This window comes from Manis javanica, chromosome X (genome assembly GCF_040802235.1).
Source record: "Manis javanica isolate MJ-LG chromosome X, MJ_LKY, whole genome shotgun sequence".
Taxonomy (NCBI): domain Eukaryota; kingdom Metazoa; phylum Chordata; class Mammalia; order Pholidota; family Manidae; genus Manis; species Manis javanica.
The window spans coordinates 15,514,810-15,803,167 of NC_133174.1; the positions used below are offsets into that span (position 1 = coordinate 15,514,810).

Here is a 288,358-nt window from a genome sequence, read left to right on the forward strand (position 1 = left end):
GCACGAGGCAGCAGAAGTTCTTGTGGCTAAGTTACATTTTAGAGGATTTCTGACTGTGCTACACAAAGAAGAAATTGTATCTTTGAGGGGTCCTGCCAGGCATCACGGAGGCCAGGGGAGTGGGGCTTTACCTGTCATGTCCGCTGCACTAGAAAGAAAGGGACATGCGAGCAAATGTAAGGATGGCACTGCGCTTGGCTGGCTGGCTGGCTGCACTTCGGCTCTTGCGGGTCCTGCTGGCTTAGAGACAAGAAGCCTGGGGCAAAGATCTTGCTTCAAAGACCCCACTGTTTCTTTGCTGTTAGGTGTTTGTTCCTGAGCTTCTGCTAAGATGCTGCGCAGCATGAAGGGTTTTTTTCTTTGTTTTCTTTCCCTGATGTATGTGGCAGAAGAGAGGAATGGAGAGTGGGAGTGGGTCTGAAGCTTTTGTTTTACTTAAGACAATGAGACCCCTATTGTAATATTTTGAATTTGAAAATAGGACCACATTAAAAAGCTATTCAATTTGTTTTACAAGAAAACTGGCAAGGTGCAGCCGGAATAAAAGTTGTCCTGATGTTGAGAAATAGGAACATGAAGACGAGGGCTGTACTTCTCAAACTTAAGTGTGCGCAAGGAGTACCTGAGGATCTCCTTAAAGTAAGTCTGATTCAGTTTGTCTGGAGCAGGGCCCAGTAGTCTGCGTTGCTGCTTAGTCAGCTGACATGGACACTGCCAGTCTGGACCACAATTTGAGTAGTACTGAGCTGGAGTGCTGTTAAGCGGAAAATCAGATGGCTGTTAGCATTGCAGAAAAATGCTAAAAGCTGTTGCATCAACCACTGTTGAATCAGAATGTTTCCAATATCAACTCATTGTTACCAGCAGCCTCAAAAGCAATAAATGTTGTCATAGTAATTGCTGAAATGAGTTCTCATGGATTAGAAGTGTTAGAAATGTTATCATGGATTTTCTTAAAAAGGCACTTAGATAAACCGTTAATCTTGGCCTTGATTTTAAGCTCCTAATACTCCCTAGAAGACATTTACACCCCCAGCTTTTGAAAAATTACAAAACTGGCAGTGAGTGGAGGCCAGTTAGTGGAGACTTCGAAGCAATGAACACGGCAGAAATGTTTGAGTCCTCCCTCCAATTCTGAAAGGATAAGGAGACCCCTTCCAGTGTGCAGACATTGTCCTGACAACTAGAAGGTTCTAAACACAAGGTTAAGGGATTATCCTTCTTATTCAACTGAACAGGCAACTTGCTGAAGCCTGAATTGTGCTTTCATTTCACAGGTTTAAGTAAGTTTGTTTATTTCTTTGGAGAATAAAACTGGAACAAATCGTGCTTGGGTCTTTTTCAGGCTTATTCAAAATGCAAAGAATAATAAGGGGAAAGATTAGAGGTGACATGATTCAGTTCTCACATTGTACTAAAGCAGATTTCAGTACCACTTGTTGGCTGCTTTTGCCACAGTCTCTGTGTATGGGGCATAGACAACAATATTTGAGATGTTTTCAGGGCAGTGTGTAGCAGGAAGAACCTGTGGGCAGCCTCTTAAGCAGCAAAGGAAAATAAGCGTGAAACAGCAGCCCAAAGCAACAGGGCTGCACCGAGGGCTGCAGGAAATAGAAGCACAGAGAAGTAAGTATCGACTTAGTAAGGTCAGGCCTATAAAGAAAGCACATTGGTTTAGTTACGGGATGGGTAGGGATGGAGGTGATTTACTACAAGTGCTTTAGGAAATACCAAACATTTAGAAGAAAACAGCAAAATCTAATACTGCTCATCGCTGCTGCAGCTCTCTAAAGATAATCTAGATTTTCATTAACCAAAGGGCCATCAGGCCCTTCCAGTTTTATTTCTCCCCAATCAGACAGGATGGTGTTCTGGGTGATGTGTGTCTCCCCACAAGACATTGAAGTCCTAACTCCCAGTACCTGTGCATGTGACCTTTTTTGGAAATAGGGTCTTTACAGCTGATTAGGTTAAGATGAGGTTGTTAGGGTGGGCCCTTATGCAGTATGACTGGTGTGTTTATACAAAGGGGAAATTTGGGTCCAGAAACATGTACAATGTGAAGACAGAGAGGCATGGAACCTCGTCTCCCTCAGAGCCCTCAGAGGAACCAACCCTGCTGACACCTAGCTTCCAGAACTGGGAGACCATAAGTTTGTGTTTAAGCAGCCCAGTTTGTGGTACTTGTTACATCACCCCAGGAAACCAACATGGATGGTCTTCAAAATAATTAGATGGCAGATAGAGGAGGGCATCCGAATTAGCTATTACTGCAGTAATTCTGCATGGCAAGCAAACCTGAAATTTCCACAGCTTCTAGCAAGAGGTGTTGATGTTCTCTCACTCATCGGTGGGTTTGGCTGGAGTTCCCCTGATACAGCTGAGCACTGCTGGGCTTTGCTCTAAGAAGATATTTTAGTTGTAGGTCTGCTCTACATGTCTCTCATCCTCCTTGGACATTGCAGTGGTTACCTGAGACACGTTGTCCTGGGGAAAGTCAGGAGTGTAGGAGGGCAAGCACAATGATGTAGGTACACTTCCAGCCTCTGTGCCCTATCTCTCACTGCCCCATTGACCAAAGCACATTGCACGGCCACTCTGTCAACCATGAAGCCACGGGTCAGGATATGGATGACAGGGGAGTAAAGAATTCAGAACAATTCAATCTACCATGTTTGACTTAAGAATTTAATGTACAATCTAAGGAGTACTTAATACCCCCTGTTCAGAATTCCCTAAAATTTAAGGAAATAGGAAAATGTCATATTCAGAGATAGCAGCATAGATTGTCCACCTTGACCTTGGCAATGTGTGAAGACTGAATCTTAAAGCCTTGCGTTACACACTGAGTGAAGCAATTGACAGATGATCTCATATTAACAAAGAGATGGTAAAATCTTTGAAGGAAATAACCAAAACAACTAACAGGTACCTCTTAAGTAAAATGGTACTGGGATCTGCACAGTCTACATTTGTATGAGATGCTGAAGTCTGTGCTTCCTGGAAGGAACACTGTTGTGCAATTAGGAAAGGTACCATTTGGTGAATATATTCTCTTGGTTATTAGGGAGACTGAACAGAAGACAGTTGGATGTGGAAGTCAAGAGTTACAAGGTAGCAGTGTTCCTTCTCTCCACCTCTTGCTTTTAATAGTAGGATCAAGACTGGCTTGAGAAACCATGCAAAATTTCCAGGCATGAAAGTCAGTAGAGCTTCGCACATACTTAGCGATGTTCCAATTTACTAATCACATTGGGGAGGAGCAGTGCTGACCCCTGCAAATGCTGTATAGTCCCGGGATTCAGAATGTAATAGTGCTTTTGAGCTTAGCCTCTGGGACCTTGACCCTCTGGGCATCTGAAAATAGGGGTAATAATGGCACCTGTCTCAGTCTTGGGTTGCTCTAACAAAATACCGTAGACTGAATGGCATATAAACAAAAATTTATTTCTCACAGTTCTGGGGCCTGGGAAGTGCAAGATCAAGGTGCTGGCAGATTGTGTGCCTGGGAGCCCTGACTTCGTGGCCATCATCTCTCTGCGTGTACATGGTGGAAGAGTGGAGGCAGCTCTCTGAGGTCTCTTATTTATAGGAGCACTAATCCTGTTCGTGAATGCTGTACCATCATGACCTAGTCATCACCCAAGCGCCCACCTCCTAATGCCATCGCACCGGGGGTTAGGATTTTAACATACGAAGTTGCAGGAACACATTCAATGTATAATAATCTCCCTCTGGATCTTGTGAGAAGCAAATGAATCTATGCTTAGATTGGTGCCTGGCACAGAGTATGTACTTAAATGTTAGCTTTTATTACTTACCAGCAAGTATCACTTTTTAAAAATGAGTTATGTAAAAAATCAGAATTTATACCAGTGCAGACGGTATGCACTGATGCCTTTAAAAGAAATCAGGTGGTGGAATCTTAAAGAACACTAAGTGCCGGGCCCTCTTCAGTCTTTATATTCACCAGGAACAATTATAAAGAATTGATTTTACTTAATTTTAAAAACTTTCTACTTTAATTCTCCCAAGTGCTTAATTTTTTCCCCTTCAATTTATCTACACATCTTCAAGGGAACTGGCTATATTATTGAGCGAAAATTAAATGAGGGCAGTGAAGAGGTTAGATATTTTTGATGTGTCGTGGGAAGGATTCTTTAAGACAGGATTGGGCTATCTTGCGTTTGTGTGTTCAGATTGGTTCAGGTTAGATATTTATGTTATGTGAGCTCTTGGAGAGGAGGGAACATGTTCTGCTGAGCTTTGTATCCCAATGGTCAAAGAGATACTATTAAATGTAAGTCATCATAAAGGTAATGTACCTGGTAGTTTGGATATGGAAGACCCAGTAACATACCAAGGACTTAGCAGGTGATTCAACATAACAGTAAGAATAGTGACTAATTTGTGTTTCAACTGGGCATTGACATGTGGAGAAAGAAATTAACAACAAAAAAATGAAAGAGGACCAGTTTTTCTTTCTTATAACAAGTTTATTTAATCAGGCCAATAACCACAGGCCTTCATAATTTGGAAGACAACGTCAGCATCCTCACGGAAGAATCAGAATGCTGCCATAACGTTACTAGGACAAAAGCAATGGAGAAGTTGAAAATATGCGCATCACTGTGGGTTTTTGTTATGCGCCCAAGGCACCTTGAAAAACATCACTCTTTGAAAACATCACTTCTTGTGAAGGGCTAATAAACAAAAGCCATTGGAAGTTAGAAAGGTACTTGGCAAAATTTATCAGAGGTGACCTACAGCTGTATCCTTTTCCTATCTGCTACCCCTCACTGCTTGACTCCTGGCCTTTGAATTTGCAATTCCTTTAGAAATGGCACCTCATTAAAGAGAAACCAACCAACAGCTCTTCCCCTACCTTCCTACATGTTTGCTTCTCCAGGCTTCAACTTTATTAGATGTTGCCACATTGCTTTCCAAAGTGGGGTACCAATTTACACACTGAGAATCAGAGCGTGAGAGTTGAAGTTGCTCCACTGCCAGCACTGGGCATTGTTGGAATTCAGAATTTTTGCCAGCATGAAGTGTGAAATGGTAATTTCTTGTGCTTTAAATTTCCATTCACCTGATTACTAATGAGGTCGGACACATTTTTTAATAAATCAGTCGACCAGTTAGTGTTCTTCTTTGGAAAATTGTCTCTTTCCTGTCCATTCGGCTCTTGGGCTTTTATTTTCTTATCAATCTATTGTTTTTACATCTTCAAGATAATAGTCCTGTGTTGCTTATATGGCTGCAAGTATGTACTCCTAGTCTGCCCTTGTGAAATCTTTCTAAGATGCACTTTGTTTTAATTGCGTTTTATGATTGTCGGGAGGCTAGCTTTGGCTATGCTTGTCTTTCGTTTATTAAGGGTATTTTTTGGTGCACATAAGTTTTTTATTTTAATGTAGTCAATTTATCCATCTGTTTCCTTTATGGTTTGTGTTTATTGTGTCTTGTTTTAGAAACTTTTCACTAGCCTGATTTTCATATTTTCATATATATATATATATATATATATATATATATGTATGTATGTATGTATTTTTTTTCCCCTTCAGTGTTTTAAACTTTTGCTTTTCATAATTAGGTCCTCCATTTATCTGGCATACCTGCCCACCCCACCTTTTTTTTCCGTAGGCTGTAAGGAAGGATGTTATTTTGTGTTTGGTGTGCTGTGAGATGTGAGGGTACTTTTTTGTGGTATGATCACCACCTGTCCCAATACCCTTGATTAATTTGTCCATTCATTACCCAATGATTTGAAATACATCTGTTGTCCTACATTCAGTTACTCATTTATTCATGGGCCTGTTTTTGAGTCTAACAGCTTTTTTGGACTTTGAGAATGTGATAATTGATGGGGCTGTGCCAAAAATGTACTTTAAAAAAGATATACAGATGGCTACAGAATGCTGATGGATTATATTTTATTCTAGACTATTACAAAAAGGAAAAAGATGTTGATCACACTCCAGATGAAATTTTTTCTGATGGCCCACTATATATTTTTAAATATTAAATTTAAACGTTTAAATTAACAGCTAAGTTATGTGGGATCAGTTATCATGGTTAAACAACTGCATTATAACAAACTATTAAAGATGCTGTGAATAAAATATTCTATCAAATGTGGTAGTTAAGTTTGTGGCTGGAACACTTCAGTATGTGAAATCCACCAATACAGCTATATCTTGGAAACAATTCAAATGCTAGTAAATGTGTTAAGCCAGACCCCTTGCACCACTTATAAAAGAAACATTACTTGGCTTTTTAAAAAATTGAAATATCATTGCTATACAATCTTATGTTGGTTTCAAATGTACAACACAGTGGTTCAGCACTTACTCATATTATTAAATTCTCACCCCCCTCTAGTGCAGTTACTATTACTGTAGAAAGATGTTACAGAATCGTTGACTATATTCTCCATGCTGTACTGCCATCCCTGTGACCAACTTATTTTGTGGTTGTGAATTATTATCCTCCCCCTCCCCGCCAACCTACCCCAACCACTCCCCTTTGGTAACCATTAGTCACTTCTCAGTGTCTATGAGTCTACTGCTGTTTTGTTCTTCTGTTTTGCTTTGTTTTTATATTCCACAAATAAGTGAAATGATATGGTATTTGTCTTTCTCCTCCAGGCTTATTTCACTGAGCATAATACCCTCTAGATCCATCCATGTTGTAGCAAATGGCAGGATTTCTTTTCTTTTTATGAATATTCCATTTTGTACATATACCACCTCTACTTTATCCATTCATCTATTGATGGATACTTAGATTGCTTTCATATCTTGAATATTGCAAATACTGCTGTGAAAAACATAGGGGTGCATCTGTCTTTTCAAATCAGGGATCTTGTTTTCTTCAGGTGAATTTCTAGGAGTGGAATTACTGGGTCAAATGGTATCTCTATTTTTAGATTTTTGAGGAACCTCCATACTGCTTTCCACAGCAGTTGCACCAATTTACATTCCCACCAACAGTGTAGGAGGGCTCCCATTTCTCCACATCCTCGCCAACATTTGTTACTTCTTGTCATTTGGGTAGTGGTCATTCTAACTGGTGTGAGGTGATGTCTCTGTTGTTTTAATTTGCGTTTCCCTGGTGATTGGCAACATGGAGCATCTTTTCATGTGCCTGTTGGCCACTTCTTTTTCATCTTTGGAGAAGTGTCTGTTCAGGTCCTCTGTCCATTTTTTAATCAGGTTATTTGATTTTTTGAAGTTGAGGTATGTGAGCTCTTTATATATTTTGGATGTCAACCCCTCATCAGATGAGTCTTTTATGAATATATTCTCCCATACTGTAGGCTGTCCTTTTGTTCTGCTGATGGTGTCCTTTTCTGTACAGAAGCTTTTTACTTTGATACAGTCCCACTTGTTCATTTTTGCTTTTGTTTCCCTTGCCTGAGGAGATGTGTCCAGGAAAAAATTGCTCATGCTTGTATTCAAGAGATTTTTGCCTGTTTTCTTCTAAGAGTTTTATGGTTTAATGACTTACATTTAGGTCTTTGATCCATTTCTAGTTTACTTTGTGTATGGAGTTAGACAATAATCCAGTTTCATTTTCTTACATGTAACTGTCCAGTTTTGACAGCACCAGTTGTTGAAGAGGCTGTCTTTTCCCCACTGTATATTCATGGCTCCTTTTTTGCATAATAATTTACCATATATACATGGGCTTATATCTGGCATCTCTGTTCTGTTCCACTGATCTATGGGTCTGTTCTTGTGCCAGTACCAAACTGTTTTTTGATTACTGTAGCTTTGTAGTAAAGCTTGAAGTCAGGGAGTGTAATCCCCCCAGCTTTCACTATTTGGGGTTTTTTGTGGTTCCATATGAATTTTGAAATACTTGGCTTTTTAATGACCACAAACTTGTGCTTAGCTAAGTAGCGACATCCACATGGTTATCTGTCTTTATTCATACTTTATAACCCATCTATTCCCAAAAGTGAGCAGAGGCAGCTCATAGTGTTAGAGCATATTTAAAAGTGGGTAGCTGAAAGTCAAAGAGAAGAAAGGCATGAACTGCCATATTGTGTAGATCACTTAACTCCAACCCCATTCAGAAGGATTCCCTTTTAAGTGTTTCCAGGATATGATATCTTTTCAATATCACCTCTAAAAAATAACCTTGGATTACGTGCCATGTTGTATATAGTTTCCCAAAGCATTGCCAAAGCTAGTCTCCTGATGATTATAAAATGTAATTAAAATGAAGTGCATCTTAGAAAAGATTTCGCAAGGCCATGCCTTATCAGTCTTGTCTTTGTCACTTAAGTTCTGGGAGTTCTCTGTATGTCATTCCCTACCCAGTAGGATTTGAATATTATCATGCAGGATCTTGTATCTAGATGTGCTAATTCTTAGATTCTAAACTCTGCAATGGGAATGTACTAGGTTAATTCACTTCCATGGAGAACTGATTCTGATACCTTTTCATGCCAGAATAATACTCAATACTACATAATTCAGGAGGGCAGAAAGGTGCACGTTCGTTTATTGAGTAACATTATGGGTACAGCCATGTGTCAGGCCCTGGTGTGGGGATACCAAGCAAACCAAGGTGACTGAAGGCTCTCAGAAGCGTCCCCCAGGCTCTTTGGGAGGACTAACTCACAGACATAAAATGGTGGGCTGGTATCTCATGATCCTGCATCGTGTGCCCCGTGGACCTTTGCAACAATGCAAATAACAATGTGAAGTGGCCAAAAATGGACAGAGGAAGGAGGGAGGGAGTGTTTTTCAGCACTTAAATGGAAACTCTGGTGGTTAGGTGGAAGGTACAGTGAAGGAATAGCTGTATGTTTTCCAGGCTCCTTTTTTCTTTTTTTATTCATCATCATTTCCGATAGAAATGTTTAAGGGAAACCAGGGAAGGACTGCCAGGAACATAGCAATTTGGTTTACCAAGATCATTATATTTAGTACTTTAATGTCTAGCTTTTGAGGTGGGGGTGAGGGGTGTTGAATTTAAGAAAAAGTAAACAGTTGTTCTTAATTACACCACACCATGGGACTTGGTGTGCTAGCTTCAAACAAAAATAATCCAGGCTTTTCACCATTACAGAAACATTCGTGATTAAAGAGAATTGATCATCTGAGTGGTTATGATTGGGAGTTATTACAGTTAAATAATGCTAAGCCTTTGAGATGAGCAGTAAACTCCAAATGGAATTCATGGCTAATAATATCAGTGAGGCAGTCTGTTGTGTAATGTAGTATTTATCACCTTCTTAGGAAGACAAATGATCTTTCCTGTTTATATAATGTATTACGTTTTTCAAGTTCATATATCACCTGATGAATTTGATATAACACTAACACAATAAAACATTCCTGGGATTCGACACATTGAAACACATTGTCTCCTTAAACAAATGAACTTGCATAGCTTACTTTACTTGAGACCATCTAACTGAGGTCTTTCCCTTTTTGCTTTAGCTGTCAAGGCCCTCAGTAACAGTAGGAACCTCATCCCTAACATCTGAGATCTGTATTTCTCTTTTTTTTTTTTAAAAAAATTATTGTTTATATCTGTTTGGGTAGGTTGGATTGGAAAGGATTTATATTGTGACCTGTGTGATAGGGGCTACAGGCTTGCCCTCAGAACCGCACAGGAAAGGCCCTGCCCTGGGTCTTGGTTTCAGGAGGGCATCACTCTGACGCTCCAGCTGCACCCCTCACCGCCAGGTGACTGGTCTGCAGTTCCAATGGGACGTGCCTGCGTCCTCTTCTAGAACACAGTTTGCATCCCCGAGAGCTGAAGTTTCCTTTCCCAGCTATTCTGAGCCCACTTCCAGGGCCCGTGGGGCTCTCTTTCTCAGTGTTTCTCCCACTATCCTGATGGAAGACTCTGCCCAGGCTCAGCGGGGTGGTCAGGCTGCTGCTGCTGCGGGGTGAGCAGAGGAAAGGGGGCCGGCCGAGGGCCCTGTGCCAAGATGTGTTTGCAGGGGGCTTCGCAGAGTGAGAATTCCGAACTGGAGCCTGGCCTTCCAGGTGGCTGAGAGGGATATTTACAAATTAGGAGGATAGAATGTGTTTGATTTAACAGTTTGCAGCCTCACTGGCAGCTTTAAATAGTATGTGGATGGGCCCGCCTTTGCACTTGTCTCTCCAATCCTACAACATACGGAGGAGCTTGAGGAACTGTACTGTAATTTTTAAAAAATACAGATGGTGGGTACTCATTAAGCTGTATTTGGAAGAATAATGGCAAATATTATCTTCCGTCAAACAATCACTTCTAGGGTCAAATATTTTCAAATACATTATGAAACTGAAAATAATCAGTTGAAATTTGAAAATCTTAGTTCCCTTCTTCCATGTGTAGATAACCTATTTAATGTATCTATCTCTTTTTCTAATTAAGGCATCATTGATATACAATCTTATGAAGGTTTCACATGAACAACATTGTAGTTTCAACCTTCACCCATATTATCAAGCCCCCCCCACATACCCCATTGCAGTCACTGTCCATCAGCGTAGTGAGATGCTATAGAGTCACTACTTGTCTCTTCTGTGCTGTACTGCTTTCCCTGTGACCTACCTATGTTGTGATTGGGAATTATTGTGCCCCTTAATCCCTTTCTCCCTCACTCCCCACCCATCCACACCAACCCTTCCCCTTTGGTAACCACTAGTCCCTTCTCAGAGTCTGTGAGTCTGCTGCTGTTTTGCTCCTTCAGTTTTGTTTTGTTTTTATACTTCACAAATAAGTGAAGTCATTGGTTCTTGTCTGTCTCTGCCTGGCTTATTTCACTGAGCATAATACCCTCTTGCTCCATCCATGTTGTCACAAATGGCAGGATTTCTTTTATTCTTATGGCTGTATAATATTCCACTGTGTGTATATACCACATCTTTTATTTATTTATTTTTAAAGGTATTATTCATGTACACTATTATGAAGGTTTCACATGAAAAACAATGGTACTACATTCACCCATATTAGAGAGTCCCTCCCACCCACACCCCATTGCAGTCACTGTCCATCAGTGTAGTAAGATGCCACAGAATCACTATTTGCCTTCTCTGTGCTACACTGTCTACCCCTGATCCCCCCCATACCATGTGTGCCAATCATAATACCCCTCAAATCCCCTTCTCCCTTCCTCCCCACCCACCCTTCCCCACCCCTTTCCCTTTGGTAACCACTAGTCCCTTCTTGGAGTCTGTGATTCTGCTGCTGTTTTGTTCCTTCAGTTTTGCTTTGTTGTTATACTCCACAAATGGGGGAAATCATGTGGTACTTGATTTTCCCCATCTGGCTTATTTCACTGAGCATAATGTCCTCCAGCTCCATCCATGTGGTTGCAAATGATAGGATTTGTTTCCTTCTTATGGCTGAATAGTATTCCATTGTGTATATGTACCACCTCTTCTTTATCCATTCATCTACTGATGGACACTTAGGTCGCTTCCATATCTTGGTTATTATAAATAGTGCTGCAATAAACATAGGGGTGCATATGTCTTTTTGAACGTGGGATCTGGTTTTCTTTGGGTAAATTCCTAGGAGTGGAATTCCTGGGTCAAATGGTATTTCTATTTTTGAGGAACCTCCATACTGCTTTTTACAATGGCTGAACTAGCTTACATTCCCACCAGCAGTGTAGGAGGGTTCCCCTTTCTCTGCAACCTCGCCAGCATTTGTTGTTGTTTGTCTTTTGGATGTTGGCCATCTTAACTTGTGTGAGATGATATCTCATTGTGGTTTTAATTTGCACTTCCTTGATAATTAGCATATCTATCTTTTTTAATTTTCCACTGAGTATTCTATTAACTGAATGTTCTAGAGAATAGGAATATCTCTTCATTTGATAAAAACCGGGCTTGGTACACTCAGAGAGCACTTGACATTAAGGCATCTGATGGTGAGTTTTTGTGGTAGAGGACGTCTTCCCAAGACTCATTGGCCAGTATCTTGAAAGCAATGATTTCCCTCTTGTCTTTGTTCATGATTGATAACTTCAGAGAAAAGGCCCAGTTATTGCTCTTCTCTATTCCTTGTTCTTTATCCTGGCTTCACAGTCACATTCCAAACCTAATCTTTTCAGGCCAACTTCTAATTGTCATGTCATTGGGATTCCAGTTGTATTCATCTTGTGGTGTTCAGTGTTTTCTGTGTCAGGCCCAAGATACCGCAGACGTCCAGATCATGTTCCAAGCATTCACACAGCTGAAAGACAGTAGGAAGCAGACACGTGTATGTTCACACCTGTCTATTCTTACTACCAAGGCAGACCCAACCAACTAGGCTTGGAGGAGTCTGTGGTAAAGAGGAAGAGCAGGGACTAGAGGAGAAGGGACATTGTTGTCATTTTAATTTGCATTTCCTTCATGACTAATGAAGTTCCGTCCATTTTCATTTTTATTGGTCACTTGGGTAAAGCTCTTTTTAAAGTGTCTCCAAGTCTTTGGCCCAGTTTTTCTATTGAGTGATCTGTCTTTTCTTATTGCTTTGTACACAATCTGTGTATTCCGGGTATAAAGGAGGAGCATCATTTCGACATAAGGTCGGGGCAGAGAGAAAACTATTGCCGTGCCTTTGGCACAGTTAATTTGTGCATCTTGTGCTGGGAAAGAGCAGGGGCTGGTGTGACTCTTGGGTCGTGTGTAAGGGAGGGAGGTAGGCTGAAGTTCTGCTAGTAAGCAACTGCCTGGCTCTGCTGATTCTCAAAATACTGAAATAATTCTATGCATCTTGGGAAGTAGTTGCTTCCCTGAGTCTTCAGTGCCTCTCACTGTGTTGGCCTTCTCCCGTTTCTTCTTCTCTCTCCACTTTCTTTTCCCTTCCCTTCTTTCTTCTTCCTCCTTCCCTCCTTGTTCCGTCATCCAGCACCTGTGCACTGAGTACTTCCCATAGGCATACACAGCCCTGAATAAGAATGAAAACAACAACAGTAAGAGGCATCTACAGGTGTATCTATCTGTGGGTGACAAACATATAAAATATTAAGAAACACAGCAATAAAGATGCCTAACTATTCTTCAGGCACTGTTTTAGGCATTTTATAACTCTGTAAGATAGTGACAGTTGTTGTTGCTATTTGTCAGATGACAAAACTGAGACCCTTAGAGATTAGGCAATTTTCTCAAGGCCACATAGAAGTAACTAGCAGAGAATGCCAGGAATCCAACCCCGGGAGTTCAGGGGTGGATACTATGCATTTAGCCACTGCCGCCACTGCACTGTACTGCCTGGCAGCTTGGAAATGAGCATCAGCTTGACCGGCACCTCTGTGACTTACAGGAGAAGGAAAGAGAAGGGCACTGTAGTTGTCAGTGTTCAGCCAGGAACACATAAACCACTCTAGGTATTTTAAAAAGAGTATATTTAATGCAGAGAATTGTTTCTAAAGGTATTGGAACCAACTGGTGGATGGAGCAAAGAGGGGATGACATTGCCCAGAAAATAAGAGGGAGCCAGAAAAATACAATTTGTGCCCTTGACATTGAACATACTTTAACGCCACAGAGGACCCAAGAGTCAAAGCATATCCTACGGGCTCAGTATTGCACAAGGACCTGTGCATACAGGGAAGAAAAAAACTTACTTCATTGATTCTAAAATACAATTGATTGCTAACATGTACCACAATACTGCATACCGTTAAGAAAAACGCTATCCAATTATGCCACAATGCCAGTTATGAGCCCTACCCTATTTCTGGAGATGTTAAAGCTTGAAAAACAAGTCCATCTTAAAACTGATGCAATACGGCAAATGCCTGCCCTCGACTTCCTTGTAGTCTAAGGAGGCGACTTTCTATAGAGATTATCGTAATAGAATCTAAGTCATATGGTAGGTTTCCCATGACCTTAATAAGAAGAGGGATTTAGGAGGACTTTCCCAAGGAGGCAAAAAATAACTGAGTCTTAAAAGAAGAATCTGACTTGCCTGATGAAATGGATTTGCGACCAAAAGGAGAAATTTTTTCTAAGGATGCAAAGATTGGGAGAAGTTTGCTGTGTTTGGGAAGGAACTTCAAGAGGTTTAGAATGACTGGTGTGTACAGTGTAAATTGAGCCACTGACCAGAATGAGCTGGAGGACTACGTGAATTTGGTCATGCAGGACCAACCTGTGAAGCATTTTGACATTTTCCTCAAAGCTGACAGCAGCCACAGAGGGTCTTAAGCACTTTCAACAGTCCGTTTGAAATTTGATTCAGGACTGTAATTGAGTTGGTTCATACGGGTGTGGGGTGCAGCTGTTGTTAAATATGGAATTAGCTCCTTACTAACCCTGGATAGCTGCAGCCTCATCCACCCCAGCCTCTCTCCTGGGACCCCCCAGATCCAGCAACTAAGAGGTAGTGCCTGCATGGAGCATTTAGCTAAGCTGCTTTGTGGCATTGCTGCCCCAGCATCCATTTTGTTCGGCCAAGCAGCCTTTGGGCACCTCACACTGACAGAAGCCCTCCTGCAAGCACATGGCATGGCCTGGAGAGCAGCCGGCAGGCACACAAGCACATGGAAGTTCCTGCTATGACTCCCCAACAGCCTTTGTGGTCAACAGTCTCCCCTGCTCCCCAGGGCCTTCCGCTTGGTCACCCCTTAGATAAGACCCCCGTGGAGCTTACAGAACTCCACTTGTTTGGGTTTCTTGACCAATGTGGCCCCTGGAGGCTTGCTGTGTCCTTCCTTCCTCCAGGACCTGTGAGTAAGAAACGTCTCTATTTCAGTTTCTTCTGTGGTCTGTTGTTGAACCACTGCTCACCATCTGGCATCCTGTGCTCCACTTAACAAATGTTAATTTAACAAAGTTCTAACAGCCTGGCACAGGAGGGGCTACGGAAACTGGCCCCAGTCCCCTGGTCAGTGTCATGCCATACTGGTTGTTAAATTTTGTATGTTATCCCTGGGTGCACTTCATAAGTTTAATGTTTGGTTTTCTTAGCTCTTCAGTTCGCCTCACTACATCGTAAAGAGATTCAAGGGTTTCTCTAAGCCAGTGGTTCTCAAAATGTCCTCAGACCAGCAGCGTTAGCATCAACCGGACACTTGTTACAAATGGAAATTTCAGGCCATACTGAGGCAGACACCCAAGAGATATGCCCAGCTATCTGTGTATGTTTAAACCAGGAGTTTCTGGTGCCTGACCACTCAAATTTGAGAATCACTTCTCCAAGTCTCTTGCCTACATAAACATCTGAGTATGCCATCCTTGAACAGTAGCCTGTAATTCTTCAAAGGCATACACACTTCTATATGTTGGTACTCTGATGGAGGGGTCAGGGTGGGTCTGATCAATCTGAGGATGGGGCATGTAAGCATTAGCTGGGTGAATAGTTTTTACATGTTAATAAGGGTGTTCTGCACTGGAAAGCTTTGGAAAAGGTCTTACAGGTTTTGGACTGGTGTTAATCATATTTTTCTCTTCTCTGTGTTTTATGATTCTTGGACATCTTGGGGCCTTGCTGACCCAGCGAGGGACGGCCCCTCCTAGGGTTAGCTAATGCCTGGAGGAGCAACTGACTTGCACGCTGAGAGGCAAACCAGCTGATCCTGAATCCACATCCCTACCTGTGTCCTATCAGGCAGTCCAGGGCACTGTGAACCTGCCCTAAGTCACTCCACGGCGAGGTACTGGACAACTGGAGTCCACTCCTGGACACCAGAGCCTGTTGAAATTATTCAAACTCTCCAGTCCTAAGCCTGCTCAGGGGCTTACCCTGCTTCACCCATTTCTTCCCTTAAAAGTCACAATAGAGACCTTCTGCCCATGTTTCCCCCGCTCTCCTCCTGCTGCCTAACCAACGCTGCTGCTTCCCCAGGTGACCCTGCGTGATAGGCATGCTCTTTCCTCTTGAAAACTGTGAGTAATAAACTCTTTTCCAAAGCCTTTTCTCCGTGTCTGTCATCTTGCTATGTCTGCTTAAGACAAATCCCAGGTACAGTTCAAAACAGGAACCGCATAGATTTGAGTTTCAACTGGGCTCTGTCATTTACCCCATCATGTGGCTTTGGGAATATTACTTATCTTCTGCCAGCTTCAGTGTCCTTATCTGTCAAACATGAAATACATACCCATGTCACAGGACTGCTGTAAGGACTGATGATAATCACGTAAAGTGAGTGTGTACTGACGAAATAGTAGCTCTCTGGCCAAGGAGGTGAGAAAAATCAAGGGATAAAATCCTGTTTTGGGTTGGGCTCAGAAGTGAACAAGTACAATACGTGTGTTACAGGTTGGGTTTGTTCTCCTGGGTTCTTGTCCCCGCAGCAACAAAGAATTGAAAGGCAGAGACACAGTAATGAAGCAGAGCGAGTTTTACTTGAATACACTCCTAGGGAGGAGCGGGCCAGGGTCAAGGTACACAAGGGTCCTGAACTTTTAGAGGAAGGGTCTATTTATCAAGGCCCAGCTGGGAGGCACTTACTTTGACTGACAGGGTGAGGTCATTTGATTGACAGCTCCAGTTGTACACCCCTTCCTCTTGGTACATGGGTCTTTTCCCAGAATGCTCACAGAAAAGCCCATGAGGGTTGGGGGGGTGGGTTGGAGAACAAAACTGCAGTTTTATTTTAATGAGATGATGAGGTGTGGTTTGGGTGGTTCTTAGTTTCGTTCGTTTGTGCCTGTGCTGGGACATGGTTGGGACCGGTTTGGCCTGGTCCCCATAGGCAGGAAGTTTTCTCTCTCAAAACTCATTGTGGTCTTCATGTGGGACCCCCCTTCCCCACCCCCCCACCTGGATGGAGTTGGGCAGTTTTTTTTTACTTGAATCTTATCTTCCCCTTCTGCGGCTGCTCATGTTTGTCTTTGTTCCTAACACATGAATAGATAGCCTTTCAAATTTGTATGTCTTTCCTAATATTCAATTACTAGCAGCAGCAAATCAGGAGATATTTTGTGTATTGCTGTTCTATTCCCCAAGTGAAAAACTCCCCCCCATATTAAATGATGGCTGCTGCTCCTGTTAAGGACATAGAACCAGATACTTAGTCTTTTCAGCAAGAGAATTAGAGGAGGCCAGTTTATCCCTTCTCCTTCTCCAGTGTCATTTTGACTTGCTATACTACCTTCACTAATTCCCTGAGGCAGATAAGCAAATTTATCAAGGAACAGTCAGAGAGACCAGAGGCTGGAATTCGGAAACCCCTCGGGCTTTGAGACAAATACCTGCTGTGTGACCTTGGGCAAATCACTTAAAAAGCTCCAGACTTCAGTTTCCTCATCTGTAAAAGGAAATTGAATGCCTAGCTAAGAAAGATGTTAGAAACGATCAGATATAACATAAGTAATGAGTCTCATTAGCGAGAAGGCGCGGGGAAGGCCTAGGGCTTGAACCCTCTCTAGTTTAAAGGACCTGTCAACAAATAACAGAAGCTCATGGCGGTCCCAGCTCTGAGTTTTCAGCATGTAGCTCTTCTCTCCTCACCTCGCCTCGTTCCCGCCTCCTTCCAGGGAATGGATGAATACATTTTTCAGGATTTGAATCATTTCCTTCTTTCTCACTGAAACTGTGGCCCACGTGGGATTTTACTGCCTGAACCAGAAGAGCCTGCACAGCCGAGTTCTGACCAGATGCTGTCTTGTCTAGCATGTGGATGGCCTCAGTTGCCATCCCAGCCACTGACGTTGGGCTAAGGTTGCAGGATTCAGTGATCTCACCTGTGAGTCCTACAGAAGCAGATGTAATTGCCCAGGCAAGTCCCATCTCGGGGTGGGGTTTGGCCCATTCGGAGGCCTTCCTTTTTCCCTCAAGGTCTCTATTCCTGCAGGTCTTCCTTCTGGAAGTCTTGCCAACAAATCTACCACTCAAGGATTTCTGTTTCTCTGGACACGTACTGGCCTTCAGTGTTCTGTGACTAAGTTGCCAAGGGTTTTGCATATTTTCATGACTAAGCCCAGTTTCTCCGTTGGGAATCTCAGGCATGGCTTCTCTGTCTTCCCTCACAGGGCCTTGCACAGGGCCAGGCACCTGAGAAATGTTCCAGAAACTTCTGTTGATTCATTGATTACATTTAAGGCTCAAGACAGTCCTGAAGTTGTTTTTGTGGGGGGAGGGGGAAGTGCCTAATTGAAACAATTGGCATGGATGCAGACCAGATTATTAACAGACTTAGCTGCATAGCAACTTTTCAGTTAACTTATGTTCACTCCTGAGAAATTGTAAATTTTGGACAGCTCCCCCCCTTTTATCCCAGAATAATGACTTTTTACCCCCAAACACACCAATGGGTTGTAACTTCAATATTACAGTTTCAGGCAAAGACAGCAGTGATCAATTTCCCTGACACAAGAGCTTGTATTTGGAGAACATTGAATGGAATGATTTAGAGAAGCAGGTCAAGTGTGAATGACCATTTTGTTTTGTGTATGCGTACCGTGGAGGTGGGATGAAGGCAGCGTCTACTATTCCAGTCCAGGCCTTGGTAAACATTTTCTGTAAAAGGCCAGACAGTAAATATTCTCAGCTTTGCGGGCCATAACATCTGTGTCGCAAAACTACTCAACTGTGACCTTGTAGCTTGAAAGCAATCCTAGACAATCTGTAAATGAATGGGCATGACTTTGTTCTAATGTAAATTCATATACAGAAGCAGGCAGTGGGCTAGATTTGGTCCCTGTGCCCGAGTTTGCGGACCCTTCCTTGCTTTCGTCCCTTGTGATAATCATACTTTCCCTGTGCTTTGAACTGCTTAATTTTGCTGTACAGGGTTTTTTCTGTGCTACTTTATTTTTAAGTGCAGTATGAGTGCAAGATAATCATCATCTCCCGAAAGGTTGAAAAACTAATGCAGAAAATTACACAGAATGAAGAATGTGCCACCTTATAATGAATGATTCACCCACATCCTTTCTTCTGCCAATCCCCACCCACGCTCAAGCCTTCTTTTATTCCTTTGGTGAGGAAAATAAACCTTCATGACATTACATTATTTGAACAAATTCCATTTATTTCCAACATTTTGAACTTGTTTATTACTTTTATAGTCTTGTTTTCATTATTCAATTAATGCATTTTTCTACCTGCATATGCATATCTTAGTTTGGGATGGAAGGCTTCATAATTTTCCTATTACAATTCATGGAAGTAATTTTTGGTTTAGTGGTTTTTCACTTAGAGCTGAGTGTTCAGGAATGAATCCATGTGGTTAAGTGATAGATAGGGGTTGTTCCAGGTAAGTCCCAATTGCCCTCACCTCTGAGGAGATCACCAGTCCAAGGTGGGTGAAGGCTATCCCAGCTGGCAGCCCACATTGCATATCAGTCTGCACCCAGAAAGGTGTGAGGAGATTTGCAGAGGGAGGGAAAGAGGGAAGAAGTGCGTCCTGGTGTCGTGCTTGCGTGGCTGTCTTCTCCCCCATGAAAAGGGAGCTTTGTCAAGGTCAGACAAGCAGTGTACAGCAGTGACTACCCTCGCCGCCTTTCCATTTCCTGGTTTGCCCAGGCCACATCAGACTGGTACTTGGGTCTCAGTGTTCTCATTTGCAAAACAGAGATAGAAATACCTTTGCTCTCAAGTATGTAGATTTGTCATGAGGTCAAAAGGGGATAGGAAGGCACTATATCCATGTGAAGTATCATTATCATGTGAGCATATAGAAGGAGTTGGGAGGTTGAAAGACCCCTAGATACTAGCATCTGAGGTTCCTAGAGCTGCTTTTTAAGAGTAAGAGGCTGGGGCCAACTTGAATGATTTTCATTGCTCTTATTTCTCCTTTTTACTGTGTAACTTCAGGTGGGGGGTAGGAGGGGGAATCTCTCTCCCAGCCGGAGTCAAATTACCTTTGAAACCAAAATCAGTCAAAGGGAGAAATAAAGTTGGAGAAACCCATTTATTCCTTACAAGCAGTTGTCTGCTTCTGCTCACCCATGTCTTTTGCAACCTGACTGCAAAAAGGGACCGACCACACCCAACCTCTCTGGTCCAGATATGCCCTTGCTTGTAATCACCTATTGATATGGATATGAACTAAGGCCAGGTGAGAGATTCTGGAAATACTGCAATTTTACCCACACAGTATTTTTTTTATTAAGGTATCATTCATATATACTCTTATGAAGGTTTCACATGAAAAACATTGTGGTTACTACATTGACTCATATTATCAAGTCCCCCCCATACCCCATTGAAGTCACTGTCCATCAGTGTAGTAAGATGCCACAGAGTTACTACTTGTCTTCTCTGTGCTACACTGTCTTCCCCCTGACCACCCCCATACCATGTGTACTAATCATAATACCCCTCAATCCCCTTCTCTCTCTCTCCCCACCCACCCTCCCACACCCCTCCCCTTCAGTAACCGCTAGTTCCTTTTTGGAGTCTGTGAGCGTACTGCTGTTTTGTTCCTTCAGTTTCGCTTCATTGTTATACTCCACAAATGAGGAAAATCATTTGGTGCTTTTCTTTCTCCTCCTGGCTCATTTCACTAAGCATAATATCCTCCAGCTCTACACATGTGTTTGCAAATGGTAGGATTTGTTTCTTTCTCATGGCTAAATAGTATTCCATTGTGTATATGTACCACCTCTTCTTTATCCATTCATCTACTGATGGACACTTAGGTCACTTCCATACCTTGGCTATTGTAAATACTGCTGCAATAAACATAAGGGTGCATATGTCTTTTTGAACCTGTGATCTGGTTTTCTTTGGGTAAATTCCTAGGAGTGGAATTCCCAGGTCAAATGGTATTTCTATTTTCAGTTTTTTGAGAAACCTCCGTATTGCTTTCCGCAATGGTTGAACTAGCTTACATTCCCACCAGCACTGTAGGAGGGTTCCCCTTACTCCACATCCTCACCAGCATTTGTTGTTCTTAGTCTTTTTGATGCTGGCCATCTTTACTGGTGTGAGGTGATATCCCATTGTGGTTTTAATTTGCATTTCCCTGATGATTAGTGATGTGGGGCATCTTTTCATGTGCCTCTTGGCCATCTGAATTTCTTCTTCGGAGAATTGTCTGTTCATATCCTCTGCCCATTTTTTAATTGGGTTATTTGCTTTTTGGATGTTGAGGTATGTGAGTTCTTTATATATTTTGGATGTCAACCCCTTATTGAATATATCATTTATGAATATATTCTCCCATACTGTAGGATGCCTTTTTGTTCTACTGATGGTGTTCTTTGCTGTACGGAAGCTTTTTAGTTTGATGTAGTCCTATTTGTTGATTTTTGCTTTTGTTTCCCTTGCCAGAGGAGATGCGTTCAGGAAAAAATTGGTCATGTTTAAAGTCAAGAGATTTTTGCCTATGTTTTCTTCTAAGAGTTTTATGGTTTTATTACTTACATTCAGGTCTTCGATCCATTTTGAGTTTACTTTTGTGTATGGAGTTAGACAATAATCCAGTTTCATTCTCTTGCATGTAGCTGTCCAGTTTTACCAACACCAGTTGTTGAAGAGGCTGTCATTTCCCCATTGTATGTCCATGGCTCCTTTATCATATATTAATTGACCATATATGGTTGGGTTTGTATCTGGGCTCTCTAGTCTGTTCCATTGGTGTATGGTTCGGTTCTTGTGCCAGTACCAAATTGTATCTTGATTACTGTGGCTTTCTAGTAGAGCTTGAAGTCAGGGAGCATATTCACCCCAGCTTTATTCTTCCTTCTTAGGATTGCCTTGGCTATTTGGGGTCTTTTGTGGTTCCATATGAATTTTAGAACTATTTGCTCTAGTTCGTTGAAGAATGCTGTTGGTATTTTGATAGGGATTGCATTGAATCTGTAGATTGCTTTAGGCAGAATGGCCATTTTGACAATATTAATTCTTCCTATCCATGAGCACTAGTCACACACAATTATGGGCCATGAATTGTAGATACTGGGGCTATTGCACTGAACTTGATGGAGTTTATAGGTCAGAACATTCCTGACCTCACAGAGCTTACAGTGTAAGAAGCATTAAGGATTGAGGTCTAAAAACTCTTGGGAATATCCCATCCTAGGAGCTAAGGGCCTGCTAGGATGTGTTATGGAATAACAACAACATAATAACATCAATAGCTAAGAGCACCTAATATCTATAGCATAGCATGATGTCATAATTTGGACAAAGGCTTATGCTCTTCTGGCTTTTGAGCAACATGAAACGAACAGAGAGTAACGTAGGATGTGTTAGAGAATTAAATCTAAAACATTGGGAGAATTCCATGCTAAGGGGGGGTGTAAGGCCTGACCAAGACATGCCACATAGGACCTTGAATGTGTAGCTGTGTTATAGTGAGCTTTAGCTAAGGTCTGGTGTGACTCCCAAGGCCCTGGGCATAAGTTTTGCATGAGAAAAGTGCTGTACTGATTTCTAGTCCTCTACCCAGACTCCCAGTGTCTTGTAACCTCCAGCAAACCAAAAATAGGTAGATAGTAATTCTGTTGTGAATTAATGATATCTATATTGTTGGGTAATAAATCGGTATCATTTCCATAGCACTGGAATATTGGTTGGCCTTCCCCATGAACAGCAGATTTTCATAATTTATATTGCAAGGATAACCAAAGAAATCAAGGACCCAGTCATTAATCAGTCTTTCTGGTGAAACCAACTGCCTTTGAATTCATCCTGGGGAATCTGCTGACGTGGGTGCTTTACATGAACATGAAAACGTCCTAAGCAATGGCTGCCTTGGTGGAACTGGGGGACAAAATACATGGGTGCTTTTCATCAAAATATGGAAGGAAAAACATCTTTCACCATATCTTTTTTGGTAGCTAATAAGCTTAATTTGAACACTTCCCATCTTTTGTACAATTCTTAGCCCCACAGAGAGGAAGTGCTTTTTCATCTTCCTTAAACAAAAGTTCTAGTCCAAACCATCAGCCTCTGTAGGTTGTCTTAATTGCTACTTTGCACTGCACTGGACTATGACTCTGATTTTTGGCACATGCTGTCATACACAGAGTTCCTAAAATAAAATGCTCCAGGACATCCCAGGAACTCTTAGAAGGCTTTAAAAAGGGACTCACACACTGAAAGAATATCTTTGATGAAGACAACTCAGGCGAGCAGAATCATTATTGCACAAGAATTACGTGATGCATTGAGATCTTAAAGTGGGTCTGGAGAATCCTTGCCACCTAACTTATCATGATTTGGAAGAGTTTGACTAGAATCCAGTTTTGATAAAGACAATTGTTTTTTCCTCCCCAAGTGGCTATACGTTTAAATAGCGAAAACATCTGTTCAGCAACATAGTAAAACATGTACACTCGGAACGCCTGAGAGAAGAGCCTGCCAAAGGATCGGTTGAGAGGGACTTTGCTGGGGGGAGAGCACCAAGATAAAGCAAACCACTGTTTGTTTTGTCTGGTCGGGGGAAAGCCCAGGCAACCAATATTTTGGGTTTCTTTTATTTCACTTGTGAAGAACTATTTGAGAAAGGGTGGTGAGGGGAGATTTCCTGATGGAAAGTTTTTGAGCTGTCCATTAGCAGAAGAGCAAGAGAACCTTGGATGTCAACACCTAACAGACTCTTGAGACTAGCCACCAAACCACAAAAGCGACTTTCTCTTCGTGTGGCCTCTGCGTCCCTCCGGATGGAGGCAGAAATGGGGAGCAGCATGGAGACTGCAAGGACAGTCAGCAGAGGAACTCGAATCGCCCTGGTCGTGTTCGTTGGTGGCACCCTGGTGCTGGGCACAATCCTCTTTCTAGGTAAGTGGGGCGCTGGAGGCTCGGGAACTGGCAGGTGCAGTGAAGTTTCCTGGTGCTTTATTCTGGCAAACCTTGTCAGGATGCACATGGAGGGCTGTTTGTTTGTGTTAGTAAATGGTACATCCTTTGTTTCTATTAAGTAGGCATATTGAAAAGAATCCATTTCTTTAGGAAGCTAAGTAAATAAATACGCCCAAGCATCAAATATATAGTCCAGAATGTGAAGTGGGTATAAAGTGGCTTCCAGTGGCTGGAAGGTTCAGTTGCCCTTGGACATTTCTGTAATGCATTACATTTAGCAAAATGAGTGCTTATGCATTCACAGTCAGATACTTTCATTTATTTTGTGGGGAAAGCCTTTTACATTGTGATCAAAACCAAGCTGGAACTTTCTCCATTTGACTTTTCTTAATGTTTGCCTGAATGAATCATGAAATTTAACTCACAAGATATAAGTCAGCCTTTAAAAAAATGCACCTTTAATGGCATTCTTCAGTTCCTTTCTAATCCAGTGACTGGTGGGATGAAATTTAACTGTGGATTTCTATTAAATTTAAAAAATTAATAGGGAGGAAAACTCCCAAGATTTGAAAGGTATTGTGATTCAATTATTGTAATGACTCTTGGGGAGAATGTTGTGCCCAGACAGTATACATGATGATAAAAGTATATTCTTATGAAAAAGAACTAAATATCTTGGAAAGTAGAGAGGGATGTTCTAAAATTGTAGGCATTTTGAACCCTTGATTATTACTGTTTGTGTTTTTCTCATACAATCCATACGATTTCATTCATATAGGAACAAGCCCCCTACTGGGGAGATTCTCTGTGCTGTTTGAAACGTGAGCCTGGGACGAGTTTGTTAGCATATACAGGATGCAGGAGGCCATGTTTATTTTGGCAAGAGAAAACCAGTAATTAAACTTAAGAAGAGTTAGGGTTGAGTGGTTGAAAACTCTGCTAAAACCAGCAAACCATGTTTCCATGTTTTCTGTGGCTGAAGATGAAGGAAATTTGTTGGGTTTATTGCTTTCGGGCACAGCTAAACCTCCTTCTCGTGCAGCTGAATTTGTGGCTCTTGACTGTTGTGAGATTTCTCAGCACTTGGGGTTTAGACAAGTGTCCTATCCTGAAGCTAAAAACAGGAGGAAAAATTATATGGGCATGCCGAGGAGCTACACACGGGGTGGGATGTGACTACAAAGTTAGACTATTTGAGTTGTGCAAATGCCTCCAAACTTAAACATCCAAATGATTATCGTTTATGTAAAAATACGTAGTCTTTTCGATGATGTTACTGCTGCTTGAAGCTTTTTTGAAATTCCACCTTTGTGATTACATTCTGAGGGCCTAGAATATTAGTTGGAATGTTCTCAGTGGCAGCAAATCTTTGTTCTTTGAGAGGAGATGCTTTCTTGGAAATAGGTGTAAAATTTTAGAGCACTGTAAAAAATTCATGGGGCCAGGCAATGCCATTATGGGTAAGGAGGCCTTCATAAAATGGAAAAAAATAGGGTTCTCAGTAATCTGGCTGTCATGTGAATTTCTCAAAGGAGCTCTGTATGATGGTAGAGAATAAGGGTATGACCTCTCTACACCTTCTATATTCAAAGTGTGGTCTGTGGACCAGCAGCATCTGCATCACTTGGGGGCCTGAGCCCCACCCCAGACCTACTGATTCAGAATCTGTATTTTCACAAGATTCCCAGGTGATTCATTTGCAAATGACAGTTTGAGAAGCATTGCTTCAGCCAACCCCATCCATTGGATATATACATTTAGGGATATTTGCTTTAAGATAAATGCACACTCTTTAGTAGGTTTCTGTCAAATGCCTCTGCACCGTTTCAGACTCCCTCCTCTCCCCCAACCGTTCTTCACTGCCTAGTCCCCCAGGCCCTTCCACCCACCTCTGCCTGCACCTAGAGCAGTCCTTGTCTGAAAATCTCCAGGAACCTGCCAGGCAATGCTCTTCATGCAGCATTCTACTTAAGGTCCTCTTCTCTTCGAGGCACTGCCTGGTTATTTTTCTGCCTCTCCAAGTTCAGTCACATGTCTGCAGTTTCCAGCACCCCTCTTTACCTCTTCTTCATATTGTAGGCTCTGGGGTAATGTATTTTCTAAACCTTAGTCCTGCGGTAGGAGTGACTGCCACTGGCCTTTGGGTGGTCTCAAAGAACCTAGACATTACAATTCCAAACTATAACTATATGGCTATAACCAGTTAAAGTGTCCTTTCTTCTCTTCTGCCTTCCCCACCCCTTCCTCCCCAGTCTGTTTCTCAAATGCAATGGTGGGCAAACTTTTTCTGCAAAGGACCAGATAGTAAGTATTTTCACTTTTCTGAGCCATACTGTCTCTGTTGCCGCTCTGTTACAGCATGAACACAACCACAGACAATATGTACACAAATGGGGATGGCTGTGTTCCCATACAACTCGATTTCTGGACATGGACTTTTGAATTTCAGATCATTTTCGCATGTCACGAAATATTATCCTTATAATTTTTTCTGACCATTAATGAATGTAAAAAGCACTCTTAGCTCACAGGCTGTACAGAAGGAAAAACCCACGGGCCGTAGGTTCCTGACCCCCACTTTATGGCCATTTCCACGCTCTCCATCTGTGGATGACCCCACTGCATTCTGAGGTCATTTCTGCTGTTTAGAGAGAAATAGAAAATGAGAAACCAAACTTCTCTTTACGGTTTTTAAAGGCTCCTAACCAGTAAAAAATATTTTCACGTTTTTATTAAGAATCTTTTCTTTGTTCTCTCTATCATGCACTTACACCTTCACATTATCTGGATTCGTTGACTCTTATTTATTTGCAGGGTCTTAAAATAACCCCCCATTGATACAGTGCTCTTCCTCTAGGGGTTGAATCTGTCTGCATCCCAATTAGTTTAATTTAAACCTTCCTTTCATTCATCATCAGACAGGATATCTGATTTTAGTTCTGCCTCCTTAGAGGTTTTGGGTCAAGAATCATTTTCCACGAAAGGAATGTCTTTAAATTAACTCTTTCATTAGCTTTTGGTTTTTTAATTATAAGGCTACTATCAAGAATCATATTGTCCAGAATCATAAGAGCATTATTATTATTTACAATAAAATTTATTTGCCCATTATAAAAAATAACACATGCTCATTAAAGAAAACTTGAAAAACAGTAGATTGAAAGGAAAATATCCCCCATGGTACCACTACCCACACATATTGACATATTCCATACTCATCTTTAAGCTGCACATACATTTTTACTTAACTGTTTTGCTTGCTTTCTATAAATCAAAACACATTTCTATGTTAAGATACTTCCTTTCTTAAAAATAGCCCTGAGATATTCCATAGGCAGTTTTCCTGAATCTGTAATGTCATGCAGGATTCAAGGATGGCAGCAGAGAAAAGAACAAAGAAAAAGCAGGCTTCTCTTAGAATGGGGGTTAATAAGACAGATCACCACACTGGCAAGTGATGTACTGTATTTCCATCTGTAGCAGAGCTATAGGTACCACCACGTTTTCTGATCCTGCTTCTCGGTGGAGGCTGCCGTGAAAGGCCTTGGCTCCCCCTTAACCCCTCACCATCCATCTCCCATGGCCACATCTCCAGGTGATTCCTTATTTCTGTTCCCAGAGTATAGCAATAATGAATTGCCCACAACTCCTTCAGCACCCAAACATATTTTTGAAATGGAAACTCCCATCTGCTAATGCCTGGTTTTTACCTGGAATTTACAAATAGGGCACCTTGTGTACTTCAGCAGAAATGTATTTGGATAATGTTGCTAGCCAGAGGGGGCAACTTAAGCCATTGGTGAAAAGCTCCTTCCATCTGGCAGGGTTTTTGTTTTGTTTTGGTTGAAGTAGTTGACAGCTTGGTGCACAAAGCTGCTTCTGTGTGATAGCTAGGCGAGTCCTGCGGGAGGAGGCTGTGGGGGGGGATGGGGCAGCCATATGATGACGCTCTTGCTAGATGGCTGAGTTATATACAGTATATTTTTATGCCTTACTTTCCCTATTTTTGCACCATATTTGTATGGATGGTTTAGATAAGATCCAGAACCTTAAATGCCACACAGCTAGCTTTCCCTTTCACTCTAGATTTGCTCCAAATCACATAATTTGTAAGTTTCAATTCTCCCATCTTTAAAATGAGAATGCAGTTGTAAACAAAAAGAATGAAATTATGAGACTTAAACCACAGATAATAAGAGATGGAAGAGACTTTAGAGATCATCTTCCCTAGCAGGTCTCAAGCTTGTGCGTGCATCAGAATCATCTAGAGGGCTCGTGAGAACACAGATGGCTGGGCCCCATGCCCCAGAGTTTTCCATTCAGAGGGTCTGCGGTAGGGCCCGGTGATTTGTATTTCTAACAGGCTCCCACATGATAACGCTGCCACTGCCCTGGGTACCCCGCTCTGAGAGGCACCGGTCTAATTGTGCCCACTTGTCTTATGGTTCTGGGTCAAGGGCACTGACTTTCAAAGCAACCAAGAGTCTCACCAAGGATACTTAGCTACTGACCAGTTTGGTTCTGTGATACTGGGTGAACTGGATTTTTGAAATCCTTCTGTCAGTCCTCAGAAGGATGCACTGACATCAGATGTCTTGCATATGTGTCTGACTGTGGGTGACCAGGTGGTGGTCTGCTACAAGCCAGTCATTTCTTTATTTGGGTCTGTTTTTTCAGTGAGTCAAGGTTTCATAAGTCTCCAAGCTAAACAGGAGTACTGCCTGAAGCCAGAATGCATCGAAGCTGGTAAGTCAGTTTTCCATCCTGTGTCAAGTTATAATTACGGTACCTTGGGGAGTGGAAGAGAAAACAGGTGGTATTTTTAGTATTCTGTTTGCTTGAGGTTTACCAAGTATGAAATGCAATTGTGATGAAATTTTAAGTTTACTTTCAAGTCTCAGTGTGAAGTTGTGGAGCGTATGTTTCTTGTTTTCTTTTCCCTTGCAAAAAAACAGCTGTGTGGTATTCCAAGTCATTATAAGGAAATCAGCAAGGGGCTTGGAAGACTGAATGGAAGAAGACCCAAAGGCAGAGACCATGGGCCTTCCTATGGCCTCAGCTGGGAATAGATTCCTATTTATCTTACGCAGTCTTTCTGTATCTTCTGGTCAGTGGGTCTGACCTCTCTGTGACTAAGCGGGGATCCGCTGTAAATCCATGCTTTGACTGTCACCTGGAATCCCTTTGAATCCTTCTGTTACATATTGTAAGTCAAACTTTTCTTGATGTGACTGGGCTACATCTTAGTGGGTACCCCAAAGTGAAGATGGTGCTTAAAGTTGCCTCAGTTTTGCCACAAGCTATTACATTCCCTCCATACACCAGGGTTTGGGCCTAGGTATACAGGTCCTGGATTCCAGCCCCCACCCCTGTTCTCTAAGTGTGCTTTCAGAAGGAAGTTATAGGGTAAATTGAGCACATGGCCCTAGCACTTTCCTCTTGGCCTTAAGAGATTAATGAATTAATTCACCAAATATTTATCACGCACCAGGCACCAAGTTAGGTCTGGGGACTGCAGCAGTGACACTGAGTGACCAGGTAGGGAAGAAGCAAGACAGTCATCAAACACAAGGCGATCACTGCACAAGAGAAATAGCGGGTGGTACATGTTATGCAGAAAATTAAAATATTAATTTAAATATAAAATTTTAATTTAAACACTAAAAACATTTAAATATAGAATAGGATAATGAGATAGCAAGGGACAGGATGGCTGGATTGAAACATCCGAGGACCTGATGTCTGAAATGACCCTGAATGATGAGAGGGGATGGGCTATATGAAGGTCAAAAGAAAGGACTTTCCAGGTGTGAAGAACAGCTGGGGCAAAGGTCCAGGATAGGAAAGCCGGGTGGCTTGAGTATTGGGCAGAGTGCAGGGGATGAGGGTCAGCGGGGACCCTGGGTGCCAGTGAGTATGGTTTTTTTCCTAAGTGTACTCAAAAACATCTGGAGGGTGTTAAGAAAGAGACATCATTTATTAGCATGTGAAAAGATCTTTCTGAGGAGAGCTAGACTCAGGGGAGTCTTTCCGGGCGGGGGAGAGAGCGTGGAGGAGCAAGAGGAAGCCAGGTCCCACTGGCAGAGCTTATTTCAGTAAGCATGGTGTTAGGTGATGCGGTCTTCAGTTCCCGAGACGGAAAGGGAGGCTGCAGAGGGCTGTGAGAAAAACTGGACAGTCAAGGTGATGGAGAGATTTTTGCCACGTGGACAAACCTTCAGGACATGCAGGCGCTTTCGGGAGATAGAGGGCTTACGGAAGCATTGGGGAAAAAGCAGAGAATTAAGGTGAAGCTGAGAACACGCAGATGTTAGAGTTTGTCTTCTGGACCTTTTCTGAGCAGGTGCCACCCCTTTCCCAGGTGCTGCTTCTCCAGAACTCTCTCTTCTTCTCTTACCCATTTCTTCCTATCCTAATCTCTCTTTCAAAGTAAGACATGAAGAAAGACTGCAAAGAAACAAGGACAGGCACACTAATGCTAGTGGAGTAGGGCAGACAGGCTGACTTGGGTTTAAGGCATCATCTGGCCACCTAAAAGCCACCGATCCTAGGCTAAATACATAACGAAATTAGGCCTCATGTTCACCATCAGCAAAATGGGAACACCAGTGTTTACTCAGCCTGCTAGGTGTGAGAATAGAAGAAAATAATGATGGCGGTCGGATGGGTAGGAATGCAGGCCCACAATGTCCGATCTTTAACTCCAAACCCAGAGAGCCCTGGAACTCTCATTTGGCAGGACTGGACCAGACTTCAATTCCTGACGAAACTTAATCTTAACGCATGTGAGGCTGTTTTTGACTTTGCTTATCCCACTTAGGAGAATATGCCTATATCGCCTATAGAATTAGGAATGCGCTTGCCTCAGGAGTGCCACTGCAGACATTGATGAGGGTAAACTGCAATCTGTGGCATATGCACTGTCCTGCTTTTCTAAAATCAGAAAATCTACGAGCTCTAAAACACGTGGCCTCAAGAGTTTCCAGTGAGTGTGGAATTGTGGCAGCAAAAATTTATGTCTGTGGTTGCCGATTTAGCCACATGCATACATTCAGGATGCTCAAATTTGAATTGCAGATATACAAGGACCACTCTTTTTTTGTGTAAGTATAGCCTGTGCAATACTTGGTACATAAGCATAAAAGTAGTCATTTATCTGAAATTCGGATTTCACTAGGCATCCTGTATTTTATCTGGTCACTGTGCTGATGCTGTTCTAAGCACTTAACTGGTATTTAATCATTTAGTTCTTACGAAGATTCTTTGGGTGCTATTATCCCCATTTTACAGATGGAGAAGCTAAGACACAGAGAGGTTAAGTCACCTGCCTAGGTTATATAGCTATTGCATGGTGCTCTGGTGTTCAAACCCAGGTGGCCTGGCTCCAGTGTCTGTAATGACGCTGTGCTGTTTTGCCTGAAAGGGGCTTAGCATAGCTTCCAGTACAGAGGAAACACTCAGTATTAATGGTGATGATTATTACCACCATCACCACCCACTCCCGTGAGTTCTGATTAAACTTAAAATCCTTCTGGTGCATGGGGTGGTGCCTCCACCTCGACTACACAGCCACTAGCTGGAGACTGCATAACAATTCACCTTACATGCAGTGATTTGAAAGTGCACATAACCTGGCCTTGCACAGGGTTCCTTCATCATGTTTCTTATATTAAAACAAGGCTCTCTGAGTTTTCCCCATGGAGCTGAGTAGAGGGAAAGGAGTTTTGGTGTCTTGATGACTACGGTTCCTTGACATTTGAAGTCAAAAGTTTGCCTGCAGAAAGTGCAGCCCTGTGCCCAGCTGTGGATTGTGAATAATGAACTGTGAGGCTGGAGCTCGGGTTTTCCCACTCAGCAGGCTCAGTTCCAAATTCAGCGTGAGTGATGTATTCCACCGCTTTCTAGCAGTGCTGAGGTCAGAGCTGACCTTGCAGTTTCCTGAGGTACCAACAAGAATACCGAGGAGATGGAGAGGAGACATTTGAGGGTTGATGCAGGGGAGGGGTTTGGAAAGGCAGCCAGGAAACTGTGTGCTTATGTGAATAAAAATGTGCATGAAGGTTTCTTTGTGTGACTGGAAGTAGTGTGTGGGACTGAAACTTGTATGATCACTGTCCCTGAGGTGTCACCGAGCAGATTGATTCTGTGGTTGAACAGCCCCAGTCACTGTAAATACAGACTGAAATGAAGATTTTGTGTCTTACACATTTGCTTATTAAATGTTAATGATAAAATAGTAACAGGAATTAAATGTGTGATTGGAGACAATCCCGAATTAGTTCTGGAAGATGAAAATATTAAGTCGATTTTAAATTTACCAAACTTCTAAACCACTTTTTTTTCTTTTTGCAGGGGGGCTTTGAGAATGGTGGGGACTTTGAAGCCCTATAGACATTAGGATTTGTATATAGTTCACTTTATTGAGGACAAAAAGCCATTTGAAACTTTCAAAGAAAGTCTAGGCTAGAGAAATACCTAACTTTACTTTTAAACTTGGAGGAACCACACGTGTAACCAAACTGTAAAATGCATATGTAGATTTATGCAGATTATACTTTTTTTGGCAATTCATTCATATGTAGCCAAAAACTCATTGGGTTTCATTACTTCAAACAGCAATGTATTCTGGCATTAACTAAAGTATGAAAATTACCCAGAATGGCATCTTCCTAATGTCATTAAAACATTGGCTGCCTTAAAAAAAAGTCAGTTGGTGCATGTCTTTGTGCTAGAGTGGTAGCCAGCTAGTGTGTGACAGTTGGAAGAGTGTTGGAGTTCAGTACTAGGAATCCTGGAACCTTCTCATTTTGTAATGAAAGATTTGTAACGAAAGCTTCTGGATACATATTAAAGTATACACAAAGTTTCCACCTATTGATTATCTTCCATAAGTAACTGTGTGTGGGATTATGACAGAGGGAAAAATGGTAGATCAGTCTATTATGTCTTTCTGTTAACTTACACAAATAGTTCTGTCCCTAGACCTGGGCAAGAGGGACCCCTATCCTGGGCCCCTCATTTAAAATGCCCTTCATTGCCGTCCTCTGGCCATGCCTCTCCCCTAGTCAAGGAGGTTTTGGGGCAAGTCAGTAGCCCTCCCCTACAACCCCAAATTCCCTGCTAGATGACCCCGACCTTTCAGGACCTGCGTGGATCTCTCTAGGGGTTCATTCCTCTGAGAGCTGTACTGAATGTAAAGGGGCTCAAAAATTTGTACTTGGCCTTCCAGGTCTTTATGAAGATATATTGTAACTATAACTTTTAACACGTGGGCCTCTGTTTTGGCTAGCCTTTGTTGTGGAACAAACCACCCAAACCTTAGATGCCTGAACAAGAGTGATTAATATTTCTCTGCTGATATTGCCTGGACTTATTCGTACAGCTGCATTCAGCTGGAGAGTTGCCTGGCTTGGAAGTTCCGTGATAGCTCCAGTCATATGTCTGGCAGTTGATGCTGGCTTGGTTCTTCTTCATGTGGCCTCACCTCTGACAGCAGGCTTCTTCACTCACAAGGCAGTCTCAGGGCTCTGTTAAGATGGAGTTAATGTAGAAGGTGAGGAAGCTTTGGCCTCTTAAGGCCTAGCTTTGAGATACAAGAAAAGTCACTCTGCCACATCCTGTTGGTCAAAGCAAGTCACAGGCCAGCCCAGATTCTAGGCCAGGGAAATAGGTCCTACTGCTTGATGGGAAGAGTGGCAAAGTCACCTTGCAGAAGGACAAGAGGGATGGGGGGGAATGTCACATGTGTCTTTGCAAACAGTTTGCTGTATATTCCATATGTATTCCTGTCCTCTGCCCCACACATGTTAGGGGCAGTCTTGCAAAAACCAATGACAATACCACCAAGTGTTTACCCACTCACTTTGAAGGCAGTAACTTAATATAGTGAAGTTGATTCAGGGAGTCATTTAGGGGAAATGTAAAAGCCAAGGCTTGGGAACTGGTTGATATGAAATCGTTGAGTTTAGAAGAGAAAGGTACACAGTATTCAATTCAGTGTTTGCCATTAATGCTATGATTTTCTTTTTAAATAGCTGCTGCCATCTTGAGTAAAATAAATCTATCTGTGGACCCTTGTGATAATTTCTTCCGGTTCGCTTGTGATGGCTGGATAAATAATAATCCGATTCCTGAGGATATGCCGAGCTATGGGGTTTATCCTTGGCTGAGACATAATGTCGACCTCAAGTTGAAGGGTAAGTTTCTACTGGAGTTTGGTGATACGCTTTACAGAGAGCAATATTTGACCAAAAAAACGTAGTTTTGGATTTGAAGCATGACTTGTCACTTTTAAACTATACTAAATTCATTTCCTTTATTTTTTGAAATGAAGATTGAAAGAAAAGTTGTGAGATTCCAATTTCCCAGATCTCAGTACAAGCCTACGGGAGGTTGATGTTCACACTTGATGACGAATATTCTATTGCTAAAGGATAAATAACATTTGGTTGAGACTGGGAGTAAAGGAATAGTTAGTGAAAGCTGTGTTATGTCAATATACTTATTTGTCTGTTGTGTTCAGAGCCAACTTGATCTCTTGCTCATTGCATCCTGGATTTTCATGGCTTACAGAATGTACTTAACACCTCATTGTCTTTTGACATCACTGTTGAGAACTCTGGATGACCTTGTGTTGGTCATATTGTTTCTGTTAACTTCTAAGTTGGCTCTGGGGAGACTGTCTTTTTTTCCCATGGCCTCTCTAGCAACGACAAGCTCACACATGCACACACATACACAAACACACACACACTTCAAAAGTTGAAAGTGTCTTTTACTAGAGGATCTTCTGTTTGCACTGGATCTAACTTTTCTCCTGAGCATTTGGAGAAAGCCACTTCAGGAGGGAATTAGGGAGATTTCAAGACCATATAAGGTAATTGTTTTGAGAAGGCAAAAATGGTATGGTGTTTTTTTTTTTTTGATTAGCTGTGATTACTAAGTTGCACTTAGTAAAATCAACAAAGAATTTCTGAGAAGTTATCAAATCATCATTTTTTTCCATTTTCCCAAGATTTTAAGTACATGAGAATTAAATATACATCAATTTATACATATGTCATAATAACTAAAACTATTGGCAAAATAATTAGATACCTATCAGCAATTGTAAGGAAAAATGTGCTTAGGTTTCACAACTAGGTATAAATCTTATGGATTTATATTTTCTACTAGGCTGTCCAAACTTATTCTTCGTAAGTTATAAAGGAGAATTTGCAATAATGTCAGAATTTTCCCCTAACCTAACAGGTGAGATTCCCATACCATACAACCGTAAATAAGACCTTGAGGAATGAATTTACTAATACTTATTTCCTTGAAGGATATTAACTCATGTTCTTATGTTGGCCTTCACCTACCATTCTTGCCTATTTCCTGTTTCCCTTCGCTGGCTTCTTCCTAGACAGATGTGTACACATGTGCATGTGTATGCTCACCTAATCATGCACACAGAAATATTACTGAAGAATAAGAGACAAAGATTTCCAGGTCGATGCTCCTTTTACATTCCTTATAGCCAAGAGATTTCTGTCTTTGGAGCATGAAACAGTTAAAATAACTAATAAAAAAACTTGCTGGAGATGTCTTAATGCAAAAGTTGAAATGATTACTGATGTGCTTTGTTTGAGGAGGATAATGAATATGGACGCCTTCAAAATTCATAGAAATAATAGTAAATTGTTCAGAGCAGCACAGGGTTTTTTTGTTTGTTTGCTGCTTTTAAAAATTTTATTTCCAAGCTCACTTGAGAAAATAAAAACAAGCAAAAAGTAAGAAGAAAGTCACCCAGTCATCTACCCCTAGAAATAACGGCTAATGAAGCAATTGGGTGTAGATCTTTCCAGGCTTTTTTCCATGAGTGGGTAGGTACATATGCATTACCTCATACACATACTCATATATTTAAAAAAATATCTGATATCATGTATATTACTTGTCACCTGATTTTTAAAAATGATGTATTCCCATAGACATGGAAAATGTTAGCAGATATCTTTTCTGATTATAAATAACACTATAATAAATATCCATGTACACACATCTTTATGTCCTTACCTCAGTGCCTCTAAATGCCTCCAAATTCCCAGGAATGGAATTGTTGCATTGAAGGGTATTCACAGTTTAATTTTTCATGCATATAGCTGAATTGCTCTTTAGGAAGTTATTTCTAGGTTTTTATATATTTTCTTGCTGTTTTAAATGGTAACTTTTCTCCATCAACTGCTTTTTGTGATATAAAGTAGGGGTCAACAAGCTATCTAGCCCATGGCAACCTCAGTCCACTGCCTGTTGTTGTAAATAAAGTTTTGTTAGAAGACAGCCACATCCCTTCATTTATGCATTATCAATAGGGCTTTTGTACTGCAGTGGCAGAGTTGCATAGTTGCTACAGAGACCATATGGCTGGCAAAGCCTGAAATACTTACTCTCTGACCTTTACGGAAAAAGTTTGCCAACTCTTGAGGCCTGGTGTAAAGCTTTGATGAAGCTTTTTGGTGGCTTCCTTGGGATTTTTTTTACATAGGTAACCATAAAATTAAGAAATAATTACAATTTTTGTCTCTTTTCTTTCACTACGTTGGCTAGAGCCTCCAGAACAGTGTTGAGTAATACCAGTGCTAATGGGTGTAATTTTCTTATTCCTAACTTAGGTAGTAATACCTCCAGTATTCTACCCCCTAAATAAATTTTTTCTGTGTCTAATGGGTATTCTTTGTTGTGTTCTGTTATTTCTAGTTTTTAAAAAGGCATTGCTCAAAAAGAATGTCTCTTCACTATTTATCAAGAGACTCAAAAGATGGAGTATGTTTTCTAACCTTAGGTTTTCTCATGTAGAACTAACCTTACAATCTTGAAATAAATCCTACCGAATAATGATTTATTATTTTCTTTTAAGACATTGTTAGAATTCAGTAAGCCAGTATTTTGTTTCATATTTGTGTCCATATTTGTGATTCATATGGTTTGTCAAATTCAGTTATCCAGATTGTGCTGGCCTTGTGAATTAAAATGGGAGGCTGCCCATAAATTTCTCTGCTCTGGGAAGGACACAGCCAAATAAAACCGAAGTCATTCTGTGCCAAGCACTGTAAAGAACGAACTCAAAAATTGATCATGGGATGCTCGCTTCAAGTGCCAAGAAGGAGAGCAAATGGGTGGAGTAGGGTATCTTTTTAAATTAGTATCATCTTATACCAGATATATATGTTTGGAGAACAAAATATGTATTACCTCTTTAGCCTTTTAAATTTTGAGGTAATTCAAACTTACAGAAAAAGTCAAAGAATGGCACAAGGAACTCCCATATGCCCTTTACCCAAATTCTCTGATTGTTCCCATTTTGCTCTATTTGCTTTGTTGTACTGTTCTTTCATTCTATCTATAAATGTATAGATTTTGTCTCATTCTGTGTATATCTGTACATTTATACAAATGAATAGTGAGAAAATATCTATAAGTGTATAGATGCTGATATGCAGATGGACTTATAGATATGTTTTCCTGAACTCTGCAAGTATGTTGTTGATGATTAGGTATTCTTAAACTACATAAATAGAGCTTTTCAAATATCAGATGTGCCAACAATATTACTTTTTAAAAATGCTAGATCTTTAAATTCTCTCTTTATCTCCTTATTCTATATTTATCTGTGGGTCTATGTATTTCTCAGTCTACCTACCTGTCCATCCAATCATCCAGTTAATACAAGTTCATTGTAGAACAACTAGAAATAAATAACAAGAAACATACTTCAAATTCCACATTTCAGTGATAAGTTTTTTAAAGCAAAAATACTTATAGAATTATATGTGTATCTCAAAAAGGATCATATGAATTATTTCATTTTTATAATCTCTTTTTACTTGACATGCTAATATTTTTTCATGCAAAAATAGATCTATACCATCATTTGCCATGACTGCTTTGAATGGATATACTACAATTTATTTAATCAATTCCTGTGTTGCCATTTAGGTTGTTTGCTAGATTTTTTTCCTCATTATAAGCCACTCGGAGCATGAGTTTCCAAGCCATGGAGCTGGATTTGAATCCTGGTTCCCTTTAATTTCTCTTCTGTGTTACTTTTGGCCAGTTACTTATCTCACCTAACTCAGTTTTTTTTATCTTTCCTGTGGGGATAACAATACCCATTTCATAGGGTTTGTGAGGATTAAAGGAGATGACCTGTATAAATTACCCAGTCCAGTTCCTGGCATGTAGCAGGCCCTCAATAAATACTTGTCCTTTGCTCCTCTATTTTGTCTCAGAACTAGTTCTAGGGCTCATGACGTAATGTCTATCAAATGCTTTAAGTTTTATTCTGGTCTTATCCTTTGTAAATATCATGTGCTTTTAAAAATATTGAATACAGTGTAGATAGTTTTCCTCACCCTTGATAAAAATAGAACAGCCAAAAATAAAACCCAATAGTACCAATCAAAAGAAGACTATTTTCTTACAGTTGATAGGGAACACAGAGATATGGCTGTCCAATTTGTGGAATAAAATGGATTTGACAGACCTGGCTGATGAAAAATTGCTCTATGTTGAAGTCAGCAATCTGACTTTGTGAATTTTTTCTTTAAATGGCAAATAAGACTCAGATTTCTACTTGGAAGATAAAATCATTTCTTGTTCTTTCCAAGCAGGACTAATTCTTTTTTAAGGTGGAATGTAGTCATGTGTTTGAATGTCTTAAAATTTCCTTCCTACAAAACCTCCCAAATTTGTCTCCATGTGACCATGAAGATGACACAGCATGTGTTGCTTATGAACGAGCAGATGAAAATTTTGCAAATGAGCGCTTATGAAGCATGCAGCAATGAGTGAGATAGAACACTTGTGTCAAATAGAAGACAGATGACTCAAGGTAGGGCCAGCTCATCTCTATTACAGAATAGCAATCTTTGCCAATATTTGTAAAGAAACGCAGTATATTATGTTGAAGCACAGACAGCACCAGCGGAACAATAAGATGAAGTAGGGTCTGTGCATTAATGAGCAGAGAAAGATGCTCATGATTCATAGATCAGTTATTTATTTGTAAAGACTTGCTGGCTGAGATTCAAATAGTTCTCATAATTAAATCCTTTCAATAATCTTGTTTTTCCTATAAATGATCCCAGCCAAATCATCTTTTGTAGACAGTAGAAAGCTGGAAACTTCAGATCAGCTCCTGTCAAGTCATTTGTTAATTAGGAAGTTCAGATTATTGACGACATAGTGAATTGTGTCATTTCTCTCATGCTACAAATATAGTATAATGATGTACCAAACTGGGCCTTGGTATCATTAAGTTCTTTGAAACTAATCATGTCACAGTGGAAAAGACAAAACAGGGATGTGGTGGAGATGTGCGTAGGAGCAACCAGCCGTTGTGGTGGGCTTTTTATTCCTGGTGAACACTCAGCCCCCGTAAGTCTCAGTGAATCTGCTGTATACACTGGCAGCAGCCACTCAGCAGATTCCTATTTTTCCGACCATGCTGACTCTATTCATGTGGCCACACAGGAAGCAACAAATGGCCAACTTATGCATACGTCCTCCTCCGTCTTGCATGCCTTAAGGGGCGCTACATGGAGAGTTGGCTCTGTAGCAAAGGCTTTTTGAAATGTGACATGAAATGATTTTACTTGAAAAGTTTCATTTTTGTTCATATTTTTCCTAATCTCAATACACCATTGGAGCATCGGTGGGAGTGGGGTGGAGACGTGTGGGGTGTGAGGAAGGGGAAAGAACTTGTCAAATTTAAAAGGTTTGGCGATTTCCTGTTGGGAGACATTCACTTTTAATACAGAAATGAATTTCTTCCTGAAGGTTCTGTAAGAAGTGTGTATGTGGCTCTAGGATATGTTCTTCTAAATAGCTGAAGGAAGTAAAGAGGCCATGAGAATGATTGCCTTGTGTAAAAGCCTGTGTTCCAGTTGTCCTGACAGCCAGCACTTGAGGTTTTCTTCTTGTGTATCCTTTTCTTCCCAGTGCATGTCCTTGTCCTGCTTTTTGACTCTTACCTTCAAGCATTAAATTTTAAGATCTGATCTTTACCCCTGTCATTTCAATACAGATATTCTATCATAATGGTAAATACTACAAATAAGTTGGGTATGCTGGATAAGAACCAGATGTACTCATTACATTCATTCTGAGTTTTATGCCTCTTAGTTGGGGTGAAATGCACTTGCTTCACATTGAAATGCACAGCATTTTGACTTTATTAATCTGTGAACTCATGACTGTTTAATTGGGTACTTACTTTTCTCCTAGCACCAATTGCTTTCGATTGTAAATAACAAAACCCAGCTCAAATTGGCTTAAACAATAAAGAAAATTTGCTGGCTCAGGTAACCAAAATGTCTAGTAGTTATGCAGACTTTAGGTAAGGGTTGATCCAGCAACTGAATCATGTCATTAAGCATCACATTTCTCTCTTTGCCCCTACTCTGACATCCACTATCTCATGCTTCTTTCTAAGTCTGTTTGGTCATAAGATTATTGCCAGTAGTAACCAGAATTTGTACCCCCATTCATATCCAGCAAGAGGCATTGTGTTAGACACAGGAAGATACAGAAGTGCTGAGATCAATAACCCCTGAGGCTACCCAGGTGGAAATTAAAAATCTGCACATCACAAATGTTTCAATAAGAACTGTAATCAGGATTCTAGAGGTGTACTACTCAATGTGGTAGCCACTAGCCACATGCAGATTTTGAGCACTTGAAATATGGCTAGCTGGAATTGATATGTGCTGTAGGTATAACATACACACCAACTATCAAAGACTTCATTAAAAAATATGTAAAGTATCTAGTAAATTGATGATTTATTTCATCAATTACCTATTGAAATGGTAATAGTTTAAGATCTATTGGGTTTAATAAAATATATTATTAAACATAATCTCACCTGTTTAATTTTACTTATTTAAATGTAGCTACAAGAAATTTAATAATTACAAAGGTGACTCAGATACTATTTCAATCAGACAGTGGTGCTATAGAGTCCTGAAGAGGCCATTAGAAAGGTGAGCTATCTGGGAATCAATTCAGATTTATTTCAGTGATAGAGAAGGGTTTGAGAACACTTCTATTAAAAATAGCTCTCCGATCTCCACTCCCTGTCTATCCTGTCACCCTATCAGTGTCCTTTGCAGCAGTTAACCATCCGAAATTATCTTCTTTGTTTGTGTGCTTGCTTACTTGTTTTTCTCACCTATTTGTCATCCCTTCCCCACCCACCCCCAGTCCTGCTGCGGATAGCAGGTTCCTTGAGAGCTGGAATCTTGTGCATTTTGGGCTTCACTATGACCCAGCACCCAGCATGGTGCCTGGCACATAGTTGGTGCTCAGTAAATACTTGCTGAAGAAAGGAGGGAAAGGTGGTGTCTTCTTTGAGTGGCTGGGGTGCAGACATGGAGGTAGCTGGCTGTCGCTGTGGGGAGGAGTGGCGTTCTCATCTCCTCTTTCCCTGCCTCCTCCTGTGCCTGGGGCCTGGCATGCTGTTCCAGAAGAGTCCTGAAATGCAACCAGAGCTTGCCCCTGACAGAAAGGGAAGGGAAGGGTCATTGTTAGCTGTTCTTCATTTGTGTTCCCTGCCTCAGGAAGACAGGACAGGGGAGGCTAGAGCCCTTTCAGGGGCTCCAGCACTCTCTGGCAGTGTGATCATTTTTTAAAAAATAACATTTTTATTGAAATATAATTCATATACTGTAGTATCACCCATGTGAGGTGTACATACACTTCAAGTGGTTTTTTATATCTTCACAGACTTGTGCAACCCTCAGTTTAGTCAATTTTAGAACATTTTGTCACCCCAGAAAGAAACCCCATACGTGCTGTGTTATTCCTCATTTCCTCCCAATTGCCAGCTCTAAGCAACCACTAATCTCCTTTCTGTCTATACCTATCCTGGACAGTTCATATAAATGGGATCATACAATATATGGTCTTTTGTGACTGATTTCTGTTACTTAGTATAATATTTTCAAAGTTCGCACTATAGCATGTATCAGTATTTCATTCCTTTCTGTTGCCAAAGAGCTCACTAAATGGATGTATCTCTTTTTTTAATCCCTATATCAGCTAATAGACATTTGGGTGTTTCCACTTTGGGGCTGCTCTGAATAATGCTGCTTGCTGTAAACATTTGTGCACCTGTTTTTGTGTGCACACATGTTTTCATTTGGGAATATATCTAGCAGTGGAGTTGCTAGGTTCTTTGATAACTCTCTGTTTAACTTTTGGAGGAACCCATCAGATTAATTTTTGCACAAAGTAGCTAGGCTAATAAGGAAAAGCTTTTGTGTGTTGAATATCCAGAAAATTATTTTAGTAACCCACTGCATTTTCCATATTACAAATATTATTGTCTTAAAGATGCTTTGAAAAGATAAATGTGTCTGGGTTCTCTGACTGAAATAAATGAAGAATATTCGATACTTTAGATTCTTTTTTTAAATAAAAATTTTATTAATATTAATCATACTATATTTTTATCAATGTATTACCTAGCTTTTCCCATATGGTTCCTACTTTAATTCTATAAATTAGGAATATCTTTATACTTTAAAATTATAAAGTATTAAAATAATAATGACTCTGTTTTCCTTCCATTTCTCTTCTAAAAATGTATTATTAAAAGAACAAAAATAATTGCTTAATGTAGATAAGAAGAATTAGATAATTTACTGAAGGTGGCATTAGGTAAAATGTCCTGAATGTGAGTTAAAAGTAAATTGGAGAAACGAGGGTAATAAATTGGCCTCAAGCATGGATCATATTATACACAAAATTATTATTAACTGTTACCTGTACTTTTCTTTGAAGTAACAGGTTTATCTCTCTTTAAAAACTGAATGCCATTGGCTAATAAAATATTAAAAACTTATGATTTCCAGGTAGTAAAAAGGTACTCATTAAAAATATTTAAAAATTAAAATGTCCCTTTTCCATTCCAACACAATGTTATCAAAATAGGGTTTTCAGCTTGGCTCTTGGCTTAAATTTGAGGACATGTCTCCTTCCATGTTCCCTCAATCAAGAATTATTGAAACAAACTCTTGTTGAGGAACAGAATTCATTTTACAAGGGCTTGACATCATGGCCTTCACTGTATCAGTAAAGAGATTACAGTATGGACACAAATAGTAAAGTTGTTAAATTCTGTATATAGAGGGAATGTCAAAATGAATATTTTAGTCTGTGTATGTCTTTGGGTTTGAAGTGAGTCTCTTGTAGGCAGCATATAGTTGGGTCTTGTTTTTTTATCCATTGAATGACTCTGTCTTTTGATTGGTGCATTCAGTCCATTTACATTTAGGGTGATTAGCAATAGGTATGTACTTATTGCTATTGCAGGATTTAGATTCGTGGTTACTTCCTTACTACTTAAGAGTCTAACTTAACTCACTTAGTGTGCTATTACTAACACAATCTAAAGGTTCTTTTATTTTCCCCTCCTTTCTTCCTCCTCCAGTTGTTATATATTAGGTATCATATGCTGTACTCTTTGCCTATCCCTTTTTATGACCTCTGGTGACAGCTATTTAACCTTAGGAACACTTCCATCTGTAGCAGTCCCTCCAAAATACACTGTAGAGATGGTTTATGGGAGGTAAATTCTCTCAGCTTTTGCTTATCTGGAAATTGTTTAATCCCTCCTTCAAATTTAAATAGTAATCTTGACAGATAGAGTATTCTTGGTTCGATCCCCTTCTGCATCATTACATTTCATATATCACGCCACCTCCTTCTGCCTGTAGTGTTTCTGCGGAGAAGTCTGATGATAGCATGATGGGTTTTCCTTTGTAGGTGATCTTTTTTTCTCTCTCTGGCTGCTTTTAATAGTCTGTCCTTATCCCTGATCTTTGCCATTTTAATTATTATATGTCTTGGTGTTGTCCTCTTTAGGTCCCTTGTGTTGGGAGATCTGGGCACCTCCATGGCCTGAGAGACTATCTTCTTCCCCAGATTGGGGAATTTTTTAGCAATTACTTCCTCAAAGATACTTTCTCTCCATTTTTCTCTCTATTTTTCTGCTGGTACCCCTATAATGTGAATATTGTTTTGTTTGGATTGGCCACACAGTTCTCTCAGTATTCTTTCATTTGTAGAGATCCTTTTTTCTCTCTGTGCCACAGCTTCTTTGTATTCCTCTTCTCTAATTTCTATTTCATTTATCATCTCCTCCATCATATCTAATCTGCTTTTAATACCATCCATTGTGTTCCTCAATGATTGGATCTCCATCCTAAATTCATTCCTGAGTTCTTGAATATTTTTCTGTACCTCCAGGAGCATGTTTATGATTTTTATTTTGAAACCTCTTTCTGGAAGATTTATTAGTTCAGTCTCATTCTACTCTTTTTCTGTTTTGAACCAGATTCCTTTGACGTTTCATATGTGTATGTGGCGCCCTCTAGTGCCCAGAAACTCTACTCCCTGGACCTGTTCAGCCCCTGGAGCAATGTCAGGGGTCGCAGGGGAGCGGTGCTGGTACCTGGGGGAGGAAAGAGCTGTTTCCTGCTTCCCGGCTGCTTTGCCTGTCTCCAGTGCCAGAACCAGTGGGCCGGACACACAGATATAAGCCTCTATGCCTTGCATTTTAAGCTGCCATAGGCTGGGCTTCCCTCTGGCTGGCTTGACACCAGGACAGGGTTTGCAGGTTTGCGAGCCAGGTACCGGCTGGCCGGGAGGAAGGCGCAGCAAGCTGTGTATCATGGTGGGGGGCCTTGGAGTTGCGTAGCCTCCCAGGGGGATGGAGTGCATGAAGATCGTGAAAGTTCCCAACCTGCTGGGTAGAGAGCACCCAGACAATTTTGTTTACCTGTTGTTTCTCCTGAGCAGTAAGCTCTGTGCAATCCTTGCCTCTTTAGAAGCCCTCTTGCTTTTAGGAAGTCTCTCAGACTGCCTGCCCAGATCAGCCAGATATGGATCCCTGTTTTCCACAAGCAGCTGGAATCTCAGTCTCTCCAAATATTCTGCCGGTCTTAGCTTTCCAACCCCACTAATTACCAGAGCACCATGCAACATAGGTTCATGTTCCCAGAGCAGATCTCCAGCAGTCCCAGGCCTCCACCCACTCCCCCCTCTGTTTCACAGCTTTGGTATGTTATCCTGTTCAGTGAGGTCTGTTCTTTCCTCCAGGTGTATGCAATCTGGTGCAGCCTTCTCTCCTGTTGCTCTTTCAGGATTAGTTGTATTAATTATATTTTTGTATTATATGCGGTTTTAGGAGGAGGTCTCTGTCTCACCTCTCATGCCGCCATCTTTAATCCTGGCAGTGTGATCTTGAGTAAGTTACAACATGGAAAATAAGAACTCACAGGATGGAATTCAAGTTTCAGCTCTGAAAAGAAATTGGGACTCTATACCACTTATTGACTACGTGACCCTGGGTAAACTGCTTACCTCTGAGCCTCAGTTTCTTATCTGTCATTACTGTTGTATGATTCCACTGACATGCGTCCAAAGTCTTCTGAACAGGGTTCAATAAATGGCATCTGCTATTACTGTTAATTTCAGGAGGATTACATTAACTTTTTTAATGCACTTGGCACATAATAGATGTCTAATAAATGTTAGTTTCCTAGCCAAATAAAGTTTTCTTATCAATTAAACCTGCAATTTTTAACAGCATTTTTGAAGTAAAATATTGTGACCTAGATTTTCCCAGAAGTCTTAACATGCCTGTAAATAAGGCTGCTGATCCTGAAAGAGGCAAGCCTGAGTCGGGGGTGGGAGCAATAGGTTAGGATAGTTGTGTGTATCCCCAACTTTTATTGCTGGACTTGAGTCATGACCTCAAACCCTGGAAGGTCATGGTTTGGTCAGATGACACTGGGGAACAGGAGTTTTAAATCACTTAAGAAAAGAGGGAAGAGGAAAGGGGGATTGGTGAAAATAAGAAAAAGGGTCATCCTTGGCTGCTCTCTAGGGGCCACTTTTTTGTTTACACTAATTTCCCTTTCTTCTCTCTTTTCTTTTCCTCATCCCTAGAGGATCCTTAACTTGGGCCTGTAGCCCCACAAGAGGGCTGTCAGTAAAATTCAGGGATTTCAATGGGGGAAAAAATGCACCTTGATTTTCACTACCCTCTGATGGACCTTTAGCATTTTCTTTAATTATGAGTGTGAGCATAATTTAATTCTCGTGTTATTAGCTGTGACTTTGTTACCGATGGAAATGCAGATATTGCAAGTGTCTTGAAATATTATCTACATATATCAGCACTTCAAAGTCACAGTAGTGGCTAGACCCATTGCTAGGTCCTATTATTTAAAGAGTTAATGAAGTACCACATGGGTTATGATGTCAAACAGTAAAGCAACTGTTTTGTTAACTGGTGTGTCAGAATAACTGGTTTCCATGGTAAACATGTTTCTTATCTTACACACTTAGAAACATTATTTTGAGAATGATCCATAGGTTTTAAGAGCTTGCCCAGGACAGGTATGGCACAAAAACGATTAAGAAATCCTGCTGTGTAAAGATTGCTGGGGCAGTCCTCAAGAAGGTATAATTTAACTCCAGCCTTTTGATGCATCCTAATTCAGGTGTTTTAAGTGGAGTTGGCTATTACATGGCCGCAGGGGTCCACTCACCCCCAAATTTTGAACAGTCCACTGTCTAGAATCCCTGGGTAATGAGCACATTACCAACAGTTAATATGTGTTTATAAGGATATTAGATGAAACCAGAGATATGTATTTGGAGATATGTACCAGTGCTAAGCCTTGAGCTGATTAAATGCAGGCTTTATGGGACTACCTATGCCAAGGCATATATATATATATATATATATATATATATTTTTTTTTTTGAGAGGGCATCTCTCATATTTATTGATCAAATGGTTGTTAACAACAATAAAATTCTGTATAGGGGGGTCAATGCTCAATGCACAATCATTAATCCATCTCAAGCCTAGTTCTCGTCAGTCTCCAATCTTCTGAAGCATAATGAACAAGTTCTTACATAGTGAACGAATTCTTACATAGTGAATAAGTTCTTACATGGTGAACAGTACAAGGGCATTCACCACAGAAACTTTCGGTTCTGATCACGCATTACGAACTATAAACAATCAGGTCAAATATGAATATTCATTTGATTTTTATACTTGATTTATATGTGGATCCCACATTTCTCCCTTTATTATTATTATATTTTTATTTGTAATAAACTGCTGAAGTGGTAAGTAGATGCAAGATAAAGGTAGAAAACATAGTTTAGTACTGTAAGAGAGCAATTGTAGATGATCAGGTGTGTGCCTGTAGACTATGTGCTAATCCGAGCTAGACAAGGGCATTAAAACATCCACGGATGCAGAAGCTTTCTCTCAACACAGGGGGGGTGAGGTTCTAAGCTTCACCACTGTTGTTCCCCAATTTCTCACCTGATGGACCCCCTGCGACTGTGCCTGTCTTAGGTTGTTCCGCCCTTGAGGAATCTTACCCGTCTCTGGCTAACCAGTCATCTTCTGGGGCCATACAGGGAAATGTAAAGTTGGTAAGTGAGAGAGAAGCCATATTGTTTGAAAAGGTTAGCTTTTTACTTCTTTGCAGATTTATGCCCTGTGGCTTCTATGTCCAGCACTTGTCTCGAGGTATCTTTACCACCTGGAGGAATTATGATACTCGGTAAATTCGATATGAGGCACGAATTCTATTTAAGGGTTGTAATTAGGAAGGAAGAAGAAAAGCTATAGAGGTAGCAGATGGAAGAAAACATGGGAGGATTGATTATTTCTTTGACATATCTTCTTGTAGAGTACCTTAAGTATGTATAGGTTTTAAACTACTAACTAACTTGCGCACACATATTAACATAATAGGAATACGGTGACATAAACAAAGCAAATCTATAATTACCAGCCATCTCCAGGGAAGCCAAGAAAACCATTTAGGCACCCTAGGCATTTGTGAAAATTAGTCTATGATATGATGGATATTGTCCAACTGTACTTGAACAGTCTGAGAGAAGTCAGACAAATTAAAGCAACCCATTTCTGGGATCTGTTCACATCCCATATGTCCTTTTAACCGTAGATAGTCTATAGTCGTGAGATTTTGGGGCGCTACAACTTGCACCCCTCCCAACTCCTGATTGAGTTCCAACAGTACAGATCCAGTCAAATTCGTTGTCTCACTGTATGCACATGCCAGCCTAGACATCTCCCTCCTCATTCCAATGGCAAGTCCAGGAAATGGTGGGGTGGACGCAGCCACAACCGCAGCATCGCCCGGATCCCTGTGGAGGCTTTTTGATGATCATCCCCCGGCACGAGTTCTCCAGAGAGTGCTGATGCCGGAAGCTCATCCTCATATCATATCTTAGTTCATTTTCTGGGTAGCCAAGCTAGGCCTTGATCTTCTGCATAGAAACAAACAGACCCTTTTGCCCACACTTTGACATGCCCTCTATACCACAGTGTAGAACTCATTGGAGGTCAGCACACCGGAACTGCTTTTTTTAAAAAATTTTTTTAATTTTTAATTTTTTTATTTTTATTAAGACAAAGGAGTATTATCAGAAAAGAGTACCTCCACAGCTGATCATCTGACACCCTGTAAGTGATCAATATTAAGGATATTTAAAGCATGCGTTAATCTTTGATTTACCAATTGTTTTATCCTATCAAGGAGTAATCCCCCATTTCTTTCTTTCTTTCATTTTTTTTTTAAATCTTTAATCTACACTTACATGAAGAATACTATGTTTACTATGCTCTCCCCTATATCAGGTCCCCCCTAAAAATCACCTTATGGTCACTGTCCATCAGCATAGCAAAATGTAGAATCACTACTTGTCCTCTCTGTGTTGTAGAGCCCACCCTCCCCTTTCTCCCTCCCCCCCATGCATGCTAATCTTAATACCCCCCTTCTTCTCCCCCCGCTTATCCTCCCCTGCCCATCCATCCTTCTCAGTTCCTTTCCCTTTGGTACCTGTCAGTCCATTTTTGGGTTCTGTAATTCCGCTGCTGTTTTGTTCCTTCAGTTTTTCCTTTGTTCTTATACTCCTCAGATGAGTGAAATCATTTGGTATTTCTCTTTCTCCGCTTGGCTTATTTCACTGAGCATAATACTCTCCAGCTCCATCCACGTTGCTGCAAATGGTAGGATTCTTCCTCTTCTTATGGCTGAGTAGTATTCCATTGTGTATATGTACCACATCTTCTTTATCCATTCATCTACCGATGGACATTTAGGTTGCTTCCAATTCTTGGCTATTGTAAATAGTGCTGCGATAAACATAGGGGTGCATCTGTCTTTCTCAAACTTGATTGCTGCGTTCTTAGGGTAAATTTCTAGGAGTGGAATTCCTGGGTCAAATGGTAGGTCTGTTTTGAGCATTTTGATGAACCTCCATACTGCTTTCCACCATGGTTGAACTAATTTACATTCCCACCAGCAGTGTAGGAGGGTTCCCCTTTCTCCACAGCCTCACCAACATTTGCTGTTGTTTGTCTTCTAGATGGCAGCTATCCTTACTGGTGTGAGGTGATACCTCATTGTAGTTTTAATTTACATTTCTCTGATAATTAGCGATGTGGAGCATCTTTTCATGTGTCTGTTGGCCATCTGTATTTCTTTTTTAGAGAATGTCTCTTCAGTTCCTCTGCCCATTTTTTAATTGGGTTATTTGTTTTTTGTTTGTTGAGGCATGTGAGCTCTTTATATATTCTGGACGTCAAGCCTTTATCGGATCTGTCATTTTCAAATATATTCTCCCATACTGTAGGGTTCCTTTTTGTTCTATTGATGGTGTCTTTCGCTGTACAGAAGCTTTTCAGCTTACTGTAGTCCCACTTGCTCATTTTTGCTGTTGTTTTCCTTGCCCAGGGAGATATGTTCAAGAAGAGGTCACTCATGTTTATGTCTAAGAGGTTTTGCCTATGTTTTTTTCCAAGAGTTTAATGGTTTCATGACTTACATTCAGGTCTTTGATCCATTTTGAGTTTACCTTTGTATATGGGGTTAGACAAAGGTCCAGTTTCATTCTCCTACATGTAGCTGTCCAGTTTTGCCAGCACCATCTGTTGAAGAGACTGTCATTTTGCCATTGTATGTCCATGGCTCCTTTATTAAATATTAATTGACCATATATGTTTGTGTTAATTTTTGGAGTCTCTAATCTGTTCCACTGGTCTGTGGCTCTGTTCTTGTGCCAGTACCAAATTGTCTTGATTACTATGGCTTTGTAGTAGAGCGTGAAGTTGGGGAGTGAGATCCCCCCTACTTTATTCTTCTTTCTCAGGATTGCTTTGGCTATTCGGGGTCTTTGGTGTTTCCATATGAATTTTTGAATTATTTGTTCCAATTCATTGAAGAATGTTGCTGGTAATTTGATAGGGATTGCATCAAATCTGTATATTGATTTAGGCAGGATGGCCATTTTGACGATATTAATTCTTCCTAGCCATGAGCAGGGGATGAGTTTCCATTCATTAGTGTCCCCTTTAATTTCTCTTAAGAGTGACTTGTAGTTTTCAGAGTATAAGTCTTTCACTTCTTTGGTTAGGTTTACTCCTAGGTATTTTATTCTTTTTGATACAATTGTGAATGGAATTGTTTTCCTGATTTCTCTTTCTATTGGTTCATTTTTAGTGTATAGGAAAGCTACAGATTTTTGTGTGTTAATTTTGTATCCTGCAACTTTGCTGTATTCTGATATCAGTTCTAGTAGTTTTGGAGTGGAGTCTTTAGGGTTTTTTATGTACAGTATCATATCATCTGCAAATAGTGACAGTTTAACTTCTTTACCAATCTGGATTCCTTGTATTTCTTTGTTTTGTCTGATTGCCATGGCTAGGACCTCCAGTACTATGTTAAATAACAGTGGGGAGAGTGGGCATCCCTGTCTTGTTCCCAATCTCAGAGGAAATGCTTTCAGCTTCTCGCTGTTCAGTATAATTCTGGCTGTGGGTTTATCATATATGGCCTTTATTATGTTGAGGTACTTGCCCTCTATTCCCATTTTGCTGAGAGTTTTTATCATGAATGGATGTTGAATTTTGTCAAATGCTTTTTCAGCATCTATGGAGATGATCATGTGGTTTTTATCTTTCTTTTTGTTGATGTGGTGGATGATGTTGATGGATTTTGGAATGTTGTACCATCCTTGCATCCCTGGGATGAATCCCACTTGGTCATGGTGTATGATCCTTTTGATATACTGTTGAATTCTGTTCGCTAATATTTTATTGAGTATTTTTGCATCTACATTCATCAGGGATATTGGTCTGTAATTTTCTTTTTTGGTGGGGTCTTTGCCTGGTTTTGGTATTAGGGTGATGTTGGCTTCATAGAATGAGTTTGGGAGTATTCCCTCCTCTTCTATTTTTTGGAACACTTTAAGGAGAATGGGTATTGTGTCTTCTCTGTGTGTCTGATAAAATTCCGAGGTAAATCTGTCCGGCCCCGGGGTTTTGTTCTTGGGTAGTTTTTTGATTACCGTTTCAATTTCTTTGCTCGTAATTGGTTTGTTTAACTTTTGTGTTTCTTCCTTGGTCAGTCTTGGGAGGTTGTATTTTTCTAGGAAGTTGTCCATTTCTTCTAGGTTTTCCAGCTTGTTAGCATATAGGTTTTCATAATAGTCTTTAATAAATATTTGTATTTCTGTGGGGTCTGTCGTGATTTTTCCATTCTCATTTCTGATTATGTTGATTTGTGTTGATTCTCTTTTTCTCTTAATAAGTTTGGCTAGAGGCTTATCTATTTTGTTTATTTTCTCAAAGAACCAGCTCTTGGTTTCGTTGATTTTTGCTATTGTTTGATTCTTCTCAATTTTGTTTATTTCTTCTGTGATCTTTATTATGTCCCTCCTTCTGCTGACTTTAGGCCTCATTTGTTCTTCTTTTTCCAGTTTCGATAGTTGTGATGTTAGACTATTCATTTGGGATTGTTCTTCCTTCTTCAAGTGTGCCTGGATTGCTATATACTTTCCTCTTAAGACTGCTTTCGCTGCATCCCACAGAAGTTGGGGCTTTGTGTTGTTGTTGTCATTTGTTTCTATATATTCCTTGATCTCTATTTTGATTTGTTCATTGGTCCACTGATTATTTAGAAGCATGTTGTTAAGCCTCCATGTGTTTGTGAGCCTTTTTGTTTTCTTTGTAGAATTTATTTCTAGTTTTATACCTTTGTGGTCTGAAAAATTGGTTGGTAGAATTTCAATATTTTGAAATTTACTGAGGCTCTTTTTGTGAGCTAGTATGTGGTCTATTCTGGAGAATGTTCCATGTGCACTTGAGAAGAATGTATATCCTGTTGCTTTTGGATGTAGAGTTCTATAGATGTCTGTTAGGTCCATCTGTTCTAGTGTGTTGTTCAATGCCTGTGTGTCCTTACTTATTTTCTGCCCGGTGGATCTATCCTTTGGAGTGATTGGTGTGTTGAAGTCTCCTAAGATGAATGCATTGCAGTCTATTTCCCTCTTTAGTTCTGTTAGTATTTGTTTCACAAATGCTGGTGCTGCTGTGTTGGGTGCATATGTATTTAGAATGGTTATATCCTCTTGTTGCACTGAGCCCTTTATCATTATGTAGTGTCCTTCTTTATCTCTTGTTACTTTCTTTGTTTTGAAGTCTATTTTGTCTGATATTAGTACTGCAACCCCTGCTTTCTTCTCACTGTTGTTTGCCTGAAATATGTTTTTCCATCCTTTGACTTTTAGTCTGTGTTTGTCTTTGGGTTTGAGGTGAGTTTCTTGTAAGCAGCATATAGATGGGTCTTGCTTTTTTATCCATTCTATTACTCTGTGTCTTTTGATTGGTGCATTAAGTCCATTTGCATTTAGCGTGACTATTGAGAGATATGTACTTATTGCCATTGCAGGCTTTAGATTCGTGGTTACCAAAGGTTCAAGGTTAGCTTCTTCAGTATCTTACTGCCTAACTTAGCTCGCTTATTGAGCTGTTATATACACTGTCTGGAGATTCTTTTCTCCTCTCCCTTCCTATTCCTCCTCCTCCATTCTTCATATGTTGTGTGTTTTGTTCTGTGCTCTTTTTAGGAGTGCTCCCATCTAGAGCAGTCCCTGTAGGATGCCCTGTAGAGGTTTTTTGTGTGAAGCAAATTCCCTCAGCTTTTGCTTGTCTGGGAATTGTTTAATCCCACCATCATATTTAAATGATAGTCGTGCTGGATACAGTATCCTTGGATCAAGGCCCTTCTGTTTCATTGCATTAAGTATATCATGCCACTCTCTTCTGGCCTGTAGGGTTTCTGTCGAGAAGTCTGATGTTTGCCTGATGGGTTTTCCTTTATAGGTGACCTTTTTCTCTCTAGCTGCCTTTAAAACTCTTTCCTTGTCCTTGATCCTTGCCATTTTAATTATTATGTGTCTTGGTGTTGTCCTCTTTGGATCCTTTCTGTTGGGGGTTGTGTGTATTTCTGCGGTCTGTTCGATTATTTCCTCCCCCAGTTTGGGGAAGTTTTCAGCAATTATTTCTTCAAAGAGACTTTCTATCCCTTTTCCTCTTTCTTCTTCTTCTGGTACCCCTATAGTACAAATATTATTCCTTTTGGTTTGGTCACATAGTTCTCTTAGTGTTGTGTCATTCCTGGAGATCCTTTTATCTCTCTGTATGTCAGCTTCTATATGTTCCTGTTCTTTGGTTTCTATTCCTTCAATGGCCTCTTGCATCTTATCCATTCTGCTTATAAATCCTTCCAGGGATTGTTTCACTTCTGTGATCTCCTTCCTGACATCTGTGATCTCCCTCTGGACTTCATCCCATTGCTCTTGCATTTTTCTCTGCATCTCATCCCATTGCTCTTGCATTTTTCTCTGCATCTCTGTCAGCATGTTCATGGTTTTTATTTTGAATTCTTTTTCAGGAGGGCTGGTTAGGTCTGTCTCCTTCTCAGGTGTTGTCTCTGTGATATTTGTCTGCCTGTAGTTTTGTCTTTTCATGGTGATAGAGATAGTTTGCAGAGCTGGTACGAGTGGCAGCTAGAAGAGCTTTCCTTCTTGTTGGTTTGTGGCCTTCCTCTCCTGGGAGAATAGTGACCTCTGGTGGCTTATGCTTGGCAGCTGTGGGCAGACAGGGCTTCTGCTACCTGCCCGGTTGCTATGGAGTTTATCTCTGCTGTTGCTGTGGGCGTGGCCTGGCTGGGGCTGCTCCTCCAAAATGGTGGAGCCCCGTTGGAGGGGGAGCGGCCGGGACGCTATTTATCTCCGTAATGGGCCTCTGTGCTCCCTGTTGCCCGGGGGGTTAGAGTGCCCAGAGATCCCCAGATTCCCTGCCTCTGGGCTAAGTGCCTTGTCCTGCCCCTTTAAGACTTCCAAAAAGCACTCTCCAAACCAAAAGAACAACAGCAACAATGAAATAGGAAAAAAAAAAAAAAAGGAAAAAACGCGCGATTTTCTTTGTCCTCAAGTGCCAGTCTCAGGCACCCGCTCACCAGTCTTGCTGCCTTGTTTCCCTAGTATTGGGGTCCCTGTCCCTTTAAGGCTTCCAAAAAGCACTTGCCAAAAAAAAGAAATGGGAAAAACATAAATATATTTATAGATGAAATAACTGAGTGTTGCCACATGCCTATTATTCAAGCAGAGAATGAAAGATCAATGCCCAGCTAGAGATGGCAGACCTTTGGCCGTGGTATAGTTAAAAATATTTATAAGCAGTACAAATGATTGAAATGGTTATACACAAAGTAGAGTCTTCATTCGTAAGTACATATTATGTGGTGTATGAAGGAGCCTGCCTGCTGTCTGATCTTGAAGACAGGGACTCTTGGTTGAACTTGGAAGGGTAGGGGGAAGTGGGGGACTGTAAATCTGGCAGGTGTTGTGAATGAAGTTCCAAGAGAGGATGGAATCCATATAGCTTGGCTTTGTTGGAAGGAGGGAATGAGCAGGGCCCTTGGTGAGAGACGATAGGAGCAAGATGGTCTATGAAGGATGTTGAAATCTATTTGTGAGATTTCTGCCTTGAGGCAGGGCATGCTGAGGTTTCTGAGAAATGGACCATGAGCCTGGAAATGCTATGCATGGGAATATTGACTGAAACACAGATGAGGAGGCATTTTTGTAGCGTAAATATTGTAACACATTATGAGAAGTTTCCTGTTAGCTTGAATGTTGTAGGAGGAAGGAAACATTTTACTTCAGAAGACTGTCAACTAAATTTAAGCTCTTTTGACTAAATATAAGTTTGTTGGCATGACTAATGACACAGGATATGTGCATTCTGAGAAAGACATATACACCCACAATGACATTTCTCAGCCTGCCCACACCCAGGCCCCATTTTGCATGGTTGGTGTGTATAAGTGGATTTTACTTTCCAGTTCTTCAGAAGGGTTGCATATTTTTGACAAGCCACTTCCTGAAAGAGGATGACTGGAAAGGGAGGAAAAATCCTTGCTGACTTTGGTGGTAATAATTTGGAGGCCTACCCATGTGAGCTTTGGTGGTAACGATTCCTGAAATTTCTCCAAGTTCTCACATGTTCCTGCTGTTCCTTGCCAGAAGCCAGAATAATAGTAGAGATGAGAATATGGGATTTTGCAGGAACTTCCAAGGGTCATCTGGATTTTACAACAGAAGCAGATGACTCAGATTTCCTGGGCTTTGAAACCTCCGTCTTAGAGAAGTGGGTCAATCCCTTACTATACTCCTAATTGGTTAATGGCAAAACTCAGGCACCAGAAAGCCAGCTGCACAACAAAATGTATAGCCTGGCTGAACTGAGCAGAACATTTTCCCCTTTCATTTCCAAACTCCCAGATGAGATGGCTTTGGCTGTGTTCTCACCTTCCATTCTGAGACGTTTTCAACTGCAAAGGTGTGGATGAGTTGAGCATCTTTACCATGTAGAAAAATCCCCATTTCTCCCCCAATGTACTACTAATGGGGAGGGGGGGTATTTCTACTCATTACTGTGAAGTGAGGTTTTAACAGATTCTAAAAAAGTCAGTAAGGACATAGCACACACACAGAAGGGCCTAACAGGCTGGGCAATTTATAGAGGAAATGTTGCTTAATACTACCCCTAGTTACCACTTATTGAACTCTATAAACAGAACTGCCAACAAGCCTATAGGATGAAAGATGAAGCTGCATTTTGCAAATGAGGAAACGACGATGCCAAGCAGTACAGTAACCAGCCCATGATCCCACAGCTAATAGGCAACAGAGCTAGGATTGGAATTTACGTGGTTTGATCCTTAGTGCTTGGGACTGAGAATTAGGAAGGTGTTCTTATCCCATTTTATAGTTGTGAAAGCTGAGGCTTGGAGTGGTTAAGTAATTCACTTGGCTTCACACAGCTAGTGACCTATAAAGGTACCTTCCAGAGCAGTTGTCTGAAAGAAATGTAATATGAGTTGCAAATGCAAGTCATGTGTAATTTTACACTTTCTAAGAGCCACATTAGAAAAGTAAGAAGGAACTAGGTGAAATTAGATATTTTATCTAACCTAACATACCCCATATATTGTCATTTCACATAATTAATATAGAAAGCTTATTCATGAGACGTCTTACACTTTTCTTTCCTACTAAATCTTTGACATCTGGCATGCATCTTACACTTGCAGTGCATCTCCATGAGGATCAGGCACATTTCAAGTGTTTAATGGCCCCATGTGGGTACCACCTTCTGTACTGGACCAGGCAGTTCTAGAGCAGTGCTTCTCAGCCCCTGCTGCACACTGGAATTACTCGGGAGCTTAAAAAACACAGATGCCCCCGTGCTATCCTCAGAGATTATTAGTAATTGGGCTGGGGTGTGTCTGGGCTTCCGGATTTTTAACCACCCATGCCCCCTGCAGGCAATTCTAATATGTAGCCAGGTTTGAGAAACTACTCAGGGGCGATGTCCCAACTGAGTAGAGAACTGTCGCCGCTGTCCATTGGAGAAGGTTCCACGACGTTTCTGAAATGAGAACCATTCAAAATAACCACTCAGGCAGTATGCTTTGCCAGTTGACATAAAAGCATGGCAGGCAATGCTCTAACTAATGTATTCATTTCTCTCCATTTATATTTCCCAGCCTTTTGGCCAAGTCCTGGAGTAATGTCAGAGAAGACATTGCTTTTTCCCCCTTCATCTACGCACTGGCCTAGTTACACACTAGTGCAAGTAAAATAAGACATAAAATTCTGTTATATTGATGGAAGTCCCAGTTGGTGGTGTCCGCCCAGAGCCCCTGAGCTGTGGAGGAGAGGAAGTTGGGGTTTGCAAACTGCAGGTCATTGCCAGAATGAAACATGTCTAGTGGGGAGCACGTGGGAAGTGCTGGGTGCGGAAAGGCGGCAATTGTGGCTCCGGCTGAGGTCTGCAGGCTGCATAGTCCACGGTGCGGCAGGACGCCCACAGAGCTGCTCTCACCAGAGGCCTCACGCCTGCTTTCCCACGCAGCCAGGCTCGTATTTTTTTCCCCTGAGACCTGCATATGAAACCCAATATTCAAGAATTAAAATGTCTCCTTTCACCTGGAGGTTCAGTTGTCCTTAAAATACTTAGAGTCATTTGGAATCCTTTATATATTGCCTTCCTTTATTGAAACCCAAACATAACTTTAATATTCTGGACACATTATTTCCCAGAACAAACAATGTTGGGTCTTCTGTAGTGGTAACATTATAGTTATATGCAATTTTGTTGGTTATATTTACTTGCTTAAAATTAAGAGAATACACAGACACTGCTGAGTCTCCTATAGCCGTGACTAAATTAATACCATATTTCACTGAATCAAAAATACTGCAATGGTAAGATGTGCCATTATTTCGTGTATGCTAAGAAAGGCTAAGCTATTACATGGTGCTTCCTTAGCACTTGGGATTTTTTGTTTATGTTCATTGAAAGAGTTCTTTCCGATGTAGACACTCATTTTTATCATATGGTACTCTTTTGCATTAATTAAAAAGGGAAGTGTAAGAAAAAGAGATGGGTTAAGGTCTTCCTAAAGCTTCCTCATAGTCTTTTTGATTTCAAATTACTAGTGCTTTTGTTTTCTCACAAAATATTATCCTCTGTCCATCAACAGCAGCAGTGATTCAGTATTTCTTGAGAAGCGTTCCCCCATTATCTCAGGGATTTTCCTCCAAGATTATCTTCCTGGATGTGCAGTACGTTTTCATTTTATTGCCAAATGGTAGTGAAATCTTTCTGAAGACATTTTAAGCGACTCTGTTACTAGCTGTGCAGACTGCAAGCAGCGCCAGGTCAAGTGCTCACATTGGCAGGCAGGGGCCACTACCTTGTGACCGCCTGGCTGGCAGTTCATAAGATGGATTCCAAGTTCAGAGATGTGAAGATGGTGGAAAAACGCGCTTCTTAGAATTGTTGAAACATGGTATGTAAATTGAATTACCGATAACCCAGCCACCCCAACTGCTTGTTACATCCACCTCGTTTATGTGCTTTCAACAATTTCGGTGAGATTTGCGTGATGTTCACCCCTCAGAATACCTATGCTGTAATGTACGGTGGTGTGTAAGCAACACTCCCCCACTTCCTTCTTCTACTCCAATTTGCAGCGACCAAGCTGTCCTTTTATACGGTTCTTCCCAGCCTTTAACGTGTATATGAAACCCCTGGAGTACAGATTCTGATGCAGTAGGTCTGGGAAGGGACCCAGAGATGGCATTTCTGGCAAGCTCTAAGGTGGTGGCCATCCTGCTGGTCTGGGGACCACATGTTGAGAAGCCAGGCTTTACTATGTCTAAGGATGTGGTATGTCACTGAAGAAATTCAGCACCTCTCTGGGGTGCATGGGTGGTGTCATTTTTTTCCTACATTCATATTATCATTTGATGAAAATCTCTATTGCAAATGTTACTGTATTGGGTGAAATGCAAAGATTTCATAGTATAAAAAGGAAAGAATTTCGTATGTCCTGTCTTATGGCACAGGGAGAGAGATTTCTTCCCCTTAATTTGCTTTCTGAAAGATTTGTTGATCTTGTTTTTCCCTTGCCTTCCTCCTCAAAAAACCTGGGCAACTTGAATTTATTAGGAAATCTGCATGTAATTGCAGATTAATAACCTACCCATTAATACTACATTAGTTCATTGTGATTAATAGCATCTCTGTGAATGCTTAATGAATTAGTAATGACGGACTATTTGCTCTCAAGTGTCAGGAGAACATTCCATGTAAAAAGGCACTACCCATAACAGGAAAATTAATTATATGCCAGTTGGATAATAGCTTGTCACAAACAAGATATGATTGTTTGGAAAGCCTCATTGGTGTTGATGTTTGCACGGTGGGAGATACTTTTAAAACATGCATGGACCTTTTAATTTCTGAAACAAAAAGGGAATTTTATTTGCATTAGCAGTTGAGACAGGTGTGGGAACCGATGTTTATGAGAGAGAGACATGCACACAAGTATGTGCTAGAATATTCATGAGTTTGCTTGTGTCACCAACCAGGGAGACTCCCTACAGTGGCCAACTTAGACTTAGTTCCGCACTGAACTGCCTCTCCTCTCTGCTGTCTACTCTGAATTGATACATTCATTTCCCCCAGGCCCAAGATTTCTTATTACTGATTTTATTCCTTTAGCAAATCATTTGTTTTCTCTGTGGTCTCTCTAAGTCTGTGATGTCGGCCTTCATTGTTTATTTCTGTCGTTGCCCTACATCGGAGGAAGCGAAGGTCAAGGAAATTATGTGACTTACCCAAAACAATCCAGCCATATAATTTGTCCCCCACAGATTATGGGTCTAGCATTTCAAATGTCTCCCATTTTAACTCAGGCGGAAAGAGGTGCATGAGCAGAGGCTCTGTCCAGCTGGTGCCTTTGAGGAAACCCAAGAAGCCTAGTGTGATTGGGGCTCAGAGTTGGAAGGGAAAAGGGACAAAAGACCCAACTGAAGGGAGAGGAGGGACCGGAGCACGCAGGCCTTATGGGCTGTGGAAAGATTTAGCCTCTGCCCTCTGCCACTGGGCAGCCATTTGGGAAGGCCTTGTGGAGGGGAGAGAAGCCGTGCAGGAGGCCTTTGGCCAGAGCACCCCGGCTGTGTGTGGAGAAGGGCTCGGAGGAGGGACTTACAGCGTGGAGGCCAATTCAGAAGGCCCCATCATGCCGATCTGTTTTCTAGCTTGGTTGGGATTCAGATGAAGGTAGAGTTTGTCTTCCTTGTTATGGAAGACCCCAACATTACCGGGGATCCTTTTCTCTATTTACTCTTCAGGTCAGCACGAAGGGTCACTGCCTGTTCTCTGTAGCCCCTGGTTTCTTTGAACTTAGGAAGGGAGTTTGCCACACACCCTGGTTTCCCAGCAGAATCTGCTAGGGAAGCAGCAGTGGAGGCGGGGTGGGAGGGGGTGCAGAAGTTAGCTCTGCTCCCGGCAGCCCTTCGGCCCCTTGGCATCCTCTGCATGTGTGATTGCTTCCCCTCCTTGGAAGGAGAGGATTCTGGATGGAGAAGGACAGTGGGTCCAGCTCCTAAGCCCTCAGTGTTGGAAATCCAGTTTTGGAGGGACAGTTGCCCTCCACCACACACTGTGGTGTGAATAGCCAGGAATAGAAACTCTGCTGCTCTCACCTTATGGGAGGTGGGAGTGAAAACAGGGGTTGGTTGGGAAGTGGCTTTTTAAACCTATGTTTACAGTGTTGTGATGCCGTTTTCACAGGTGAGGGGGAAATTGTGAAGCCTGGAGCTCAGATTTGTTACCGTTCCAGGGATGCGATGTTTATCCTACTCTTTCTCCCTGTAGGGCATGGTATAAACTGGAGTGAAAAATAGCTGCCCTGTGTTCTTTTTTACACTTTGGAAGTCTTCCTGGCATAGTGCTGATTGTTTATTTTCCCTTCTTGAAGTAATCAATCAACCCTCAAACCCCTCTTGCAGTTCACCTTTGAGAAAGGAACTTTCTAATGCTGGACTTCCCAGGACTGAAGAACTTACACCTAAATGGGCCAATATAAGGAGAGTGTCTCCAGAACCAAATGAAGTAATGCTCTCCTTGAAGAATCTTGATGCTGAATTAAAATGAAACTATTGGGAATGAGAAAGTCAGAAAAGAAAGGACACAAGCCCTTTGTTTGACTCTGGTGGGGGGATGGGAATGGGCGAGGAGGGAATCCGGGCTGGTGATGTTTCCTGGGATCACAGGCAGCAAGAAGGACTGGCAATAATTGTCAGCTATTCCTCAGTAAACCTGGGGGGAGAAAAAGACTAATGAGGGCTGTTGGTTTAAAGTAATGGTCCTCAAAGTGTGTTCCCTTGACCGGCAGCATTGGCATTCTCTGGGAATTTTTTCGAAATGCAGATTTTTGGGGCCCCACCCAGACCTACTAAATCAGACACTGGGGGAGGGACCCAATAGTCAGTGCTTTAACAAGGCTTCTGATGATTCTGATGCATGCTCAAGTTTAGACTTAGGTTTAGACTTGATTTCACTGGTGTAGACAAGGGCATAGTGTGAAGTCAAACCTTGGGACCAGCCAACTTTATTCTGCCCTAACCTCACCGGACCTCCCATCTCTGGCTCCGTGCCTCAGGACTGTGTGTCTCTCATCACAAATAGGGTGACAGGGCGAAGGTGGGTAGGTGGCTCAGCACAGTCACTCCACCACTGCAAAAACACGTCTCAATGTAACCAAGGAAAGTCTTTCTTCTGGTTAAGAACAAGAGATTTGCCAAACTCCATGAGCGTGTTGCTGACTGTGGTTTAGCCACTAGGGGGCCTTGTTCTCACACAACTTGTGGAATTTTGCTGGGTACCTGATGGTTGAATGAGCAGGAGTCAGAGACCTGGGGTCAAATCCAAGCTCTAATGTTTACTAGCTGAGTTTCCTTGAAGAGGGTCTTAGTTTTTTCACCTACATGGATGGGGTGAATGATACATATACATGCCTCTTAGGGTTCGTAGGAAATTAATTGAAGTCATGTACAATACACCTGGCACAGAGCAGGGGCTTGATACATGAATGCTGTCACCACTGGGTTCTCAGATGTCTCAGGACTGCTCAGAAAGGACCACTCTTGGGGGTGTCTGACCATGCACGGCCTTTCCCTTGTCATGTTAAGATGGTACAAATAGGAGGCAGGAAGAAACATATGGTGATGGATTTTACTATAGGAACAAACCTGAAGGTAGATTTTAATGACTTTAAGCTCAGCACAGGCCTTACAATGAATCATCTGCTAAGATACAAATTATCTAAATAGGAAAGCTCTTCTTATGCGTTAAAATATATTGGCTGATTCATTGTAATGCTATGCTGTCAAAGAGTAATGTTAGAATTTAGTTTAAATTGTTTTGAAATTTAACCCTGATATGTGTAATCTGCATAAATTCACTTAGAAGTGAACATAATAAAAGAGTTACCTTCTATTAGACTTTTGTAGTGTCTGGAAGTTTTATAAGATTGATTTCATTATGGACAAAAAGGTCTTTTGTGTTAAAAAGGGGGATTTTTTTTTCTCATTCCTTTTTTTTCTTCTTTTTATTGAGGTGTGATTGATATACAATCTTATGAAGGTTTTACATTAGCAGCATTGTGGTTACTACATTCACCCATATTATCAAGTAAAAGAGGGGATATTTTTATGTTATTTGATAACCCATGACTTTGATGAGTTTTGCCCCATGACTTCGATGAGTTAGAGATTTGTAATGCCCCCCAAATAATCTCAGACCCTTTTTTTCATGCTGATGCCAACCAAAAATGATAATTTATAAGATGATCATAAAAATGAACAGAGAAAATAATTTTGACAGTTTCTCTCCCTGTATTTAGGTGGGAGTTTCCCAGAAGAATGAGAAAGATCAGCTCTGACTGTCTTTTCAGTGTGTCAGACAGACTCAGTGAATCGCACGCTTGACCAGCTGTGGGCTGAGGAACTGCAGAGTTGAGTGTCACACAATTCGTGTGAAAACATGAGGGCTACAGGATCCACAGACCATGGCTTAGTTACCTTGCATTTCATTTTTCAGTGAGAGTAACAATAGGCTTTGCAAGCTGCTTTAGAGTCTCTGGGTCTAACTGTGTAAGAGTTTAATACGCATACAGTGTGAGTTAGAAAAATGAAATTTCTCTGTACAGTAAATAAACTGAGGAGCCTGGAAACCAAACTGAAGTCTGTGGCCTGGAAAATCAACAAGGACTAAAAATAGTAAGATTAGAGGTGGCATTTGACCATGGACCATCTGAAGGTGGTTTTTAAGTACCACCAAAGGAGAAACTGTACCATGATATGAAGGGCTTAGGACATGTGTATTTCCAGAGAGAGAACATTCTGCTCATTATGTAGGTGTGGAAGGGCATACCTTCCCTTAAAATGTAGATGTGTCTTTCCAAAGTTTTTATTTTTCCTGTTCTTTTTTTCCCTAGAGTTAAGAGGACCTTCCCCCTGATTTCTAAGGGAGAAATACTGGCATAATCTACATGAAATTGGGAATTCACCTTGGTGATATTCACATGCAGGTTTTAGAATGCACTTGCTGTTTCTGTCTGGTGAACCTGGCAAACAGCTCCGGCATTTGATGTTCTGTTCACAGGGAATCAGGGGATTCCCTTTAGAACAGGCTCATGCAAGGACTGCAGGGTCCACAGAAAGAAGACAAAGGAGTGTTCTGAAAGGGTTCTTGTGCTCTCTAGCGCCTCACTCCAGTGCCAGCAGCTCAGCGCTGCTGTTCTTGGGAGATATTTGCTCACAGACCTCAAACTTCATGTCTGTGAATTTTTGAAAGCTGTATTAGTAGGGAAGGTCCTAAATATTGCAGGAACTTCACATGACTGGCCTGAGGTCCATGTGACTGTCATGAGCTCTTGAGTTACCAGGGGACCGCCAGGCTCCCAGGAGTCTTGTCTTTCTTCCTTCAGATTTCTGGCTTCCTATTCCAGAGCGCCCAATGAAGGCCCTGCCCCAGCAGGGGAAGTGAATCATGTGCGTAGGACTGGGAGTCCTAGCTCAGCTTCTGAGCTTATAGGAAGTCATATGCCAACTAAGTATTTCTTCCCCTAGTATAGAAAAGCAGGGAAGTAGAAATGGTTGATAAGCCGAGACCACTGATAAAATGAAACTTAGGTGTCTTAAAAGCCAGTGTTCATGAAAACACAATGTTGATGACAGAAGTCTTGGATTTCGCTGTGCGATACAGGGACTGGAATGTGAGAAAAGGAGATTATGGATGTCAGCCTAATTAGGCCATTGTTGATTATAAAAGGAAATAATAGAAGAAGTCAGTTCAACTTCCCATAGTTCCTTTTCAGTTGGATGAAAAACTCTCCCAGATGTCCCTTGCCAGGAACTCAGCTCAGGAAATATGTGTTGGTCACCAACCACACTGAACACTCGGCCCTGGGTGCTCAAAGGCGGGTGTGATCCAGCCCCCTTCCTCAAACAGTGTTCTGTCTAATGGAGACTAGCCATTAATGCCAATTTTATGCATCAGAATTACTTTTTGGTGTTAATATTTGAAGGCCCAATGAACAAAAATACCTTCTTTATTGAAATTCTCATGACTCAATCCCCTGTGAGGCCACTGTGTTACAAAGGCATGGCTACCATACACAATGTGGCCAGCAACAAATTCTACGTGGACTGGAGATCTAAATGTGAAACAATAAGGATTCTAGAAGAAAACATGGGAGAATATCTTCATGACCACAGGACAGGCAAAAATTTCTTGAATGGGACACAAAATATGCTAGCCATAGAAAAAGTGGGTAAACTGGACCACATTAAAATAAAGAATTTCAGTTCATCACATGATAGCATTAAAATGAAGTCTATGGAATGGGAGATTTTACAATACAAATATTCACAAAGGACTTGTGTGTACCATATGTAAAGAACTAATGCAAATCAATAACAAAGGTAGGTTACCCAACAGAAATATGAGAAATAAACTTGAGTAAGCACTTCACCACAGAGGACATTAGTTGTTTTGGTCAGAAGTAGTGACTGGAAGGGAGCATAAGGGGCTTCTGGGGTTCTGTTCATAATGTTGGTTGCATGGGTGTGTTTATTTTGTGAAAATCTTTCAAATTATGATCAGTATAGTTTTCTGTGTGTATATTATAATTTCACTGAAAGAGTTTATACAGAAAAGAAAATGCCTTGTCCAGGACAAGGAATATTTTCAGAGGTTAACACTGACTACAAACTATCCCTCATCATGAAGCACTGGCCTTTACTATGGAAGCTGAGGAAGTGTAGGATGGGACTAGGTGCAGTTTGTGAAATACTCCTACACAAGGAATGGCACTGTCTTGGGTTAGATAAGGTCTTTGGTTACCAATATCCTGAGAAGGGAGGAAGAACAGTGTATATGGAAGAAGCACTAGAAACAAGATTGATTACTTCGCAATTATGTGTATGGCTAACTCAGCCTATAATCCTGTTTCAGCCTCCATTGATTGAGCACTTGACCGTGTGTCTGGGCACTGTAATTCTGTGTGTTAAAATACTTGATCCTCACCACAGCCCTGGGGAGGTAGGCACTATCATTACCCAGATTTATGGATGAAGAAACTGAGGCTTTGGGAGATTAAACAACTTGTTCACTTCCCGCAAGAAAGTAGCAGCAAGCTGCAACCTGAACCCACGTCTGTGTGATTCAGAAGCCCACCCCCTTGACAGGTCTATTATATTGACTTAAATTTTTTTTTAATTTGAGCATTATGAGAAGAAAAAATACATAATATAAGCACTGTTCAAAGTTGATCAGAAGCACTTTGAAGCCAATTGTAAAGTCTGTGGTTTGTTGCATTACAGGTTTTTGTGAACTGGAGTTTTCCTTTTCTGTTGCAACACGCTCAGGAATACCGGGAATGGGGGGAGGGGTGCAGATCAGGAAATTCTCCAAGAAACAGCACAGATTATGATGGGAATGCCCTTGTATGGGTGACCCATGTGTGCTTCTTTGTGCTTTGGGGACATTTTAATAACCTGAGTAATTGCCTTTGATAGGCAGGCTTTGTTTTCTGCTCATTAATGACTCTCTGGGCTAGATTTTATTCCTGTTACTATGAATTCAAATACAGAGAAACATAACATGGATGCTGCCAGCTGATTGCCACATCCCTGTCTGCATACCAATGCTCTCCTGCTTGCATGGGTATGAAGAGAAGGAGAGGAAGAGAGGAAGGGTATGACAAGGAACCTGTGATGGCTGACTTTTGTTTTAAAAGCCAAATTCTGGTACAGGAACGGGAATTTTTACATGTGCAAACTTGATATTTGTGCATGGTTAGGGTTTGGGAACTGCCCTACTTAGCATATGCATGTGCTTTTTTCCCCTTGTTGGGATATGCAGAGAGCCTTGGGTGCACACCCCAATACATATTTAATACCTTGAGTTCTTTTGCGCCCGTGGCTTGGTTTGGGTCCTCAGGGCATTGATGTTTGCGGGCTATGGAGTGTTTATAGCACCAGAATAACACCATACCCCTAAATGAAATTGGGATTATTTACTTCTAAATGTGTCTCTCCAACTGTGGAAGCAATATGGTGGAGAGGCACATGATCTTATTTGAATAGAAATATATGTGCATGTGGTTTTCAAGCTTTCTGTTTATTAAAAAAAAAAGCAATCTCCTTTCTTTATCCTTGGATCTAGTTATCCCATTTTTATTGCTGTGATAATACCCAAGAAAGAAACCCCAAACAAGTCGAGATAATTGAAAACACCCACATACACCTCAATTTATTTTATTTGACTCTATCTAGTTATATGGACTTGTTTGGCATACAGGTGCTTATAAGAAACTGGATAGGAGCTCTGGGTTGCACTTTTTAAAAATGTAGAATGTCTAATTTAGTTTTCAGGGAATGAGTTATTATTTATTTCATGATTACTGTACATTGTGCCTTGAAGCGATTCAGAGTACAGTAGGAGCATCTGTTGTGTCAGCATTTGGAGGCTGCTAGGTTTCAGAAATAAACCCGAAATGCGTTGACAATGACACTTTGACATAGATCAATGCAGGCAGTGCGAGGCACCGCATGGACATTCTTTACCTTGGCTTCGAGTAGGTAAATGGATATTCTCGAGTACGTTCAAGGTATTGTTTTGGGGCGAGGAAAGTCTTATTGAGTCTTGACTCTCCTCCTCCTTTATTTAATGAAATAGTGACAGCTGTCATTTTCCAACTTCAAACAACAGCATCAGTGGTTTTATAAACAGAAAATCATTTTCCAGGTAGGCATATGTGTATGCTGGCAACCTCTTTATGCATTTCTACACAGGGCCTCATTTAAATGGTCAGGACTTTGCATGAGCAAGTGGGCAAATTTTTAGGCAATTTGGGCAGGCTTTCCAATCTCGCCTCTCCATTTCCTGTCTAAACAACTTCTTCCATGTGCACAGCATGTTTATGCAACATTGAATAAAACTTCTAATGGGAAATTTCTTCCAGGTGACCTCCTTGAGAACCTGGGCTGTGAAGAAATCTTAAGAAAACTGACCCTGATGGAATGGCCTCCTTTCAGAGTATTACTTGGTGCAGAAACAAGGAACAGAATTCAGTTATTTTTGGTTCTTGAATAAATGAATTCTGTTTCTTTTTGTGTAGGTGACAGAAGACATTAACCCCTGCAGAAGGTCCAGTCTCAGTTGGAAATTGAACTTCTAGTTTCTTTGAATTGGAGATCCTTGGAGAAGAGAATGTAAAGTTTTCTTTTTTATTTGAACCTCAAGCAACTTGGAACCGGTTCTGCCATCGGCATATTTTTTATAGATGTGACTTTTCCCGGGCTGTCTGTCTTTACGTTTATTTTCTGGAGGCCAGGCCTATAATTATCAAATGACCTCTAACTTGGCACCACATGTGGGTAGATACTAATGAATCCTTTCTTAACCTTCCTAGCACTTTTGGAGAAATCAGTCAGTAGAAGGCGGGACACCGAAGCCATACAGAAAGCCAAAATCCTTTATTCATCTTGCATGAATGAGAGTGAGTAATAAAGAAAATAAATAAAGTATTTATCCCCCTTATTCTTCAGAGTTCTATTAATGTTTAAAGATACTGTTTAAGGAAAAGAAAACTACTAAGGATTCTATTAATGTTTAGAGGTATTGCTTATGGGGCCAAGAGGAATGCAGATTCCTGAGCCAGCCAAGCACCTTCTGTTTCTCCAGCAGCCTAACAGGCATCTTTTCTTGGGTGCCTTCGGCCTGTCTCAGTATTTTGGGTCTGACTGGAGTTCAAAGAAACACTTACCATTTCATCTGGTCTGCTTTCTCAGGGCCACTGCAGGATGAAGCCAGAGTGTGATAACTTGTTTAGGATTTGGAATATTTTTGGTAAGCTAGAAGAGGGTAGTAAAAGATGATGAAAGAGTGTGCAGCATTAATTCACTTTTATTAGGGAGCAATTGGTTTTATCGAGCAGTTTCCTTTAGTTGGGGTTGTTCTTTATTCCTGCAGACAGTTATCAGCCTAACATCACTCCTTGGGCTGTAGTGAATCCATCATTTATAATTTATAGTAGGGAATATCCAACAGGTTCCCTCATTGGTCCCCCTGGCAAGAATACCAGGTTTAGGCAGTCACACTGAAGTGTGAGTCATAGGTAATTCTGTGTCTGGGGTTATGCTCAAACCAACCTTGTAACACCTGAAATGGTAGGTTGGGGCCTTACAGGAATTGTGTCTCGAGAGGATAAACTTGCATTCTAGTTGGGTGATCCAGTTTGCTATTCCAACTCTCCCTTCATGTTTGCTACCCTTTCAGGAGCGATTGAAAAAGCAGATGCCAAGCCATTGCTACACATCCTGAGGCACTCACCTTTCCGTTGGCCTGTCCTGCAATCTAATATTGGTCCTGAGGGGGTTTGGTCAGAGAGAAAGTTCAGCCTCCTGCACATGCTTGCAACATTTCGTGGCCAATACAGCAATTCTGTGTTCATCCGTTTGTATGTGTCCCCTGATGACAAGGCATCCAGTGAACACATCTTGAAGGTATAGTGAGGACTTGTTTGTTCTATTTGTGCAGCCCCCGGGTAGCCCTTTGGGGTGCCTTCCCAGGGAAAGAGACTCAGACCACCTTAGTGAAATAAGATAATTCTGTTAACCATTAGGAGCTGGAATATTTTCTTCCCTCCCAGATTTGCGCCGTGTCAGTCACAAACAAACCCGTTTTCTCAGCCTTCCAGGAGACCCATGAGTGAGTTTCAAGTGATCTTGGGCCTGGTCCTTGAATATCCACTGTGAGCATTTATGGGGCCCCTAAGTTCCAATGGGGAGAGAACTGCAAAGACTTTCTGAACTCTGCCCTTCCCCTCACCTCTTCGTTACCCTGACAAAGGAGGGAACATGTGCCATATTCCTTGTTCCCCTTTCCCTAACATCTTCTTGCCTATGTACCTAAAATTTCATTGTCAAGTTCAAGTCTGAATCTATTCTCCTTGATTTCAAAAGATAAAGCAAAATTTATTCTGCTCGAAGTACTTGGTAGTGTTTTTCTCGGGAGAATAAACATCTCTTCCGCAGGCCATGCGGACATACCCTGATACGGCAGCTTATTACATTGGTAAATCAAGAGCCTGTCAGAAAACACACGGTGAAAGACTCGTCAATGAAAGAGTTTGACAAGAATTCAAGTAACATTTCTCAAATTGTTTTGTGTTTTGATCCTGTTAACTTTCTTTTGCTTCCATAGTCACTTTGACTAATAATGAAAATTTTATTTAACCACTGATTTTTTTTCTCCCAATTCTGCCCTTTGTCAAACCAGAAAATATTAATGATATATTGATATTCCAATCATAGAAGTATAAAATCTTTAGAGTATGTTATATTATCCTCTCCTGATATAAGTTGACTGTTTTTTTATTATGGTATCATTAATATAGAATCACATGAGCAACATTATGATTACTAGATTCCCCCCATTATCAAGTCCCCCCCACATACCTCATTACAGTCACTGTCCATCAGCATAGTAAGATGCTATAGAATCACTCACTACTTGTCTTTTCTGTGCTATACTGCCTTTCCCGTGCACCCCCCTACATTATGTGTGCTAATCATAATGCCCCTTTTCCCCCTTATCTCTCCCTTCCCACCCATCCTCCCCAGTCCCTTTCTCTTTGGTAACTGTTAGTCCATTCTTGGGTTCTGTGAGTCTGCTGCTGTTTTGTTCCTTCAGTTTTTGCATTGTTCTTATACTCCACAGATGAATGAAATCATTTGATACTTGTCTTTCTCCGCCTGGTTTATTTCACTGAGCATAATACCCTCTAGCTCCATCCATGTTGTTGCAAATGGTAGGATTTGTTTTCTTCTTATGGATGAATAATATTCCATTGTCATAAATCAACTTTTTAAATACCACACCCTGAAGTTTATGTTTTGATTTATACCAAGGGGGTGGCAAATGTTTTCTGTAAAGGACCACATAGTAAATATTTAAAACTGTATGGACCATATGGCCTCTGTCTCAACTCTTCAGCTTTGCCATTGTAGCTGGGAAAGCTGCTGTAGACAATATGTGCATGAATGGGTGTGGCTTTGTGGTGGGCTGGCCAGCAGACTGTAGTTTGCCCATATCTAGTTTAGACAATGGGAGTCTCAATAAAAAAATCTTTAGTCACTGAAAGAATTCCCACCCACTCAGGAAGAAATTCTTAGTTCCAGAGACAGCTTTATTTCCGTGTTGGGTAAAGGAACAGCATGGCACTGAGCATATCCCTACGCTGTCAGGGTAAGACATGCTACTCGAGGCACAATGATGGTGGTTGTCCAAATGATCTCGGTCCCATGCTGATGGATGACTCACTTTAAAAACAAAACAGCTTTTACAACAAGCATCCTTTATTTTTGAAGGTTGTAGCTCCCCTTTTTCTATATTATTTATTTATATTGATATACAATATTATAGTGGTTTCAGGGGTACAACATAGTGATTCAATAGCTATATACATAACTATATGCTCACCACAGAAGTGTAGTTACCCCGTTATCATACCAAGAGATTACAATATTACTGGTTATATTCTCTATTCCATACCAATTTCTGGACCTAGTCTGAGAATTGGATTTCTTTTTCTAAATATTTTATTATGGAAAATAATACACACAAAAGTAAAAAGAATAGTACAACAAACTCCCATGTGCTCATCAACCCAGCTTCAGCAACCAGCAACTTTGGGCTGTTCTTGTTTTATCTAAACCCTTCCCTTTTAGAGGGAGGCTGGAGCATTTTATAACAAATGCAAAATATAATATTGCACTGGTAGTTACTTCAGTATTCAGCTAATGGAAAGGGCTATTATTACAATCAAAAAGGCAATCATTATTCCATAATTAAGATCTAATACCCTGTTAGTTATCGACATTCATGATTGTTTTAAACATGTCCTTTTAAAAAATTAAACAGTTGGTCTTTGATTTGGGTTCCAAATAGGAATCACATGTGTAGTTGGTTGATATGTTTATTGTAATCTACAATATTCTGAATTTGATTGACTTCAGGGTAATCTAATAGCTGATAAGGGAAAATTCTTGTTTATAGGAGAACCAGAGCTTTAAAAATGCAGGATAAATGATAGAATTAAAAAAGTTACCATTTACAGAAATCCCTAATGAAATAAAGGGTCAAGACAACAATCATTGTGAGCTGTTAAGACCATTAGGTGAATGGTTGAGGGGGAAATTAATGAACGACCAAACTTACATCAAATGAACAGAGATATCAGTGGTAGTATTGCTAAAATTGGGGCAGCCAGGTTTTTTTTTTATTAAAGTATCATTGATAGACAGTGGTTCAACATTTACCCATATTATCAAGTCCCCACCCCATCCAGTGCGCTCACTGTCCATCAACACAGTAAGATGTTACAGAATCATTAACTGTATTCTCTGTGCTGTACTACTGTGTCCATGACCAACGTATATTGTAATTGCGAATTATTGTGCTCCTTTGTCCCCTTGCCCCTCCCCATCCCCCTCCCTAACTCCTCCCCATTGGTAACCACTTGTGCCTTTTTGGAGTCTATGAGTCTGTTGCTGTTTTGTTCCCTCTGTTTTGCTTTGTTCTTATCCTCCACAAATAAGTGAAATCATTTGGTATTCATCTTTCTCTGCCTAGTTTATTTCACTGAGTGTAATACCCTGTAGCTCCATCCATGTTGTTGCAAATGGGAGGATTTCTTTTCTTCTTATGGATAGCCAAATTTTGTGTGCTTCTTACTCGGCAGTAGAAAGTATACACCATCACCAGTGATATCTTACCAAAAGAAAAAAAAAAAAACATGGATCTAATCAAGCCTCTAGTTTTAATACCGGCTTACAGGAAACATGGGGAGTACAGGAATATGGTACCAATTTTTAACAGCTTGCCTTGTACACTTTGAATATTCAGTTACATTGATCCCAGAAACACTGAACCATCAATAATAAAGAGCTCTCCTAATGTAAGGTGGCATTCATTCACATACTACTGCTGTCCTCTGCCAAGATGGCAGCTGGTTCCAAACTGGTGTGTTTGAGCATGGCTTAGCATTTGGGTGTGGGGCATGTTTACTTTAGTTATGTCCCTGTTTGTGCCATTTTCTATAAGTGAATATTCACATGCCTGAATTAACAAAGTAGAACTACAATCTGCCTAATTGTGACACAGTTATAAGAAGCTCAAGCATATGTTTGCATAGGGTAGAAGAGGCTTTCTTCTGAGATTTGCATAAAACCCAAAGAACCTGACAACAAAAGTTAGTGTATGGCTGCCAACATTATAGATTTGTGAGTGTTGCTTTAACTAGAAATAGTTAAAACTCTAAAAACATCTAACTGACTATTTGGAGCACCTGAAGCACCTTTTAGGTTTTGTGGAACATAGTTTGAAAATCACTGATGTAGTAGAAAAAAAGTAGATTCTGATGTTAGATTGAGGTTTGCACTTTGGTGTTGTGACTTACTCACTGAATGTCCTTGTGCAAATTGCTTCACCTCTCTGAGTCTAATTTTCCCCATGTGTAATGAAGGGCGAATTAGAATTTACCTTTCACTGTCACTGTGAGGTTTAAATGAGATGAATTTGGTGGTAGTTTACAGGATAGATACTGGTACACAGTAGCACGTGACAAAACATGCCCTTCTCTTAAAGCATGACCAGGCAACTGGGCAGAACCATTTGGAGACTGTTTCTCTTCAATTTTGGTACCAACAATGCCCTCAGATCTCAAATTCAGATGTGTGAGAAATAGCATTTTCTTTAGTCAATTTCATCTCTGACTCTGAGCTCCCACCCCATTTAGTGGGAAACTGAACCAGAGCAGGCATTCCCTACCTCCTGTTGGCCCCATTTCTTCACCTTATCCTAATATATTGGGAGACCTTCAGTCATCAATTAACTGTTTCTGAAAAGAAACCCACTATCCCAGCCCATGTGGCCCCTCCAAGTGTACTGTGCTGCTGTTGGAGCCCTGGGCCTCCCACTCCATCTCAGATCCTGCTACTTTCTAGGGGCATTGGTTGGTTCTGCTGCTTCTGAGAAAAGTTGACTTAACTTTGGCTGTCTGGGAGATCCTCTTTCCGCTCTGGAAGAACCCTCTCTTTACCCTAAAGTCTCCTTCCTCAATGTACTTAGATATCCTTTTCTATTTTGTTCTATTTTTCTCAGTGTTCTTAGCTTTTGTGATCCTACAAGCCCTTGGGGATAAGAAAAAGGACTCTTTCTGGGAAGGCACAGTGCTGTGGGTGTACTGTTGGGTGACCAGGGTGGTGCCTATGGGTGAAGAAAAAAGGCACCTTTCCAATAGACAGATGTATTCCTGTGCCCAGGACATGCAGTTTGGCCAGAAGGGGTTTGCTCAAAGCCACACAGTGGTCCTCTGCAGGGTTCCTCTGTGCTGAAATGGCATAGGATTTGCCCCAGGCTTAAGTGGGAAAAAGGAAATATATAAGTATGCGGGAAACAACAAAAGTTAATGCCCCAAAGCTTATCTTGCTGTCTGTGTTTGTGTTTGATGTAAGAAAATAGCAAGAATGAAGATTTAAGGGACAATAAAAGACTTGAATATATGTGACCCTGACAGAGTGTTTGAGAGGCCACAGTTTTCTCTGTATGTGTTCCTGAAACAGTGATTTAAAGTCATCATCATTCAGTGGCATGCATTTCTCTGACTCTTAGCAAAATCTGGAAGGATGACAAGGAGAGACTCTCTTGGAAATGAAGTTTTTCTGATTTCTTTGTCTTCCATTTTCCTACATCATAATTTCAAATATTTGAGTCAGATGTTTCTTTTTCTATGACTACTTTGTTTCCTGACCTGAGGTTTATTGCAGTTGGAGAAAAAAAATGGATATTTCAGTTCAAGGTATTAGATTTCCTAAACACACATTTTATTTTCTACTTGCAATATTTGGATCACTTGTAAATGCAAGGATTAAAAAACCTCAAATAACACTGTGTTCTAATGTTGGCCTCTTGAGTAAGTCTTTTGCTTCAAGAGTTTGTATGCTTCTAAGAGATTTAGTTGACTGACCTTATTCAATCTGTTTGGTACATTTAAAGTGTTCCCTAGAAACCATAACAATCTGAAAGTTTGAAAACTTCTGGTAACTTCACTTGAATGATCTAAACTTTTACAATAAGTGGGTTTAATTTCAGTGCATCAGAGGGAAGCTTTGGCTTTCTTGATCTTGTCTACATAGTTTCCTTTTCTGTGAGACTGAAGTTCAAAAGATTCTCCAAGTGGTCCAAAACTAATTGAAAGCCAAAACATTTTAATCATAATATTGTGTTTTGTGATCCTGGCTTACTTAATTTTTGGAAGAAATGGTGGCAGATTGGGAATTGCAGTAGGATGAAGCCAGGCTGGCTTGCGACTTGGGTGTTTTGGGCCAATTAGAGAAGAAAATGGAACACAGTAATTTGAGAATTTTAGCAGTATACATAAATAAGATAGATGTTATGAAAACATCTTTTTCCCCTTGAAACAAAAACAATATTTTTCCTTGAATTTTTCATAACATCACTGACTCTTAACTTGGCCTTTGTAGAACTCATTGCATATGAAGGGGATTTTCATAGAATAGTGGGATCCTATGGAGATTTTTATGTATGGATAAAGAAAATATTTGAGATCATAGTAAGGTGAAGAAGAAACTACAGGATATTGATCAAAACAATGTAAAGTCATATATAACGATATGGGCATGTGGGATCCAACTTTTATTAAGATGCTACTAATTTTTGATTTGTTATTTGACTTTTTATGTCTGAATCACATTTAAATTAGAAAATCTGTTGTTGGGATCCATTTTAGTCTTTAGATAGTTGCTGATACTCAAGAAAGAGAAGCCATAGAGTTAGAGAAGATTCTGGCACTTAACAAGTTACTTATTTTTCAATTTGCATGTACTTAAATTCACTTTTTTTGTGATGTATATGTCTATAGGTTGTGACTAATGCAGAGTCATGTAATCACCACCATATTGAAGAAACAGAATAGTTCTATCACCCCCAACAATTATCTCATGTTACCTCTTTGTAGTCAACTACTTTCCTATCTCTGTCCTTGTAGTTTTGCCTTTTCCAGAATGGGATTAAAATTGTTGTTGCATGTATTAGCAGTTTATTCATTTTTGTCTCTGAGTAGTATCCCATTGTGTACCACAATTTGTTTATCAGTTCACCAGTTCAAGAATGTTTGGGTTGTTTCCAGTTTTTGGTGATTGTGAATAAAGTTACATGCAGGTTTTTGTGTGCATAAGTTTTCATTACTCTTGGGTAAATACCTAGGAGTGGGGTTGTGGGATTGCTAGGTCATATGTAAGTGTGTGGTTAACTTTCTAAGAAACTGTCAAACTGGTTTCCAAAGTGGCATTCCCATCAACAATGTTTGAGTGATCCCGTTTTTTCACATCCTTACCAGCACTTGTGTTATCATTTGTTGTTGTTTTATGGTGGGTTTCATTTACATTTTCCAAATAACTAGTGATGTTGAGCATCTTTTCATGCATGTTTTTTCCATTTATGTGTGTTTGCTCTAGCGTTTGTTCAGATCTTTTGCCCACTTTTAGATTGTGTTGTTTTTTTATTTTTGAGTTTTAAGGGTTGTTTATATATTCTGGATACAAGTCCTTTGTCTATGTGATTTTCAGATATTTTCTCCCTGTCTGTGGCTTGACTGTTCATTCTTTTAATAGTGTCTTTCATAGACAAACTTTTTTTGTATTAAGGTATCATTGATATATAATCTTATGAAGGTTTCATATGAGCAACATTTTGGTTACTACATTCACCCATATTACTGAGTCCCCCCTTCATACCCCATTGCAGTCACTGTCTATCAGTGTAGTAAGATGCCACAGAGTCACTACTTGCTTTGTCTGTGCTACACTGTCTTCCCCAAGAACCCCCCACTGCATGTGTACCAATCATAATACCCCTCAATCCCCTTATCCTTCCCTTTCCACCCACCCCTCCCCCTTTGGTAACCGCTAGTCCCTTCTTGGAGTCTGTGAGTCTGCTGCTGTTTTGTTCCTTCAGTTTTGCTTTGTTCTTATACTTCACAAATGAGTGAAATCATTTGGTACTTGTCTTTTGCCGCCTGGCTTATTTCACTGAGCATAATATCCTCCAGCTCCATCCATGTTGCTGCAAATGGTAGGATTTCTTTCTTTCTTATGGCTGAATAATATTCCATTGTGTATATGCACCACACCTTCTTTATCCGTTCATCTACTGATGGGCACTTAGGTTGCTTCCGTATCTTGGCTATTGTAAATAGTGCTGCAATAAACATAGGGGTGCATATGTCTTTCTGAATCAGGGATCTTGTTTCACAGAGCAAAAGTTTTTAATGTGGTCTGTGATATAGTGATTTATAAGAAATATATATTTGGTCATTCAGATGACCAAAATATACTTCTCAGATGTATTTGGTCTTCGTCCACAGTTCCTGAAAATGTTTCAGAGCCATAAAGGTGAAATGGGTGTCTTGGATCCCCACCCTAGCGCAGGGGCTGATTTCCAGGGAGACCAACCACGTGATTAGACCGTGGGAACTTCCATCTCCTGCCCCCCTACCCTTGCTAGGGGAGACCACAGAGGGACTGGAGGTTGCATCAGCCCATGGCCAATGTCTTAGTCAATCATGACTATGCATTGAACCCTCACAAAAAACCATGAGAAGAGCATTTGCTCCTTTCTGCTCCCTCTTTCCCCTGAGAGGATGTCCAAGAGAGACAGCTTCCAGGTGTCATCCTGCCAGGCCCCAAACTCCATGAGGATAGAGGCTCCTTTATTTGAGAACTTGACCTATGTATCTATTCATCTGGCTATTAACTTGCTTCCTTTATTAAACTGGTAAATGTAAGTGTTTAACTGAGTTCTGTGAACCGCTCTAGCAAATTAATCGAACCTAAGGGGAATGTGTTTGGAACCTCCAATCTGTAGCCTGTCAGAGGCACAGGTAACAGCCTAGGGCTTGCAACTGGCATTTGGTGGGCAGGGGTTGGGGAGCAGTCTTGCAGGACTAAGCCCTTAACCTGGGCAATCTGGTATTGTCTCTAGGCAGATAGTGACACAGTTGAGTTAAATTCTCGGACATCAGGGAATTGTATGGTGTTGTGTGTGGGAAAACCCTCTCCCTCACACACTCACATTGGAATTTGGTCTGGCAACCCAAATGGATGATGGAAGCTCAATTTATTTTTTCTTTTATGCATTGTGATTTTGGTGTCATGTCTAAGAACTCTGTCTAACTCAAGATCACAGAGGTTTTCCCCTATGTTTTCTTCTGGAAGTTTTATAGTTTAAGGTTTTACATTTAGGTCAGTGATCCATGTTGAGTTAATTTTTGTAAAATGTGTGAAGTATGGGTCGAAGTTCATTTTTTCTGCAAATGGATGTCCAGTTGTTCTAGCACATTCTTTGAAAAGACTGTCTTCGTCCCTTTGAGTGTATTTAAGGTACTGAAAGTTTTAATTCAAGAAATTGTGCTATACTTTTGCATAATAATAATTCTAATTATTTAGTTGTCTGGTTATTATTTGTATTTTATCACCTATCCTAAACTTTCCAGAGGGGGTTCTAAAATTTGCAAAGATTTCAGAAAACAAAATTATCGTTTGATTCCTTTAAAAAGAAAAGTCAATGCAATACAGTAATTGAGGGGTAGGGAGGTGGAAAACCTGATTAATCAACTCCATGCAATTGGCATTCTGCAAAATCCTGTGGTGAGAAGAATACTGGATCTGATGGCAGGAGACAATGATTCTCCTCTGAGCTCTGCCGAACCGTGTTACCTTGGGAGAGTCCTGTCACTTCTCTGGCTCTTGTTTCTCCACCCATCAAATAAGGGAGAAAATCAGATAATCTCTAAAACCTATTGCAACTCACATAACTTGGATGCTTTTCAGTATTGATAGAACTTCAGAAGGGTTGGAAACCATTAGTCAGAGAAGCAGGGTAGGTCTTTGATACTTTATAATATCTGTTGTTGCCTAAGTGCCTATTGCCTGTAGCTCTGAGTGCAGTGAATTGTTTTTGTAGTAGTGACACAAGCTCAAAATATGGCTGGGATACAGATTTTATGGCTCTTCTTATCATGGTTCATAACAATATGCAGTGCAAGCAGAATGCTCTCTGTCTTTGCTTCAACAGCTGGATCAAGCAACGCTCTCCCTAGCCGTGAGGGAAGACTACCTTGATAACAGCACAGAAGCCAAGTCTGTAAGTGTTACTCATATTCAACTCTATGCCTTGTCAGGCTGCTGCTGGGTTCATAAATTGTTCTAAAATCCCTGACTCTTTACTGAAAATGAGCAGCGTGGCTATTTGATGACCATATTCCCGATGCAGGAAGGCCTTTTATTGAGGCCGATAAATGGTACACTCCCTGTCTTCTGTAAGTCTGGGCATCAAGGCTGTACAAGTCTCTGGGCTCAGTGCTGTCATGATCGAGCTGGGGAGACAGCACACCCGAATGAAGTAACCAAGGAATAAGCCTGCAGCTGTTCCTCAGAAGGGCAGAAAAGCTCACTATACATTGTAGAAGTAAAGTGTGGGGAGTGATACCCAGTTGACCATGGGGTCCCAAATTGTATGGCTTAAGAATCACCTGGGAAGTCTATTGAATGTCTATTCTTGGGCCAGGGCCTTCAAGAGTCAAACTTTGTAGATCTGAAGTGGGCCCGAGGACTCTGTTTTCTTAACAGGTGCTTCAGTTTAATGTAAGGGTAATGAGAACCTGATGGTATCACTCAGGTTAAACTTATTGGGGTCAGCTTGGAAACTTAGTAGTTTCCTGGAGATTGGATTAGAGCTGGGTCAGCCCTGCCATTTTCAATTCATTTTGGAAACTCTGTTGAATTTCCAAAGGAGCCCGACCCAGGGAGCCCTCCACCAGGGAGCTCTGGCCCAGCCTGAGATGCAGGAACTTGGACTGGGAAGTGCTTGCTCACAATGGAAGTCCCTGCTCATTTCCTAATACTGAAGCCTGTATCTAGAAGGTTCTGGAGGACAAGAAGCCAGCCAAGATCCTAGACAATTTTTTGGCAGAGGATCCTCACCAAAGAAGGGTGGCAAGCTTTCCTTCTTGAAAGTGGACAGAATGAACTTTCAGCAATTTGGGGGCACCTCTGTTTCTGCTGGGGTCACCACCCTATCAGCAACCAGGCTCGAAATCTTCTCCTGCCGCCTTTAACCAGCCATCAAGTCCTGTGGAGTCTACCTGCAAAATCTCTCCTACCTATCCTTGCCTTCTGTCCTTACCACTGTAGGTCACATCCTTGTTCATCTCAACTCGACTAAAGCAAGTTGCCTTTTAACTGTTCCCTCCTGCCCTCCAGTTCATTGCCTCCTTAGCCCCACTCAGTAAGTTCTCTTCTCAAAGCACAGCTCCCAGCATGCTTTTGCTCACAAGTGAGGCCCTAAATCCCTTTGAGGGAGTTCAAGGCCTCTTCATGACCTCATCTCAAACCACCTTTGCCATCTCATCGACTTCCTTCTTCCTGCAGCAAAGGCAGCTCACATAGCTTACAGCAGGACCCCTCCCTGCTCCCGAACCCATCTCCTTCCAAAGCTGTGTCCCCAGTTCCTTCAGGCTAGAGCTCTTCTCTAGCTGAATTTCTAAGCATGTAGCAGCTTTGTTAAGGAACTTATTTTGGTCTCTAATACTACAGTTAGTAATTACATGTCTATCTCCCTCACTGGACAACACACCAGGAACCAGACCCAAGCATTATTTAATTTTTTATGTATACCCTCCATAAGCACAGAATGCCTAGCAAGATATCTTGTACATGTATTGATTGAATGCAGTTGACCCTTGAACAATGTGGAGGTTAGGGACACTGACCCCCTGTACAGTTGAAAATCCACATATGACTTTTGACTCCCCCAAAACTTACCTATTAATAGCCTATTGTTGACTAGAAGCTTATTAATAACATAAAGTTGATCAACACATATTTTAGCACATATTTTGTATGTTATATGTATTATATACTACATTACAATAAAGTAAGCTAGAGGAAAGGAAATGTTTTTTCCAAATTGTTGAAAATAAGCAAAAAATTTTCTGATATGTTTATTGAAAAAAATCCATGTGTGAATATGAACCCATGCAGTTCAAACTGTGTTGTTCATGGGCCAACTGGACATAGTCTGTGGACTGAACTGGGAATGGCAAAACATTGTTTCTAATTAAGACTATTTGCAAAGCTTGTTTACTGATACAACAAATATTATTAAGGGCCTGCTATATGCCAAGCACTGTATAGGCCTCAAGGTCATAAAGGTAATGAGAATAGCTTACAGAATCAAGGTGTATGTTAGGAGATCTTATTCCTATAGCATAATTATGAGATAAATTTAATACCTGGTGTATTGTGTTCTCATATCTGAAAGGAGAGGTGACCACTCCCACCACCAGTGAAATTCCTCAGTTGCCATGAAGGAAGTTCCCCGCTCCAATGTCATACAAATAGGTTGGAAATGGGTTTATGATCATGCAGGGAGGAAATTCTGTATTGGCTATTTCCTGGGTTTCTCTTATTCATTCCTCTCTTCTCCCCCTTGTTTTTACACTGGGCTGTAGTTTGTTAAAACTACACAGAACTGAAAAGACACAGGGCTGCAATTGCTGGTCTTTTATTGCTTAGTGTGAAGGTGGGTAAACTGAGCTGGAAGAGAATAAGTCACAGTTCCTACTAGTCTTTATGGATCATGCCTCTTGCTTTTAACAACAGTTGTTTCCTGTTATTTTACTAAAGCCTTACTCTTCTGGAAAGAGGAGTCTGACCTTTAAGTTTCTATTCTGGGCTCATCTGGAGGTGTTTCATCTCTCCATATCTCTGGTTGCCAGAAAACTAGTGATCTTGATCCTCGGTGGCTGGGCATCTCTGTCTCTCATGGAAACGGTACCCGAGTAGCCATCACTCTTCGCTCTCCCAGAGTGGCAGGTGGGTGGTTAGTACTGCACAGTGCCTACACTATGAGTGCAGAATGAAAAGGAAGGGCATTTATTTCCACCTGCTGTTTCTGTTTTTTTTTTTCATGTCCCTAAAACGTACTTCCTAATAGGCTGTTGTCATAGTCACTTGCTTCTTTATCTCTTACAGTATCGGGATGCCCTTTACAAGTTCATGGTGGATACTGCCGTGCTTTTGGGAGCTAACAGGTCCCGAGCAGAGCATGACATGAAGTCGGTGCTTAGATTGGAAATTAAGATAGCTGAGGTAAGGCGTAATCTAAAATCTCTTTCATTTCTTTTCCTTATTTCAAAGGCAGTATACCCTGAGTGCAATATATACAGTATATATAAAATAGTGTTCTGTGGCATTGTCCTCTGGGTTCCAGGTAGAACTAACAGCATCTCCTCTGGAAAGTAACAGGAAGAACCATGGCAGAAAGAAGAGCTCTTCATTCTTTCTGCCTCCCTGCTTGAAGCCCAATCCACGTCCATATGATGTTCAGCTGTGGTCAAAGACTAGCAGCAGGGAGGCCTTCTGACTGTATTTTCTTGGAGCAACTCCTATGTTGCCTTCATAGAAGAGTCGATATTTAATAAATTCGTACTGATTTGATTTGAGTGGAAGGTAATATTTAACCTGTTCTAGTCTTTACACCATTCCCACTCAGGGTCAGTCTGACCTAACATTGGGGTTTGGGGAAGTCTGCCTACCCATACTGGATACATAATTGGATATAGAAAGTATATAGGGCATGCTGGTAAGCATTTCTTAGCAGCTTTTCTGGTGCTGTTTTGTACCTTAACCCTGCTTTTCATTCTTTTCTTGCCTTACTTTAATGAATGTCATCGTGTCTATACGCTATGTTCGAAGTCACCTTAAATTCTTTCAACCTAGCCAAGCACAAAATGCAGTCACGGAAGTGTGCGTTCAACTAATCCCAGCTAGAGAGATGTGCGCACAAGGGGAGGTCTTGTTGGCCTGGCCCTTGTGGTTGGAGACAAGATGTAAGAACTAACTTGAGGGAGGATAATGAGAAATTCTAAATGGTTAGCTTTTATTCTAGGAGAACTAAAGGATAAAATCCTTATAAGTTCCCACGACCAGAGGGAATAAATATAGTGAAGTCTACTTATGGGGATACTGTATGGCAAAAAAGAAAATGACACTTCTGTCAAGAAGCTCTTGCATATGGGTTGGTAATCTTTTATAAAAGAAGCTGGTAAAAATCCTGAAGTGTATGTGAATTCAAGCATTGCTGGGTTTTGTGTTTGGTGAGCTGGTGGTGGGGTGTTGAGGTATGGAGTAGGGGTGATGGATAACGATCAAGAGGAATTAGTCTCTCTCAGCTGTGGTGATGTACGCGCATACCTCTCTCCAAACTCCTACTTGTGCAAAAAGTTCACTCCTGCATGTCACCTTTGAAGCCTGTGGAAGACTGCTGCAGATGGTCTGTAGTCGAAGACTGGGCCTCTGAGCCATGTCTACAGGCCATCTGGATCCCCTTCCCAGGCAAATAGGAGACCCAGAGCTCTAATTTGGACTGAAGCTCTGATACATCAGGGAAGGCCTTGCCCTGAGCCAGGGATTTGAACCAAAAAAGGAACTAAAAACAGCTGGGCTGAGGCAAGACTGGGGATTGTCAAGAGGCTAAATGAAGTGACAAATCTGTGGGGTGGGGGGGAGGTAGCAGGCAGAGAGCTGAAAACAGCTCTGAGGCCAAAGGGCTCCAACCAGGGGCTGCAAGCCTAGTGAAGGGAGGAGGAGTGTGGATGCTGTCTGATGCAATGATTCAAATAGCGCCAGGAAGCTGTTTGTAAAATACATGAAGTCTCTCTTGTGGAGAGCAAAGAGGTGGAAGCTGAGGGCACTGAAGCATTTAGAAAAGAGGGATCTGCCACTTGGCCCTCTGTGATTTTGTCTTGAAAAAAATCCACACCGTGTGGGTTTTTGGCTAGGCAGTAATGCTCACCTACATCTCTCACATGGTCCTAGGGAAACTTATGAAACCGGAGAGATGGGGCAACTTAGTCAAGCACAAAAAAGTCCTTGTAAATGCAGCCACAGAAGTGTGCATTTAACCAATCCCAGCTAGAGAGACGTGTGCACAAGGGGAGTGGCCCTTGTGCTTGGAGCCTCATGGAGTTTATTTGGAAAGGCTTGACAGAGAAAATGAATCTCAGGCAAAGTCTTAAATCAACCATTGGGGTGGTGGTGGTGGATGAGGGTGCAAGGGTAGGAGAATCCTGTGCGAGGTGGGAGGCAGAAGGTGGCAAGTTTAATGCAAGGGAATCGGATGATGGAGGTCCTTAAGACAAAATCATGATGCGGTTCAGGGGCGGGGAACTATTGCCTGTCCAGGGAAGTGATTAAGATGGCCCTCGAGGAGAATGATCACTGCTGCATCTTGTAGATGAGAGTATGCATGGCAGATGTTAGAAGCTTAGATTTGGCCTCAGCAAATGGCCAAGAGGATGAGTGTTGGGAATGGAAAGAGTGTGAAGAGGCAGGGCTGGAGATGCACACCTGGAAGTGTGTGTCTGGGTGAACCCCGTAGTGGGGCCGGGGAATGTCAAGGCCAGAGAAACCACAGGGAAAAGGAGAAGGGAGGGAATGAGCTGTTGACAGAATGCTCACAGGTGGCAGTAGTGTCCGGATAGTCCAGTGCTTTTCAGTGAAAATGTGCCCCTAGGGATGAAGGGATGGTGTGTGGTCCATGAGCTATTACGGTCCAGTGAAGGTGGGAAGTTTGTCTCAATTGCCCACCCTTAGGTTGGCTGTCAAACCTGAGCCAGTAATAGATTTTGTCCATCCACACCGTAGGTGAGGAAGGGATTCGGGTAGTTATTTTGTATCAAGGACAATGTTTCACACTGGACAAGACTGGAAAGTTTCTTTTTATTTTCTTAATCTTGCCTAAAGTGATGCCTTTTTAATTTCTCCCTCCCAAGTTTGGCAGCACACCAAAATTTTGAAAAAGTTTGTAATACTATGCAGATGTTTTGGCACATGTAGAAAGTAGTCATGCAGTAAGAAATGGTTCATTTGAGAAAATAACCAAAGTCTCTTTCCAACAGATAATGATTCCACATGAAAACCGAACGAGTGAGGCTATGTACAACAAAATGAATATTTCCCAGCTGAGTGCTATGATTCCACAGGTTGGTGAAAATAGCCCAGGACATTTTATCTTAACTGATCATTTTGCAATATACATACATTGTATTTCATCTGTATGTATATTTTTGCTTTATAAAACCTACTATCAGTCTTTTTGGTTACCATCATTTTTGTCAATCATCACATGAAATATCCCTTGTCTGGGCAGTGGGATGCTTTCTGCCATAGGTAACAGAAAACCTTGCCAATAGTAGCTTAAAAACTTAAAGCTCATTTTTCTTACATGACAAATGTCTGGACATAGGTGGCTGTTGGTGTTGGCTTAGCTGTTTAAAAATTTTGTCAGAGACCCAAGTTTGTCTTTCCACTCCACTCTTCTTACATGTTTAATAACTTAAAAGTTCCAAGGTTGCTACCACCGCTCCATATGTCCCATCTGCCATCAGGAAGCTGTGGGAAGAAGGGGGGAAGGCCTTTGTCTAATGCTTTTACCCAGAAAAACCAAAGGCTTTCCAGAATATTCCCAGATGTTTTTCCTTTGTTAATTATTTAGTAGGATTGGGTCACGTGGCCATCCCTACCTACAAGGGAGGCTGGACAAGTGAGTAACTGGCTTTCAATTTCAATAGTGGAGGCAGGCAAGGGAGGAAAAGAAAGGTTGGAAATGCCTTTGGGGGCAGCCAATTAAAAAAGGCCAACCTAGTGATGCTCCAAAGAGGGGACACATGTCACCTTTGTTGCTGTTGTCTGTGTAAGGAAGGCTGAGCCAGGGAAAGACCAGTAATGTACTGGGGTGTGTGTGTATGTGTGTAGGTGTGGGCAGGCATGAGTGTGAAGGCATGCAGAGCAAGGGAGGGAGCGGGAAGAATGCAGGGGGCACAAGTGGTGGGGAGGGATGCTATGGCAGCAGAGAGGAGGGGAGGAAGGGGTGGAGAGAGCACAGAATGGAGGAAGGTGGGGAAGGAAGAGAGAATGGAGGAGGAGAGGGTTGGGGAGGAAGGGAAAGTGCTGGAGGGGCAGGGGAGCGAATGTGCCTATGGCCTGGGTATGTTTTCCATGCACACATGGAACAGAGTACACGTTCCATTTCGGACTCAGGCAATGGGTCTGGGCGTTTATTTTCTAGAGTTTAGCAGTTGCATCTTTAATTATTTGGTCTGAAATCACAAATTGCAATGGATTATGTTCAAGCCCTCCTCTTTGCCTTTCTCCTTGCTTGCTCCCCGAAAGACGTTCCTTACTCCTTTTCTCTCTCTCCTCAGTTTGACTGGCTGGGCTACATCAAGAAGGTCATCGATGTCAGACTCTACCCTGACCTGAAAGACATTGGGCCCTCAGAGAACGTGGTGGTTCGCGTCCCACAGTACTTTAAGGATTTATTTAGGATATTAGGCTCTGAGAGGAAAAAGTAAGAGCTTTCTGGTGCATTTGACTGTGACTTTTGTTTGTCCTTTTAAATAATAAGACCTTCCCTCTCACATCCTTTGAAGATTGTTTTTTTAAAAAGTTGCATCAAAAGACTCTTAGGGAAAATTATGGTGCCCCTTTGTGATGAATTGGCCAAAAGCATCCTCGGGTAATTTACTTGCTGTGATAACAACAAACATGCAGTGTTTCCACCCCTTATTTCTGGTTTTTCTCCATATTTTTCTCTCTGAAAGCCTAAATTGTTTACTAGTTTTGGAAACTAGTTATATAATGACGTTATTTTCTGTGATTTTTATACGAACATCTATTTTTTTCCCCAGTTCATTCTTGGTCTTCTGCTGCTCTTTTCCCACCTGATTTCTTTTCAGCCAGTAAGTCACTTTGTGGCAATAAACTGAAGTACACCTATATTGAAAAGATGTAAGACTACTCTGAGAGCCATAGAAAAATTGTGCCAATGAAACAACTTCAGGAACTGTCAGGTTTTTCTTATTTTAAAGAATCTTTAGAATTTGTTGCTTTGCTACGTTAGCACTACAAAACAAGGAAAACTTAACAATGACCCACAAAGAGAATTCTATGTCTTCATGAAGCCATTCTGATTTGACTACAGAAAATGAAGCACAGGAAGTTCAATTAGTTTACAGAAACAATTTACTAGGCTAATTGCCAGGCCACGATTAAAAATAACATTTCTTATTTGGACTTAACACAACAGTATGTTGGTAGGAGTTACGTTAAAAAAAAAAGACACCCGCAAAAGTCTTAGGAATAAAATGTAGCATCCTTCCCCACCTATGGAAACACACACCTTTGAAGAGCTGTGGTTTTTTTTAAGATGGTATTTTGTCATGATCCAAGCAATATGTGTTCATTGAGGAAAATGTGCAGAAGAGTAAACATACAGAAAAGTGAGAGAAGAAACATTAATTTCACTCAAAATTCTACCATTTAGAGATAAGCCGTGATTCTCTGAAAATTTTCTAAGTGAAGATTGACTGTGTGGGATAGAACCTTGCTATTCAAAGTGTGCTACGTGGACCAGTGACGCCAGCAGGGTCCTCTCAGCCCTTCGTAAAACTAGAGATTCCAAGGCACCTCCTCTATGGAGGCTGATACAGTGGAGTGAGGGTGAGGCCCAGGAATCTGTATTTTAACAAGCACCTCAGGAGAGACTTTTTTTATTAAGTTACCATTGATACACAATCTTATGTTGGTTTCAAATATACAACACAGTGGTTCAACAGTTACCCATATTATTAAATCTTCACCCCCTCCAGTGTGGTCATTATCAACATACAGAGATGTTACAGAATTGTTAACTGTATTCTCCGTGCTGTACTACTATCCTCCTGACCAACCTATATTGTGATTGTGAATTATTGTGGCCCTTTATCCCTTTTCCTCCTCTCCCCACACTTCCCAACCCCTCCCCCTTGGTAACCACTAGTTCCTTCTCTGTGTTTCTGAGTCTACCGCTATTTTGTTCCTTCTGTTTTGCTTTGTTTTTATACTCTACAAATAAGTGAAATCATTTGGTATTTGTCTTTCTCTGCCTGGCTTATTTCACTGAGCATAATACCCTCTAGCTCCATCCATGTTGTTGCAAATGGCAGGATTTCTTTTATTTTTATGGCTGAATAATGTTCCATTGTGTATATGTACCACATCTTCATCCATTCATTTATTGATAGACACTTAGGTTGCATCCATATCTTGCCTATTGTAAATAGTGCAGCAATAAACATAGGGGTGCATATGTCTTTTCAAATTGGGGATCTTGTTTTCTTTGGATAAATTCCTAGGAGTGGAATTCCTGTGTCAAATGGTACTTAGATTTTTAGCTTTTTGAGGAACCTCCATATTGCTTTCCACAATGTGGAACTAATTTACATTCCCACCAACAGTGTAGGAGGGTGCCCCTTTCTCCGCATCCTCACCAGCATTTGTTGTTTATTATCTTTTGGATGCTGGCCATCCTAACTGGTGTGAAGTGGTATCTCATTGTGGTTTTAATTGCATTTCTCTCATAATTAGTGATGTGGAGCACCTTTTCATGTGCCTGTTGGCCATCTGAATTTCTTCTTTGGAGAACTGTCTATTCAGATCCTCTGCCCATTTTTTAATCGGGTTATTTGTTTTTTGGGTGTTGAGGCATGTGAATTCTTTATATATTTTGGCTGTTAACCCCTTATCAGATAAGTTATTTATGAAATAATCTCCCATACTGTAGGATGCATTTTTGTTCTGCCGATGGTGTCCTTTGCTGTACAGAAGCTTTTCAGCTTGATATAGTCCCACTTGTTCATTTTTGCTTTTGTTTCCCTTGCCCAGGGAGATATGTTCATGAAGAAGTTGCTCATGTTTATGTCCAAGAGATTTTTGCCTATGTTTTCTCCTAAGAGTTTTATAGTTTCATTACTTACATTCAGGTCTTTGATCCATTTTGAGTTTACTTTTGGGTATGGAGTTAGACAATAATCCAGTTTCATTCTCTTACATGTAGCAGTCCAGTTTTGCCAACACCAGCTGTTGAAGAGGCTGTCATTTCCCCATTGTACATCCATGGCCCCTTTATTGTATATTAATTATCATATATGCTTGGGTTTATATCTGGGCTCTCTAGTCTATTCCTATGACCCATTGACCTATTGGTCTGTCCCTGTGCTGGTACCAAATTGTTTTGATTACTGTGGCTTTGTAGTAGAGCTTGAAGTTAGGGAGCATAATCCCCTCAGCTTTATTCTTCCTTCTCAGAATTTCTTTGGCTATTCAGGGTCTTTTGTGATTCCATATGAATTTTAGAACTATTTGCTTTAGTTCATTGAAGAATGTTATTAGTATTTTGAGAAGGATTGCATTGAATCTGTAAATTGCTTTGGGCAGGATGGCCATTTTGACAATATTAATTCTTCCCACCTAAGAGTACAGGATAGATTTCCATTTGTTGGTGTCTTCTTTAATTTCTCTCATGAGTGTCTTGTAGTTTTCGGAGTAAAGGTCTTTGACCTCCTTGGTTAGGTTTATTCCTAGGTATTTTATTCTTTTTTGATGCAATTGTTAATAGAGTTTTCCTGATCCCACGGGAGTCTTATGATTAAGTTTCTTGGGGGACCCACTGCATTAGAAGACTTACTCATGTTAACCACCACACGGTTAACAATTATCTGTGATCCTTAAAATAACTATATGTTTTTCCCATTTTGCAGATGAAGAAGCTGAGGTTAAGTGACTTGTCCAAATATATACCTCTAAGAGGAGGCAGAGCTGACATTCTAAACTGGGTCATGGTCACCCTCATTTCTATGCCCTGTCTTTTTTCCATACAGGGCCATGTATGGAAAAGAGATATTTTGCTACTAGTTTTGGGGACCGACAACTCTCCTGCCATTTTCAGGGTTACAGAGCCACCCTGGATATCAGCTGCTCATTTCTTGACTGCTGCCTCCCCCCCTGTATCATTCCCCTAGCCAGCCTGGTGGGATTAGAGCCGTCTGTCTGACTAAGTGGCTGCGGGGACAGCAGCACTGACTGGCAGGTGGTGCATGGCACAAAATTAGAGTGACAAGGTCCCCTGGAGGTGGTGCCAGAGACTGCATTTACCCTTGCAGTTCAAGGGAGTAGGTGGCCAGGGCAGGGCCATTTGGAGGCATGAGCTGGAGGCTGCCTATGGGGAAAAGAAGTTGGGGTTCAAGGTGGAGCTGTGGTGAGGATGCAGTGTTTTGCTGAGCCCCTCAAGGTCTGCACATCTCTTCCCAACTCCATGTTGAGTAGTCTCGCATGGATAGTTTGAAATCAACTCTGGTGGGAATGTTCACATCATGAAAATCAGCAAATGCTACAAATAACATTTTTTGTTTCTTGGCAAGCCGGTTGTGAAACATTTACTAGCACATCACTGAATGAAAGGCTCTGCAGACTTCCCTCCCATTCTTCCCCCCGTGCCCCCTGCAGGCGTCCCCTGACTTGAGCCTGTCTCAGATACTCACCATCTGATTTGGTCTGAGGAGCAAGAATGAGAGAGGAGGAGGCGCTGAGGAAGGGGGTTAAAGAGATTTGACTTGGGATCATCTCCTGGCCATGGCTGGCCTCCTGCAGATCATCTGCATTAGAAGTATTTTTTTAGCAGGCTGGCCTGAGCAAACCCTTGCAGATTTTGCCAAGCCTGTGTGGTCTTTCCTGTCTTCAGTTTTATTTTCATATGAAGTGAACACAGTGTACTTTCAAAGGAGCTGATTCTTGTTGGACAGATGCTCCTAGAGGCTTACCTGGAAAGTGCTGCTATGGGACCTCTTACAGGGCTCAGCGCTGCTGCATGTGATCTAGGGCCTTGCTGTTGAAAGTATGGCCACTGAGAGCAGTAGAGGCCTTGCCTGAGAGCTCATGGGAAATGCAGAATCGCAGGCTCCACCCCTGACCTACTGAATCAGAATCTGTGATTTAATAAGATCCCAGGGTCTTCATACACACATTAACATTTAAGAAGCACTGACCTGGCATTTAGAAAGTCCTAGTTTAGTGTGCAGAAAGATGAGAAGATGGAGTTTTCCTAGACCAGTGATTCTCAAACCCAAGGAGCATCAGCAACCCCCTGGCAGGCTTGTTTAAACTGCCTGCTGGGCCCCACCCCAGTTTTTGATTCAGTAGGTCTGGGCCAAGCACAGGGATTTTCTGACAAGTTCTCAGGTGACGCTGAATCTGCTGGTCTGGGGAAATGCTTTGGGAACTACTGCCTCTAGGCAGCCTCTAGGATTGAGGAAGAACTCTTTGGCTTTGAGAACCTTTGAGAAGAACCTGTTTGGCTCACTTCAGGTAGTCTGACTCAGAGAAGCAAATGCAAGCTCTGGAATCTGAAGACCCAAATGTTCTGGATGGGACACATACTTGGAAGTCCCTTGACCTCTGACCTTTGTTTTCTTCATCTGAAAATGAGGATAATAATAATAACCATCCCATGGCATCATCATAAGGATTCAAAGAGGAACTTTACGATCTCCTAAATGCAATACAAATGTAAGCTGTCACTAATTGACAATGGACAGCAAGAGCTTGTTTAAAAAAAAACTCTTTCCAGTCAGAGGCTTTGGGAAATGATTTCATGTTATCTTCATGGTGGGGTCTCTCCTGGGATGCTTTGTTTTCCCTCTACTTTATCGCCGTTTGGGGAAATTATCATACTGCTGATAATAGTTTTTGAAAAAAAAAAGATATGTGTTATTTTCAAGGACTGTTGCTGAGTCTGATTTTGTGTGTGTGGCGATGTATCTGAGCATTAAGTGGCAGTGGTTCGGTCATTATGGTCAGACCTGCGCCTGGTGTGGCCCTATTAGCCCTCCAAAGCTGTGCTCCCGGGCCGTCTGTCGGTATATTTATAACAATCAGTGCCGCTGTCTTGCTGAGTGAGCTTCCCCACGGTCCGGCTTCCAGCTTGCAGAGGTCTTGTGGCGATGCTGTCGTCCTCATGACGCCTTGCCTGTGAAGGCCTCCCACACTATTCTTTCTTCGCATGCATAGATTTCTGTGGAGTGTGTGTTTTGGGGTCTCTGTGGCTGGCCAGGAAGTCTTTTCTGAATTAGTGGTGTTAGTTCGTCACCGTGTAGCCTGGGGAGAAGCACACAGCTTTAGCAGCAGGCATACTTTGGTCTGGTCTAGCCTCCATCACTTATCACACGGGTTCCCAAGTTGGCTGCACGTGGGGAGTTTAAAAACAATACTTATATTGGGTCTCACCCTAGAGATTCTGATTTAATTGGTTTGAATTTTCCTGGGCATCTGGACTTTTAAAACTCCCCAGGTTATTCTACTATATTGGAGACCCATTGAAGGTGTGTGATCACGAATTACTTAATGGTCCTAGGTCTCAAGTTTGTTACTATGTAAAATGGGTACAATACAGCTCTCCTACAGCAGTGCTCTGGGGCTTATAGATAATGTGAGATTCCTTACGTGGTATGATTTCAAGGGAGCAGGAAAGGCCCACACCCCTAAACCCCAGCACGCTTCCACCACAGTGCCTCTTCTACCATCACCCTCAGGCTCCATTGTAACCACTTCCCCAGTTAATCTGGCTCGTCACTGCCCCCTTGATGGAATATCTTTTGAATTCATGTAAGCATGTTTCCTGGCTGTGGACCTCCCTCTGACCTGCACCTGTGGGTCCAGCACAGCTCTCACACCCAGAAAGCAGTATTTTAAGGTTGCAGAATATATAGACCTTGTGGTCAGGCCTGGCTCTGCCCCTTTGACACTGCACCCTGGATGCTGCCTGAGCCTTCTACACTGTAGCTGCCCCTTTCTGCCCATCTCCGTGAGTGAAGACCCTGCTCACCATGCCCCCCAACATATAAATTAGGATTCCTACAGTATTTGGCCTGTCAAGAGTTCATGTTCTTGCTTCCTACACCTAAGCTTTGCGTTCTTCAGGCATAGCCCAAGCGCCGTCCCTCTTGCCAGGCCAATTCTTATCCCTCATTTTGAGGTATGTGCTTCTTCTGGTGAAGTGTCTGGCACACACTTGTGGGTGCTAGGGTTGGCCAAATCATTATTTATGCACTGCCTTGTTTCTCCTGCTCAGCCAAAAGCTCCAGGAGACCGGAGACTGTGTCTTTCTCACCTTTCCATCTCCCTCGCATCTACAGCTTCCAGTACATAGCTGTTGCTCAGGATGTGCTCAGTGAATAAATGATAGAAGGGTCCCTTATGTATTTACCATGTATACGTCAGTTCCAAAGCTGATGATATGAGCAAGCTGGACTGTGAGTCCTGTGTCCCCAAACAAGACTCTCAGGTTCTCTAAATGTAGCTGCTGGGTTCTTATTTCTTTACATACTTCATGGAATCTGGAGTGATATGATACTTGGCCAAAAGTGAGTGCTCAGTGGGCATTTCATGTCCTGCTTAGGTATAGCGATATGAACTCAAAAGATCCAAAGGAATGACCTGGAACTACCTGCTTATCATCGTAGTCTCCAAAGAGCGTGGACAAGCGTAGACTTGGCTTGATGAGAGCGGTAGTCTCTGAGGGGAAGTGTGCATATCTCAGCAAGATCCACTGGGTCTGAAATTTTAGAACTTCTATATATCTTTATTTTTTCCATTGAAAAAATAAGAAGGCTTTATTGAGTTCTATAGATGGCCACGGACTCTTCATTTGATCTCTGTAGCATGCAACAGGGAGGGCAGTGTCACACACACTCACTGGTTTGTTTTCATTCAATATATTGAGAATAACCTCAAGCTGTTTACACATATATGTGTAGATTTATGAACTGTATTATCTGGCTTGATCCTTACAAAATGAACAAGTGGCTTAAAGAATTCTTGCAGAGAAGCAGGAGTTGAAGCTCTTAGTAATAGTGCAAGCCTGCAGTGAATGGCAAGAAAAAGTCAGAAGTGGCCCTTCTCCCACTCTAGTTTGCACTCTTGGTTAGCCAGATGACAAGGTAAAAACAATGGCAGTCCAACCAGAGCTGACAAGGATATGGTCAAAATGTTTTGAAATAGTCACAAAGACTATATGAAATGTGGATTTATATCCACCCTCATTGTGTTAACCTAATCTTACATGGATAAGGTGTTTTGAAGAATTAACCCTAATTGTATTTGAAGGATTAACTAATGACTCTTGAAAAGTATTTCATATTATCTTTTGAAAGTTCTATTTCTATATTTGTTGAAGCATTTCTAATATGTTAGTCCATTAGTGCATTTCTATATAAATAACTATACGTATATTGGGTATATGGGCTGAAACATATTTAACTGCTAAGCATGTACGTCCACTAGGTTAAAGCCATGCAAATGCGAGTGTGGGCTGTTCTTGATGGGCCACTTACCGTCATCATGTCACACTGCTCCCACATGGTGGGCTGACCCCAGGGCCAGCTCAGGAATGTGTGGTATTAGTCACCATGGTAATGGCACAGCTGGGAGGGGATGGGTCATTAAAAATTCATCACCACTATTGATTTAGAAATTAATTCAGATCATACATCCTTCTGAGATGTGGGCCTCTTTGCTTATAGGAAAAGGCAACACTTGACAAAATGTAACTGATTTTTAAAAATACATACAATGGACATTGCATGAGCATATGCGATTGTTCATATGTTTGGAAGTGATTGACAACAAAAACTGTAAATTACTCTTTGTCAAGCATTGTGTTACTTATTTTAACGTCACAATCATCCTGTGAGGTAGGGATCACCCTTACTCAATGACAAAGAGAGAAAATCGGTGAGCTTAAGTGACTTGAGCAAGCTTACATACCTCGTAAGAAGAGAACCAGTGTGCAAACCTAGATAATTGCTAGCAGCCAATATATTATTGCTCATTTGTTTCCAAAGGTTAGACTTCATCTGCATTTTATCCAGTTACCTAGTGATTTGAAGGTGTTGACCATTTCTAGACATGAAAGTCTGGGCAACAGCAGCTCCCATGCCCTGAGAGGGAAAGCAAGATGCTCATGCTGAGGCCTGGGGCTAGAATCTTTGTTTCTTCTATTAGGTGGTGGAAGGCAAGCCAGTTTTGGTTGAGCTTATTGACACTGTGTCATCTTACGTCATTTTGCAAGTGCAAGTTCTGTGGTTTTTCTGAGCAAGGAGTCCCTTTGACTCCCAGTTTTTCCCAAGGTGTTCTACAGAGCATCAGATAGCAACCTAAATACAATAAATATACAACTCTCTCTGTTAACAGGACCATTGCCAACTATTTGGTGTGGAGGATGGTTTATTCCAGAATTCCAAACCTTAGCAGGCGCTTTCAGTATAGATGGCTAGAATTCTCACGGGTAAGTTTAAAGAAGATTGTAATGTTACATCTGTTGGGGCAAAATTTTTCCTCTCCCTTTCAAGGTTCTTCTGGCTGATCTAAAAATCAACCTGACAAGACAGGTTAACAGGAGAAAATCAAACAGAAGTTCAGTAACATGAAAACCTCCAGTTTGCTTGGGAGAGACCCAGGAAAGCTGAGCAACTCCCCAGAATGTCGGAAGCCACCAGCTTAAATACCATCTTCAGCTAGAGACAAAAGAAGATGTTTGAATGGGTGGGGGGCGTGCAGGGAGTCAGTTTTGGGAGGTTTTCAGGCAAAGCAAGTTAACCAAGGGTAAGGTTGTTAGGCGGATTCAAGTCCTTGCCTTCTGCATTAATTAGGGTTTCTAGAGATTTAGAATCTACCTCTTCTTCCAGGTAGAGAGAGACGCCCTTACACATGGGATTTCCCTTATACATGTAAATGTCTGTTACAAAAGAGTAATTTCTATTTCCAGAGCTCCTCTTGTGTCTGCTGTTTCTTAAAAATAACCAGGGTAAAATGATCCTTGTGCCAAAGAGGCATATCTTGCTGGAGGTGGCAAAATTTGCTCCCCTGCGCAATCCTGGATAACTTCACCTGCTGGAACAGTCCATATATTAAATAATCCACTAAAAACCATCTCGAGGGATTGGACCGAGAGAGTTTAGTAGCCTGAGCTCTGTTTTTTTTGGTATCTGTGTGTGTGCTTTATTTCTTTTTATTGAGGTAACCTGATGCCCAGGGAAGTACACTTGAGCTCTACTTCGAGGAGGCGCGTAAAACTATTTCAGGCAACACTTGGGGCCATCTCAGCGTTTTCATGCTCCCACTGTTAGCACTCCCTTTCCCCCACTGTTTTAAACTGCATCACTGTGATTATAGTTTTGCTATTTCTTAGTGATATGTTTGTATCAGTATTCTGAATATTCAAAATATGCATAATATATGTATCAGGTGGTAAAGTTTCACCTTTAATTTGGGAACAGAGTTTTGTCTTTAATTTTACTTTGGCCTTCATTCAATCTTTGAATTTATCTTAATTCTGTTAGGCCAAAGACGCTTAAAATTTCATTTTCTGCGAGCTGGCTCAACTGCCTGAAACACTTTTCTTCTCCCCTCTCACCTGGCTCTTTGATCTTTGCTTCTCTCTCACTTGTTTTCCTCTTAACTTACAGAGGTGTTACTCTTGTGTCTTTTTCAGAGGCTTTTGTCTGAGAACTTCTCCCACTAATAGAGAATGTAAGGATTTTGTGGCTTTTTTTTCATTTTAAGGATTTTTAAGGACTTTTGTGACTTTTAAAAAATATTGTGTTTTTCCTTCACTTGAAATTGAGTGAGTGACAGATTTTGTAAGCTACAATTTCATTTAATAGACATTTTAGTTATTAGAGAAACTGGTAAGAGCAGAAATTCTCAGTGGGCCATTGCTCTTGAGGAGTAACAATTGTTTTGGATACATTTTGGCCCGTAAACTCACTCTGATACTGAGTTTTATAAGAACAGCATAAAACAACTATACATAATGAAGTCACATCAAAGGGTTAAGCCGCAAAGCAAGTAGATTATAGATACGTATGTGTGTGTATATTTTTAACTCCTATGGATCACATAAGAGATGCCACCCAGCTGCTTTTCTCTCACCATGAAGAGAGTAAGAGAGAGGTGGAAGCAGTAGTGTGCGGAAATTTGAAGTTAAATATGGGGATGTTTCTTTAGTGTAAAGTGCTAAATATAATATTGAATTGCCAAAGACAGTTGCACGCTCTCTGCAGAGGTTTTAAAAATAGATTCATTCCTTACCTCTGAGAGGGGTTGTGTTACCAGAAAGCAGAGGATGCATAGATGAATTTAGGTAGAATTCCATTCTCTCTGTACCAACAATCTGGGTCTGATACTGTGCATGGGGTGCCTCCAGCCGCCATTCCCAGGGCCTCCCCCGCTCTCTGCCACCTGCACCTTGCATTTTGAGCACTCCAAAATGCCAACCTCCAAGGGCAGTTTATACAATATTTATTTCTTTGCTTTCATCACTAAGTCTAAACCTTTGACTCTGCCACGACCTGCTTTGGAACCTCCTTGCTTGTTTATAAATGGTTTAATTGGGACAGATGGGGAAAACATTACATCTGTGTTGTCCTTGGTTACCGATGTGTTCTTTTCTGTGACAGTGTAAATATGCTTCCTGAATTGCTCATGGTGGGCTGTGCCCTCCTTGGCCTTGTGAGTGCCCTACCCAGGGCAAGGGAACCATCGCTGGGCAGGACCTTTGATCACCTCGTGATTTTAGACATTTCCTGCTAGAACTTCAGTTCTCTGTAGACTTTAAGGACTGTGTGGACACTTGGAGAGCATTCCCTCAGGTCCCTGCTAACTGCAGAAAAGCTATGCCATTGTTCCAATCCTCCTTTTCATGAGGAAAGTTGGAAGGAAATGATAAATATGTTATTTTCCACTGTCAAAATATTGTCATTTAGTTTTAAATATAACTGGATCAAGTAGAAGTGGTTTCTTCATCTGCTTTCACCTTTGGCTCTGGGATCTGACCCATGTGTGTGAGTTGGGATATGCAGTGTTTTGTAGACTGTTTTCAGGTTTGAATTTTTTTCAGCCATAGTTTTTATTGAAATGAACTTCAATCTGGATCAATGATCTCCCACAGGTAATCCAGGGCACCACAACTTTGTTACCTCAGTGGGACAAATGTGTAAACTTCATCGAAAGCGCCCTCCCATATGTTGTTGGAAAAATGTTTGTGGATGTGCACTTCCAGGAGGATAAGAAGAAGATGGTAAGTACTGCTTCCTGCCTGGTAAGAACAATGGCAGATGTGACACAGATAGGGGCAGCAGGCCAGTGTCAGCCTTCAAGCGACGAATCTAGGTAAGAGCTTTGCTTCAAAGAGATACTCCTACAGTACGATGTTAACTCAAAACTCAAACTCAAACCTAGATGTACTCATGAAAATTAAGCAAATTTAGAGGTGAGAAAACAAAGTGTGACATCATGTCACCTTGAGTCAGAATTCTTCTGGTAGAAGTTAAATGTGTTGAAGTCATGCTTAGTAAAAAGGGGCTTAGATAATTTTATGATTAGATATTTGAACTGCTGTAATTACAAAAAGTGGAGGTTTTCTCGGTAGGCCTCTTTGTTTCAGAGGTGAGGGAAGCTGGAGACCCAGAGGTGAAGTGGTTTGCAATGCATTTAACAACTGTTAGATGGCTTAGAAACAGGAATAAGATGCAGATGTTTTCCTCCTCTCCTTAACAAACACTGGTTTCTAAAAACGTGAGAAGTGTGGCATTTGTTTCCCAGAAAACACCCTATGTCTTTATTTTTTCATAAATTAAAAAAAATCCTTTTGTTTTGGAAATTGCTAACTATATACAAAAGTAGAAAGAGTCATATAATAAAGTTCCATGTCCCTATGATCTATGGCTATTTGTAATGGCTGCAACGGCGTCAGTAGCACAGCCAGGTACACCTAATCAAAGGTGACGTTTGGTTTCATTCGTCTATTCAACAAATATTTTTGAACACCTATTATATGACAGGAACTGTTATAGGCACTTGGGATACAGCAGGGAACAAAACAAAGATCCCTAAGCTCATTGAATTGACATCCTAATGGGTGGGGACGGACAATAAAAAGTCAACACAGTGCGTGAATTAACAAGTGTGTTAGGAGATGATAAAAGCTCTGGACAAAAGAAAAAGGAGATCAGGGTAGTGCTGGAAGGTGTGGGTGTATGGGACAGGTTGCAGGATTAAACAGGATAGTCAAGGAAAGCTTCACTGTGAGGATAACATTTGGCAAAAATTTGAAAGGTGAGAGAATCAGACGTAGCAGCTGTCTGGGGGAAATGCATCGTAGGCGCATGGTACAGGTCGTGAGGAAGTCCTAAGGCAGGGATGTGGTATATTTTGCTCCCTTTTACTAATGACCATCCATTGTAGTTAGTCAGATGCAGATATATGAGCAGCATGGATGCAGGTGGTCAGTAAACACTGACTCTAAAGGCAAAGACATCAAGTCTGTTAAGTCATGATAATGCAGATGTTGGAATTACATGCTGCTACGTGATACCAACTGGTTGATATTGCGTGTTGATATGTAATACATAACCGTGTATTACATGTTGAGTTTGCTTTGGAATACCATAAATCTAAGTATATTTACCTGGATTTTTGGTGTCTTCTGATACTTGGAAAGTTATCTGCCAAGTTTGAAACTTTATATTTGAACCTGGAAGTCCCCTTCTTGTGAATAGTTCCACTGAAGAATTCATGCCCTATTTCAAAATACTCGATATTTCCATTTTGTGTGTTCTTTCACTCCTTGTTTGGAGTTAATGGATTGAGAATTTGTCAGATAATCACAATTGGATGTAAAAACAATTAAGGGATAATGGAGGGTTTTTTTTTAAAAGTATAGCAGGAATTTTTCTTTGGCAGTAGAAGAATTATAAGTAATATGAAAGGTATGTGGATTAATTTGTTTTTCTCAGTTCTGGTTCCTTTTTCATGTGTCAGGGTGTGACTTTCTAAAAGTTGATTCTGGCATTTTCTCCCCTTGTTTTGATATACACGGGATATGGCAGTAGTGTAATAGTTTCACAGATACTCATCTATTTCACATAAAATTATTTGCCTCCCTTATGCCTGAACTTTTTGCCTCAGGGAATGCTTAAGATGGAAACTTATAAGAGAAATATCTGGCTTTTTATAGCCTTGTTACAGGGTTCCCATCCAAGAACCACCTGGAACCACTGATTTACTTGAAAAACATTCTGTATTATTGGCTACAGCCCCCAGCGGCACCCCCCCTGAAAGAAAAACAGAATCCCTAACAGGAAAAATTCCAGAGCCTGTAACTCAGAAGGAAGGCTGCCATTGTTTTTATGGACATTGTTAAGCAAATAAATACAGTGTCAGAAGGTTAAATTTCATGTACTTCTCAGAACTTTAAGGTGCATGGCAATCACCTTAGGATCTTGTTAAAATGCAAACTCTAATTGCATTTTAACAACTATCTTTTTAACTTAGGTCTGGGGTAGGACCTCAGAATTTGCATAACAGACTCTTCAGGGGACACCATACTGCTGGTTCAGGGACCACACTCAGAGTAGCAAGGCCTTTACTTCATTTGTTTGTAAGCAGGTACACCAAAAACCCAGCCCTGGTGATTCAGGTGGGCAGGGAAGGCCTTTGACTCAGACACCAGTACTTGCATTAGTTTGTGTAACCACTTCAATTTTCAGATAATTGAAAATTTTCCTGATTCAGATTGGTTTTAATGGACTGTGCCAAACTGTGTGGGGGCCTCCAGGCCTCTTCGTGATTCCCCATCCCGGCCCCGAACTGTTTTGTTTTCCTTTGAAAATTGGTACCTTGGCTTCTCTAGGGAGCTTCCCGCCTCTCCTCAGTACTGCTGTTCCTATAGCCTCTTACTGGTGGGGTTGACGCCGCTGCCTCTGCTTGGCATTCTTTGTTATGGAGGGTGAGAGAGAACAGTTCATTCTGAGGTATCTTTTGCGGAGGAGAAAGCACAACCCCCATCTCACCCCACAGCCTACCAGTGACCTCTTCCTTTTTACTGGGGAAAACACAGTTCTCTGTTGTGACTTAGGACTTCCTGTGTGCAAGTGTGCATATGCACACAGACACGAAGTTGCACTCATATTCACTCACACTTCCCTATGGGACTTTTACAGATTTAATTAGAAATGGGAAGAGTAGTGTGCAGAAAAAAAGGAGAGTTCTTCAACAGAAAGCCCCCTCAGAGGCGATACGGAACAATCTCTAGGCTTTCAGATGGTGGGATGGGCCTTAACCCATGTGGGGCTGGCTGGAGGACAGGCCAGTGGAGTGAGAGGAGGCAGTCCCAGAACTCTCTGGACACCCATTGTCTTGGTGACCTAAGGTAGTGCTATCTAATAGAACTTAAACATGAGCCACATATGTCCTTTACACTGTCTAGTGGCCTCATTAAAAAGTAAAAGGGAACAGGCGAAGTTAATGTTAGTAACATTGAAAAACAAAATTCAACCAAGTGAATTTGAAAATCTAATTGGCTTCCTTAAGCAAGTCATGAATCCGGCAGCCTCTCCTCTAGCAAGCAGAGAGCTACTCCAGGGAGTTGCACAAAATGGAAGGTTTTTATAAGAAGGAGGGTGAGGCAAGAAGTTACTAGCAGAAGAAAAGAAAGGATTATTTCAAGCAAGGCCACCAACCCTTAGGGAGAAGAGCAGAGGGTCTTATCATGCAGATTTACGCCATCTTCCTTCTGGGGGATGAAGACGGCTCACGTGCAGATGACCTCATTGATGCTGACTAGAAAATTCCTGACCGATGACATTTCTGGGAGAGATTGAAGTTGCAATTAGGTTCGGTATCAAGCCCTGCTTTGGTGACTTGGCCTTGGAGAAGTGACACCATTTGGGGCCTGTGGTTTTTTCTTTTTAACAATCATATATTTTGTTCAACCAAATATAATTTTAACAAGTAACTAATATAAAAATTATTAATGTGATAGTTTATATGCTTTATTTCATACTAAGTCTTTGAAACCTCACATGTCTTTTACACTAATGGCATGTCTCACTGTGGAGTAGCCGCATTTCAAGTGTTCAGTTGCCACATGTGGCTGCTGTACTGGACATGTGGTTACCATATTGGGCAGTGCCCCTCATGAGAACTGAAGATGGAGCCCTCAAGTTCGGTGTGGTAGGACTCAGGTCCTGGGTCAGACGGTGCTAGCAGACAGGTTTCAGAGGAGAGGGCCATTGGTCCCTGCCCATCTGAGTTTCAGGAAGGGCTCTAAGAGCAGAGGGGACGGGCTCCAGTAACACTGGGATTCCTAGCCTGAGGATAGGCGTGGATGTTGGAGTCAGGCTGCTACTTGGTGATGGTGTTTTATGTTTTCTGGGATACCAGTTTCAGAGGAGGAGACAAATTGCAGGCCCCTCTCTGCAGTTAGTACTTTAGTTCCTGGTGGCTCAGGGACTGGGTGTGTAGCATCTGCAAGTGAAGCATCTTTCATGCTTCAAAAGTGCAAAGGATTCAGTCAAGTTGAAAGCCAGGAGTTCTAAGCTCACATACCCTCACAAGGAGTAACATTAAGCAAAATAACAGAGCACAGCTGTCTAGGTGTCAGCAAAAGTCAGGGCAAGTACAATGATGAATGGTAATCACCCCCCACCCTTGGCCTTGGGGTCTGGGGACACAACAGAGGTGAATAGGGATAAATGTGCTGTCTAGAATTTAGCTCAGGCTATGTTCATGCAGCATGCCTACCTTGCTAGGTTTCTAGGTGTTTTGTTGTTTTCTGAGAGATGTGAGAAATACAGATTTTTATGTGAAATCTTCCACATTTTAGATCATGGTCAATATTTTGGAGGCCAAACTATGTCCTGGGGATACCATTTTGTGCCTTTTACACTAACACGTTCTCACTCTCCCTATCCCTTGAATCTTCAGAGCCAAAAATCAGGACCTTGTCTATCAGAGAACTTTAATTTTGTATCATTTTTAGAAGAAGATCATGTCTAATTTAAAAATACAGTTTATTAGCTAAACATTTAACAAGTTGCTTTTGTGGAAAGTCATACACAGAATGTGAAAGTGGGGCTCCTCCGAAAATCCACCTATATTGTTGCTGTAAATAGAGATGATGCTCTTGTCCCATTGTGACAAGCCCCGACATTTATGCTCATAACTAAATGACAGGACAGAGGATTAGCAGTGTGTATGTGGGGAGGCGGGATGTCTAAAGTTACCACTTGCTGTATTTCTCTTCCATTTCCTTCTTATTATTAATGATAATTTTTATCTGTAACATATGAGTATATGTCCCAGATATGATATATATGTCCATGGAGGGTAGGTGAAGATCCCAGTGATGGGAAGGGGAGAGGCATGGGCCTACTGTGACCACAGTGGTTAGGATATAGTGTTTTAAAAATCTGGTAATGATAATAAAGTAGCTGATTTTTACTGAGGTTCTACTGGATGTCTGCACTCTTCTAAGTGCTTTCAGTGTGTGAACTCATTTAATCCTCTTAATGGTCCTGTAACTGCCATTGTTGTTCCCATTTTCCAGAGGAAGTAAGTGAGGCTCAGAGAGTTTTAGTGAATTGCTGTAGGTCATAGAGCTTAGAAATGGTTCAAGCCTTGACAATCTAGCTTTAAGCCCGTGTTTTATTCCCGTATTTCTCTCTGAAAAACACTTGAATCTTCACTAATTTTATAACTAGAATAAGGAAACCCTAATGGAGAGACTTCTTAGTGACCTGTCCTGTAATTAGTTCACTCTTATCAGGAAGTTACTTATTCTAGTATTAAGATCGTCTAAAAATAAAAGGCATACATTTCCTATCTCTTAGCATTTTAGAGATAGGAAACAGTTGGAATAGATTTTGCTTCTAGTATTTCAATATTTTAAGGACAAATACAGTAAAAGCTTAATTTAAATCAAACTGGCTGACATTGCATTTTTGCATTCATATAATTTTCAGAAAAAAGAGGGAAACAATAAGAAACAGACTGATTCCGATATCAGATTTCATCTGAAAGCAACTTTTCCAGGTGTGTCTTTGGCTCAGTCTACATGCTGAGCTCAATTTCCAGTATTTTGTACATATATTTCTCTAAAGGATTGATTCCTGATGTCTGGAATGGTGACCCAAGGCTCTGTAAGATTTCTCATCAAAAAAGGCTTTCTAAAAATGTTTACCATTGTTTAGTTACTAAGACAATGGTGGCCATCCATGTACATCAGAACAATTTTCTATTAGGTGTTAACGCAAAAACCCAAAAACAAACCCAATACATCTTTCTGCATTAACTGTAGTTTCTAGAAAATTAAGTGCAGTGTTCCCATATGAGCATTTTGGCTGATGTAAGTTCTTCTGTATTGAATCATATTTTATTTTATTGTAGACAGTGTGTACCCAAACTATGTTTATTCATGTATGTCATATCTGACAATAGGCATGGTTTTGCTGCTACCTCACATTTTCTGTACATTTGTTATAGGGTGAACCCTGTTAAAGAAAAACATTCTGATACTTGTTAAGATGGTAAGGATGACTTTATTCAGGACTATTGTAAAAAATGTCAAGACTATTATAGTAGGGGATTGAGATCAGGTTCAACTCTGAATAAGAGCAAAGATGGCTGGGATTTATGCCCAGCGAGCAGTATAAGGGGGCTCAGTGGATGCAAAATTACTAAGAGGAGACATTAGGGGTAAGGGAACTTTTGCTCAAGGCAGGCCAGGGTGATTAGATATCAAGGGTGAGGGATGGGAAATCTGATCAGATATGGAAGGTGCTCAGCTATCAAGCGTGAAGGAATTCTCTCTAAACCAACTTATCAGAATTCTTGCTAAAACTGGGCTATGCAGGCCCCATGCTAAGGCTGAGACCTAGTCAAGAAGAGGACTTAGAGGAAACTGACTAAAGTTTGATCAAGAAGAGAGTCTTGGTGTACCCACAAAGCACAGTGAAAGTCACGGTCTCTTAGGCATTAAAACATTCTGTATGCAGTAGGTTAATCTAATTAAAGAGGAGTAAATCTTTTATTATACTTCAGATTTAGACTTTACTAAATGAAGAATTCAAACTTTACTTAGTATTTAAAACATTCACTAATTTCTCCTGCACTCTAGTGACTTACCTTTTTTCCCTTTATGGAAAGACACTGTTCATGTCCCCAAGTAGTATCATTGATGACCTACAGTGTCTTCCAATTTTCTCAGCTGCTCCATGTGAGCAATTCCAGTAGTAATTCTTATCCCCCGAGCAGTTTTCTCCTCCTACCCCATACTGCTGCAGCTGGTGCTGAAGACTTAAGTACCCACATGGGTCCAATTGTGGTGGTAGAGTTTGAACTTGCAACCTCCATACACTAGGAGTTCACGTCATTAGTGAGCCAAGGTAATTGAATTGATGTAGTGCCATTAATATTCAAATTCTCCAACTCCCCCGCTCACTGTTTCTCTCAGTGGTTGAGTAAATGAGATGTAACTCTAACATTGGTGGCAGAAGTCACATGAAAGTCAGTGTCATGCATTATAGCAATGCCCTTATCCCGAGGGGTTCTTCCTTTCTTGCAGATGTGGCTACTCACAAGGGTGGTTCTCAGTACAGCCATTGTACAGATAAAGATAAAGCTCCCTTCGGCACAAGTCGTGCAAAAGAAGGCTATTCTCTCTAGCTATCACATCCCTGTTTTTGTTTGTCTAGTCGATGGTATCAGCTATAATATCAGTGTCAGTTTCTCTGGGTCTTTGCTGAAGACCTGTCTGAATTAAGGCAAACCAAAATGATTCAAGTTTTAAAGGGCTTTTTGACATAGTTATAAAATATTGGTCTTATATAGAAATTAACATCCAATTTTCTTCAGAGTTACTAGTATCTCATAGCCCAGCTCTACCCTTATCAATATGGGCAAGCTAGTTAACCTCTTTGTGCCTCTCTCTTCCTGTTTACAAATGGCGCACACATTGCTGCTGCTACAGTAGTGCCTCGAAACGACCAGTCACGAAACCTTGGTGGCCTTCACCAGGAAAAGCAGTTTTCCTGTGCACCTGGAGTCCATTAGTGGTCCCTCGAGCAGCTCTGGTTCTTTCGAGTGGGCTTCTTGACCATCTAGGGGTTGGCTGGTCTAGTCTGGCTTCGGCAGAGGTGGTTGGAATGACTTGGCTGTGCTCCGGTGTTTGACTGCCTTCCCCCTGGCTAGCCTGTGCGTGTTCTCTAGTGACATTAGAGGCACGAGGGAGCAAGCAGAACCACATGAGGCCTCTTGAGGCCCACGCTCAGAACTGGCATAATGTCATGTTCACATTCTGTTGCTCAAGCAAGCCACAAGGCCAGTCCAGGCTGACAGAGCGGGGAAACTGCAAAGTCACACAGTGACAAGGGCGTGGCTAAAGGAAGGAGGGTAGAATTAATGACATCACTGCCTTGAATCACAAATAACGATAGAAATAGTGCCTACCTCGTTGGTGTGTGCGGAGGACTGAGTGAGATAATACATGGAGAAGGCTTAGCTCAGTGCCTGGCATACTAAGTGCCTGGTGAATGTTACCTACTCTTATCACTGGGTACCATGCCTAAGAACAGTCATACAGAGAGACTTCATACCATCAAAGTCCTGGCATGGACTGGTGGCAACTCTACTACTTTCAGATCTCCTCTAATTTCTCAGAAAGAGGGAAAGTGAGGGAGGTGCCTGGGGTGGGAGAGGGGGCAGATTGCTGTTTCTAGTCCTCCATCTATGCACAGTGTAGTAGCTTTCAGTTGGGATAAAGATCCTTTTAATGCTAGTGTCCTGGCCACATTCCAGAACCTGCCCTATCATTAAATGCTAAATCTGGCTAATAGGAGAGTTTTATGAAATGACTCAAGGAACCAAATATAATTTCTATAACAGATTCAGGTTTCACAACCCTCTATGGGCTTAATCTTGTTACAGCATGTCATCAGACCCCAATCCTGACAGTTCTTTTTTAAGCAATCTTTGATAAAATGACATCCAACAAAACAACTAATTTAGATACGAGAGTTGTTTTGGAGTAAGTGTGGACACTAGTCTTGTCCTGGTCTTTGACTATGCTCATAGCCGGGGGTGACATGTTTGGCGCACCTTTCTTGTTTGTTGTCCTCATCTCTGGCTAACACTGGACACTGTTACCTTTGCCACCTATTATTGGCAACAACCTTGTCAAGCAGATCTGAGCAGAGCAGTGCACTGCGAAGACCCTGCACTGGAAGTTCATTCACTGAAAGAAAGCATTTACGCCCTCCAACTGAGCTGAATTTCAGAAGTACCCAGGCAGAGTTACCAGCTGGGGGGAGTTTACTCACAGCCAAAGGCTAGACCATTATGAGACTGGTTGACTTCTAAATATTATTCTGGTCTCTAATCCATTCCCTCCCAGGGTGGGAAAGTGGAAGACAGGAGAAGACAAGTTACAAAATTGGAACACAGTCTGTTCATATCCAGTACATATGAGTTTACTCCTTATTACCTCCACCCTACTCTTATCCTTTTTTCATAAAAGGATGTGCTAAACTCCTGTGCCACTGACCAACATGCCTTCATCACCTTTCTAGGGCCCAAATCACTTGATGCTCTTTTTTCCTTTTGCCACATGTTTTGCAAGTTTGTTAACCTGATAAACTGGTACAATTTCTTTTATTAGCTCACTTGGCTGCCAGAATTTTCTAACTATCCTTAGTTTTTCTGGCTTAACCACTTCTGCCATCTCAATATGGGTCTCTTCTTCTTATTTTAATACCATTATATTTTTTTTGTCAGGAGTCAATTAAAATTCATTGTAATAGTTACAGTATAAATAGTGAATCAATGATTATTTAACATTTATTAGTGCATTGATTTATATAATGTGTATATTTCTAGTAGTGACAGTGGCCAGAAAGAAAAGTTTTAGGAACTTGCCTCAGATTGCAGCCTATTTCTTTAGAGTTAACCACATAGATTATTGATAATGATTTGCATTTTTCACATTCACTAATTAAGTGGTTAGAACTTTAAGGAATCTTGCCCTGCTCTAGACCAATGGGGAGACCAGAGCCTTTTAATTTTATCTTTTATTAAGATATTACTTATAATTTCTAAATATATTAAAGAGGAAACCCCTACCATTATGCCTTTCATTTAAGAATTTTATTAAAATTACATTAAGATTAAAGCACTCAATCAGCCTTGAAGTTCTTTCCTTTTTCTTCATTTTTTGAACTTCATTAGCCCATAGTTATTTCTACCAGCTATATTATATTTAGAGAATCCTTCTTAGCCATCTGTCCTGAGCAGGTGGGCATCTCCAAACTCAGAATGGCCTGGGCTAAATTACTGAGTCATTGAATTTCCACAAAAGTCTGTCTTTGGAATAACTGCTACACATTAGCATATATAAAAGATAGTTGATTTGGTTTCATGTCTTTGCTAGATACCACCAGGGGTTTTGAAAAGCATAAATCAACTTCTATTTATTGAACATCTGCTATATGTTTAACATGAGATTTGAAATCATATTGTGCAAAATCATATCACATGAAATGTAAAATCATAAAATTAACAATGTTAAGTTTGCAGAACACTTTTTAGTTTGCTTATATATCCATGATCTCATTTGATCCAAATCATGATACCTTTTCTCACAGCTTACAGATGTTGTTGGGGAGACCAAGTAAGTGTAAATGGCAATTGAATACACACCTGTATTGTTCTGATTATAAGCTTAATGGGAACTCAGAGAAGGTACTGTAAGTGTGGCTTTAAGTGTTTGGGATTCATACGTATGAGGCATGTTCTGAGTTGGCCAGTAGGATTTCTTTATTGCCAGACACAAAGCTTAATAGACATTTGTGGGGAAGTTGGGGTTCCTATGGCCAGGATCCTCACTGAACTTAAACTACCTGATGATGTAACTGGCCTGTTGCTAGGCTACCGCTTCCACACCTTTAGGCAATAAGCTATTATGGCAGTATATAGGGAGCTCTGGGCGGAGGCAGAGATGTTAGTGCTCGACCTACCGCCGGGAGGACGAGCGGGGTAATAAACCCTTTCACCCCAAAGAATGTTTTGCTGTCAATTTCTTTGGTCACATTGAATCCATAGCAAACTTGCCCCGGGCTGAAACCCATTGGCAAGACACATTCCAGCTGAAATGGGGGGAACTGACCCTTCTGTCTCAGAGAAGCATTGGCATATATCCTTCAAATGCGTTAACAGAACCATCCTGACCCATTGTCCGTATGATGGCAGAAGGTCAGGAGAGGCCAAAAGAGAAGCAGGTGAGACAATTTATAATTTACTAAGATGGGAGACTCTCACTGAAAAAAATCTTCCAAGGCAGGGTAACAGGGGCAGGTATATGCATGTGTGACTCGCCAGTGTCTGGTTTCTGATGAACGCTGTGGTCAAAATCCTGGGGTACAAAGAATGAAAGGGGAACCCACTTTTAAATAACTCTGACTGAGGAGAAGAACTAACACCTGCCTGTAGCTGACTAAACAGACTTTATTTTGTGTGTGGATCCGTAAAATCTGAAGTAAATAGATACTTAACAAAATGCTGCTTTGCCTAGTGGGCCCTAGTCCTGGATGTGGCAGATTTTATCATAATAATGTATGAGTTAATTTTTATATGTTATATTTTGATTTTTGACTCTAAATAAATATTTTCTATGGATAACTTTGGCTTATGACTTCCACTTGAAGGGATTTCTATTAATGTTATATTCTGGCTGGTGGGGGTATTAGGTCAGGGTTTGGTGAAGAAATGCTGTTTCTCTTTCTTATTTTGAAATTATAGCAGACTTTTGCTGCCTCAGGGAACATGACTGAAGGTGATGTTATTATGTGATGCTGTAGAAAAGTCTGAAGATAAAAATCAGAAGTGTTCAGTGATTTATCTTCCTAGTTGCAGCATGCTAAAATCATTATTTGTCTTATTTGCATTGACATGCCAACCAATGACATTAATCACCTTCAGAGATTTCCCTTGTTCTGGAAGTTTGCTGGGTTCGTTCAGCGCCACTTCACAGAAAATGTTCTACAATAAATCTGTAAAGTCTACAAAAAAGAAAAACCTACACTGAGGCCAGGGTGCTGAGTGGTGGTGCCTGAGAGAACTGGGGCAGACGGCAGCTGAGGCTCATGGGAAAGTAGAGGGGAGTGATTGCTTGGGCTCTGACGTCTGTGAGAGGGCTACAAAGGGAGTGCGTTGTGGAAGTCTGGATTTAGGGAAGACAGAGGTGGCGGGGGTGAGGGGAGAGAAGGGAAGGAAGAGGAAGAAGGAGGTTGCATGAGGCAGCTGTTGGTCGTCATCCATCTGGGCAATAGGCTGAAATCTCTGTGTCTCTTTTTATTTCCATTTGGAATGCCAGTCAGCAGGGTACAGACTGAGAAGTCTGAAAACCTATGCAAAATGCTTAAAACGTTCCTCCATTCGGTAGCCATTATAATGCCCAGGAATGGCCAGGGAGGGTCCTATGAAACCAAAGTGCTTCGAGAGAAGTATCTGGAAGCACTCAGCCCTATTTTAGTAGTAAGTACAATACTTTGTGAAAGTGCCCCAATGAAAATAGGGATAAAATGACCTTTAGATTAATCGTGGAAGTCCAAAAATTTGACAGTACATATTTGCCAAAGATCTCTTTGGCATGGAGAGCTTATTTTGTTTTGTTTGATTAATTTATTTTAAGCCATAATGAAAGCAGGTTAGTTTTTGTATGCCTTAGGGCACATACTTTCCTCAGACATGTTTAGCATTTTTACTTATTCTCTAGGGGCTTTCTGTTATCACTACACATGGGCTAGGGTTTTGAAAGGAAACCTTTGATTGCCCTCTTTGTCGTCATCTGTAAATAGCTCTCTTCATGTTCTTGCTGCCAGGGTGCACAGAGCAGTGCATGAAGAAATTGAATTGTTTAGAGAAATCTCCCTTTTAGCAGGGATCTTTGGAGAAATACACACCATTGTACTGAGACCCTCAGCCTTCCACCATCCAATCTCTAGATCCTTCTGCACTGCTGTCCATCATTTTATCCTTCTCTGTGCTCATAACCCTGTCTCGTGTCTAAGGTGGATCCTCCTGTCTATTTGCTGGACCCCGTCCTCCTTGGCTGCCTCCAGGACCATTTGTGTCCTTCTTCTCTTCCATGCTTTCAACCTCTTCCTCTTCACTGGATCCTGTCTGTCAGGATTTTTTTTTCCAATTTTTGGAAAGACTTAATTTTTTAGAGCAGTTGGAGGTTTACACACCATTGAGAGGAAGGGACAGATGTTTCTCACATGTCCCATGCTCCCACAGGTGCAGAATCTCCCCCATTATATCAATATCATTTACCAGAAAGGAATTTTTTTTTTCATCAAAGATGAACCTGTGCTGACACATCACATCCCCCAAAGTCCATAGGCTACCTTAGGGTTCATTCTTGGTGATGTACTTTCTCAGGGTTTGGGCAAAAGTATGATGACGTGTCCATCATTATGATATCATAGAGTATTTTCACCACCTTAAAAAGCCTCTGAGCTCTGCCTATTCATTACTCCCCCCGACCCCTGGTAACCCGCTGATTTTTTTTACTGTGTCCATAGTTTGGTGTTTTCCAGACTGTCATTGCTGGGGAGGAAAAATTTTCCTCTGCCCTTCAAGGCTGTTCTCACTGTCCTAAGAATTACATTGATGTGGGACAGATTAACAGGAGAAACTCAAATTTAATTTTGTTTGTCAGGGAACCCCACAATCATAAGAGGTACCCAGACAGAAAGGTAAAATGAAGCCTGTATGCCACCTGGAGCCTAAGGAATGGGACAGGGCCCTGGGGCTCTAAGGTAGAGGAGGGCAAATCATAGGGCAGTAAGAAGAGCAGGTGTTTGGTAATTAGATGTTTGCCCTGCCATACAGATGGGTGACGCATTTAAAATGTATCTCTGGTAATAACCCCTATTTTGGGAAAGACCCCAACTTAGATTTTTTTCTAGGTAGGTAAAGGGGAGGGGTAAAGTCTCTCTTGAGCAGTCAGGGTCTCAGGTGCCTTCACTTCACAATAGTGTACATGCCAAAGTGGCACATTTGGGTGACACTTATTTTAACCCCTTCATCATTTAATTGGAATCATATAGTATGTAGCCTTTTCATATTGGTTCTTTCACTTAGTAAAATATAGTTAAGGCTCCTCTCAAACCCAGAACGCTTAGACCTGTTTCTTCCCCCTTCATCCACTTCCACCTCATCTTTGCTTTCTCTCTTTCAACAGGCGAGCTCCTTGACTGGGTTGTCCAGACTTGCTGTCTCCACCTTGCGTGCACTCTTCATCCTGAAGATGGAGGGAACTAACCTGACTTCTTCCCTTCTCTCACCTCCCCACCCAAAGTTAATCACACGGTTCCATTGGTTTGGCCACTGAGGCCCACTTCTTTCCATCCCTACTGGCCTGCCCTGGTTTGAGAAGATGTTATTTCTCTTTCGATGTGAAGGTTGTGGGGCGGCTGATGTGTGCTGCTGCATGATGAGGTCATGAAGACTTTCGGGTGCTGGTGATTGCAGAGGCAGAAGGGCTACTTCCTACAGATTTCCTTGTCATTTGACATCCTTCTTGTGGGAGGGAACTTTCTGTTTGAAATTTTGACTTCCGCATCTCTCGTCTGGATTCCCTTCTATTTCCTTGGCGTTTTTCTCTGATTTATGAAGAACACCTCTTTTGCTCCAGATGTTCTGAGCTCATGACCGTCATTTAGTCGATGATTGGGTCCTGGCTCTGACCTTCCCTAGCTGTAAGAGCGAGAAGTCATCATGGACTCTTTTAACTCTTATTTCCCTTGTTTCCAAATTGGTGGCTTCCCCTAGAACAATGGGTCTCCACGCTGCCTGCACATGAGAATCATCTGGGGGTTTTTATAACTCCCACGTGCTATACCCAGACCAATGATATCAGCATCCCAATGCCCAGGCCCCACGATTGTTCAGAGCTTCCCTCCAGGATCCCCGTGTGCAGACAAGGTTGAGAATCACTGACTTAATGATTTGAAAGAACTTTTGCTCTTCTGTCATTTCACGTTTTTATCATGCCCCAATCCCAACTTGAGATTTCCCTCGATGTTTTTACTAAGTTGGGAAGAAATAGCTGTGAAGTTCCCCCCACCCCCTTCCATCTGCTGTTTGTTCTTATTTACATACGATGGAACCCAGCCCACTGATTTACAGCTCTGGTTCCCTTACAACTGTTATTGAACTGAAAACATAGCCGAAAACTTATTAAACAGAAAAAAATTATTTTGAGCTTTGTGCCGACAATTCATTATAGAGCTAGGGAAACATCTAAATTTCTTTTCTTCTACAACTAATGCTAAAAATGGATTTACAACGCCATAATCTCAAATGAAAAATTTAATTCTGGTGCCAAATGCAGGATTTATTCTTTCTTGAGTGTCCCATTAAGGAAACCAAAGCATCGCTGAGGGAGAATGGAGTTTTGAGGCATTTGCCCCCATGAACAGGCAGGGACCCCCAGACTGCTCCGCGTGGGGCTCTGAAGCTGAGTGTGAGCATATCTCTTCCCCCAGTCCTCTCTGCTGACTGAGAAATGCTGAAGAAGAGCCCGGGCAGGCACAGCATCACTGTGGGTGTGGTCTCTCCCATCAGACACTTTGGAACAAGTCTTTTGAAGGCAGCATCTGTAGCAGCCCCCTTTAGACCTACCATTTTAGTGAAATGCATGTGACTTTTCTGGGCTGCAAGGGAGTCAGAGAGGAGAGTAGGAAGATGACAGAGAACAGCCAAGCATTCGCTTTCACACTGGCACTATGTTTGGAAAGACCTGGTGTCCTGACAGAGGTCTGGTTTGTACTGGGAGAGTGTCCGTTGGGATGCTGGCTCTCTTGGCCTGAGCCTCTATTAACGGTATCTCTGTCAACCGTTCACTCGCTTTCTTCTGTAATGCCAGTCTGACATACACGGCCATGCTTTTGCTTGTCTCTCTCAAACCCTTATGAAATTATTGCAATTAGTTGCTACCTTGAGAAGGAAGGGCTAATTTAGTAGCTACAGAAAGGCAAGTTATTAGTTCTAAACCTCAGCAAATTCCTTTCTCCATACAATCCTTTTACAACTGGACTATCATATTGTTCTCATGCCAAGAAATGATTAGTTATCTTTTAATGCTGTGGAGAAAAGGTGTTCTCCTGGGAAAAGAAATGTTGCCAGAGCATGGAGATAAGCTGAAAGGAACCTCTTTCCCTCCATATTTAACACTGAACTATTTCTGGTGGCCCAGAAAACCTTGTCTGAAGCTTCTTGGTTTTGATGTGCCTCTTTGGGTATTTCCTTGTAGATGGAGGAATTGATTGAGGGTGTTCGCTGGGCCTTTATTGACATGCTGGAGAAAGAAAATGAATGGATGGATGCAGGGACAAAAAGGAAAGCCAAAGAAAAGGTAAGGATTCTTTTTGATAATAATGACATTTGACTTAATGGATTTTATGCTCAACATTGACTGTGTAGTTGATTTTTATATTGCCTGAGCTGTTGACTCTGAATGACCTCAGACTTAGGTATCTGTTTTGGGATGAATACATACGTTTCCTTACCAGAAGGTAAGAGAAATAAGATCTGACTTTTCTTTTTTTGGACCTCATTTTCAGTCACCTTGAAGTTCAGCCTTTCCTTCTTTCCTAATTGCCGTTAAGAGCTGCATGGCTTGCTGCCCAGCAGATTGTGCCATAAACCAGCATTGGCTATGGCAGAATGCAGAGCAGTGGGGAGCCATGGGGAGCAGCTGGCAGAAGAGCCCTCTAGGCACAAAGAAGGAAAACTCGTATTGGCTGTGTGTCCTTCTGCTCTGTACATGATGTGTGCAAAGGTCCTCGGACAGATCCTTTCCTGTAATGGAACGGGCCTATTTCTGAACCCATCATTTTGTACAAATGACTCAAATAGCATGCCTATAAACTGCAGACCTGTAGTAGACCATTGCGTGGGAATTCAAAAATGTTTCCTAACAGAAGTGAACACTTGCTGGGCCTTGTAAACTCTTCTGGTACCATGCAACAAGATAAGGGACAAAGTGAGACAAATATTAACAGCCATGCTGCTTAAAACTAAAGAATAGGACCCATCGTGAATTCTAGATACTGTGATGGAGCTAGAGTTCAGGTGAGTAGGAAACACCTGCTACATTCTTTATGGATGGCTGCTCTCTAGCTGGGAGACTCCGAAATTAGGAGCATTTCTTCTTTAGAGAGATATATTTGAAATTTTTCTGATGATAGCAACTACCTGGAATGCCTGGACACTCTAGCTTTCTGCACCCTTCCCCAGCAAGGTCTGATTTAGTGGCTGGAGGGTGCATCCTGAACATCTGTGATTGTAGCTGATTCCATGGTGATTTTTATTGCTAGGCAAGCCCAAGGAACATTATTTAAGAGTCATACTGATTCATAGACACCCAGAATGGACTGGTGGTTTCCATGATGGAGGAGTTGGGGTGGGTGGGAGGGGAGGGGAAGGGGGATAAAGGGGCACAGAAATTCTCAATCATATGTAGGCTGGTCACGGGGATAGTAGTACAACATGGAGAACATGGTCAATGATTGTGTAACATCTTCCTATGTTGACAGTAGCTATACTAGTGGGGGTGAGGATTTAATAATATGGGGAACTGTTGAACCACTGTGTTGTAGACTTGAAACTAAAATAAGACTGTATATCAGTAAAAAAAACGTCATACTGAGTCATGCTGAGTATAAATATTTTTCTCTTATGGTCAAGAAACAAAGAGGGAGAGGATTTTTAGGGCAGGGAAACGACTCTGTATGATACTATAGTGGAAGATACATGTCATTATACATTTGTCTCAATTTATTCACTGTACAACCCCAAGAGTGGGTCCTAATGTAAACTGTGAACTTGGGGTGATTATGATGTGTCAATGTAGGTTCATTGATTGCAAAAAATGTACTACTCCGGGGAAGGATGTTGTTAGTGGAGGGGGCTGTGCATGCAGAGAGGCAGGGAGTATATGGGAACTCTGTATTTTCCCTTTGATTTTACTGTGAACCTAAGACTGCTCTAAAAAAATGAAGTCTATTAAGAAAAAACCCAAAGAGGTCAACATTCTGGGAATGCTTAGCCTTTTGAAATGAGAATGTGCAGAGGTTTAACAAGGATGTTTTCTAGAGCTCTGATACTCCTGAGATGGATAAACATCACCATGCGTATTTTTGTCAATAGACAGGAAAAGGCTGCTCACAGTTTACAGAGAAGAAAGAACTTGGGTGGCTGGCGGGAGTGGGAGGGGTTGGAGGAAGACCATGGGTAAGTTTGATTTTTCTCCTCTTGAGAATCTGTCAAAGCTGTCTCAAGCCATGGAAGGCGCAAGTTGATGACGGTAGGAGCACGCGGGCTGTGATGAGAAGCTCTCCAGATGGTAGATGAAACTTCTGGCACCAGCGTGTTGTGTTTTTTTTTGAAGGCTTCATTTATTTGCTTGGCTAGTTTGTGATATCTGGAACAGATGTGTCTTACGCTGGGCAGATGGCAAGTCGCACATGGAGACCCTTTATTCTAGCCTGACTCCTCCTGGACTGAGGGCCGCCAGCGCTTGGGGGTGGAGTGGTGAGGGGGAGTACGTGTTGGGAATGGGTGGGTGGCTGGGTGAAGTTGAGTATTACAGTTAGCTCTTTGCGGAGTATGACTGATGATTGCCATAGGGGGTCTCCGGAGTGGGGTCCCTTAAGGGAGTGGGGGCCTTAGAGTTCAGCCTTCTTAGGGAAGTGGTCCATAGGTCCTTCTTGAAGGAGGCTTATTCTCAGTCTTTCTAAAATGAGACATGTTTCTGTTTGCCCCCCAAGTTGCTCTTCAGTCTTATATTTTCTTTCAAGGAGAGGCATCACTTTTTCTTCTAAAAGTCCTCTTTGAACACTCTGCTTTCTCTGAGCTGAGTTCAACCTGTCAGGAACTCAGCTGACTCCTTGACAAGTGCAAATATCAAAGTCAGTTTTCCTACTGGATCTCACCAGGTTCTCTGAATATGTCCTGCATTTCAGAGTTCAGAGAAGTTCCTTTAATAAAACGCAAGAAAGAGGGGATGTTACCCGAGCTTTCAGCAGCTCTCCAAGGCCTGTCGGCTTGGACCCCAGAAGATGCAGATTTTCTTTTTCCAAATTAATGAACATGCAGTTCTGAAAATGACCTCTGGGTGGAGCTCGTAGTACTCACAAAGACAACATTTAGGTCGTTGAAGGCTTTTCTGCAGTTTTCTGCTCTGGGGTTGTTTTTGAAAAATTATTTTTTTCTTGCCCTTTTTCTCTGCTGTCCTCGACTTGATTGCCTTTTAATAGTCAACAAGAAAGGAGAGGTTCTGCCTAATAATTCCTTGAATCTTAGTTGGAAATCTCTGACGATCTTAGGGCTTTGTCTTTCTGATGCTGAGTAGCCCCTGCATTAAAACAGGATTTGCCTGCATTCGAAGTGGAGGTGAATAAATTTGCCTGCTCTTCCTGGTATGACTTGGCACTGTTCTCTGGGCATGTGTTGTATGCAGTATATCACCCAGGCGGAAGATTTCTCATCAATAATAGTGCCCACACTGGGCCAGTGCTGAGTCACTTGGCAACCCATTGGGAAAGCTGGAAAAATATTCTGATTTGCGAAAGGAAGCTTTTCTTTCCCTCACGGTGAAGGTCTGGACTGCAGTGAATTCCAGCACCCCTTTTAGGGTGTTGACCTCAGCTTTGCCTACCGCCTGGCCTCCTGAACAGGAAGGGTCCAGATACCTGCAGTGGGCCAAGGCCTAGCACCTTGGTTTCTTGGAACCCCCAGTTTCAAAATGGAAGTATGGGATTGTGGCTTTGTCATACTCTTCCCTAAGGGTGATTGTGGTAAAAGATCACCTCTGCTCCTGTAAAGGGTAAATTGGTTATCTCTGCCTGCCTGCCTTTCCCCTCCCATCTTTTAAGAGGTCATGGGTGGTTTTGTGTTGTGAAACTGCCAGTGTAAGTTTCAACTGGAAATTCAGTATGATGAAATAAGCACCAGTTTTTGCTCAGGAGTCTATGTTCCCTGTAAGCATATGTTCCTACTGTAGTTGAGCAGCAAAGGAGGCTTGTTATTTTTCCGGCTATCATAGATGTTGAATGAGTGTAAGGTGATACAAATTATTTTGGGGGCTGTTTTCTGTAAGATTGCCTTTTCCAGAAGAGTAGGAGGATCTCAAGGTTACTGTGTAATGATTCTGAGGCCCAGCAGGAAGGGGTGCAGCGCCGCCTTGGCTGCCCTGGTGGCAGGAGCTTCTGCTGGGGAATTCTGTGTCAGATCGGTAGGAGCAGCTTCCTGAACTCCGCTGGTGCCTAGCTGGATTCAGTTCTGTAGCCAAAAGCTCGATCCTTTTTGAAATATTTGTTTGTTTGTGCTCTTTGCCCCTGGGACCTATGCTTGCCAGGCTACCCCCAGAGAAAACAACTGGAGGGAACTCCTCAGGATGCTGTGAGTGGCCTTGACCTTGGCCACAGCAGGTACAGAGGGCTCTCAGGGGTCTATTGCATGGTCTCATCTCCTCAGGTTTTAAGCAAGGTGGGAAGACTTTTCCTATCCAGGGCCAAATAAAAAGTGTGTATTACCTCTTCGGCTTTGTCTCTGTTAGGGAAGGAAAATAATCTTTCCTTCTAACCTTCTAAATTCTTGACTGGGGTCCCTGCAGCAAAAGATAGATTAACACAAACAGACGTTTAACAGCATGCATACCTCAAATATACATGAGAGAAACTTAGAGAAATGAGTAACTCAAAGAGGTGGCTTAGAACTCCAAGGACAGATTGTAGATAATGGTAGATGCAGGCTAGTTAGTGAAGTTTGTTATGTAGATTCCTCTGGTGCTGTCTCAGGGCTGTTAGAGACTAAAGTTGTCTCTGGATTCACTTTTGTCCTTCCTGGCAGAGAGAGGAGGAGGGACAACTTTGAAAATTTATGTCCTGCTTTTAGGCAAATTGCAGGAAGATAGGAAGCTTTCCTTACATTTGCTGCTTCTCAGTTGCTTTCAGCTCAAAATTATTTTTCTGTCAAAGAGGCATATCTGATTTCCTTTATCTTTAAGCTCTGCCCATCCCTAGGTATTAGATTTCCCCCAGGTATCTAGTCCATCCCAACTCCGTTGGTGCTCCTCCTACATCTGAAGCCCAGTGGTTCTCAAGATGTGCTTCCAGACCAGCAGCAGCAGCTCACCTGGGACTTGCTAGAGATGCAAACTCCCAGGCCGCCCCACACCTGCTGAGCTGGGGGTTGCCACCCTTGTCATTACCATGTCACTGTGTACCTGTCTGACTTGCAGCTGCCAGCACCTGCATTTTGACCAAGAGCTTTCTTTCCCCACCGGCGCCCCCTGCACCACTCACACAGGCCCCAAGGGAATGAGCACACCCAGCGACTGATGGGAGTTGTTGTGTATGTGCCCCAGCTGCGTCCTCCCTCCATTGGGATTCCACAGGGTCTCCCAGAGCTTCCCCGTTGGGTCCCCTCCAGTAGCTCACACTCACAGCTGGCTCGGTAAGACACCCTTTGTTGACTGCTTGCCTTTCCCTGCTCACTTTCCCGTCTCCTACCAGTGTTCAGTGTTTCTTTTATGTCTAAAATGAGCTGCCAGTACTCAAATCCTTATCTGCTCCTGGGGGCTCCCCAGCTGGTCACTCATCCCATTCTTCCCTGCCCTCAGGTGACAACATATTTCACTGCATCTGGACGCTAGCACCACTTCAGCAAGTCAATTCCACAAACATTTCCAGAGTCAGTGATGTGCCACGTGCTGGACCAGGAGCTGCAGGTTCAGAGATGATCCACCACAGTCCCTTCTCTGCAGGGGCTTTCATACTCCCAGGAGAGCACAGCGGTGGGGTGGAGAAGATTTAGTTAATGCAATGGAGAAACAAAGTGGTCCTAGCAGTCTACGGGAAGGGGCTTCTAAGGAGCCCGAACACTGAGGTGTGGGGGTCACCTGGCTCTGGGTGTGCCCCCTCTGCTACTACTTCCCCCCATCACTGCCTGTGACCTCACAGCCGGTGGGCAAGGCTTTCTCTGGCTCTCCTCCCTTACCCAGCTCAGCATCTCTTCATCCAGCCATTACTCTCCCTCGGTACTTTCACTCCTGCTGGTTTTCATGTATTCCTTTTAAATTGTTTGGTAGAGAAAAGAAAGGGAAGGAAGGTCTCTTGTCAAACTGTCTCTTGCCCTTCCCTGTTTGGATTCAAGCCTGTTCACATAACAGCGCAAGAATGCAGTGGCCTGTGTTCCTTCATCCATTGCAGTGCTCACGCAGGGACACCAAGGGACTGGCTGAACAGCATGCAAACCATCCTTCCCAGTCCCCTTCCCACCCGCCATGGGATCCTTGGCTCACACGTGCTGCCATCTTGAGCTTGCTGGCACTCTCTGCCTCTGTGTCTCTCTGTGTCTCTCACACACATTCAGGCCAAGGTAGTGGCCTTCATACATGTATCCCCTGTCCCTCATTGGCCTCAAGAGGAAGTACAATATGGAGGTTAAGCATACAAGCTCTGGAGAGAGACTACCTAGGCTCAGAGCCAACATCTTTGTCTCAGTAGCTGTGTGACCCTTTGGGAGTTACTTAACCTCTCTGACCCTCAGTTTTTACATGTGTAAAATGGGGCAATTAGCTTCTACCTCAGCCGCGTTTGGAGAAGTTACCACACTTAAAGTACTTAGAAGAGCACCTGGAGCATGAGACAGACCCTCCAGGTGTGTTCATCTCTTTCTTCCAAACTGCTCTCCCGTGGGAGAGGGGAGGCTTTGGCTGGACTGGCTGGGGAGACAAAGGGGGTGGGAAGTACGGTTCCTTGTGTGTATCTGGGTCATTGTGTTTTCCTCTGGGTCAGGAAGGTCGGGGCATATGACCCTAGGCTCTGGGGCCACCTGTCACCCCTTAGGTGCTCTGATGCTCCACATCAGAATGTTGTTGTTCTCACCACGCCCCCTGCAGGGAAGTTAGGAGTGAGCAGCCCCTGCTGAGAGTGATGGGATGGAGATGCATTGCTTTTCTCTGTAGATTTTAGATTTTCTAGTTTTGAACAAATTCAGCATTGTCTTTGTGATATATATTTTAAATACAAAAGCAAATATTTGCTGTAAGTAGGAGTTTGATGCATGTATTTATCAAAGGTATATTGTACCTAATACTTTTCTGGAGTGAATTTAATCAAGTTTTGCTGTTTGTAAAGCCTCATGGAAATGTTTTGGGAGATGCTGTAGGCGATTGCTTCTCACACTTGAGGGGCATCAGCACCATCTGGAGGGCTTATTAAAACACAGCTTGCCAGCCAGAGTTTCTGAGTCAGTAGCTGTGAGGTGGGGCCTGGGAATTTGCATTTCTGACAAGTTCTGCGTGATACAGCTGGTCTGGGGCCAACATTTTGAAAACTCCAGGTGCTTACAGGGGAAACTCCCTTACACCAAGGCTGTGTTAGTAGAACTAGCAACATTTATTAAGTGACTACTTTGTTTGAACCTTTACAGGAATCTCTTCCCGCCATCTCCCACAGTGGGGTACGCTGAGTGAATACTGGGATACTCAGAACCCACCTGGGCCACCCTCTCTACCCTGGATAGTGACCCAAAGGCTCCTTTTCGGTCACTTCTACCCCTTGACTCTACATTTGCACCCAGGAGCTATGCAGAGCTATGCAGTTTTCCACCTAGAAGCCATTCCAACATTTGAAGATGTTTCAATATTTTTCTACTTCAGATGAAATGTCTCTAGTGTCCTTCATTAAATTAACAAACATTATATGCCAGGCTGGATGTTCTAAATGCTTTACAAATAAGTATTAACTACCTCAGTTGCCACAAACTGGTATGAGGTAGATCAAGTTATTCCATTTTAGAGATGAGGAAACTAAAGCACAGAGAGGGCAAGCTGACTTGCCCAAGGTCACACAGCTGGTAGGCAGAAGCACCGGGGCTCCATCCTTGGCCTTCTGGTCTGTGCTTTTATCTGCAACGGCAGTGGGTTTGAGTGTGGTCTGCAGAGCAGCAGCTTGGGCGTCACCTGGAGACTAGCTAGAAGCGCAGATTCTTGGCCCCTCTCCAGGTCTGGAGGATCAGAAACTCTGGGTGGGGAACCAGGCATCAGCACTGTAATAATCCCCCCCCGCACCCCCTGGTATTGTGATGCAGCCAAAGTGGGGGAACCAGAGCTCTGCTGCGGTCCTGAAGCCTCATCCTGCTGGCTACTCTCCAGGTTTCAACCTCTTTTTTCGAAGCTTAAGTTCAAAGCTAAACGCAATATTCTAGATTTAGGCCAACTCACACAGCACAATGGGAATATTATAACTGCCTTTTTTGCATACAAATTATATTAAGAAATCCGAAGTTTATATTATGGCTATCTTTTCCCCTCAGCCGTGTCACTGCTGGCTCGTAATAAATTTAGAGTCAATTAATTTCTAGGTCTTTTTCTTTAATCCCACAGGAACTGTTGTTAAGCCCTGTTGCTCCATTCTTAAACTTGGCATTTTGTTTTTGAAACCCTCATCCCAGAACTTCACATTTGTGCTTGTTAAAATCCATTTAGCTTTGGTTCATGGCTCTGGCTTTTAAATATATGTGTGTATGTATGTATGTATATATATATATATATTTATATATTTCTGGAGCTTCTGTATGTTTATCATTTTTGTTAGAAAAATCTGCACTTATTGAAGAAAATCTGGAAAGTACAAAAGTAGAAAGAAAAAAAATTATTGCTAATTCCATCATCCAGACATAAAATACTGCTAACATTTTAATGTATTACTCTGTTTTTTACCCTGTACTCTGGTTTGAATAATGCTGTATATGTATGAGTTTGATTCCTTTTTCTTTTTTCCCTTTTATATTATGAACATTTCTCCTATTACTTCCCAGTCTTTGTAATATAATTTTCGCTATTATTTCATGTTCTTCCAGAGGTTGTATAGGAGATGACTTAAACAGTTCTCCATAGGTGGGCATTTAGGTTGTGCTGTTATTGCTGTTACTATGGCAAACATTTTGTGCATACAGCTTCCCCCCCAACCCGCAATCCCTCCCAATTCAGGACTAATTCTTTAGAATGGCATCTCAAAAGATTGTGAAAAATTGTGAAAAATCTTAGTCTATCCGTATCATTCATAATTTGATAGATCTGCGATTTGTTTTCTTGGCTTGTTAATGAGCGGCCTCACAAAATGGAGCTGGAATTGACCTGTTTGCTCCTCCTTTGGAGGCTCCTTCCAGATTCAGCTACTGAGTAGATTCGTGGAGACTCCGTTCTGCAGCAGGCCTTTTGTTAGCTGCTAATTATATCACTAACCAATAGATTTTTAGTCCAATGGTTCTGCTTTGAACAACTCCAAAGATTGTTGTTCAGTGTCTTCATTTTGCCTGCATGGAGATCAGGAGATATTTAGCAGTGCCTTGATATATCCCAGGTACACTGTAGTTGGGGGAGTCCTTGATGTCACTAATCTATCATTTTATTTAAAGAAGTAGAACCCTGATGAACAAACCTCTCCAGGCTCCCATTCTTCCTAAGGTCCTGTGTTGTCTTCAGTGCAGATGATGTCATTGCATGGGGTACAGCCAGCTGTTCAGACTCCCAGACCAGCAATCTTACTTTTCTCTCCCAGCCAACTGGAAGCACTCAAATTCTGTTGAGTCTTTTTCCAAATCACTTCCAAATTTCTACTATTTCTGTTTCACAGTTTTTTCCTCCCCTGGCTTCCCATCCTTTAAAAAAATTTTTTTTATGAAGTGAAATTCACATAATATGAAATTAACCATTTTAAATGGTTAATTCAGTGGTATTCAGTACATGCACAGTGGTGTGCATCCACCACCTCTGTCTTGTCCCCAAACATTCTTTCTTCAGACCTTATTTCATTCTTACTGTAGACGTTACTTCATTCTTATTACAGACCTTACTTCATAGCTTATTTCATACCTTACTTCATTCTTACTTCAGGTCTTACATCCAGAACTTGCTTCATTCTTACTTCAGACCTTACTTCTTCTTACTTCAGATCTTACTTCATACCTTACTTATTCTTACTTCAGACCTTAGTTCATTCTTACTGCAGACCTTACTTCATTCTTACTTCAGATGTTACTTCATTCTTACTTCAGACCTTACTTCATACCTTTCTTCATTCTTACTTCATAAGCATGTACTCCTCCTTTCCTTCCCCACTTAGGCAGTCCCCCATCTGCTTTCAGTCTCAATGGATTTGCCTAGTCTGCATATTTCATAGACATAGAATCATACAATATGTGACCTTTTGTGTCTGCACCTCTTACCTAGCATCACATTTTCAAGGTTCATCCATGTTGTAACATATCCTTTCATCCTTTTAAATCCATTTCCCCCCGCTTCAAGTCTTGGAAAGAGAATAGCAGAATAAACTATTTTAGCATTTCTGGTAGGGTGGTCTTTCCTGTCTTCTCTGAACTTCTGAAATAACTTCGTAGTGTTTACTCATAACTGGAAAACTATCCCCAAAGTATTGGTTACTGAATTGAAGTGACTCCTGTAGGGGGAAGAATGATGGTTGGCAGTTGATTCTTGTATGCTCAGAACTTCCTATGGTTTGGCGCTTCCTTCCTTGGCCAGTAGGAAGACCTTCACCAAACACAGAGGTGAGATGTATATTTTTGGGGGCCTCAGTTTCTTCACCCATGAAATGAGAATAAATATACTATCATTTTTCCAGAGTGTTTGGAGGGATTAAACAAGTAATGCGGGTAAGTGACTAGCAAAGAGCAAATGTTCAGTATTAGTAAGATGACATTTTCATTTTTTTCTGTTTCCTTTTATTTCCTCCTCACCAAATCGTGTGATGCACCATTACAGTCTCCTAACATTGGGAAAGGAAAGCTGATGACAATTACGTTGTTGTCTTGGGTGGAGGTACAAAGCAGACATTTATAAACTTTGACTCTGCTCAATATTTTTAACATTACAGAAATTTTTATATGTGCACAGAAGTGTATATACCAAACCCCCAGGCCCCGATTGCCCAGCCTTCCCACTGAACAATATTTGCCGTTCTGATTTCAACTACTCTCCACCCCACCTGTTTTCATGCTTGAGAATTTGAAAGGTAATTCAGACAACATTTTACTATAAACATTTCATTATGTATCTCCGATAGAGGAGTATTTTAAAAATTAACTGTGATACTGTTAACGTACCCAACAATATTAACAACACCTCATTAATTAGTATCCCATCAGTGTGCAATTTTCTGTAATTATCTCAAAAATGTTTCTTTTTTTTAAATGGTTGGTTCAAATTGGTATCCAAACAAGGTGTACATGTTGCAGTTAATAGGTCCATCTTTTAACACTTTAAAAAATTTAAGAGCTCCCCTCCTCTTTTATCAACAAATTTATTTGTTGAAGAAATCTGTCATTTGTCTATTAGAATTTTAAACAATCTTGATTTGGCCAGTATGTATGTCTCAGTGTTATTTCTCAACACGTACTTCTGTCCCTTATATTTCCTGCAATTTGGTAGTTGAGTCTAGAGACTTGATTAGATTCAGGTTCAAATTTCTTTTAACAAGAAGACTTGATGGGTAATGCTGTGTGCTGCTTTTTGCAGCCCACCAAGGGGCACACTGTGCTGGGTTGTCCCACTTCCAGTGACAAGGATGATCACGGGGTTCAGGTGTCATCAGCCTGATCTTTCCATTTTAACTTACCCATCAACCTTTCACCTCAGGCAGTGGTTCTTTTTCTTGATCGTGCCTTAGTATCACCTGAGAAGCTTTTAAAAAAATTCTGATGCTCAGGACACACCCCAGACAAATGATGCCTGACTCCCTGGGTGGGAGCCAGGCATCAGCATTCTTTAAAGTTCTCCAGAAAATACAGATGTGCCGCCAGGGTTGAAAACCATTGTCTCAGTGGTTTGCATGGTCTTTGATAATAGTGCATGGGTACATGAGGTCACTGGGGGTTGTAACTGGTGATTTTCAAATCCGATCGTTTTTTCTGCATTTATTAGCTGGAATTTTTCTATTAGAAAGATTTTCTCTCATTAACCACTTGACTATGATGACATAGTTTATACTGATATAAACTGCTGAAAGGCAGCCTAAGTCTCTGTCTTTCTCTTTATTAATTTTCACAGTGAGTTGGTCCCCTAGTACCTCCAAAGGTGTGAAAGCAGGTTTTGTTTCTTTTTTAAAGTATCATGATAAACTCAGGGACTTTTATGTGTTTGATTTGTTTAAATACATTAGAATCATTATTCTTTTTTAGCTCAAATTGTCCCATATTGGCCAACATGAGGCTCTTCCTTTAGGGAATTTTGACATTCCTCTAGTTGTTTCTGACAGCATTTTCGCTTCCTGGCACAACAAGATACCCTCTTCAATGCTTGAATTCTATTTAATAACAAACTTTTTGCACAATTTATGAATCAGTGCCTTAATCACTTCTTCCACCAATGAGCGATATATGTATATTTATATATTATTAATTTATATTATATTAAATATATATACATATATATTTGTCATGGGGAGGAGATGCTTTTTACCAACTTGAAATACAGAGTTTCAGTAATAAACAAATTTGCAGAAACATGACCTAGAGGTTAATGTGAATTATCATTTTTGAGGGGCACTAGCTCATGTCAGTGGACATGTATGTAATATGTACTCTATTAGTTTTGAAAATTTCTGCAGCGTTCCATTCTCAGTGTTGATAATCAAGAATATAAAGAAGTGTATAACTGATATATGACCATGCTATACATTTAAAAAAATGCTAGTGTTGAGGAATGGAACTAATTTGAACAATGTGGAACAATGGAATTATTTTAAAAGATGAAATTTGGAATATAAAATATTAAACATTTTAAACAATATCATCAAGCAGTTATAGTTTCAACATAGCACTTTTTACAATTGCTTAGTTTTTAAGTGGTAAGGATGATTTTGGGCTGAGGGATTGGTTGGGTATAGGACTTTGAAAGCAATTGGGAAATGCCCTGATAGCCTCCGAATGAAATTCCAGAGGCCCAAAGCAGAGGCACATTAAAAAAATTATGGGGAATATTTATTACTTTTATTCTTGAGATGGTGGGGGAGATTAATGCCTGCATTTATTCTTTTTTGGTCCAAATCCAAACTGAGTATGTAGGAATTCACTTAAAAATATATGTTTAGTTTGATTTAACAAAAGCAATGACTTTTGATCTGTTGATGATTAATTTCATGGGAAAAGAGTCATTAGGAATGTTCGAGGTCACTGGGTTTTTATGATGCTCCTCCTCTTCAGCGCAAGGTGAAACTAATAGCCATGATGCGTCTGCTTATCTGCTATCTCTGGGCAATGTCCGCTGCTGTCAGCGGCTCCCTTCTTATCTGGCTGCTGGCCCTGTTCAGTCAGTTGTATGGGAATGTCAGTTCCATTAATAACCCCAGGGCCGGACAGGCAGATAGTGGAAAATGGGTGAAGAGAGAGAAATTGTATTTAACCTGGTGTTCTGAGTTGTCATTTTCTAGCTCCTAGCATAGCCGGGTAAAGGCAGGCTCAAGGTGTGGCAGCAAATCCCCTTCTGACGGCATCTCATTTACAAACTGGAGCAACAGACTGACACCAAGAGAAGAAAGAGAGAAAGAAACGAGGAAAAAAGGCAAAGATTTGGGGTTGGAAAAGTGGAAGGAGGCAGTGCTAGGAAGAAATGCCACGACCAGAGTATTCTGATAGAGGACCTGACAACTTTGCAAAATAAATATCATTTTAATTTTAAATATTATCCTTCTTGATGTTTCAGGTGAACAAAATTCCTTTAAAAAAAAGGGAATTTATGGAAGGATTGATTCCTCAGAGAGGATTTTGGAGTTTTATGCTGTTTGCTTTGGTTCTGGATCAGTCAGTTGCTAGAGGAGGAGAGCAGGTTTTAGTTTCCTTCATGCAGGCAGAGTGACTCACCTGCTGCAGGAGTTCGTGTTTGGGTCACCTAATGTTGCGTAACAAACCACCCCCCAAACCGGGGAGCTTGGAGCGGCAGGTATTTTATTATTTGTCCTGATTCTGTGGGTAGGCTGGGTGGCTCTTCTACTGGCCTCACCTGGGGTCTCTCATGCAGTTGCATCCAGATGGCAGCGGTGGCTGGACATCTGAGGCGGCTTCTATACTCATGTCCGGCACCGCAGTGTCCCTCATGTGACCTCTTTCTCCAGCACGGTAGTATAGTACTCTGACAGCGGAGCTAAGTGTTCCAAGTGGGAGGAAGCAAAGTTGCCAGTCTTCCTAATGTCTGGGCTCAGAAGGCCCAGAATGTTCCCTGTGCTACGGGAATGTGTCCTGGTGAAACTCAGGAATAAGGCCCGTCCCTATTCAAGGGTAGGGAAAGACCCCATCTCTTGATGTGAGGAGCAGCAGAAGCACACTGCTTCTGGCAAAGGGGAGTCTTTGCTGGCAGCCATCTTTGGACACTACCTGCCTACCATCTGTGTCCTTTGCCTCCTTCATCTGTGGTCAATTTTTCATTGTTTACTTTAGAGAATTTTGACTCTTTTTTTCCACCTCTCTTTAACACCTGACTACCAAGTGGCATTAAAAATTTCTTTTCTGTTTTTCTGTTTGGCTGGCTAGGTTGTTTCCTATTATTGAGTGACTTTTTGCTCAAGTTCCTATTATTGAGTGACTTTAGTTCGAGACCAGTATACACACTGCCTCACCTAATTCTTTGAGTAACCCTAATTATTGTTGTTGAGCTGTGATAGAGAAAGGACTCAGCCTCAGGCTGTAAGACCTTCCTACATAGGTATAAGGGGTTCCTACTAGGTTTGAGAGCCCAGAACTGGACTAAGCCACGAGGTACCCAACCCCTCTGTAGTGGATAAATCATTTTTTCCAGCTTTACATTTGAGTTCCTTAGTACGCAAACTTGATTTTCTGGGTAGACACCCCCTACACTGCCTTCATGTACTTCATAACCAAAGGCTTAGCATTGGAGTCTTTGTCCTTGCTGACCTACGGTAAAGGGGGCACATCTACTGCCTTTAGTATATGCCGGTGCTCCCAGCACTGCCAGTCACCATGCAGGCTAACGAGAGCTTCCTTGCAGGGGTCTGTAAGGATTTAATTCAGCAGCTAAGTGGACCTGTAGCACAGAGTGACAGAGTCAAGGATGTTGCTGATGTTGTGTCTCCTAGGGCTGCAGAACAAAGCGCTTGCTTCTGTGATGTTAAGTTATAAAATAAATTTAGAAATTTATGGAATAATTTGGCTAGTTCTTCTAGGCTTTTGAAAATGAAAGCGAAGGTTTGACAAAGTGCTTTGCATAGATCTGTAATACGACATGTTGTAATGAGGTCCTATGAGTTGTTCTAAGTAATTTCTGATTTCCATTAAAAATTATTCACAAAAAAGGATCTCCTCAGAGAGAATTCTGTGAGACATTCTTGAAATTAGAAAACTTGGCACGGTCAACGAGGAGAAAGTCTCTTTCCCTTCCTCTTCTCTCCCCCATGCCCATACCCTCCCTAGCCACTGGCTGCTTATTTGGGTGTCCTCTCTCAGTGTCTGTTGAGAACAAGAGCTGTGTGAGGTGCCACAGGATCTTGTGAGGAGCAGTTGGAATCTTGTAAACTTGGTATCCTGGCATTTGTCTCACTCAATGCCATCAATAGTTAAAAAAAACAACTCCTCATGTGATTCCAACAAGAAGCCAAGTTTTCCCCCCATCTTACTGAGCTGTAATTGATATATAGCACTGTATGAGGTTAAGGTGTATAGCACAATGGTATGACATACACATGTTGTAAAATAATTACCACAATAAGTTAACATACTTCATCTCACATAGATACAAAAGAAAAGCAAAAGCAAAAAAAAAAGTCTGCCTTGTGATGAGAACTGTTAGGATTTACTCTCTTAAGAACTTTCCTTTCATCATACAGCAGTGTTAGTGCCAATGAGCACATTGTACATTCCATCCCCAGTACTTATTTTTCTTGTAACTGGAAATTTGTAACTTTTGACCACCTTTCTCCAAATCCCCCTCCTACTATCCTCCACCTCTGGCAATAAGTCTGATCTCTGTTTCTGTGAGTATTTTTTTTTTAACATTCCACATATAAGTGAAAGCATACAGTACTTGCCTTTCTCTGTCTGACTTATTTCACTTAGCACAATGCCCTGTAGGCCCACCTATATTGTTGGAAATGGCAGGATTTTGTTTTTGTTATGGCTGAATAATATTCCATCATACATAGAGGGCACGGCTTCTTTATCCATTTGTCCATCAACAGACCCTTAGGTTGTTTCCATGTCTTGACTGTTGTGAACAATGAGGCAGCCAAGTTTGGGGAGCAGCGCCCCATTAGAGCAGTGCTGCTCAAACTTGAATGTGCATGCCAGTCTCCCAGAGACCACGCTGAAGTACAGATTTTTAGTAAGTTTGGAGTGGAGCCTGATGTTCTGCATTTCTAACAAGCTCCCAGGTGAGGCTGATACCCCTGGACCATGGACCCCACTTCTTGAGTAATGAGAGTGTAGAGCAAGAGTTGGTCTTTCATGGAAAAGACCAGACAGTAGATGTTTTGGGCTTTGCAGCCCATGTGGTCTCTGCCACAGCTACTCAAATCTACCAGTGTAGCAGGAATGCAGCCATATGCAATATATGAACAAATGGGTGTGCCTGTGTGTCAATACAATTTTATTTACAAAAACAGGCAGCAGCCAGAAATTGGCCTGCCAGCCACGACTTGCTGACCTGGTCTAAAGCTTTCTTAGTCCTAAAGCTTTCTTACTCTCTCAAGTTTATGACTAACACCTTGCTGCTTTCCTCTTTTGCTGGACTGGATCTTGAGTAAGAATTAAGTGGTTTTGTCAGAAGTTGCTCAGTGGCTTTGTTGAATGATGAATAATTAACGATGGCATTTAGGCTGCTGTTTACAAACAGACCATGTTGTCCCTGGGCTGTGACTCTTTCTTTTCCTTGAGCAGAGGCAGCCTTTGTGACTCCCTTCCCTAGACTGCCTTTTCAGAGGTAGATCACAACAGAGCTAGGATTTGTTCCAAAATGTAGCCCAGGTGCATCAAAGAATAAATAACCAGGTTTGAACTGTGGAAGCAGAGGGTGGCTTTGAGGTGCATTTTCTTTATCTGTCTTCCGCCGCTCTTCCGCCGCTCACCTGGGGAGGTTAATGTGAAAGGCTGGAGGCTAGTACTTGGCCATCTCAGAGGTAGAGAGCAGCAAGGCACCCCAGCATGTGTGATTCACGTTGATGTATGTCATATGCATATGTATGGCTGTTATGGAAGCAGAAAGTTACATGTCGTCGATAATATATTCTTTCAAGAAGCTAATGCAGGACCAAGTTATCATTTTTGGGGGACCCAAATTTGGAACCAAGCACTCCTAGCTCAGAAGGCTCATGTTCCAGCTCCTGGGCTTCTGAGGTAAGGCTCAAAGATTCCTAGTCTGCTGCTTCGGGTACGTCCCTGCATTTCTAACCCCAAAGCCAGTCAGGCTTGAGCTTCAGGATCATTTTGAGTTTAATTGGTTCAGAATTGGACCTGGCCTTCCTGTCTTTATGACAGTGCTAAGGTCCCTAAGGGAGAGATGGTGTTCCTCTCTGAAGTGGGAGGAGGAGGGCCAGAAATCCTTGGGCCAGGGATGCCCATGCTAGACTCCATTTCTCAGGGTGCTTCTTGCCAGGGGTTCTCCTCCGTGAGATCAACAACCTCTCCTCCCTGGTGCCCCATTTCTCTTGAACTACCCTTCTACTTATTAGCTTGACTAGTCTGACAAATAGATGTTGTGACATTTCCAAACTAGACATGTTTTCTTGCCTTTTCTCTTCTGTTTTGACCTCCCCTCCTGGCCAAGTCTTGGTATTTCAGGAGCCCTGAGTCAAAGTTTAGTCCCACTGGTGTCGAGAGCCAAAAGCTCAGTGGTAGGTATAATTTTTAGGGAGGGATGGAGAACTTCTTAAATGTATACTTAAACTCTGTCTGCATACGACTTTTCATCCTTACAGCCGAAAATGTTATTTGTCTTGGCATGTTGAGTATGGTTATTGATGCAGAGGTGGTCTGTACACAATATATTATTCAGTTCATTTGGATTCATAAAAGTGAATAGTATTTATATAGTAGAATATTTTTCTTCCTTAAAAGTATGGTTTATGATGGAAAACCAGCTTTTTGAAGGGAGATTAAGGCTAAATTAATCTGGGTTACGAAGCTGGTTTTGGCCACTACTACCTTGAGGACTTGGGGAGAGTAATTTCCCCTTTCTGAGTCTCACCTTCCTCAGCTGTGAAATGGGGATCATCTGTACTCACATGCTGGAGTTGAGGTAAAATTTAGACCTGATGAGGAAGGGAAGCACTTAGCTCTGTACCTGGTCCATAGTAGGGGTTCAGGGAAGAGCATTGCTTTTGCTGTTATTAAAAATGTTACTTCTAGTGTTACTAATTCCATTTAGCTCTGAGATCTTTTTAAAATGATGTTTTCGCAAGGTCCTTCTTTTCCGTCCCATGTTGTCCTCTACTTCTTCTAGTAGTTTTTTTTTTTTCTTTTGTTTTTGCATCCCCTTCTCCATAGGTGACTGGCTGTGAACTCTTTGAGGACAGGAATGCAGTTAAATAAACTGTCTCTTTCAACTCCTGCTACACAAAAAACACGGATGGATTTCACAGATGTACTGTTGAGTGCAAGGAGCCAGACACCAAGAGTACACACTTTTCTTGAAGTTCAAGAACAGGCAAAACTAATCTATGGAGAAAGAGGTCAGATTAGTGGTTTTCTTGGGACTGGAGAGCTTATTTACTGTCAGGGCACCCAATGGAGCCTACCGGGTGCTTATAAATGTTTTAAGTCTTGTCTCGGGGCTCTAACACAGGCATGTATGTGTGTATGTATGTGTGTGTGCGTGCGCACATTTAAAAATGTCTTTGATTTGTACATGTAATATTTGTGTACTTGGTGTATGTTATAACTGAATAAAAATGTAAAAAGATGTTTTCCAGTTCGTGGCGCTTGTTTGGCAATTAGTACTCGTTCAGTTAGGTCAAATATTGAACAGATCTTATGATGAAGTAAGTGGTCAGACTTAATCACCATTTGACTAAGGCCAAATTTTAAGGAGGTTGTAAAATTTTGAAAAAACACAGTGGATGTATTCATGATTATAGTTCACACTTATATTCACAGCACCTCTTGAATCTTCATTCGACTGTTTCAGAAAATATAGTAAATGGGGATGGCAGGACTTGTTATCTGGTACTGTCTGTGCTAGTGGTGTGGCAGGGAATACAGGAGAGTGAGGGATCCAGTTCCATCAGGCTGGTGGAAAACCTCTTTTTAATTGACTCTGTATTGCTTCTACCTCCCTTCTTCCCCTCCCTCCCCTAGTTCTTTTATCAACTCTACTTTGAAATGAAATCTACAACTCTAATAGATGCTACTGACAGTCGTGTGGCAATTCTACCAGATGGTGCTTGAATCTTGGGTGTTCTGTGAAAAATGAAAAGACCAAAACACATGCACAAATAAATGAAGGTTGAACTAATCTGTATAATTAAATGGAATATTACCCTGCTATGACTGATTTTAGCTTTCAGACTGGATTGCATGCTAATTTTTCATTGAACTGTAATTGTATTAATGTGGCTTTTTAGGTGCGTCAAAGTACTAAAAATAGATTTTGCCAGGTTACTGAGAGAAAAGTTAATAGAACTTTTAATCTAAACATCTCTGAGATCTTGGGGTATATTTGTACCATGACTTACAGTCGCAAAGCATTTTCCAATTGTTGATTCATTTTTTGCCCCTGTCATCCAGGGATTTAGGTGGCACTGGCCAGAAATTAGGTTGAACTGCGAGTGCCTCAGGCACACTCAGATGTTGTTGGGAGGGAAGATCACGGTGTTTTCTCCATCAAGTGCTCCTACTGGCATAATAGTGTTGACTATTAGTGAGATGCTTAAGGAATACTGGAGTGGATGAGTCCTCTTCTTACGAATGGATAGCATGATGTTAGGCTTCTCAAAAGTGGGTCCAGAAGCCTTGGCAAGTGCCATAACCTAGAGCAGAGAGAGTCTCAAACTTGAGCATGCGTGCCTGAGAATCCTCTACAGCAGGGCTTCTTACCCCAGGGTGATATTTATGGTACCCCCTGGGGGACATCTGGCAAAGTTTGGAGATATTTTTGGTCACAACTGGGAAGCGGGAGGCAGGGGGAGAGATACTGGCATCCAGTGAGCAGTGGCCACGGAGGCTGCTAAACAGCACACAGTGCACAGGACAGTGTCCCCCACACCCGCCCAAGATAAAAATAATTTGGCCCAATGTCAGTAACAGCAAGGTTGAGAAACCCCACTTTATGGTAAAGTTTGCTAGAACGCAGATTCTGAGGTTGCCACCTCTGGGTGGCATTCTGACTCAGTAGGTCTGAAGTGGGTCCATTGATTTGCATTTTGAACAAGCTTTGGGAAGGCCTGAACTAGACTGGAGGGCTGCCCTACTGGAAGAACAAGGCACATGTGTATGGGCATCGGCCGTATAGCATCCCTCTCTTTTAGGAAATCTATATGACAGTTCACATTTGCTTAATTTAACAATTTAGCAAAGTTATCTCATTTGATCTCTTCCCCCCATGTGATGATGGAGGTAGTTCAAAAGTTTTTTCAAGCTAGAAAATAATTAATCATGTCAGAAGTAAACCTTAATGGAAAAATGACAATTCCTACACTATTGAACTGTTGATGAGAGGATGGGATGTTTATTTAAGTTAATCTCCAGCTTGCCTCCTATTTGGATAAGTAATTAACAATTGGAAGAGGTTTACATTTACCTGAAAAATGTTAGGTGTTAGGGACTAGGTGTTTCATGTGCACTTTTAAGCCCTTTGAATCTTGACATTTGAAAATGATTTTTAATAATTAGTATGCATTTTTTCCTTTTGCCAAAAAAGCCCATTGATTTTCCCATGGCATTAATTCCCATTTCTGTAGAAAATGTGTATGCAGGCTCTGTTTTAAAATTCAGGTATTTTCCTCAAGAAAACATGAAGCATTATTACAAGTTTAATCACATGTTTATATCTTGAAACTGTCCAGAAATATTTGTCCTTTATTTTTCCCTTGCTATCTTTACTATTAGTTTTGAAAAATGTGAGGATCTCTTAAGTACAAGAGGTATTGGCAAACTCTTTCAGCCAAGAACCAAATAGTAAATATTATTTTAGTCTTTACAGGTCCTTTGGTCTGTGTAGCAAGTACTCAATTCTGCCACCTTAACATGAAACTAATGAGCATGGCTGGTGTTGGAGAGGAAAACCACTTCCTCTACCCTTTAAGCTTTACTTTTTGGGGGTCTGCGAATTAAACTGACAAAGGACAATTATCTAGAGAAAAGACAATTTATTCCTTTAAGTAGGTGGGAGCTCACAGAAAACGTAGTTCAAAGACGCAGTAAGAATTTGGGCCTTATAAACATCTCAGCAAGGGGGGGGAGTTGGGATTTCAAGGGACAATAAGTGTGGGAAATGATGAGCTGTATATGGGGGAAACTAACCGAGGGTAAGCTTTGTTTTAGTAAGGGCTGTTTATGCAATTTCCCGTCCTTGTGCTGACTTCTCATCTCTGCTGAGAGGAGTCATTCTTTCCCCCTGATAAAGGAAGCCTCCCTTAAGAGGGATTGATGACAGTGGGATTCTTTTGGAAGGCTCTGCTTCTAGGCAGATAAGGGGAGTGCAAAGAAAGCCTCTTCCTGCATCTGTTGATTCTCACATGCCGGGAACTCAAAATAATTCTTATGCCCCAGTGGCAGATTCTGGATCCCTTAACTGTGTTCCAGTGAAACTTCATTTACAAAAACAGGTGGTGGGCTGCTTTTCGCCTATGGGTTATAGTTTGATGACCTGAGGTAGAGCTTTGTGTGTAGGACAGAGAAAGTATCATTTACTTTAGCCCACATAAAGGCCTAACTAGAATGTGGGATTGTTCTGGTTCTTGGACTTTTATCACTTGGGCTATGTCTGGACAAATGCAGTTATAGCTAAATGAGGCTTAGGACAGTCATTTGAGCAGGCCTAGGGTATTGATTTGAGCATTTGTTCTATTTGCAAAACCTTTGTGAGCACTTTACTATGGTAATTAAAAGTCATAAAAAGACACTGAGTTTTTAAAAAGTTATATGATCTGGCCAATCTCCTACTCAGTTTTAAAGGGAATACATGACACTTGCCTTTATTTTTTTAAATTATTATTTTGTTATCATTAATCTACAATTACATGAAGAACATTGTTTACTAGGGTCCCCCTTCACCAAGTGCCCCCCACAAACCCCATTACAGTCACTGTCCATCAGCATAGTAAGACGTTGTAGAATCACTACTTGTCTTCTCTGTGTTGCACAGCCCTCCCCGTGCCCCCTGCCACATTATACATGCTGATCGTAATACCCCCTTTATTTTTGCCCTCCCTTCCCTCCCATTCTCCCCAGTCCCTTTCCCTTTCGTAACTGTTAGTCCATTCTTGGGTTCTGTGATTCTGCTGCTGTTTTGTTCCTTCAGTTTTTCTTTGTTCTTATACTCCACAGATGAGTGAAATCATTTGGTACTTGTCTTTCTCCACCTGGCTTATTTCACTGAGCATAATGTCCTCCAGCTCCATCCATGTTGTTGCAAATGGTAGGATTTGTTTTCTTCTTATGGCTGAATAATATTCCATTGTGCATATGTACCACATCTTCTTTATCCATTCATCTACTGATGGATACTTAGGTTGCTTCCATTTCTTGGCTATTGTAAATAGTGCTGCGATAAAGGGGTGCATCTGTCTTTTTCAAACTGGGCTGCTGCATTCTTAGGGTAAATTCCTAAAAGTGGAATTCCTGGGTCAAATGCTATTTCTATTTTGAGCTTTTTGAGGAACCTCCATACTGCTTTTCATAGTGGTTGAACTAATTTACATTCCCACCAGCAGTGTAGGAGGGTTCCCCTTTCTCCACAACCTCGCCAGCATTTGTTGTTGTTTGTCTTTTGGATGGTAGCCATCCTTACTGGTGTGAGGTGATATCTCATTGTGGTTTTAATTTGCATTTCTTTGATAACCTAGCGATGTGGAACATCTTTTCATGTGTCTGTTGGCCATCTGAATTTCTTCTTTAGAGAACTGTCTATTCAGCTCCTCTGCCCATTTTTTAATTGGATTATTTGCTTTTTGTTTGTTGAGGTGCATGAGCTCTTTATATATTTTGGATGTCAAGCCTTTATCGGACCTGTCATTTATGAATATATTCTCCCATACTGTAGGGTACCTTTTTGTTCTATTTATGGTGTCCTTTGCTGTACAGAAGCTTTTCAGCTTGATATAGTCCCACTTGTTCATTTTTGCTTTTGTTTCCCTTGTCCAGGGAGATATGTTCATGAAGAAGTCACTCATGTTTATGTCCAAGAGATTTTTGCCTATGTTTTTTTCTAAGAGTTTTATGGTTTCATGACTTACATTCAGGTCTTTGATCTATTTTGAATTTACTTTTGTGTATGGGGTTAGACAGTGATCCAGTTTCATTCTCTTCCATGTAGCTGTCCAGTTTTGCCAGCACCATCTGTTGAAGAGACTGTCATTTCCCCATTGTATGTCCATGGCTCCTTTATTGTATATTAATTGACCATATATGTCTGGGTTAATGTCTGGAGTCTCTATTCTGTTCCACTGGTCTGTGGCTCTGTTCTTGTGCCAGTACCAAATTGTCTTGATTACTGTGGCTTTGTAGTAGAGCTTGAAATTGGGGAGCAAGATCTCCCCCACTTTATTCTTCCTTCTCAGAATTGCTTTGGCTACTCAGGGTCTTTGGTGTTTCCATATGAATTTTTGAGCTATTTGTTCCAGGTCGTTGAAGAATCCTGTTGGTAATTTGATAGGGATTGCATCAAATCTGTATATTGCTTTGGGCAGGATGGCCATTTTGACAATATTAATGCTTCCTAGCCAAGAGCATGGGATGAGTTTCCATTTGTTAGTGTCCTCTTTAATTTCTCTTAAGAGTGTCTTATAGTTTTCAGGGTATAGGTCTTTCACTTCCTTGGTTAAGTTTATTCCTAGATATTTAATTCTTTTTCATGCAATTGTGAATGGAATTGTTTTCCTGATTTCTCTTTCTATTAGTTCATTGTTAGTGTATAGGAAAGCCACAATTTCTGTGTGTTAATTTTGTATCCTGCAACCTTGCTGTATTCCGATATCAGTTCTAGTAGTTTTGGAATGGAGTCTTCAGGGTATTTTATGTATAATACCATGTCATCTGCAAATAGTGACAGTTTAACTTCTTTACCAATCTGGATTCCTTATATTTCTTTGTTTTGTCTAATTGCCGTGGCTAGGGCCTCCAGTACTGTGTTAAATAACAGTGGGGAGAGTGGGCATCCCTGTCTTGTTTTCGATCTCAGAGGAAAAGCTTTCAGCTTCTTGCTGTTCAGTATGATGTTAGCTGTGGGTTTATCATATATGGCCTTTGTTATGTTGAGGTACTTGCCCTCTATATCCATTTTGTTGAGAGTTTTTATCATGAATGGTTGTTGAATTTTGTTGAATGCTTTTTCAGCGTCTATGGAGATGATCATGTGGTTTTTGTCCTTTTATTGATGTGGTGGATGATGTTGATGGATGTTCGAATGTTGTACCATCCTTGCATCCCTGGGATGAATCCCACTTGGTTGTGGTGTATAATCCTTTTGCTATATTTTTGAATTCGGTTTGCTAATATTTTGTTGAGTATTTTTGCATCTATGTTCATCAGGGATATTGGTCTGTAATTTTCTTTTTTGGTGGGGTCTTTGCATGGTTTTGGTATTAGGGCAATGTTGGCTTCATAGAATGAGTATGGGAGTATTCCCTCCTCTTCTATTTTTTGGAAAACTTTAAGAAGAATGGGTATTATGTCTTCTCTGTATGTCTGATAAAATTCCGAGGTAAATCCATCTTGCCCGGGGGTTTTGTTTTTGGGTAGTTTTTTGATTACCACTTCAATTTCTTTACTCGTAATTGGTTTGTTTAATTTTTGTGTTTCTTCCTTGGTCCATCTTGGAAGGTTGCATTTTCCTAGGAAGTTGTCCATTTCTTCTAGGTTTTCCAGCTTGTTAGCATATAGGTTTTCATAGTATTCTCTAATAATTCTTTGTATTTCTATGGGGTCTGTTGTGATTTTTCCTTTCTCATTTCTGATTCTGTTGGTGTGTGTTGATTCTCTTTTTCTCTTAATAAGTTTGGTGAGGGGCTTATCTATTTTGTTAATTTTCTCAAAGAACCAGCTCTTGGTTTCATTGGTTTTTTTCTATTGTTTTATTCTTCTCAATTTTATTTATTTCTTCTTAATCTTTATTGTGTCCCTCCTTCTGCTGACTTTAGGCCTCATTTGTTCTTCTTTTTCCAATTTCGATAATTGTGACATTAGACTATTCATTTGGGATTGTTCTTCCATCTTTAAGTATGGCTGGATTGCTATATACTTTCCTCTTAATACTGCTTTCACTGCATCCCACAGAAGTTGGGGCTTTGTGTTGTTGTTGTCATTTATTTCCATATATTGCTTGATCTCTATTTTACTTTGGTCATTGATCCATTGATTATTTAGGAGCATGTTGTTTAGCCTCCATGTGTTTGTGAGCCTTTTTGCTTTCTTTATACAATTTATTTCTCGTTTTATACCTTTGTGGTCTGAAAAGTTGGTTGGTAGGATTTCAATCTTTTGGAATTTACTGAGGCTCTTTTTGTGGCCTAGTATGTGGTCTATTCTGGAGAATGTTCCATGTGCACTTGAGAAGAATATGTATCCTGTTGCTTTTGGATGTAGAGTTCTATAGATGTCTATTAGGTCCATCTGTTCTAGTGTGTTGTTCAGTGCCTCTGTGTCCTTACTTATTTTCTGTCTGGTGGATCTGTCCTTTGGAGTGAATGGTGTGTTGACGTCTCCTAAAATGAATGCATTGCATTCTATTTCCTCCTTTAGTTCTGTTAGTATTTGTTTCACATATGCTGGTGCTCCTGTATTGGGTGCATATGTGTTTAGAATGGTTATATCCTCTTGTTGGACTGAGCCCTTTATCATTATGTAATGTCCTTCTTTATCTCTTGTTACTTTCTTTGTTTTGAAGTCTATTTTGTCTGATACTAGTACTGCAACACCTGCTTTTTTCTCTCTGTTGTTTGCAGGAAAAATATTTTTCCATCCCTTGACTTTTAATCTGTGCATGTCTTTGGGTTTGAGGTGAGTCTCTTGTAAGGAGCATATATATGGGTCTTGTTTTTTTATCCATTCTGTTAATCTGTGTCTTTTGATTGGTGCATTCAGTCCATTTATATTTAGGGTGATTATTGAAAGATATGTACTTATTGCCATTGCAGGCTTTAGATTCGTGGTTACCAAAGGTTCAAGGTTAGCTTCTTTTGTATCTTACTGTCTAACTTAACTCGCTTATTGAGCTATTATAAACACTGTGTGGTGATTCTTTATTTCTCTCCCTTCTTATTCCTCCTCCTCCATTCTTTATATGTTGGTTGTTTTATTCTGTGTTCTTTTGTGTTTCCTTTGACTGATTTTGTGTGTAGTTGATTTTATTTTTTGCCTTTGGTTAGTATTTAGTTGGTCTTCTTTCTTTGCTGTGTTTTTGTTTTCTCTGGTGACATCTATTTAGTCTTAGGAGTGCTCCCATCTAGAGCAGTCCATCTAAAATACCGTGCAGAGGTGATTTGTGGGAGGCAAATTCCCTCAACTTTTGCTTGTCTGGGAATTGTTTAATCCGTCCTTCATATTTAAATGATAATCGTGCTGGGAACAGTATTCTTGGTTCAAGGCCCTTCTGTTTCATTGCATTAAATATATCATGCCATTCTCTTCTGACCTGTAAGGTTTCTGTTGAGAAGTCTGATGATAGCCTGATGGGTTTTCCTTTGTAGGTGACCTTTTTTCTCTCTCTAGCTGCCTTTAATACTCTGTTCTTGTCCTTGATCTTTGCCATTTTAATTATTGTGTGTCTTGGTGTTGTCTTCCTTGGGTCCCTTCTGTTGGGTGTTCTGTGTACTTCCGTGATCTGAGCAATTATGTCCTCCCCCAGTTTGGGGAAGTTTTCAGCAATGATTTCTTCAAATACACTTTCTATCCTTTTTCTCTCTCTTCTTCTTCTGGTACCCCTATTATGCGGATATTGTTCCTTTTGGATTGGTCACACAGTTCTCTTACTGTTGTTTCATTACTGGAGATCCTTTTATCTCTCTCTGTGTCAGCTTCTATGCTTTCCTGTTCTCTGGTTTCTATTCCATCAATGGCCTCTTGCATCTTATCCATTCTGTTTATAAATCCTTCCAGAGATTGTTTCATTTCTGTAATCTCCCTCCGGACGTCATCCCTTAGCTGTTGCATATTTCTCTGAAGATCCATCAGCATGGTTATGACCTTTATTTTGAATTCTTTTTCAGGAAGATTGGTTAAGTCTATCTCCTTCTTAGGGGTTGTCTCTGTTCTTTTGGTCTGGATCAAATTTTTCTGCTTTTTCATGGTGATAGAGGTAGTTGTGGGGAGCTGGTGCATGTGTCGGCTGGGAGAACATCCCATCTTGCTGGTTGTGGCCTTCCTCTCCTGGGAGAACAACGACCCCTAGCGGCTTGTGCTGGGCAGCTGTGCGCAGACGGGGTCTTGGATTCTTGCCCAGCCACTGTGGAAGAAGCTATGCCAAGTTGCTGTGGGCATGGCCACTGCCTCTATGGTAGAGTCGCGCCAGAGGGGGAACGGGTAGGAGGATGTTTATCACCGTGAGGGGCCTCCGAGCTGCACTGCTGCCCAGGTGGTTGGGGCACCTGGAGTTCCCCAGGATCCCCAGTTACTGGGCTGATTGCACAGGGGCACTTCTGTCCAGCTGTGAGGCCTCTATCCCTTTAAGATTTTCAAAGGGCAGTCACTTTTCTTTTGTCCCAGGGGCACCAGCTGTGGGGACCGGCTCACAGGTCTTACTGTCCTATTTCCCTAGTATCCAGCACGCCATGCACTGTGTGTCTGTGCTCTCAGTACACATGGCTAGGGCTGGCTGTTTAGCAGTCCTGGGCTCCCTCTCCCTCCCGCTCCGACTCCTCTCCTCCCACTGGGAGCTGGGGGGAAGGGCGCTTGGGTCCCGCTGGGCCGCAGCTTGTATCTTACCCCTTCGTGAGGTGCTGGGTTCTCGCAGGTATGGATGTAGTCTGGCTGTTGTCCCGTGTCTTCTGGTCTCTCTTTGAGGAATAGTTGTATTTGTTATATTTTCAAAAATATATATAGTTTTGGGAGGAGATTTCTGCTGCTCTACTCATGCCACCATCTTAGCTCCTGTCCACTTGCCTCTATTTTTAAGGTAATATTTCCTCTGTATTTGGGGGAATGTGTTGTTTTATGGATTAATCAGGATGGTTTTGCTACTCCCTCTCCCTCCTCCATCTGTTTAGTAAGGAAACCCATAGTTGTTGGTTTCTTTAACTCTGTTGGGTACAGTGTTCCCCCGAGTCAGAAAACCATCACAAAGACATGGGAAATGTTTGGTGCCAGTATGGCTAAATTATGATTTTCCCATGCCTGGACAGTTTCTTTTTTTTTTTTTTTGGACTGGAAAAACTGCCCACCTCCAGGATATGTGGAGTTTGTGTTTTCCAGAGAAAGGGTAGATGGATAGAGCTGGTTTATAGTTTGGAACATGCTTTCCTAGAGTATTGTCCATATCAGAGACAAGTGGAGATTGTCTGCTATACTGAGACACAGGAAGGGTTAAGAACTGAAATATGAGCCTTGCTGTCTTCCCGTTCACATAGAATCAGAACTGTGGCTGCACTTATAAAGCCCTCTGAGTCATGGGGGCACTTATCTGCCTCCTACCCAGCTTGATGCATGAGCCTATGAACCACACCCAAAAGCAATTTGCAGAATTACAGTCTTTGAAGCCTCATAATAAATCAGTGCCATTCTTATTGAGAAGGTAAAACTTGATTTGTCAGATAAGTGCATTGTTATTATTTGTGGGATCCAGATAGCCCCAAAGGATATTAAAGCCTGTTCTCCAGACTAATTTTCATCAATACTGTTAGCTCTGCTTAGGAGAATGTCTTTAGCCAACGCATCTATACTAGTCAATCATTTGTTTGGCATTATGGAAACTGCCATTGTTTTGAAGGCTGGCATAATTCATGTACAGTCTCCTGAACTTCTGGGTGCTTAAAGCTCAGAATTTTGATTGATGTTTGATAGTTATTATAGAACTCATCAGAGAAAATGAGGCCTTGGTGTGGTTAAGCCTGACTGAAGCTTTCAAAAGCATTCAAGCTTAAGAAAGTTGCATTATAAATTGTTTGTAAAAGGGCGGTTGATCATCATTTCCATTTCTTTCTTACATAGCATATTTTTTCTCTTTTGTTAATTTAAGCAAAGAGACTTAACCATGTAGAGAAAACACAGAGCTGTTTAATTACGTGATTAAAGGGATCCCTTTGATGTAATACATGCAAAACATTTGAGAATTTACCTAACTCTCCTAAATAGCCAAGTCAGTGGGGATTAAAACAGGTGAGCTTTCCACCTTGCTTTCTGCCTAGCAGCTTAATACTAAGTGGCTTTGAAAATTCGGGAGTAAAGCAGTCAACCTAACCAATCTTTAAATCACTTTGGTCATCTGTGTGAAAACTATACGCTTTTTCAGTGCTCACAGCCAAATAAAATAGAATTATGTTTGGGTCCGTTCTTCCCACCAGCACTATCAAACTATAGTGTACCTTGTGGAAAATTCTGGGAAGGAGGGGTGACTTGAGAGTTTAAATCATGCAGTGTTTAAAATTTTCAGTGCTCCTTGTTTTTCTGCGTTCCTTTCTGATAGTTATTCTCTCTCTCAAAGCGATAATCTTCACTTTATGAACTCCCTGTTGTCTCCACAGAAACTGTGATTTTTTTCTTTAAAGCTCTAGCCCTAAGACTTTAGGGCAAACAACTCCCAAGCAATTAAGATTTCTTGCATGTACAGGTTAGTAATAGCAAAGAGCAAAACCAAACCAAAAAAATTGCTAAGCCATGCATGCACATACACACACACACACACACGCACATGCATGCACGCCCGTGTAGCACAGTGTTCAGCACGGGTCAGCTTGCATTGTTGCGCACTTCCTGGGTACTAAGCCCCATGCCACTAACTGAGTCAACTCAATGAACAGTCTACCCTCATTGAATTATATCTATGTCAGCCCAGCAAACTATGACCTGCAGGCCATATTTGCTGTCTGTTTTTGTATGGCCCACAAGCTAAGAATGGATTTTACATTTTTTAATTACTTAAATCAAAACAAGAATATATCATGATAATAAAAGTTATTTGAAATTCAAATTTTAGTGTCTGTAAGTAAAGTTTTACTGGACCACAGCCACAGCCATCATTTATGTGTCATCTACAGCTGCTTTCCCAGGCACAACAACTGAGTGAAGTAGTTGCACTAGAGACCATACAGCCTACAAAACTGAGAATATTTACTCTCTGACTCTTGACACAAAAAGTGCTCATCCCTGATTGAGGTAATCTAACTTTTCCTTTCTCAATTCCTTTATTATCCAAATACTTCTGTCAATTTTCTATTTCACTCTATTGGTGTTAGAAGTAATTTTTCCACCTTTTACAGATAAGAAAACTAAGGAACAGAGAGGTTCAGAAAATTCAAGTACTGCTGATACTTTATAGTAGCAATAATGACAAGTTGTCAAAAAATGTTTTTCCTCAGTTTCCTTCTGCAGATACTGTGAGGCCATGGATCATTCATATATTTTTATGTTCCTTTAGCACTGAGGAGAGTTGTGAGCCTAGAGTGCTTTCTCAGTAAGTATTTTTTGATTGATTGAAATTGTTTATATCAAAAAATATAATTTTGGTTGTCATCAATAATTGATTCCAAGGGATTTTAACCATTGATGCATTTACCAGACAGTTCCCTAGGTTCTCACTAAGTATCTCTTTTTCTCCCCCATATTTTCTCCTGTGGTTGAGATCAGGTAATATGGAAATATGCCTTGATATGAGCAACACTGAACGATATTCTTGGTCATATGTTAGACTTCAACCTTTCATATTTTCTGATCTGTTGTTGATGTGATCAGAACAGAATTATCAACTAAATTATCCATTATCTGAATTAATATTACTGAGTGTTTATGACCTTACTATGTGCCTGCCACTCTGTTCTACGTGGAGAACACAATGGTGTTATGTGGACTAGGTTACTGGCTTAATTTGAGTTGTATCAGAAAGAAGGTTCTCTCAGTTACAAAAACCCTGCCTTACAATTGGATTTATACCATTGGTTAATGAACTACTCTTTTAAATACAGATATTTCTCCAGGGTTAGTACATTAGATTGCTATTAGTCACTCACATTTTATTGTAAATTAGTGTGGGGCCCCATTGACAGCTAAAGGATTAGCAGCCTTGAGAGAATAACAGTTTTGATGGATGAGGAGGGAAGGGGGAGATGACTTTGGAGCACAGTCTATTGCCAAGGAAAGGCTAGTTTGGGTGTGTTTGGAGTGCAAGTGGTATGAACACCTAGTGCCTGCTGCGTGTTGGGACGAAGGGATACAAGAAAAAGGAAGGAGAAAGCAGAAACCACAACCGTGAATAGTAAAGGCAACCTTTTTCTTGAATCTTTTCTAGGTTAGCTTTCATGGTATTTCTTGTGACCATTTTCTGAGGTGTGCAAATAGTGGCCCTCAAAATAGTCCTCAGACTTTTTTGGGGGTGTGAATAACCTGGGTTCTGCTGGTTCATGCTTAGAGTCTGGCTTTGCTTTGGTCACCTTCCACTATGCTCCAAGAATCTTATGGGCACATTAGTCTCCACATTGATCACAGGGTTGCTACAACAGACTTTCTTTCTCATCACTTTGTGCGGTTCCCTGAACTTGGACCTATGACTAAAGAGATTGACATATTCCACAGGGGAGTTCAGGTATTTGGGTTAGGGTACAATCTGGCCTGGATTCCCCTGAAAGACCCTCTAAAAGGTGTGCAACAGTTACTCCAAATCCTTGGAAGAAGTCATGTTTCCACTTTGTGTACTTTATACTCAGCATTCATTCATCATGTTCCTTGGACCAAGGTATAAAAAGGTGCTTTACATGCAATGTCATTCTGAATCCTTGCAGACAACCCTATGAAGTAGGCACTATTTTTTTTTTCTCAAACTACATCTGATGAAAAGGAGAGCATATTAGGATTATATTCAGCTACAGCAATAGAAAACATGACACATAGCACTTCAGATATTTTCCTCATGTAATGGTGGGGAAAGGGAGGCAGTTCAGGCCTGATATGGTGGGTTCCAGGTGCCATCAACTCCTCATTCCAGCATCGTTAGCGTGTAGATTTCTTCCTTACGTTTGTTGCCTTGTAGTTACAAGATGGCTGCTTTACCTCTGGCATTGTATCAGCATTACAGGAAGGAAGAAGAGAAAAGGCTAAAGCTGTGGATCTCACTTGGGGATGATTTGGGGGACATTCAGGAATATCTGGAGACATTTTTGGTTGTTACAACATGGGGATGGGGTGTTGCTACTGGCATCTAGTGTGTAGAAGCCAAAGATGCTGCTCAGTATCCTACAATCTATAGGACAGCTCCCTACAGATAAGAACAATAATTATCTGGCCCCAAATGTCAGCCAATAATGCTAAGGTTGAGAAACCCTGGATTGAAGGCAGAAAGCACATGGCAGCCAAATCTGCCTCTTTTAAAATGAATTCCTGGAATGGAACAAGGTCTATTACACAGCATTGGCTAGAATCTCATCCCATAGCCAACTCTAGCTGCAAAGGAAGCTGGGAAATGCAGCAATGTTTTGTTGGGCCTATTGTCACCCTGAGCAGAATTGGGGTCTGACTGTAAGGGAAAGAAAGGAGAGTGGATAATGAGTAGAGAATAAGCAATATTTGCTTCAGAAAGGTTAAGTACTTTGTCCAAGGTCACAGAGGTAGTGAAGATCAGCAGTGGCTTAAACCGCCTCCATTGAGGAAGGAGGTCTGGCTGACGTGTGCAGCCCTTTTCCAGAGGTTTGCATGAATAAGGGCTAGAAATACATGCACTGGTTATGGAAAACTGGAGTTTTTGATCAACCATAAGCAGATGAGGAACTATTTCTTGCAGGACATAATATGCAGTTTTTTAACTATTTATACCACAGTTTTCTCAGTATTTGCAGTGGGACTTGCTTTTCCCTCTTCTCCATGGGGTGATTGATGTCAGGCCTGCCTCACTAATACTTTGCCCTTCAACAAGCTATCAAACTGTTGGTGTTTAATTTCTTTCACTCTGAAAAAGTTAAAAAGTGATATGATCACTCTTTGCCTTAAAGGGTGTATCATTTAGAATTCATTCAGGAAAATGGGTGCCCTTCTAAATATATAAAGCAGGAAGGTGTTTAATACAGGGAATTGGAGTCTTATGCAGCCATTGAGAGGGCTGGGGGGTTTAGGGCAGAATCTGCCAATGATCTCTGCTGCATGCACACAAAGGGGTCTTCTCAGGAGGATGCCTGGAAGCTGCTGGCAGAGCACGGAATCTGCTGTCTGCAGATGCCCGTGTGCCTTCCTATAGCAACCAACAGAGACTGAATAAATGCTGTCTTCTTTTCTTCTACCTTTCCAGTCTCCTGTGAGTGCTTCACATTGACAGAGTCTAACCTGGAGACATACCCCATGGGATTTTGGGAGATATAGTCCTGAAGCTTCTCAGGGAAGAATGTAGAATGGGGTAGGGTGGGTGATGTGGAATTGACACCAGACTGTCTAGCAGAAGGAGCATTTGAGCCTGAATAGAGGCATGTATACACAGCACGTTTTGGAAAGGAGAGCACGCTCTCATCCAGATGTTGGCAATGTTGCAGCTAGTATTATTACCTTATTCTATGTGTCCTTGGGAGATGAAATTCTTTGTATCTCTGTTCTGGCTCTCTTCACGTCATGGTGTTGCTAAATAAATTATAAAAAAGGATGCAATGACCTGCATATACAGTGTAGAAGGCAGTATATCCTGTGAAGCTTCTCAGTGCAGTGGGGGTCCCAGAGCGTGAAGTTTGAAAAACAATGCATAATTCACGAGCATGCTCCAGAAAGACCAGTGTTCAGAAAACAATTGTGGATGACTCAGCTTGTATATTTCCTCATTTGTGGGGAAACTATCTGGAGCTCTTTATTTGCCATAGTTATACATGTGACTAGTGGTGAGCTGATAAAATACAGCAAGGAATTAAATACAGTGAGGGGGGGATGATAGAACAATCTTGGAACAAGGTAACCCTATAGACATCTGACATTGTTTGGTGTTGAGGGGAGAGGTGTAACTTCTAGTCAGCTATCTCGGTCACATCAGACCTTCAGTGTAACTCATGGGGTTTCCAAGGCAGAATTTGATCTGTGCTATATTTGGGTCTCTGGAACAGCAAAACCCGTAACGAGCGTGTCCTATGGCACTTGTAAAATCCTCCTGGGTCTTGAGTTTCAGGTTTTTGCTGATACTTAGTATTTGAATAATCTCAAGGAAGATAAGGGAAATGTACTATCTTATTCTCTTTATTTCTTGAGTGAAGAAGATTGAAAGGGATTACAGGAAAAAACTAGTTACCAAGAGCAGTGTGCAAAGGTTTTTGCTTTGCTAGAATAAAACCGGTGTGTTTGGGGGTGCCTGGGGTCTTTATGTTGGAACTTCGGGAGGCAAAGATGGAGATGAGGATTTGTGTGCAAGTGATTTATGACCGATTTAGCAAGGGTCCCCAAGAGAAAACAGTAAGGGACGGCCAGGCAGGCAAGGGGGAGAGACAGGCAAGGGTGTGGTTTCAGGAGAAGTCTCAGCCAGCCTGATCCTGCAGGGAACTCTGGAGTGCAAAACCTCAGTTTGTCCGGAACTGAGGCCAAGTGGCTGGACTGTCATCCTCCTGCTACAGTCAGTCATTGGCTGAGGGCTGGGGTGGGGGTGGGACTGGCAGCCAAGGCAGACGGACTCCCAGGAAGGAGCTGTTTGCGTGCAGGCCAGGTGCTCTAGTAGCCCTAGGGTAGGCCTCCAAAGAGTCTCAGGGGAGGGGTGTACAGAAGTGATCAAATGGAGCCCTGGGGATCCGGGCAGAGCCCTGACAGTGCACTTGAGGCTCAGTAGCTGCTCTGGTTTTTGTGAAACCAGCCTCTGCAGAGAGAAGGGAGACAACTTCATGTGAACTGTAGTTTCTCTAGAGCAAGCAATGGCAAATGTTTTCTATAAAGGGCCAGGTAGTAAATATTTTAGGCTTTGTGGGTCACAGGGTTTCTGTCCCAACTATTCAACTCTGCCATTGTAGTGCAAAAGCATCCATAGATTGCATGTAAATGAGTGGGCTTGGCTGTGTTCCAGGAAAACTTTATTTCTGAAAACAGCTGGGGGTTGGACTAGATTTGGCCCAGAAGCTATAGTTTGCCAGTCCCTGCTGTGGAAGCTCCTTGTATGTGCCTAAGATGACTTTTCCCTCACCCATTCCCTGCATGCTGCAAACTACAGGGAAATTAGTACTCAGTAAAAGGATGGTTAAGACGCATCTTAATTTATTCTGGACCCCCTACCTCCAATCTCTCTGGCATCCTGGACAGCATTCCCAATGTGGCTTGGACAGTCTCACCACAGGGCAACTCACCTCATTTTACTTCTGCTAAAAATATTTAGTTCTTTCTTATCTGTAAAATAAAATACATACCTTTGGCATGGCATTCAGGAACCGCTGTGAACTCGCCCAAGCCAGGTTTCCTGCATTGTTTTCTGCTGTCCACCCCTTGTGCTTTCGAGTCCAGCTATAGCACGCTACTCACCATCTCTCCCATATGCCCTTTGTCTTGTCTCCCTGCCTTTGCACCTTCTGTGTCCTCGCCTGGAATGTTATTCCTCTCAGCTCTGCATTTTGAAATCCCAACCGTTCTCTGAAACTCAGCTTGGTTGCCTTCTCCATTAAAGAATCCAACTGGGAGGAAATAGTCTCTGCTCTGGACTTTGATAACAGTATTGTCTATTTCTATTAAAATTGTTATTTTACTTTTCTTGTACTATATAGTTAGTTGCCGCATTCACTGTATTTTTAGTATATTGAGGGCAGCGACTAAGTTATTATTTTTTTGCCCTTTGCCGTGAGTTGCAGTGGATGTTCAGCAAACAGAGTTTTCAGATGAAGGTTGCATTCCTACATCCTGTGATTATGAATGATTTAAGTGCTGAAACTCTGACATCATTTTTCTTTTTCCTTTTTATAGGCAAGAGCTGTTCTGGCAAAAGTTGGCTATCCTGAGTTTATAATGAATGATACTCATGTTAATGAAGACCTCAAGGCAGTAAGTGCTAAATTTACTGTATTTTTTTTTTTTCTGGCAAGTTTTACTGGCCTTGTGCCTTTCAGCTAACCCAAGTCCAAGCAATTAAGCCTGGTAGTGCCCGAAAGCACCAACTTTTGATTCATTCCTTGGCTAGATATGAGCATCAATATGCCAGGCATATCACAAGATTTAGAGCGGATGCAAAATAAAGGAAGTATCAGAAAGAATGCGTAGCTGAGTGGGTACCTTAAAGCAAATGGACTTGGATTTGGTCTAATTTGATCATAAAGGAAGGAATTAAGCAAACTGAGGATTTTCCGATCAGTGGACATGTTCTAACAGCAAAAGCATGGTTTTTGTTGTTAAACAATCTTCATGTGCTTCATTCATATTAAATGACTAGTAATAAATCTGCCTGCTGGGAGTTAACTTCATTAAACTTTATGAGCATTTTGGCAGATTCAGTGCATATACATATGACTCTATAATTTACTGTGAGTTGGACTGTATATTTTCAGTAAGTTACTGGTGAGGGAATAGTAATAAATATTTTTTATTTCAATATTTTGGGACATGTATTTTCCAGTAGATATATTCATTACAGGTCTTTCTAACCACAACCCCCACTGTTATTTGCTTTCCTACAAATAGTTCTGATAAAGAACTTTTCTTCTTCACAAAAACTCCTGTCTTTACAGCTCACTAGATTTTCTTTAAAAAAGTACTTTTTGGAATTTTTAAAATAACTATGTTTCCAAGGTATTGCTCTTTCCTAAAATCGTGGTTTGACAAGTCACGTATCTGAAAGCAATCCTCGCACTGTAGATGAATATCGGATTTTTGTAAGATTACTCAAAAGTGAGAGAAAGCTTTAATTAGAAAGTTTCTCCATTGGGCTCCAAGATACGGCCTTCCAAGGTATTGCTCTAGTTGCTATGGAGCAAAATAATTGTTTCACAGTATTCCAAAGCTCAGACAGGCCATCTTACTACATGTTTTGATGCTAAAAATTTTCACTGTTATTATGATAATTAAAACTACTGATGCACTCGACACTTTCATGTGCATTATCTTTTAAGCCCCACAGATATCCTGGGAAGTAGATGATGTTTGTCTCCATTTTGCAGAAAAGGACCTAGAGACTCAAAGAAGTGATTTCCTCAGGATCACACAGTGTTAGAGCCAGGACTGAAATCTGGGCCCAGGAAGCTCTCGCTGTGATCAGAGAAGGGGTTCTGTAGGGTCCTCGTCAGGCAGCTGCGCACTGGGGGAACGGAGGAGTGGGGCTGAAGAGTTGGTGGGAGCCGCTTTCCCAGAGCTGGCCAGGAGGAGAGAAGAGAGGAGCGGAGGTCGTATTATTGTCAAGTGGTTGAAAGCACAGGCTTTGCAGTGATTCTGCCTCTTCCACTTACTAGTTGTTTGTTCTCGTGCTAGTTCCTTAACTTCGCTTCCCTTTGGTTATCTGGGTCCTGGAGATGATAATAACCGAGTCTTCGTATTTTGGGGAAGATTAAGTGAGATTATATAAATATAAAAGCACCTAGTATGTCTGGTGCATAAGTAGGCTCCCTGTAAGTGGCAGTTGTTACTTTGTCGATCACATCTCCAAGACACAAGGTGCCTTAGCAGGGAAGTCTGCATAATTTCACGTGATTGGCCAATATTCCAAGTCAAGGATGCTGATGAGAAGGTTTGAGAGGCAGTTTCGTTTAGTGGTTATGAACATGGACCCTGGAATCATAGGGCCTGGAGTTAAATCCCCAGTCTGCCATTTGCTAGCTGTGTGACATAGGGTAGGGTAAGTAGCCTCTCTGTGCCTCGGTTTCCTCATATCAAAATGGAAATAATAATCATCCCTCCCTTACAAGACTGCTGTGAGACTCACATAAATGAACATATTTAGAATATTTAGAACTGACCCTGGCACACAGTAAACACATATACGTTTTAGTTATAATATCTTCAGTTTGCACTTATGAAAGTAGATTAATTGAGTTTGGAAAAATCATTATGAATGAGCTCATGCACTGTCCAGTGCTTCAGATGAATTTAAAAGGCTGTCCACATGGAACAGTCTCTAGTTTTAATCAAATAAGATAGCACTCAGAGCTCACTCACAATGATTAGTTGATCAAGTTTTATAGGCAGTCTGCTGCTGTCTTAAGTTTAAGGACTTAGTAAAGGCAGTATCTTTTGTGAAAAGAAATTAGTTGCCAAGCAGGATATAGTGTTGGGTATGTTTCCTCATTTCTGCAAGGTCTGAACCGAAGCCATTGGACACCAAGATTTTTAAGCACTTGTGAGGAAATGGCTTTCATCTAACTCTTTGGCAAAGCAGTCACAGTTACACCCAAGAGTTTGTAACAGTTTAAAAAACAGACGGGAAAAAATCCAAATGCATGAAATACAAATATATTTGTGTTTGGGAACTGATAGAGAAAATGAATAAAACCCAACCTGAAAATTGGTAAAGGATGCTTGAAGTGATAGATAGTAATAGTGTCACTGAGGTTAATAGCAAAAGGACTGAAGTATTGCTGGCCCACAGTGAGATTGTGTTTTCAGTTTTGAGAAACATGTTGATAAGGACTACTGTATGGCCTACAAAAAATTTCTGGTAATTCAAGCCCTGAGCATGAGAGACTGTTACAAATGAAAAACCGCTTACTTTATTTGCCACAATTGAAGATATGATTCATCAGACACAAACTGAAAAGGAAAGAGGATAGAGATTAGAGATAGAGATTAATGGCTCAGGTGAAGGTCAAAGAGAAAGGTCAAAAACTGAAGTTGGGCTCATGTGGAGATAAGAGCAAATGGAAAATAACATATGCAAATGTAAAGAATTAGAGAAACACTGTCTTTTCCCCTTCTCTGAGGATGACAAGGTAAACTGAGATACCCAGCAAAGTATTTCTGAGCAACAGTGTTTCTATAGTCTCTGAAAAGGGCAAGAAGAAAGGAAATGCCCTTTATGTGAACACCCAGTAGCAATCAGGAAAGCTTACTACTTAATGTGCCGAAACAATTAGGTGTCAGTCCATTTTCAAATTAGCCTTACCAAGTTTTCCTTCATTAATCCTTGATGGAAATAGACTCAAGAGTCTGTTGATACCAATTTTGGAAAGATCGCTGTATCAGCTGCGGAAGCCAAAACCACACGAAGTATTTCAAAGAGAGGAGATTCAATACGGGAAATGGGTTGGAAGGCAAAAAATCAGGAAGGTGAGGTGTAAACCAGAGATTAATAACTTCAGGAAGTAGCTCCCACCCCTGTGTCTAGGGGCACAGAAGGGAGGAGGTCGTGGTGCCATCAGGGAGGAGAACGCAGGGGGACCTGCCACTCCTAGCGGGGTTGTGGAGGAGGGCCTGAAAATTCTTCCAGAGTCATTGTCTGAAGAGGGAAGAGGAAAGAGAATGAAAGAGAACAAACACAGCATCTTTTCTCTTCCTGTCACCTGCTGATCTCTCCCAGTGCCTCCTATTGGCAGGAAGCCAATTGTCCACGAGGTCGGGAATCGTACTTTGCAGATTCCCAGCTGCAGAAGTGTAGAGCAGAGTAAAAGGGTGGGCATGTAGCCGAGAGACAGTCAGTACATAGTCGGGACCATTAGGCACTTCACTCATTCTTGTGAAAGCCAATGGAGAACTGTAGTAGGGGGTAAAGTCAGTCACAGCTGGTTTACATTTACTTAGGAGAATTGGATGTGGGTAGTTTTTCAGAGAAGATCAGTGTTTCCGGTGAGTAATACTCACATACATGAACACATAAATATGCATATAGAGGTATATAGATATGTGAACCCACATAATATTCTCTGGGGTGGGCCTTAGTCTGTTCTGGTCAGTGGAGTGTGTCTTTATGTGTATGTTTTTGTGTGTAAATAGGGCTATTGCCCCTGTGCAAGAGTGTGGTGATATTTAGGTTGAATGCTCCAGAAAAACAGGTTGTTAAAATTCCGAAGTAATTCTCTACTGTTTTGTAAAAGGTAAAATAAAACATTGCCCTCAGCAATCCCAAGGAATCTCTGGCCATCATAGCCAAGAATAGACACTGGAGGTGGGGTGCCCTGGTGGCCCCCAGCCTTCTAGCCAGCCCTCTAACTCCGACACACTGGCCTCTGTCTTGAGTGTTCTACTGGCCAGAGCCAACCGAGATGTCCCCTTACCCCAGGGGTGGTGACAGGGCATTTGGTTCCATCAGGTTCCTGGCTGGTGTGCTAGCTGGTGCTTCCTCAGGGTCACCCTTATGTGTACCACATATGCAGCTTGATAACCTTGTGAACATCACCCCCGTATGTAGGTATGAATATATAGTAGGTAGGTCTAATGTAGGTATGTATATATGTGTACAGATTTACTACTATGGGCAAATCCATCTAAATACAGCAGTCTTGCCGATTACTTTGCTATTTAAATAAGGGAAAATGTAAATATAAAATTTGGGTTCTAGTAAATATTCAGAAAATTCTTTGGGTGTCTAACAAAATCTTTCTTGTAGATATTTGGATATATCTCTGAGTGTCTTTAAATGAATTTAAGTTAAAAATTATTCTAGAACCTATACTTCCTACTGATTTACATAGTGTTTTATCAACATATACTTACTGATCCTACAGAGAAGCTAAACACGTTTCCTTATTCTGCCCTTATTACGTGTTCCTCGCTTCTGTTGGGGGTGACAGCTTTATTCTTCCATTTTGTCTGTGGCGTTTGGTGCTTGGCATCCAGGATGAGATTTCTACAAACAGAAATTCAGATTCCCCTGAATTTTATGATCTGGATTCCCTATTCCTGGGAAATGACAGGAGGGCCCCAATTAGCTCCCCAAAGGTCACTCAGTTGAAAAGTCAGAAGATGGAATTTATTGAAAGTCATTATCAACTTGACCTAGATTTTCACCAGTAACTGAAAGGACAAGAGGCTTTTGAACCAATTATTGTCCCTTGAAGAGTTTAAACATGTTTTTGAAGATTGCAAGTGATTTTAAATATTCATGTGCGTTCATTCATGTTGATATCTCTACAAGAGGAACTTTCCAAATGGTTTCTGAGTTTCATAGTTTTTTCTCACTCGAGGGCCTATTGAAATATTTGAAATTATTAAAGTGTTATCACATGGTGGAAAATTTGGGAGATAGCGAAAAGGTATGAAAAAGCACCCATACTATTGGTACTTGAACATAATAATACATACTTCTGTTTTAGGGTATTAGTTTGTCTTTCTATTTCTATATAGCTGTAATTGATGCTTATATATAATTTGTATGCTGACCTTTACAGTCAGCATATTGTTTTGCCCTTGTCTTCCATAGCCTTCGGTCCATTATTTTGACAGCTGTATGATACTAAGTAAACTGTACCATGATTTATTAATCACTCCTTCTCCTCCCACCTGTAATTCTTACCACTGCCACCTCCTTCCCTGTACTCCTTCTGTTGAATCACAGGTTTTCCTATTAGGACCAATAAAAATAGCATTGAAGTAGGATCTTAATGATTTGGATGTATGGCTTTGCCAAGTTCTATAATCTCTTTAGCTGTTAACCATCTATCATATGGGAATAACAGCAGCTGGCCCCTCGTTACCCCCAAACACTTAACCTGTCTCACAAAAATAAGTAAAATTTGTTCCCTATTACCTTTGATTTCCATTAAAAAATGGAGTAGATCAATTGAACCAGGCTGAGAAATAACAAATATTCCCAGTTTAATAATTAAAATAAAGTTAAAATTGTCCTTGTAAATATTGATAAGCTGTTGGCAAATTGTAATTACTTGCCTCTCCCAGGATGATTTTCACGGCTATGGTAGGACCTTATTTATTTAAAGTATTTTTAAACTTGGGACTCTTTAGGAAATTTTTGGATGATTTTCCATTTAATGTCCACAGAACAACCTGAATGTCAAGTTTTTTTTTTTAATGGAACAGGAAGGTATCACAATGAGCAAACTCTTCTAAAAGCAACACCAGATCCCAGTGATATGAAAAAAAAGTCAGAATTTTGGAAGGAAATTCCTTTGGGAGAATTTCCCAGTAAGTGTTCTGAATCCAAGAACACATCTGACATTTCTATCAGTTACAGTCATATACTAAATGTTCTGGTAGAGCTTTCTTGGGAACAAAAGCTGAAAAAGGCTAAGAGTTGAGCAGTGGACACATCTTTTGACTCTATGATCCAGGAATGCATTGGGATTGCTTGTTAAGGTTGCTTCCTAAAACAAGGAACTTACTCTGTTTCTTCTGAGGCTGAGCATAAACATCGATCTGTCTTACAATGGATTGTAAGATTTATTTTTATTATGAAGCATCTCACACACTGGAGAAGTATGTAAAATCATATTTTGAGTACCCCTAGCTGTAACAAGTTTTAAATATGCTGCCGTATTAGCTTTATACATGCATGCACACATTTTCAATGAGTAAAACAGATACAGTGGAAATTCTCTGTGTAATCTTCCTTGGCAAAATGTCCTTCCTCCCTGCCTAGATATTAACACTATCTTGAATACAGTGTTCATCATTCCCATGCATTTCTTTATGCTTTTGCTACTTAGGCATGTATCTGTAAACAATACACAGTATTATTTTACATGTTTTATAACTTGAACTTCTCTCATACATACAAATTGCCTTTTTCACTCAGCATTGCTTTGGAGATTATTACATGTTCATGCATGCATCCCATTCCTTTAAACTGCTGTACTGTTTTCTGTTATGTGACTATACCACTAATTATTTACCAGGCACCCCTCTGAGAAGTTTGAAGGAGGGACAATTTAAAGTCATACGTTTTTGTAACGAACTAGTAGAACACCAGGAATGCTGGGAATTGATACTTTCATTCCTGCCTTTCTCCCTGTGTCTTTAGCCATTTTGTTCCTCCTTCATATTTTGGCCTGGTCCCTGGAAAGGTTGTTAAGATGAATCATTAACAAAAGTTACTACAGACATAACGATTACCCACTGTATGTTAGGGAAGAAGTAAATGAGGGTCAGTCATTGGCCAACAAATAGGTGACTGTCAGGTCTATAACAGCCAAGTTGCATATATACATTCATATTTATAATGTAATACCTGTGGGTTTCATATATATGCATTTGCTATATTATAATTTTTGCTTTTAAAAGAGTATCATGTCTTAAATTTACAAAAATATTGCAGCTACTAAGAATTTGATTACTTTTGGTTATCTGCTTATCCAAATGTGTATTTTCCTTATTTTGCTGGCCACATTAATATATTTTAAAATCTAAGAATTAGACATCACTACAAACCATTGCTTTCACTGTTACACTGATACTATTCACAGTACTGCTAGTTTGTAGATAAGAGCTCTCATAGACTTGAAACTGCCATCCTCCTTGCCAAAAAAGAAAAGGAACTCAAGAATCAATTATGTCAGTTTCCCCATTTTCAATATACAACATTGTTATGAGCTATCAACTTCCTGTTTTCCATGTAAGCTTTAATCTATGATTTGCCTCTGTAATTTCATTAATTTTTGGTGACCCGAGCATTTTTTGAGTGTTACTGGATAAATTTTGCTAATAATGAAGTTATTCTAGTGACTTCATTGTACTTAGAGTAGAAAAAAAGTCTCTTAATCACTTTTATTTTTTTTCTTCATGAACAAATGCCAATTTCAGTAAGTTGGATTTTAACATTTGACTAAATCATCATTGATAAGCTAGATGATCTTTCAGCTGACTAAACTGAATGGTATTAGAACTTATGTGACAAAGTACACATTTTAGGGAAGATCGAGGACTCGTGGGCTAAGAAATTTCAAACCTAAGGTAATATGTTCTGTAAAGGTTAAAGTAGATTTTTCAATTATAAAGCAAATGACACGCATTGTAAATTACTGCAGCTTCTCTTGTTTTTTACTGTCATAAGAAATGCTCATATTGATTGTTGAACTTTTTATTTTAAAAGAAAATCACTGAGATTAAATTTCATGGACTTGTGAATACTGGGTTAACCAGTGACAGCTAAGAGATGCTGGGAGGAGTTGTAGCTTCTCCCATGGTTTGTCATTTATGCACTGAAATCTTTTCTCAGGGCCCTCTGTTTTCTGTACTTAATGATGACTGTGGTTTGTTTTATTCAGATCAGGTTTTCAGAATCTGACTACTTTGGCAACGTCCTGCAAACCCGCAAGTATTTAGCGCAGTCTGATTTCTTCTGGCTGAGGAAAGCTGTTCCGAAAACAGAGTGAGTAAAATAAAAAATAAAATAAAATAAAAAAAGGAAAGAAATTCATAAATATGTTGGGGGGAAGTGGAGTCTCTTTAGATCAAACCTTGTATTTCCTCTAAAGTCAGAGAGGCTGGCTTGCCAGTTATCTTGGTTTGGCAAAATCTGTGTTATGTTTTGTCAGCTTTTATTTCTGGTATTATATGAAATCAATTCTTCAATCTAATTTTGGCTGCACTGGCATCAGAACATATTGAATGGAGGCTTACTAAGATGCAGACATTCAAATCATTTCTAGATCTGATTATATATATCCATATCCATATATACATATACACACATATATACGTATGTGTGTATGTGTGTGTGTATATATATATATATATAAAACAAATTTCTCTAGAATGTCACACTCAGGTAACATTTTGAAGACCTTAATGAAGAACAAGTATTTGAAAAATAAAGTATGATTGCAAATGTAAAAGTAACTGTATAGTTATGAAGAAGTAACTAGAAGATATTTGTTGAGGTAATAAATGTCCAAGAACTGACAGTGCTGTTGTTTGTCTCTAGTAGCTGATATGATATATTCCCCTTCTTCCCACCTGCCTGTAGGAACTTTCTCTACAGAAAGGAAAGTTGCCCTAGGGATTTGTGGGGCCAGGGCTAGCTGAGATTTTCTTCCTTAGCAAAATGTATGTGATGATAATGATAACAGTTAACAATTCGTATGTGTTTACATTGTGCCAGGAAGTACTTTATATGTTTTAATTCATTTTATCCTCTCATCAGTTCTGTGAGGTGTAGGTACTACTTATTATCCCCATTTTACAAATGAATAAGAGCATCACAGTTGAGAAATTCCTCAGCTCAGGTTTAGATTACTTTTTGTTCTGCCTGCTGGTTCTTTTGACTGTTCTGCTATGACCCACTTCTCTAATGTTTTCCTCTCTTTTCTCCAGATTGGATAACTGCTATCGATCTGTCTTCAAATCCACTGATTGTTTCTTCTGAACTCTCAAATTTGCTATTCACCCCTCTAACAAATTTTGCATTTTGATTATTACACTTTTCAACTCTGCAATTTTCATTTGGTTGTTTTTTATAGTTTCTAATTCTCTGTTGTGGGTCTTTATTTATTGAGTCATTGCCATCATATTTTCCATTAATTCTTTGAATAGAGTTTATTTTAATTCTTTGGACTAATTTATAATGGCTGCTTTCAAGTCTGCTAAATCCAACATCTGGGCTCACTCAGAGTCAGTTTTTATTGATTGCTTTTTTTAAAAACAGTTTTTCTTTTTTTGAATAGCATAGCTTTTTTTGTTGTTGAAAACATTTTAAATAATACATTATAGTAACTGTAGATTCTGATTTTTTTTCTGAGGCTTTTTTTCAAAGTAACTTTCCTGGACTTACACTGTAGAATCTATCTCCCCTACAGAATGTGGCCCTGGTTGTCTCTGCTCATTTTTAAAATTCTTATTTTTATTTTTTAGCTTTGCTTCTTAGAGGTTGTCCCAGTGTCTGCATAGCTTAGTGCTCAGCTGAGGATGAGAGTGGAGCTTGTACTCAAGCACCTCTAGCTTGTAGGGCTTCTGCCCTCTGCCACTTGCTCCACGTGGGGTTGGGAGTGTGTTCAGTCACAGGCAGTTCTTAGTTGACCTTGGAGTTTGCTTTCCACTGGGCCTCGGGTCTTCCCATACAGGTGCCTAGTTTCCCAGTCAGCCAGGGATGAATACAGAGCTTATCTCACCCTTCTATGACTCATTCAGTTCCAGGATCTCCCTTTTAAATTTCTGGCTGGCCCATTACTCTCCCTAGTGGGAACCGTGACTTCACACTAACAAAGCTGTGGATTTTCCTCATTTCTTTTTGACTAAGTTGACCACTTTTAGCTGACAGAACTGCAGCTTTTACCCCCACCCCCAATTGAGTCTGCTTTCTGTGGCAGCAAAGGAGCTGATTTTCCAGCCAGTCTTATCCTGATAAAACCAAGTTCTCACTAACTTAGCTGGCAGGGATGGGAGCAGTGCCAGGCAAAAAGACTACAGACTCTTGTTTTACTTACTGCTAAGCTCTAGCACTTTTGCAAAATTAAATGTTTTTCAGTCTATTTTTTCTTTGATCAATTCCCGGAGCCCTAAAACAGTTGGGTGCTGACATTTGTCCAATTTTATACGTGATTTTTGAGGAAAGAATTTGTTGACCTTTTCATATCATCGTAGCTGGAAGCCTGGCTTCCATGGCCCACGCTTTTGTTTTTCTCATGGCCCGCTTTTTAACCTTGATCAATATTCTGGTCTCCAGATCATTGGCTGGCTCTTTTTATGCTCTCTGGGTTTCTTTTTATTCTCTCTTCCAACTGCCTGGTTTGTTCTGGCCTCTAGAAACTTGAGGCCCTGTACCCTACCTTACGCTGTAATTACTGCCTCTTCCTCTTAGCCATGGCTCCCATCTACAATATGCACCCACAAAGTTAGTTAAAAGTGTTTGACTTTAAGATGTAGGCCTAAAGCTGAACCACAACCATACCCATATCCTTGACTCCAAACAAAAGCACAAAGGAAGAAGGCGGAAGGCTTTAGAATTTATTTGCAAATGACTGATAACTGGTTTAAAGCTACCTGCCCCCTGTCCTTGGTTCTCCTCTCTCATCACAGGATCTCTCCTGCTTCATTCCCAACCTAAGTTAGTCAATGGAAGTTTTAGGTTTAAGGTCGCTAAACTGGTTTCTCAAATCTGACAACTTCAGCAAATAGTTTCTAATATCCCAGTGAGCGTCCCCATAGAGTATGGTAGTCACAGATTGGTGTGAATCACCCTGCCCTTGCAGATTTACTTCAGATCAATTTAAACTCTTCTTTTCACAACTTGTGGAAAATTCAAGGCTCGCAGTAATAATTTTGTATATTTTCAGGGTCTTTTCAGGGGCTCTGCCATATTGGAGATGCTGCCAAGCTAATTTCTGAATTTCAAAAATTGTTGTTATTCGAGTGTGTAGCAAGGCCTAGGTTGCTAACTGAAAAACTCCTAAATGTGTCATCTTTAACATCATCCTAAAATACTGATGTCAGAGGCTAGTGGCCTTGACTATTTCTAATATTTTACTCATGCCTTGCAAGAATGTTGGCTGATCTTGTGGGCTTAGGCAAACTGTGTGATTTGTGTAGTTTTCCTCTCTGTCAGTGCAAATGAATACCTCTTTCTTAAGGACATTAAATTAGGTAATGTTTCTGAAAAAGTTCTTCAGGAATGAATATCAGTGTTATGCTAGGAATTCTTGTTTCCTCAGACTATATGTCTATTTCAGGGAAAGCAACTTTAAGAAATATAAGGTCCTTTTTTTATGGTAAGTGATATGGTAGTCAATTTTTAAAAGAAATTTTGGACTGGTCCTTTTCAGGCATTATAGGGAATTTTAACTTCATGATACCCATTGGTTTTAATTGACATCTTTTATGGCTGAAAATTCATGAGTTGATCAAGTGGGGATGATTATGGAGTAGCTCCACTTAGTAGTTTACTTTGAACAGCACATCATGATGCTGCTTCTACGAAGCCCTCAGATAACATTTTGCTTCTTTGTGGGTATGGGAGATAAATACCTTTTATCTTTCATTCTCATGGAATCATTTTAGCTGAACTAATGTGCCTTAAGAAGTTTCTAATGCAATGGAAAATGTCAGCAAAAATGAAATTAATTGGGTGGTTATCCCTGAAGGTACATACTTAGGGGTTCATTCTTAGAATTGTCACTTCATTGGCTTGCTTAAAAATAGAGGATTTACTCCACTGCTTGGCTTGAGTCAAAAATAATTTCTCCCCATCAGGATCCCCTTTCTTTGACAGAAATGATTTTAAGCCAGCTTCCCTATTAACTCACTCTCATTCTGCTATGAGAATATCTAGATTTTCCTTATCTTTTGAAAAAAAATATGTAAAAACACATCATATTATGGTCCTGCCCAGAATTTTTGTTTGCAAAAGTGTTGTCTATAGAATGAATTGGGAAGGATATAATCTATAGGATATATCAGTAATAAAGCAATAAATATTCATTTTTTCCATTCCTATTCCCTAAACTGTCTTTAAGAGTTGATAGGTAGAATGCAAAACTTTAGTCTGATGTGTATCTATTTTAGAACTTCCAAAGAAATTGGTATCAATGTCTTTTCCTTTTAGATTATTGTATTTCAGTATTATACTCCCTTTATATATACCACTGTCCATTATGATTTCATCCCCATATATTTTTGGACTTGAATTTTATATGAAACCTCTCCCTACCTTATCCACTAAGTCCTTCCCAAACACAGATTGCAGGAACACCCTAAAGTCATAGTAAGAAGAATTGAAAGTACTTGGATGACACTCTGTTTATTCAACTTGATGTATATAGCAATAAATTCACTTAAATAGATTTAATGATCTCCTGCTCAGCACATACTACTTGGATAATAGTCTCAGCCCACAAGCAACTTAAAATCTTGTTGGGAGATAAGTTGTACAAACTTGTGTGCCTCCAGGGCTCAATCAGTTAACAAATGGTGACCTAGAGTGGTGTGAATGATAGGGAGTGGTGGGGTCTATGGAGAACTAGTGATTACACACATCATTTAAAGGAATTGCAATTCAGTACATTTTAATTGCAATTTAAATGTAGGCCCTAGACTCAGCAAGGTCTCTGGGGAGTCAGGGAAGGGGAGATCATGTGTCTGAAATAAGATGTGTTGTATATTCTTGCTGAAGCTTTACAGGTGCCATCAGGCCCTGTCTGGTTCTTAGATTTCTTTGTTTTGTCCACCTTTGTCCATCAGCAGAAATACTTTTCCTACATGGCTCTTACCTGCTAATGTTTTACAAGTTTATTTTTTGCTAAAGGTAGGGGAGTTGGGAGGGATAAATTCTAGGAATATACATGGTCTTTTGTACATATTATGGTTTGGTCCAATGTTGTTTAGAAGCCAAGTTGAGAGGTACATGGATTCTCTTCTCTTGAGCCGAACAGCAGACATATAAATGCTGGGTTCTTTGGGTAATGTATTAGTTTTCTGTTGCTGCTGTAACAAATTGCCACAAGCCTAGCAACTCAAAACAATACAAATGTGTTATGTCACAGTTCTGTAGGTCAGAAGTATGGGATGGCTTGGGTGGTTTCTTGGCTCCAGGTTTCATAAGACTGAAATTAAGGTGTCAGCTGGTTGTGCTCTTGGCAGGAGCCCCCAGAGAGAATCCTTTCCAAGTTCATGCAGGTGTTGGCAGATCTGGTTCCTTGTGGTTGTAGAATTCAGGTCCCTGCTTTGTTGCTGGCTGTCAGCTGGGAGCACTTTTCACTTCTAAAGCCTCTCTCTGGTCCTTGCCCCATCGCCCACTGCATCTCAGAGATAGCAACAGTATGTCCAATTCTTCTTACCCTGGGAATCTTTCTGACTTCCTGTTCTGCAGCATCTCTTCTTACTTTCTCCTACGTTTCATCTTTAGGATTCCAGCCAGAGAAGGTTCTCTGCTTTTAAGGATTTATGGGATTAGATTGGGCCCACCCAGATAATGCAGGATAATCTTCCTCTCTTAAGATCCTTAACCTTAATTATATCTGCAAAGGTGAGTTTTATTTGCCATGTAGTGTGTTCATAGGATCTAAGGATTAGGACATGGACATCTTTTATAGGGCCATAATTCTACCTACCATAGGTAGTAAGTAACATTAGGACAATAAAGTACTTTCCCCTTTATGTGTTTTCTCAGGATAGTAGGCCAGCCAGTAAGTTTGTACTAAACATTAGGGCTTCTTAAAATATTAACCCTAAATTTGAAGGAAAAGAATATACAGTTCATGGAAATGCATGTAGGTTTCATTTTTAACTAGGAGATAAATCAACTCTTTAACTAGAAATCAACTTTCTTGATTTCTAGTAATGTCTCCAGTATGACATAATGCTAATGAAAAGTGCTTTGAAGTCAGGCAGGCCAGACCTTGTATAAGTATGCAGTGCTTGTAAGTCTCATTGTTCTGCTGTGTGAGATAGGCTAATAATTTCTATAGTTGCTGTGGGAGCAACATATGAATAGAAAGCGCATTGGACATAGTAAGTGCTCAATGAATGTTAGCTGATGCCACTTCTACTGATAATGATAATAGAATGACATATTCATGGACTTCTTTATAGGTGGGGAGAAGGTCTGGGCAGACCAGCTAGAATCAACACTTGGATTTCCTACCAGTTTCATATTAGTCTGTGTTAATTATTAGCCTGACATAATTATTCTGGTATTCATAAATTAGTAAAATGATTGTCCTGAAAAGGGATTTCTGCAAGCTTATTTTGAGCAATTTAGCTTAAGACAAATTACTTGGTTTTAGTTATAAATGACAGTGGCCAAAATTCATAGGCATTTAAGTTGGGGGTCAGCAAACTGTGGCTTGTGGACTAAATCTTGCCTGGTGCCCAATTTTGTGTGGCCCCTGAACTAAGAATGATTTTTGGAGATAAATGTTTACAGTTGATTTGAAGATCTCTTAATACCATACCTTAATTTCATAGCTAAAACTGAACTCCTGGGAAGGTAGGGGACTGTTCCAACACAACCCAGCTAAGTAGGGACAGAGGCAGGTGAAGGCAATTAGATCTTTTGGTGCCTAAATCAGTAAACTCTGCACTGGAGTTGGCAGGCCCTCTGGTAACGTGGTTGTACATTTCATCTCTCTTTACATGGACTTCTGCGTTGTCACCAATCCAAAACATTTCATGGACAGGTCAGAGGGGATGCAGCGTGGAAACCTAGCTGTCCCACAGACCCAGTGACAGGGCCTGCCAAACGTCAACATGTTGCCTCGTTTCCATCTGTGGGGAGAGCCCTTTGGATTCCAGAGTTTCTCATTAAGGCTGTTTCAGAAGCACTGGGGCTGACTTTTTCTGTTAAGTTAGTGACAGTGAATAACCAGGCACATTAATATATTTTCACTGAACCATTTTCAATTTAGGATGAGATTGTTCACTGAGCGGAGCAATAGTCCGAACTAACCGAGGCCATCATTTTCCCGTGCATCCCACTTCCCCATAGTTTCCTGGTTATTTGCTAATGAATCCCACCACGTTGTTTGTTCTTGGTGCCCTCCTACTCGGATAATGATGATTGCTTAGTGGTGTTTGTTTCTCTTTCTGCAGGTGGTTCACAAATCCAACGACTGTCAATGCCTTCTACAGTGCATCCACCAACCAGATCCGTGAGTACCTGGCTTCTTGTCTCCTTGGTAATGTGCTACAAAATGGAAGGAACTTTTCCGTGACTATGATTTATTTATTTCTCTCCCAAAGTGACCGGGTATGTTGGTGAATGAAGTGTTTCCCTGTCCATGTGCCTGATTTTTCTCACTCCCTTCACCTTGGAAGGTTTTTTTTTTAAGCTTTAAATCACTACTGAGTTAAAAGAGATCAACTACAATAAATAAAACTACAATGAAGTTGGTCATGAAAAGGAGCAGGCTTCCACTTTCCCTTTATAATGTGTTCTTACTGATTTTGTCCATATCATTTTGTGTATTTCTAGGATTGATAGGAAAAACAAGCAAATGACCAGGCAGATTATAAAACCTGAGGGGACTATCTGTAAGAAGAGCTTGGAAATGTTCTAATTAACCCTATGATGTAAAGTCTTGAGTTTATTTTATTTGTATGTATTAAGTACATATAATTATAAATGCCATAATAAATTTTAAAAATTATTAAAGATCAGGTGGGTACAAATTAAAAATCTGACAGCACCAAGTGTAGACAGGAGGGACACACACGCACTGCTGGTAGAAGTGTAAATTGCTTCACCCACTTTGCAGAGGAATTTGGCAATACCTGGAAAGGCTGAAGATGTGCATGCATATATATGACTATCATTTGCATTCTTGGCATTTGCCCTAATGCTTTGTTTCTCAAAGTTTGGTCCTGGGACCCACAGCAAGAGCATCATGGGGGAATTTGTTAGAAATGCACATTCTTGGGCCCCACCCTTCAACTGTTTGCTCACAAACCCTGGACGTGGGGCTCAGAAATATGTCTTACTAAGCCTTCTCGGTGACTCTAATGTAGTTTGAGAATCACTGCCCTAGAAGCAGTCTGCATGAGGAGGCCCATGTGCGAATGCTCACAGCAGTGTTGTTTGTAATAGCAGGAAAAGGGGAATAATCTATGTGTCCCTCCACAGGGAAATGAATCAAATGTGGCACATTCACACAAAGGAATGCCACATGGCAGTGAACAATGAGTGACCTAGAGCAATGTGTATTAACATGGATGAAGTTCACAAACATTAGGTTGTGTGGTGGAAAAAACAACTTGGGAACCTATATCGAGTATGATGCCATAAAAATAAAGTTGAAAAGCATGCAGGACAAGTCTATGTTGTCTAGAGGTACAGTCTTACGTAATAAAAGTAGGAAAACATTCGCAAGAATGACAAACACCAAATTTAGGTTGGCGCTGATCTGTTGTGAGGAGGTTCAGGTCGCTCCTTCTCAAGCCCTTGCTGGTTTCTCGTGCTCCCTGTACTTCCTCTGGTCTCCATCTTCATTCCCTCACTTGGTGATAGCATCTAATGTCATGGTTTTAAGCACATTTCTATGCTGCTTGTTGAATACTGGGGTTGAAATTTATAAAGACTATCCACCCTTGACCATGCCCCCACCATCTCTCCCCAAATATTTGTGATAGCCTCCTCACTGACCTCCCTGCTTCTGTTCTCACCCCCCTAGAGTGTGTTCTAAATATAATATTGCAGTTATTTAAAGATGTTTTACAATCATCTCCTGTCCCTCCTTTGTTCAGAACCAATGATCAGCTTCCCATCCCACTCAGAATCAAAGGCAAATTACTTGTAATGGCCCAGAGGCCTCTTAGCGCTGCTTTCATTTCCCCACTGTTCCAGCCACACTGGCCACCTTCCTGTTCCTAGAGCAGGAGACATGCTTCCCTCTTGGCATTTATAGTCAGGGCTCTCAGGGCCTTGGAAAATTTCTCTAAGTGATCTGCAGGGTTTGTGCTCCCACTTCCTTCATGTTTTTGCTTCAATGCCACCTTAGTGGGCTTCAATGCCACTTTAGTGAGGCTTCCTGCCTGCTTGCCATCAATCCTCTGTGCTAGCTCTCATCTGGACAGGACTCCTGGGCAGACAGGACAGCCCAAAGGCTGTGGCTGCCCACTCCCAGTAAGCATATCTCCTTAGAGTCACTTTTATGTGGCTACTTTTGGGAATGGCAGTCCCTGCTGGACTTCGGTCTGAGAAAGTCATGAACAGAAGGAAAACAAACAGATGGTGATAATTTTGATTCCTATACTAATTTATATAACCAACCCAGTTGTTAAATATTTTGACTATTTGGAATGTCACTCCTTACTATAAAAATATTCATTATTATCCCAAAAATACCATTGCTTTTGCCCCCACTTCCCAGCTTTATTGAGATATTATTGACAAATAAACATTGTACATATTTAAAATGTACAAAATGGTGTTTTGATATAGCTCCAAGTTGAAGAGCTGCCTATAGTACATGGGAACTTAGGATATTTGAGATATTAATTCTAACTGCTGTTTATAATATGAATTATAATATTATTTGGAATAATCCTATTGGGCAATAGAAAATTTTTTAGATCATCCATTTTAAAAGAATGTGTTTTATTACGTAATGTTTGGTATATACAAAAGAATATGTGACATGCAAGCGCATAAAAAGTTATAAAGTATGTGAGAAAATATTTGATAAAATAAATGGTATCATACTGCAGGCAAACTTAAGCAACTGTGCTTTTTCAATCAACATGTTTTTTTTTAATTTTTAATTTTCTTTTATTTTGGTGTCATTAATCTACAATTATATGAAGAATATTATGTTTACTAGGCTCCCCCCTTCACCAAGTCCCCCCCACAAACCCCATTACAGTCACTGTCCATCAGCATAGTAAGACGTTGTAGAATCACTACTTGTCTTCTCTGTGTTGTACAGCCCTCCCTGTGCCCCGCCCCCACATTATACACGCTAATCATAATGCCCCCTTTCTTTTTCCCCACCCTTATCCCTCCCTTCCCACCCATCATCCCCAGTCCCTTTCCCTTTGGTAACTGTTAGTCCATTCTTGGGTTCTGTGAGTCTGCTGCTGTTCTGTTCCTTCAGTTTTTCTTTGTTCTTATACTCCACAGATGAGTGAAATCATTTGGTACTTGTCTTTCTCCACCTGGCTTATTTCACTGAGCATAATACCCTCTAGCTCCATCCATGTTGTTGCAAATGGTAGGATTTGTTTTCTTCTCATGGCTGAATAATATTCCATTGTGTATATGTACCATATCTTCTTTATCCATTCATCTATTGATGGACACTTAGGTTGCTTCCATTTCTTGGCTATTGTAAATAGTGCTGCAATAAACATAGGGGTGCATCTGTCTTTTTCAAACTGGGCTGCTGCATTCTTAGGGTAAATTCCTAAAAGTGGAATTCCTGGGTCAAATGGTATTTCTATTTTGAGCTTTTTGAGGAACCTCCATACTGCTTTCTACAATGGTTGAACTAATTTACATTCCCACCAGCAGTGTAGGAGGGTTCCCCTTTCTCTACAACCTCGCCAGCATTTGTTGTTGTTTGTCTTTTGGATGGTGGCGATCCTTATTGGTGTGAGGTGATATCTCATTGTGGTTTTAATTTGCATTTCTCTGATGATTAGCGATGTGGAGCATCTTTTCATGTGTCTGTTGGCCATCTGAATTTCTTCTTTAGAGAACTGTCTATTCAGCTCCTCTGCCCATTTTTTAATTGGATTATTTGCTTTTTGTTTGTTGAGGTGCATGAGCTCTTTATATATTTTGGATGTCAAGCCTTTATCGGACCTGTCATTTATGAATATATTCTCCCATACTGTAGGGTACCTTTCTGTTCTATTTATGGTGTCCTTTGCTGTACAGAAGCTTTTCAGCTTGATATAGTCCCACTTGTTCATTTTTGCTTTTGTTTCCCTTGTCCAGGGAGATATGTTCATGAAGAAGTCGCTCATGTTTATGTCCAAGAGATTTTTGCCTATGTTTTTTTCTAAGAGTTTTATGGTTTCATGACTTACATTCAGGTCTTTGATCTATTTTGAATTTACTTTTGTGTATGGGGTTAGACAGTGATCCAGTTTCATTCTCTTCCATGTAGCTGTCCAGTTTTGCCAGCACCATCTGTTGAAGAGACTGGCATTTCCCCATTGTATGTCCATGGCTCCTTTATTGTATATTAATTGACCATATATGTCTGGGTTAATGTCTGGAGTCTCTATTCTGTTCCACTGGTCTGTGGCTCTATTCTTGTGCCAGTACCAAATTGTCTTGATTACTGTGGCTTTGTAGTAGAGCTTCAATCAACATGCTTTTAAGATTCATCCGTGTAGCCTGTGGCAGTAGGGCCTTTACATTTTCACTGCTGTATTATATTCTGTCACATGACTGTACCTCAGATTACTTATCTGTTCTATAGACCTATGTGTACCTCCCTTCTTTGTTTTTGTTGTTATGAAGAAAGCTGCTCTGAATATCCTCATACATGTCACCTGAAACAAGTGTTTAGGGCATATACTAGGAAGGAATGGAATTACTGGTTTATAGGGTATGCAAATACTCAACTTTATCAGATCACACCAAATGTTTCCCAAAGTGGGTATTCAGAAGTACAGAAGTATTTTCATCAACTCTTTTACATCACCTCTTGTTATTGGTGGACTTACTTTTCTCCAGTTTAGTGACTGTAATATCAGGTCTTATGCAAGAAAAGGCATTGAGATGGACTCTTAACCAGTGTTACCCCCACTTTCCAATGTCAATGAATGCTTACAGCTCCTTTGGGGATTTATATATACCTAATAAACTTCTACCTCCAGGATTCACCCCTGCTCAGCCTTTTTCTTGTTTGGGAAGAGATGATCCTATCAGGGGTTTAATGAAGAAGCAACCATTTCAGGGTAACCCAGTGGCTTCTTGAAAGCTCATGAGCAGAGGGGGTTTGGAATGAACAATTTGAAGCAGTATTTTAATTAAGAGATTCAAGCTGTTTCTATTTTCCTAATGACCAGTGCTTCCTCTCATTGTAAATTACATTCCCAGGCAAGATGACAAGGAATCCTTTGGGTGACTTTTTTCCCCTCTCTCTCCTTTGTGATTTTCTGGACTACAAATTAAGACAGGTGGAGTTCCTTCTTACATTTCCCCACCGAGTTTCCTGGGACTTCCCCAGCCCCCAACTGCCTTCTTTTTGCTTCACTGAGGAAGTGAAAAATTGAGGTGATTTTCTAAAATGTACATCTTTATTGATTAGGGGCTGATTCTGACAGCATGTGGCCATCTGTTTAATTGGGTTTCACATCTAAGATGTAACTATACTTAGTAACGTGATTTATGAGAATTTCATTCAGTTCCCATTATCATTTTCTGATTTATGCCGCTTATGTCTGCATTTGCTTGCAGTGGAGACTTGAGTAGAAAATATAACAACCTGTAACTTTTTTTTTTTTGACAAATCCATGCATTAGTGGAAGCCCTGTGATTTGTGGTGATCTTTCAATGTTAGATGTCTGTAGGATGCTATAGCTTCTTCTTTTTCTACTCTCATCAAGCTGGGTAGCAATGTCTTCAGACACAGAGTGTAGTGTGACATCATAATGACTTAAGTGTGCTGCCCGAGGAGTTATAGTCAGGAGCCGTTGTAGAAAGTAATTATGTTTGAATTGATAAGGTGGTCAAAGAGGAAAACATGGAGCTAAGGGTATTGGTGCCTAAACTGGTGTTTCCCTAACTTTATAACTATGAAGCTGATCTTCCTGCTTTTAGTGGGGGAAGAGTGAGAACCTTGATGGCAGGCTTTGCGTGCCACTGATTTAGTCATATGACGTTGGCCAAGGTATTTCTTCTTCTGACCCCTATTGTCCTCATCTGTCACATGTTGAGGTTACCTAACCCATAGGGTTTTTGGTAAGGATTTAACAAGATGAATTTGAAAAGTGCCAGCATATTGCCAAGGTCAGGGTTTGTGTATCTAAAACTGGCACACCAGTAATCCCCAGGATAGCTAGTCTGTCACATGATAAACAGCAGAATATGAAGGTTTGGGAGGGAAATAGTTTGGATTTTTGCTCTTAAATGATTTTATGAAGTAAAACAATAATTTTGTATGTTCAAAAAAGTCAAACTAATTTGGGAAAGTATTTGGCAGTTTTTTGATATCTCCTATTATCTAGAAATTCCACTCTTGATAAAATAAATGGATCCTTATGCCCACCAAAAGATATCAACAGGAATGTTCATAGCAGCTTTATTCATAATAGCAAAAACCTGGAAAGAGCCTAAGGTCAATCAACAGAACAGTAGGTACATAAATTGTGGCATACAGTGGAATGATACACAGTAGTCAATGAAAAAGAAAAACTGCTCTATGCTTAGCGAAACACTGCGTGGTTCCATTCCTACGAAGTTCAGCAACAGGCAAACGAATCTAAGTGATCTAAGTGATAGAAGTTAAAGTAAATGGCAACCCTTTTTGGGGGTAGTGACTGGTTAGGGGCCCAGGAAACATCTTGATCTGGGAGGTGATGGCACAGGTGATATGTCTGTTAAAACCTCATTATCTTTCTGTTAAAATCTGTACCTTTACTGCATGACTATAATACCTCAGCATAAATAGCAACACTTCCATTCCCCCAGTAAACATTTTTGGAACAGCTTATAGCATGTATAGACATTCTGGCCTTATAGTAGCTTACCTCAGGCCAAGCCTCCAGATGTGTAAACCAGAGATCGGCAAACCTTTTCTGTGAAGGGCCAGATTGTAAACACTTTTGGCTTTGCAAGTCATTGAGTCTCTGTTGCCAATCCTCCGCTTTGTCGTTGCAGCCATAGACAATTCAGAAACAAATGAGCATGGCTGTGTTGTAGTAAAACGATTCACACTGTAGTTTGCCAACCCCTGGAGTAGAGCACTGTGATGGGATGGGCCCCAGTGAGCTTTAAAGAGTGTTCTGACGCAAACCGCTTTGGATCTAGTCAGATGGTGGTACTAGGGGTGGAGGAATGGTAGTGAAGAGCTTTTATTTGGTATTCATTTCTAATAACATGGACTGGGGCTTTAGAATAAAATGTATTTCACTTATTCAGTAGCAATGTGCATCTGAAAAATGCTTCATTTCAATATTCATTTTAATCTTCACACATCTCAAATCATACTAAATAATTATTTTAAGCAAATAAAACCTCCGCTTGAAAACAAACAAGGCCTAAGGGCTAAAACCAATGATTTTATTATCTTTGCTGTTATACACGAGGGATTTGGTTGTCCCAGTTTAATCACAGATATTCTGCTAAGGAAGATAAGCTTTCATCCAGAGGCTGGGCTTATATTAGCATCAGACTATCACATTAATCCTGAAATCAAACATAGATCTGTTTTGCTGTTAAGGAAATAACTGTGTTTCAAACTGGGAGAACTTCTTATTCTTCATTGACTCCTCCAGAAACCGTAACGTAGAAGCCGGGTTAGCAGATACTCACACACCTTCGGCCTCTACTGGAATTTAAAGAAATTAAATCCCTGAGCCCACTTTCCAGTCTGGGGACAATTTGGGAATGGTGTTCCGTAGTTTTGGAGCTAGAAGGGAGGAAACTTAAGTGATCACCTAATCCAAACTTCTCATTATCTGGAAGAGATCCTGACACTCAGAGCACTTCTTAGTTTTTCTTTCCACTTGTTCACTTAACACTGATGGAACCCCCCAGTGATTTTCACTTCCTGGTAGTCATACTCCTGTGTAGGCCAGTCCAACACTGAATAAGACTGACCTACGTAACTAACAATATACTGTGGAAATGACAGAGTGTGACTTCTGAGGCTAGGTCATAAAAGACACTGTGGCTTCTGCCTTGCTTTCTTGGACTGATCAGTCTGGGGAAGCCAGCAACCATGTCATGAGGGCGCTCAGGAAGCTGGTGGAAAGGGCCACACGTGAAGGCCCTGAGGCCTCCTGCCCCTCACCAGCGCCACGTGAGTGCACCATCTTGGAAGCAGATCTTCTAGTCCAGCCAAGTCTTCAGGTGAAGGCAGCCCAGGCTTATGTCTTGATAGTAACCTCATGAGAGACCCTGAGACAGACCACCCAAATAAGCTGTTTCCAAATTCCTGACCCAGAGAAACTGTGAGATACTAATCTTAATTGTTTAGAACCACTATGTTTTAGGATACTTTGCTACATAGCAAGAGATAACTAATACAGATATTATGATTTGCCAGGTACTCTTTCATGCCAAGATGTATAACATGGCATGATGTAGTGCTCAAGAGTGTGGGCTTTGATTTTGAATCTTGGCTTGGCCTCTAATAGCTTGTAATCTTGGGCAAGTTACTTAATGTTTTTAAACCTCAGATCAATTATTTGTAAAATGGAGATAATACTAGTGACTATCCTATAGGCGTTCATTAATATTAAAGGAGAAAATGTATATAAAGTGCTTAGAAGAGAGACTGGTTTGTAGTCGGTACTCAATAAATCTTAGCTGTTAAGAGTCCTGGCTTTTGAGGAGTTGGGAGAGACAGACTTGTTCCCAGCCATTTCTAAGACATTGTGTTGAGTGCCACAGAAGGGTGTGAGTGCATCCTGGGAGCCGTTGAGGAGGAGTGATTAATCTGGGGGAGTCAAGATTGGCTTCACAGTGAAAGTGATATTTGGGCAGAAATAAAAATGAGAAAGACATTCTCTAGGCAATGAAGGGAGCTTGGGACATACACGAAGGAGGACTGGCTGGCACAGAGACAACAGACACTGCCGGGCATGGCACTGAGTGGGGGGTGGGTGGTATTTGAGAGGTGCCATAAGCTACCTTATTTACATTAAACAGAATATTTACATGTGTTCTCCAGAAAGGTTTTGCTTCACAAGCTGTGCTGAGATTTAAAAAGTTGTGTTAAGCGAGCTGGAATTAAGTCATGAACAAGATTTGAACAGTTTGCCAAACTGCCAGATGATGAACTTAGCAAGGTTGTGAGACACCTGTTACAGCTATTTTAAGACTTCTTGTCCTGGTCTAGTTGAGGACTTTTGAGGCCCTAATACAGCCCCCACACCCCACCCCATCTCTGAGGCTTGACCAAGGGTGCAGCTAAGAATGACATTCTGGGTAGTGCCACTGGAGGCCAAAGGTGCCCTCCAGTGGGAATCCCTGCAACATCATGGCCTTGCTGTTACTGCGGTGAGTCCCAGGACCAATGCCTGGAGGGACACATTGGCCACCTTCAGGGCATTCCTGAAAACATACTCGTGGGGCAGGACAAATGCTGTTTCCAGACACAGAGGATGGGACAGGATTGCTGCAGGCCTGGTAGCAGAAAGCACAGAATGATTACCAGGGTCAATCCTATTAAAGAGGTGGGGTGTGAGTGGGACCCTCACTGGGAGCAACCTGGCTGTGAGCCAGAGTGAGGAGAGCGTCAGAAAGCTGCGAAGGAGATGTGGTAGCAGGAGACAGGAAGCCACGGAGCAGGGTCACCAATTTATCTCGACGGTCATAATCTCACTTGTCTCCCCTTGAAAAATATCAATTGTCTTTGACATTTATTACAGAAGTAGTTCATATTTATTGTAGAAAATCTAGAAAATTCCTAGAATAAGCTGAAAAATTCTTGTAGTTAATATCATTTAAAAAGAGCCACAGCCAATAATTTTGTTGATTGTCCTTTAAACTTAACTTTTACCTATACATATTTTAAAATTTATTACACATTCTTCTACATCATCATGCATAGTATTCCACTGAATCAAAGCACCTTAATTTAATTTCCTACCAATAGACATTAAGGCTGTCTCACTATTGTAAAAAAAAAAAAACCAAAACTGTGTGGTAAGTTTTATGGCTAAGTTTTTGTGCAAAACAGATTATTTCTTTAGGGGAAATGCCTAGATGTGGAGGACTTGCTGAGTCAAATGGTATGCCCAGCTTAAGGGTTGTAAAATAACATCTTACCCAACTTCTCTTGAGGGAAGTGGTACCAATTTATATTTCCACCAACAATAGGTGAAATATACATGGTAATGGTGCTGTTGGAGGAGATGAATAAAGAGACAAAGTATTTTCGTCTAGTTGATATGGGGGAAAATGTTAGTCACATTTTCATTCTTGAGACCATTATCTCATACCCAGACAGGGGTCAGTGAACCTGTTCAAGCATTTGTTGAGCATTTACTGTGTTCCCAGGCCTGCCTGAACATCATTGCCTTTGTGTCAGTTTTGAATACCTGGGACAGCATTTGTGTGCATGAGAGGATCTGATGGACTATTAATAGAATATGAGATACTGAGCTTCATAATGGGAGGAAATCTGCGTTTTCTCTGCCAGATGTTGAACTATAGCAGCGGTTCTCGAAGTATGGTCCCAGAGCAGCAGAAGCCACAATCTAAAGCATCAAAAGCTCCCCAAATGATTCTAATACACAAAGAAGTTCTAGGTCCCACCCCTGACCTACCTAATCAGAAACTTTGAGAAATGGGCTCCACAGTTTATGTTTTAAGAAGATTTTAACCATGAAACGTCTGCTGGATGCTGAAGTTTGAGAAACACTGAGCTATAAAGATGTAGCAAGTGTGAAAAGGTCAGACTTGGTTGGGTAAAGGTAAGGGGACTAACCTGTCCTGGTCTGCCTGGGACTGTCCCAGTTTTAGCACTGGAAGTTCTGCATTCCAGGGGCCAACAGGCATGGTTGGTCACCCTGGTAAAGGAGATGCTCTTTGTTGCAGCCTAAAGGTAACTATGGCAGAAAAAGAATAGAAGAACAAGAAGAGAAAGTTTCAAGATGGAGGACACATTTTCGAAGCTGCTTTCTGTTTGTCAGTTCTAGGCTGATAGATACGGTGGCAGGAGGTTACCTGCAGGAAGCCAACAGATGGCTAAGGCATCTTGCTGAATCCCTTGACATGAGTCACAGCTGTTAGTACTTGATACTTTCTGGAAAGGGGAACGTTAGCATTCACCAAACTACCGCAAGATGCCAAATGGAAAAAAAAAAGCCACGATTAATCTTAGCAGCGATGACAATGAAATCTTTTACAGCAAAAAAACGTAACCTAAAGTGATCTGTAATTGCAGCCATTTCCGTGTCCCAACTGATGGCCCCCTAGATTCTAGAAGAATGGTACTGGCTTATCTGATTACAAGAAGTAATCCTGAATAATATGTAACACTCATTCCCCCTCAGAGTGAGCCTTCATTCTGGATTTTCCAAAGCAGTTGCAATTAAAGCTATTTTTATCCTTTTGTACAATCATAATTTATAAGCTATGTAACGTTTCAGTTTTGAAAGTATAGTCTGCAAAATTATACTAAAAATATCTAATCATATGTTGCAAGCACAGTGTTGAGGACTGATTTATATACATCAGTTTAGTTAAATATAAGCCATTCCTTATTTTTCCTAAACCAGGAATTCTGAGTTTCTTTGCATATTAGAATCACTTGAGGAGCTTTTGAAACAACCTGAATGTTTCTGGGCTCCATCCCAGAGACTGTGGCTTCACAGATCTGGGACAGGGACTTGGACATGAGTATATATATTTTAAAAGCTTCCCAAGGATTCTAGTGAGGATTGTTATCCTGACGTAAACCACTAGGTCCCACTGGCACACACCCGCATAACCTGGGGGGCCTGTTGAAAACTGTGGACCCCACTCCCAGAGATCCTGATTCAGCGGGTCTGTGGTGGGGCCCAATAATCTGCACCTCTAGCAAGTGCCCCCGTGGTGCTGCTGCTGCTGCACCAGGACCACACTCTGAGAACCAGTGTCCTGAGCTCCTGGACCCTCCCTGCCTCAAACCCCACCTGCTCTTGCAAACCATCTCTTTTTCCCAGTCATGCAGGCATGTGTATAAACAGCCCATCTCCCCAAACACCTCTGTACATCTGTTCCTGTGTATCCAGTATTTTCTTCACTAAGGTTAAAACATATTTCACTTAAAAAGTACAGTTTAGAAATCCTTGGTATTACTTCACCTCACCTCTTTAGAGCTGGCAAATTAGAATTTTTCTGGTTACATCCTTTTTCCTTCACTAGATGATAGATTCTTTGAGAATGTTTCTATGTTCAAAGCTTACCTGTGTGGCCTGGAACATCATAGGTGCTCAGTACATGTCAGAGGTCAACGATTACGTATAGACATTGTATCATCATACCCATACCCAGTTATTCCCAGTAGTTTTTATAATGGTGTTTAAATGTGTTAACATCTCCAAAATTAGGGTCATAAAATGTGTTCACTTTGTGAGCTTTGGAACTAGGAGCTATTGCACAGGACAAGTTAAATAAATAATTCAGTAGAAGTAACTACAAGTGAATCTAAGAAGTATAATAATATAACTAAGATGGGACATCAGCCATAAGCCCTGAAATGTAGACTTGGATTAGTTCAGTAATAGAAGTATATACTTAGGACTTTTGAGAACAACTGTCATAACATGTACTAGAATAAAGCTACATTAATACACCAATCCATGCAAAAAGGCCATGCATGCTATTATTTGAAAAGACTAATAATATAATACAATGGATTTGTATAGCCAGCCTCTTAGCAAGAATATCACAAATCCTCAGGGAAAGAAAACAGACACAGATACACACTTGATGGAAGACCCAAGTATATGTCTGGAGAAAGTGGCTACAGCAAATATGGAAAGGGATTTAACTGAACAGTTGAGTACGTACTTTGGCCCACACATTCTCAGGCCCATTGGATTCTCCTTTAGAACTTCCCCTCAGTCACCTGCTTTGGGATGGAACTTTTACTTTGTCATTTGCCCCTGAGCTGTGCCACTTCTGCCCCAGAGGCTGCTGGATCTTAACTGAACAAATTAAAAAATGCTAATTCCCTCAAAGGAGTAAACAGAGGTTGAATTTAAGAATAAACCGTTCCCAAATTTAGGTGAATTTGAGTTGCCTGGCATTGTAGTAGTAAGTTGATGGAAGTTTGCTGTAGAGAAAGGGAAGATAGCAGGTGCGCTAGGCTTAGAAGACTGGCAGGGAAAGTCGGAGGTGTATCATTTGTAAATCTGACCAAACATGGAAACCACAGGAAAAGCTGTGTGAGTCTGAGTATAGTTGTCTTAAAAGAATCACCATTTATAAGTGTCAGTTAAAAAAAAACTCCAAATTTCCAAATAACCTAAAGCGTCTGGAAGGTAATACTTTCGAAATATTTGTTATCTGATACCTTCCCTGAACCACACACTTAGGGTATGGAATTTACAATTAATGTGGCAGTTAATGAAAGCATACAAAGTATGTAGGGAAGGGAGATTATACTTGTTCAATATCGTTAGGACCAAAGGACCTTGATCTAAATCAGTGTTTTGTCTGATTTTCTCTTTTCAGCATATGCCCCAACCATAGAAAGGGAGACTATCGTACTTTTCTTCCTTGGCGGTAGAGAGGGCTAAGAGGACCCGGGGATGATAGAACTCGCACAGAGCTGGGCAGGGCTTTTCATCTGGTTGATATCTGCGTTCTGATTGAGAGTTTATTGGAAAAAAATGTGCTGACCTCAAAACTACAGTAGTTCTCTCATGAATGCAAGAGAATGGAACCCACATGTCTGTAATCTGGAACGAAAATGAAAACCAGAACTTGGATAGTTGAACATACTCCTGTTCCTGTATTGAATATGGAAACTTGAAGAAGTAGCACACTGGTGGCACTAACAATATCATGTAACGTGTTAGACTTTGGCCATCAAGATGTGCTCATAGTTATAGGTCAGGCTTAGCCCCCTTCACCCCCCTGAATTTCACCCGGTGCAGATTCCAATCACTCAACAAATATTTATTGAGTGTTTACCATTGCCAGGTATTCTATCTATGGAGGTACAGCAGTGACAGAAGAGTAAAAATAAACAAAAATTCCTTTTGTGGTGGAGCTTTTATTCTAGTTGGGGGAAGAATGTATATCTGTGCCTTGCTTTACTCCAGCAACACTGGCTTCGATGCTAGAGCGGTAGGACCTACCTCTTCCTTTTCTTTTGTTGTATAGCAGCCCATACTATGATCATGCCATCATTAAGTCATTCCCTTCCTGTTGGATGTTTGGTTTGTTGCACACTGTTTTCAATTACAGCAGCGCAGCAGTGATCACATTACGCATGCCTGCACAGTGCGCATGAGCCAATGATTGGGCAGTAGTTCTTCAAGTGTGGGTCCCAGACCAGCAGTGGCAGCATCACTGGGGAACTTGGTAAAGATGCAAATTCTTAGCATCCTCCCCAGACCTACTGACTCAGAAACTCTGAGGGTGGGGCTCAGCAGTCTGTATTTCAATAAGTGCTCCAGGGGATTCTGATGCATGATAGAATTTGAGGACCACTGGCAGGAATGTGTGTGTCTACATATACACATAGGTGCATACCTGTACATATATAGTCAGCTCTGCTATAACACAACGTGTATTCCTAAACGTCACTGTGCTCTGCAAAGTTGTGTAATAAAGTCACAACGCTTATGAGACAAATGGGATTAGGGACACAACAGTCAAAAACATCCGTGACACATGAAAACAAAATGTAGGAGCCTAACAAAAATGACGGTGCTGTTTTACACATGTTAAGTGGGTAAAGACATAAATGCTACAGTAAATATGCTGCTTTCCCTTGAAGATACCTAACGTTTGCTTGTCAGTCATTGTGTAGTGGTGGAGTGAGGGTTTTTGAAATTGAAAGTTTAAACACCCGATGTGTGTGGGTGTGGCTTCTAACACTTGTGGTGAACTGAGGTAGCTGGTCCATGTTGGGATGTGTATGTTTTGTGTATTGCTGTGCTGCTCAGTTCATTTGGGTGCAGTTTTCTACTTTCACTTCACATTTGTGTAGACAAAATTGTGCATAAGCTAATGTGAAATTTGAGTTATGCCCCATTTTTGCCCTGAATATACCAATCCCCTTGGAACAAATTTGCCTTTTTAATACAAGTGTTATAGCAGAACCTATACATATATTTACACTTGTATTACAAGTGTAATACAAGTACCTGACTGAACGTACTTGTATCCCATACATGACTGAATGTTCGTTTTTTTTCACTTAATAATATCTCTTAGAGCTTTTTCCATCTCAGCACAGTTACTTGTTTTTAAAAAATGGCCTTTGAAGCATTAAGAGATGAGTCGATTGCTCATCGATATGCTTGCAACAATTTACACTCCTACCAACATACTTCCTACACCCTGGCCCATATTCCCTATTATCAAGTTTATTAATTTTTTGCCAGTCCAATAGTTTAATTTCGCTTTCCTTCCTCTTCCTCTCTCCTGTCTCATATATAAGTATGTGTATATATACGTATGTGTACACACACACACACACACACACATGGTGAGGCAATGCTGAAATGCGGAAAAGGAGGGAAGAAAATGCATTTGCAACAAAACTTAAGAAAAGCCTATTAAAAACAGAGACAGAAAGAAAAAGAATTCCCTTTCTATTTATTTAGTTATTTTTACACCTACTTTTACTAAATTCAGCTTATCCACTTTGTAAGATACTGAGTTGGCTCTGTTGGGATTCAATACATCACTCTAGTTGGTTGACACCTCCAGAAATCAGCTTAAACTTTTAATCCATTCACTTCAGCAAACAGTCCTAAGGGCATCACATTCTTCTTTTGACTGGTGTTGGTTCCATGGTTCCATGGGGCTGAGCAGATACAGCTGATTGGGGCGTGTGACAGCTGCAGCCTGTGTGTCTCAGGCCTCTCACAGCCAAAGCAGCAGAAACGGAGGCTCATGCAGGTGTCAGATGTTTTCCCGTAAAGAGGTTGGCAGTGGACAGAGATGCTTCCAGCTGGGCACATTACCAAGCAGGAAAGCCATAATGGTTTAATAATTAAATCACATTGGTTTATGATCATTGTTCTTATTAGGAGATATCATTGCTTTTTGATGATCTATTGTGTGAGATGGAATTTTCACATAAACACTGTGATTTGCATATATATGTAATATATATATTTGCATATTTATCTCCAAGTCAGAATGACTTCCTAAAAGTAATCGCTACAAAAGAGGATGGAATATTGATATAAAGATGCCAAAGATACTTAAGGAATTTTAGACATTATGGAGATTAATGTGACCTTGTCCCTTCAAAGTCAGATGCATTTTCCCTCATGTGTAAGCAGGAAGAGAGAACTACTAGCTGGATCCATTTCTGTTTTGCAATTAGGTTTTTGTACCAAATCTCCAACTGTGTTATTATTAAGAAAATATAAACAATATATATACACTTGTATAGATTTAACATTTCACTTCTAAATTAAGAACTTGCTTTCCTGCCTCACTTTACCTCCTAGTGTTCAGTCATGGAGGGGAGGTAGAAAGAATGTTGAGAGGGAGAGAGGCAAGAGAAAACATTCTAAGTCACAAAAGACCTTTCAGTCTCAAGGGGCCTTGAGCAGTGGCCCTGGTGAGGGCAAAGAGAGGGTGGAAGGCCTCTCTCTGTCCCTGTCTCTCTTGTTAGTATTCTTTGCATTCCCAGTTGTGACGACTTGTTAAGGACAGCTCCTAGGATCAAGCCAGGCTGCAGAATTTAGTGATGAGCTGCACGAGCAAAGTGAAGCATTTCTCCCACTTCTCTGCACCCCGGGCCAGCTACATAATTTGTGGGGCCTGGTACAAAATGAAAATATGGGGAACCCCTGTTTGGAAAGCAGGAAAAAGTGCTGTTACAGGTGCTAAAATAGAAAGCTTTGTCCTGTTTTCCACAGCCTCTCTTTCTCTAGACTTGTTATGGTATTTTTTTAATTTGCTATTTAATGCCATTGTAAGTTGTAAGAAAAATTAAAATTTTAAATCATCAGCACAGTTTTATTGTTTATCTTTATATTATGCAATGCCAGTTTTAAAAGCAAACATAAAAGCTTTTAACGTGTATGTGGAATCACCAAAATTATACAGTTTGTATTTTGTAGCTTGTACATGCATATGTACTTTTTCTTACCAGAGCAGTGGAAACACTGCACAAAACGAACTCAGCCCTTTTTATTTCACTTCCTAATACACGTATGTTCTGCTAATGCTGCCTACCTTCAGCTTACTGCTGAGTAAAGGAGGACTGAAAGGAAAAGAAACTGTGCATTGCCCTGTTTTTCCCTTTCCTTCTGTGTCGTCCTTTTTGGCATATGTGGTTGGCAGATACAGGGAAGTCAGAGGAGGAAGAAAGAGTAGGACAGGGTTCCTTGGTCATTTGTGTTTCTTAGAATGCCATTGCCTGCTTTTGGTGATCGAAGCAAATTCTGGTTCCAGTGGAAAGAACCTTCTTGGGGCTGTCAAGAGTCCCCACCTACTCAGTCCTAGATGTAACGTGCTTACCTTGTACTCTCTCTTTGAGGCCCACTGGGGCTCCCATGCTTTGTGGGTCTACTGGTGTTCTGTGCTCCTGGGATGCGTCATCAATGCTGTATGTGAATGGGGCACCTAAAAACCTCAGGTATGCATATGGCTCCTTTGCTCACATGCATGCTTCCATATTCCTTTAGATTCCACTTAACAAAATCACATGCAAAGCCAAAAGTATTTAGAGTTTCAAGACAGGGATAGCAGAGCATTAAATCACGTTCAGGGTCCTTCTTCGTGGGGGGCCCTGTGCGACTGCCTAAGTTGTGTGTCTGTGAAGCTGGCCCCTTCTGTATCAGGGCAGCTACTGGACAGCTGGGGGCCTCCTGCGCATGCTGTGTATGAGGGAACCCAGTTTACAGCAGGCTGGGCACTACCAGTGGTGTATCCATGCAAGATAGTTTCCTTGAAACTGATGTAATACACATATTTCAAACTCAGTAGAATTAATAACATCCTAGAGACAGTTGGATCTCTTAGAGGGCCCCCAAGCTACGTGAGAAATACCTTTCAGATGGGCCTTTGAAACTTTAAGGCTAAAGCTGGCATTATTGAATTAATCTCTATGTCCCTTATGATTTTAATTTTTTTTTTGCCTTTCTTCCAGGATTTCCTGCAGGAGAGCTCCAGAAGCCTTTCTTTTGGGGAACAGAGTATCCTCGGTAAGTAAAATTAGTAAAGAAACCAGTTGTTGACAATTAATGAAGAACATGCTGCTTTGGTAGAGAAAAAATATAAAGTCAGGGAAACAAAGCCCATGATTGGTCAGCACAAAGAGACAGCATGGAACTTGCCATGACTTGGCCCTGCTCCCAGCGTATTAGGTATTTGTTTTCTGGTTCTTATGACCAGGGTATATGACTGCACAAGAAAACCAACTTATACACATATAACTTACATCTTTATGCATTTATTCACTTATGCATTGACTCCTACTGAAAACATTTGGACCTTGAAGGATTCTTGGGATTTGAGTTGATGGCAATGACTGTAAAACCATTCCAGATGGAGGAAATAATGTGAGGAAAGGAAAGAAAAGTGCTCACAGAATAGCAAAGAGTCTAGTTTGGCTGGTCCAAATGGTATATGACAGGAAAAGAAGTCTATAAAAAAGGTTGATGTTTGATATTGGAGGCTCTCAATGCTAGGTAAGGAGCCCGGACCTTAATAAGCGGTAGAAAATGTTGACGTTTTTGAACAAGTAAACATAATTAGATTTGTCTTTAGAAATATGACCTTGGATAGCTATATAATAGGTCAAAAATTGACAGTGTCTAGAGTTAGGGATATCCGCTTCAAGGCCATTAATACCAACAGATTGTAGACTTACCTAATTCAGAATTTCCATATATAAGGGAAGTTCTGATAATATACATCATCTATAATATCACTACTTTTATTTTGTATTGTTGTTTGCTCTGGTACTTTAATGCACAGAAAATTTAGTGTTGATTTTAGAAGTTTAGTCCACTTGTCTTTTGGTGTAGATAAATGGCAATTTCAATATCAAAATGTAGATTAAAAAAATAGGGGATTACACACGCATACAAATAAGAGAAACACAGCAGCAGTATTTTGATTTGGGCTTCCCCAGAAGCACACCCTGTATCAAGGATTCAAGTGTAAGTAGTTTTTTTGGGGGGTGATACCAGGCAACACCAACAGGGAAGTGAGGAAGTAAGACAGGGAGGGAAGGAAGCCAATAAATCGTGTTGTATGAGTTTTCTTTGGGTGCCATAATGAATTGTCACAAATTTGGTGGCTTCAAACAATGTACATCAGTTAGCTTACAGTTCAGTAGGACAGAAGTCCAACCTGGGTCTCACAGGGCTAAACACAAGGTGTTGGCAGGGCTGCATTTCTTTCTGGAAGGTCTAGGGCAGCATCTATTTCCTTGCTTTTTCCAGTTTCTAGAGATGGCCCATGTTCCTTGGCTCACGGCCCTTTTCCTCCATCCTCCAAACTAGCAAAGTTGCATTTCTCTGACCATTCATCGCCTTCTGATATCACTCCTCCTCCACCTTTAGGGACCATGGTGATTAGGTGCACCCGAGTAATCCGGGATAATCTCCCTATTTTAAGCTCTGCTGGTTGGCAGCCTTAATTCCCCTTTACCACATAATAACAGCTTTACCACATAGTCACAGCTTCCAGGGACTAGCATGCACACATCTTTTGGGGGCCAGTATTGGACCTACCATATGTGTGTTACAAAGCCAGTTATCACTGTGGGCAACTGGGGCCCAGTCCTGTTAGAGAATGCTTCAGGGGCAAGGGAACTGTGATATTTATCCTCCAACTCACCTTCCTTCATGGATTGAGGGCTGCCAGTAGGTGTATGAACTCCCTGGCATTGCCCAGTCTAGGCCAAGAGGGCTCTGATGGCCAGAGAAACTCCTCAGTTAACTAGTTTCAGGTGCTTGCAGTTAGAAGCTGTTGGATTGGTGTCCTCAAAAATGGTGAGTGCAGAGCAGATTCAGGGTGTTTCGACATTGTTCAGCTAGAGACTACACTAGCAAGCATCGATAAAGCCTACTGTAGGGAAGCACCATTGCTGGCAGAAAAGAAAAAACTCTCAGTTTGTATCAATCATAATCCATGAATATCATCCCAAGCTTTAGATGCATAGTTTTCATTAGTGTTCAAATATTTGGAATCAATTTTTCCTATTGTTAAGATTAGACATTTATATGTATTGCCATAAAATTAAAGGTTTAAGTTAAATATTCTCTCAGTTCCCTTCAAATGGAAAGTCATAGAATTTTTTTATTCTGCTTATCATTAGCAATTTAACTGCTTCTGTTATTGTGGTTATATATCTGGAGACTTGGAACTAGTGTGGTTAGGCTTTGAAGTTATTGATTTGATGAATTTGTTTATTGGGTCCATGAGCGTGGGCTTCTGATATAAAGGTCAAAATCATAGAAACTTAGGAAATAGTAATGTCTATTAGTTCAACTTTATGCTGAGCCATAGTTGACACTTGAGTGGGAGAGAGATTTGAGTTTTTCTCCTAAAATATTCTAAGTCCTCATTGAAGCCACCCATCCTCTATTAAAGTAGCTGCTCAATGAATAATTAATTATTAAACATCTTTTGGGTACTCAGCATTAGATATACAGAGATCCTGGAAACATGGGAATCACAGTCCAGTGAGATGGCTTCCATACATCCATCTGTTCTAGATGGGCGGCCTCCCAACCAGCCAGTGTCTATGCTTTTTGCTCACACTGGTCAGTTGAGCCCTCCCTTGAGTGTTGAGTCTAAATACAGGGACATCAATAGGCTGAAGTGTTACCAGAGGAGAGCATCAGGATTGTATATGGCCTATGACCACATATCCTAAAGTGTGTGTTCCATGAAGTAGTTAGAGAGGTAAGTCATCCTCCCCTTGGTTTAGGAGCTTCACAATGCTCAGCAGCATAAGAATTCCCAAGAAGTTCTACGAGTAAGAAACCTATTTAAATGTGTTTCATCCAGAGGTTTCTAACCCCCACCCCGACCCTTTTCCCTAGTTTGGGGAAATGCTGGTCTAGAATTCATGACAGAAGAAGAAGAGTTGAAAGAACTTGGAAACACTTGAGTGGGAACCTCATAACTGCACATTTTTTAAGGAAAATTCAGGTGGCAGCATGATTTAGTTTATTCATGGGGATCAGAGGTTGTTCAGGTAGAGACTGTGCTAACCTAATAGAGGACATAGGAAAGAGATTCCAGATTAATATTAGAGAGAACAATTTTACTTAGAGACACCTGAAGAGGGAATGGCCACAACAGAAGGGGGTGAACTCCCAGTTATTAGAAATGCCCAAGGTGAATTCTTAAAATGTTTTGAATGGGTTTTTGTAGAGGGGATGCATGCCTCTGCTAAGGAATTGAACTCAATTACCTTAAAGCTTCTTCCAACTTTGGGATGCTTATGAATTCCCAGTTCAGGCACAGAATGTTTCAGGCACTTGCCTGATGACAGTCTGAGATCATGGTTGCTCCAGAGAGTATAAAACAGTTGTTTCATTGTTGACAGCAAAACCCTGTGCATGTGTTAAACCCATCAGCTAGAAGAACAAAAGAGAAATTGAGTAGGTGGAAAAATTGTCATCTTCCCCATTTTATTTCTGGAAGGCTAGATTTTTCTCTGCAGGAGTCTTCTTGTTTCTGGCCAGCCAGTCACATTTTAAAAGGCATACATGTTTATTTATTTATTTTTATGACATGCTAATTTAAGTAATGTCCACTGATACAATGGAAGATGTGAGTTTAGTATTATGAAATATTATCATGCTAAGGCTTACTTCTATAAAATTACTTTTCCTTTGTCTCTTGTCCAAAGGATAGCGATTATGTAACTAAGAATTGGAATTTACCATGGTTCAATCATCTTTTGAATTCGCTATTACCCTTTGCAAATAGGAAGCTCTTTGGAGCAGTGTATTTTTGTTTATTGCAAAGCGGTTCCTATAAGCTTCCATTGTTCATCTCTTAAATTCATCCAGTCAATAGCAATGACCAAGAGTTGTAGAGCACCAAGTACTGTTCTCAGGGCTGTGACACCTGGAAAAATGAAACATTACAGGCCGCAGAGTGACAGCTACTGCTGCAAAAATTAGCACTACATAAAATTACACATTTGTCCTGTGCTGCTATGATAGCTCTATGATTGAAATGCATAATTTTACTCTTACTTCTTTAATGAAGGTTTGCAATGATGGAAAAACAGTAGGAAGCATTTTTTCAAATGCAAATTACCTTGCAGGAAAGAAATAACAAAGGAAAGAATTGCCACCAAGGGGAAAAATTAAATCTTACAGCACTTCCTTGGGTATAGTTGAGACAAACAATTAGCATGTTAAGGATCATTATGTCCTGTAATAACATGTTGCTTCAGACTTCCTTCCAGTTACGGGTCCTATCTATTTGCTGGGTGACTTTGATGTCGCATGTCAGGAACCAACTGTGAAATATTTTTAGCGTAATTGCAAAGCTCAGAAAGAATCCTCACAACCAATTTAAGTTTGTTTTTAAGTACACAAAGGATTTTAAGTTGTCAGTAATCCTCATCCACACATTAAACGACTAAAATAAGTTACCTGCAGACATGTCACTTGCATGAAATGGTCAAGTTATCAGTTAGTTACTTTCTTACTGTGTACTAGGTCCAGGGAATTTAGCATCGATCAAGTAGATAAAGGTTTGGCCTTCATGGAACTTGTGGTTGAGAGAGATCCCAGACAGGCACGCATGGAAGCCCCCTTAGTCGAGGTCTTCGTATGTCATTCGTGTGCTCTGTTTCAGTTACCTGCTGCTGTGTAATAAAGCTGAGCCAAGCAACCACTAGTGGCTCATGATTCTGCACTTTGGGCAGGACTCAGCCCAGACAGCTTGTCTCTGCTCCATGTGATATTGGCTGGGAGAGCCTGACTGGGGCCAGAGGATCTCAGATGGCTTCACTTAAAACGCTGGCTTCCCGGTTGGGTTGGCTAGGGTGGCTGGGACCTGGCTGGGCCTCTCTCTTTCTTTAGAAGTCTCTCAACTTTTGGTGTCTCTCTCTCACTTCGCGTGGCCTCTCTCTCTCTCTCTCTCTCTCTAGCTGATTAGTTCAACTTCATTACACTGCAGTTGACTTCCAGGGGGAACAAAAAAATGGAAGGAGCGAAGCCTCTTAGGCCTAGGTCCAGAAGTCACACCTGATCTTCCACTGCATTCTGTTAGTCACAGCAAGTCCCCAGGCCCAACCAGATTCAAGGGGAAGAAATCGATTGCCTCTGGATGGGAGACGGGGCAGGTGCATTGAGGGGGTGGAATTGTTGGTGGTCACCTTTGTAGGTAATCTACCACATATTGCTTCAGAGGTGAAGAGAAAGAATATAACACCTTTCCCAAATCTGGTTAAGACTTCACAATCTTTGCTGTTTAGCTGTGAACTTGTCTGTCACAGAAGCAGAGGAATGGGACTGCCTTTGAAAGCAGAGTGATCCCTTTTAATCTCTGTGCTATGTCTTTTTTATGACTATATTTGGAAAACAATTTAACTTCCAACACTATAGTGATTTTTCAACAGGTTCTCAGATAAAAAAATAAATGGTGTGTGTACTGACAGGATCTTTTCAAACCCTGCTGCTGTTTTGGGCATTTATAAGTATAAACTATAGCCAGAGCCAATACAGAATCATAGAAACCATAGGGCTGGAAGGGGCTTTTGAAAACATTTCTTTCACATCCCTAATTTCACAGTGTAGGGCACTGAGGCCCATACATGGTTGTATGACAATGTTAGAATTTATATTTTCTTTGTTTTTAGAGTTTTTGTTTTTACAGTTTTGTGGATGTGGTTATTAGGTTGTTATTACCGTGGTTACTAGAAAACAGATGATCGTGACTTCTCATTTAAAAAAAAATTAGAGGACTATGCTCTGAGATGCATGCTTGTAATTTTCTCCGAATTTTATATTTATGCTATAGATCTCTGAGTTACGGCGCTATAGGAGTAATTGTTGGACATGAATTTACACATGGATTTGATAATAATGGTAAGTACTGGTTCACTGTATAAGCTGCTGCTTTTACGATAATGTTGAGTCTATGGATGTTAATTGTTGCTATTATCTTTGCATAGTGGCATCATCGTAGATTGAAGATTAGCTAAAGAAGTATGATTGCTGATTCAAAACTTCACCCCATGTCTTGATATGATGGCTTGCAATAAATAAATAATTGTTCCCATTGGCGATGGGGTACAATGAAAAAAGACCTTGTAATTTCAATAAATTAGCTTTGCATTTAGACCAGCATTGCTGAGGCTGCCACAGTAGGAGTAGCTTTATCGCTTTTCCCCTTTGTCACTTCTTCATTCACCATCTTGAGAAGCTCTCCCTGGAGGTGAGAGCTCTGGCCAGAAGATGATGATACATGCTGGCAAGTTAGGACTCTGGAGCTTGGCTGACTGGTTCCTTTATACTGTTGTAAAGATTATGCAATGCTTAATCTCTATTTATCTCTATTCTGGCATATATTCAGAATTTTTTTAAAGCTGTGCTTTCCTAATAATGCATAATATAGAACATGCTATGTATCCTGATGACATTTAAGCAAAAGGAAGGAGCAGAATATAACATAAACTAAAGAAATGATTGCCTTTGAGAATCATCATTTTTAATCAGCACTCCTTTCTCCTTTGACTTTGGAGTATTATTGGTATGCCACATGCAATCTCTGAAATTGAGGAATTAGGCAGCAAATTATAGTCATATTCAGATCCACACAATGATTTACAGGCAGACTCACGAACCCAGCTGGCCCAAGGGAGCATTGCATAGAGGGACCTCTTTATTCCATGTCTGTGTTATCTCTAACGTCCTTTCCTGGGTGCCTACCCCAGAGCCAGAGACACCTTTCGGTTTTTCTCCTGCTGGAGAATTCTTCCTGGACTCCCACCAGTCCTTCTTTAATCACGTTGGGATTTTTGCTCCCCTGCTCTCCTCTCCCTGTAAAAATGTAGCTGCCTGAACAACATCTGAATCCCCAGAGCTACACTTTCTGCCTCTGCCTGTTTGGTTTATCTGAGAGGAGAGTCTTAGCTAAGGAACAAAATCCAATAGTGGTCTCTTGGTTCTGGGGCTTACTTCTTGGTAAATTTAAATACACTTCTTCCCTGGAATCTTCAGGAGTCCTTCTGGATTCTTTCTCAAAGGACAGAATCTAATGATGGCTATTTCACTCTCTAACCAATACTTAGAATAGTGCATTGCACATATAAGTACATATGCAGTAACTATTTAATGATGGATGGATGGTTGGTGGGTGGACGACAGTGACTGCCTGCTCTCCAGGGGTGGTGATAGTGGCATCCAGCCTTGCTGAAGAGCTTTGGATTATTCCAGTTAATGCCTGTGCTTAGGGGACTTTCTTGTAAGCCCAGTGACAAGTTCTCTGCATAATTAAATTTAAAGCAGTAGTAACTGTGGGTATAGAAGATATCCGAGATACATCCAAACTTTTTGTTTTTGTTTTTGTTTATGAAGTGTGTAAAGAAAATGAAGAGCAAGCCTCTAGCAAAAAAGCATGTATAACTAATTTGTTTTCCATTACGTTTTGGAGATTTCCATCCTTGCTCCAAGTTTTCTTTTTAGAGCAAACTTCCTTGTCAAAGCAGGACAGATGGTCCTTCCATCCACGCTGATGGCTGTGGAATGATTCATAACAGAGGTTTTACGTGTCTCTGGGTTCCTGGCAACTTGGAGGAAACACGTACCTATGGGGCTGAGTCAGAAGCTCTGGTTGCACAGTGTGAATGACTCACCAGGCTGTTCCTATAGATCATTTGGAATTTCACTGGTGGAGGCACTCTGACTCCCTCCATGGGCTTTCTGAATGAAGCCATTTCATTTCATGATCCAGAGAACATTTTTGGGTCAGATCAGGTAAAAACCAAGAGTCCAAGATTGGTTAAGAATAGCACATGCCCTAAGTTGATGAACCTTATTCTTAAAATGCTCCTTATTGCCTAAAAGGAAAGAACTTCCTCAAACGTCTTTCTCTTCTCCCTCTTTTCATGATTAACCTGCGACACTGGAGAGAAGGCAGGAGCTGCTCCCACGAGGGGTCCCTGCTGCTGGGATTGCTTTTGCAAGGCTTGTTGAAGTGAGGGAAAGGGAAAATGAAGGAATTAGTTTCCACAAGTAATACAGATATCTTTTAACTTTTCTTTTTGCCAGGTAGAAAATACGATAAAAATGGAAACCTGGATCCTTGGTGGTCTGTTGACTCAGAAGAAAAGTTTAAAGAAAAAACCAAGTGCATGGTTAACCAGTATAGCAACTATTATTGGAGGAAAGCTGGCTTAAATGTGAGTAATCCGTGGTGAAGGGGGTATCCTGTGGGTCATTTTTCCTCGTTTGGACATCAGCTTGCTTTAGATCGTTGGTTCTCAGTGTGTGCATCCCAGGCCAACAGCACTGGCCTCCTCACTACTCCAGCCAAACTTGTTAGAAATGCAGATTCTTCAGCTTTAACTCCAGACCTACTGACCCAGAATCCTAGAGGTGGAAGGGGTGCCTGGCAGTCTGAGAGTCTGTCTTTTCACCAGCCCACAGGTGATTCTGACACAAGGTGAAGTTTGAGAATCATGCCTAAAGATGAATTGGTTTTCCTCGATTCAGATTCATGTAGAAAATCCACATCAGAGATAAACAATAAAATTCTTAAAAATCTACAATCCATATTATTTAAGAAATTTCCCTCCTAACTACTGCTTAGGTTTAATCCATTGAAATAAAACCTCACTAATTTGAACTAATGGCTCTGAGTTGGTTAAGAGTTCTTAGAGAAGTTTGAAAAAAAGAAATATACTTTTTAAATGTTTGTTTTCATATATATATATATATATACACACACACACACACACATTTCCCTAAAAGCATGCACATTTTTTTCTTTTTTAACAGCTTTATTGAAATATAATACACATACCATAAGTTTGCTCACTTGAAGTTCATGATTCCATAGTTTTTAGTAATTTACACAGTTGTACAACCATCCTCACACTCACACAAATGATATTTTATACATGTTGATGTGTATGTGAAATTTGTTGCTTTCCTTTTTGTCTTCACCTCTACCACCTTCCCCTTTTCCTCCCATCCCTCTTATCTTCCCTACTGTAATTCATTAGTAAGCTTGATACACTTCATCCTGTGCTCATGTAGAGAGAGACACATGTCTTTAGTTCATTGTTTTTAGTGCCTGTCTCAAAGTCCACAGTGTGAATGTACTGTAACATGACCAACCTTTGGCTGAGGCGTTATAATTTGTCACCAATTATTTTTCCATAATAAACGCTGCTGTAATAAACACTTTTATTATGTACATATTTTTTTTTCCCAGTAGGACAGATTCCTACTGTCACCAAGAAAAGATTCTATTTCATATTTCTACCAGTGTTACATGAAAGAGCATTTATCTATTGAGTTATTTTCTTGTCAATTTATGAGAACTTTTTAAATATTATAAATGTCAAAACTTTATCTGTCATTCATATTATAGTATTTTGCTCCAAAGACATTATTCATCCATTGAACTTTGTACATGGTGTCTTGTGACATGCAGAAATTAAACATTTCTATATAATCAAATATACCTGCGTCTCTTAAAAAATAGTTTCTGCATTTCCATTCTCTGTCATATATGTAGTCTGGGAAGATTTTGGTTGTTTTGTTATTTTACATTTAAATCTTCATGCATGTGAAACTAATTTTTCTATGCAATTTAATATGAGAGTTTACTTTTATTTTCTTCCAAAGCGACAGCCAGTGGATCCAGCATCATTGAGTAAGAGACATTTTTTTCTCACTGAATTGAACATTTGTCAAATATTCAAATCTCATATATCCTGAGATAAATTGCTAGCTTATATATTTTATTCTGCTGATTAATTTGTTGATTTTGATACCAACACCTTATTACTGCGGCTGTATGGATTGTTCTGGTATCTGTCAACACAAGCTCTCCCTTACCACTCTTTTATGTACTTGCCATTCTCAAGAAAATATACTTCTGTATATGCTCCAAGATCATTTTACCCATTCTCTGCTCCCCACACTCCCCGAGAAAGAACATACCATTGGGATTCTAAGTTAAATCACATTAAATGTGTGGCATTGACATTTTTATGATGCAGTCTTCCTGTTCAAGAACATGGTACACCTTTCCATCTGTTTGGTTGTTGTTTTAGATTTTCATATAATTGTATAGCTTTCTCTGTATAGTTTATCTCCTGTACATTGTTTTTACTTCTTTTTCCTTTACCTTATTTTGCTAGTTTGATCCGGTTAGTTTTATGTCCTTTCCCCACTATTAATTTTTTATTGTAGTTTTCCATTGCATTTCATATCCATGTTTTCATAATTTTAAGACACAGATTACTCTTATTGTATTTGACAATAAGGGACCAATAATGAAGAATTATCAGTAAGTTATGAATCTGCAGGAAGACCTTTCTCTATGACACACATGCATACAAGGGTGCAGTACCTGAGAGAAGCAAGGGACCACACTGGACCAGAGTAGATCAGTATATCTTCATGTGGTTTCCCCAAGGTCTTTTGGGCCCTTAACCAGGCATGTACTCCATCCTGATATCTTATAGGGGCTGGGAAAGCACACAAATCCTTGCTATGTCTCAAGTGTGTTATGCTTGGGTTTACTTCGCCTTTCCAGAAGAATTTAGGTAAAAATCCATGCATTTTTAAAGGGAATGTTTATAAAACACTGACTTGGTTCTCCCAGTTCTTAAATCATATTCAGCACAAGGGATACCACTCCTTACCCAGGCAGAGAAACCAAAGTCTGTATCCTTGAAGAGTATCTCTAGGTCCTTTACCAGTGTCCTGGGAAGCTGTTTCTCTGCCTGTATGTCATGAGCAGACCTAAAATGGGTGCTTCTGTGTGTCTGTATTCAATTCAGGGGTTATCATATTGTGAAAATCTGTCTAGAATATATGTTGCTTCAAGAAAACCATAGGGAAGGGTTTCTAGAGTCAGACATAGGTCCAAATCTTAGTTGAACCAGTTACAAGTTTTTTGAACTTAGACAAGTCATTTAATATTACTGAATCTCAGAGTCCTCATCATGAAATGGGTAACTATTTTTGAACTCATTTAGTTTGTTGCAAGAATTGAGTGACTGAAATAATGTAAAGCACCAGCATGATGGCTGACGTGCAATGAGCGCTCAATAAATTATTTATATTCCTAATACTTTGTGACATGCTCATAGGTATGCCATCCCAGGATATAGCAAAGCCAAAGGCTTTGGGGCTGAAAAAAACACTAGAAAAACAAGAGGAGAAGTTTTGTTGGAGGAAGGGAATGCAGTGATAATTATATGCAGGCATGGGAATTAAAGTTTTCACCTAATGGAAACAAATTTAATCCTCACACTGGTCTGGAGAGTGGTACATACCGCCAGCCCATTTTACATATGAGGAAACTGAGGCTCAAAGAAATTAAAACCCATAGGTAGAGTCTAGATTAGAGTTTAGATTGGTATGACTCCAAAATCCCTACCCTTTCCCCCATGTCATGCTCTTGTTCTCTTATTTTAAGTTCATTTTATACCTGGTCAATGTATTGGGTGGGGTGGTGGGGGACGGACTATTTTACAATATCCATTTTGGCCAGAGTTTCAGATATTGAAACTGAATTCTGACAAATATGTACCTTTGTCACAAGGACAATACAAAGGGTGTGCCTGTTTCAGCATAAATCCATCCAATCATCAGAAAACAGTTTCAGTCTCATTCCCGGTGGAGAGGAGGTAGCCATAAAGGGCCACGGGTTCCATTTATGGAGGCCGGTCTTTTATGTGGAATCTTTCTGTGCAGTGAACTGGGGAGCCCCCCATGGAGCACCACAGAAGTGGACTTAGCAAGTGTAGAGTCCTGAGAGGCGAACCTAGGGCCTTAGGGCCTATTGAGGTGGTCCAGGGTGGGAGAAACCAGAGGGCGAGGCTTCTTCCAAAACCTCTAATGTAGATAAAGCTTTAAGGAACAAGGAAGGAGATTTGAGCATGAGTGGAAATCACCAGAATCGAGGAGTCAAAACTTGAGAAGTTAGCATATTGTGGGGCAAAGGCTCTGGAGACCGACTGGGTTTGAATCCCTGTGAAATGTGGGTACCTCACTTCACCTCTGTGTCTTAGGTTGGGTCCTCTAGAAAGAAGCAGAGCCCCAGAAGGAGTTTCTTAGGTAAATGATTAATTGCAGAAGTAGTTTCAGGAGAAACCTCTAAGGTGGTGGTGGGGACGGGGGCGGTGAGGAAAACATACTGGTTTCAGCCTAATCCCATAGAAGGTTCTGGAGCATGAATTGCCCCACAGAAATTGTTCAGCCTGGAGTAAGGGGCTAGACTGTTTTAACTGCACATCGGTCAGTTACTGAGAGATGGGGTATCACCTCCCAGGAATCTCCACATGAGGCAGTGCCTCTAAACTAAGCTTAATCTTCCTGAGCTGGTAGCATTTGCAGGAATGGGGGCACAGTCCTGGTAGAGAATGGATCTGGTGCAGCACCAACGACATCTGCTACGTGCTCTGAGCTTTAGAGTCCTCATTTCTGTGTCTCGTAGGATGGTAGTAAAAGAATGTATGTAAAGCAGGCGTGGTAACTCTTTGGGACTGAACCTAGAAGGGTCCTAGGTGATTACAGAAGATTAATATTTTCTGAAGATTTATTTTTATTCATAGGCACTGCTTGATACCTGGGTGATTGGGCTTGAAAGCAAAGAGTTGATAGGATCATGGCTTGAAAGTTTAGAGCAGGGTGCATTTGTTTCCTATTGTTGCTGTAACAAATCACTACAAACTTAGTGACTTGAAACAACACGAATGTGCCATCTTACAGTTCTCTATGTCTGACTCAAGTCTCAGCAGGCTAAAATCAAGGTGTCCACGGGGCTGCTTTCCCTTCTAGCTGCTCGAGGGGAAAATCTGTTTTCCTGTCTTTTCTAGCTATTAGAGGCTGCCCGCATTCTGTGCCTCGTGGCCCTTTCCTTCTTTGAAGCTGGCAGTGACTGGTTGAGTCTTCTCACGTTGGGTCACTCTGGCACACTCACTCTCCTGACTTCCTTTTTCTCTGTTTGAATGGACCCTCCTAATTACATTGGACCTTTCTGGATAATGCAGGCTAAGGTCTTAAGATCCTACATTTAATCATACTTTAAAAGTCCCTTTTGCCACATAAGGTAACATTTTCACAGGTTCCAGGGATTAGGACATAGACATCTTTGGTGGGGGCATTATTCTGCCTCCTATGCAGAGACTGACAAGCTTTTTCTGTAAAGGACCAGGTCGTAAATAATTTAGGCTTTGTGGGCCATGGGGTCTCTGTTGCAGCTGTTCAACCCTGCCACTGTTGCAAGAGAACAGTGCATATGTGAATGGCCAAGGCTGTGTTCCAATAAAACTAGAATTATGGATACTGAAGTCTGAACTTCATATAACTTTCACATGCCACAAAATATTGCTCTTCTGTGAATTTCCCTCCCCCAAACCCCAACCACTGAAAAAAGGAAAATCCAGTCTTACCCTGCAGCCTGTACAAAAACAACGGGCAGGTTGGGTTTTGGCTTGTAGGCTGTATTGGTTTAGAATTTTTTCCATCTCATTCTATTTAAGGGTTTAAGAAACAATCTTCAAATGTTTGGAAGAATTTCTTCAGCATGCTTGGCTGGTTGTCATATATATTACAAACCTTGACTGTGTGGCCTGTGCCACTTCTGTTTGATTTCTGTTCCCCCATGAGAACTCCTCTCCTTTTAGTTTTTCATGGAAATTGCTGAAGGGTGAAATGGTCTTGAAATCTTGTGCCTGTGTGGATGGTAAATTTTTGGAAACACAGGCACACTGAAAAGAAGACTCAAATTATGTGAGTTAATCGGAGAAAATAATCTGTATATTGACACTTCTATTTTTTCCCCCATTAAACCAGAATCACTCGGAATATTGTTAGCATTTTACTGAATCTGGTTAAATTGGTGAGAATGAAGAGGTGGGTGAGAAAGAAGTGTGTAGCATAAAAAAAATAGGAATCACTATATTCAGGAGCACCTAGCTGGGGTTAGTTTGCCATCTCACAGTATATTATAACTGCCTCTGATTTATTGAATGTAATTTTCTCTTTAAAATATGGCACTTTTTCTTGTGATCATATTTATGCCTCTTGCTGAATGATAGTTGGCTGTGCGACACTCTTTTTCTTTTTGTTAGGTGAAAGGGAAGAGGACCCTGGGAGAAAATATTGCTGATAATGGAGGTCTGCGGGAAGCTTTTAGGGTATGCACTGCAACATTTGCTGTGATTTTAAAATTTAAGCTATAAAACACTGTATGGGTGCACCTCCATTTATACCACAGACGTGTTCTTGAGGAATTAGATTTCTGTAAATGCTGTGAATTTCTGTAAATAGAATTATATTTCCCCTTTGACTCTGTTATTCTCTATTGTATGAATAGAGCTGCATTTCTTTCTTGTTTCTTTTTGGGTTGTAAAGTTACCCTAAAGAATAATATTTGTTATTAAGACTCATGTATTTAAGGGATAGTTTTCAGAAGGTACATTCACAATAGTATCAAATCATGCTACAGAAATCTCCTCAGGGCTAGGTTTATAGGAGCTTTCCTTGAGTACACTCTCTCTCTAGCCTTCCTTACAATTTTCTCTTAAAATACCAAACTTCTAAATTATGGCCAGCAGCTAGTGGTTCTCATATAGTGGGCCAGGTAAGAGTCGATAATAATGTTTTCATCACCTTCTCGTGGTTAAACGATAAAGATAAGGAAGATGTGGAAAGATTTTCATAAAACTGAATGCATTCAATATAAAGATCAGGCTGTTATTCTGAGGATATATCCTTCCTCTATTCTAGTTAAAATATACTTTATTTTATAAATGATGGTGATTGAAGGTGATGGCTTTCCATCTTACTCGGAAAAATAAGAATTTGGAAATTTGTTGACTCCCAAATGTATTGCCATAGTTCTTGCCATTGTGTTAAAGAAAACAGCTTTTTGTAGGGAGGAGGGGGAGCTATTTAACGTGTGAGCATTTTGGTCCAGCTGCTTTGGCGTCTATTGAGTGTGAGGTCTTTTTGCAGTTGAACCTGCCTCACTGTTAAGCAGTACAACATTGATTGCATTTCCAGCTGTAGGTTTTCTTAAAGGAAAACTTGACAGGATGCATTTTGCATATGGTGGGGGTTATATTTAATATCTCTGTAATGGATGAGAAAAGAAAAAAGCCATCCTTGCAGAGGATCATCTGTTCTGCTTCTCCCCCCAGGCTTACAGGAAATGGGTAAATGACAAGAGGCAGGGAGTTGAAGAGCCTCTCCTACCAGGCACCACGTTCACCAACAACCAGCTCTTCTTCCTGAGTTATGCCCACGTGAGTAGACCAAGGAAGGGGCATCAAAGATGAAATGTGGGACTTCGGCCTCTCCCTAGATCAAAGGTTTGGAATAAAAATTTCAAAGCATAACTTTGATTTTAGCTAGATTTTATCTAACTGCTATTTTCCAGATAAATTTCACCTTCTTAATGTTCTATGGGACATAATTAATTAAACAATTGAATCAAGGTTTACTGGAATTCCTTATCAAGTGGGTTACCAGGCTTATGGCAGCTCATTTGGTATTTCTTTAATGTATCCTGACTTCTTGGTGTATTTGTTACTATTTATAACCATTTCTACATTTCTACTGCCTTGTTCTTTGGCCTTCAGGGCCCTCCCTTTCCTGCATTTTTCCTTCTCCTTTGCCCCATTTACGGACTTTATCCCACTACTCTCAACCTGTGGGGTCCCTCAAGGCTGTCTTCCTGACCATTAGATGAATGTGTGAAGACCGCCACAGCTGTAAACAATGACAAAAGCAAGGAGAGTCAAGTCACTCTTCTGTGAATTTAAAGGGCTCTCTGAGCAGAAATTGAAAGATGATAGGCCCTAAATAAGGCACATACTGAGTTCAAGTCTCTGGCTACTGAGGCGAGTGCCAGTTCTTTGTTGTTCCTGTACTGGTTTATGTCACAAATGTGTAGGCTTCATCTTCAAAGAAGTCAGAGATGGGGAAATGAAGTTTCTGATGCATAGCCTCACAGTGGGCAAATGTGTATCTATAGGCTCAAAACTTGACCAAAGTTTTCATCGATACAATCTTTTGTTCCTAAGTATTTGCAATGCTTCTCAGTAAGCTCATTCATTCCCATGTCTTCTTTGGTTGATTTTGGTTAAGGGATTCTCACCTGTCTGGGGTCTTTTATTTCTTAAAGCTGATATAACAACAGTAAATAAATGATCATTTATCAGCCTGACGTCAACAAAACTGGCATCATCAACAAAATGACTTTCCTTTTTAGTTTTCCCATTTCTTTTAACACATCCCCAATCTTTAGGTCTTCCTGATGAGAAAACCTGGATTCCTAGGTCTTACTTGGCTTACCTATCCTTGTTTTTATTAAATGTGTCCCAAAGGCTAGATGTTTCATCCTTTTAACTGCTCTTTGGATTTAACCTGGCTTTCTCCTCATTATCCTATCTTGTCAGATAGGCTAGGCCTTGATCTCTTGTACTCTGGATTATCCTAACAGCCCTATGGCATGTTTTCCTGACTTTGGCATCTTTCCACCACTGTTTTACATGCCACTCAGATACCACTGTTATTGTGTTACTGACCTGCTGAGGGAACGACCGTGGCTCCCAAGTGCCTATCACACAAAGGCCAAACATCCCCAGCAGGCTTTCAAAGTTCTGTTGAGCCTTCTCCAACTCTACCCAACCAGCTCTAAATTCCCAAAGCTCCACTAGATTCACCTTAGCTGGGCAGGTGTCCTCACTTTCATCCCATGATGTCATGCTCATTACTGTCTCTGTGGCTTTGCTTAATTTTCCTTCTATAATGTTACTCCTTCCTACTCCTTTCCCTCAGATGATTCAATCCCATCTTTTTCCTTCAGGGTCCACATGGAGTTCTACTTCCTCCTCATCTTCCACCAACTTTTTCAAGGACTCCAGTTCTCATTTTTGAAAATATCACCAACTCTTTTACACTTATCTTCAATGCCATGCAGTTGAGTCCTTAATTGTTTTCAAAATGTTGAAGACATTTAGTTTTACCTCCATCCCTAATCTTGTGGATCTTTACATTTCTTGTATATCTTCATACCACCTGGCAAAGATGCTGGGTTTGTTGAAGACGCTTGACATTTTTAGGCGAACTGCTTGAAAAGGATATGACCAACACAGTTCAATTAAGGAGACTTTCTTTTGGGTCGGTACTGGGTCAGGTATGTAGAATGAGCACACAAATATAGTTAGAACTTTTTAGATCAGGGGTTGTTTTATTGGAAAACAGCCATGCTCTCTTCTTTACATATTGTGCGTGGCTGCTTTTGTGCTACAATGGCAGAATTGAGCAGTTGAAACAGAGACCTTATGGTCTTCAAGGCCTAAAATATTTACTCTCTGTCCCTTTACAGAAAAAGTTTCCTGATTCTTACTCTAGAAAACAAAGAACAAGGTCCAGCATTTCTTACCTAGGTTCTTACTTACGGTCCTTCTTGTTATATCCTAGTCCATAATATCTCTTTGAAGATAAAATCAACTAACTGATAGCAACAGGACAGTCATAATTTTGAAATGTGTCCAAATAAAATTCCAAACCATACCTGATTTATTTTAAAGTAGAGATTTAGGAAAAAATGGAAAGCTATTTTATATCACTAATGAGAAATTTATCTTGGAGCTTTTCCTACTGTGCCAGAATGAGGAGCTTTTCAGTCTTTTGCACTTTGGAATAAGTCTGCTTATAGGGAGTAAAGTTATTTTCTCTACTGAGGAGGTACTAAGAAAACAGTAACAATGATAATGTTTTTCAGAAATCTCTGAAATGATACATTAAGCAAAGACAACACTATGTAATATTGTAAGAATATAAGAAGAAATAACATAAGAAAAAAATAAGGTAAAATCAAATGCCAGAAACAACTTCATATTAGTTAGCTTCCAAGGAATTAAGGAATCACATTACAAAAATATCTTCCAAGTCAAATTCAGAACCACAGTGACTGACGATTTCTATTCATCAAAAGCAATAGTATCATCACCTCTCCTGCTTCCTTTATCCCTGTAGTTTCTGTGTCTCCTCAAGTTTTTCTTCAGATATTCTTCTCTCTCTCTCCATTCCCATTTCTACTTATATAGCAGGCATTCACTGGGAACCTTCCCGGGACCCATAAATAACCTAACTAATCTCTGGTTTCCTCCTACTACTATATACTGCTGCCAGATAAATCTTTTAAAAATATGATGTTATCATTTTCCTGCTCAAAAACAATGCTTACATATAGTGTAATCACTGTAGCCTATTGCTCAGGACTTCAGAAATCTGGCACCATCCTCTCTCTCCCCTGCTTTCCTATTGCTGCCCATTATGTACCATGTAGTTCAGCCAGGCTGACAGCCTTGCTTTTTTTTCTTCTATGTTTTTACTTCTATTTTCTCCTCCACTTGAAATTCTCCCTGTCATATTCATGTGTCTTAGTTCTACTCAGACTTGAACACTAACTCTCATTTCAAGATATACTTCAAGTCAGGATTAAGTAGGTTATGGTGCGGGAACACACAACACAAGGAAAGTCGCCTTCCTGTTCGTGCTGCACGTCCAGCCAGGGTCAGCAGTAGGGCTCTGTTCATAGCTATCACTCGAGGACCTGGGTTCTGGAGCCTTTATCCCGACACGTGATTCCATGGTTGCCACAGGAGTAAGAAAGAAACATGAAACTGTACCCTAGCCCTTAATGTAGCACTTCAAATTGTCCTTAAGGCTCTTAAAACTTTTACCAGGTTTTTAAAGCTTCCACAAGGAAGTGACATATATCACTTCGGCTCGCATTTCATTGATCAGAGCAAGTCATGTAGATGTGCCTAACTTCAAGGAGATGGAGAAGTGTCCTCCCATCCAAGGCCCAGACTAGGGCGAGGCAAGCAAGGCACCCAAGGTGCAAAACACTAGCTTCTCTGGATGATACCCAATAATGGATGGTTGAATCATTTCATTGATTCGAGTAAGTATGGTTAAATTTGATAAGGAATAGTCCAACCATTACATTAATTAGATGAATACATTGGTCAATTCCTGGGCACATATACTCTTCTCTTGATTTAAAACATTTGTCTGGAAACCTTCCTAATTTTCTCAAATTGTGGCATCATTTACAAAGAAAGAACCTTCTACTTTGGGGATTAGAATAATAGATGTTACTACTGATGAAGGTTTTATCTGACACTAAAATTGTTTGTCATCCACTGTGTCTAAAATTACTCTCCTGTGTAATTTGGAGCAGTTCAGGCAGTAGAACATGGGCAATTGGAATGGAAATGTAATTATTGGGGTGCTCTTCTCTTCTAGGTGAGGTGCAATTCCTACAGACCAGAAGCTGCCCGAGAGCAAGTCCAGATTGGTGCTCACAGTCCCCCTCAGTTTAGGTAAATTGGCAAGTGGGTAACACTGGTTTTTAACTATGCATCTCTTCACCTCCTTCCCTACCCAACCGTCCCAAAGACGTGACTTGAATGAAAACCTGTATTGTGAACAGTGGTATCTCCACTTTGTACACACACAAAATCTGGCCGAATAGAAACTAAGCATCTTTTCTTTCCTTTGTATGAAGCTAGTTCAGTCAACATTCTCTCAACTTAATTTTTCTGCAGTGGGCATTTGTACACACCTCTAGTCTAGTGCTGTATCAAGAGATCCATGAGATTGTATGAGACTCCAAAGGTAATTTAGAATCCAAGTCATAGCTTTAGTATTAATTCCCATTTATTACCTTCCAATTTCTGAAAGACATCAATCCCTGGGCTCCATGAACACTCTGGGTGCTCAATAAACTGAAATATTTTATTTGTCCAACCATACTTTTTTTTTGTCTGGGTCCCAAACATCTCTTTTCTTAGACAAGGATGAGATCTTCTCTACTATGCCTTAAAGCACCTGGAGCTCTGGCTTATTTCGTATTATAGAATATCCGATGTAATACCTCTTGTTCTTTCATTCAGCCAACCAACAGACATGAATGAGTGCCCACTTTCTGAATAGCTCTGAACACTAAGGAGGGTATATGGTGATATTTAGCTATTATAATTCATATCTAGAGTTAAAAGCTCTACATTTTGGGTTTTAGTTTGAATCATATTTTGAAATATTTGCTTTTATATGAAGGGAAAAGGATTATGAATTACAATTTTATTTAATTGTGAGAATGTATAAAATAGTAAATAAAAATAAAATTAAGGTTAATAGTACCCTGTGCTGGGTTTCTAGCATGGTTTGAGGGAAATTTTCTATAGTAGGGGACAGAGAATTGTAACAGGAAATCCAAGAAACCATAATAACTTATATTTACTCATTCTTTGCTTAAAACATATTATATCTGGATATTTATCTTTATATTTAATGTTTAAACAAATCCATTAACATATTATAGGAAAGTCATCTAAAGTTTCTCCTATATTTTAAAATCCTATTCTTAAAATTTTTCTCTAGAAATGTTTCAGAAAGTGACTATAAATTACCCAATAGCATACAAATCTAATCACTGTTAGAAATTCCTCCCCACTGGGCTAAACTCTCAAAAATGCTGACAGTCTCTAATGGACTAAAATGTGCTCCCACTGACAAAATGGTGCAGAGGAAATCACAGAGCAGATTAATTACTCAATAGATAAGATTTGAGAAACTAATTTCCTTTTGCTAACTAGTTGCCTGTAATGTTGGATTTTAGCTGATAATTTGCAGAGTATACTTACTAATTATCAGTTAAATTCTAACTTTAACACTTGCCCAGGGTGAATCACACTATGAAATATGCATCCCTACCCATACATCCGAGTTAAAACACCAGAGGTTATGGGGATTTTTTTGGATACAGGCCATTACATTCATTCAAATGCCCAGAGGTAATAAAGACATTAGGGAAGAAATAGTCGGTGACCAAGAATACTGAGTCTCTAGTCAACCTTTGAACATGCAGTTGCCTAAGAAATTGATGAAGGGGAAATCTTTTGCTGGCTTGTTAGTGATGTCTGCAGGAACTATAGATTTTGAGTGTGGCATAAATCACACAATGAAAACATCAGTTCCAAAAGGCAGTTATAATCAAAGTGCTGAGTAGGAGTCCACAGTGTTCACCGCAGTTGGTGAGCTTAGATGAACACCAGATTTGGGAGCTAGCTCCAGTAAAGTATTACTCACCAGTAACAACTAGACACCATTCATTAACTTATTGTTGCATGAACCAAATTCTAGGTAAATATGAGCCTTCAAACATAATAGGAATTTAGGGAAAGTGTTTTTGTATATTGAATGAGTTCTTTGAAGACAGTTTAAAGATAGCAACAATATGGATGAGTCCTACAGGCATAATATTAAGTGAAAGAAGTCAGAGACAAAAGAGTGCATACTGTGTGACTCCATTCAAATGAAGCTCAAGAACAGCTAAAAATAATTTATGGCAATAGAGGTCAGACTAGGAGTCAGTCCTCCTTGGAGGGTACCACTGGCAGGGAGCCTTCTAGGTGCTGGAAATATCCCAGGTCTTGATCTGGGTGGTTATAACATGGATGTACACATACGGAAAACTCAATGAGCTTTATTTTACATTTAAGATGTGTGCAGTTTATGTGAATCACACCTTCTACAGCAAATTATATTAAAAATACAGAAAAACTAAGTAGTGATAAATCCTACAGTTTGTAGAAATGTGTAAATGTCTAGGAATATGCAATCCTATATACAGTTTATAGGAATTGTAAATCCTATAACTTATAGGAATCTGAAGATATTTGGGAGATTAATAGGAGGCTTTGCCTGGCTTTTAGGAGGTGATGGTTCTAGTTTCAGCTCTGTTAATTTCTTTGGAAATTGACAACCATTTTGGGCTTCAGTTGTGTCCTCTGTGAGCAGATTAAATGAATGGAGCATCCCTTCAAGCAATATGCTGCTATTGCCAGAACCTGTCGATACAGTAAGAATTAAATGACATGGACTGTGATGTATCTTTTTCAGGGTCAATGGTGCAATTAGCAACTTTGAAGAATTCCAGAAAGCTTTTAACTGTCCGTCCAATTCCACCATGAACAGAGGCATGGACTCCTGCCGACTGTGGTAGCTGGACTGCTGGGTTTTGCCATCCTGAGAGCGCTGTAAAGTGCCAGCAGAGGCTGCACAGAGCACTCACCGCCTACTGCTTTGGGCCTGTATTTCCCTGATAACTTTGATTTTAATGCGTCTTCATTTTTCAGGCATAGCTTGGATCTAAACAGTATCTATTCAAAGTTGTAGGGTTTAAAAAATGGAGCACATCAAGTGAACCAAGTATGGTTCTTTAGAAAAGCAAACCAACAGAAATAAATTCCTCGGCCACTTTTGTTAAAACGCTATCTGCTGAATCGTTGCTGTTGTCCATTGCAGTGTGTACGGCACAGCTCAGTGGTACATACCATTTCTGTCTGCGGCTGTGCAGGGGGCCTTAGGATAAGGCATCAGAAAAATTCAGTCTGTTAAACTTGTACCCCTCAATGCCAAGAACATGTGTATGGATACCTGGGAAGTCGTCCTGCTCTGTGGAATGCAGTACTAGATTTTATGTATCGTCATTACACAGCATTTATTAACTCTAAGGTAGTTAAATTAGAAATAGGTTGCATCTTCCTTTTATGATCTGTGCTGAAGTGCTTGTCCTCAGCTTTGGAGTCCGTTGGGATGAAAATGTCTGCTGCGGCTGGCACCCCTGTCCCAGACAGCATGAGCCAAGCTGGCAGAAATGCCACTTGGTAAAGGACTGGAGCTTACCAAATAGAAACAAAAGGATGTATCTTTCAAGTCCCAGAAGAAACTCAAACTCCTTGTCATGTCGCAGCAGAGACATGGGAGATGAAATCTCCAAAGTCTGGTCTGGTGTGCCAAGCCTCAGTGTGGCATCTGTGTGCCAGACACTTCTTTAGTGCAGTCCCTGGTTGCCCTCTTACCCCCATATATGTGCATTCTCCTATTTCTGGAGGCAGCAGGCACAGGGAAAATGGTTTTCTAATTCCCTGTTAGAAACGTAGGGCTTTCATTCCTCGTTAGGGCAAACGGACAGAACACAACCCTGAGGCGGGGGAAAAGTGCCCTTCTGTTTTGGCTCAGTCACTGTTACTTGTCTTTCAGAGAACCTTTTTGAAATATGTTTTGATTGAAGACAGTGTAGAATCTGTAGATAGAATTTGAAATCACCTGCACAGGCCAGAGAAACATTATTTTTACTCTCCAGGTCTTCTTCTCAAGAGTCCGTAAGAAAGAACAGGAGTAGGCTGTGGTCCTCAGAGCTTTATCCTTTCAAGAGAACTCCTCCCTCCCTTTTAGTGTGTGCATGTGTGTGTGCGTGTGTGTGTGCATGTGTAGGAGAAAAACATAATGCCTTTAAAGTGGTCACCTGGCATTCTGGTTTCTTATGCTAACTATCCACCTAAACTCTTTCCCATTATCTATGTGGTTCTGGGTTAAGTGAACTAACAGGAAAATCTTAAACGCAAAATGGCAAATTCAGACTAACCATAGGAAGCTGTGTTGCATCCTTCTGATTTGCCACCCTTTTTAAAAAAAGTATAAGTATGTGTCATGTCCTTTTGTGTAACCATGGGAACTTCTGAAGGGGGAAAAAACATGGGGGCATCAGTACGAGGAAAATAATTACACTGCGTTAGTCAGAGGGCAGTGATTTTCCCCTGACTTCCTCCTCTCTGACTGGATAAACTTCTGAAGGGCAGCTACCTTTCCTCCTCTTAACCATGGTTTACTGTGACCTTAAAGTTTGTCTTTTTACAAACAAGTGGGGTTAGGTTAGGAGTGCTGGAAATGTACGTGCCTTTTCTCTGGAGGAATCATTCTGATTTTGTTTAGACATACAAGGCACTGCTCATTTTATTCCAGTACCTGGAATTTTAAAATCAGCTGAGGTTTGTTATGCTTATGTGAATAGCATTTTTCTTCTAGCTTTCTCTTTTTAAACTCCAAATAAGCACATTCCTGCAGGTCAGAGAAAGTGTGTGAAAAAAGCCTAGGATTATGACTTTGGAGGTAGGAATCACTCAGTCTTTTGTTAGTTTAGGAAAACTGGTTGGTGATCATTTGGGGCCCTCACGGTTTCTAAATGATGTGGCTCCCTGAGTAACCTTGCTTGCTGTGACTCAGTTATACTGAAGTTGCAGATAGAACAGACATTTTTAAAACAAAACAAACCCAAAACAGCAAGACCAATCCATCAGTACTGGCTAAGATAATTTTCTAGTAGGATCAGATTTCTAAATATATAGTCACATTTAAATTTTCAGGTTATAGTTTTATCCCTTCTGTTCAGGACAAATTGCTAAAAGAAGCAGACACTGATTAAGTGGTAGAAGGAAGAAGGTAAAATACAACTGGAAGGAAAAAACTAGGGAGTAGCTGGCCTAAGAAAGTGATTCTGAAGAGAAGACAGGATTTTGGCAGTCCTTGCTAAGCACATCCAGTGGAGTAGAGCCATAAAGTTTCACAAAAATAATTATGGTAGATTAAAAGGAAATTAGATATTGGACCTAAGTCTCAGACTACCATGACATCCTTCTCTGATTCATATACCAGATGTTCTGCCAGTGAACTATTGTCTGGGCAGTGAAGGGAGTTTGTTTTTGTGTATGTGAAATTCTCTTGGATTATTAGTCAAGGACGTGCTGTATATAAAGTGGTATTGTTCAGGCTTCTCACCATTGCTCAAAGTTTGTTGAACTTCTCACCAACCACACAACTTTGGCCTCTTATTTCCATTTTTTTCCTTTTATGAGATAGACTTGGACATGACTTATGCAAGCTCAGGATTCATACATTATCCTGAAGTCTATTCAGTGCCTTTCCTCAATGGAGCTTAGAGCACAGCACATAAATTTATCTTATTTAGCCCTGGGGCATCGCAAAGAAACAACTAGGAACTTTGGTTTGCCACACAGGTTATGCTAGCACCAGAGAAGTGGAGAGGTTTAAATCGCTTGTCAAGTGCCGCAGAGTCAGGAAAGGTATAGTCTTTGCTCTTTGGGCTACTGACCTTTGCATTAACCTTCATGCCTTAGATTACCCCATTTCTAAATACGTTCATTCCAACAGTATTTCTGTAATCACTTCACATTTGATAGGCTTCTTCCTTGATTATTTTTAACATAATGTCTCAGTTGCATATTAAATTATGGAAGAATATATGATTATTTCATGCAACAATAGTCTCAACACCAGTGGCAGTGCCCCACTGGCTTGAAGAAAGGTGTTCTTGGATTATGCATTTTATATCTAAATGGTCATTGTATTTTCTTCCCTTACTTGTGAAGCAATGTGAACAATCATCTTAAGGACAATAAAAAGTTGAAAATTTTCTGTTTCCTCTCTTTTAAAAAAGTATTAAAATCAGTCACATCTGTTACCATGTTTGGTTCTGTTTTCGACAATATTTGCCAAGTATACAAAGCACTGCAGTACACTTGGTTTCTTGGTTTAGGAAAGTGAGATTTGAATGGAGTTACTTTCTCCACAGAGAATGAGACATTTGTGAGGTGGTCATTGTATTTTCTTCCAGAAGACAAATCAGCAGGTGTGGTTTATGGCTTAGCAATAATATTCCTTCCTATAAAGGAAAGGGGAGGCTTCTGAGGAAACAATGGACCACGATAGCACTGGTCTTGCAGAAGGAATGATGAACATTATGGTCACTATCACACCAGAGAACCTCTGTGTGCTGTCCTGTTTCTTTAACAATCCAGGTGATGTATAGTCACTCATTCTGCACACCATAAGTGAGCACCCATTATACTGAAATCACTGAACTAGCTGTAGTTAGGTGGATCTTATGCAATCTCTGGCCCGCAGTGAGAAGTCTGGTCTAACATGGGTGAAAGACCCGTAAACTGTTACCATCACCCTACTTCATGACAAGAGCAATGATATACAAGGCGATCAGGTTGTGGTTTGGTGCACAGAGGAAGGGTTCTGCTCTCCTTTGGTGTACATGGTTGGTGCTCTCTGTGCCCAGATCCTGCCAAATCCTTTTTACTGGGCACCCTAATCTCACCTTCTCTGTGCTTTTCTTTCTAATTGGCTGTGGCTGTCTAGGATGGCTGCCATCATGCAGCAGGAGCCTGTTTGCCCCATGCAGTCTCAGAGAACTGGAGTGCCTGGGAGTTTATGTCCCCTGGAGGCCTTTGGACAATCACTGAGTGGTGCAGGACAACGCGAGCCTGACTGGCCTGCCTGAGTCTAGACAAATCCAGAGGCATGCCATAGGACTCATACTAACTTCTCTGTGGGGCATTTTGGGGTTAGGCTGGCAGTGTAAGTAGAGCCCCCTATTGATTATTTTAAACATTTTCTGGTGCTGATTTGTTCTATGATCTTCAAGAGTACTGGTTTGTCGAAGCTGAGCTAGAGCGGCCATGTACAGGAGGTAGGAATCAGATGGGATCCAGAGTGGTGGGTAATAAGTGACTGAGTATGGCCTGTTAGTGCCCCTCTTAAGACAGTTTAGTGTTGGAACTGATCCTTGAAATAAAAATTTGTGTGTTGGGGGTAGTGGCAGAAGGAAAGGTGAATAGAAATGAGAGTTTATGAGTGATCTCTGGGTTATGGGCAGGAAGGGCGGGGCTTTGGCAGAATGGAGGCAAGAACTCTAAAGTCTCTCTGTATGATAGATTTTTATGAAACACAAGAGGTATTGATTCATTTTTTATTTTTAGACATATAAGTGGACCTGATCAAAGTTTGAAGGAGGCTAGTGTTTCCAATCAGGTTAAAGGTATTTGCTTATCCCTCAAGTTCAGTTGCTTTCTTTATTAAGGTCACATTAGCTGTTGAAACAGATCCTCTCAATGGCTTAACCCAATTTAAGTTTATTTCTTGTTTTCATTATATCCAAAGTGGGCATTAATGATCAGTGAGCTTCTCTCTTCCAGTTGGTGATTTAGAGACCCAGGTTCCTTCTATATTGTGATTCTGCCATTTTCAACATGATTGAATACATGCTCATCTACAAGAAGCTGATGGAGATGAAGAGGCCATGGAAGATATTGAGTAGAGGTTTGCTTTAGTCCTACAAGTTATCTATGTTACTTCTGCTCATGGTCCATTGACTAGAGCTCAGTCATGTGGCCAAACCTAACTGCAGGAGAGGCTGTGCTATATAATCTAGCTGTGTGCCCAGAAAGAAGAGGAAGTGGCTTTGAGTCTAAGCCAGCAATCCCAGCCACACCTTCTAAAATGAGATATGCGGCAGCAGTTTTCAGCACTTCCGAATTTAGGAAATTGCTTTTGAGCACAGCACAATGAAAATTTAAAATATCATTGGTAGCCTGCAGTTTATTCTGTAGGAGTCTTTTTAATTAACAGCTTAATTGGATAATTTAATCCCCTTTAGAACTGGAGATATGAAAATGAAAATGAGATACTCCCTGTGATATGACAATACCGTGCTTTAATAAACGCACCAATGTGAGCCCGGAAATGAGTACCACAAAAGCCTTACCATAATTTGTGATCAGTGAAAGAAAACCTGATCTATAATTTTAATTATTTCTAAATGGTTTAGATACATGTTTCATTTGAATGTGGTTTTTGTTTTGTTAATTGTCTCAATTAAGATAAGTGAATATGATTCTTTGGCTATACCATGGATTTACAATATGTTCTAAACTTTTAAAATATATCCCATTGAGACGGTAAATAAAATATCCTACAAAATAAAATTTTGTGCTATATCTTCTAGTATTTTTGGAGAATTTATATGGAAATTGTTTTTACTCCTCCACTGATTATAAGACGAGAAATGCTACTCACCATATTCTTGTTTTATGCTTTCTCCACTTGAAAGAAAAATTGAGAACCCAAGAAATGAGTGTCCATGTACAAGCCACAAAATTAGTGTTTGAATTAATTCTAGCTTGAGACTCTATGGAGAAAAAGAACTAAATGATCAAGTTAAACCCCGATGTAAAAGCTATCTGCATTACTGAGTATTATCTATGCTGCCAGTTGGGCTGCCATGTCTGCAAACATCGTGTTACCCTTGTCAGTTTTCAAACCGATTTAGAAGTCAGTGGAATCAGTACCCCGGTAATAGTCACACAGCTCTCCCACCTCAGTGACATTTGCTACCTGAAAAAAAATAGCCCAGGGCAAAGGTATTCCAAAATTGGCCATATTTTCAATTGGCATTTGTAAATGATTTTTTTTGGCCTAATAATGATCATGATGAAACGGTTTCCATGTCCTAGGCACTCTGCTAATATCTGGCTTGCATTATAGCCAGTCCTCACAACAATCTTGCAAATACTTATTGCTGTTTCTACTTCATAGGTGACGAATACTTTCCAAGACCATATTAGTACTTAAGAGGAGCCAGGAATAAAGTCAATTTTGTCGGACTTCAAAGCCCATTCTCTAATGTTCTGCTAGACATCTGGAAGGAACAATGGTCAGAAACCTGATTTTGACCTGTGACTTATTGAAGATTTCAGGTTATGTTCCAGAGTCATCATTTAGAAAAGAATGTGAAGAAAGGAGTCAGTTTATGGGTATTTGTATTGGCTGGTAGTTAGCTTCTTCTTGAGTCCTTCAGAAGGCTCTCCAGAACGTGCTCATCACTGATAATGCTCGCTGCCATTTAATGAGTGTGTAGCATGTGCCAGGCATGAATGAAATACTTTATTTATTTATATTATCTAATTTAATCATTACAAAAACTCAGAACCCTATTATTATCCCCATTTTATAGGGAAGGGAACTGAGGCTTGGAGAGCTTAAGGAAGGACTTGCCCAAGATTACTTAGCTAGCGGGCAATAGAGCCAGATTTGAATTCAGTTTTATTCAAGTGCTCCCTTAGGCAAATGTAAAGCCATGGTGACCTTAAGTCTTGAATTTCCATGCCAGGATATCCCCCCAGTTCATTCAGCAGACCCCCTCAATATTGACCTGTGATTGTGTGTGCCTTCTCTGTTAGGTCTTCTGAAACCAAAATATCTCATGGTCACTTTCTCCAGAGAACAAAATCTTTGCAACCCTGCCTGTAGGTAGTTGAGGGCCTGTAACTTAAACTACAGACTTTGAAACAGTCACCCTGTTTTTATGCCTAGCTGACATGCGCAGATACCTAGAGCTTCCAAGGCCTGAGGCCTTCTGGTATTCTACTGACTACTTTGCTTGTTTCTAGTAGGGGTCTATTATTTTTGCCCACGTGGGCTTATACCTTTAAAAAAAATAATTTTAGTATCCTTTTTTGTGTGAGGGAGAGTAGACTGATATCTGGGTAACTGGAAGTCTACATTTTTTTCTAATGGGATAATATAACAAATTTATTTTGGAAGAAATGCTGCTATAGATGCTGAATTATTGCCTCTACCCAGAAATATCTGTAACTAAAGAGTCTAAAGCTTCCTTTAAACTGTTGAATATTGGGAGGTTTTATTTTATGCAAAACCAAATCCTATTTTTTCATGGTTATTTTAATAAAGCAAGCATGCCTGAGCATTTGGTATTTTCCATTTCTGCTAAAGATGTATAACTTAGTCTTTGGAGATTTCATTTGAGATGAAAAGAATGTATCTCTGTCCACCTTCAAAAGTTGCTTAGGAATACATCCAGCATTGTCACGAATGCTCGAGAGGAAATTTTTACTTATCAACAAGGGCCAAGCCTGGTCCTTGGAGATTCACATTCCAACTCTTGTTCTCACACACACACACACACACACACACACACACACACATGCAGAGGCTCTGGTATAGATTGAGTTTGAGTTAATGCACACAGCTTGTTGGGAAGAAATCAATCAAAAGCTTTTTTAAGCATAAATGGTTCTTCAGGAACTGAAAGCTCAGTGCCTCAAATTTATTGTAAGCATTGAATTAAAACCATTTTAAAGCATTCAGCATATTAAAACTACTCTACAAATGCTACTAATAATGAAGCCAGTCCCTCACCCAAGTCCAGTGGAGATGTGTGTGAAGTAACATCTATTGTAGATTAAAAAAATAAATCGACTGTCATTTAAGATTTCCCTACAACACGTGAGGCAGAGTGCTAGCTGTCTTATTGTGTTTTTTTTAATTAAAGTATCATTTATGTACATTCTTATGATGGTTTTACGTAAACAACACCGTGGTTTCAACATTCACCCATATTATCAAGTCCTCACCACCCCCACATTGAGTCACTGTCTATCAGCATAGTAAGATGCTATACAGTCATTATATGTCTTCTCCATGCTATACTGCCTTCCCCATGACCTATCTATCTTGTGAGTGCTAATTATAATGCCCCTTAATCCCCTCCCCCCCCCACCCCAACCCTCCCAACCCTTTCCCTTTGGTAACCCCTAGTCCCTTCTTGGAGTCTGTGAGTCTGCTGCTGTTTTGTTCCTTCAGTTTTGGTTTGTTGTTATACTCCACAAATGAGGGAAATCATTTGGTACTTGTCTTTCTCTGCCTGGCTTATTTCACTGCGCATAAGACCCTCTAGCTCCATCCATGTTGTTGCAAATGGTAGGATTTGTTTTCTTCTTATGGCTGAATAATATTCCATTGTGTATATGTACCACCTCTTCTTTATCCATTCATCTACTGATGGACACTTAGGTTGCTTCCATTTCTTGGCTATTGTAAATAGTGCTGCGATAAACATAGGGATGCATATGTCTTTTTGAATCAGGGATCTTGTTTTCTTTGTGTAAATTCTTAGGAGTGGAATGACTGGGTCAAATGGTATTTCTATTTTTAGTTTTTTTTTGGAACCTCCATATTGCTTTCCACAATGGTTGAACCCATTTACATTCCCAACAGTGTAGGAGGGTTCCACTTTCTCTGCATCCTCACCAGCATTTGTTGTTGTTTGTCTTTTGGATGTTGGTTATCCTAACTAGTGTGAGGTGATATCTCATTGTGGTTTTAATTTGCATTTCCCTGATGATTAGTGATGTGGAGCATCTTTTCATGTGCCTCTTGGCCATCTGAATTTTTTCTTTGGATAAATGTCTGTTCAGATCCTCCACCCATTTTTTAATTGGGTTATTTGTTTTTTGGGTGTTAAGGCATGTGAGTTCTTTATATATTTTGGATGTTAACCCCTTATCAGATAAGTTGTCTATGAATATATTCTTGTATACTGTAGATGCCTTTTTGTTCTGCTGGTGGTGTCCTTTGCTGTACAGAAGATTTTTAGTTTGATGTAGTCCCATTTGTTCATTTTTTATTTTGTTTCCCTTGCCTGAGGAGATGTATTCAGGAAAATGTTGCTCATGTTTGCCTATGTTTTCTTCGAAGAGTTTTATGGTTTCATGACTTACATTCAGGTCTTTGATCCATTTTAAGTTTACTTTTGTGTATGAAGTTAGACAATAATCCAGTTTCATTCTGTTGCATGTAGCTGTCCAATTTTCCCAGTGCCAGTTGTTGAAGAGTCTGTCTTTTCCCCATTGCATATTCATGGCTCCTTTGTCATATACTAATTGACCATATATTGTCTTATTGTGTTTTGATTGATCTTGGACTGGTAAATTTCACCCCAAACTTGACAAACAATATTAGAATAACAGCATTGTCATCCTTCTGTTTTAAAACCCTTCATTTATCTTTCCATTGCATTTACAATAAAACCCGAACAACCTACACTGGTCTGAAGGCCCTGCATGACCTGGCTCTCCACATCTCCATTGTCATACCACTGCTTTTTCCCCAAGTACACTTTCTAGGGCTTCTATCCATTTCTCAGGTTTACTAGGCTTTCTCCTACCTTCTCAGTCTCATGGTTTTTACTACTCTTCCCCAAATGGTCTTTCCATGTGTTTCATATCACCCTGTAGAAATTGGAGCCCTTCACTTTACAGGCGATCACCTCACCCAGCTTACACCTCCTTAGGTTTAACCACAATTGCCAGTTTCCTTCCTCCCTCCCTTTTTCCTCCCCCTTTCTTTCTTTCTTGGCCCTTGTTGATAAACAAAAACTTCCTCTGGAGCATTCACGACAAATCCTCTCTAGTACCCTCCTAGATATATTCCTAAGCATCTTTTGAAGGTGGACAGAGACACATTCCTTTCATCTCAAATGAAATCTCCAAAGACTAAGTTACACATCTTTAGCAGAAGTGGAAAATACCAAAGGTTCATGCATGCTTGTTTGATTAAAATAACTATGAACGATAGGATTTGCTTCTGCATGAAATAAAACCTGCCAATATTCAGGTAGGAGCACCTAGGACTTTGAGGAAGAGCAAGGAGGCTAGAGTGGCTGGAGTAGAGTGAGAACCAGGAAGAGTGTAAAACAGGAGGGTGTCATATTGAAAACTGGCATTCAAATCTGTGATGGTTATGTGGACCATTGTAAGAACTCTAGTTTTCCCTCTGTGTGAGATAGGAAGCGACTGCAGACTTTTGAACAACAAAGTGACAAGAGCTGACTCATGATTTCCAGGATGATTCTGGCTATGTTGAGAACAGACTGTGGATGAACAAGGGAAGAAGGAGGAAGACCAATTAGGAGGCCTTTGCAGTCATCCAGGTGAGAAAGCATAGTGACTATGTCAAGGAGAGTAGCAGGGGAGAGAACGAATGGATGATCAGTAAGAAAATTTAAGAAAGAACTTCATAATCCTGCTACTTTTTTCTTTTGTATTCGTCCTTTTCCATGTTGTTGCCTGGATCCATGCATAATTATATGGTATAATTTTAGAGCACAATAGGATTTTGTGTGTTTTTTTAAATTTAATAGTATTGGCATGTATCCATGGTGTTTCATAATCTTCCATTGTAATGGCAGCATAATATTCTTTAGAGTTTCCATAACATATTTTGTTCAGTCATTTCTTTATGGTCACAAATTTATTACTGACTTTTTTTTTCTTGTTCTCTGTCTTTTTTATTAAGGTGTCATTGATATATAATCTTATGCTCAGGTTTCACTTGAGCAACATTGTGGTTTCTACAATCCCCCCTATTATCAAGTCCCCACTACATACCCCATTACAGTCACTGTCCTGACTTCATTTTTAACTATTGTGAATAATGTAAAAATAAATACTGTGTAGAATTTTTTTCCTTTCCTCTTGATTGTTACCTTAGAATAAATATTTAAGCATGAACTTACTTGATAAAGGGGGCATGTATATGCTTTTGAAATATACCGACAAATTGCTTCTTAACAAGGTTGTGTGTATGAGGGTATGTGTACACATTGCTTTACAACAGAACTGGATCAGGAAAGGGTCCTGCCCAGAAGAAAGTTAAATATATTGGGGGAAGTAGATGTGTAAGCCAACAACTGTAATACCAAGTATAATGAAGAATAACATAAGAAGGTGCCACATTTAGTGAAACCTGAGCAGCTTTAGGTATTATTCAGTTCAACTTCACTAATATTTTACATCTACCAAATATATAAAAGCATGATTGATTGTTTAATTTTACTAATTAGGTTTTTGGTTTTTATTTTATATAAATTACATGTCAATTCCCTTTGCCCTATAAGCTATGAAGATCTTGATTTTTTCTTTTAATTATATGAGATTTTTATTGCTCATTATTTGTAGTCATTTATTTAAATAGAAACAATTATGCTATGTTCTGATCCTAGTCTTTGTATTTTTGCAACTAGTGCTGTTCTTTTGTATGACAGTGGAGTCAGGGACAGAATGTTCTACTTCACACAAACTGCCTTGCTGGAATAAGCACAAACTTTGGAAGACTACAATGGTTAAATAAATATCAGTTAACTGAACAAATATTTATTGAACCACTTGCTAGATATTATTGCAGTTCTACCTCCCAATTATTTAATGATTTAAAAATGACTTAACTCATAAGGAAAAGTAGATATGTAAATAACAATTTCAACAGTGTAATATATCATAGAACACAAGTTTCTTTGGGAACAGAACTGGATAAAAACATTTACAGAGCTATGCAATGAAAGAATTACAATGCCCTCAACTGTGAAATCAAAATAATAAGAAATGAATAAGGCAGACAACTCAATAGGAAATTGGGCAGTTGCCTTGAACTTTTTCATAAGAAAGGATATGCAGATTGCCAACGAGAATGTGATTCATTTATACACTCCTCTCTATGGACTGGCTAAAATAAGAAGTGGTTTAGACAAGCAGAACTCTCATTTACTGCTAGTGCAATTAAAATTAATATGGCCACTCTGGGAAACTATTAGACAATATCTTCTAAATATATGTGTATCCTGTGACTCAGCAATTCTACTTCTAGGTATTAAGTTGTCATCTTAGTAGGTCGAAAATGGTTGAATATTGGCAATTTCATAGTGTTCAACCCAATGTATACTCATCAGAAATGACCAAAGGACACGTAGAATGTGCACAGGAGCACTATTTGCAATAGTCCCAAACTGGAAGCTACCCAAGTGCTCATCAACAGTAAAGTAAATTAGTAATTGAGTATTGGTTCACAATAACAAGAACGAACAAACCACACCGACATATATATGAGTGTTTATCACAAACATAATATTGAACGAAAGAAACCAAACACAAAAGAGAACATACTTGATGATCCTATTTGTATGAAACACCAAACTTGCAAAACTAATCTATGCTATTAGAAGTCAGTGGAGTGGTTCCCCTTTGAGGGTTAGTAACTGGAAGATCCCACAAGGGGGACTTTAGAGGCACTGGTAATGTTAGGTTTTTTGATTTGGGTGTTATTGACATTAATGATTTGTGCACTTTTTCTATGTGTATATTTCATTATATTTTAAAAATATAACACGTAAATAAATTCAAGAAAGTCCACTTAAGTTCTGGTTTTTCCCCCACCATAACTACTTTGATGCTTTCTGAAGGAAATAATAAATATAAAATTCTTTTGAAAATCTTTTCTCCACCCATTTTTTGAGCTCTTACTTTGCTGGTACTCTTGGGTCATCCTGCATCTGTCATAGGCATGTAGGTAATGTAGGTGTGGGGTCTGCCTGGGAAGCCTCCTTGGAAGAGATGAAGCTGGACCTGAGTTCTGTAGCATCCACTGGGGACAGTTGGGGGAGCAAGTGGAGAGCAGAGTTCCAAGCAGAAAGGCCAGGCTGCTGGAAAGCATGAAGATGTGGTGGAAAAAAGAACCCATGGGGAGGGGCTGGAGCTTGAAGAATGGCCAAGGAGGGGTTAGTGATAAGCAAGATAGCTTGGCAGAGGCCAGATTAAGAAGGGCCTTGAAGGGTTCTACTGCTGAGTTTGGGCTTGATGCTATAAGCATCTGGGAGCCAAGGGACAATTTAAATGGAACCAGTGACACAATTATATTTCTGTTTAAACAAGATGGTGATGGTGTGGAGAACATTTGGAGAGGGATAAGACTGCAGCCTGGGGGACCAGTTAAGAGGTCATTGCAGTAATCCAGGGTTGAGATGACAGGCTGGTGACATGGAATGGAGAAGTGAGGACAGATGGGAGAGCTGTTGAGGAGACAGAATCATTCTGATGGGACTTAGCAGTTGATGGGTTTGGAATTGATACATAAGCTTGGTGTTTTTTTCTAGTAAAAAAACGGTAGACTCTTTAATTTGATAAATGATGACACACATCTAGCCTTCTTCCTTTCTTCCTTTCCCCCTTGAACTCTTCTCTACAGTTACATAGGCCAAAAGATGCTGCTGTGACAAGCAAGAGAAAGCTTACCTACTACTTCCCATCGCTGCTTAGAATGAAAACTCACGACACATTTCACATTTTTTCAGTGGAGGATCATGTAGTTCATCTTCTTTCTGCACTAGCATGCAGACTTCTTGATTTTGCCAAATGAGTCAATTGAGAAGGGAAAGACAATTTATCTGAGAAGCCCTGTGTAATGCTGTTCTGGAAATAAAAGAAAAGTGGTACCTGTATACATTGTCATAGATAATGGCAAACAAAAAACAAATAATCCATGTGCTTATATGATTATATAGGTACAAAAATGTGTATACGTGCCTATGAATAAACATACACATTTCTATATACACATGCACATGTAACTATGCACTAGAAACCTGTACAACTATGTGATACCCTTACAATATCAGATACAGAGATTATCTAGGTATGTAAAGGATAACATACATTTTTATTTCATTTTCCCTCTCTTTTTAAGGGTTATATCTGGGTGGCAGAGGTCTGGAGGATATTTTCCTTATTTTAATTACCTCATTGCATTTCCTTTCTTTCAATTTTGGTTTTTATAAATGAGAACACTGTATTAATCCATTCTAATTAAAAACCAGTCATGCAACCCTTCAGTTAAAGAAACAATTTTTAGTCTGCCTAGGATATCATTTAGGCAGAAATTGGCTGTATTGCTTTTGAAATTATCACCACTGCAGTGCTCTGGTGACCACTGGGGCGACAGCTTTACTAGCTGATTTTATTCTAAAAATATCAGGAATTGGCTAAGCGCCTTTGCTCTGGAGAAGGGTTCAGAGCTCTTCCATGGGGGCCTAACAGAGTCCGGAAATTTCTATTCCTACAGTAAAAAAAGAGGGGCAGTTATGGAAGGGGTGACAAGGAAAGACCTACGTTCACCTCCTGCTTGTCCACAGACACCTCTTCGCCTTCCGGCTGCCAGAGGAGCTATGCTATTCTCAGCCATCTCCTGCGAAGGTAATTATACAAAACCCCTCTGAAGCCCATTTCCGCATTTGTCCAAGAAATTCTTTTATCTTCCGTAAATCCCCAGCGCTGTAACTAAGCCCTTGGTCTGCCTTTGGCTGGATGGGAGGGCAGCCAGGCTTCCTCTCTCCAACAGAACCCTTGCTGTACCTGAAGACGATTATCTCATCATCATGCCACCCTCCTCCCTCTTCTCCACACTGGAAAATGTTCAGCTTTAGCTTTTCCCTTGTCCTCTTTTTTGCCATTTCTATGATCTCCTTCCTTTGAACTATTGCCAAACACTTTTAAGAACTGGACCTAGTACAATGCAAAAAGCCTGGTTGATCTTGCTTTCCAACCGATGGGGAAAATGTAGAGTTAACAGCGTTTTATCAAAGCAACAGAGAGAGTCAAGGTGGGTGCCTCTTACCACAGCTGTAGAGTCACAGGTCAGAAAGACAGAATCATAGCCCACAACCCAAGGTAGCATCCTCAAAACACAAAGCCAGGTGCAAAGGCCTTGCTGGCCCCAAAGCCCAGAGACAGTCCAGCAGAATTTCTCAGTGAAGGGAACAGCCCGGATGTGGGCTAGGGTAGTGAGTAGGCAGCTGCAGCCTTTAAAATAAATGTGTCCTACTGTCATGGGAGGCGGGAGGGCAGGCATCTCCCATACAGCTGAAAAATTCATCAGTAGTGAGTTCAGAATACTGTTCTGATTACCTTTTCAGACCAAGACAGAATTCTTCCATGTCACTAAACGTAGACCTCAGGACGTCTGCTGGACCAGGGCCAAGCTTATAAGGATGCCGAGTAAGCAGATGTGCCCAGGCTAAATGGTGTCTCTCTGGTTGGACCATGTGATAGTCTTTGGGGCTTGAAAATTTGGAGTCCTCCCTTCCCCCTCCTGTTGCCTGCTGCCGTTGAGTTAGTCACCGAACTGTGGCCTTTCAATATCTCCCTTCATACCCATTCATTTTGGCTTCTGTTTCCCCATTTGGACCTAGCAATCTCAGTCCCGAATGATAAATTGCTTCCTCATAAGACTTTCTGATTCTTGTCCCAGTTTGCCACTATATACTATGCTCCTTTTTAACGAATATATATCCTTACTCAATGATTTTGAATTGCTTGAATTGCCTATAGGGATAAGTTTATCCCCCTTGTTAGTTGGTGCACACCCTTCAATCTCTGGCCCTAAATTCCCTTTTCTAACTGTATTCCCCAGTGCTTCCTTATACGAGTTCTCAATTGAGTCAGGCATACGGCTCTTGAACATATGGCTTTCCACATCTCTCTTTGTCCATGTTATTCCCTTCATTTGGAAGGCCAGTCTCTTTCCTCTGCCCATTTAAATTCCATCTTTAAAGATGCAGATCCTATCTTAGTTCCCCCAGAATCATCGTGGCCAGTTCTCTGCATCCCTGTCTGTCTGTTTCCCTCACCCAACCCTATACCGTACTGGGCTTTCCTATATGTGTACTGACTTCCCTGTCTGGAGTTTTAAATATTTTGATGGCAAAAGTGGGCTTTTAGCGGTAAGGATATCATTCTGAACAGCTCGGCCTTGTCCTGAAGGTACTGAGTTAGCTGTGGAGGCTGTATAGGTTCAATGCTACATTGCAGTGATTCTCAGTAATTTTCAAAGATGAGGATCCCTTTGTTCCCTTTCCATTGTCAGAAAATTTTTCTCTCCCACATGTGTGTCATGAGCTATTGATTGAAATTTTAAAAAGAATGACCAAAATCTTTTGTGAATTTCATCATGCTTTACAATGAGGTTTCATTTCAGTGTAGCAACACCCACATGTATTTGAAAATTAGTCCTGTGTTATTTGTAAGCTGTTTCTATTTATTTGGTCTGTAGATAATTCTTAATGAGCATGTGGTTTTGCTGACCTTTGCAATAATGTTGGCTTCCCATATGTCTTGCCCCGTATTTGGGCATATCGTTACTATTATCTCATAGGGGTGTTGCGAGAATTGAATGAGTACCATATATTAGGTGCGTGGCACAGGGCTTGGCATTTAAGTGAACTTGATCTTTTTTTCCCTTCCCCATGCCACCATCAGCTAATTTTGAACACGGGGAAGTTCTGGGACCTTCTGGGAAATTTGGTTGGATGGGACAGAGTTTGGGGCAATGAATGTGGGGAGGGTCAGCAATGTCTCTGAAAGCGAAGGGGAAGGGCATTAAATATCACTGACAGCAGCAGTTCTCAGATGCGTTACTCTCAGGACTCTGCTTCCCTCTTCAATATTATTGAGGACCCCAAAGAGCTTTTGTTTATGTGGAATGTATCTATCAAGAAACTTTAAAATATTTATTTATTATTTTGTTCAAAAGTAACTATAATAAGCCATTACACATGAACATAAATAACACATTTTTTATGAAAAATATATTTTCCAATAGAATAAAAACTAGTGAGAAGAGTGGCATTGTTTTAACTTTTGGCAAATCTCTTTAATGTCTAGTTTAGTAGTAGACAGCTGGATTCTCGTAAGTGCTTCTGTGTTCACTCTTTTATGATATTTGGTTTTGGTGAAACGTAGGAAGTCCAGGTTCCTACAGATACGTTGTTGGAAAAGGGAGGAGTATAAGAATAGTCTTTCAGATAATTGTGGGTATTCTTCTTTGAAACTAAACCCAAACTCAACAAGTGGTAGTTTCTTAAAGGTTAGTTGCAATATAGAATCTGAAGCCTATCAATGAAGTTTTCGTACTCTGTTACACTAAAATCAGTTTTAATCATGCATGACTTTGTAACAGCCATTGGTCATTTGGGAAATATTGGTTCACTGAGTTAAGCAGAACTTTCAAATGTTGTCACATTTCATTACACAATTTCAAAAAATGTCATTCATTATTCATCACCACTGATCTCATCAGATAAGTCTTTAGTACTGTGAAGCTGTCAGAATCATGGTAGCAGGTACAAGATTTTCAAAATTCTAATTTTCATTCAAAAGCTTCAATTACATAATTGGCAGCCAATACTGTCAGTTATTTTCCTTGAAGTGATGGGCTAACTTGGTTCATTTTAAAGAGAATGTCTGCCAAGTACTGGGTTTGGATAGCCATAGTTTGTCAGCTGTTCTTTCGAGTGAAAATAGTGTTCCACAAAAAAAGCAGAGTTCACCTTCTAACTCAAATGATGGCCTAAACACCTTCTCTTGAGGCAGCCATAGTACTTAAGCAGCAAAAGTGCTCTATGTGCACTTCCCATTTTGTGGCACAAACTATGAAAAGATACATATTCAAGGGTTGAGATTTAATGAAATCAATACTTTTTAGAGCTTCATCCAGAACATTCTTAAGTGAAACTGGCATTTTCTTTTTATTGAGCCACGGTAATACAGTGACTACGTGTGTAGTGTGGTGCCATTGTGCAAAGATGCTTTATGCTAAGATGCCAACACATTTATCCACCATTGCTTTTGCACCATCATCGAAAATGCCAGACAGAGAAAAAGGCAAATAACGTGTTGAAATTATTATGAAAATAGCTTTGACCTCAAGGACCCTCAGAAAGAGCCTTGGGAATCCTAGAAGTCTGTGGAACACATTTTGAGAACCACTGCTCTAAACTTTTGCAAAGGGTCAGCCCTCCCCCAGGACATAAAATATAGCTACTAGCACATTTGGGGAAGAGCTGAGGTCTTTTTCATACAGGGCCATTTGCCTCACTTTTTGGAATCCAAGATGGACTTTTTATTTCTTTGCAGAACTGAAGGCATCTGGCTTGGGAGCATGATTATTCTCCACTCACCTTTAAAATGCCTCAGCTATTACTAAGTCTCTGGCAGTGATATGTTGATTATGTGAATTTAAAGCTCAGAGGAGCCTGAGGAATGACAGATCAGATTCCCTTAAACGAGCAATAAAATCCAGGAGCCTGGCAGTGGGACATGCGTCTCTCACTCCTCCTGACCTTTGGTGTCACTCTGGTAGAATGACTGCTTCTGTACCAGATGGCATGTAGCTTAAACAGAGATGTCTCAGCCTGCTTTCTAGCATTAATTGCGCGCATTGATACTCCTTCATTGTGCAGTCCATAATTCTTCATCATCAACCTCATTTAGATTTTTTTCTGAGGTAGCTGAATTCTAACAGGCCTCCATGAATCCAAGCAATTTCAAAACTCCAATTTCTTTTAAATCTCCAAACCCAAACCTTTGTATATCCAGTCACCCATTACAGGCTGACCGACACTGAATCTCTCTTTTGTCAATCAAATGTAAGTCCAGCAACTTGAAGGAGCACCTAGGTTGAAGGATAGAGCCTACGTGCCCTCAGGGAGGCACCTGAATGGAAGCCCATTTAACTTTTTGTTTAAAGGCACTAAATAAGGATCAATTTGTAAAGGCAGCTTTTCAAGTGTAGGAAGATAGCCTCTTAAATCGGATGGGGATAAATGGAAGGTCAATACCCTTTATCTTATCAACGATTTCACCAAATAATATTTATTAAGGGCTTTCAGGTCAGGTTTCTCAGCTACAAACAAGCAAATACTCCAAGCAGAGCTATTGGAAGTGCTGAATCAGAGCAGCTCTTAGTCATGGGGCATTTAGATTAGAAGTTAACATCACTTGTCTATAGAAAAGCATGGTTCTTGGACTCAAAAGCATGACTCAGAATTTATCTCTAGAATAATCTAAAGTAGACCCAATGAGCAACAAAGGCAAATCTAGCCAAGTAGGAAAGATAGCTGGCCTTTTTTACTCAGGGTCATATGTAAGGACAAAATTTTATCATATGAGAAACATCTCAGTTCAGACAGAAAAACACTGGTTCCAGGAAAAAAGAGAAAATAAGTTACGGACATTATATTTGACAGACTTTTTCCCCTTTGTATTCATGATATTTGAATTATATACACATGGCTGGAAAAGAAAATACTGAACTCTCATGAAGAACCTGGCAAGTAATTTTAATTGTAAGACAGGAACATTTGCATATGTCTTAATACTGTGATTTTTAGTTTCCACTCAGAATTCTGGTTCACTGTTTCTAATAAGGGTGGGACATCTGCGCTTTTGTAAGAACCACTTTGGCTTATTAAAAAATAGACCATATTTTAAATCCAAAAGTTTTGAAATTGTCTAAAATTTAAATCAGGATGCAATGGGAGTCCTGGTTAGAGAATAAAATGTGTTGGCCTTAGTATTTAGGGAGGTTAGGTGTGCTTGGAGCTGCATGAGATGGGTGCATAAGGAATTTGTTTGCATGAGGGATGAAGTTGTCTTCTGGGAGTGAATGAATCCTAAGAGAGGAGAGGGTGGTGTTGCTGGAATACTGAAAAGGTTCAAGACCTACTAGAGGAGAGTGTCAGAGGTGAGTGGTATTGTATATTCCAATTTAAACTAGCTGCCAGGAGCTTGTGTGGCCTGAGTCCTTGCCAGAGAGGTAGGGCAATAATTAGGAGCAAGTAAAAACTAAAAGAGCAGTTGGTTTCAGGAACATCTCTTTAAGACTTCGGGGAGTTTGTCTGAAGTGCTTTGTAGGCCATGTAATTGAGTGAAAGGAAAGAGGGCAAGTGTAATTCCATGGGGAAAATGTGTTCTCAGCCCGGGGCAAATAAACCTTTAAAGCCGAAATCAGTCAAAGAGAAAAATAAAGTGGGAGAAACTCGTTTATTGCTTACAAGCAGTCATGTACTCCCATTCGTCTATGTCTCTTGTGACCTGGCTGCAAAGGCCCCACCAAACCTCCCTGGCCCAGGTGCCTGCTGGCTCCTCAGCCCCCATGTAGTCACCTATTGATATGGAGATGCACTGAGGCCAGGTGAGAGATTCTGGAAATACTGGAAATACTGCAATTTAACCCACAGCAAGGAAGCCCAGTCATCTTCCTGGACTCAGCAGCACCTCCAATGAGTATTGTTTCTCTGCTGGGGCAGCAGTGAGTCCGGGCATTGGTGGGCACTGGTGCCTTTGGTGGCTGTCTTGGTACTGTTGTGTTTTTGCCATTGGGTAGCAAAGAATCAACACCCCAACAAGCCAGAGCTAGAGAACAGGAAAATGGTGGCTGAGTACTGAAAGCAGCATAATTCCCTGTCACCATGTAATAGAACAATGCAACTGGCAATAGTTTTCTATTCCTATGTTGAACAATTCTGAGAATAAGCAAACTTAGCTACATATTCCAGGAAATCCTTTTTCCTGAAAGATTAAATTGTGAGCCAATTGAAAGAGTTTATGGAACAAGAATAACATATCTCCCACAAATACTCCAGTATTCTCACCTCTCTGTGCCTACCAATCTGTAGCTGTCACGTTATAACATTTGCCCAATCCACCTTGCAAGGCTTGCCCTAAAATCATCCCACCCAGTAGCTAATATCTACCCTGCCACCCCCGCCGCCAGAGGCAACGGTCGTTTCTTTTCTTTTGGTGTTTTTGGGGGTGACTGGACAGTCGACAGAGCCAAAAGGGGGAAGGTTTGCACTTTCAGGAAGGATCCTTCTGAGGTGTAGAGGAGCCCCAGTTATGGGTGAGGATGGAGCCAAGTAAATATGGTTTGTTGCTATTTTTGTGGTCCAGTTTCTACTTGCAGGAAGATGAGACCTGGGGAAATTTCCTTCAACACCTATAGTCAGTCTTTAAGTGAGAACAGCAAATGTCTAGTCCTGTGAAATTACCATGTTCACTACTTTCTATGTGATTCTTCCCTGATGAGATAAATACAGTGCTCCCTTGCTCCAGAGAAAGGTGATTTTTAAAGGCATTGTATCACGAAAAATCTTAAAGGTACACACACACACACCCCACCAAGGGATTTAACACAGTTTGCAAAAGTGCAATAGGATAAAAATAAATAAGGCTGTCCCAGAAGGCAATGCTCTGTGGAGCCCGCTGAGAGCTTATTCTTTTGGTTGCTACTGTGCTGTCTGCCCCCATCAGTCTCTTTTTCCATAGTTAAAGGCACTTTCTCTGGTGGCACATGAAGAACAGCCTTAGCAACGTCACCACTGAAGCCCTTTCTCCCGGTGTCCCAACTATGCCTGACTTCCCCACCAGAGTAGTGGGATAAGGCAGGGGAGAGGAGGAGGAAGTCCTTGGCAGTCAAAGCCCAGTCAAAGCCACATGGGACAGGAAGGGATCTGAACCCACTTCTGCCTCCTAGGTCCCAGAAGGTTGTATTAAGCTTGCAAAGTTACAGACTTCCATTCCCACATTCCTCAAGAGCTGAAACTGGGTCCCACTGCTGCTGACGGTGGGTTACCAGGCACTGAGAGTTCTGGACTGATGCAGGGTCTCGATGTTTGCAGACAAATTCCTTTAAAGTAAGTGAGCAAAGCCAAATCTATGTCTCATACTCCAGAGACTATGAACAGGATGCCTGCTTGTGAAGAAGAATTTGAATATAACAAAAAAGGGCAGTATGAATGTAAAGGAGGTGAATTATTGGGGAAAAATAAATTTCCCAAATGCCTTTGGGAGGACTATAAGTGTCATAGGTTAATAAGATGATTCACCAGTTCCTGTCTGCGGCAAATGTGATTTGCCTAGTAAAATTTCTGGGCAAATGATTCTGTGTAAGCATGCTTTTTGCTATGACTGTGCTAATGTTTACAAAAAAATGGATATAAGATATATCCAGGCTGTAATATTCCTGTGTTGCAAGTTGAGGAGCGTATACAAGTTTCCATCTTTATGTATAGCACTGTTCAGGGTTGCAAGAAAGCATATTTATCTCTAAGACACTTACAGGCTTGTATCAACCATCACCATAAGACAGTTGAAAAACTTTCCTGTGCTTCATTTGAAAAAGTTCATCCTTAATAAGCCAGGTGGAGAAAGACAAGTATCAAATGATTTCACTCATTTGTGGGGTATAAGAACAAAGCAAAAACTGAAGGAACAAAACAGCAGCAGAATCACAGAACCCAAGAATGGACTAACAGTTACCAAAGGGAAAGGGACTGGGGACGGTGGGTGAGAAGGGACGGATAAGGGGGAAAAAGGGGCATTAAGATTAGCACACATAATGTAGGGGGGAAGGGCATGGGGAGGGCTGTACAACACAGAGAAGACAAGTAGTGATTCTATAGCATCTTGCTACACTGATGAACAGTGACTGTAATGGGGTATGTGGGGGGACTTGGTGATGGGGGGAGTCTAGTAACTACAGTGTTGTTCATGGAATTGTACATTAATGATACCAAAAAAAAAAGTTCATCCTTGTATTGCCTCATGAATAACTGAAGTCCCTGAAATTCTGCTAGCCGAGGACCATATGAGCCATAGTCCATCAGAGCAGCACACCATGATGTCACCACGTCCCATGCAACGTGTGTCACACAAGCACAATAACTGCACAAGGATCTTTGTGCTCCTCCAGCAGAATTGTGTCCATCCCCGCCTCCTTCAGTCCATCAGAATACTTAATATTTCAGAAAGAGAACACAGCAATTTAATCATCGTCCCTATTCAGGATGACTCAAAGTTTGGTGCTAAAGAACCATTACCTCCTGCCTCAGCACCTGCTCACCATCCTCCCGAATGTCAAAGTCAATCAGTGGTATGGCACCCTCTTCATATTACACCTCCCAGAGCCGCATGCACCACCCCCTCTGCTCCACCACTAGTAAGCCATCCAGTGTTGTGTTCTCTTCAGGATTCAGGCAGTTCTTATTTGGTTTGTCGTCAAGTGCCACTTCCACCCATGACTTCTGACCCATCACCAATAACTTTTTCCTCTGGATATATTATTGGCCACTTTATGAATCTTCCCCTTCCAGGACCTCCTCTGTCTCAAAATGATGGTCCACCTGTAAGTGACTTCCCTTTTGACTGCCACAGTCCTAAATCTTTACACTGCTTCACTGAAGAACAAGAAACTGTGAGTCCTCCTTTTATACAGGTGGAACAAATCCTGGTATATGGCCTTTATGAAAAGGACTTTCACCTCCAACAGTGCAAGGTCCACCTTCCCCAACCTCACTTCCTCGGCCATATTCTTCAGATCAGACAAGATAAAGGCCATATTAGCAATGATAACAGTATCTTGAACTGAAGGGCTGATGAAGGAAAAAACCTTAAATGTAGTCATCCTTTTAATTGAACATTGTTTTGGGAAGGAAAAACACTTCTTCAGGATTAGTTATAAAACACTTAGGATTTTGTGTCTTAAAATTTTAAAGTTTTAAACCTTGACGTTAGGATTTATTTCAAGTTCTATACTGTAATGTGGATAAATGGCTCAGTTGAGTATAACTTTATTTTAACAACTTTGTTCCCTTAGTGTGGTAAATTGACCCAGAGGTGATCTTTTGTAATACAAGTTCCTAAAATAAATTTGCTTTGTTCTACTTTCAAAAGTATTGTTTTTTAGAGTCTTTTTCGTGATATATTTTGTCAAACTGTATAAAAGGATTATATTTCCATATAGTTGTAAAAATGCTATTTTTATGTGAATTTAAGCACAGTCACATACTGTTTTTTAAAACAATGTTTTCCCACTAATTTCCCACTGTATAATAAACCTAGAAGCAAAAACCTGCAATATACTCTAAGACAGACAGCTAAATGGTAGAGAATTGTTTCACATTTTAGGCACTGAAAATTCAAGGTATCATCAGTGCACAATACATTTATTTCACTTGGGTGCCTTTTCATTTTTGGGCAGCCCCAGAAACACCAAAACACATCAGAATTCCAGTACTAGGCTAGATTAATGTTTGTAATGTTAAAAGACGTTGTTAAATTATTTGGGAAGATATGGCCAAAGTGATTGCCTCTAGGCTCCAAGCTGGCAGAGATGCTGTTACTTGTTAATACTTTTTAAAGAATGGTTGGAAATCACATAATGCACCACACTTACTAGTTTTAAGTAACATTATATTATAGTACTGTTAAAATGGTGTTATTTAGATGAAGTATGTGCTACTCTGTTCATTGTCTTAAACTAAATGTTTAGGGCTGAAAAGATTTTATTATGATTCTTCATTTCATGGGAGAGTTTGGTCCTATTCTTATGGTTTCTTGTTTCTTGGGTTTTAAACTATAATTTAAGTGCTGTAGAGGAATATGAATAATATATTAATGATAGACATTCTTTATAGTCAGAAATTCGCAGTTGCTTGGGTTTCATTATTGTGTGATAAGCGTTTTTTCTTTAACTTGAAATAAAACTATTAATTCTTTCCTAATTTTTTGACTGGTAAAGAATTCTAAACATGGAACATTTTAGCATGAAGCTAACAGTAAAGACTACCAGATGACTTTGTAATGGAGAAAAGTAATGACTAAATTACAGGAATTTCACTGCTTTATAAAGTCCCTTTAGAATTGCATTATAAGGACTTGTTATTTTCCTGCTAAGATGACCACTTGCACTTTATACAGAATTCGTATGTATGAACTGACATTCTTAGGATATTAGTATATATCATTTGAATAAGCCCTTGTGAAGATTTTCCTCCCCTAAATGGTGCACAATATAAACATGAAATGTGTAGTATGTGGATATCATTTATTAGCTAGTTTATAAATTTAGAACATGTTTCTTTTTGGCAAAGGATGAGCTGATTGTCAATTTATCAGTTTATTCTTTTGGAAACAGGCAAAACAAATTATTTTGGCTGGTCAGATACAAATACATCTCTGCGCTTAAAGCTGAAGTTAGAAATAATGGAAATGGCCATTTTAACCTTGACCAGCCTAAAATAACAAATACACTTATTTTTAAAGTAAGTGATTTTTCACACCTGCCAATTTGAGAGTCCAGTGTTAATGTAATTTTTCTAGTGAGAAAGCCTTGTTATTAGAAGCACAGAGTGCAGTTGTGTGATATGTTGGTGGCGAATGCTTCTGTCATATTATTGTAGGTACTTGGACTGGTACAAATTTGATTCCCTTTTCTGCCCAAGTTTAGGAGCTGTTAAAATATTATTGTTAAGATAAAATACCATCCTTTGCTTCCTGTAATAAGAAAATAGCCAAATTCACTTTAAGTCTTCTCAACTATCTATGAAGGGCTCTCCTGTTTTTATTGAAATTCACTAGGGTTGAATGTGGTATGAAACCACTTAGATGATATGCTGGGAAAAAAATTCAGTATCCTGATAAAATTGCACATATTAGGAGGTAGACTTCTAAAAATGATTTATATATTTTACATATTTAGAAAATATGCAGCAAAGCATATCAGATGGATGTGTTATAGCAGACAAAATTATAAAATGACCGTAAGTGTGAACTCATCCAATTGTTGTTTGAATGACTGTGGTGGGTAGAACGTGGGAGGGTAGAAAAATAACAAAATTACTGTTAATAATGTTTCTTTAAGGAGAAAAATAATTTGAATCTTGCCGTACATCAGAGAAGACTTTGATGCTGTAATGGACATAAGTCTAACTGAAGTGTATGTATAGTGCATTATATTAGTCTGAAGACTGCTGAGGTGGCAATTTAATTCTTAAAAACAATCAAGTGGATGCATAAATACTAAAAAAATAGTGTTTATGTAAAATAATTATCAGGGAGAGGGAAAATGAAGGTAGAGTAATTAGTAAAATCAAGCCCAAGTTAAAGTTGGAACCAGAAATTTTTGAACCAGAAAATCCTGCACCGTTGTTAATGATGGATGAAATGTGGTTAAAGCAAAGAATCAAGATAAAAACATGCACATTTCACAAAGTACATACGTCTGATACTGAGCAACAGGGCACATGAAATGGTCACTGTGTGATACAGGGGTGATTCCTGATTCAGACAGTGTGAGAGAATCTCCAGGAGAGTCAACTGAAGCTAGCATCCTTCCCCTTATTCCATCAAGATTCTGATTCACTAGGTTTGGGGGTGGATGGCACTTAGTGATCTGTCCTTTCAGTGAGTATTCTAGGTGACTTGGAAGCTGCTGCCTGACAGATTTAGTCACCGGTCCCCCAGTCTCCACTCTTGGTGGCTTGCCATCCTTTGTGCACACAGCAACCGAGCTCATCATTTGACAATGGAAACTGACCCTCAGATAGTTTCACATTGCACTTCACGTCCAATTCCGTTCACCTGACTGTGCCCAATTACCCTGTTGGTGGATTTTCCAGACTCGTGACCTACCATTCATCCCTCTCTCCCTGCCTCCCTCCATTCTCAGCCGTACAGCTTTGCCTTCATCCTCGCACCACCAAGCACATTCCTGCCCCTGCACTGGGCACTTGCCTTTTTTTTCTTCCTGGTCTATCTTCCCGTAGATCTTCATAAGGCTGTCTGTCTCATTTTATATCTGTCCAAACGCCTTCCTTGCTACTCTGTGGAAAGTAACACCCCTTTCCCTCTACCACCCTTCTGTATCTCCTAACCCTGCTTTGTTTTTCTTCTTGGTGCTGTCACCTCCGGTTACTACATAATTAATTGCTTTCTTATTTTGTTTCCTCCATGGGAATGTCATCTCCAAGAGAGGTGGGTCTTTGTACTGGTCCATCAAAAGAAAGACAGAGTGATATACAGTTACAAAACAACTTTATTGTTCCTGCTCTTTTCTTCTTTTTACATTTTTCTCTGCCCTTGGTGAAAACTGGGGCCATCACATGACTTCTCTTTACACTATTAGGCGACAAAAAGCCCCGTAGTCAGTGATGAAAATGTCTAGTTCATGGTGATGGTCAAAGTTTGGAACTGATTTGAGGGTGAAGCCTTTCCCCACTTCCCCAGCTGAGGCTGGTGGAAAACCAGCTGGTAGGGGAGAATGTTGTGGCCAACTTCCTGCCTTACCGCATTTGTTTCTATTTCTTCTCCCCTGTTTCACTCAGTGGAGGTCCTGGTCTTCTAGAGTTGGAGTGCAAGGGATTGGAGGAGGAGAGGTATGGGAGTAGAAAGGGTCTTACTTGGTTGGTACTGTATGAAACTGGGTTAGTGCTTTCTCGGCTTGACCACAGGTTTTAAGAATTGATTCTTTCTTTCATGGGAACTTTTGTGGTTGGTAAGAACTGCTTTCATTGCTCCGGATCTCTCCCTGTAGTTTCTTTGATGAAGATGAATTCATCTCACTTCCAGTTTGTTCTTTATTTCTTCTTCAGCCTCCGAGAATCTGGCAATACCTGCAGCTTCTCTCCACTGAGTTATGTTTTTCCTGCCAGGTGGCCCTCTGGGGCAGGGCCCATGATGACCTCCCCACTGGCGCCCTTTAGTGAGGAACAATATCTGGCCCATGAGAAACGCACTTCCTTTTCTCAAATAAATTCTGGCTGTGCTGGCCAATCCCAGTGTTGCCAGCTCCCTCTTCCTCAGCTGTCAAAGAAACTAGCCAGCTTGTCTCCTGTAATTTCGATTTTCCAAACAACAGTCTAGAATGTTGTTAATATTCCAGAGAACACATAGTCAGGCCTCTCCATGGTCTCATCAGAACGTCCCTCTTTTTCCAGGAGGTATCTTCGATCTTTTCCTCCCAGTAGGGAAGTGGTGGTAGCACTCACAGCCTAGTGAATTCCAGTGCTAGGCTAGGTCCTGATGTTTGTTAAGTAGTTTTTGTTATTACTCTGGATCCAACTATTCTTGATTTTCAAATGGCTCAGGAACCCCAGATGGGCAGTGCAGTCTGCTTAGATTGTGTCTACAAAAACAAAGGAAGGGAAAGAAAAGGTGATTCAATGGATAATTCAGAAAAAATTCCTCAGGTATTGAAATTTTCTTGGCAAATTTTTATTATCTGACTCATTCTGAAAAGTATCCGAATTTAGCACATCTCATAACAGTTCCAACAACATTTGCTGAATAAAACAACACATTGTTTTCTTGGACAAAAGAGTCAATAGATTTCATTTCCAAAAAGAAGAACTCAGTTATATTTTAAGCATCTCTCAAGGCCAGATCTAGGTAACAAATGTGATACAGATGGAGTTCATATTTGGCTGGGATGAGGTAGGGATGCAGAACCCCTTTTCCTCTGCTGAATGAAACTGTTTTTTTTTCTTTTGCCCATCACATGTCATTACAATAGAAAGAGATGGACTGCTTACTTTATTGATCATTACTATGTTTGAATTGTTTTTATGATATTTGGCTTGGATATTCTATTTGGTTTATACATGTGGTACACTGATGGCAAAATTGACCTCAATTCTTCACTCCTTCCTATACCTATACCTTTTCCATGTGTCTTCACCATTCCTCTTATCAAGAAGTGGAGTCTGTTTTCTTGCCCCCTTGATATGGGCTGCCCTTGTGATTTGCTTTGACTGAGAACGTGGTGGAAGTGTCAGTGCCAGTTCTGAGCCTAGAAGCCTTGAGTCTTTCCACTCTCAGAACCCTGCCACCAGGAGAACACATTTGGCCTACCTTGCTGGTGAATGAGAGAACATATTCAGGAGAGCTCTTTTTTTAAATTCAAAGTGGTCCTAGACAAGCCTAAAGTCAGCCAACCTCAAAACTGGGAGAGTGCCCAGCCAAGATTAGCAGAGCTTCCAACCCAACCTACAGCTGACTACACACCCATGCAGGAGCTCATTAGAGACCAGAAGAACCATCCGGATTACCTGAGTTTTGTGAACAATAGAAGATGCTGTTGTTTTAAGTCACTGAGGTTTGGAATTGTTACACAGCAATGGCTAATTCATATGAGCCATTTTGCCCTCAATTTCCCCTGTAGTTAGAGAATTACACACTGTCCAGTTTTACAATTAAAATTTGCTCTAATGTAAGGTATTTTTAAAACACAAATTACAAATATTTAATGCTAAGACATGGGGAGAGTTCACCTTTGAAAAGGTTTAGCATACTAAATATTTTCTTCAGGTTTTGTCATCTTGACATATTCATTTTCCAGTTTTCTCATTAATATCCAAGTTATGAGGATGATTAACCTTCAATAAACTGCATAGTAACCTTGAATAAACTGTGGAGGACTTAGCTTAAGCAGACATTACATATGCAGCTGGTATATTTCCTAGAGTCTTGGTGATCAAATTATTGTGGACTATATGCAAAGTCTTATGTTTATCAGCAGAAATCTTTATTCCAGATTTTCTCTTCTGAATTGATGACTTGGGATCTCCTCAAATTTCTGGGAGCCATTTGTGCAATAGCTGAGCTATGGTGGCCTCTTGCCCTGAAGGTCTGTGCTTTATGACTGATGGATCTATATTTCGGGGGTGTACACAGCCACAGTGACTCTGGTGCATACTCTTTATCTTTGCATCCCAAGAAGCTCAAGGTAGCATAGGCTACCCTGGAGCAAAACCCTCCTTTTAACCTCATCCTTTCATCCCATAAAATGAATTAACTTTCTAAATTGATGTCCTAAAACTTCCTTTCCCCTGTGTGGTCCAACCTTTCCACCTCTCTCTGTTATATTTCCATCACATATGAGCAAGCTATTAGCACCCCCAGCTCTGCACAAGCCCAGATGTCTGTCAAGACTGACATTGCTTTGGATACCACTTGGCTGCATTTTAGGAGGCAGTTGGGCAAACATCTGTTTTGGGGACAGATGTCTGCATAATCTTCGGTTTCCAGTTTAGAATATACTTACAAATGTAGTTTAAAATAATTTTATTTTTTATTAGGGAAAATAGCTTTAAAATAATTTTTGTGTTTTAGTTTATAAAAGCAACACATGCTCATTATTGAATATGCAATATAGAAAAGGAGAAATAAAAATTAAAATGATCTGTAATTCTATAGGTCATTTTTTGGTATATATTTTTATATGCATTTGCATGGTACTCTGGACAAAGTTTCCCAAGTTTCCAGAATGTACCTTTTCTATAATCTCTCTCTTTTATTAATAGTTAATTATTTCAATTACATTTGTTAGAGGGTCAACTTTAAACTTTTGTCTTTTAAAACCACATGACTTATTTGTATTTTAATATGTAATAGCATTTTGATAGATTTTAGTTAGAGTTCAATGTACATAAATTATTCAGGTTCTTAATGTAATATCTTTATGTTCATTTAAAATTGAAAACATTGACTCTCATTGACTCCACACTTTGCCTATGTTTCATTCATACCTGGTTCTCTCTTTAGGGTAAAGATAGACATACCCACCAGCCCATGTATATTTGTAAAGGAGAAGAAGCAAAGTAGAGGTCAACTCCAAAACAGGTGCTTTGACAAAGAGCACATACCTCAGGCAGTGTAATTACCATTAGGTGTATTTTATTTACAAATTAATTACTAGATCCTTTTCTATATTCTCTTTATTTTCCCAATGCTCTTGACTCTGAAAGGGGTTGCCCACACATTAGGTCAGGGACAAGTAGCACACTGCACACTGTTCTACGAAACAGATCTGATGAAAATAAAACTACATTTGGTACTTTTAAGTCTATATGTAAACATTTTTATTTGGCTTGAACCTTAAATTTCATTTTGTGCTTCGATATACTAGCAACTCATAGCTGTTTACAACATATCATCCTGCCAACTTCTCGGACATAGTCTGGGCACCTCACCCCCAGTGATTCCATGACTGCATGGTCACCTCCAAGCCAGTGGATTCCTCCTCTAGTGTTCCCTGTCTTGGTGAAAGGTTCCCTTAGGCAAGCAGTATCCAAGCCAGAATGCTGGCAGTCATCCCTTAGTTCTCCACACTCCTCCCTCTCTCCCCATATTTAGTTGGTATCCACGACCTGTAGACCCTTCCTTTACCATAGTGCGGGCAGGCATTCATCACTTCTCTGGGGTCTGCTGGAAGAGACTTCTTACTGCTTTTCCTGCTTCTGGTGTCATCACAAGCCTCTCTCATCCAACGCAGCTGCCACATAGGCCCTCTAACATGCTAAGTCTTTATAGACACCAATATACAGCTCTGGCCTTTGGAACAATGTCAAATTCCTTTGCTTAAGAAAAGCCTGGACTGTCTCCCTCTCTAGCTTATTTCCCACTACTTGCCCATGGGCCCCCTTTTCTCCAGTTGTATATTTTCAGTATTCTCCTAGAAAAACCCAGCAGTTTTCTTTGTGTCTTCCCATACAGGTTTCCCTCTGCCAGATATTCCTTTCCTTGTTTTTTTCCCTTCTTTCCCTTGTCTTTTTTTTTTTTTTTTGAGAGGGCATCTCTCATATTTATTGATCAAATGGTTGTTAACAACAATAAAATTCTGTATAGGGGACTCAATGCCCAATCACTAATCAACCCCAAGCCTAATTCTCAACAGTCTCCAATATTCTGAAGCATAACAAACAAGTTCTTACATGGTGAACAAGTTCTTACATAGTGAATAAGTTCTTACATGGTGAACAGTGCAAGGGCAGTCATATCACAGAAACTTTTGGTTTTGATCACGCATCATGAACTATACACAATCAAGTCAGATATGATTATTTGTTTGATTTTTATACTTGATATATATGTTAATCCCACATTTCTCCCTTATTATTATTATTATTATTATTATTATTTTTAATAAAATGCTGAAGTGGTAGGTAGATGCAAGATAAAGGTAGAAAACATAATTTAGTGCTGTAAGAGGGCAAGTATAGATGATCAGGTGTGTGCCTATAGACTAAGTATTAATCCAAGCTAGACAAGGGCAACAAAATATCCACGGATGCAGAAGATTTCTCTCAAAACAGGGGGGGTGAGGTTCTAAGCCTCACCTCTGTTGATCCCCAATTTCTCACCTGATGGCCCCCCTGCGACTGTGCCTGTCTTAGGTTGTTCCTCCCTTGAGAAATCTTACCCATCTCTGGCTAACCAGTCATCTTCTGGTGCCATACAGGGAAGTGTAAAGTTGGTAAGTGAGAGAGAAGCAATATTGTTTGAAAAAGTTAGCTTTTTACTTCTTTGCAGATTTATGCCCTGTGACTTCTATGCCCAGCATTTGTCTTCAGGTATCTTTACCACTTGGAAGAATTATGATACTCGGTAATTTTCGATATGAGGCATGAATTCTACTAAAGGGTTGTAATTAGGAAGGAAGAAGAAAAACTATAGAAGTAGCATAAGGGAGAAAACATGGGAAGATTGATTATTTCTTTGACATATCTTCTTGTAGAGTAACATAAGCATGTATAGGTTTTAACAAACTACTAATTAAATTGTGTGCACACATTAACAGAATAGGAATACAGCTACATAACAAAAGCAGACCTACAATTACTAGCCATATCCAGTGAAACCAAGAAAACCAGTTAGGTACCCTAGGCATTTGTGAAAACTTATCAATGATATGATAGATATTGTCTAACTGAATTTGAATAGTTTGAGAAAAATCAGACAAATTAAAACAACACATTCTTGGGAACTGTTCACATCCCATATGTTCTTTTAACAGTAGATAGTCTATAGTCGCACAATTTTGGGGCACTGCACCTTGCACTTCTCCTAATTCTTGGTTGAGTTCTGACAGTATAGATCCAGTCAAATTTGTTGTTTTACTGTATGCACAGGCCAGCTTAGATATCTCCTTCTTCATTCCAATGGCAAGTGCAGGAACCGGTGGGATGAATGCAGCTACAACTGCAGCATCGCCTGGATATTTGTTGAAGTTTTTTGATGATCATCTTCTGGAATGACTCTTCCAGAGGATGTTGATGTTGGAAGTTCTTCTTCATATTGTATCTTAATTCATTTTCTGGGTAGCCAAATTAGGCTTTGATCCTCTGTATAAACACAAACAAACCCTTTGCCCACACTTTGATATGACCTTTATACCATTGTAAAGAACCTATTGGAGACCACCACACAGGAACTGATTTTTTTTTTAAGAGAAAGGAATATTATCAGGAAAATGTACTTCCATAGCTGATCATCTGACACCCTTTAAAAGATCAAAATTAAGGATATGTAAAGCATGCATTAATTGTTGATTTGCAGTTAGTTTTATCCTATCAGGGAGTAATCCCCCTTTTCTTTCTCTTTCTTTTCTGTAATCATTAATCTACAATTACATGAAGAATATTATGTTTACTAGGCTCTCCCCTATACCACAGATTTCTGTGTGTTAATTTTGTATCCTGCAACTTTGCTGTATTCCGATATTAGCTCTAGTAGTTTCAGAGTGGAGTCTTTAGGGTTTTTTTATGTACAATATCATGTCATCTGCAAATAGTGACAGTTTAACTTCTTCTTTACCAATCTGGATTCCTTGTATTTCTTTGTTTTGTATGATTGACGTGGCTAGGACCTCCAGTACTATGTTAAATAACAGTGGGGAGAGTGGGCATCCCTGTCTTGTTCCTGATCTCAGAAGAAAAGCTTTCAGCTTCTTTCTGTTCAGTATGATGTTGGCTGTGGTTTTATCATAGATGGCCTTTATTATGTTGAGGTACTTGCCCTCTATTCCCATTTTGCTGAGGGTTTTTATCATGAATGGATGTTGAATTTTGTCAAATGCTTTTTCAGCATCTATGGAGATGATCATGTGGTTTTTGTCCTTCTTTTTGTTGATGTGGTGGATAATGTTGATAGATTTTCGAATGTTGTACCATCCTTGCATCCCTGGGATGAGTCCCAGTTGATCGTGGTGTATGATCCTTTTGATATATTTTTAAATTTGGTTTGCTAATATTTTATTGAGTATTTTTGCATCTACGTTCATCAGGGATATTGGTCTGTAATTTTCTTTTTTGGTGGGGTCTTTGCCTGGTTTTGGTATTAGGGTGATGTTGGCTTCATAGAATGAGTTTGGGAGTATTCCTTCCCCTTCTATTTTTTGGAAAACTTTAAGGAGAATGGGTATTATGTCTTTTCTGTATGTCTGTTAAAATTCCAGGGTATATCCGTCTGGCCCAGGGGGTTTTGTTCTTGGGTAGTTTTGTGATTACCGTTTCAATTTCTTTGCTCGTAATCGGTTTGTTTAACTTTTGTGTTTCTTCCTTGGTCAGTCTTGGGAGGTTGTATTTTTCTAGGAAGTTGTCTATTTCTTCTAGGTTTTCCAGCTTGTTAGCATATAGGTTTTCATAGTAGTCTTTAATAATTCTTTGTATTTCTCTGGTCTGTCATGATTTTTCCATTCTCATTTCTGATTCTGTTGATGTGTGTTGATTCTCTTTTTCTCTTAATAAGTTTGGCTAGAGGCTTATCTATTTTGTTTATTTTCTCAAAGAACCAGCTCTTGGTTTCATTGACTTTTTCTATTGTTTTATTCCTCTTTGATCTTTATTATGTCCTTCTTTCTGCTGAGTTTAGGCCTCACTTGTTCTTCTTTTGCCAGTTTCAATAATTGTGATGTTAGACTATTTATTTGGGATTGTTCTTCCTTCTTTAAGTGTACCTGGATTGCTATATACTTTCCTCTTAAGACTGCTTTTGCTGCGTCCCACAGAAGTTGGGGCTTTGTGTTGTTGTTGTCATTTGTTTCCATATATTGCTTGATCTCTATTTTAATTTGTTCATTGATCCGTTGATTATTTAGGAGCATGTTGTTAAGCCTCCATGTGTTTGTGAGCCTTTCTGTTTTCTTTGTAGAATTTATTTCTAGTTTTATATGTTTGTGGTCTGAAAAGTTGGTTGGTAGAATTTCAATCTTTTGGAATCTACTGAGGCTCTTTTTGTGACCTAGTATGTGGTCTATTCTGGAGAATGTTCCATGTGCACTTAAGAAGAATGTATATCCTATTGCTTTTGGATGTAGAGTTCTGTAGATGTCTATTAGATCCATCTGCTCTAGTGTGTTGTTCAGTGCCTCCGTGTCCTTACTTATTTTCTGTCCAGTGGATCTATCCTTTGGGGTGAGTGGCGTGTTTTGTCTTTTTTTTTTTTAAGTACGTTCTTCAAGTCTCGGCAGAAATATCACTTCTTTCTAAAACCTTTCTCCAACCAAGTGCACGATTTTGATGCCTCTGCGCTGTGATTACTGTACCGTTTGTATGCTTACATCATGCTAGTTGTCAGTACATTTTTAATTATCTATTTACATGCCTTTCTATTCCACAGACTAGTGGGTCTCCAAGTGTGGTCCTCTAACCAGCAGCATCCACTTTACCTAGGAATTTGTTACAAAGGCAAATTCTCAGGCCTCACCCCAGATCAGCAGCTCTGTGGGTAGAGCACAGAAATTTGTGTTGGGGGAAAGTAATTTAATATCTTAAGATAAGGGAAGACTGGCTGGCTCTAGTGGTGTGCTAGGAAATTATTTGGAAGAAGTTGCTTGAATACTGCACAAATGCTGTGTTCTGTGCCAGCTTTTCTTAACGAGACTGGCAACAGCACGGAAGCCCAACATGCCCAAGAGCATTTCAACACTTTGCTGCTGTAACAAATTATCACCAATTTAGTGGCTTAAAACAAGCAAAATTCTCTTATAGTTTTAGAGGCCAGAAGTCTGAAGTGGATCTCACTGGGCTCAGATCAAGGTGGTGAGAGGGCTGAGTTCTGTCTGGAGGCTCCAGGGGAGAATCCATGCTCTCATTTTTTCTAGCTTCTAGAGGTCACTTCCATTCCTTGACTTGTGACGTCTTCCTCCATTTTCAAAGCTAGCAATGGCTGGCTGAATCTTTCTCACGATGCCATCTCTCTGGTTCTGATCTTCTGCTGCCCTCTGCCCCATTTAAGGACCTGTGTGATTACATTATGCTCACCTAGCTAATCCAAGCTAATCTTATTTTAAGGTTGACTGATTAGCAACTTTCATTCCATCCTGCTATGTAACATAATATATTCAGAGATGCCCAGGATTAGGACGTGGACATTTTGGGGGTGGAGGCATTATTCTGTCTACCATGACATTTATTTTTCACTTTTGGAGATTTAAATAAAATTGGCACTGCCTTTTGCCTTAATGTATGGGCTCTTATGAAGAAAGTAGTTTGAAAATTTTTTTGGTGATTTAGGGCATTTTATTGAAAAGAGGTCCCCTGCCCTTAGGATTTATAGTTATGAGTATAAAACCTGAACTTCACTCAAGGTTACCCAGAAAAATGTCCCAGATGGCAACTAGAGACCATGGGATCTATGAAAACAAGTGTGCCTCCGTGTTACAAGTAAATCAGAATACATCAGCTTCAAATATTTAAAAGAGAAATGATGTGTTATCAAATAATATGTCTTTGGAGAAGGGGAAGGTGAATGCTTTTTAAAATATTTTGCAGGAGCCTGGTATCACACTTGGCCAGTCCTTTTCATCCATCAGAGAGGCCAGAGGTGTCCTTAAAAAAGCTCCATATATGTAAGGATTCCAGGTAAGTCCTCAGACCTGCCTCTCATCTGTCTTCCAAAACCAGTCATCCCAAGCCCTGGGGGTGGTGGGGGCCTGGTCACTGTGCTTGGGCCCCCGCTCCGCCTGCCTCAGCTTCGGCGGATCTGTTGAAGTGTTTGTGTGGTTTCAGTCTCCCTTACCTTCACCCATGAATATGCTCACCAGACAGTTCTGCTTCCATGCTCCCCAGATGTGCATGATCCCCACCCCATTTTTGTATTCAGCTCTGGCTTCCAGAATCTCATCCTTATCACAAGCTTGGGTCCCCGGTTTCCAAAGAGGGGTGTTGATCTCTTCAGTTCCTTAAATAAGCACATGGAAGCCACACAGAAGATAGAAACAGCTGTATCTTAACAGCTCTTAACTTCGGCTGCTGCCTCCAGGGAGCTGGGAGAGTGGGAAACAGGAAGCAATCTCACAGGTAAGAGTGGTCTGAATACTGGGGAGACTCTTGAAGGCAACCTTCAAACCGTAACTTCTACTTTTCCTGCCTGAAGACAGAACCCCTGCAGAAACACAGTAGGGGGCTTTACCTTGCCGGGATTTGGCGGGAGGTATTACAGAACCCATTTATACTGCAGACTAGTCACAACTTCTGTGTCTTTCATTTGTACAGATCTGTGCACTAACAAATAGTGATGGCAATGGAGCAGTAGAAATGCATTTGATGAAGGCTGTGAGGTTTTAAATATTGGCCTTTTATAAGTTACCATTTGGAAACTGGGAATACTTTTCAAATACAGTATATATCCCCTCTGATGTGAAGGCAGGACCGCTTTGGACCAGCACTGGAAAGTACAGAAGTGTGTGTGCGGGCAGTGCACCAGTAACCTAATGAGCAAGGAGCACATTTTTACCAGAAAAGCTTTGCTGTCTTTAGTTATCCTTCATCAGTGTGTTTATCCATTTCCTAGTGAGGAAGGATGGGTAGTTAAACCAGGATCCCTCTGAACCTCTCTGGGACTATACATACCCAATATCAATAGCGGCCCTGTTTACAGAATATGATTAAATTAGCTATTAAGCACACTGAGTTTATCCTTTGAAGCCAATACTTAATTTTTAAATCCTGAATTGAAAGCCCCTCAGATACTGTTAGAGGAGAACAGTGTGTACTAGGTAGGATGCACCTGACATTTCTAGTCACCACCTTTTGAAACGAAAGACCTGGAAAACAGCACCTTCAGCCATTGAAGTGGGCCAGAACAAAAGGTCCTTCAGTTTAAGTGTTGGAGACAGCAAGGATTTTGATTTCTTTAACTGAAGGAAGCTGTGAAAAAATTACCTGGCCAATCTAAGCACAAAACCCCTAATTCTTTGCCTCATTTGTCTTTTATTTTAGAACAGTTATGTCATTTTGTTCTGATCTTGCATAAGTTTTTGGCTTTACTTTGCATGTGTTAGAGTCCCACAGGATCATTATAATTGCCGAAGTTTAGGAGCTGTGGTTATGGATTCACTCTGGAATGCAGCTGTAATCACCTGTGCAACAACTACCTAGCTGCCCAGGACTAGTTACTTCTGAGTAAGACCCTTGGGCCATTGGCTATACAGGAACATAGGCGAGAAGAGTAAAATAAGAGGCCATTGATTTTTCACATTCCTGTAGTCCTTATTAAAGGGGATTTGTAGGATGTGTGTATGTGTATGTGTGTGTTTCTTAATGAACCAGCTTTCATATCCTTTGTTCCTGAATCTGCTTTAGAGAAGTTTGTGTTTCTAAGAAATGACTTTGTACCTTCCCAGGCTCCAGAAGGAAACTTTCAAGGCCATATTTGCTATGAGGGATATTGATCATGGAAGCTAAGTAACTTATGCTGTAATTCAAGTGTCCTCTCAGCATTGAGAATAGGTTATTTTCTCCAGGAGAAATTGAAAAGAAATGGATTGCTGTCAACAGCCCCCAAATCAATACAGTTTCAAATATAGCTGGGGCCAAGCGTCTTGCGCTTCTTTGAGGGCTGAAGAGTGGTGCCGACCTGAAGTCCTGTGTGATCGTAACTCTTGGACCAGAGCCAGTGAGTGTGCTTGGGGGCATGAAAGGCTGTAGCCCTTCTCTCCCTGTTCTAGACTGAGATTATACCAACCGTTGGACACACCACAGAGTAATGATAGCCTCCCATCCATCCATCTTTAGAAACTTCCCTACAGAATAGATTTTGGAGCAGACCATTTAAACATCCAAACGTATTCTTTTTTCTTCACCTTTTAAAAAAAACAACAGAGAGAGAACCTTAGGGCATTGCCAGTCAGCGTTTTTTTGAAAAGAGTATCATGTGTGACAAATAAGGCTATAGCTAGAAAGTCCTTCATGGCAGGGTACCAATTTTTATCTTCCTATCTCTCTCCATACCTGATGGTGCCTTACATAGAAAAGTAGCTCAAAATATGCCTGTTAAATAAATGGATCAATAATTTCATATCCCAGTGAATGTCCAGTTGTGCTGTGTGTATATATATATATATATATATATATATATATTTAAGATTTTTACTTGAAAGGTAGATTTTTGGTGGTGAGAGAAGGACCTTGATTCTTTTGTTTCCATTTTCTCTGCTGCAATTCCCAAAATTGCTTTTTATGGTTTTGAATTAGGTAAGCAAATGTATTTTAAAGTATTTGTCTGGTAACTCCAATATCCTCCCTTGTTATTCTATTTCTGTTTTTTTCCTGCTGATCTTAATTCAGGTTGTCTTGTCTCTAGCCTGTCTGCTTTTATTTGCATGTTGGGCATTGTATTAGAAAAATGGTCAAAATAATTTGGGGCCCACGATGCTGTTTTCTTCTAAAGAGAATTCCCATTTGCTTCTGCCAGATTCCCAGAGGCACTAGCAATCTCAGTCACCTCTGTCCAATTTCAGAGATTGAGAGGATTTGAAGATGACCTGCAGTTCCTGCAATAGTCCAGGTACTCGCAGTTCACACAACTTTTAGGGTACAGATCTTTGGACATCCAACCCCAAGTGAGGAAGGTTGATCAGTGGTTCCCTACCCCCGCTTTCTTGGTAGCTTCCAGACCCCAGTATCTGTTCTTTTAGGTCCACTAGGTTGACTGAATTATTGCCTAGCCTCTCCCCTCCAGGACCATCAAACACTCCCAGGAGTAAAGACTCGAACCTCACAGTTCATTTCTCAGGGCATCCATTCTCCCCCAGGATCTTGTCCGGGTAATACTTCTCAATCTTGTTAACATTGTGAGGCCTTTAAGCAGGTTAAAAAAATGTTTTGTCATACATTTCTAGTGGTTCTTAGTGGGAGAGTGTTTCCCAATTATCTAATCTGTCTTTAGTAGAAACAGAAGTCCATTCATCTTATTTTTGGTTAGTTGAATATTTTTATATCTTTAAAACAGATTTTTTTGTTTGGTCAGTTATATTTCTCTTTTGTGGGTGAGTCTATTCTGATAATTAGAACTATTCATTTATTTCTTTTGGTGGCTAGCTTTATACTCAGAACTTCAGATAATGCTTTAATCCTCTATTTTTTTCAGAAAGTATCTATTCATCTTTTATTTTGAGAAGTGATCAAATTAGTGTACTTCATTCTCACCCTGCTTTATCACTTGATTTGTGTTGATTGCATCATATTTCTTAGTGTTTTTTGTGACACTGTTAAATGCATTTCTATTTAACTTTTTAGTTTAAAACAGTAGCATCTGACAGCTATTAGAAAGGACAGAGTGTAAGTAATACATGTATGGAATAAAAGAAAAAGAATGGACTGGGAAATTAGTTTAATTAAGTGTTCACTTTTCCATTTCCTCGACAATGCTAGATTTTAGAAGAGTTGAACTCTATTTCTTCCCTTCCTCCCTTTTGTGATAGTGTTGTCATGTAATTTAATTATGCATGTATTTTAAAGCATAGGAAAATACTTTTATTATTTCATATATTAAATACTCATTTAGATGTACCTTTATTTTTACCTTTTTGTTTTTCTTTATTCCTTCCTGCATTTCCCATATTCCTCTCTGAGATTATTTTCTTCCTTCCAGAAAAACTATTTTTAGTATTTCTTGTATTGCAGGGCTGCTAGTGATGAATTCTCTCAGTTTTTGCTCAAAGACATCTTTATGTCACTTACCTTCTGAGGAATATTTTACTGCATATAGAATTCTAGGTTGGCAGTCATTTTCTCTCAGCACTTTAGAGGGGTCATTTTATTGTCTTCTGGGTTCTTCTCTCACTTCTTTGGAGAAGCCAGCTATAGCTCTTAATGTTTTACCTTCACGTATTTTTTTTTACTTCTGATTTTAGGGTTTTCTCTTTATCCTTGATTTTTACAAGTTTTATTGTTCTGTGTCTAGCTTTGGTTTTCTTTGAGTTTATCTTGCCTGGAGTATACTAGGCTTCTGGAAGCTGTGGGTTGGTGCTTTTTTCTTAAGAAAATTCTCAGGCATTATTTTCCAAATATTGTTTCTGCCCCATTCTATCCTTTTCTCTGCAACTGTGTGTTTGATATTGTATTTTTCCTGTAGGTGTCTTATATGCCTTTTAGTATTTTCCATTCTTTTCTTCTCTCTGTGCTTTTGTCTGAAAATATGCCTGTCCTCTGATTAATGAATCTTATTTTTGCTAACACAACTGGCTAGTTTTTAATTTCAAATATTGTATTTTTCAGTTCTAGAATTTCTATTTGATTCATTTTCTATAAATGTCATTTCTCTGATAGTTTCCATCTTTTCATCTGTTTTCTTCTGCTATGTTTCCTGAAGATACTAATCTTCAGTATTTCAAAGTTCTTGCTTGCGAATTCTAAAGTCTGGATCATCTGTGGGAGTCTATTAATATCGTCCATTTTCCTCTTGGTCTGGGGCCTCTTTGCTTCTGATGGTATTTGATTACATGTCAGATATTGTGCATGAAAACTGTAGAGGGGTTGGATGATGTCATTTTTCTCCAGAGAGGTTTCATCTTTTCCTTCTCTAGGCAGATAGGGGGAGCTGATCACCTTAACTGAACCAGCGAAACAGACTCAGGTTTGGATTGTATTTTCTCAAGTGTCTGTCTACCTACCGGTTGTTTGCTTCATGCCCCTAGGGTATAGTCCTCCAAGGGTTCCAACTGAGAACCTGAGGTATTCTGTGAGGTTCGTCTACCCGGGCTGATCCCAGCTATCAGTCTCCTTAGCATGGAAAAACTGGTAAGTACAACCCTCTGCTCTTCAGAGGCTTTCTGCTTAGCTCCCTGCATCCTATGTGCAGCTCCAGAATTCAGCAAATGTTCTGAGGGGAAAGTTAGTCAAGTGCAAGACTCAGATCTCTGTTCCTCCCTTCCCACTGGGATCCTTGACCATCAAAGCTCTGATAGTTTCTCTGCCTCCCTCTGGAAAAAGCCGGTATTCTCAGCCTGTTGCCCCATGGCTAGAACTGGCAGGTGCCCTCAGGAAAGAGCAGATGCAGACTACCTGCTCACTCTCGGCAGCTTCCCCGTGCTGAGCGTTTGGTTTGCGTTAGCGCCTCTGATGCTTTCAAACAGACCTTCCTTCGTTCCTCCTTCCCTCCACTCCTCTCTCCTTCCTTTCTCTCATTTCTCTCCTTTTAAAATAAACTGTTTCTTCCTAATGTTTCTTGACAAAAATTTGATCTGCTGTCAGTTATTCCTTCATACCTTGAAGCCAATTCAAATTTTTAAGAAAGCAGGTTCATAGAGGATAAATATTAAAGAATATAAACATTCCTTCCATTTATCGAAACAATTTGGGTGAGAGACTAGTGTAATACACAACAAAGATAAAAAAAGATAAAGTCTCTGCTCTTAGAAGCTGTGGGTAGAATTGTAATATTTCCAGAATATCTCCCCTGGCCTTAGCAATCAGCATATCAACAGGCGTTCAGAGGTGGAGAGAAGTAAGGCTTTAGTGCATTTGCATCATTCCTCAGGGGTGGAGAGAAGTTCTTCTCCATATCAGTGGGTAATTACCTGGGCAACAGAGGGCTTATCTGTACCCGAGAGGCGAGGGGAGGGCCGGTTTTCTTCTGCTGGAGCAGGAGAGAGATGGCCCCAGACTGCAGCCTGTGAGCAATAAACGGATTTTAAACTTTATTTCTCCCTTTGACTGATTTTGGTTTTTAGAGGTATTTTGCCCCAGGATGTCCTCTCCCTGGACTTACAGAAGCTCATCTGTGATTGTAATTACTGAAGCATGAATTTCTTTATGCCCTGCATTATCTTTAATTATGTTTTATCTTTTAAAAAGATTCGCTGATTTTCCAAAGAACCACGTCTTTTTTTCAGCTTTGAGATATAATCGACACATAACTTCACATAAGTTTAAGCTGTACAAGACAGTGATTTGATACATGTACATATTGTCATGTACATATTGTGCAATGATTACCACAGTAAGGTTAGTCAACACTTCTACCACCTCATGTAATTGCCTGTGGTTCTTTTTTGTGATGAGAACGTGTAAGATCTCCTCTCAGCAACTTTCAAGTATATAATACAATATTGTTGTCTATAATCACGTGCTGTGCATTAAATCTCTAGGACTTACTTATCTGTTGGTTACAAGTTTGTAGCCTTAAGCATCTCCCATTTCCCCCTCCCCTGGGCCCTGGCAGCTACCATTCTCCTATTTTTCTATGAGTTGGCTTTTTTAGATCCCACCTATAAGTGATACCATGCAGCATTTGCCTTTCTCTGCTTGACTTATTTGACCCAGTGTAATGCCCTCAAGGTCCATCCATGGTGTCGCAAAAGGTAGATTTCCTTCTTGGTTTTGTATATATACCCCACTTTTTAAAAATCTATGCATGTGTCGATGGACACTTAGGTTGTCTTCATATCTTGGCTGTTGTAGACTGTGCGGCAATGAGCATGGGGGTGCAGAGAGCTCTAAAGGATAGTGATTTCATATCCTTCATAGATATACCCCAGAAGTGGAACTGCTGGATTGCATGATATTTCTATTTTTAATTTTGTGAGAAACTGCTGCATTGCTTTCCATAGTGGCTGCACCAGCTGACATACCCACCAACAGAGCACAAGGGTTTTCTTTTTTCTGCATCCTTGCCAACACTTGTAAGGCAAAGAAGTAAGGCTTGAATTGATCAGTTCTGCCATGTTTTCAAGACATGTTTCCTCTATGTCTAGTTTATTTCTACTTTTTTTTTCCTTTAGTTTTCCTTGGAGTTATTGTTGCCTCTTTCTTAAGATGAAACCTGTCGGGCACATTTAGTTTGCCTTACTGTAGACCTCCTGTATGACAACCACTTTCATTTCTACAACCCACACTCATAGTTATAATAGCTAAACAACCTGCTATGAACTGTTCTGAGTATTTTACAGACATTAACTCAATCACAGCACGGTTTATGAGATAAGTGTGATCGTTATCGCTATTTTACAGATGCAGGAACTGAGGCACAGAAATATTAAATAACTTGCCAAAAGTTACACAGCTAATAAGTGGCAGGGTTGGGATTCAGACTCCAACAGCTTAGCATAATTTATCTTATGATACGAATCAGTTTTCTGGGTTCCTTCATCAGTTAGGCCTCTCTAAGCTCAGCCCTTTGCCCAAACTGCTTCCTGTGTATTTCCTCCTAATCCTAGGCCTCAAAGCCAGCTGGGGATCATTGTGAGCCCACCTCGATGAGCGTCCTTGCTCCAACAACCTGTCATACTTCCCACAGCGCGCTCACCCTTCCGTTTCCCCCCCAGGGCTTTCCAAACATTCATCTCTCTCACTGAATTTTCTGCCAAACTCTGCCTCCCACAGTTTTAGCGGGTGACCTCAACTATAACAGGATTCCCCTCTTTAGAGCTCACACTCTAGTAGGGGAGACAACGGGAAGAGGAACCAACACTATCAGGACACAGAATGATCAGAGATTAGAAAAGAAAATAAGAGGGATAAAGGAGCTAGAGAATCCTGCGGGGAGAGTGCTTCATTTGTATGTTTAATGGTCAGGGAAAGCCTTCTCTGAGTATCTTAAAGGTAGGGTTGCCAGATTTAGCAAATAAAAACACAGGCCATCCAGTCAAATTTGCTTATCATGTAAAGAACAAATAATTTTTTTTAGTATAAGTCTGTTTCATACTGTACTGCAAATTATTCATGGTTTATCCACAATTAAAATGTAACTGGATGTCCTGAATTTTATCTGGCATTTTATTAGCCTTCCTATCCGAATTTAATCTAGCCTTGTTAGGGAACTATGGTGATACACCATGCACACATCTGGAGGAAGAGATTCCGGGCATAGGGAATGTCTTTGGGATGTTAATTTTACATCTGCAATTGTCCTAGGTACTGGGGATTCCGGAAATCAGGCAGGGAGGGCTTTGCCTCCTGCCTGGGTTGGCTGGGTCACTCCTCCCTCCCCTGTAGTCTGCTCTACATACAGCAGCCAGAGTGAACCTTTTAAAATACAAATCTGTGCCTTCTGGGCTCAAAACCCTCAATGGCTTCCCTACTCAGAGTAAAAGCCAGAGTTCTTGAAATGGCCTTCAAAGACCTGGGTCAGTGGTTCTCATATTTGGCTGTATATCTGTCGATCACCTGGGGTGCTGATGCCAGCACCCCACCCCTAGATTCTGATTAAACTGTCTGCAGCCAAGAATTTAGGATTTTTCAAAGCATCCTGTGTGATTGCAGTGAGCACTGGAGTTTGAGTCCCGCTGCCTTGCCTGACCTCACCTGACTGCTCCTTCTGGGACCTTAGCTGGCGCAGCTTCCATCTTGCCGCCTCCGCTGCAGCCCCGCCAGCCACGTTATTGGCCTCTACCTGGCCTCCAGGCTTTTATTTCTGCTGTCCGCTCTGCCCAAAATGTTCCTCTCAGTACTTCCACATGGCCCCTCGCCCCACTTCCATCTGGTCTTTCCTTGAAGATCATTTTATCAGTGCAACCTTCCCTGATCCTTGCCCTCCACCCTGGTGCCCTCTTGCTCTTTTTTCTAATCTCATGATGACTTTTCCTGTTATACATTTGTTTACGTCTCTGTTTATGTCTCCCCCCCTGCACCCTACCATAAGCCCTATGAGGGCAGCACTTTGTTTAGTTCATGACTTCAGCGCTTAGAACAGTGTCTGACACACAGGTTGAGCTCAACAAGTATAGGTTCATGAAGAAGTTGGCTCTAGTGGAGAATTTAGATCCATAAACAACTCATTATAATACAACACAATTAATCATTATCAGAGAGTTTTAAACAGAATTCCCTAGGGAATATAATGCTTTTGATTCCAATTCTGTCCCTGTCTTCTCACTCTAGGATGTTGTTTTCCACCTTTATCATTAAACATCTCACTTTCTACAGCCCCCAGACTCTTGGTCCATAAGCCCACTTCAGCCCTTCTCTTCCCCAGCTGCCATAAGTGAGTGCTTATATTCTAGGCATAATATTAAGCACATTCTAAAAATCATCTCATTTAACTTTCACAACAATCAGGGCAGGTGTAGGGAAAATGGAAGTTCCATGGCCAGGATCCTCATCTGATCCCAGTCTAATCTACCCCTTGTGTACATGCAATGATGTAATACTTAGCCTACTGTACAGGCATGTACTTGTATACCCATTGGCGATAAGTTGTTATTGCCTATATTGCTATAAAAAGAGTTCTCCTGGCGCTAAGAGCAGAACCCAGAGAAGAGAGCAAAAGAGCAGGACAGAGGAGAGTAGAGGCTGGAGGTGAGGGCAAAGCCTGGAGTGGAGACAGCTTGTGGCAGAGACAGAGCCTGAGGCTGACGGGTTTCTAGTGCTTGACCTACCACTGTGAGAATAAAGTTTAGTATAATCCCTTTTTTAACCACAATGTTCAGTGGTCATTATTTGGTGTCACTGAACCCAGAGTGAACTTGCCTGAGGTTGAAACCCTCAGGTGAGACAAGGTATTAGTATTATCCACATTTTACAGATGAGGAAATGGAAGCACAGAAAGTTAGGAAGATTGCTGAAAAGAGCCTGGGAGTTCATGCCTGGGAGTGACTCTCAAGCAAGGAGGCATGAGAACAGATGGATCAATACCGCAGCTTCCTTCACCATCCCTCAGATAATTCTGAGTTGTGGTCCCTAGTCTTTCTAGGGTGTCTCGAGTGGGATTGTACTCTGGTGAAAAAGAAACAAGCCCAAATTGGAGACACTGCCACCATGACAGCAAACCAAGACTTATTTATAGTTTGAACCTATCCTAGGAATGTGACATTTTTTAACACTCAGTCTGAAATTTCCTCTTTATCAGTAGTGAGACAATCTGCATAATAAAAATTGTGCTGTTCCCTTTCCCACAAAAATAATGTGGCCTGACCTGAAACAATCCTTTCTTTTCTTTTGCTAATAACTTCATCAGCCTCTGCCTATAAAACTCCTTCTAGCATCTCTTCACTTGTTAGATGCGATGCTGCATGATTCATGAATCACTTAATAAAGGCAATTAAATCTTCAAAATTTGGAGATTGAATTTTTTTTAACAGCCCCAGTTGCCCACAGCAATAACTAGCTCCTTAACATATTGTTTGCTTCTTTCCCTTTTCTGCCGGCCTGGGATCTGCTCTCAAATAAACTACTTGTACCCAAATCCTTGATGCATAATCTGCTCTGGGAGATCAACAAATGATACAACATCATATGTATTCCTTTAAGGAATGGAAAAGAAATCCCCCAAACAACCACCAGCACCTTCTTGGTTGTTGCTTGAATTGGAGAGACTAAGCTGTATTGTACAGACCTTCTCCTTAAGTCTTGACAATTTCTATGCCTAACACCTCCCTGCATACATTATCCTGTAGACCCCTGTGATTGTAGCTATTTTACAAATATCTTTTTATGACTCTTGGCAAATTAATTTTGGTATATTTGATCATATTAGCCACCCATTTGATTCACAAAGATGGATGGATATTTTGGCTTGACCAATCTGTGATCTGGGGATGTTGTTGCCTAGGTAACAGCCTGTGTGGGTGTGGAATTAAGGATAATAGGCCTAATGCTACATATGAAAAGAGAACAGATTGCTTTGTAGAAGGAGGTGCATTAGATTTTTCAAGCAACTTGAGATGCCATTTAGTTCACTAGAAGAGGCCATTTTCTAGACAGTTAGAGGAGTAAATGACTCAGTAAGAGATGCTATTTGACAGTAGAAATTTCTGTAAAGGGATTTTCCATCACCTTATTCCAACTTCTTTCAGTTCAGTGTAGTCAGAGGAAGCTATGGTGTACACACACCCATATATAAGGAATATACAAATATCTGAGAAAGAAAAATAAACACACCAGTCCCTGCTTGTGCAGGTCATTCCTCCATGCCCCATGGGATGGAAAGGATTTCTGTACAAAGGCAAATAGATGAAATCTTAATTCTGTCTCTGCCCAGGGATAGCAGGCAAATCAATATTCTGTGCCTCTAGGAGGAAATAAAGAGCATTTATACTGTCGACTCAGCTAAATGTGTATGTGTATTGGGATTTGTTGAGCTTCCTGGCCCTGGTGGCACAAAACAAGCACCATATTGCTTAGTGCTCATGGCGACCTTGAAGTGTGAAGGAAGATTTGTTCAGCCAAGTTCCATGCCCCCAAATTCTTCTGCTGTTTCATTCACTCACCTACCTTTAAAAGGTGCTGGTATAACAGCAAGCACCCCATATGGGATTCCTTCACACGGAAACAGCATAGAACTGGATTTTGTGGAAGATGGCTGTCTTCTGGAGACTTTTCATTATCCTTTGAAAACCTAGATGCAGGTGCTGCAGTCTCTAGAAATCATAAGCATACAGACCCAGCCATTTAAATTTCAGAGGCTGAGGCATCTCTTCACATATGATAAGGATTTTGGAGCTTGGATAATATTATCATTCAAGGGTTTTGTATCTAAAATGATAATCTACCAGTAGATGCTCTTCCCTTTCCTGTCTCATCATTTGTGACCTCCTTCATCACATTCAGCCTCTCCACGAACCTTGCCTGGAAAGCAAACCCTAAACACTACTTCTCTATTTTCTCTGACTGTCTTAATTTACATGCTGTTGCTTCAAGTTCCTAGTATGGTGCATCACGAAGATTCTTCAAGATTATTACCAATAAGCATGCTGACGTTAAAATGAAAAGATATGATCCAGTTCAAGAAAGTTTCCATTTAGAGAAATACTGTGTGCATGTCACCATTTTATTTACTTATTTGATGGAAACCTTAAATGTATTTCAATCTTCCCTGATTGTTTCACTTGAAAGTTCTGAGCATGCTCTAAATGTTTTGGATGATCTAGCATCACCATGAATAGCTATGGTTGTGCTGAGTCTTCGAGGCCTTACTGGTATAATCAGGGGGTTTGATTCCTGAAATGGCCTGCCTTTACTGTATCTTTTGAATATTGCCTTGGGTTTCCCTTTTTAAGTTGCTGTGTCTTTTTTTCCCTATTACTCCAGTGTGCCTTTTTTTGTTGTTGTTGCTGATCTCCCCTTCAAACTTATAGCTATTCTCCATCTCCACCTCCTCCAGAATCCACTGTTCTTCTTTTTAAGTATGGCAGCCAGGTATCTAAGTTTGTTAGAACAGCATGTGAAGTTAGAACACATAAATTCTGAATGAGGACCTGAGGCTCTTTTCTGTGAGTAATGTATATGAGCTTTGCACATGAACTTGGCACCATCTATTTTGATTGCTCATTTTTTTTCCCTTGTTGTTACCTATTCTCAGTGTAGTTGAATTAGGTAGATAGTTCATTACAGACAAGAGAATTGTAGCCATATTCTTTGTGTGTGTGTATGTGTTTGTATTACCCTCATAAATTATTTACTATGAATTTAGGGACATTGGCAACATTTCTTTTTGATATGTTGGGGGAGGAAGAAATTTCCTCTACCTCTTGAGGTTCCTCTGTTGGGGGAGAGGTATTGTACATTTTCCTCGGTTCTTGTCCCCACCGCACAAAGAACTGGAGGGCAGAGACACAGTAGTAAAGCAGAGTGAAAGTTTAATTTAAAGTTACTTATAAAGGGCAGGCAACCTCAGAGGGAGAGGAGTGCCCTGAAAGGTTGGAGAGAAAGAGTTTAAGATAAAAGGCTACACACTTAGGAGTGCCCTGAAAGGTTGGGGGTTCCCCCTGAAGGGTCCCCACCAGTAAGATGGCAAACTTCCACCATAGAGGAGAAAGGGGGGAATGAAGGGTCCCCACCAGTAAGATGGCAAACTTCCGGCTTCTCTTCGGGGGGTCCTCAGTTCCCGCCGGCGCCACCTGAAGCCCAATCACCTCTCGCCCCCCTCCCAATCCCAGCACCTAGCCAACAGCCACCAGCCCCGTAGAAGTGACACCTCAATGAATTCATGCCCCCTCCTATATAACCCAGCACCTTTCCCTAATAAAGCGGAACTCTCCGGTGAATTGCTGCTATGTGTCGCTCCTTTCCTTTCACCCCCTTTTAAGGATTTTTCAGGAATGTGACAAAGGGCTAGGGTGTGGGCTTGTTAAGTGGTCTCAAGTACCTTTGATGAGACATTAAGTTTCTTATCAGTCCTCTAGGTAATTCTGCAAAATTAGCTTAGCACAAGAAATTTACTGCTCTGGTCCCCTCCCAGGATAGCAGCTTCCTGGTTTGGGAGCATATCATTCAAGACTGTCTTCCCAGACCCCACAAGGTGGGCTGAGTTATTTGTTTGCTAAAGAGTATGTTAAGAATCTTTCTTCTTAAACTTCCTGTTTTTTTTTTCAAAATGCAATTTTGGCTTTAAGGTAGGATCTCCCTGTCTTTATTATGCTGTTTGTAGGTGGGCCTTTTAGCAGGCTAAGGTAAGTCTTACAATGACACAATGGTGACATGTACTGTGCTCAGATACTTTTCCTTACCTGGGGAATATTCAAACATTCAAGGCCAAGTTGCTCTTGACCTTTTGAGCTTTAACTGATTAACTCATTAACTCTGAGTCTTTTCTGGATTTCTAGTTTTAACTGGTTAACTGAGTCCTTTCTCGGGGACTTTACTGACCGTGTTCTCTTTCCACCCCGCTCATATCTATTTTCCTGCCTAACACTACTAGCTGGTCTAAGAATCAAATTGACATGAGACAGATTAACAGGAGAAAAAAAACCAGTTTAATTAGGTACCTACAGGGAAGCCATAGACATGGGTTCCAAAGACAGTCAGGACAACAGACGTATATATATCATCCTGAACCAGAGAGAAGGGGGTTGGGCTCTGAGTCTTCAAAGGAGAAGGGAAGTAATTAATAGGAATGTGGCAAGAGTAGATGTTTGATAAACAAAATACCTGAAGGGCCACACAGAAACAATAGGGAACAAAAAAAAATTTTAACAGATTTACCACCCACCAGCACCCCCCATCCCACACGTCTACCACCCCAGTTTACATTATAATGTAGCTATCTGCGGTGATAGCTCTCCAGCTGGAGCAGATCCTCTATCTAAATTCTTTTTAAGCAGTTATGGGGTGGGTGTCAAAGTCTCCTGAGTCTTTTGGGCCTTGATTGTTCTCAACTCTGAAATCTCATGTCACAATGACGCATCTTGGGACAGGCTGCCCCTGGCTCCTACAGTTGCTTCAGTAGTTGGCTCCCCATTGCAGTTTTCCCTCTCTTAAGTGTTAATGGGCACCAGACCCTCCACATCTGGCTTACTAATGGGTGGCTTCTGTGACTGGTTGGAATTTTAGAGGTAGCTGACAGAATATTATACCCTAGGGCAGGTGCACACTTTGCAGAAGTATTGAATCTCAGTGGAACTGGCAGACCCATCTGAGAGTAGGAGATGATTGTAATGGACTTTCAGGTTAGGTTTCTGGGCTCTTCTGTGCTCCAGCATCCAACCCTTCTCTCGGGTTTCTCTTGGGCAAGAAACTCCCAAAGTCTTGGACCCTGTGGGTAAACAGGACCCTAAAACCTAACCAGAAAGTCCATTCTGTTGGGGAAGAAGAATTTTTCTCTACCCTTCAAGATTCTTCTAGCTGGTCTAAGAATAAAATTGACATGAGACAGATTAAGAGGAGAAAAAAAACAAAGTTTAATTATGTATGTAGGGGGAACCTATAGACATGAGATTCCAAAGACAAGCAGGGACAATGAGGTACATGTGTCATGTGCTGAAGTAAGGAAAGGGGGTAGGGAAGGAAGGCAGTTCAAAAGAGTAGGAAAGAATAAATGTTTGGTAAGCCAATGTTTGCAGTCCCACAGAAACAAGGGGACATAGAAATTTTAACAGACTTGGCCATATCCCTCCCCATCTGCCACCCCTAGTTCACATTAAAATGTAGTTACCTCTGGTGACACCTCTCCTCCTGGAGCAGGGCCTCTATCTAAATTATTTTTGTGTGGTAAAGTGGGTGGGTGGGGGGGGACAGTCAAAGTTTCTTTCAGAGTCTTTTGGGCCTTGAGTGTTCTCAGCTGGACATAATCTGTATGTCAAAGTGGCATATCTTGGGGCAGCCTGCCCTTGGCCCCTACAGGTACAATCATCCATGCTTGCTTAATAGGTATATTTCTACTCTTAAGTTTCTTTGTCTAAGTCAAATATGTTTTTAGGATGGTGGAGTTTTATATTAAAGGGCTTTGAAATCCTTCCCCAGTGAGCTCAGTTATAGATGGTGACACAGGAGCTCTGAGAGTTCCTATCAAGTGACAACCCCGAGTTAGTGATGCAGGTGAGACAGACCTGGGTCCCCAGAGTAGTTTTGTCGTCTGGTGTTTTTAGCCCTTTAGCCACCCTGCGTCTTCCTCATGAATTTAAGATGTTGTGGGGGCAAAAACACACTTACAAAGTGCAGGCCGGCTTTACTGTGATGACCTCCTCACCAGCTCTGGAATGGTGGGAAGCCCTGCCCCTCACCACGTTGCAGACCCCTGACTTATTCACTCAAGGATGGGACACTTCACAGAAGAGAGGGGGCCACAGATGTAGAAAGGAGAGCAGATGCAGCAGAGCTCAGCAGAGTGTCCTTTGATACTCTTCATCCTGAGACAAGGTTTGGTCTTGCTGGCCTGGTCATTTTGGGCAATGACTGTGTATGTCCTAATTGTCTAATGAGAGCATTCAGGAAGAACTCCCACAGGCCGAGTCTGTATACCATTAACAGGGAATTCTGACACATATCTGGAGTCCTCCTAGATCTTGAATCAAACTCGCAGTCAGCAGGCTGCATCGCATCATAGAGAAAAGATCCTGGGTCCAGGCAGTGTAAAATGTATTGGTTAAACACCCAGACTTGAGGGTTGGGCTGAGTTTGAGTTTCTCAGATGCCGGGAGACCTTAGGAAAGCGATTTTTAACCTTTCAGCACCTCAGTTTCCCCACCTATAAAATGGAGACAAGAACAGTACCTACTTGAGAGGGTTGTTAGGAGGATTAAATGTACTGTGATATTTGTAAAGTGCTTGGTACCCTGCAGAAGAGGTGCTTGGGATCACCCGAGGGCAGTGTGTTAGCTGTTACTATCATATTTCCTTCTTTCCAGACCTCATTTCCCTACAGGCTCTACTTGGGTGAGATACTCTTATTTGAGTAAATAATTAGTTTTCGGAATGGGTGTATAAATAAAAGTGCAAGTTATGATTTGATAGATGTTTTCTTCCATTGTGGGTGTATCTAACAGTTTTCTTCCTGTACAAATGCATAAATTACACATGATAAATTTATATTTCTCTAGAATGGTTATGGAAAGGGTTATGCTGATAAATCTTATATTCTATCTAGTCTGTAGAGTATAAAAAACCAAAACTGAACAATTTTCATAGAGTCCGTAATTTCCAAAATACTCTTGCATGTATTATCTGAGGCTCGCAGCCCTTTGCTAAAATGATATTATTAGCCCCACTTTATGGGTGAGGATGTTTGAGGCCTGGAGTGTTTAAATGAATTATGCCAGAGTGAATTGCCAGCAGATCTGGGTACTCAAACTCAGGTTTTCAATCCCTGAAGCCCACAGCAAATTGCTGTCATCCATCTACAGATAAACAATTTTCAAAGAATATTAATTTATTTCCTTCTATTATAATTCAAAACATACTTCAGGATATTGGAACACTTTGACCACTGTTGTGAGTATTTGTTAGTGAGGAACATTACTGCAAACAGCTCTGGCCATCAGAATTTTCTGGTGGTGTGCATGCTGGGTAAACGGAAGCTTTACCAGGGAAAATAATAATTTGTGATTAGAGACTACAAACAAAGCTAATTATATTATTCAGCCATCCTAATATATTATGAGGGAGAAATGCTTTTGTCCTGTGTGTGTGTGCGTGTGTGTGTCTGTCTGTGTCTGTGTCTGTGCGTGTGTGCGGTTCTGTTTGTAAACTTGCTGTTAGAAGTGACACTGGAGAGGAACAGCAGGAGGGTCAGAGAAGGAAAGCATGTGTCTGTTTAACGGAAAACTTCAAAGTCAGTAAATCTTATTTTTGCTTCAGAAATTGTCACTGCCACCCCAGTTGCTGACCCACACGTATGAACAGTCTGCAAGCAGAAGCTTCAGGTTGATGCTTTCAGAAACCTCCTCATAAGATTACCAGATACACATAATATGATTTTCCTTTCTATTACAAGGTAATGTGAATCATCCTCTCCCTCCCAAATAGCAGTAACGGGGGCTTACTTTATCTTACGGGGCCCTTAAAGACTGCTTCCCATACCTATCTCCCTTCCTATATTGTTCTAGAGAGAGATAAATTTAATTTTTATTAGCTGAGCTCCATGAGTCATTCTGCTAACCGGCACCACCAACCACCTCCCCACCAGACTGGCCTTTGCTGAGGGCTCTAAATTTAGAAACTGAATGAGATTGCCTGCGTTACATAAGGAGGCGAGGCGCTTATTTTTAGAACGCCATTATACCTAGAGAGCCCTGTGCCAGTTCTCTGATTTGTTAACCACAGGCTGAAGGAAAACGTGATTACGGATTCTCTCCGCATGCTGTTTGGGGCCGCACCCCTCAGGCCCAAATGACATTTGCAGTTTTGTTTACTTCCAGTTCCTTATGTTTATTTTGTCTGTGCTATAAACACCCTGGAAATCAATTGTGTTCAAACACAATGGCAAGATTTTTTACTCCCTCCTTTATTTGAAGAAATCCCCAATATGCATTATAATTTTATCTTTCCTTTCTTTCTCCTTTCTTTTTTTTTTTTTTAAAAAAAGAATGATAAGAAAGCATTTTGGCTGCTCCTTTTCTAAGGCTGCTGCCAGAGCTGATGATGGCACATGTCTGTCTAGACCAATGAAGTTTTGTTTGTGTTTCCCTGAGCAGAGACTTGTTTTTACTTTCTTCTGCAAGGGGATTGCTACATCTGATTGGGAAAAATAAAAGTGGCACGGCAAACATTAGGAGGCATGCTGTCACCTGGCAGGAAATTAATGGGTGCAGTAGTGTCTAGAGAGAGAGAATCAGGACAGAGGCGATGTTTTGTTTCTCAGGGCATCCATTCCCTTTGTTTCCCAGCCTGATACTGAAACTCAGCTGTCACCCTTTCCGGTTCTCTTAGGTGGTATTTTAGCAATCAAGTTTATCTACTTCTTTGGAACTTTAATGCAGGGATGGTGACTCTCTCTTATTTATTTTTATTTGTTGTTATTTTTGGAGGGATTGGATGGTCATATGGCTAGTTGCCTAGGAAATCTGTCTACTTGGAGTCACATTGCTTTCTGCAACCGGTTTTTGGATCCAGGGTTTTTAGCTGGTATATATGTGCAGAGCAAGGGAAATGTAGGAAGGGAATGGTGCAGATGAATGTGAGAGCATTCCCAGCAATGACATGAAAGCCGCTAGCTGAAATGGTTGGTTCACTGAGACCTTGGTGAGACATGAGTATTTTGCAGTGGTTCTGGGACACAAGGAGCTGGATTGTACAAAAGTGACCCGGGGGGCTTGCCCTGGGGGGCATGGCCAGTGAGCTAGCTGTATTGGGGCCCCTCTTTCTCCCAGCAGGAGCATCTGGGTCCCCAATATTTACTTGCTAATCCTTTCTCTATCCTTGCTCATACGATTATTTTCTAAAAGATAAATCTGGTATCATTTTATTTGTTCATAAGCAAATGGGTTTGAACAGTTCCTAAATAATGAAGATAACTAAGCAGCAACCAAACAGAAAGCAACTTACCTGTTCCTTAATAATATGACTTATATAAATATGGAAACAGGCTGTTAAAAATATGAAACAAATCATTATATTTCTCAGAAATAGGGAGGCAAGAGAGGGAGAGGGAGACTTCTGCCAGACGATTACATTACTAAGTATAATCCTGTTTCAGTGTAGCCAGCAGCCATTTCTCCCTGTGGCAGTGGCTGCACCCAAGCTCAGCTTCCCACAAGCTAGTAGCTCCCATACCTGCACAAAAGCAGCTGTAGCTTCCCATGGGCCCCAACAGGCCCCTGATACCTGCCAGTTGGTGGTCTCAGGCAGCTCCTACAAACAGTTGGGACCCAAATCTAGATAGCTGGTTGCCTAATAGTGTGTTTGTATCCTTTCTGACAAGGCCACTTGCTCTATTTGCTCTAAAATGGAGAGGGAAAGGGCTAGAGTCTTCTTCCTGGAATTCAACCTATGCCTCAGTTCTGGGACGCCTTCTGTGTTGCTGATGGGGCGGAGGAACGTGTATGCCCTCTCTTTTTTAGAACCCTGGCCTTGTAAATTTCTACTTTCTCTATACGGTGTGACATTGTGGAATTTGTTATAAGTCTTTTAAGTCAAGAGGTGATAGCCACAAATGGATGCACCTGGTACATAAGGTGAAGAGAATTTCTGTTTTCCAGCAGGAAAGGGTCCAGTGGTTCACCCTGGAAGTAGGAGATACCCCTCCTGGGTTTGCAGACAAGGTATCTGGAGGGCTGGCAAGCAGGGTCATTTGGGATGAGGGAAGAGCAGCTGGTCATTTGGAAATCCTGGAATAGTGGACTCACTGTGAGAGCAGCAGCCTGCGTGCAGAAGGGTGGCATCAGGTGGCTGAAGCAGCCTACCCTCCTCCCTCAAAAATCTGAAAGCCCTGAGCCCTAAGGACAGAGGAGGGAGAGAAAGGCCTCATCCCAGGATGCTCTCTGGGCAGCTGGGCCCTCCTAAGCATACCACCTGGAGGCTGTTTGGAAGAAAATCCAGTACAGATAGAAATGGAACATTACCAGGAAAGAGAATCAAGCTCCCTCCGGGCTACTGCCTCACTCTTGGCTAGGAAATTGCCAGAAGCTAGATTGCTTGTTTCCGTCAGTAAAGCTGAAGGTGGGCAGTAGGAAGGGTTTAACATAGGGCCCCCTACTGCAAAATAAATTGCTAAACTGAGTGCATTGGACATCCTGTGCTCAGCCTCATACCCTCTTGGCCCTTATATCTTCCTGTGGTGGCATCCAGCTCTCTGCAGATGGAACCTAACAACACCTTACCTTAATTACACTAATGAGTTGACCTAAGGCTCCCCTGAAGCTTCTGTGTTCTGGGGGAGTATGTGCAGACCTGAATGGTGTTAACCCTAATGGTAAAATCCTTGACCACTTGGGAATGGCAGTCAGTAGACAAATATTAGTCTCTAGGGAAGACAGTTCTAACAGGCATTCTACACAGCCCCTCAGGGGATCTCCGGAGGGATTGAGCTCCACTTGCTCACAGTGGTGACACAGCTTAATCATGTGCCCTTAGATAGGCTTTCTGTCCTCTCTGTTTCATTCTTCCCCATACCCCCGTTTCCATTCCTTGGGATCACATTCCAAAATAAACTACCTGTATGCAAGTCATACCATGAAAGTCTCACCTCAGGCTGTGTTTTGTGGCAGAACTAAAATCATAAGGTGGAAGTGTGCCCATCCTACTGTAGGATGCAAGGTTAGCAGAGCAGATCTTTTGAACTTCTGAACCTACTTGGGGAGAGATCACCGTATTGAGAAGGTTCCTCTAGCACAGGTTCTCAGCCTCAGCATTATTCACATTATGGGCCCAATAATTCTTTCTTGTGGGGACTGACCCCTGTCCATTTTAGGATGTTTGGTGGCATCTCCAGCATCTTTCCACTAGATGCTCATAGCACCTGTGCCCCAGCTATAACAGTCAAAACTGTCTCCAGACACTATTGAATGACTCCAAGGGGCAATTCACCCCCAGCTGAGAACCACTGCTTTAGGGGAACACCAGCCCGGGCTACGTGACCCACAGATTGTCCAAACCTCAGCAAATCTCTCTATGGGGTAATGGGCAGAGAGGGAACTTGTGGCTTCCCATTCTCCTTACCCTGGCTCATAACTTTCGTTTTTTTCCTAGTAGAGCCTGTTCCTTAACTCATACCCTGTGACCCTGTGCCCTGTGGAATTCATGCTTAACTGGCACACAACTGACAGTTCAGTGACTTCAACAGCTTGTGTAAAAGCTGTGGCCATGATGGGATGTGTATGTATGTATAGATGTACACGCATTTGCAAACAATCTCAGGAGAGGTATAGACCCTCTGAAGACCATCCATGGGCCTCCCAGGATCCACAAATCCCAGGTTAATAATGCACGTGTGGGGGAAGCCTTTTTTTTTTTCCATAAGAAGACTTAATAGTACATTTGGATAACAGAAACAGTCTGTTTGTTCCACTTACTCAAATGAGTTTGTGTATCTAGGTTTTGAATCATGAGATAGTGTTCCATTCCAGCAGGATGTGCTGTTCTACTCTAACAGTTTTAATTGCCATTGTCTGGTGGGAAAAACGTCTCCCTCCTAAAAGAAAACACCTGGCTTGCCCTAAATCACCTGCCATCAAAGCCCGTCCCAGCCTTAAGTCATCCTCCTGCCCTTCCTCTCAAATCTCACCATATGCTTGTATCTCCGGCCCTTCCTTAGAAAATGACTGATTCATTCTAAAGTGGCCTGGAAGAGTTCATTTGCATTATTAACCACATAGCAAACTATTGAGAATTACATTCAGTATTTGAAATTTGGGATTCAAAGATCGTAGTGTGTGGGGTGTGGGGTATAGGAGAAGGGTGGGAGGAGGGACATCTGGCAATAACCTGACATAGAAGTAGTAGGTCTCTTCATGAGAAAGAGTTTTTAGCCTCTCTTTTACTTTTTTCAGTTTCTGGCTCAAGGGGGAAAAAAATCACAATCTTTGCTATTGTGAGAATAAGTTATAAAAGCTAACACTTACTGAGCACCATGGTAAATTTGTTAGCCGTCCACCAAATATTTGTCCTTTTCCCTCTATCGTCTAATAGTGTCTTTGGAAAGCAGCTGCTGCCCATCCAGAAACCCCAGACCTCTTTGCATCAAGGAGGGGCCATGTGATTGAGTTTGGCAATTGAATGTAAATGGAATTGATCTTTACCATATCTGGAATGAAGCCTTAGAAACCTCCCAAGGGATCATCCACTCTTTCTTCTCCCACCTAATAGCTGGATGTTAATACCCAAGGTGATCTTGGAAGCCACTTGTTGAACTAGGCAAATGAACTTCCTTTCCCCTTGAGCCTTGAATGACTACCTGGAGCAGACCGTCGTCCTTTCCCACCTTCAACCTTTGATTAGAATTCTTATGACTGAGAAATAAACTTCTGTGTAAGGCCACTGAGACTTTGGGGCTTATCTATCAGCATCTAGTATTATTTCAACTAAATGAAGCATTTAAAATATGCCACACACTAAGTTTTTACATGCACTATGTTTTAATTCTCATCATATCCTATCATATATATATATAATATTCACATAATTTATATTATTATATAATATTGCTTATTTTATATAATACTATGTATGTTATTATATTAACCAGGGATTTATGGATCTTGAGAGGTCCATGAATGGTCTTCAGGGGAGTCTATACATCTTCTGAAGTTGTTTGCAAATGTGCGTATGTCTGTATATAATAATATATAATATAATATTATATATATATACACAAATAAATTTATAATAGAACATTAGACATAAATTTTGTAGCTTTCTTTATGTCCCAGAATAAGTAAATGACTGAACTGGAATTCAAACCCAGTTGGTGCATCTGCAGAACCTGTGTTTCTAAGCACACTGTTATGCTATCCAGTTAGAAGTACAACTGCCACCTTGGTTTCATAACTTCTTAAGGTGAGTTCACATGTCATACTGTTGATTTTGTTATTCCAGTTATAATTTTTCCCCTGTCTGGGATGTTGGAACACTATGTGAGGATTTTATTTTGAGACACCCAAGGGGAGCACACTGCTATGTGACAGAGGCACATCCGCCTCATCCTCCACAATGCTGGCTTGTACTTCTTATGTTATATACAGATTGACATTAACAAAGCCATCTCACAATTCAAATGAGTGTGATGAAGACTTTTAATATCTTTAAAATATTTATTTTTATTTTTAATGTATTTTCTTTTTTATAGTTGACAAATCCAAATTGTATATATTTAAGGTATATAATGTGATGATTTGATATACCTATATATTGTGAAATGATTACCGCAATCAAGCTAATTAACATATCCATCACCTCACACAGTTACTGTGTGTGGAGGGGGCGTGGTGAGAACACTTAAGATTTACTCTTGGCGAGTTTGCAGTATCTAATACAGTGTTAGCAATTGTAGTCACCATGGTGTACAGTAGATCTCCAGAACTTATTCATCTTATAACTGGAAGTTTGCACCCTTTGAGCAACATCTCCCCATTCCCTCATCCTCCAGTCCCTGGCAAATCACCATTTTGCTCTCTGCCTCTGTGAGTTAGACATTGTAGATTCCATATAAAAGTGAGATCATACAGTATTTGGAGGACTTTTAATTTCTGAGTGAAACTCTTAATAGGTGGCAGGTTTTTAAGAAATGGAATGGGTTATATCCCCGTTGTGGCAGGTTAAATATGGCTGCAAATTATTTGATATTTTTTCTATCAAGAGGTGAACTCTGTGTACTTCCTTCCTTGAATATGGCCAGCTCTGTGACTGATTTGACCAGAAGAATACTGCAGAAGTGACACTGTGGTAGTTTCTGGGCTTAGGCAAGAAGAGACTGGCAAGTTCCATATCCTGTCCCTTGGAACATCCTTAGAGCCCTGAGCTGCCAAGTAAGAAGTCTGGTTACCCTCAGACCGCCATGCTGTGAGAAGCACAGTCCACATCCTCAGAGAATAGTATGTGAAGTGAGAGAAATACAGACACACAGTAAGACCGTGAAGCTCCAGACATGTGACTAAAGTTATCCAGGCAGCCTTCCTCCACTGCCAATACCACATGGATCAGAGGTGAACTGCTCTCCTAAGCCTCTCCTGAGTTCCCACAGACTCATGAGGGAAATAAAATCTTTGTTTGGAGCCACTTCACTATGGGGAAGTTTCTTCTGCAGCAATTCATAACTACAACAACTTTAATGATGGTTGTAATTTATTTAGGACTAAACTAAGCTTATGATTTAATCAGCAAAAGGAAGATGAACTTTATCTAAATAAGATTTTAAAAACTCTGTAGTATTCGAAAAACAAGGAATTTGATTTTATAAAAGTGAGAGTTTGAACAGACACTAAATCCAGACCCAGAGGGTACCCTGGGAGAGAGAAGAAACAAGAGAAAACATGGATACCCAAGGATAAGCTCTCTGAGCTCATCTCTTGTGGGTTCACTCTTCTGTTTTGTAATGATGGCTCCCACACAGGAGTTTCTTACTCCTAAATTCACATTTTCTGTCAAAAAGCCTTTGGGATTCTTGAAATATTTTATTAGGGTTCACAACATCTCAGAGAATGTTTTCAGACACCGTAAAATTTATCCTGTAATTACCACATTTTCAGTTTGGATTATTATTATCCCATTTATAATAAATGTAGTGATAAACCATTTATCTGTAAGAAATATAAAATTTGAAATCATTCAAGCAGTAACATAGTCTTACTGGAAGTTTAAAAGGCCACAATAACAGTCAAGGAATGGAATATTATGTGACTATAAAAAAAAAGAATGAGTATATTCTCTATGTCCTGAAATGGAAAGATCTCTAGGATATAGTATGAAGTAAAAAAAGGATACAACAGTGGTTAGAGTATGCTATCTTTTGTGTTAAAAATGAGGAAGTTAGAATGCCATATTTCTATTTGCCTAAAGAAATTCCTGAAATATATTTGACAGATTAATAAAAGTAATTACTTGTGGTTTTAGGAGCATGAGGAACTAGACTGATATGTGACAGGGTGGGAGCGTCTTCACTTCACATATATATATATATATATATATATAACATTAAAAAATATATATATATATGTAAATACAGAAACATGTGTAAATACATCTATACGTATATAAGTGTTCAATCACATGAATGTGTTATCTTTTGAAAAAGTAGCTATGTATATGTGTATATATAGATCATGTTTAAAGGTACTCTGGTATACTATTGAGCAGGCATGTTGTGATCCTGAGTACTTTAGCTTATCTTTTTTTTCTTTCCCTCTTGTCCCTATGAATTTTAGCCTCTTTCAAGCCCCAAATAGAATATTGTTAGCTCAGTATCTAGTTCTAGGGTCAGATGAGTCTTGTTTAAGCCTGTGGATGCCTACCTTCCTTCCCTCCATGTGTTCTTATGGAGAAAAACACATGACACCAAAGGGTAGCATGAGGGCTTTTTCAGACCTGCCTCCTAATTGTCATTGGCCACCTCCCATCTTTGATTTGGAGCATTGACATTTCTCAATTAAGTGTTATGCAAATAGAGATTTATTTAAATAGAGATTTAAGCTCTGCAGCTGCCTCCCATCCCCGCTCCCTTCCCAGTTTATACTTTTTCTCCAAAGCTCCTTTTATGAAGAAGTTCTAGAGCTGCCATTGAAGAAAATGTTTGCATGAACAGGATGTTCTCCTTCTTCTAGGCCTGTTTCTAGCTGGCTCTAACTTAGAGGGCTGTGAGTCATGTAAGCAATAAAACCAGGTGTGTGAGACTTAGATAATGAATTTATCTGGGTTATTACTTTTCAACACATTCAACCAAATGTTCATCTTCAGACTCTGTAAGTTGGATGAACCAGCTACGGCCACCATAACAAACAAGCCCCCAACTCAGTGGCTTATAACAACCAGTATCTATCCTCCTGTTCACAGGTCTGTAAGTTGATTGTGGTTTGGCTGCTCAGTCTGGGTGCCTGCTTTCCAAGCAGCAGGTTGGCTGGACTTGGCTCCAGCTTGTAGGCTGGGTTCAGGTGTGCTCCACATATTTCTTTACGTGGCCCAGGCGGAAGGAGCAGTGGCTGTTGTGGTACGTCTTCTCATGGGTGAATTTTGGAATGGAAAAGCAAAGCCCAATTACATGTGCACATTTAAGGCCTTGTCTTTTGACATGCCATTGTTGAAAGCAAGTCACATGGTGAAGTCTAACATTAAGGGGGCAAAGAAGTAAAGTGTATCTACAGTAGGTGGGGGCGGGGGAGAAGGAATATTTGCTGAACAATAATTGAAACTATTACAGAAGGTACATCAACTTTCCCTCTGAATTTCAGAGGGAAGAAGGTACTTTCTTATTCTCCTTATAGTTTCTATGTGAGTTGGAAGCAAAGGTTTTAAGGAATCATCTCCCATTCCGTGCTTATCTCCAGGAGGCCCACTTTGCTGTCTGGAGTAGATGTTTTGATTCTTTTTATTCTATTCTTGTTTCCTTCTTGTTATATTAGTTCCTCCTCAGTCTATTAGAATGTTTAGCTGTGTGTTAAGTTTTTTTTATGACTAGCTTATCCATAATATTTTTTCCTTCACTATCCCACCTATTACGTCTCCTTTAAGAAGTAATAGGCCCCAATTAAGCCAAACCAGGGTTGTTTATTAAGAATCTGGTATGTGCTCACCTATATTCTAGTGTTGTATTAGATGCAGAAAAAATGTTCCTGCAATTCCCCACTCTTAGGAGCTCATAACTGAGTTTCTTAATCGGATTAAATATTGAATTGTGTGATACTGACTCAGTGTAAGAGTTCATAGGCAAGAGAAATTTTTCAAGGTAGACTTAGTTAGGACAAAGGTGACCTTGTTGAATGGGTCGAATTTTGCATACAGAGACAGGAGAAGAAGGGAGGACACTTCTGGAGTGTGGAGTTGCATAACCAAAGACCTGAAGTCAGGAATGGGCCTAGGCTGGCATAAGGTTGCCGCATAACTGAATTTATGTTGTTTAAGATTTTAGATTTCATACTTAGACATCCATAATCCAGAATGGAGAGAAATAGTAGGCCAAGCCATGACCTGGATACTGAGGTGGCTCTATTGGACATTCCTTTCTTGTCCATTTCCTAACTGCCATTGTGTTGACCACCAGGTAGGGAAGCCTGCACCAGGACAGCTTTTGGTCACACATGCCTCTGGTGACAGCATCCAAACCACTTGTGTTTCACTCTCTAGGACTCAGAAATCATGTTTTGGTCCTAGATCCCTGGACCTCTAGGCTCCCTGGACCTGGAACTGTGCTGCCCCTTGGGGACTACCCACCACCCAAGGCCTAGGCATCTTTTTCTTTTCTAAAGCTTCTTTATAGGTGAAAAACACATAATGTAGAAGATAAGTAATGTCAGGTAGAGCTTTACTGAGGAGATACTTTAGGGTTATAAGCAAGGGATAGGAAGACCAACATTGGGGATGAGGCTTAGACATACTGGCAGAGATTCTTTCCTAGACCAAACGTTAGTCAGGCTCTTGAGACTTCTCCTTAGCCCATCTGGGCATTTCCTTATAAAATCTAGTTTGAGTAAGAACCCTTGTAGGTCAGTTTAGCGAGAGTCCCCCATCTTCCATATCTGAGCTCTCTTGATATCTAAGAGGGTTCCTCATCCTCATCACCCCGGCCCGTCTTCAGGAAGAATCCTGCTAAGTCAGTTTAGCCAGAATCCCCCTTCCCATGATGTTTCCTCCCCACTGACCCCCACCCTGCACTTAGGCTATAAATCCCCACTGGTCCATGCTACATTCCAAACTGAGCCCGGTTCTACACTGAGGTGTCTTTTCCTGTACTGCAATAGTCCTGAACAAAATCTGTTTCTACTACTTTAACTACTGTCCAGCTCTGGTTCTTCTTTGATGGTGCCAAATAGCATGTGACCTTGAGGAGGTCAGTTCAGCTTTTCAGGACTCCGTCTCCTCATCTGTAAAATGAGGAGGGTTGTGTTTTATCTTTCAACTCTGATAGCACATGGGGTCACTGGGTGAGCTTAAAGACACCCCAATGCCCAGGCCCCACCCAGATCAATTCAATCACAATCACTGGGGTGGGACCTAGAGGATCAGTACTAAAAGCAAAACAGTAACAACAGTGGGTTTTAATGGGGAGCCATTACTTTTAAAGCTCTTAAAACATCCACTACCATTAAGGTTCAACAATGCCATAGGATAGCTATAATCATACTAATAGCTCCCATGAGTACTGGTGAACCCCCAGTGAATGTGAATGATAGGCTCCTCTGCTAAACATTTTACATTGCTTTATCCCATGTCTCACAACAAACCCTGAAAGAGGCAATCGTATCCTATTTTGAAGATGAAAACACTGAATCATGGGTTGAGGTTGTTTCCTCTAAGATTATTTACTTTCAAGAAAGTAAAGATGTTGGGTTCAAATCCAGAAGTCACCTGACTCAAGATCTTTGACTATTTGACCAAAATAAAATAAAAATTACAAAATAATGCCAGAGGAGACCAAGATGAGACTGGCTGTTTCACAGTGGTGGAGGCACATGTTGTGAGGGAGGTGCCAGGTCAGGGAGGAAGGGAATGGTAAGGCCACCCTTGCTTGTGTCCAATACACTCCTATTAAATATTTTGAGTGCTTTTTAGATGGAGCCATTAATTTATTTTTGAAGATATGTCCTTTGGGTGGTAAGTTCCTGCTGCGCCATATTTTGCCACTTAAAAGAACAGGTGAAAGACTCAACACAGAATATGAGACAGATGGCCTCTGCTAAGGGACATTTCTACTTATGAAGCAGGCTTGCCAATTTTTAAGGCTCTGATGTGCTTATAATTCACACTTTCTTCTCTTGGCTTGGCTTCCCAGTCCATCTCCCAGTGCCTGCCTATTTCAAGCAGGGCCTATCAGGGGAAAATTGCAGGTAGAAGAATTCCACTGCCTGGTGATCTGATGGTCATTAAAACATGGTCATTGACCAAATCTCTTAATGCACAGAGCTCTTCGGTTGGCTTATGAATGCACTTTTGAGAGGATTAACTGCAAAGTATGTTTAATGGAGGGCAAATCACTCTGACTCAAGTACCACAAATAGGATGCAAGTTTTACACCCTGGAAAGCTTTCCTGGGAGGAAATGCCTATCACACTATGCCACTGAGGTTGTTCATTGTCATTCAACATCGGAAATGCCACAGTGCCTATATTTGGGTATTTAGTTCTTGTTTTGCAGATTTGTGAAGAAACAAAGTGGTGAGGAAAAAACACTGTAAATTAAGCTGTCAAGTCCATGTGTTTAGTTTAATGGAAATATGCATGTACTCTGTCATTAAAAACTGAGTGATGCTCTCAACCACAGGAGGAAGGATTTTCTTTTAGTTTGTAACTTTGGCTTTCTCTTTTCCAGTTTACTTTTCCAATTGTAACACATTTTTCCTGAAATTTTAAGGATGCTGTGACTACCTTGATTGCATTCATTTATCCATTTACTCATGCATCCATTCATTCTGTTAAACACAAGACAACAGGCCCCAAATTGAGTCGCTTACGCTAAGCCCCACAAACTGAGACTGAATTATAGTTTCTGCTCTCCCAGAAATGAAATCTTAAACCAGTCTGTCAGGAAATGCTTGATCAGTACCAGATAGGTCATCTGCCTGATAGACCCCTGCTGGCTTCTAAAGGAAAGTGACCTTGTAATAATTAACTCACTTTTTTGTTTTTTAGTATAACTTTCTTGTTCCTACTCCTTTCTGGCTATAAGTTTTTTCATTTGCTACAGCGCCTCAGAGCTCCTTTCTGTCTGCTAGACTGGATAGTGCCTGGTTCAAATTGATTTTTGCTCAAATAAATTCTTCACCTTTTCAGTGTGCCTTAGTTTATCTTTTAACAATTCATTTATTGATCCTTTCAACAAATACGTATTGAATGCCAAGTGAGTGCCAATGCCTTCTTCGTGTTTCAGTGTGGCTGGGATGACAGATTTCCGGATCTGGGATACTATTTTCTGTCTAAATTCCCTTCCAAAGATGAGTTACTGTGCCTTCTCTACACTGTAATTACTAATGTGCATTTTTAATGAAACTTGTATTATAAGAGCTGTAACATTTAAAAAGGCCATTTAACTGCGGCTGGTAAAGTTAGCCAGCCTGACTAAGTTAACACACTCCCTTTGTTCACCATTTGACAACGGTGATAATGCCTAGTCATTGTCTCTCTTAACTTGTACATCTTTTGAAAGGGAAGCATTTGACTCCTTTTTCTCCTATGCTTGGTACGGTGCTGAACTCCCTCAGCTCCTTGTGGCTTTACTGCCCTGTGGCTTTGATTTAAAGTCCTCATAGCTTCTTCATTCACACCAGGGCTGCAGCTTCTCTGAGCCGCATCCCCATCAGCTGCCGGAGGCCGGGCCCTGCGGGGGCGGGGAGAGGAGAGAATGACACAGCAGCTCCTGTCTTCCTCGCCTTGCATTTATTTCTCCTCCTCCTCTCTTCTCTCCTCCCACTTTCCCTCCTCCTCCCCACCAACCCCCTTTCTTCTTTCTTGTTTAGTCTTCCACTAAGCAGAAAAATAACCAAGATGAGGAGAAACGTCTCCCACACCGTGTTTTAGATGGCTAGAGTGACGTTCTCCTTCCCTCCCACACTCTTTTCTTTTTCCCTCTCTAAGGGAGTAAAGGACATTATTCCTTTTAACTCACTCACCTCAATGCCTCTCCATCTTGATTTATTTGTCAGGCAGAACCAGTGAAGCTGGATCCCACTTCACTTACAGAGAATACTCTTCTTGGTAGGCAAGGTTACCTTCACCGAAATGGGCGAACAGCCTCAGTAATACTCAGAAACAGTTTTGTACAGACCCGCAGTCATCCACACAGAGCTAAACATCTCACTGACATTCAAACAATATTTTAAAGTAAGATTTCAATTGTTTTCCTTATACTCAATGTCATGGTAGGATGTTTCCCCAGTAGTGCTGTTGAATCTGTGTCGGTCTATCCACGTGATGCAACGCCAACCCTCGAGACCAAGGAAACAGCCTGACAAGGTGGTAAAGAGGACCGCTTAAAAGCCTCCAGCGTAGAGTTTTAATTCAGTCAGTGAAACAGTTCTATTGATACCATTTGGTCATTTGTTCATCAGGAAAATATCTTTGAACAATCGGGATTAATCATGTATGAGTTGGTAAATTGGGACTTGAAATAAAGCAATCAGGGTTGTAAACAGTGTTTCGACTGTTGACCAAGTTTTAATATACCTGACATTGAAATCTCCAATGGTTTAAATCACAGATACATTTCTAATTTGAACTGGCACATTTTAACATTTCTTTCAGATTTTAGAATTCTTGTAAAGTTTAAAACATTACAATTGGATTTGAATCATCTTATACTTTTGTGCCTTTTGATTTCTCTGAGAGAATTAAAAATGTGTTTTAATGAAATAGCTACAAATGCTATAATTAAAGTACTATATTCCTTTAGGTCACAATTCTTGGCATAGAGTGAGTATCCATTAATATTATTTTTATTTTGAAGAAATCTCAATGAAATTATTCATCTGTTTTGGGAAAGAACATTTCTAAGAAATCTGTAGCTTTTCCTTCAATTTAATAACTCTGAAAATAGAGGGGAATGTTTTTCAATACCAAGAGCCACAGATTCTCCTGAATTTGCAGTGTTCTAGCACAAAAGAACAAATAAAAGCGAGCATTTGAAACTGTCAGAATGTAAATGACACATTTAAGGTACATTCATCTGGCACAGAACACTTTACAAATTTTTTTTTATCATACTGCACATATTCAGTTTCCATCATTTTCAAAATGTGACATTTTAATATAGGATTTCATGACTTCAAGTTTTTGCCCATTTATAGACATCTAACTTGATACTGTACAATAACTCCATCTTCTTTTCATGGACTAGGTTTGAAACTGAGGTTGAGCTCCTGTTAAGACCAGGACTGCCAGCAGGACAGAAGAGCAGCCCTCGGGACTCCAGGCATGGGGATTCCAGGGGCTCCCTCCACCGCCCATCCTGCCCCATCCCCTCCAATCACAGCTTCCCAAAGCAGTAGGCTGTGCATTGAACTGCTCTTCCATCTTCTCAGCACCAAGCCCATGGTATCTTCTGTCCCCCAGCCACCGCCAAGTAGCCAGTATTCCCAGGTCCCTCTGACTGCCTGGACCTTTTCCCTGTTAGACTTTGTTTATCTCCTACTTTTGATGCCAGGGTTCTTGTTCACAAAGCCGAAGAATGAGCTTCACAAACACTCAAGGTAGGAGAGCAAGGTACAGGCTTTTATTTAGAGATAAAGTGAGAGGAAAGAGCTCCTGGCTCACGCCAGGAGGGGACAAGAGAGCCCACAGTGGTGCGTCGTCTAGGGGGTTTATAGGCAGTTGAGGATTTTTTGAGAACATTAAAAAAAGGCTTAGCGGTGTGGACTTGTACCACCTGCCCTGTCCTCAAGGTGGGCTGGGCCGTAGTCTGATTGCTGGGGCTGACAGCAGAGTCATGGGTTATACTGATACCCTTGCAGAACACTCAAACATTCCAGGCCAAGCTGCTCCTGGCCTTTTGATCTTTAACTGATCTCACTGAAGATGTCTATATCTTTACCCTAGAGAATTAGTGTGACCTTGACTTTGTATAATGCTTAGCACAGAGCTTTAGTAGGGACTTCTTTGCCCATTGTTACATTGCTCTGACTAAATATTCTGCCCTGCTTTTCCCAGAGGCCCTCACCCTACTCTGACTACACCCACCGTCCCTGTCTCACTTTCACTTAGCCTCCCACAACCTCCTCACTCCTCAGGCCCTTCCACTCTGCCTGCTGGAAAACTCTCTTCTCCTAACATTCCTGTACCTCTTTGATCTAACTCAGAGTTTGTCACCCTGGGTACTGTTGACACTTGGGGTTGAGTCATTTTTTTATTGGGGGCTGCCCTGTGGGCTGCCACCAGCCCTCACTCTCCAGATGTGACAACCAAAAATGTTTTCAGACGGTGCCAGCTGTTCCCTGGGGGACAAAACTGCCCCCAGCTGAGAATCAATAATCTAAGTGCTCTCATTTCAAGGCACCGCTTTCCCTGCAGCCCCCCATCTGTCACCCATCTTACTTCTGGATCAGCTAGGATTGTGTCCTTATTTCTCCTCCCTCCCCAACAAAAACTAAAGTTCCTTTGAAACACATGCCACCATCTTACTAGCCTTTTATTCCACAACTGACCTTTTGTTGAGTCTGCAGACCTCCTAGTCACCTTCTGGCCTCTAAGTTACTTGATCCTCTGGCCCAGGTGAAACTCAAATCTCGGCCCATTTTACGTCTGAGAAACTGAGTGTCATTGGAGAAAAACACAACAGCTTTGCAACTGGCCTCACTTCAAATTGATGCCTGTAAATTTCAACTTTCTTGATCATCCTACATTATTTCCCTGGTCAGGTTGCTCTCCCATTCTCTGAGACGATTTCATACCCTCTCTTTCCTCAAAAACCCCAGTGCTGCCTTCTCCCAAGCCTCGATCTTCATAACGACCTTGTTACTTAATTCATTGAGAAAATAGAAGTACTCAGAAAAGGACTGCCTCACCCTGCTGCCACTAATTCAACTAACTTCCTGTCCGCACCTAGAGCCTTACCTTTTCCCTTCCCTCCTGTCACGACAAGTCTGCTACCTGTTCTCTTGGGGTCAGCCTGTCCCCTTGTGCATCCCCTCCATTCATTCTCAACTATCCTAAGTTTTGCTCCTTCACTTATTTCCCTGGTTTTCCTCCTAATAAAGTCTCCCCTCTCCACCATAAACATATAAACATGTGATATTTCCCATCTAAACAACCAACCACAACACGATCTCTACATACTGTCATGGCTCAGGCCTATGCCCTTTCCTCTCCTCTCCTTTTACCCCCTACCCTTCCCTCCTCTACCCCACCTCCCCCATTTTACCTTCTCTACCAATATTTACTCTCTAAATGGCCTCAACCAGTCCCATGACTTTATATAGTATCTGTATACTAATGATTCAATTTATACCTCTACCTTTCGTTTGAGCTCCAAATTCATATATCCAGCTGTCTACACACATATGTGTATGCACACACACACACACACTCATTTGGATGTCTCACTAGAATCTCCAATTTATTTGAACTTGAGGTTATCCCCTAAATCCTTGACTTTTTCAGTGTTTACCTTTCCTATAAATTTAAAAAGGTAATCTGACTGGAGACCCAGAATCCATGCTAACTTCCTTCTTGTCTTCCCACCCTACCTCTCTTATCAAGTCTCAGCAACTCTACCTTCCAAATAGATCACAATCTGCCTTCTAGCCATTATTTCCCCCTAGTCTAAGCCACCGTCCTCTCCTGGACTACTGCAGTAAGCCTCCTAACTGGTTTCTTTGCCTCCACTTTACCCGCTTAGAGAATCTTTTTCACACAAGAGACAGGCCTGCTTTTTAAAAGTTGTAAATCAGATTATGTCACTTCCCAGCTCAAAATTCTGCAGTGGATTTCCATCACATTTGATTAGAAAGAACTCCATGTCCTGGGAAGATTTGGACCCTACTTAATCTGTTTATCACTTTTCCCCTCTCTCACTTTGCGCTAGCCACGCTGGCCTTCTTGCTGTTTATCAAACACATCAGGCTTATTGCAGCTCTTGGGTCTTTGCACTTGCTGACACCTCCTCATCTGAGATCTTCATGTGTTTGGCTCCCACACCAGGTGGCGTGGATATGTCACAAATGGAAGCAAGCAGGGCATTAGTTACCATGCCAGTCAAAGAAACGTGTATTCATTGGACTTCCTTCCTGACATCCAGTGTTAGATCATTCAGGAAACTTGAAATTTACAACTTGGAAATTGCTAGTTGTTGCTCCAGGATTTTATTATTCAGGTGGCTGTTAGATGACCCTGAGCCTGACAGAACCTCAATGTAACACACCTTGGACCACTTTGAGAGCTTTGCCTGTGCTTTTGTGGCCTAAATCAGGCAATGATGAATCCCCAAAGAGAGTTTATAATCCCCTCCATAACCAGTCAAGTAATGTCTTTCAGAGTCCTGACTCTTTTGATAAAAACTTCTCTTCTGACTCTGTCCAGCTTTTCTGCCTGGGGTGGCTTGGGGAGACTCCCTGAACTCACTCTGGCCTGACACGATTTCTCCTTGCCTTGTGAGCAATAAATCTCGCTTTGGTTGTTCAGCTCTGCTGGTCTGGTTATTTAAATATGACAGTGCGTTAATGATTTCATTTTCTTCCCCCTCATGGTTTTACGCTTTTATCTTTAACATTGTTAGGAGCTCGGAGCTCTGGTACTTAACACTGGTCTCTTTGTTTTCCAAAACCCCCTTGTGGGAATGTGGTGTATTCCTTTCCACAAGAGGACGGATTCTGCAGATCTGGATGACGGACAGTCACTGGACTATTACAAGTAATTTGTTCTTCTGAAAAATTATCATGCAAAAATTCATTCCTGAAACTCCCATCAAATCTGAATCTTTTTCAGAAACTCCCACCCCTCCTCCCACCGCAAACAGAACAAAAAAGCTAAACTTTAATTACTATAGCTATTTATTTTGGTTCCTCTCTGTGGGTGAGATTTACATTAATTAGAGTATAATGAAGCCTGCCCTTTCAAACAAATTTATTCCTTTGTTTGCACTCACTTGAGCAAACTGAGTGCACTGTATGTGCACATTGCAAAAGAGAGGCATTGAAAATGGCTTCTCTAAAACCAGACCCCCCAGACCTAACCTTCCTCATCCTTCCCAAGGCGCTTCCAGCTTTGCCCACTTGAGGTCTGTGAACAGAGACCTGAGCTTTCTGTCTTGTTGTTTTTCTACTTGCAGAAGAGACACATTTTCTCAGAAAACATTTCCTTCTCTGCGGCTTTCTGGTTAGTATTCAGGCCACCACCTCTGTTATCAGACGGTGGCAACAAAGCTTTTCCGCCTGAATCTTCTGCGAGGTGGCGGGGGAATGGATTGCACAGTAATGAGCTGTTTTTGCAGGCTTCCTTTGGGAGCCTTTTCTTATTTCCCTTGGCAAGAGGAACTAATTCAAAACAGCAACCCAACCCTTGGGCATCTAAAATTCACAGAAATTCAGCTGACTTGACAGTAAGAGGGTCTCCCTTAAAATCAGTGCTGTAAATCAGAGCTTCATTCTTCACGGGGCGGGGTGGGCTAGGGTTTTCTGGGACCTTATATGAGGTTTTCATCCCTATCGCTGTTTCAAGCCAACTGAAGATAGTAGGGAGCGTGCTGGGAGCTGCTTTTCTTTCCAGATTATGCCGTTTCATCCTCTAAGCAATATGAACTGAGCGTCTCAGAGTATTTCCTTCCAGAGAGGCAATCATGGACTGTTTTACTCTTCATGAACTTGAGCAGACAGACTTAAAACCTTGAGAGGAAGGCCAGGGAATTTTCTCTATATACGTCCAGTAGCTAACCTATTGCCTGGCACTTAGTAGCCCCTCAGTGTATATACTCCATGGATGCTAAGTGAATGTGATTGGTAGGGTTAGTGCTGGCTGTGCTGACTCTACTGTGGCAATCATTGCTGCTGCCTTATTGCTGATGTTCTGTGCCCTGGTGTAGCCCCCACATATGCTTCCATTTCTTCTGGCTCTGGCCTCTGGTTCTGTTCTCTCCCGTGTTGATCTGTTTGTCTTACTTCTCTCCATCCAGTCTCCTTTCCTTCAGAATATAGTGACTCTCCATACCTATAGACTTCTCTGCCTCCACCCCGAGAAACCTGCTTAAACCACCCCCTACTCCCAAACACACACACGTGCGTGTGCACATACCCATGCAAGCATGCCGGTAGAGCCCAGTACTCCGGCAATTTCCTTCTCTCACACCTTCTTATCTCCCCCTTCACCCTCAAGTCTTCTTAGTCTGTCAACCCAGACTGACCTCCAATAATGCCTGGTTCTGCCCTGTCTTCTGCCTTTTCTTATCCTCCATTTCTACTCCTTTGGTGGGTTCCATGCCTTCATCCTCCCACTCCCCCACGCTTCCTTTATGAACGTATATCCTAAGTTGCTGGAGGTTGGAATTGGGAAGAAGTGGTCTTTTTTTAAAATTTATTTTTATTTTAAATTAAGGTATCATTGACATACAGTCTTATGAGGGTTTCACATGAGCAACATTGTGGTTTCAGCATTCACCCATGTTATCAAGTCCCCCCAACACCCCATTGCAATCACTGTCCATCAGGGTAGTAAGATGCTACAGAGTCATTACTTGTCTTCTCCATGCTATACTGCCTTCCCCATGACCTACTTATATTGTGAGTGCTAATTATAATGCCCCTTAATCCCCTTCTCCCTCCCTCCCCTTTGGTAACCACTAGTCCCTTCTTGGAGTCTGTGAATCTGCTGCTGTTTTGTTCCTTCTGCTTTGCTTTGTTCTTATACTCCACAAATGAGAGAAATCATTTGGTACTTGTCTTTCTCCACCTGACTTATTTCACTGAGCATAATACCCTCTAGCTCCATCCATGTTGTTGCAAATGGTAGGATTTGTTTTCTTTTTATGGCTGAATAATATTCCATTGTGTATATGTACCACATCTTCTTTATCCACTCATCTACTGATGGACACTTAGGTTGCTTCCATTTCTTAGCTATTGTAAATAGTGCTGCGATAAACATAGGGGTGTATATGTCTTTTTGAATCAGGGATCTGGTTTTCTTTGGGTAAAATCCTAGGAGTGGAATTCCTGGGTCAAATGGTATTTCTATTTTTAGTTTTTTGAGGAACCTCCATACTGCTTTCCACAATGGTCGAACTAGCTTACATTCCCATCAGCAGTGTAGGAGGGTCCCCCTTTCTCCGCTTCCTTGACAGCATTTGTTGTTCCTAGTCTTTTCGTTACTGGCCATCCTAACTGGTGTGAGGTGATACAGCATTGTGGTTTTAATTTGAATTTCCCTGATAATTAGCAATGTGGAGCATCTTTTCATGTGTCTGTTGGCCATCTGAATTTCTTGTTTGGAGAATTGTCTGTTCAGAACCTTGGCCCATTTTTTAATCAGGTTATTTGTTTTTGGGTGCTGAAGCATGTGAACTCTTTATATATTTTGGATGTTAACCAGGAAGGGGTGGTCTTTACCTTTTAGATTTACATGGCTAACAAGTGAAATACCCAAGCAATAACCGTTTTAGGGTACAACAGCAGAAATTGCATATATTCCTTTAGAGTGTGAAGAATAATTATTAAGAGGATTACAAACTGGATAAAGCCATAGTGTTTTGTTTCATTTAAGCTAGTGGTTCTTGACCAGGGGCAATTTTGGCAATGTTTGGAGACATTTTTGGTTATCACAACTGGGGAATGGGAGGAAGGATCTAGTGGGTGGAGGCCCGAGGATGCTGCTAAATCTCCTACAGGGCACAGGGCAGCTCCCACCATGAAGACTTACTGGGCCCAGAATGTCCACAGTGCCAAGGATGAGAAACCCTGGTTTCCACATTCTTCTTCCTTCTTTCCCAGGCCCTCCTCTGCCCTATGGGGAGCTGTCCTGTGCTGGTAGGAGGTTTAGCAGCCTCCCTGGCCTTTGCCCACTAGTTACTAGTAGCACCCCCACCCCATTTGTCACAACCCAAACTGTCTCCAGATGTTGCTAAATGTCCCTTGGGAGAAAAATCATCCCTAGCTGAGAACCGCTGACTTAAACCAAGAAGACAGACCCTCAGGATTCTTTCTCAGTGGGCCTAGGGTGGGGCCTGGGGATTCATGTTTTAAAACAGCTACCCCAGGTAATTGTGCTAATCAACCTGAGTTGAGAACCACTGCCCAATTAGTTCTCCTTGGTGATGACAACACGTTCCTCATTCTGAGGTCCTGGCAAGGATCCAGTTATCAATAGACTGGAAATGGAGTGGCATAAAAATACACATTTGGAGGACAAATAGAGGAAAAGAAGTTACTGCCATTTCCCTTCCTCTTTTTCTTCTCCCTGAGGTGAGAGACATTGACAAAAGCCAAATTGTCAACAGGCAAAATCGGAAGCAGTGTAACCTCACCCACGAAACAAAGAAGTAAATAGAAATGGAGGCACATGCTTTTCTCAGCTTGTGGGCACCTGGGCACTCTGATACCATAGGAGAAAGCTGGGCCTTTTGCAGTGACGGCTGTACTAGGAGTAAATGCTCCATGTCCCAGTGACAGATTTTAATGCAGTGTCTGAGAAAGTGGGCAGTCTATCGAGTTAAGACTCTTAAAGGAGAACAGAGACTCAGAAGATGGTGTAGGTCTGGCATTTGACCCATTAGTTATTCACTTCGGTGTGGCTCTTTTTAAGGCCTTCCTTCCATTATTTTGGGTCTCTAAATCATGGTCCCTTATTTTTCATCTTCAAAAGTGGCTGATCGGAGTCAGCATTATGGAGATGTAGCTCCTCCTATATACATCTAAGTCATTCTTATGTGTAATACCTCTCTCTCTTCTCTCTATCTCATTCCCTCTCTCTCTCTTTATTTCCTTATAAAAATTTGGGGTGATAGGTATTTATATTGAGGTTGAGCCATATAAAATAGCTGTTTTTGTATATTAAGAAATGAGAGTATTGGCAATTTGACACAGCTAGTCTTAATCCTTTCTTTAGCTCCTTCTCCTTGCCCCCTTCTCTCTCTGTCCCTCTCAGTCCCTTTTCATAGCAACATTCTCTATTTTCTTGCCTTTGCAAGCCCATGTGTATTACCCAGAATACAAGCTGTGAAGATCAATAGATATTACCTGGAAAAAAATTAAGAAAAAGAAGAGGTCTCAAATTTCAGTAAGTATTAATTTGAAAACCCACTGATGCACTTCATGTTTCTGGATGGGAGGTCCTGTGGTCCAGCCTAAGCAACAGCATGTGACATGTTTGATCTTGTTGAATGGACCAGTTCTGGTGAGAATGTTAATTTGCTTGTGCCACCATTCCTGCATGTGAATAGTGTTGCTTTTTTCTTATTCTAGCTCTCAGATTCAAGGGGACTCTTCTGGGTTTGGGGGTACAGTAGTAGAGGGATTGTGAAAAGAGTAGTGACCTTAAAACCATGGGAGGCAAAAATCTCTACATATGTACTGACCAATAAAGCAAACGTGGCTGGCTAGGCTTTGCCTTACTGCCCCACAAGTGATCCAAGTGTCTGATGTTCAGTTTCCCATCAAAGCTGGTCTCCTGGATGAGAGCTTGGGCCCTTGCAGCATCTTTGTGAGCTACTGCAAGCAGACCTTGTTGACTGTCCTTACCCTGCTTGCCAATATCACTTTTGTTTCCTGGATCACAAATGGAATCTGTCACCTTCTCATAGATATTACACCTTGCCACATGCTATTGTTCCTTTGTACATGACATGCTTGCTTTCTCTTTATCTCTTTATCCCTTATAGACACACACATGTGCATACACACACGCATAGTTTATATAATAATATTTTTAGGAATTCATATTTCAAATGTTACATTTGCTTGTTGTCATAATTTGGACAATACAGGAAAGTATAGAGAATAAAAGTAAAATCACCACTACTCCAGAAAGAGCATTGTTAACATCTTCATACATGTTCTTATAATGTTTGAATGCATATATATTACAATGGGGGTTGTACCATAGATGATATTACAACATGATCTATTTACTTAGAATCATCTTTAGAGCATTGGCCCATCATCACATAATATTTGGAAAGATACTTCCTAATAATAGATGTACAGTTTTCCATGGTACATATGTGTGTGCTTGTATATATATATATATATACACACATACACACACACATTTTTATATATATATATAGTTTATCTATTCTTATATTATTAATCACTCAGTCTATTTCCAGTAGTTTGCAAATTATAAATGATGCAGATATGGACTTTCTCCTATATACATACTTTATTGTACCCCTCATTATTTTGTCAAATTTCTGGAAATTTTATTGCCAGTTTAGAAGGTATGACCATTGTCAAAGCTCAGAATATATATTTCCAAGTTATTTCCTAGGAAGTTTGTAGCAATTTATTTTTTCACCATCAGTTGAAAGAGGCACTTGTTTCTCTGTATTTTCCCCAATTTGGGAGAAAATATCTCATTTAAATTTGTACTTTTTGATTTCTAGAAGAACTAAACTTGTTCACATATTTACTTGCTATTTGTATTTCTTTTGTGAATTATCCATGTCTGGACTTTATTCTAAGGGCAATGGGAAGATGCTGACAGATTTTAACTAGGGGAATGACAAGATTAGTATTTTCAAAAGCTCATCCTGATAACAGTGAGGAAAATGGACAAGACTGCCAACTAGGGAATGAGTTAGGAGACTGTTAATAATCCCGGTAAGTGATGATGGTGACCAGCCCTAGAATGATGATAATGGGACTGGAGAATACTGGATGGGTTTAGAGATATTTAGGTGATAGAACAGGGCAATTAAACACAGGGGAGTCAGGGTGAGGGACTAATTCAGGGTTTCTCAATCTTGTCACTACTGACATAGCACTACTGGCTGGGTTGTTCTTTATGTGGGGGCATCCTGTGCCTTGTAAGATGTTTAACAACATCCCTGACCTCTGCCCACATGACGCCAGTAACACGTGGTTGCCCTTCCCCCAAGCTATGAGAACCAAAAATGCCTTCAGACATTGCTACATGTTGGGCAGGGGTAAAAGACACCCCTGGTTGAGAATCATTGGACTCATCGATGATGACTTCTAGGATTTGGTCTTGGGTAACCCAGAAAAGGAACATGGGAAAAGAAACAGATATCAGTGATGAAGGAAGGAGTGACCCACAATTCAGTGTTGGACATGCTGATTTCAGATAATTGTGGCCAGGACAGTAGTAGGCAGTTATAATCATTTGAGCTCCACAGATCTGGCCTGGGGATAAAGATTTGGGAGTTATCAGCACATAAATGATGATGAATGAGAATGAGTAAAGTGAGAAGGGAAGAGGGCTTGGGCAGAAAGAACTTGGAGGGTTATCAACATTTAAGAAAGAAGGAAACATTACAAAAGGAACTCAGGAGAAGTTACCAGAGAGGTAAGAGGAAAACCAGAAGAGAGAGGTATCATGGAGGTAGGAGATTTAGAAGTAGCAGAAGCATTTATCCCAGTCAAACGCTACTAGGGCTCAATTAAGATAAGGACTGAGGAATTTCCACTGGAATTAGTGACCAAGGAATTCTTGATCACTTTGTCAATAGCTGTTTTAGTGAGTATTGGGTTAGAAGCTAGAATGAAATCGGTCGAGTGGTGATTGGAAGATCATGAAGAAAAACAGAGTCCCAACCATTCTTGAAGAAGTTTTGCTGACAAAGGGAAGAGAGAGATAAAGTGATAGGTCGAGAATTAGGTGAGCTTGAAGAAAGGTTTCCTTTGTTTATTTTCATTTTTTAAAAATAAACTTTATTTTGAGATAGATGTAGATTCACATGTGATTGTAAGAAATAATACAGAGAGATCCACATACCCTTTACCCTTTTTTCTCTCAATGGGTAACATCTTAAAAAACTGTATTAAAATATCACAATCAGGATATTGACATTGATATAATCCACTGATCTTATTCACATTTTCCCTGTTTTACTTGTTCTTGTGCATATGTGTATATTTAGCTCTATACAATTTTATCACATGTGTAGGTTTGTGTACCTACCACCATAGTCAAGATACAGAGCATTTCCATTATCACAAGGATCTCTCATGTTGCTCCTTTATACATTCACCATCCTCTCGCTCTGGCCTTGACCCGTGGCAATCCCTAATCTGTTCTGCATTTCTATAATTTCATCATTTCAAAAATATTAAATAAATTAAATCATACAGTATATAACCTTTCAGGATTGGCCATTTTCACTCAGCAATATTCCCTATAGATTCAGCCAAGTTATGATGCATATCAATAGTCCTGTTCTTTTTTATTGCTGAGTACTGTTCCATGGTGTGGATGTACGACAGTTTGTTTAGCCCTTTATCTACTGAAGGGAACAACCTGTTTCCAGAGTTTGGCTATTACAAATAAGGTTTAGTTTTCTAAGAAACTTCCAAACTGGTTTTTGGAGTGACTATACCATTTCATATTCTCACCAGCAATGTATGAGTGATTCAGTTCCTCTGCATCCTTACTAGCATCTCTGATAGGTGTGTAGTGATATTGCACTGTGGTTTTAATTTTTATTCCATGAAAGACTAATGATGTTGAACATCTTTTCATATGCTTAGGTGTCATATATATCCTATTGGTGAAATGTTTATTTATGTATTTTGACTATTTTTCTAAGTGGATTTTTTTGCTGTTGAGTTTTGAGAGTTCTGTATCTATTACAGATACTGGCCCTTTATTAGATATGTGGTTTGCAAATACTTTACCTCCATCTGTAGCTTGTCCTTCTATTCCTTTCACAGAGTCTTTCACAAAGCAAATTTTTTAAATTTGGTGAGGTCCAGTTTACTAATTTTCCTTTTATGGATCATGCTTTTGGTCTAAGAACTCTTCATCTAACCCTAGGTCCCAAGGACGTTATCCTTGTTACTTTCTGAAAGTTTTGTGGACATGGATCTTAAACCTGTTTCATGGGTATTAACTGATATAGGGAAAGGAAATGTATACCTATGGTATAGGCAGAAACTTTACAACTTTTTTAGTCATAGAATCTGAGACTCAAAACAAGGAGTGATTTGTTCAAATGTGTACAACTCAGCATCATCTGGAAACTTGTAATAAATATACATTTCATGTCTCACTCCATACCTGATTCAAAACCCTTTGGTTTGGCTCCCAGTAACCTGTTCTTAGCAAGCCTCCCAGGTAGTTTTGATGCATGTTAAAATTTTGAGAATTATTGGCATAACAAGTAGGTAACAGAGCCTGGATTCAGGTGTTCCTACTCAAAGCTCAATGGTTTTTTGAAGGTGCTGCCCTTGCTCTCAAAGTAAAAAGCAGCAAGAGATTGATATGTGCTCAGATGGTAACACTGAGTTCAAAGAAGGTATGGTAAAAAATGCTGCACTTTGATAGATAAGAACAAAATAACTTGGTAATGTGTATCCCTAGTATATTAGTCTGTTCCTTAATTATATCAGGAAGAAAAATAAAGATTGATGATCCCTGTTTTATTTTCTTCATGTTAATATCTCAGAGATGGTACGATTTATTTTGAAATTTCTTTAAGATAAAGGTAGTAATTTAGCTTAATTGTGAAAATTAGGAGTTAGCTATGTAAGGAAAACAGGTTCTCAAATATACCTAAAATGGCTATTAATTTATTATTTAGTATCTTTGATATAAGCATATTTTACTGTAAGTTGATATATTTTGCTTTTCTACTTTCAGCATACTTCTTAGTTTGCAACCTGACAAGTTTAAGAAAAAATCCAATTGAAAACCATTAGAATATCCCTTTGCAAGTAAATGATAGTTATTTGTGCTAACCCAGCTCTACTTAGAAGGCAAGAATCCATATCAACCAGGAGATTATAGGTTTGAACTTGAAGGGTGAGTATAGTGCACAGAGGAAAGGGAGAAATCGAGGACACTGATCACTTTGCTCCTTATTCAGTGACAAACAGGATGACTTAGTTCTGAAAGTGAACAGGTAGACATTAGTATGGATGTGCTTAGGAATGAGACCTAGCAAAACACAAGCTTAATTCACCCTTAGGACAGGCCCAATAACTCGGGGTCATAGTGGTCTCCTTCAAGAAGGAGTACTGTATCAGAAAATAAATTGCTGTGGAAACAAAATGGCAGAAAATGCTACTGAACTCATGCCACCTATGAGTTCTCTTTTTTACCCTTGTGAGTCAAGCTTTGTTTTAAGGGATGAAATGGATATAATCCAGTATCTTCCATTAGCAATTAATCATTATCAGTTTTGGGCAGCTATTCCAGTTATCTTTTGCTGAAAAACAAATCACCTCAAGTGTTAGCTTAAAACAATAACAACAATAATTATGCTCAGAAATCTGCAATTTTGGCATGGCTCTGTGAGGACAACATATCTCGGCTCCACTTAGTGGCTGATGGGACAGTTTGAAGGCTGTGGTCTAGAATTACCTGAAGGGTTACTCACAGGTCTGGCTGTTGGCTTAGCTACCACCTGTGACTAGTCACCATGTGACTTTCTCATGTGGCCTGGGCTTCCTCACAAAATGGTGGCTTGGTTCCAAGGGTGAAGAGAGGGGGAGGGAGAGAGAGGGGAAGAAAGAGGAGAGGAGAGAAGAGAAGAGAGCAGAGAGGAAAGAAGAGAGAAGAGAGAAGAGGAGAGGAGAGGGGAGACAAAGAAAAGAGGAGAGGAGAGAGAAGCTGCATTAATATTTTTATGACCTAGATTCAGAAAGCAGGCAGTGTCTATTCACTGAAGTTGTCATAAATTCCTGCCCAGGTTTAAGGGGAGGGGAAATAGATTGCACCTTTTGACAGGAGAGTGCAAGGTTCTGGAACAGCAAGTGGGGCTGTTGGAAAAGACAGTCACAGGAGTTTAGGAATTACACCTCTGTTTTATCTAGTTGTTTTTTAACTTTTTATTTTGAAATAATTTAAGGCTTACAGGCAAGTTGCAAAAATAGTAGAGTTCCCATATACCCTTCACTGCATTTCCCCTCATGCTGCATCTTACATAACCATAGAACAATTATAAAAACTGAGAAATTCACCCTTGGCACCATACTATTAACTAAACTACATAATTTATTTAGATTTCATCAATTTTTTTTCTCTAATATCCTTTTTTTGTTCCAGGATATAACCCACAATTCCATAGTGTATTTTGTTGTGTCTCCTTGGTCTCCTGTGAGCTGTGACATTTTCACAGTGTTTCCTTGTCTTTTATGGCCTTGACACTTTCGAAGAGTACAGGTCAGTCGTTTTGTAGAATGTCCCTCAGTTTAGGTTTGCCTGATGTTTTCTCATGATTAGACTGAAGTTATGCATTCTTAAGAAGGATACCACAGAGGTGATGTGCCCTTTTCAGAACATTGTATCAGAGGGTACATGATATTTATAAGTGTTATTGGTAATGTTAATCTTGACATTTGGCTTATCTGCTAAGTGGTGTCTACTAGTATTCTTGACTACAAACTTGATGTTTTTCTCTGTGTAATTACTAAATGTTTTGGAGAGATACTTTGAGGCTAAGTAAATATCCTGTTTCCACTTCAACTTTTGCAAACTTTAGCATCCTTTGGTGGATCTTGCCTGCAGTAATCACTACTATGGACTTCTAGTAGTTGTTTTCTATCTTCCTCATTCCTTCTATGTTACTTAATTAGAATTCTTCTCTAGTTATTTATTCAGTCATTTACTTATATCAGCATGAACTCATGGATATTAATTTATTCTTAGGTTTATATTCATATACTATCAGTATTTATTTTCTTGTTCAGATTGTTCAAACTCTGGCCATTGGGAGCTCTTTCAGGATGGCTCCTATGCCTTTACAACATGCCTCATCTTTTTCTTATTTTGAATTTTTTGGAGCACTTCTTTACTTTCTGGCACCAAAACACGCTCCAGGTTCATCTAGTATTTTCCTTGCCAAAGCCCTGAAATCAACCAATTCCTCAAGGAGTCTTAGTTCCTTTTATTGGAGAATGGTATTTAGAAACCAAGATTTGGGTGCTTAGATGTAAACACGGCTATTGGGGTGTCATACACATATACACATCTATATTATTTCTATCCTATCTGTGCATATAGGTGTGTGTATGTGTAAATATAAAATCATGGATCCATATTTATATTTCTGACTCCAGTGTAGCACTATAAGATTTATTCTAGCCTTCCCCCTTCTTTATTTATAATTTCTTGTTTTGACAGTGAGAACCTGCCTCTCATTATCTGCAATAGATTTAATTATTTCACTGCTAGAATATGAATAGTTTTAGAACTGCTAACTCCTAACCCCATGAGAAACTAACGTACCAACTAGAGTCTGGTGTTTGTATGCTGCCCTTTTTACACTTAGTCTGACAGTAGCCAGTCAAAAGGCTGTTTCCCCTCATCACCTTCAGGGTGGTTGTGTGATTCATTTGTAATATAGCTCAATTTGCCATAGTCTGCATTCTATCTTTTCTGTCACAGCCTAGTTGAGGTTTTTCTTTTTAATTTAAGTACAGTAAAAGTCACTCTTTATAGCATACAATTCCATGGGTTT

General features: G+C 40.7%; 1 protein-coding gene across 1 annotated transcript; it reads left to right on the forward strand.

Moving 5' to 3' along the window:
• Window positions 1-22,958: 22,958 nt before the first annotated feature.
• Window positions 22,959-207,841, forward strand: PHEX (phosphate regulating endopeptidase X-linked). Its single transcript, XM_037020426.2, has 22 exons — window positions 22,959-23,631; window positions 28,330-28,398; window positions 33,687-33,848; window positions 67,443-67,529; window positions 68,309-68,535; window positions 78,188-78,256; window positions 81,148-81,264; window positions 84,075-84,158; window positions 85,380-85,525; window positions 94,240-94,333; window positions 96,998-97,126; window positions 113,201-113,302; window positions 149,173-149,250; window positions 157,347-157,450; window positions 164,602-164,660; window positions 182,466-182,520; window positions 188,318-188,385; window positions 190,570-190,700; window positions 196,617-196,682; window positions 197,688-197,792; window positions 201,811-201,887; window positions 204,469-207,841. Exons 1-22 carry the CDS (start codon window positions 23,430-23,432, stop codon window positions 204,569-204,571), a joined length of 2,334 nt encoding a protein of 777 aa, XP_036876321.2. The 5' UTR covers window positions 22,959-23,429; the 3' UTR covers window positions 204,572-207,841.
• Window positions 207,842-288,358: the final 80,517 nt, after the last annotated feature.

What these genes read in the sequence shown, in the direction of transcription:
- PHEX (XM_037020426.2), top strand. Translation starts at nt 23,430, where the DNA reads ATGTCAACACCTAACAGACTCTTGAGACTAGCCACCAAACCACAAAAG. An exon ending in GCCAGAATGCATCGAAGCTG is followed by an intron (nt 28,399 to 33,686) that starts GTAAGTCAGTTT and finishes CTTTTTAAATAG; the next exon opens with CTGCTGCCATCTTGAGTAAA. An exon ending in TGCATCCACCAACCAGATCC is followed by an intron (nt 164,661 to 182,465) that starts GTGAGTACCTGG and finishes CCTTTCTTCCAG; the next exon opens with GATTTCCTGCAGGAGAGCTC.